The following is a 216,627-nucleotide window of genomic DNA, read 5'->3' on the forward strand; positions in this document are numbered from 1 at the left end:
AACTGAGAAGCGTTTCACTTCTAGAAATCTCCCTGCAAACAAAAGATTGGTCATTGCCAGCAGTGGCTCACCTAAGAGTGCAGCCGGGATCTGATCTTTATGCGCCATAAGCACTCCTGAAAGAAGCCCTCGCAGCAGTTCATAGGCTAATCTGCTCCTCAGAAGAACTAAGGAATCAGATTCTGCTGCCAAAGGCAGTATTTCATCTCATTTCTAACCCTCATGCATCTCTGTGTCGCTTATTGAACGTCATACAGAATTGTGTGGTTGAATTAGTAGGGTTCATAACGTGTGCCAAGTCAGGTTCTGTCACCTACTTAATGCAATGCCTTTGAACTACAGGAACTCAACACATTCAGCACTTCGTGCAGCTTCTGAGAGTAGCGGTTTTGATTTTAAAACAAAAATGCTTTGGACTGTGAATTCAATGAGATCTACTTGCTCTTCACAGTAGTTGTAGATTAATTGATTTCAGTTGAAACGGAATTATATAACTTCTTATGTCAGTGTCATTAGGAGGAGAATCTAGACTCCTAGCACACAGCATGACCTGAAGACACAGTACTCAGGCTGAACTTTAAGATGCAGGGTTACAAGGTAGCATTCATTTCCCATCTGTCTGTCTCAGCAAGTTTTGTAAAACAGCCAAGAAATGGAAATAAGACTGTTTGGAGACTTCAGAATTTCTTATTGACCTCCATTATCAGGAAAATTGGATTTTGTGCTGGAATGGAAATTAGTGATCCTGCCAGGTTTATTTTATTGATATTCTATGCTTTTACATAATATGTATGTCTCTATGGGCTTGGAAAATTCTGGTGGCTTTTTATTGAAAATAGGCTCTGTATTAAATCTACAAAGACATATGCTATTGCCTGCACTTGGAAAGACATTTTGTTGAGGATATTTTTAGTTTCAGAACTGTGTTGTGAAAATCCTGAGTTACAGAGAGATGAATTACACATGGGATTACTAAAGCTGTGTGGTTTGCAAACAGCATGGGTTTCTCTCATTACCTGAGCTATAAGTTACTCCAGAAGTCTAGGCACAGGTTTGCCCAGAGATGCTAAGCAAGCTGGATACAGTGCAAAAGTGACACCAGTGTGCCATAGGAATAGAATTTACCTCTAGCAGAAGTTTATATCAAAGAAGGAGAAGTAGAGCAGAGTGAAAATTTCTCTTTCAGTTTTGATGTTTGCCGTGTCAGGTATTTTTAAATGTTTTGTCCCTCTTGATAAGGAACATTAAATTTTCATTCTTTATCAGATCTTTCTTTGCTATTCATTTAAATACTTCCCTCATGAAATAATTACAATTCACTGTATTTCTATAGTCTCAGTCTCTATTGCTACTAACAAAGGTTTTCTCAAAGAAGCTGCTCACCAAATCAGACTAAATGTGGAAATAGCTCTGGTTATCTGGTTATCTGGATGTTTTTTTCTGACCCACAAACAAACAAAACACTAGCACATGCACAAAAAACAGTATTTTACCTGCTCTGAACCTTTCAAAGAAATCAGGGCAAAAAAGCAAAATAAGACTACAAGATGCTGTTTCATAAATTAGTTGTTTGTTTTGATTGTCTAGCTCCAATAACTACCTCCAGTGCCTACCTGTAGCTGCCAGCCCACAGTTTAAAAAGAAACAAACTCTTGTCCAGCACATTTCCTATTCAAAGCATTTCACAAGTAGTAGCTAAACAACCCTTGTGACATGCTCACACAGTATGTATGTAAATAGTCTTTAGAGGCAGAGAGAGACAGGATCTAAGCGACTTGCCAGAGGGCGGCAGGAAAGAAATCTGCAGAAATTAGCACAAACTCTGAGCTTCCCATTCCCACTCACCACGATCCATGGTTATCACAAGAAAAAATTTCTGTCCTTTTCACATCTGGGCAAGAGTTAAGATATGGCAGCCAACACAGAGAGGCCATATCTCATCGACCCTTCAGTAGCACCATTCACACCATGACATCCTTGCCTCAACCTCCACATGTCACGTCTCTACTCAGCCTGCCGGAGCTGGCCACGCACCCAGAACAGGACAAGGTGCAGCAGAACAGCTCAGCACAGCTCTCACAACATACTGGGGCTGCAGATCCATCAGACTGCAGAGGAACATGGGAATCCAACCACTTTGGAGCATTTTTTTCTGTGTTTATTTTAGCCCCAAATTACGCAAAGCCTGCATCACAGCCCAGATGCCTTTGGGAGTCAGCAGTTGGATTAAGAGCTGAACTTGCAGGCGAATCATGCTGGGCTTTGGAGAAGCAATTATTCTGCATTGACAGACACGAACTTTAAATTACCGGGGTTGAAGTTATTTCACAATCTCTATTGTAATCCTGGCAGTTCAAGACTGCCTCACTGAAAAATATAAATTTACAGAGAAGACAGAAGTAAGAGGTGGCAAAGACTATGCATTTTCTCCCAAAGTAAAAACCACAGAATGGCTTTGGTTGTTGGGGCCTGAAACCCACCCAGCTCCAACTCCCGTGCTGTGGGGGGGGGGGCATCCAACCACATCTGGATGCCCAGGGCTCCATCCACAAACACACAAGCAGCAAGCAGAATTCCCACAGACCTAATGCATTCTGGACTGTGGCAGTTTATGTTGAATTCGACAAGAAGAAGCTAGAAAGTTCTTCTACCAATTTGCCTTTTTGCTCCATTTTTGTTTTTGGGTGAGATGGCTGCTGCTTTAATAAAGGCTAAAAAATAAAACAGTCAAACAAATCCAAAAAGCCAAAAGCAAAAATAACAGCTGTCAGCACAGAACACATTAAGAATGAAAAAAAATATTTTTTTTTTTGTTGTTTTTTTTGTTTACAATGATGTGTCTTGAGAACACTAATAATAGGTGCCTCTTTTCTCTCCAGCACTGACTTCCTCCCTTCATCACACATGACCTGACGCAGGCCTTGTCTATCTGTGATATCTCGATGCAGAGCAAGTGGGAAAAGGAGCCTTTGTCTGCTATTTTAAAAGCAGGAGCTCTGAGCAGAGAGTGGGTGATTAAAATGCTCCGTGTGGCAGAGGCAGACAAGTGACTGTCTCCCTGACAACAATGATAATGCTCACATGAATAAAATCTTGTGTTTACATGCAAGCACTGAAGGTTCGGGCCCTAGAAACGTCAAAAGCAGCTGAGATGGGTGTATAATTTAGTATTGCTATTGATTTCTTAATTATCAGGCACGGAACACACTGATATTTAAGTTTATACTTTTTATAGTTTTCTCTTTTACTATTGCTATTCCAGAGAAACACAACGTTTATAAAACTGTAGGTCCAACTACATCATTTTTTTCTAGTACATGCTGTTAAATGCAATGTCTGATACATTTATTGCTCAACAATTTCCAAAGCAATTCGTTACATTAGGAAAGAACATTATTTGGTTTTCTTTATTGCCACAAGGCATATTAATATTAATTAATTACATTAGATGTTCACATAAATTTCCCTCATTCCTGGAGAAAACACACAAAGTTAATGTTGCGTAGCTTTGGGGAAATGATGCCATTAGGTCCTTGAGAAGAACTCTGATGGGAAAGGAGCCTCATTTCTGCGTGAACATAGGTTTAGGTTTCAGCACCAGCTGCCTCTCATACTCCAAATCCAACAGCATACATCTGCAATTTCATTAGGGCAGAGGAAGTTTATGCTTGAGAGCTGCAATCAGTAGATAAAGGCAGGTTCGCTGAACTAGTTTCAGTTAAACTGTGGCCCAGAGGTTCCACCGGTGGCATGGCCTCGGTCTCCAGGGCGTGGTGCCTGGTCTGAGCAACAGAGAGAGCAGCCAGCACTGCACTGTGAGCCCAGGGACATCCACTGCATCGGCAGCACATCCTCTGTAGGGACAGCGTGGGGCCGGGCAGCTGGAGCCTGGCTCCCTGTGAGCCCTGGATGCTGAGCTGACCCTGGTGAGCTCTCATGTCACCCAGCAGTGTCAGCCAAGTCTCCTGCTCTCCCTCAGACCAGTCTAACCAATAGGGAGCTGGGCTCTCTTTACATCCTACATCTTCCGGTCTAACAAAAAGCAACTCCAATCTCACTTGGAGAAATGACCAGCAGATCTTTCCGCTGCTGCTGCCTTTGCACCAGCCTGGCTTGAGGAGCACGCCCATAGCAGGACAAGCTGCTGCCTGCCTGGCACAGCCACACTTGCACAAGGTTGGGTGTCTGAGCTCAGTGCTACAGCATGAGACAGGGCAGCCCTTGCACTCAGCACAGGACACTGTCAAGATATGAAGAGCTGTACAGAATGAGGTCCTTAGAATCAAACATCTATTTGAGTTGGAGGCACTTTTAAAGGTTATCTAGTACAACTCCCCTGCAACGAAGAGGGACATGTACAGTTCCATCAGGTTGCTTGGAGCCTGGCCCAACCTGGCCTTGAATGTCTCCAGGGATGGGGCGTACACCACCTCTGTGGGCAACTTGCTCCAGCGCCTCACTACTCTTACTGTAAAAAGCTACTTCCTTACATCCAATTTAAATCTCCTCTGCCTTGGATCATTTCTGTGGCCCCTCCTCTGGACGTGCTCCAACATGGTAGCAGCTTGGCCCTAGCTGGCTGCTGGGCTGCTGCTGCCAAATGCTTGCTGCAGCCCAAACCCCTCCTCTGAGCCTTGCACACAACTGAGGCTCTCTGTAAGAACTGCTTTAACAGTGAAGTTCCCACATTTCCAGTCTTCCAGTGAGAGGTGTCAAATAAGAAAGAAATTACTCAGATGGTACAGATTGTGATTCTAACAGGCTTTCTTATCACACCTTTGCTACCCATGTCTGTCATAACAGTGCTCAGGTGTGTGATTGCTCTGGGCAGCATGCTGACACAGAGGAATGCGTGCCCTGCGTGCTGATTGCCTTGCACAAATTATGGTGTATTTTCCAGTCATTATGGGGTAGAAAAAGCCCTGTAAACACAGTGCTCAATTTTCAAGGATACAGCTTTTATAGAAAAAGAGAAGTAATTAGTACTGTGGTCCTTGGCAACCTGACAATAATCATTTGAGGGGTTTACTTTGAATAACTTACTTCCAGAGCATGTATTCAGTATACTCTAGTTACATTCCTAGGGGACGACTAAAATTTTCCTTCCTTTGTTACGGAAAGGCACTCCAATTAAAAAAGAATTTGAAGAAGCAGTAATAAACATACATTTAAAATATTAGTAAATGAAATTCAGAGTTTAAATATTTCTTATAAACAATCATTGTATTAGCTAAATGAAATAAAGTTAAAGCTCACAACAGTATGAAAGATAATATCAAAAGGTAACTGTAGCGTATGCTTTTTTGTTTGAGTGATTCTTTCCATTGATTTTAACACAACCACTACTGCTTTTCAATCTGTCCGTAACTGGGCTTTACACTGAGGCTTTGGCAACACTTCAGTCCAACTCGCTCTATAACTCTTATTCCTGAAAAGCTAAACAAGAAGACTGCACTGCTTTTGCCACTCAGCTCTTCCACCTTTAGGCTATGAGTTGAAGCACCATTTCCTAGTGCTCTGCCAAGCAGAGCAGCAGCAGACTAACCGGGAATCACAGAGGGGTTTCATCTCAGCAGGATGAGCAGTCAAGGCAAATGCTTCAGACTGGAAGTTTTCAGTATAAAAGCGTTCATGAAGCAGTTCTGTAGGCTGAAATCAGTCACTATACCCATCTGTTCACAGATAATTCACAATAAACAAGGAAAAAAAAGCCTAATGGATTATTTACTATGAATAGCTTGCCAGGTCGTGAGGACAGCTGTAGCAGGCCTTGCACATTTGCCTGCTCCAAGCACACTGTGAAATGCAGTCAGGGCTGCAAAGCCGACGGGATGAAGGGGTGGATGCTCTGTTCCATAACTCTCAGTCTCTCAGCAAAGGCAAAGGCCTGATGTAGTTACAGCCAGCAGAAGCCCTCTCGTATTTCAAAGAGCAGCAGTGCTGTTAATCACTGAGAGCCATGACACAACACTCAAGGCTATGCTTCCACAGGTCTACTAACATTAAGTAGGCTGGTCACTTCATCACGAAAGGTTCTTCACTAAGGAACAGTCTTTCAAACACTCAGTAACTGTTGTAACCACCAAGTCTTCAAGGTAAGGTACCATTTTCCTAATTTCTTTCCCTTTGTTTTTTTTTTTTTTTTTTTTGTGAAGGTTAGAAATCATCATTATACATAGGTCACTCTGAAAGCAGTGCCTCCTATTTTTTCCCATGGACACTACAAGAGACACAAAGACCACAACAGCACTATTTGAGACAGAAAATCCGCAGGTACAAAACACTCCTTTTCAACACAGTCATCACCAGTAGCTCTGCATTTTCACCAGCCTGAACAAGAGCCTGCATGCCACTCTCATGAAAATCTGCATCAGCAGAGGTGACCCACTGTTGCTGTTGCCACTGCTGAAACACAGCACTCACCACCTTACTGTGCTCACATCCACTGCTTGGTCTCCATTCAGCAAGCATCGATGATTGTCAATAGGGGCCATTTTTTTCCACAGCACGCAGCAGCTGCCATGAGAAACACAGCTGCCAATCATTCCAACAATCCAACCTTGGCAGTCAAGGCCCAGACCAGACAGAATGTAAAAGCATCATAACTTAAGGCTAGCTTCTTCAGGACTTCTTTCCTCACTATGCCCCCTAATTATGTATCATTGTTTGGACAGTTAAAATTATGGTAAAATTATGGAAATAAGAGAAGTAAGACTTATGGAAGGGGAGAAATTATTTTTGTGATAACACAGTAAAGACTATCCTCAAGGCCAACACTGCATAGGCTTTATTACGTTATATGCTTATCACACAGTTTTTTTTAAAATTGAACTATTTGGTGATTTATATTTTTAAATCTAGGCTGGGTATTTTGTATCTATTCCTGCTATTAGCTAGTGAGAACTAACCAGCAAACATTTCGTACTTTTTGGTGCACACAGCTGGAGTTCTGCTAAGAGACCACGCCTGATGTTTCAAAGATGATGTATTTTGGCATGAAGTGATTTGCTCAGTCCATTTGTCTTTCCCTTGGATGTGGGTTTAAGCACCAGTAAAAGACTGTTTTTTACTTTTCATTGAGAAAAAGAGCAAATGCCATTTCATAGAAGAAAACACTCTTAGAGGCTACAAAGATACAGTGAGCAAAAATGTGAACTGAAGCTACATCAGCTCTCTGCATTCCTCTGCATTCACCATGAGCTGTTGTCCCTCCTTCTAGGCATCAATGATGACAGTGAAAGAAAAGTTACTGATCATCGTTTCATCACTACTAGCTTTCCATTTCTAAACATGCTTGGTTAAAACTCCTCATATCAAATCAGGCCTTTGCAGAGCGATAAAGAATTGCTTTATTTTCTGCACTGTGGTGAAGAACAGTCTGTGTCAGTTCATCTGGAATAAACGTGCACTCAGCGCTCACTGTCCTCTGGTTATGTTGTTTACAGTTTGCCCTGTCCAGTGTGTGGTAGATGCTGGCTGTCACAGATGTATGCTGTGTCAGAAAGGGCTATCTCAGCTACCAGCATGCAGCAGCTATCACTCTTTGTCTTCCTGCAGTTTTCATTTGGTCTTATTCACACGTCCCTGAGAGTGAGAGAGTCAAAGTCATCTGCCCTACGGTTATTATGCTATTGCACAAAGGAGTTCTTCAGGCCACAGCAGGAGTCTGAAAACAAGCCTGTTGACAAACTATTGTGCCCATCCTATTCGTATTTAGAACCACTGCAGCTGTCCTGAAGCTGAAGTTTACATCCCCATCTGCACACCCAGATTTTACAGCCCTAAGCACAGCAAAAGTGCCATGGATGGAGGTCGTGTTGAGAAATTCAGGCAAGTCCTCAGCTATCTCACATCGCTTCTTTAAGTATTGAAAAATTCTTATCTGCGTATTAAACTAAATGAGCAATTTCTCTCCCCCAGCTGGTATCACAAAGCTGAGTGTACCGTTGGGCTCAAGATTTTACATTACTGGAAGATTATGTCAGAATAGGTACAGAAAACAATTTTGAAGAGTCACAGTCAATAAGAAGACACTGCTAATCAGCAAGTAACCCATCTTACACACTTTTTTCTGCATGCCACAAACACCCAAATTGCTTTACCAATAATGCACAAGATTTCCTGCGGTCTGGAATAAAAGTACATAAAGCTTGAGATGCGTACAGGGGAAACTGGGAAGTCAATAACTTCCTCAAGTAACTGAGAATGAATACCTACAGCAGTTATTAATATTTCTGTTAGAAACAAAATACATAACACCTTCCAAACGGAAATGAAATCCCTCTACTGTTATTCGAGCAGCTTCCACAGAGCAACTGACTGTACCTTAGGAACGACATTGATTTTCAAAGACACATTTGCTTCTGATAGATACCTTTCCTATCTGACATGATTTGAGGTGTTTTATCACATGCAAATCCCTACTGTGAGGAAGGCAAAATCAAATATGCAATACTGTGTCAGTGATAACGAGTCAGGCAGCAATACACAGGAAAGCATTAGGAGTCATCTTCAATGGAACAGGCGTATGCAAAGCAATGCTGATGAACAGGAGGCAGATTTCATGGGCTGCATTAATAAGGCAGGCAGTGATTCCTCTCTATTCAATGTCAGTGAGGCCTCAGTTAAAATAATGAGTACAGTCCGGTGCCTGACACTCAATTTTTGTCTTTGGAGGTTGGGGAAATCTTTGTGAAAGGGTTTAAGAAGAAGTTACACAACTATTTTTCAGGAATGCAATAGATGAGCTTGGTCTTAGCACAGAGTTAGACTGAAGCCTCTCCAGAGGTTGCTTCCAGCCATATATAACACTATTAACATATGTGAATATCAGCCTTAGTGCCCCAGGTTAGAATGAAAATAAAAATAAGACAGCCAAAATTAAACCAGAAGGCATCTGTTGCATTAATGGATTTTGTGCACTGACCTGAAGTTGGTGTTAATGACTGCTGCACTATGCCGTTTCCTAAAGATACGTATTGTGCAGTAAGTGGCCCAAATGTGTTTTAACATTCTTAGATTTCAGGATAAAAAAACTGTCTCCTCGCTACCTCTATCTTACGATGTAGATATTTTCCCAGAACTGAATTATGGGATGACAGCCACATCAGTCCTGGAAACAAGGGACTCTCAAAGGAAAAGTGGCAGAAATGGCTGCTGCCCCTACCTGGCGAGATAAAGATTTCCACAGAAGTTAACACACTAGCACAGAGCAAGTCTGCCGGCACAGTCCAAAATGGGGGCTGACAATACGGCACCCAGGGAACCATTGGCCTCACACAGCTGCTAGCTTTCCTGGGGTCCAGGGGAACCCCAGCAGCTCTCGTTTGCCCTGTCCAACCACGAGCAGCAGCAAGCAGAAGCCAGGCTGAAAGCCCCTCTACCAACAGGCACCAGCACCTAGACATGCAACTACATGTGGTGATGAATCACAGGGTGCCTTTGGGTTTTACAGCAGCTGCTGTACAGCAGCTCCTGCACTCAGCCAGGGCAGTGCAGACACAGACCAACGCCTGACATTTCCTGAATGTGTGCTCCCTCAGCCTGATTCAATTAACAGGTATAGGGCACACTAAGTCTCACTGCCTCCTGCAGATCTGTCATCCAGCTTCTCAATAAGCTAACATTTAAAGTGGCATTAAGTTATCCCACATGTAGTTAGACCTGGAATTATAGACCATGATTGCTGGCAAGTAATTTACGTTCTACATTTACCTATGTGTGGGTTTCTGACTAGCAGGTACCAAACCAAAAACAGCAGAAGGACTATGCTGCTATTCAAACCTGTTCATAGGAAATAATCCCAATGAGTAGTTCACCAATTGTTTACAGAGGGAGGCATTAGTCTACAAAATTTTACAGCCCAAGCATGTTGCCTTTGGTAATTCTCTGACTGCCTTTACCTGCCAGCTTTTCCCTGATGCAACACAAACTTCAAGCAAAAAAATGAGCACAACAGAGAAAAGCATATCTGGATTGAGACTGCATCTTGCTCCTGGCAAGTGAGGGTGCCTTCCTGGAACACAGCCTGTGCCTGTCCAATAGCAAGAACCAGGACAGTGGATCATACCTTGGGAGCAAAGCCACAGGTCAGACAAACAACTGCTATGATGCAATGCAGGCTGGGGCTACCCCACTCCCAGGGCTTGAGGGCAGGCTTCTCACTCACCAGGGCAATTGCACAGGGCTCTCAGATCTACAGCTATGAGATTATTCATACAAAATTTCTACAGGAAGGAAAAGTTTGAGTGAGAGGGCTGTTATCTTGGATTTATCAGAGGAGAGGTTGGTCAGCTGTGTGGTCTATCCCCCCAGCCCTTTCTCCAGAGAAGCCAACGATGTTGTTTCATGGATGTGCTGAATATAAGTAGCACGGCCAGCTACTAGTCTGAGTAAATGCTCACTCCAAAAATCAACTCAAACTTCCATTGTCTTCTAGGAAAGACAAAATCCAGTGTGACTTTTCAAATATTATCCCAAAGTAGATATGAAGTTTTCGTTAAAACAAAGTTCATTACTGCAGCTTTCCCAGTGCCCGTGGAAAGCAAGCACCCTGAGATAGCCTAGATTTTTTTTCTGAATCCTGCTGTGATCAGTTTGAGAGGTTTCTGCTTACAAAGAACCAAACATCCAGCACCTCCTACATGAAAGCAATGAAAAGCGCAAATTCCAATTCTTCATACTGTTTTCTGGACTCGCAGCTGCTTTGACACTGTTGCCAGAAGGTGCAATTCACAGCCATTCCATGCAAAAAAAATGAGTCCAACCCTCACAAATCAATATCATTGCCTTGATGCTCTGCACTTGCCTCGAAGGTGAGAGTTCTCTTCTTTCACTGATCCCTGACAGAAACAGCAAAAGAGGGAAACGTACAGCTAATGCCTCCCCCATGTAGCGTGGCCCAAGCCACAGCTTTGAGGAGTTGTTATGATGATTGTTTGCACCAATCGAGCTCAGCAGAGGCTTTCGTGTTCAGCACACTGCATCATCTCCAGGGAGCTTCCTTTACAACATTTATAAATGAGAAAACAAGATAACTTTAGACTGCACAGCTGCAGGGTGCAGGAGGAAAGCGATAAAATAACACTGAATTAATCCATTCATTCAAAGGCCACTAAATTGTAGTGGATGGATTTAATGAGATTGGTCTCTAAATAGCTGACAAAAAAAAAAAAAAAAAAGGAAAAACTCCATTCTTGCCCCATCTCACCCCACACCCAGCCCCCCAGCCCACCTCAAAAGAACACTTGCAGGCAAGGCTGCCCACATTATATAGGTCAGCACCTACTCTAAAATTCATCTGGTTTAGTGAAAATAGAGGGCAGACACAGAGAACTGTTTCCTGACCCCAGCTTTTCAGAGCCCCCCAGTCAGAGCTAGCATGCTTTTTTCCAGGCACTCAGCATTTTGCCCCTGGCGAGCCGGAGCTCAGCAGCACATGCAGGTCAGGTCATTCTCCCCTCTGAGGCTGAGCAAGCTGTGATGCTCTGTGGCTGTCAGGACAAACTGGGCACTTGTGGTTCAGACTTAGGCACTGCTGATATTTTTGATGATTACATCTTATAAGCTGAGCCAGGCGAGAAGAGCCACAGGGACACGGGACGCAGAGCAGCCTGGGACCTGGCCACTCCCCCCAGGCTGCTTCTCCTGCGTGCCCAAGCACACACCATCTGTCAGAAACTGTGTGCACCTCCCTCTCTGAGGGACAGGGCATGGACGAGCGTGTGACATTGATTCACTGCATTAGGCAGTTGCATTTCAGGCTCGCCAGCCTGGGATAAGGACCTAAGCAAAATAGTGGGGAGGGGGAAGAAACGAGATATTCTTTTCATACATTATATCAGGCAGAGTCACGCTTCACAGATGTGAATCACAGGAACACCAGGGCTACTGCATCAGGAGGGACGCACAGCAGTGGCACAGGGCGGGGTGGGGGACCTCCATCACAGCGCTGCATTGCTGACTCAGAGCCCGCGATGCACCACAGAGCAGTGCCGGCACTGCCGCTCCTGGAGAACAAAGCAGTGCAGCTCCCTGCAGGACAGCGCGTTCACAGCCGTGCACGGGCATGCAGAGGTGCTGCTCGGTGCCTCAGTGCACTGACTCTTTCACAGACTGAAACACCTATTTTCTGTTGACACTGAGAATGTTTATACAAAACAGATTATTCCACGTATTTCTCGATTCTTGTACCTTTGTCTAGCCTGAAAAAAAAAATTTTGAGTGTTCAAATTGTGATACACAAACAGCAAAACACGCTGTGCTCCTCACAGTCATTATTTTCTTTTAGGTGTCCAAGGTTCCATACGTGGGACCAGAAATGGGAAGAAATGTTCCCCCCCATAGCCATTCTGCAAGGGACGAGACTGCTGCAGCAGGGGCTGGTGCTGATCTCTGCTCCTATTGGCCTCGGCATTGGATGGGACTGCACTCCTGACCCTAGGCGGGATAGGGCTTTCACATCCTAGTTTTCCCCTGCTAGGGCTCTGCTATGAGCTGGACTCAGCAGGACCTTACATGTGAGACACTGCAGGCAACGTGAAAATAGAAACACCATCTTGTAACCAAAAATTAGTAGTCAGCAAGCTTAACAAGCCACTTACACACAGAGAAACTACTAGACAGATTAAATGTTGCCCTAAGATCTGATGCTAAATTCCTGTCTGAGACAGCTTCCTGTGCTGGTAGGATGATACTCTCCACATTTTATAGACAGAGGAGGGACTTGAAAATAGAAGAGTTTCAGATGCAGCTAGACCTTAGCAGAATTTAGTGAATGGCAGTGGTACTAAGCCCTAGGAACTCTTCCAGGCTCCTGGGCTACAGTGACATACACCCACTGATTGATAGAGCGCTCTTCCCCATGCTGCCTCACACTTCACAGTTCCAGGCTGCATTTTCTGGCATGGAGAGTTGAGTCCTTAGGCTAGGCTGGATTTTGAACAGGTAATATCCCACACTAGAAATTGCCTCATGCACATACAAAACAACTTGCTTCAAACTCCAATAATTTACCTCTTGTACAATCTGCCGCCATAAGAAGGATTACTCATAGTCCCCGTGGATGTTTTGTGAACTCTCTGGGAGCAGCTGAGGACACGGGGAATACCACAGGTTGGGCAAACCAGAATGTTGACAGGCCCTGTGGGACTGTCAGCTCTGCCTGCATCTTAAGTGCAACAGGTGCTGGCAGTGTCCCACAGCAGCTGTCAATCCCCCTGCCACCCATTCATTGGGACATTCTGGCCAGAAAAACACAGGGGAGGTAAAAGACCCAAAAAGCACCCAAAAAGCTTTGTGAAATTACAACTGCCCTCTTAATGTGAGTTTCCAAGTGGGTGAGCACCCATAGCTGACACTGTCCTTCCAGTTCCTCGGCTCTATAAACCCGTGCATACATGTGCAAGATCAGACAAAGAGAAAACCAACTCCCTAAAATACCTGCCCACAGACTTTTCATCCTGTGCACCAGAGAGAAATAACCCACTGAGGATTTCACCATTGCTATTGATGTGAGAATTACCTAATATAGCAAAACCCCAGGTGGCAACTTAAGATCCTAAAAACCTGTTGAAGAGATGCACTAAGAATAACCAAATCAATAGAAACTACATAAAATATTCCCTGCATTAACTGAACAAAGTTGAAGAAGTCTGTTAGACTGATCACTGAGATCAGGGTTTGGAAATTCAGAATTTCCTCATTTTCATAAATTGCATCCTAGTCTATCTGCCCAATGCATCTCTAGTGGTATACTTTTTGTGCACTAGGCTCTCAGTTTATGCACTCAAGACATCTTTATAATTTTAGCTGCACCTCAGCACAGCATGTTGCCTAAACACAGCAGTGGCAGCAGAAACAACCCATACCACAGTGTAGCATCCCAACCTTCATTTCTAAACACGGTTTGACTCTCCTGGAGACTTAAGACACTTTTAGATTTACTCCAGTTCAGTGCAGACTGTTTTAAAATTATGTATATATACACGCATGGAGATAAACACACTCAGCGTAGGTGTGCCTCTGACTCCACCAAAACGATGCACCCATCGGACCGTGAAGAGCAAAATTAGTTCTGCATGGAAAACCTTGTATTTATATGTCTTTGGTGACGAACCCCCTCACACAGACAGGAAAGGTGTTATTAGTGCTGTTACTCTGACACCATCACATCCAGATCCCTTCAAACAAACTTTCTTCTTCATCCTCCCAGTAACCTTCTCACCAGCCCGAGAGCTGCAGCTGCTGCCACCAACATGGCTTTCCAACTCCCCAGAGCCACGAGCCCAGTGTTTCTGCAGATAATAGAAAGCAGACAACTGCTTTAAATCTCTTGCGATATGACCTTGCATGTGAGCAAACACCACTCCTGCTCGCAGGTGACTGGCGAGGCATGGAGCGGCCGTGGCACTGCTCCTTTGTGCCTGTGGGGATGCAGGGCACAAGGGCCACAGCTACCTAAGCAACCATGCCCAGGGGCATGGCTGGCTGCCATACTTCAACACCACTAAGTCACTAGGGATTTATTTCTAAAGAACATTTTAGAGTTTAGCTTCTCCTTGCCTGAGATTTGCCATGGTCTCTATTCATTATGCTGCTGGGTGTGGTTGGGCAAGATCTGAGAAACACAACAAAAGAGAAATGAGCATTTACCTCAGCTAACTCTCACTTCCAACTTGTGGTTAATAATGACAAGATAAATTGCTGCTGGGGTTGGTTGGTTTGTTTTTAAATGGAACATGGTTTATACTTCCTAGCAGCAGGCAGGATTTCTACTAAGCAGTACACTGGTATCAAAATTAGAACAATTTATTTAATATCACATGCAGATTTATCTCAAATCTGCACATGTATCTCAAATCTGCATGTCTTCAGTCCTCAGATTCAGTACTTCTTTGTAAATCTCCCTGATTAAATAAGCCACTTCCAGGGAAGGTTGCAGTTTCATTTTGACATAGTCTGCACTCTAATCAAAACAACAGAAATACCAGGCTCACTGAGAAAGAGATGAGAGATGGAGAGAATGCTGAACACACTTCATTTACAGAAAACAAAGATGGCGTTGTTTTTTATTCTGTACTGCAGTTTGTGCTTTCTTCATCTCAAACCATTCAATCTCTTCCCAGAGCTCTCTCCTCTTTAGTATTTCCTCTCATCCATTTTCATTCTCAGGCAGAAAGCCCTAATTGAGACACAAGGAACTTCAAGCCTGCAGGTAATGCAGCAGCCATTGTATGCTGCCTGACAGGGCAGTGAAGGTTTTTCTGTCCTGAAGGGTTTCAGTTTTGTTTTTAAAATGTCTCACATGCGAACGATAGATTAAAGGAGTAACCATGGGCTTGTCAGCACCCAGCATGTAACCCACTACTAAATGACCATGCTGCCCAGGGGAACGTGTTGTTGTCTCTGATGGTGAAAGTTTCAGGAGCTTTCAGAAGTCTTCATTTCTTGTCATTTTGTGCTCACGACTGCGTGGCAGAATAAGCTGGGAGGTTCCCCCTGGAGATGGCAGGAGATTATCAGGCTGCTCCCTGGTGGCACCAGCTCATCGGGTATCTCTCAGCTCTGTGCAGGAGAGCAGGCCTCACTGTCCCCAACTGACAGGGCAGAGATGCCTTTTATGGCAAGGCTATTTCTTCCTTTGTACTTCTGCCCAAGCCGCTGCCAGGAAATACTGGCAGGGACTTCAAAAGCTGTTTGGAATCAGCACCTAGTGAAGTCACAGGCAGGTTGAGCCTTGACGTCCTCTATGGAGCAGCACCAAGGTTTCAGTGCATTCCTGTTCCTGCCTGGCCTTCAGCCAGAGCTGAGCTTTTCTACCTGTGAGAAGAAAGCCTAAAGGATGTGTAAGCACATGCACACACCCTGCATGTCACCTTTCTCATGGAGCCCACTCTGTGCTCCCTCTCATCATTACCACCACTGTGCCCAGAGCTGCACATCTTTGCTTCTGCTCTGCACTGTGCCATCCTGCAGCCACACAACACTTGCTGGAAAGCCAGACAAACTCAAACCAGAGCCTCATGTTTCCCTTTCAGACTGGGACTGCTGCTTTCTGCAGACCCTGAGCAGAACGACTGCTTTGCAGCAGTGTGCTTCTCATTGGCAGAGAAAGTGCCAAGTTAAATGCAGCAACTGAAGAGTGCCACTGCTGGCTAGAAAAAGCATAAAACCTCACTCCCTGAACATGCAGCTTTTTCCCAAGGAAGAACCTGTGGTCTGCTGCCTGCTCAGCAGACAGGCTTAGGGCTGTGCTTCCCCCAAAACACAGCACCAGGGATGTAGGCAAGCACACACAGCCCTGCTGTGTGCTATGTGACACTGCCTTGTTAAAAAGCTGTACAATTAACTTGTGGGGAGCGCTAGCATTATCTGAAATATTTTAAGACTTCCTACCCTCCAAAATCCCATTTTCCCTCCCTGCCTGTCCTTTTCCTTTTCTATGCATGATATAATCTCAAAAGATGATCCGAAACCCCATTTTCTCCATCCATAGGTTACGTTCACCTGAAAGAAAGATCATTATCAGCTGCAGCATACTCATCAGTGCTCATAATCCAGCCAGGAGCCTGAGTGCCACTGCTCCCTTAGCTGGTCATCTAATGCGTGTCTGACTTCTCCCCTCAGTGAAGTCTGGGATGAATTACTCACTTCTCCACTCCTCCAGCCCAAGGTGAGAGACAGCCTGAGAGGTCAGTGACGGTGCTTCAGACCTCTCAAGTTCTTGCAGCCAAAGGGAAATGTTTTCCTTTGTGCTGCCTTTTACATTTGGAAGATGTGGCTTTTGTGGTTATTAAATGCTTCCGTGATGTGCTGACATCTAACCATCCTTTGTAAGCTGTTGAGTGTGCATTGCAGACCATACTCTTTTACTGAGATGGTATTTTTTAATTCTTCTAATGAATTGTGTGTTTTTTGGTAGAAAACCAAGCAGTAAATCGCATAGGCAATTGGTTTAACAAAATGGCCTTCAAGCAAAGCACAGGGAGAAGACCAGGGAAAAAGGCAGTTCAGTTGCTACCAGCAATTCTACATGGAGCCCTTACAGCTTATTTTCTTGTGCTGCCAAACACTCCCAGCCTTTGCATCCTCCTACCCCATATCCCTCACACTGCACAAGCCATCTCTGTCCCGCTGCTACTCAAAGCAGACCTGGCAGGCATTGGGCATGCATTTGGAGATTGCGCAGCTGGCTTGAGCTCAGGCTTGGAATGAAAGTGAGCAGGGCAAACATGGGGCAGGAGATGCAGCTGTGGCTGCAGCATTGTGGAAACCTGCACGTGGGTCTCGGAAACGCTGCAGCCAGGCCAGTGCACACCTGGAGCAGCTTTCACGGCTTAGTAAAGCTACCCAGAGGATGCAGTGTAAATTAATTGAGCAGCTCAGGCACACTGGCGATGCTGCACACTGTGTAGAAATCATTACTATCTTTCTCTGTGCAGAGAAACTACTTAAACTTTGTATTGTTGCTGCAAGAATCAACTGGATCCCTCTTTCAGCTTGCACCTTATACTGAAGCCCGGGGAATTCTGAGTTTAACAGCAAAGTTAAGACACAGCATAGTACACTCTATGCTGACACCCCTCAAATTGGGGTGTGCACTAGGAGAGTAAGGCACAAAAGGAGACAAAAAGTCACTAAAGAACAGAGAGTATAGGATACAAACACCTGCCACAAAACTCTGGGAGTCAGTTTCAGGTTGTTATCTGTGATGCCCAGGATGAGGCATCTAATGAGGGAAGAAATCTGGAAACACTGTAGGATATTTGGAAGGGGGTGGGAAGACCACTTTCCCTCCAAGAGCACCAACCTGCACCCCTTGGCATTTAGCAGGCTGAGAGCCATGAGGAGGTGACAGATTTGAGGAGGCATGAAGATCTGCCTGCTTCTCCAGGCTGTGCCATGCAATGCCACTGTTGTATCAGCCAGATTATAGAGCAGCCCTGTTCAGCCCGCAGCTGTGTTTATTGCTGATATAATTGAAAGCCAACCCAGAATAAAGATTAAAATAAAAAAAAAAAGGAGAAAAAAAAAAAAAAAAAAGGGAGTGAAAGAGACAAAACAACACGTTTTGGTTTTGGCTTATGACACTTAGGGCATTTTATACCAGAACAAGTGGGTGTTTGTCTGGAGTAGTTCTGCAGAGACACTCCAGCTGAGATGTATTTATTATTTATCCAAGCTCTGGGCCTGAAGAAAGCAAGAGGCTTATGTAAGCACCCAGTTGGGATTTCTAGATCCTCGTTTAGACACTTGCTGTACCAGCTTCATGTGGAGACTGCCCACTCAAATCAGGGATAGAGAGCAAAAAGGATTCCTCCATCAGAGCGTAGGTGCCATTAAGTGCGTGACTTTGAGCTGCTCTTGAACAGCTGAAATGTAATTTTCCTCAAAGTGGGAGTGGGGAGCAGGAAAGAGCCCTAAGGACAGCTCACTGCTGAGAGCAAACTGCAGCTATTACCTCTGCCCACACAAAACCGTCCAAGCCGAAGCAGCTCGGCTCTCTGCTGGCAATAGGAGGGAGTGGCAGCCCCTGGCCAAGGCTGGCAGCAAGAGGGCAGAGGGCTACCCCAGCAGGCAGGGACACCCCGTCCCCTTCTCTTCCTTCCCAGCAAGAGGGCAAGTCACAAGTCCTGACTTCCCAAAATTAATCACAAAGTTATCTAACCTGACTGTTTACACTCTGCTCCTCGCTTCTTGAGGACTGCTTGGTGTCAGATCCCCGATGACACAAAGCGATGGACCGCAGCCAACTCCCACAGCCCCACTTTCAACCTTTCATTGGCTATTCTCCTAACGATAGCAGATCATGATAGCTGGTGAGATGAAGATGTACATTATGTGCCCAATGCACACTAAGGTTGTATGAGTACAGGACTCTCACCTTCAGAATGGTCACCATAGTTTGGTGCAAAGCTTTGTAAAAGTTTAATTTCTCAGGAATTCAACCGTATCTCTGTAATTAAAAGGTTTTTGCTAATAATGTTGGCTATGAAATAGTAGGCAGCCAATTGAAGCTCATATTGTATAACAAAGGTCAAAGAAGCAGATCATTTTTAATTGAATATGCAAATTATATGAAGTGTCTAGATGTCAAGAAGTCTGAAAGCAAAGATGCAAGTTGTGTAAGTCATTCTAGAAACCAAATGAGATCTGTCTAATTAATTAATTGTAGTTGGAGGGCTCTAAAGCAGCAGAGGGAGCATTCCCACCTGCATTGGGATTTGGAGCCTAACAAACAGAGATATGGCATGAAACTACAAATGAACACTTGCAGACTGAGGATAATTTGAGCTCTGAAAAAGCATTACTATTTACTACAGATCCAGCCATCTTCAGATAGCTCCAGGCACTGCACTTCTGCATTCCAGCTATTTACTTTCTGATTTCACAATCTTTACGGTTTCCTCCATTATCTTTCACAGCACATGTGTAAAAGCCCACAAAAACAAAATCTGACAGACTGTGCCGGGGAACAGTAAAATCGACTCTACAGAATGTGCTGTAAAATGCAATGCAATGAACTAAACAAATAGAAAACCAGGTGGTATCATTTCTTAATTTGTTTCATCTACCTTGAGTTTACTTGGAGCAGCACTAGGTAGGCATTTGCTAACAAACGTGCAAGTTTGCAGCAGATGGCCCCCTATTAAAAATGCGCTCTGAGAGCTCTGGGAAGCCCTTGGAGAGCCGAGGAAACCGGCAGGTTGGTATTTATGCCTCTCCCCAGAATTCAGGATATAAAGCCAACCCACGTGAGCCATACACCCAAACGAGAAGGATAAGCAATTCTCTCCTATCTCTGCCCTGCCGAGGTACAGCTTCTCATTGCGGTCTGCAGCACTGCTCTTTAACCAAAGATTGCAAAAAGATGGTGAGAAGCAGCAGCAGCAAGTCTCAGCAGTAGCTTCTGCATCAGCCAAAGAGTGGCCACAAATAAATCAAGATAATAGACAAATTTGTTCTTGACAAAGAGCATAAAATACAATTTTTCTATTACACTTCAATGCCCAGGGAAGGCTGGACTATGTGATTATGTCTCAGCTCCTAGATTTCCCCATGCTGCACACGGATGAATTTTTAAAACCTGATTTTGAAGCAGTATCTTTGAACCTCAAAGCCACCAGATAAGGTAGGGAGTTGGCAGACATCATACAACTGCAGAAAAGGGTATGTTACGTTTTAGGACACAAAGTAACCCTAACTTGTCTGAAAGGATGATTGTAGAAAGTGCCTTGTGCACATCACTGTGTGCGAAAACTAATTTGAAGGCAAGGAAGCGTTTTGCAGGGCCATCGACGCAATGCAACCACAAGCACAGCCAGGCTTGTCGGGATGCCAGAGCAGCCTGGGACTTCTCAGCCTCGAGAGCCAGCCCTGTGCAGCCATCCCTACCCACACTGCCAGCAGCACCTCTGCTCACACCACAGCCAACCTGCCAGCACAGCACATGGAAACCCAAAAACTCCTCCAAGAGATTGGAGCAAGGGCTCAGGAATGTTCATCTAGTTTTCAGCTAAAGCACCATCTGTTTTAAGAGACTGAGCAGTGCAACACTCACACATGCTGCACTACTGCACATCAGGAGATGAAGACTTGATACGTTTGGAAGATCTTCCAACCAAAATCAAGGGCAAACCTTCTCTAGGATATCTGCTCTGTCTACCATCACTGAGGTGCTCAAGGCAAACACATTAAAAAAAAACGGGAGGGGGAGCAACTGTTTACGATGTGGATAGTGATAGGACAAGGGGGAATGGTTTTAAACTGAGACAGGAGAGGTTTAGGTTAGATATTAGGAGGAAGTTTTTCACACAGAGATGCACTGGAACAGGTTGCCCAGGAAGTTGTGGATGCCCCATCCCTGGAGGCATTCAAGGCCAGGCTGGATGTGGCTCTGGGCAGCCTGGTCTGGTGGTTGGGTACCCTGCCCGTAGCAGAGGGTTGAAACCAGATGATCATTGTGGTCCTTTTCAACCCAGGCCATTCTACGATTCTATGATTTATCGCCCCTGAAGTGGGGTCACAGGTTGGGGGAGGGAGAGAGAGGCTCTGCTCCTCTTTGTGTGTGCTTGTGCTCTCTGTTTCCTCATATTTAGGATAGAAATAATCTTTATGTCCTGTATGGATCATTTCAAAATCTACTGATAAAAAAAAAAATCAATAGGAGGTGATTTCATGGAATAGAAAGTTACCTCAATTCCACACAACAGGGAAAATTTGCTCAGTACCCAGACACTGCAGCTCCCCTTAGAACACTGTGCTGATTTTCCCATACCAGCACTTTTTGGGGTTGAGAGGAGTGCTGGCCTCAGGTTTCCCTGATGGAAGCATTTCTACAGATCAGAAGAGGGAAAACTTTCACATGCCGTTTCTCTCCAAACACTCTGTATACACGATAGAGCCTTCTCCCAGCCAAAGGCATGGAAATCACACACCCTGTACAATTCACTCCATTGACCAAATGCAGAGTCCTACTGGAAATCTGGTCAGACAGAAGATGTCTTCCTTAACAGCAAACAGAAATCACACAAGGGATGAATATGGCTGTTGCCTGCAGACATTTTCTTTCCTTCCTATCTTTGGCTCCCAGGCTCCACCCTGAAGATATTATTTCTCTAATAAATACATGCAGCAACAGAACACACATCTGTTGCAAAAACATTTGGCGCTCTAGTTGCTTGGTGGTAACATCCACATGGCTATAAACACTCATCCATATTTCTGGCTAAGCTACTTACAGTAATTTCTACTGCCAAAAAAATGCAGGTGCACTTATTTACACACATTCCTGTGGCTCGTTCCTGAGCGGACACTGACTTTCACAAGAGGATTCCTCAGCTGTGGCAGGCACACACCAAGGCCCATTGCTGCTGCACAGTGAGGAAGGAGCCAGGGCCCCACACAGACCCTGTGCCAGCAGAGATAGGCGGAGAGAGGTGGGAATGGGGTGCTGCACGGACTCGGTCATGCAGGTGTGAAGGTAACTTCTCATTGTACGGCTCATTGCCCTGCCTGCACTGGTAGAGGTGCTCATTTTTATAGCTGCTATCACACTGGGATGGTTGAATCACTTTAAATGTCCTCCCAAAAATAGTACAGCAATACCTTTAGAGAAATAAAGCTGATTCCAAAGTTACATTATCCATAGGAGGTCTGGAAAACTTGTGGCAGCTTAGTAGAAGGCACATCTGGTCTGTAAGTAGCACAACATACAGAAAGTTACTATCGAATTACTGTAACACCTCAACATCTTGCAGCATGTAAAATTGTCCTTACTGCCTGCATCACCACCTTTCTTCTTTATTTATTTTAAAACTGCATCTTTAATCTCACCAAGTCATCCAACATCTTCTAGGTTTACAGCTTTGGGTAATCCAAAATGCATTATAATCAGGCTTACACATCTCTGGACCCTTCTGGTGTCCCAGAGAATGCGTGCTTTAAATCAAAATGGTCTAATTAGTTGCTAACTGATACAATATTCGGGGCAAAGATTCTTACTTCCAATCTTGGAAATATTCTCACACTCACCAAATCTTCCCAAGCTTGTTCTACAAACCCCTCTGCCCCATCACCATGTCTCCCATCTGCAGGCCATCAGATCACCATACAGCTTCTGTCACAGTATGAAAAAATACTTTTAATTACAGAAAAGCCAATGGATTACAGCAGCAGAACAAAAGCAACAGAAGGACCTGAACACACATACTTTTATATTCCTGCCTCAAAACTAAGGAGGGCTCTCACGTGCCCACTGGTCTCCTGACCTCAGGTGCTCCTTTTGGAAATCTGTGAAAACATTTATTTCCTCTCCTTATTTCCCATATGGAGCTGTAGGGTACATGCAGGGGCTGGCAGCTGTGCAGGCACGCTCTGGTCCTTCTGTTGCTCCATGCCATAGAAACCTCTAAGGCAATGGGGCAGGGCGTGAAGCAGCGAGGCCAGTTGGGCAGAGCACCCTGCCAGAAGCTTCCCAAGCTTCAGCACGGCTCTGCAGAGCCTGGCTCCTTGCAGGGGAGCTGCAGCATCACTGCTGAAGAGCAGGGCACATCTGAGTCATCACCGCACACCTCTTGCAGATAACACGCTTGATGTGCTTCATTACTATTAAAGGTTCCAGCGTTGCTGCCCAGCTTCATTTCACAGCCCAAATATGTAAATACAATTTCCCCATCTAGTGGTCCAGCAGAGGAAAAATTCCACTTTGCTGCTACAGCTGCTGGGGGACCGTATCTGGCAGGGACACCCCCAGCTGCACACCCAACCACCCAGGGCAGTGGGCAAGGGGCTGGAGAAGGACAGAGACAAACCTCATGGCACACTGCAGATCTGCTGAAAATGTCTTGAAAAGCTTAAAAACAAACAAAAAAGCAAGCAAAGTTCCTTCGATTGCTCCAATGAAAGCCATGTAGAAAGAAGCATATTCCTCTGGATGAAGCAAGCCCAGGGCATTCTGAAGCAATCAAACTGGTCCCCTGAAAAATCAGAATTACCTTGGAAACTCTGACAAGCTATGAGCTCTGACAGCAACAAAATGGCTTCCTAGAGCCCAAGCTCTCTGATTGAATCCTCCTTCACTGCTCCAGCAGCCAGCATTATTGGAGCAACACGCTCACAGAAATAACAAAACAAATCAATTCGATGAGGCAGCTTTTGGCTGCAGTGAATTACATTTCCATGGACTTCATTGCAGTGATTCTCCCCCCGGTGACAGGATTAAAGCAGTGAAGGTGATGGGGCTGCAGCCCCCAGCCCCTCCCTCCTTGCAGCCAGCTGGATTTCCCAGGGGGCTTCAAGGTGTGAACAACGGCCAGAACAAAAGCAGCCCCCACTCCAGGCGCCAGGCACCTCTCCTTCCTCACCTGCCACAAAGTGGTATTAATCCCTGAGCCGTGCTTCCTCACGCACTTCCTTTGCAGCAACAAAGGCCTGGAACCAATCTCTGGCACTACCAAAGCAGTAGAAATCCTGCCCTCACAGAGCAGCCTTAAGTTGCTCTCCACGAACACCTGGTGCCTGGTCCTCACAGCGCTGAGACCAAACCATGCTCACCAGCGTGCCATCCCTTTCCAGTCCAACACCAAACCACACGCCACTCCCTTCATTTTCCCCTTGGGGTAACCATCCAAATGCCATTTGAAGTGGACACTCTGACATTCATGATTAAAGGGACTTAGGGCAAAGAGAATTTAATATCACAAGGAACACGATCTATCTGCCTTGATGCAAAACTAAACCAAATAGCCCAAAATCATCTCGAGTTGATAAATTTTCTTTTAGAAAGAGTACCCAGGGAGATATTTTTGCTGGACTCTTTGTAATTCATAAAGTTTCTCCTCTGCTATTTTACATCAGTAGAGAAACAGTTTCTCGTTTCCCATTTTCTTTTATGGATTTTCCATAGGAAGCATCCAGCATATGAAAGAATGAGGCACGCCCACTTTTGTAACATAAAAACATCCACTTCTTTTAAACATATTGCAACTTATCTGTTCCATACAGTTTAGATCTAGTTTGGTCTGTTTGCACACACACACAAATATCTTTACAGAGAATGAGGCATTCCCATAAATATCAGATTTCAATTTAAGAGAGAAAGGCTTGTTAATCTCACAAGAGAATTTGGCAGACCAGACTGCCTTTTCAAAGCTGTTATTTGGGCCTTTTCTTGACCACATTCATGTGACAGACAGCATTTTTCCTAACAGCCTTCAGTTCATACTGGCTGAAGCTGAGAAATAGTTTCATACCTCAACTTAAGCCATGCAAAATATCTCACTGGTGACCTGCACAAGGGAAAATCCCCTTGGGATGATCTGGTCTGTGCAGTAGGGGTGAAAAGCAGCTTCTGTGACTATGACTGTGGATGACTTGAGCTTGGAGAACGTGAAATGTGAATGAGACACCAGAGGTGGGGAGCAATGGGCATCAAAGGGGAAAATCTCCCTGGCCAGCACATGCACCCTGAGCTGAGCCTTATCCCTGCAGTAAGCTGTGCTCATTGCTCACAGAGAGGACTTGATGAGAGAAAAAGCAAGCCTGCCAGCTATCTAAGGGCAAAACGTGGCTAAATCTACACCCATATTGCCATAGCTGTACTGAGGACAAAACAAACCTTTTTGGGTTTTATTATTGTTACTGGAAGAAGCAGAGGCTGGGGACTTAGGGAGCGCACAGGAAACTAATGATGGTTGTTTTTTGTTTTTTTTTTTAAAAAAAAAAAGAACAAGGAAATTTAATTGTATAAACACCACGTAAGAAGAAAAAATAAAAATAAAGTCCATTCATATCCAAGGGAAACAGCCCAGCAGGGTGAGCTGTGAAGCCTGGGAGCAATGCCCAGCCAGGCAGGGACACCAGATCAGAAGGTGCTTGGAGGGAAGGGAGCTTTCACTGCCCCATGCTCTCGTGGACTTCCAGACTGCATTTGTGCAGAATCCAGCACACTCTGCACTCATTGTCCGTCATACCAAAGGGAAGTGAGCCCACAGAGATGTCATCCTGACGGCCTGGGTCATGTCAGGCAGCCTGCACAATTTAAGCACAAGGCGTCTGAGTTTCTCCCAGCAATTCCCAGTTTTAGTGCTGACTATCAGATGAAGTTATGTATGATGCTTTTCTGGAAAGTCAAAGTGTTGTCACAGGGCCATTATCTTACAGTTCTGAAACCACAAGGATCTCATGGCTCTTGCTTCAAAGAGTAGGCTTGCTTTCCTCTTTTCCCTCTCCTTCCCCTAAGCAGATAAATAATTCTCTCAAAACCACGCCTTTGGATTCAGGAGACCCAAACCACTCTCTCCACAGAGCATAAACTACTTGGAGAGCAGCCCTGAAAACTTTCCCACACTGAGGCCGTCACCTTCTCCCCTCCCTTTAGGAGGATCACTGAAACCAGGACACTAATTTGGCTTTCTGGTCCTCTCCCCCCTTTCACTCCTTCATTCAGCGCTAACAACAATGTGGCCACATGCCAAGCACAGCACAGCATCTGAGGAGAGGACATGCACACAAGACGGGTGGAAACAGAAGATGCAGCCCATTTCCCACAGGCCTACTCAGAGGACAGTTGTCCCCTGGGCCTGTGTTCAGCCACTGCTGCAGGCACAATGTGGGCATCCTCCCCTCCCATTGGGTGTGCAGTCTGTGACCTACAGATCAGTGAGCAAACACGGAGAAGAGCCCACGCAGCACAGAGCAACATGCTGTGTGGTGGAGCACTGCCAGCGATACAGTGCTGAGCTTGTGTGGGTTTGCCACCAGAGGCTGATCAATGGCACAGGGATCTGGCAACACTGCCCACCCGAGGTCAGGCACCTACCACCCCGGCTTCTGTCTCACTTCGCAGTCCATCATCCAAGAAGTGGAGCCCTTACACGTGCTATGGATCATGGAGATAACCTTCTCTAAACAGCTGAATATTGAGATATGAAAAAGCCTGGGTTGAAGCCTTTAGCAACAGGAAGGAGGTTGTTACAGCGGTAATTTACTGTGGTAGGTTTTGCAGTGTGATTGCAACATATCATTACACCAGTTTTATCCCTTTCCATTTGGCAGACGCTGATTCCTTCCCCCTGTTTCTTACAGAACACAAGCCAACATGGCAGTGTTTCAAATGGTTTTAAACTCTGCCAATAGCAATAAAAAAAATAAAAGTTCTCACAATTGCATTGGCTTACCCAAAACCAATACATACATACACACACAAGTGAAAAATACACAGAGCTCAGCCAACATGTGAGGGCGGTGCCAGAGCAATGGCAGGTTGGGCTGCTCGGGGTAGGAGGAATGAGCAGACTGCGGGCAAGTGGGAGGCTGGGAGAAGGGCCTGGAGCTCTCCAGCACGTACAGCCCTTCCTTCCTCAACAGCCTGCCACCTCACACATATTAGGAGCTTTGCAGGCCGCTCTGCCAGACCTGTGTGCGCTACAGGACGTGGAATCTGAATCACAGCCCGCAGGGATGGCAGAGAATCGCTGCTACATATGCTGTGGGGAGGGAGGGGCACTCAGGAAATGAAATACTGTACTGTGTTCCCTGTCCTCAGACTCCTCTTTGCTGTTCCTGCAGATCAATGGAGTCCTGCAGTAAGAAGTACAGATTCAGTGCAAACCTTTCTTCAAGAGGCACAAAAGAACCGAGCCTTTTATTAACGTAAATGATGAAGTAGCTCGTTACATCACCGAAGTTTGACTAGGGCACAGCCAAGAAGGAGGAGAAGCACTCAGTCTTTGTGGAGCTCGGGTACAGTGGGACTGACAAGCTCCATGCAGGATCCCGAAGCCATGAGCGTGGACAGCAGTCAGCTGCCCCTGCCTCCTGAGCAGCACAAGGAGGGTGGGCTTTGCACTACCTGTCATTCTGGGTTTCTGCTGAGGCATTTTGTTGTCCTTATAAGCTCTGGGAGGATATGGCAGGATGCTTCCTCTGCTGCTGGAACCATTATCATTCACATCCACCTCCTTTTTTCAAGAAACAACTTAACTGTCAATCAGCATCTCCTTGCAGAAATCACTGCTCCTTCTCACTCCAATCAAGTATTCTCTGAATTCAGGAGCTGGCAGCACACAGCACAGAGTGAAGAATGTGAGGAACACATCAATGTAGGGAAGTGCCACTTCCCTGGGTTTGGCCAACCATGTCTTCACAATGGGGTCAGAGACCCACCACCTATAACAACCTCTGCTGCTCATGCAACAAACACGTGGAGAAAGGCATTTTCTTTCCTTGCTGCTTTTGATGGAGCCAGCAGGCCACCGTGGCAATACACATGCGCATCCCAGATGCAAGAAAGTGCCCTGGGAGGCAGGAAAGTCTAAGTTCTCCTGGTTGTACCTATTTAAGATGCAACAGTTTAATTCCTCCTTGAAAGCAAGGCATTATGCTCAAGCCATGAGAAGAGGGGGAGTAGATATTAGCCATGAATGGCTCTTACTTCTCTCAGTCAGTGGAGGATGCTTAGGAGATAAAGTAGGGCAACTTATTACTCGCTTATTTAAAGGAAAATAAATTATTTTAAGGTATTGAGATTCTCCTTCAGAGGAACTGTTTATAATTTGGTTCAACTAATGTGATTTATACATCCTGAGAAGGAACTTAGTTGTAAAATATATTGAAGCAAATATCTGTGAAAGTTGCAGCCATTTTTCAGCTTAGATCTAGGTAACTGGCAATTATACATAGTGATAATTCTGTCTTTGCGTTATAGATTTGAAAAACTGGTTGAGCTCCAGCCCCACCCAGAAACACTTGCTTCTAAAATGCCTGCCATCTTACGTACAACTTGCACTCACAGCTCTAGCAGACTTGGCAGCGATGGCAGTGGAGGAGAGAGGAGCAGAAAAGCTGCTAAACTTTCTTCCATTTAAATTCGTGTTTATGATTTCAGTGGTGCAGCACAAGTAACCATAAGCAATAAAATAATTTCTGTTTTCACATAAAAAATGTGAAGCATCAAAAACTATTTGCATTAAGAATGGACTTCAATAACTTGTCAGAGCAATAAAACCATTCTTTTAAAAGTCAGCTATTACACTTTCCATGGGAAAAAAAGAAGAATAATTTTATTAATCCTGAGTGACTTCTTTAAATGAAACCATAAATGACTTATTTCCTTCCATTTTCCAGTATATATTATCAACAAAGCATTAATGAAAAGAGACTCCAGCAAAAATCCCTTGGAGGGCTTTTTTTCAAATAAGGATCAGTTTGGTTCAGCATAGCAAAACTACGTGGTCAGAGGGAACAGATTTGCAGGAAATAACTGCAGAACGAGTACCTCAGCAGTTAGAAGGAAAAGCTCATACGTTGTACAGTGTTTCCATATGAAACGCATTTGAGCATGAACACTTCTATTTGCAGATAGACCTTTCATCCAAACATGAAGGACTGTTTTTAGAGTTCATGTTTCTGCTAAAACTCCATAAAGCCAGCAGCCTGCTGCCTGCATTGCGGTGGGCCCCATTTCTCATGCACCTGGCCGGTTGCTCCTGGGCACAAATCCCAGATGTGGTTCCTCAAGGAGATAAATTTCATTTGCCCAGCAGTTTGGGTTAGCAAAACTGAGCCTAAATGGAAGGGGGAGTAAATTTCACTGTGTGTAATGAGCAAGAAAAGGAAAATTGAGATTTACTGTGTTTTGCTAACTTTGCTGCACAACTCCAAAGTCAGTGAATACAAGAGAGATTCTTGTAGTAGCTTCCAGTCCCATCAGCAGTTCAAACAGCTTAAACATTCACATCTGTGTAATAATGGTGCAAAAATTAAAATTTACTTTAACAGAATTACACAGTGAAAGTCACAAGGGAGAGAGGCCTTTTTACCAGAAGGTTATTTTCTCATTATTTAACAGAATTTCATTTTAAGCACTGTGCAGTCCATCTCTGAATGAAAGCTCATAAAAGGCGTGATCCTTTAGAAATTAAACTTTTATGAAATGCATTTTAGTGTTCTTAGTAAAGAATTGTTGCCAGCATAATTCTCAAACCGCATGCAAGCCTACCCATGTCAGGTGAGCACAGAGCAATGAGAAGAAGCTGGGAGTATCTGCTATAGAGAAGCACTGTCTACAGAACAAAAAGACAAGCTCTTACAAATTCCCTCAGAATTACAGACACTCACCTCAGCCATATAAAATCTTCACTGCTGTTAGATTCCCACATTAATAAAATTGCTGATACAGAGGAAGAAAAGGGTTCTGACATTAAAAAAACTCTGCAAACTGAATAAGAGGAAATACCAACAAAAGACTGAGAAAATGTAGAGCAAAAACTTTGCAATGGACACTAGGCTGGAGTGAAAGTGAGGTTATTGTGTTTTAAAATGGAAATGTCCACACACCCCACCCAAATATCAGTAGATTAAAACTGAGAGAGACAGATAACACACTTCACCTAACGTGATATCATGAAGAGAATCCTTTACTTGAAACAAGAAACATAGGGAAAATCCTACCTGTTGGTCATCAGGGAAGAAAATATCCCACAGAATGCTCTTTCGTGGCACTAAGCTGATATTTTCTGACGAGTTCCTCCAATGACCTTGGAAACTCTTTCCTATAAAGCTGGTCACTCATTCTGAGCTCTGAGTTTGTACTGCTGGAGCAACATCCTGCTCTTACTGAACGTAAAATTTTACTTCCATCAATACAAAGTCCTGACATTTTCTCATGCAGCTGCTCAAAATCATAAGAGCTGTATTTCTACACCAGAGCAATCCTGAATAACTATCCCAAATGACTTTGCATTTCCAACAAACTGTCACTCACTGGTCGCCCATTTCCTCAGAAAGTTGTAAGTTCATTGAACAGTGGATAACTCTCAGTAGAGAAACTTCCACCTATGTGGAGGCTGGCTATTTGTTCCTCTCTTTTTGGCCTTCACTTACCTATGTCCATTAACCCACCAGAAAAAAAGAAAAAGTAATCCTTCTTACTCCACAGCAGTTCAATACCTGTAGGAACACACGCTGAAGCACTTAGAGTGCCACTGTACGTAAGTTGTTTTGTTGTTCTTGACACCTTGAAAAGCACAGATGTATGATTTCTCTTGGTGAGAGCTGTCATGCACACAATATGATTTGTTTATTACAGTATTCCATTTCTACCAAGATTCTGACATATTTTTAATCCCTATATTCTTATTTAAATCAGACTCCACTTCATGCACCTTAGATTTATTTTTTTAAGATCTGCAGCATTTGAATATAGTCTGCATCTACACTTGCTACTTGTCCCATCTGTTTTTAATGTACTGTGATTATCAGAGGCCATTTGTTGTACTGTTATTCCTTTGTAGTCCATCATTTTTATTTCTGAATTACAGGATTTTCTTATTTCTGGATTACAAGATTTTCATTGTTCCACTGCCTTGTGATTCATCAATCAGATCTGAGTGGCAAAACACAGCATAGTATAAAAACCTCAGTGATGTATAAATGGGAACAGGCTGAGAGCTGGGGCTCTTCAGCTTGGAGAAGAGAAAGATTGGGGATTGGGGGGGAACTGATAGCAGCCTTCCTATACCTGCAGGGGGCCTACGGGAAAGCTGGGGAGGGACTTCTTAGAAGGGCAGGTAGCAAAGGATGAGGGGAAACGCCTTTAAACTGAAAGTGGGCAGGTTAAGATTAGTTATTAGGAAGAAGTTCTTTAAAGTGAGGGTGGAACAGGTTGCCCAGTGAGGCTGTGTGTGTCCCCTCCCTGGAGGTGTTCAAGGCCAAGCTGGATGGGGCTGCGAACAGCCTGGTCTAGTGAGAGGTGTTCCTACAGCAGAGGGCTGGAACTAAATGATCTCAAAGGTCCCTTCCAGCCCAAACCATTCTATGATTCCATGATAATGTTGTCAGAGTGTGGCTGAGGTGAAGCCCATCTTTCTTACATACATTTGCTCCAAAAGTAAAGGTTCCTAAGAAACCTTATCCTTGCACCTGAGTGCTATCGTTTTCAACTTGCCATCCACCTTTGCTGCTTAGCCCTGGCTCTGCAGACCTCTATGGGAGCACCCCTCGCACAGCAGTGCAGCTGCGAAAACAATCTGCACAGCTGACTCTTTTCTGCCCCTCCCCTGTGCTCGTCTCCCCTCCACTCACAGGTCCCTCAGAGCAGCAGAAAGCACATGGGCACACCCCTAGTTGGTTTCCTAAGTGTGTGGAGGAAAAAGAAATACATGAAGCCTCCCTGAGCTACGAAACTGCTGGCATAGCAACAGCAGAGAGGAAAAACATCAAGCAGAATATTTTTCTGCTCTGCTAAATCATTATTCTTCAGAAGCCTGTGATTAACCCTTCTCTGCTTAGCAGGCTCCTTATAAGAGTGCTGTCTGTGAGGAAGCAGGGAAGAAACTGTGGTTATGTCAATTTCAGATTAAACTTTCTGAAACTGCACATCAAAAGCAAGTTCTCAGCTGATGACATGGCAAGAAAGCATCTTCTTCACTACCCACTGTGAAATGCTAATTGAAATGGAGGTCAAGGTGATTTGCATTTCAAGGATCAAACAACATATGTTCAGTGAAGTAAAATACTGCCAGATTAGCTGCATTTTTAAAAGAAACTAACAGAGTTAGACTGAGGAAATGAATTAGAGACAACTTTATGTTTATAGATTCTAGTAAGGGATCTGATATATTACTGCTTGATATCCTGAGGGAAGCCATTAATTAAATTGGCATGCTCTGAAATGCAGTTAAATTGATACAGAGCAGGTCACAGAGGTACAGAAAACGTGTAATACTATTCCATAGTCCTCGCAGTATCTACCAGAGCTGGCAGACCGAGGTTAAGTTCTGTGTGCAGCATCAAAAAGCCATGACAGGAAAGGCTCCAGTTTGTGAATGGAGATGGTACTGCACACCCAGGGAGCCACAGGAATCCAGCCTGACCCTAAGATGGCAGAGCTAACGAAGCAAGGTGTGTCTGGGGCACTGCCAATACAAGTGTATTAGGAGCAGGGAGCCTCACTTGTGTGCTGTCAGCCTTTGGAAACAGCAGCAGCAAAAGGGATCTGGCTATAGGAGCAGAGAGCAAGTTACAGCCTGGTGCACAGGGTGATGTGGTAGCAAGGTAACTCAGGAGCCAGGCAGCTAATGTTGCTTTATCTTAATGATCTGTGTATCCAAGGTCTGCAGCTAATGGTGCTGTATTTTACCAGTTTGTGTTTGCATGGTCTAACTCTTTAGTGCATCCACATCTCAGAAAAGTGTATTTATGAACACAAGCCTGTGTGGCTGCCATCCGCCTCACAGCACTCAGGTTGCCAGCATTCAGCTCTCTAAGCGTTCTGCAGCCCCAGAGGCACATAATTTGAGAGCAAATAGGTGAACTCCGCTAATAGTACCAGGCCTCACACGTCTGGAGACTGGCTTAGTGCTGGGCTGAAACCAAGCCAGTGCCTGAGCTGGATACTGATCAGCAAGTGCATGACAACAGGTTTCTCTAACAGAGTCACAGAGCCTCCTTCTGGGGCACGGTGGAAGGAGAAAGGCAGAAAAAGAGTTTTCAGCAGACATGTATGCAAATGGCAGAGGAATGTTACACTTTTTCTCCTCTAAGCTTAAAGTATATTTGCTATACTTATGAGAAAGGCTTGTGCTGGCTCGCCATCCATTTGGTCTTTAAGATGTTAAGTGCATTTGATACACATAATGGTATTTCCCGAGTGAAAGAAGCGGCACAACTCAGCTCTCAACAACAGGTTTTGTGCTCCTGGGCCTTTGACACCCAATTCACAGTTCGCCAGTAGCGCAACGCACACAATCAGTGCTCCCTTCTCCTTTGCTACACCTCACCTGGTTACTCATCAGGCTCTCTCTCAGGCAATTCCTTGGGTGAAAGCTGTCCCTCTGGAACTGCAGTCCTTCATCTCCAATGAGGGCAATGCTGTGCCCATATGAAAAAATCCAGAGCTGTAGGGGATTTCACGCTGCTTTGCATATTTCAGGGAAAAGGCCTTTTCTGTAAGGGACAGCACTCTCTAAGCAAGCATTAGGGTGAGGATTTTCACTTGTCAGGTGAAGAAGAAACCATCTGGGCTACAGAACTGCCTGGATCTCTGCAGCAGCCTACAGAGATGATCATGAGACCCAAGTTCACCCACTTGGCAGTCTTTTCCTCCAACCCTACCCAGCAAGGAGGGTAAAGTGAAGCCGTGCCCCTGGCAGCTGCAGCCCATCTGCACCCAGTGCAGCGCAGCCATTGATCATGGCCATCAGCTGCCTCCACCTGGGGAATGGTACCTTAGTGAGGATGATTTTTATTACAAGGCAACTTACAACCTTCTAAGGCTGTAAATACAGTATTCTTTGTTAAAACATAAAGTTTTACCTGCCTCTAATGGGATTTCATCAGAATAGACAAACGACTATTACTAAGACACCTATAAGCAGCTTATCCCTCATCCCAGGGATATTTCTTCTTCCTAAGGGCTTGCAGGATTGTGGCATCAAGTCCATGAAAGCTCCCCAACATGTGGAAAAAACTGGATGAGAATCAGATGGACCAGGAATGTTGTGTTGTTGGGTTTTGGGTTTTTTTGTATGAAAAAGTATGCATAAATAAAAACTAAATGGAAAAACCTGTTGGATTTGCTTACACACAAGGGCTTATGCAATTTTAATTATGCAGAATGTTTAAAAGGAAAGAAAATCCAGTCTAAACAGTTATCCCAACGTCCTGACAAACCCAGGCAAACTAAGACTGAGAACAAATGAAAACCGTCCTCGCTGATAACATGGAAATTTGTTCCCTGACAAGATTTCTGAAAGCACAGCAAGTTTTTGCACCAATACCAACATTTTTATTGTTACAGTAAATAGAGAACTTTGCTTGGAGCACTACTGCAGTATGTCATTCACACAAACCTCAAGCAAGATGATGTTACAAGCCTCAGAGTTGTTCTGCCTTCCCAGTCACCATCATATCGCAGAACCATCCATTAAGGCTGGAAAAGTCCTCTAAGATCATCTACTCCAAACCCAGCCCCTCACTGTTAATCATGTCCTGATCCTGCAGTTCTAAACCAACTCACTAGATCTTCACCAGCCCTAGTGCCTTTAAAAAAGGTTGTGCAAGGAACAAGCAGACCACGTTAACCAAGCTGCTGTATACCTAAGTGCCTCAGACAAAAGGGTGAATGCAAATATTTTGATGATACTACTCCTCCGGCAAAAACTGGCCTACTGTGAGCCAATTCCCAGCTCATCTGTAGAGTGTCAGCAGTGTACTGGACTGGGCTGGACTGTCCTGTCACAGGCATGGTATCTGGATTTGGCACCTTCTGAATTCCATCTGTTTGGGCCAGATGGGCCTGCTTTATGGGGAGAAAAATCACCCCACACCTTCACAGGCAAGTAATCACAGAATTTGGCTCAGTTATTTCCAGGCAAATTGGCCTTATAAGAAGGCAATCAGAAGGTGCAGAACAATCTTGGGGTAAGCTGCATATGAGAAATATTACAACTAACTAATTTTCTTTGCTACAGATGTTCCCCGATTTGCCTTTTAGTGTATAGGGAACCCCAGTTGTTGTAACAGGAACGCAAAAAGGAAGAAAGCACACATTTGAAGTTTGTTGGAAATACTTGAATTAATGCTTAAATAAATTCTGTTTTTTAGCCTCTCTTCAAACCACAGATACTTGAAGGGGACATCCATGGGATTTAGAGAGCACTGGGGGATGAGCCCTGATCTCAGGAGAACTGCAGCCCTAAGGTGACATCAGGGTACCATAGCAAAAACTGATCTGCACTTTTTGCAAAATCACAGAATTGTAGGGGTTGGAAGAGACCTCCAGAGATCATCGAGTCCAACGCCCCTGCCAAAGCAGGTTCCCTACACCAGGTCACACAAGTAGGCATCCAGGCAGGTACCAGCTATAATGCCAGCTACAATGGCACATGGGAAGGGCACAGGGTAAAAAGTTATCCACACAAGAACTATTTACTAAGGCACAAACGCCACCAGCAAGCTCATGCACTTGTCTCTGTTACTTACAGACAAAGACATGTGGGGGCTCTGGCCCTCACTACTGCAAGGTCTGTGAGTCACAGCTTCCATTTACAGTCCCAGAACGCAGTCAGAGCTTAAAATATTCCAGAGAGCTGACAGGACTTGCAGATTTTCTTAATTCTAAGTTAAAATCCTGCATCAAAGCGAGTCTTACACATCCTGATAGGCTGCAAAAATACCCCACAAAACCAAATCACCACCAAAAAAAACCCCACTTAAAACAATCAGATCAAGACCTAGATCAATCTCTTTGCAAGTTGTCCCTGATGCAGATGTGGACAGCTGGAGCACCCAGCACTGCAGTCAAAGCATCAACGCAGCAGATTAATACTGTTGGGGTGAATTGAGAAATGGGATAGATTTTCTCAGTGCAGAGAACTCCAAGTTTTTGCACCAGAGCCTAACACAGCCTCACAGACAAACCCAAGCACACATCTCTGTCAGCCACTCAGTGGGAGCTGCCCTTCCCTTCTCATGACAGCCCTCTCCCCCTGCTTAGTTTGGGGACTCTATGTGCATGTGCACAGCTCTGCAACACAGGGCTCAGCTCCCCCCCCCCCCCCCCCCCCAGATGTGCTGGTCCTACCAACACAACCCCTCCTGTACCCTCACAGAGCCATCACAAATCAATACCAAGCAATGCTGTACATGCAACCCTGTCATGGAGAAAAAAAAAATAGCTAAAAAACAATAATAAAAAAAAATCAATGCTTTAACAGACCTTGGCCTGGTCTGCTGGAGAACAGGACAGTGTTTGAGCATGGGGGAACTGCAGAGGAAAATTATCATTTGTGAAGTGAGCAGCAGGCCGGCTCAGCAAGGAGCCTTGCTTTGACAACGCCCAGAACAACAAATTTCAGCATCCACCACCTGGGGAGCTGCCATGGCTCAGCACCACGAGGGAGCATTTTCCCAAGACAGGAGCAGCCCTACTGAGCTGTGGGAACAAAGCAGACAGCCTGCACATCTCAGTTGGCTGCTGCAACAATGTCTACTTTACTAACAGGACTTTAAAGAGACACCTAAGACAAATATTAAGACATAAAATACCTAATAAAGCGTTGGCCTAAATTGAATTTAGACTATATTTTGGCTCCCTAACAAGAGCTGAGGCACGCTGGTACTGGTTTCATTGGTGAGAGGTTAACACCCTAACAATTAAAATTCTTTGCATGCTGATGTTTTCCATTTGTTCCTTAACAGTGGAAATAACCACAGAGACTTCACAGCGATTATTCCTAGTGCGTAAGAGCAAGAGCTCACGTGATGTCTTTCCTCAGGGGTGTTTCTGTCTGGCAAGGCAGGCAGCCCCAGGGGCCAGAAGAGCAGGAGAGCAGGACCCAGGGGCTGCTCTCCCACATGGCTGGCAAGCCAGTGCCAGAAAACAATTTCACAGCCCTGACCTAAAGTTGAGGCAGAGCCCTGTTTGTCCTGCAGTGAGCACACACTCAGTTCTGCTGATAATAGCAGGTAACGTCTTCCTGAGGAGCTGCTCTGTTTTCTCCCATGTCCACAGACATCTGTTTTGAAACAGTGACAAAGCCCCTACTGCCCTCCAGACAATGCTGGTGTGGTGCCAGTACAAAACATCCCCCTCTTCTGCCTCTATCCAGCCACCTCTCCCTGCCTGCATGCAGTGGGTGGGAGGAGAGCAACTTCCTTTTGCTAAACCATCCCCCTCTGATCTCACTTCAGTTGTTTCTGGACAAGCCTCAGATTGCATACCTCTCCCAGCCACAGACTCTGCTGCTTTCCATACTGTGGCTTCCTATTCTGGCCATGAGAGCAACCCCAGGGCATGACGCACTGCCCCAGCTGCTCGACATCAGTCATGTTTGGGGGCTGGTAGGAACTCCCAGCAACCTCCCCAGCACAACACAAGGGCCGTCCAGAAGACGAAGATCAGTGAAGTGATGTGCTGTGTGGTTTTTTTTTGCTCCTAACAGGATTCCACATGCTGGGGAATAAAGGTTCAGGAGAACAACTTTGGCCCTTAATAGTTCCAATGCAGAACTTGTGGATGTTTTACCAAGAGATATCAGTGCCCAACAAGAACATGGAAGAAACTGCAAATGAGCAAGCAGAACTACTGCTAGGTTTTTAAAATATTGCAAACTTGAAAAATATATTATTCAGAATACTTTTTTCTAAAAAGTGAAGAGATCTCTCACGTGCCAGAGTCCTGAACACTGTGAGGGCAGACAGACAGAGGTCCTGGATTTGCATACAGAGCTTCTCCCATTTGCACAGTAATCACCAAAGGAACTCATGCACCCCTTAACAGAAGGTCTTTCTCCTCCCTTTGCACCCCTCTCCCCACAGCCACCCATCACCTGCTGAAAACATGACCGCCACGCTGCAGGCATTTCTCCTGGCAGCACCCAGCAAGCTGCAGCCCACGGACAGCAGGGACAATCAGGGCCCAGCCTCAGCTGCCTTCCCCAGTGCTGTGCTCGCACTCATCCTTCCCACCACAATAGCAACAGAAGAGAGGAATTCAGCATTGAGAAATGCTACAAGCCATCCAAAAACACAAGCCAGCAGAGCGGGCGGCCAGCAGGGCCGTGTAAGTATGCAATACGTGACAGCGTGCTGCGTTTATTAAGCAGCAAGCACCTCGCCACAGAGAGCCGTCTCCAGAAGGTTCGTTTCCCTGCAGTTGATCGGCAGCCCAGCATCCAGGCTCACGCTGCTCCGACCCAGCATGCGTGGGAGGGCCGCTGGCAGCAGCGACAGTGATGGGCGCCAGCGTGTGATGGTGAAGTGCTCTCAGTGCAGAGGAATCAGTGCGTTCTCAGAGAAATGCCAGATTCTGGCCCAGTCCTTCACTCCGGTTCTGGTGCACGGGGCTGCGACGCGGGGAAGTCGCTGCCTGTGTGCAGGGCTCTCAGCAGCCCTGTCTGCACCCTTGCCTTCTTCAAAGCCTTTAACATCTGTGCTTTCTAACACAGAAAGGCTCCTTTCAGACAACGGCATTTTTATTTTGTGGTTGTTTTGTGTTTGGCTCCACAATCAGGAAGGGGACCACGTTGTCCCCATCCCCCGGTGCTGGACGCACAAACGTCTGCCTGCAGGAAGGCCGCACACAGAGCCATCGCCTTCCCGTAAGTCAACAAACAATGTTTAGAAAGGTCTGTGGTGTGGGAGGATTTCCTAATGCAACACAAGACAGACTTAAAACACATGCCTGCTCTGGTAAAGTTAATAAAGCAACAAGGCCGCAGTGTAAAACAGATAGAGGAAAACAAGAACTTTCTCCTGATGACTTCATCCCACAGGGGTCAGCTGCAGATCAAGGCAGATTGGTTGGGAAGGAGAAGCTCTGGAGATTTCATGGAGAACTCGAGAGGAAACTTGCAGAGCTGAGTAACAAAAACAACATTTTTCTTATAAGATTTCCCAGCACTGTACCATAAGAGCATCATCACAGGGTGTCTGTCGCAACATGGCTCCGCAAGCAGTGAGCCTGGCACAAGCACCAGGGTTTTTTTCACTCCTCTCTTAAAGCATGGACAGCACAATAACAGGGATCACGTGGCCTCTCCCATGTACCACATTCACCCGTTACTCATGCAGTAATTAGTGCAGCTTAACACTTCAACACGCAAGCAGCCAGGCTTTTGGCTGAAGCAGCCATGTCACCATGGAGACCTGCCCCTACTCGCAGAGCAGGAGGGAGGGATGAGCACTAGGAATGACAAGGCTTCGGAAAAAGACAGTTACAGAATTAAATTGTGGATCTTTTCTCCATGTTCTCAATGATAGTTATCAAATAAAAGCTGAACCAGTGACCTCGTAGTTGGTGAGTAATCAGCTAGAGATCAAGTTCTACTCACAGCTCTCAGCTGAGCAGCACTGGGCAGGCAAACCTTGCCTGGCCCGAGTGTGACTGTTCCCAGGTATGCCATCTGCTCCCTCCAAACAGTGCTTCACAAAACAGCCTTCTTTGTTTTAGGCTACCTGGCACACAAACAAAGTGCTTGTGTGGCATGATGCAGTCGTAAGAGTTGCACTCCTTTTTCCATTGCTTGGAGTGCAATAAATGGTTTTCATGCATCACGGGGAAGGTCTTTGTCTCTACAACTTCACTGCCTCAATAGGTGAGCCATCAGCTCATCTTCCAATTTTTAGTAAGTAGTTTGTTGTAAAAAAGTGCATTAAAATCCCACTGTCATGTACATGAAAAAAATAGTCTACAGTGGTTCAAGATAAAAAACACGTGTGCTTATCTTAACTCCTGCAATGAGCTTTAACCAACACACTTAATCTACCTTAAGCTTTAGTGCAAACAACAGAAGATCCACTAAATCTCTTATTTCCAGCCTTGCATTCGATTCAATATTAACCACTGAAAACAATAACTATACTCACAAGAACATCATTGCTGCCAACTCACTATGGCTTCTCAAGAAACAGCTTCCCCAAGGCTATTTAGAACGCAGTACGGCAATGGTAGAAATAAATCAATCACAGGCTCCCTTAACCTCAGCTCAAGTCTTTCACCTTCTTTCCTAAAAGCACGCAAACCATACTATCAAGGATAAACATTGAAGTTACTGCAATTCCACAGACCATGTAAAATACGCAGATATTCGGCACTAAAGTGTCTAAACTACCAAAACACTTATTTTCTTAAGAAATAAGAGTAATAGACAAAGAAATTCAGTGTTGTTGACTATGGAACTCTCAGACTGGAAGAAGTTTTAATAAGCAATAGGTCACTTTCTCAGACTTCACTAGCTGTAAGACCTCTAAGCATGTAATGTTTTTATTTAACCTGGCGAAAGCCTGTTTTAAACTCTCCACTCTGCATAGCTGTGCTGATCTAACCAAGTCCACACAGCTGCTGGCAAGTCCTGATGGTGCCTCCTCAACCTCAGAGCTCAGGGGCAGGTTTTAAACCACTATTCACAGGTCACTTTCTTCAGACAAAGCTTCAGCAGCATTGTGCAAGCAACTCCTCCAATGCAACTTTGCTCTACGACAGCTTTGCGTACAAAGGAGAAAAAATTGTTCATTTAAATGATTGATCGGTAGCATTCTACAGAAGCTTCCCTTACTGCTCATGACCTAAACCTGAGCTGCAGCCGTCCCCAGTGTTTCTTTAGCACCAGAAGCTCCTTATCCCTACATGCAGCTCTCACAGCACAGTGAGTGCACACTGTTTCTCAGTACACCAAACACATCAGCTGTGAAGTCCCAGCACACAGCTACAGTAGGAGATTCAGCCTCACAGCTACCCAACAAGACACTTATTTCCACAATAGACAATAAAACTGAAGAAGCAAAGAAGAAAATTGTTTCAATTTAAACATACTCATTATTCAGCAGTGCAATCAACCAACAGCTCTTAAAAAAACAAACAAACAAAAAAATATCAAAACCCTCAACATTCAAAACTGAGTCATTTGGAATTATGTTAATTTGTGCTCCTCAGTTGTTAGGGATATCATGGCAAAGCCATCACTAACAAATAGCTTCTTGCCACAAGGCCAAGAAGCTGACATTTCCACATTGACACAACTGCTGCCATCACAAATCTTGCATCTACAGAGACCGATTGGGAAGTTATGAGGAGATAATAATGTTTCATTATTTTGGACTGCTTAAGTGAATAAATAGCAAGAAAACAAAAGTACAGAGATAATGCATGAGGTGAAACACAGGCTAACCTAGAAGCTTCTTTTTTTTTTTTTTTTTTTTTTTTTTTTTTTTTTTTTTTTTGTCTGAAAGTTGTAGCAGAAGAAAAGAGGGTTCTTTTTCCAGCATTATTTTAAAACTTACAATAGCAAGTACAGGTGACAGCAATTATCCAAACAATGCTTTCGTATTTTAGTGTGTTTCTTGTTCCAGAAACAACAGCTTCTGGATGTTATGCAGAGGCTTATAGAACACTGAAAAACCCTTGTATTCGAGCATATAAGCTAGTAGAAATCCTCAATTCTGATATTTCACTTCATGGGAAAAAAAAAAAAGAAAAAAAAAAAGTCGGAAAAGGCCAGAAGCAAGGAAAACCTCACAACGTCACTAGGAGCTCGCTACATTTCTGCAGTGCCTCGGGCATCTCCTCAGCATTTGCTGCTCTCTCCCAGCCCGGCCCTGCTCAGCACCTCCTGCCAGCTCTCCATCTGCTGCCACAGCAGGGCGCTGGGAGAGCTCTGCTTACACGTCACACTGCTGAGCGCTGGCAATTTCTGCCATCTGCTATTGCCTTTATTCCCATGCTCCTCTAAAAGTATCAGACACTAAAGCAATCACTTTACACTTATCAGACTCTTAAAGATATTGTGAATTTGAATTGCAGCTGCTTTCAATTGCTCTCGTATTCAAGCAGACGTAACAGATGAGCACAGACTAAGCAATAATGATGGATTGAGTTGTGTAGATACCAGTATCCAGATACATATGAACACCTACTCCAAATCTACTTCTTACAGCACCCTCTATTATTTGGATGACTCAACACGTGCAAACCTTTCCCTCCCAAAGCCTCAATGCATTGCTCAGCATCAAACATAGTGTCACATAGTGGCTGCTGCCATGTGACTTCAGGGAACTGCTTGCACCCACGCCAGGCCTACAACGAGGCACAACATGAACTACCTCTGTTTGCAACACAGCATTTTAAAACAAGTTAAAAGGCAGCTTTATAAATTGTAAGAAAGGACTGGACCTACCTTTGCTGCTGCTGCTGCCGCCGCCTCTGCTCCCCAGGGCGGCCCGCACTGCTCCCTCACACAGCCCGCAGCCCCACATCACAATGCGTGGGGAAGGCTTGGCCCTGAGGCAGCTATCAGTCACAATGGGCCCCGCCTGGGGCTGGTTCCTCAGCAGTCTCCCCAAATGCATGTCATCAGCACAGAGCCTTTATTCCCACATGGCTCCCTAGGGCTGCCAGATCCTTACCTTTGTGTGGTGCCAAGCACGGCTGCATCTCTACGGGCTGCAGGGCCTGACGGAGGGGTGGCGGCGGGCGCCATCTCTGCTTGGTTGAAGACTGCAAAGCAGTGGTGTGGCCAGTGCTGGGGATCCCCTCAGGGTGCCTTTAGAGCTGCTCCCAAACACACCCTGCAAGAAGCAGGGAGCAGCAGCACCAAAGGGTTTAGTGCCTGTACAGGATGCCCAGTGACCAGCCACAGGGCTGAGGGTGTTCTGTGCGGAGACACCAGAGCCCCTGGAATGTTCCGGAAGGCTCCAGCTGCCCCACACAGAAGGCACAGCTGAACACCTCAGCAGAATCTGATTAAAGAGAGGGCAAAGGCCCCACAGGGCAGCAAAGAGCAGGAAAAAAAAAAGCATGAAAGATGAAATCTTATGATGTAGAATTGGCTTTAAGTCTACAAAAAGATGTTGCGTGCAAAATTGCAGAATGCAAGGAGGAAAGGAAGGAGTGCTATTGTGTTGTTTGTTTCTGTGCTTAAGCACAAGATGACACTCGTTAACTTCCAGCAAAGGGAAAAGCTGAAGAGTTAGAGGTCAAGCATAAGAGCTTTCAACATCTTTTTGATCTTTCCACACCTCCCATGTTGATGGGCACAAAGACACACCAGAAAAATTATGGGAAATTGATTTTCCTTCAGGCGCCATAAAGCAGTTCACGTGCCTTGCAGCAGATTCTGTGAGCCTAGGAAATCTCAATTAGATAAAAAGTGCTTAAAGATGAAGCTGAACTGTTGTGAGGTGGGGAAAGGGAGGTGGAAGGAACCCAGCTGGTAACTCATTGTCACAGGCTGAGTTTTGATGTATACAGCAAATGTACATAAAGATACAATGCCTCTCCGGTACTCAATTCCTAGCACAGCCTCAACAACAACAACAAAAAAAACAGAAACCAAAATAAACAATCTTGAAAACAATTTAACAAATAGAAGCAGATGTAGAATGCCTTGAAGCTTAGAAATTCATCACAAAATACAGAGCAGAGAGGAGAGCTGGAGAGGTTGTGGTTCACAGTTTTCAGCAGACTAACACAGCCAGAAGAAGCACTGGCACTAGGAACTACATCATATGCAATCCTGGATGTGGGGACTCTTTACCTTGTCTCTGCAGCAGTTCCAGAAAGGAACAGCCACATATACTGATAGGGAACGGAAAAACCAGGACACATTGGTCAGAGAAGTAACATTAGTGACAGAAGGGAAAGAAGAAAAGTGCTGTTGTGCTCCAATAATTAGTGTGAGGATGATAGGGGTAGACATTGAAGAGCCTATGATAAAATATGTATCTACTATTGGTTACAGGAGTCACTTTGCCCAATCTTTTTAAAATTGTACCAATGCTATGCAACAGAACAGACGTTCCTCTTTATTAAGGTATGTAAAAAAGAACCAGGCAAGTAAACAAATATTTCCTTTAATTATTCTTCATTCACAAGTACCCATCTGAGGAAGCAATGCCTTCATCTTTACTGGCCTTGGATCATTTTATCCTTTACATTGTGCTTACAACTTTTGTTTTACTTTGCCTAGTGATGACTACCAGCATCTGTACCTTCAGTGTTATAGTTCATAGATTGCTGAAGTCCATAGAACAAGCAAAGGAACTGCATCTGCCTGAAAATTTGAAGTTCCTCAGACATCCCAGGAATAATCCTCTGAAAATTGACTGCTCACCAGAAGGGAGAGTAGAAACTAGGGCCAAGTGTGGGAGAGCCAAGATCTAGGAGAAGTGAGCAGACAACACCAGCAGCCAATAAAGACAGCAATGCCAGGAGTGTTATTTCCAGTCTAGTCATGACTTTTAAATCCCTTCAAAAAAAATCCTCCTCATCCACGCTAGTGGTTCTGGACAGCCTCTACATTAATCACTTGCAGGAAAACAAGTCAACACTGTGCTTGGGCAAGCAAAAAGCTCATGAAACTTCATGTAAAATTTAAAAGTGAGCTCTGCGTAGCATTTAGAATCCAAGTACGATGGAAAGAAAGCACTGGTTCAACAATAGAGCATCTGCAACCACTTCCAGCGAAGATGGAAGATAAGCTGGTGCTAGAGGAATGCACAGGAGGAGCCTTTGTGTGCGATAGATGCCTTCAGCATTCCAGCTTCCTGACTATTGTCATCATTTGGTAGAAGGAAAAACACTGCTGAGACTAAGATATTTTTAATATACTCACACAGAAATATTTATTGGCCCACAGAATAGTTATCTAATTGTCTCCCATCCAGTTTCTAAGCAAGATTCAAATTTGTCAACAATTTAGCATCACTTACAGCGTTATCTTGGTTCGTACTGACTTCTAGATGCTGGACAGGACAAGCATTTTTCAGAATCATACAAATCAACGTATTAAATAGTGAATAGTGAAGGAAAAAAGAATCCTGCTAGATGAAAAGATCGTGGCCATTTTGCTGAATCTGAACTTTGAATGTAATTTACTTCAAAATGGATTCATTCTCAGGTTCTATCTTTTCCCACAATGTGAGTGCACTATGTACAGCAAGTTTTACTGTATTTCATGCTGGTTAACACTGAAGGTTTCTTCTATCATTTGTCTAAAATAATGCACGTCTTCTCCACTACATTCCTATATTGTCTGTATACACTTGAGACTGTTTTTCCTTGGATGTTTTTTGTTTTTAGGATCCTTAATATCATGTCCACATCAGGCCTATTCAAATCTGCTGTCCTTGTTACATGAAGAACTGATTTTACTGTCATAGCAAAATACCATAACAAAATCCATATCAGTTGATGATCCTTGGGTTTCTGTAACAGTGGTAACGATGCTTAAAACATTCATCACCCACTGTTAGAAATGACAAATTTTTACTTCATTATATAATTGGTTCTTTTTTTTGTGTGTGTATTATGTTTTGCTTTTCCCATCTGTTAAGTTTCCATGAAGTTGCAACACAGTCTTGGCACAAACTAAGTAATTTCCATCACATTGTATTCATCTCTTCTCGTGTTTTGGTCAAACATCTGGAATCGTTCTGCATCTCTCAGTAGAGCAAACATTGCCCAAATCTTAATCCACAGAAGAGCAGAGAAACTTGACACTAGGCGACGCCTTGACTCATGTACTAGGTTCTGCAACTTCATAATCAAGTATATTAATTTCCCAGCATAATTCAAGCCTACTCCAATTCAATACTGTCAAATTACATGTACAGAACACTTCTAATAATTATACCCCAATATACATCAGAAAGTAGGAGAATAATGAAACAATACACTGTAAATATGTGTGCAATTCCAAAAATTTCAGAGCATTTTTTGGACTGCTTTAAGAAACTGCATACAGCTCGGAGAATCCACCTCTTTTCTCTTGCATATTGCCAAGATTTCTTAGTAAGACATCTCAGACAGAAGACCACCAGCTTTGCTTATCTGAATAGTTGAAGAGAGAGGCAACGACCATCTCTACAGCAAAAAGCCTCTTTGCTCAAGGAGCAACACTGTTCATTCCCTGCCATGATAGCTGCCAGAAACACTGCTCGCACTGCAAGGAAAGTGGCAGTCAAGTTCTCATGTGCCATCATTGCTCCTCCTTTTTCCCATACTATCTTAACCACTCTGCTAAATGAAGCCATACAGTAGTCCCATTATAAGCAATATTTCCAAGTAAACAGACTGCAAAGGAAACTCACTTGAGATCCCTGTAGTTAACTATTGCTCAGGCATCAAAGGGGCAGTGATATTTGCAGGTCCACCTGCCTGTGCAATTTTCACTTAGTTTATGCCAGTGCCTGTCAAATAGTTGACATCTCCCATTCCCATATCATTTCCCTAAATATTTACTAGGCATAACAAGATAACAGATTTTTAAAAGGTCAGTGATCCAAGAAAACTAATTTGAGTAAATGGAAGGAAGTCTGTACAAAATTCAAAAAGAAAGCAAACATCATACTGGAATAATGAAATGCCTAGATTTGCTGTGTCAATTAAGTGAAATTAAATGCATGTTCCTACATTGCAAGCACATGGACAAGATTGACTCAAAACAACCTAAATATTACCCAGGTGCAAAAGCGATGTCTCTTGCTAGATTTTGGCTGGTTCCATTGACAGCATCCTAAATAAAGGATTCCTTTTATTTCTCAAAAATTGAGCTCTTTTACACTGAATGTGAAACTATAATGACCTCCACAGAAGAATACATACAACCAAAGTAAAAGCTACACAGTACTTAAAATGAGAAGACCAAAAGAATGAAACCTGCGTAAGCTGAATCATGAACAGCTGCTCTGATCTGAACCCGAAATAACTAAACTCCTTCTGCATGTTTTTTGAACAAGGTACAGCCAAAAAGGTATTCTCATTTAAAAGCTAACTGTATTGTGTGAATACAGAAAAACAGTCAAATGTAGTACTACTGTGTGAAAGAAACGTTGCAATTATGAAATACTGCTTTTGATACTTTATTAACAAGCAAGCATCCCTGGAACTGGGTCTAAATAAAAAAATACTTCATCAACCAATCAGAATACAAGGCAGTTATATAAATTTATTTTATGCAACATTGATTAGTTTTGAAAATTCCCATTTTTAATGTTTTAATTCCATCTTTGCTTTATTTTTTAAAAATCACTAAAAGGACACAACCCACAAAAATACAATCTGTATCTGCTCTGTATTTACAGATAACTGGTCACTATTAAGGCACAGATTTAAAACTAACATTTTTATGTAATAAGTCAAATATTTGTGCATAATATAACACTAACAATATGGTATGCTGTACTGTCATATTCCCTTTGTGGAATTAAAATAAGTGAGAAATCTTCTTTTTCCAGTGTGTTCTTTTTTTGTGTGAAGCCCTATTGAAAATCATGTTGTTAATGGGAAATTCTTCACTTTGGTGTAGATGATATAAGCACTGCTCAGGAAAAGACCACATCAACTTAATACTGTAGTAAGTTCAGTTTCCAAATATATAGTACTGTCTAGATACATAGCATGTACTTATGAAAGAGTAAAATTTCAGAGTGTAAAGGTATTCTTGATGTTTTTAATTTTAGACAAAGTAAGCAACAAGGGGTTGCAGAAAATTCTGTACGAAGTGCTGCTATGTCATTAAAATATTTTAGAAAACAAACATAACTGAAAACAACTTGATTCTCCAACGCTAGTCTTAAAAATGAAAATATTTAAATGAAAGCTCATGGGTAAGCATGTAAGTCAGTCCACGTCAGTGGAGATACCTACAGGCTTATAAGCAAGCACAAGCATAAATACTTCTTGAATTAGGAGTTGTGGCTTCCACAAGGGTTTGCATGAAGTTGCTCTTGCCTGTGCAACACACACACAAATACCTCACAGATAAGTGGATATTCACCTACAACGCTCGAGCACAAGAATTGATGTGAACAGCTGTGTGCATATAAGATGCAGTTCTATCCATTCCAATCTGAAAAACAATTTTCAAACCCCAGAGTAAGCTACTGCTATTTGATCAACAGTGGAAGTCACCCAGCTATACACCATTAAGTAGATATGGCTGAAGTAAGTACTGAGCAGTTATTTTTTGCTAACCACAAGACTTTGTATTATTGCTTGATCATCTATGCCCTCAAGTAATAATTTCTTTAAATTCCCTTTGTGTGTGCAAATTTATCTATACATCTCTGTTTTCTCACCTTGAAAGAATTATCCTTGGAAAGTGTCAAAACTATTTCTCACCCATTTTTGCATAAAAACCAACTACTGTAAATGTTACTCTAATGCCTTCTGTTTAAGAGCACTTAACAGTGGTTTATGTCCATTCTCAAAAGGCTTGTACACCGAACATAAATAATTCATTACAGTAGAGGTAATTCACAATATTTCTCATGGGAATGCTTTGCAAAAACATAATGCTCATAATGCTTGGAAATGTCATATTGCATTGCAGAAAGAGGCACTTGAGGAAGTCCTTCATTGTACGAGAACCCTTCATAAACGCACAAGACACTTGTAAAGACATAAGAATAATATTGCCAAATTATTTGGACTTTCACAGTATAAGAATGCAATAGTTAGCTCTAGCCACTTATAACATGGACTCTGGTGAACATAACTTGTTTCAGAAATAGTTCATCTCCAGATTCTTAAACACTTCTGCAGCTGACCATTACAAATCTAAATTGAACAAAACATGCTATTACATCCATTTCAAGTTGGTCACTTAATTGCTGCATGCATATTCACGTAAGTAATATTCGTCATTTATTAAATGGCAACACTGCTGTCTTGTCAAATTAATTAGTTCTGTTTAATCAAACTGACAGCCCGGAGCTCTAGTTTGATGAATGCCTTTCATTCTCTACCATAAGTCTGCAGTAGATCAGTACAATCTGTTACATATTGTAGATGTATAGGATCTAAAAATAAAAGTCTGATATAAATAAATGTCCTTTAGTGGCAGGATACTAAAAATAGCCCTTTGCTTTGAGACAACCATTAAAAACAGTTTTAGCATAACAGGCAGCAGTTAAATACGATGACTGCAAAGGGTTAATATTGCAAGGTCCATTTTGGTCTTTCATTGCATCTGTTACAGTGAGTTTAATTGCAAGCAGCACTACACTGCTTCACCATAGCATAATAGGACTGGTCTGCTAGCACGTGGCTTGATTTTAGAACAATTTCTTCAGGTAGCTACTGGGAGACAGAGAGAAGGGAAATACGGCTAAGAACCAGCTCCTAGTACCATTATAGTGAGATGTGACTTAATGCAGGAACATCTGAAAAAAATTTGATTAGTGCCAATATAAAAATCGATATGGAAATGAGAGGAATAAATTTCCACAGGACAAGAAATCAGAACATGTAAAGTGCAGAAAGACCTCAATAATTATTTTAAGCAGTACCAGAAAAAAATCCATCTTGATAAAAAGCAAAATCTATGCTCTCTGGCATCCCAGCCCTTCATTCTTCCTTCATTCAACAAAGTAAAAATTCAGTGCATACATTATAGTTATAGGTAATAAAATACTAAACAAAGAACCCTATATTATTATTATTGCAAAATCTGTCCAATCTACTTGAGTAAAACCCACATTTGGTGTTTTGAAAGACAACAGACAAAAAGTGTTTTCTCATTTTTGGCACAGTATCGTGCAGACAAAACGCTTTGGTCCTTGATACCCAGACTCCCAAAGTGCAGAGGGTGGTGTGCAGTGAAGGCTGTCCACAGGATTGCCATGTCCGTCTTTTACAGTTGTCTTTTTGAGCCACAACTTACTGCTACCAGCGACCGCTGACACTAGCAATGTCCGAATGATACTGACGTGGCAGTCTTCCACTTGCTCCACCTTCCAGAAATGAGGCACGTATGTTTGATGGATCAAAGAGCTTTCTTCGGTTTTTATTCAGTTCTGCAAAGTTAAGAAAAGCAACTCTCATCAGAAATATTCTGACCCAAAACCAAACCAAGACTTCTATTTACTTGAAAATATTTCGGACAAATGGTATCAAGTAAGAATGTCAGCTTAGGAGCTCTTCAGGATAGTATAAGAGCCAGGTTACGACTATGTAGAAGCTGCCTGGGAAATGAGCTTTTATTTCTTTCAAATCTTAATTTGCCCAGGTGGAGTTAATACTACTTAGCAATGCTAATTTTGATCAAATTACCATAGCCAAAACAATTTTAAAAGCTCCCGCTACCAGACTCAAAGGCTGCAATCCCCTAAAGATGCACGTACATCAGTGTATAATTGTAGCATAATCATGTTACGTAGAATAACGACAAAAGCTTATTAGCCTCTCTATAACTTTATGATAGCCAGGTCTTTATTTTATGCAAAACATTGGAATGACTTTTCCAATAGAATTCATATTAAAGTAACAGGTGTTCACCTCTGATTCAAGTACAGGCACCCTACGTTTGTATTAGTAAATGCTCAAAGCGTTTCTCCTTTTCTCACCTTTCTTTTCTTGTGAGCAAACTTTTTAATAGATAAAAAACTGAAGGATTACACAGATTTTTTTGTGACTGCTGCTGAATAAATCCACTGTATTTTCACCTCCTTTATCCCAATGTTTTAAATGCGAAAAGCACATTCACTAACAGCATTATTAGAAGAGATGCAACTGAGAGGAAAGAACTGACAACCTGAAAAATTTCCCACTATATATTCAATTCTGCCAAGATAGTGATAACAGATTTCCCATGTAATAGAATTTCATGTAGCAGTATGTTATTTATTGAAGTTAGAAAAAATACCTAGGCATCACACGCTAACTAAAATGCATTCTAAGAAACAGTATTTTGTCTTCTTTCTGCACATAGGGTACAAATCAATCTCATAATGGAAGTGAGCTAGAAAAATTCCAAGTAAGGTGTTTCATTCAGAACTATGCATTTTGCAGAAACACTTCACTTTGAACAAAAAACTAAACAGAAACACACCAGTGCACTTCTTCTAGCTAGGATGAGTGTGAAAGCTCCATTAAGTCTGGTTTCAAGTGCCTTCTGATTAGAGTTGAGTCACTATGACCTCTGTGGACTAGATTCTTAAGTTTCAGTCTTAGAAAGATCTACTATATACACTACTACTATACCACACGACTACTATAAACGCACAACTCAAATAAGAAGGAAACAAAATACTAAAAATCAACAAATGAAAACCTGTGTGAATCTGTTTCTTTACCTGAGATTGCAAGCAGCATTTTTCTTCTGGCACCAAAAGTGGTAATGCCTAATTCTTTCAAATCTTGATCAGTGAGAGTAAGGAATGTTTGCAGATCAATCTAGAGTAAAAAGAAACAGGAAAGTTAAGCAAAACAAGTCTTTCTCCAAAGCTACTAGGTTTTAAGTGTGGTACAGAATAGTCTCGTTTTTTTTTTTCCCTACTGCTCTTGACAGTTCATTCAGCAATTTGTTCTCTGCATGTGAACAGCAATTGGTGGGCTCCCAGTAACTTCCTCAAAGTTTCTCACTTGGCTATCTTTGACAGTAGGCAGCTTTAGAAAAGCACAGATCCAGTTATCGCATTTAACTTTGACTACTGAAATTGAGTATGTAGCAAAATTTCTGCAGCATAACTGGAAACAGCCAGATAGATATGTCTGTAGGTACAGTACATGTTTTAGACTTCACTATGTAAGAGGATGATTGCCCAACTACCAGTGACGTAACTGGGTTACTTAAAGCATTGAGCGTTTCACAACATAGAAAGTGTGTGCGACCACGGACATCTGTGGTTTGTTGCTCCTCATACAACTCGTGGAAATGTCGTGAAAACTGTTGAGTTAGAAATTGCTCTGGCCAAACCGCTTGGCTCATCACACTTAATCAGCAACTCTTGAGATTAAAAAAAAAATAAAAATGAAAATCCCATCAGACTAAAGCCATTTTTAGTGTTAGAAACCAACACAGCCACTTCTCTTTTTCAGGCACTGAGAGTAGCCTCACAATAATAGGAAAGGATTAATGACTGGCTAACATGGGCATTATTAAACACGCAGAGGAGTAAAAAGGAAATAAACCTGCCAAACCGCACACAGAATTAACTGAGGCACAGCTGGATTTGTATTCACTCAGACTGAATACTGACCCTGCCACACAGACTGGTTGCACAAATAAAATTCCTCCACAGCAAAAAAGTATGATTAGAGATGAGAAGCACTGGCATGAAACGCACCAGATGCAGCTGCCTCGGGCTGAAATGGCAATATACTTCATTGGACCCAGGATGATTCTATGAGTGCATACACATGAGTAACCTAGAGTGCAGGAGAAGGTACAAATCTGCTTCATGCCTACCCTTGGAATCCTGCTATGTGCACTCAAATGCACATTGGTGTGTGCAAAGCACTTTTCCTCCCACAGAAGCAAACCTGAACACTGGTACAGTACTTGAGAAACTCAAGTAAATGGAAGGTCCTCTCAGTTTGTTCCTTTGAACACACATACACCCAATGCCAGCAGTGTGGTTTGACACATGTAGCTTTCTACGTAAGATGACAGTGCTTCCAGGAGAAGATCGGGTACTCTGTGCGTAAGCCAGCAAGTCTTGCAGTTGGGCTCACTGCACTTCTGTGACACAGATTATCTGTCACCAGTTTAAGTGACCAACAGATAAACAAAGTGACTCTACCTACACAGCATTCTGTGACCATGAAATACTAGCACCTGACCTAAGGTGAGATAGTGACTTAGTGGGTGCAGAGGTGGAAGACAGAAGGTCCCATATGTGACTGGCCCATCTCCCTGCTGGGAATGGAGGAAGTCCATTCAACTGGATGAAGTTCACACAGGATGAAGCAACAAATGAATGTTCACACATCCCAGCTGTAGCTGAGAGAAGATGTTGCTGCTCAATGTAGAATAAATTTCCATAACATATGCAGGAAGTTGACGGACTGCTATTAAATTCTGGGTATCATCCTGCTTTACAATTAAGAGCCAAGGTTTAAAACTTCCTTGAATGAAGAAAAAGATATCAGTTCAGTTTTTTGTATAAATGAAAAGATATATGATGAAATAGTACCCATGTTAAGCAGACTGGGAATTCATGAAAGATACAACACACCTTTGGTCAAGAAACAGAACAACTACTGTCATAAAACATACTATCAACACAAAGATGCCTTGCAAAAGAATGCTGACCTCTTGCTGTTGAAATACGTCTGTATATTTGCCCAAACCAAGTTTGCTGAACAGCTCAGGCAGATCAGATCCCTTGAAGAGGCTGTTCAGGTTACAGCCATTGCTTCCAGTCAGCGAGGAAATGCAGTCCATGTAATTACTGCTACTGAGATAGTGTTCAGCTGAAAGGAAAGGAAGAGCAATTTTCAGTCACGCCACAGAAGTGCACAGTTCTCAGTCACAAGAATTGCATTTGATTACCCCTTCAAAAGCCAACTTAATTTTATTTAATAACAGAATGGAAATGAAGAAACAAAACGCACCTTTAAGTGGTCTGAAAGCACAAACAGATTGAAGTGATTTTTCTTGTTAACCTCCATATTTATTTTCTATTAAAAGATGTTCAGGTGAATGTTTGAAGCAATAAAATCACATTAAGCTTTCACCTGGGTACAAACTCAGGACGTCATACAGGGGAAAGGATTGCAACACTCTGTTGCTTTTCCCCCTCCTTAACCCCTTTTCCTCTTTTCTCCAGCAGGTATTTTGAAAAGCATCATTGCACACGAACACAACCAGCCCGTTCTTTTTGGAACAGGGACATCATGCCAGAGCATTCTTGGTAGCAAAAGTAACTGTGTGATTTGGTTATCATTTCAGTATGTCACAGACAAAAAAAAAGTGGAATAGCTTTATAAATACTGCAACTGGAAATATGCTACCTATATAATCTTAAATTACATTTCCTAAAACGTATATTTAAAAAAAAAAAAGAATTATGAGTTAAGTTTAAAAAAAAAAAAACAAACAGATTTTGGTGAGCAATCCATTTCCTCTGCACATACATACTGATAGTACACAGCAGTACTACATGACCAGACAGTTAATAACAATTTTTCCTCCTGTTGCATAACAACAAGAACAAAGGTAACTGCCCAGGACTGCATCTAAACACTGTAAATGGGGCCACTTGTTACAGACACTGCAGTATAGACTAAAAGGATACTTTTCCAGGTGAGTAATATTGAGATTGTTCCAAAGCCTTCTACTATAGCCTCCACCACTGACTGCCAACAGAAGGTTGTAAAAACACCACTTTTCACATGCATTACGTTAGGGTTCTTTGTTCTGGAAGCAAACTATTTAGAAAGTCTCCAGACTGTTAATTTGATCCCAAGTGCCTCCACCAAACTTGGTTTTGTTTTGAAAGAGAATTTTATAAGATAGCAAACTACTCAATGTTCAGTGTTGAAATTATGAACATTAGGTTTGACAAATGAAGCAATTACGGTGTTGGCATTTTAAAAGGTGGTGCCTTCATTTCTTCTGCATCAGAGGAAAATACTAAAAATACCCAAAGAGCAATTAATGATCCTACGCTTGGGGCAGATTATGCAAGACAGCATACTAAAAGAAACAAAATTATGAGATACCTGTTAGTGAGGAATCATGATGAGTTACCATAAAAACAAAGCAGAAGTTCAACAGCACTTTGTGACCCTAAAATCTTGCACTGTAGCACTCCTGCACACTCTCACATTAAGGTAAGCACAAACGTTAGTCCAGCCAATTCATAGCTGTTTCTTTCATCTCCTTTCCTTCCCAGAAAAAAACTACAGTGACAGCAGTCTGAGGATTCCCACACTGCCAATACATTCAAATTACTAATTTTCTTCTAACGTATAAGTAAGGATTGAAAATGCATTTATTTGGTTAATGCAAACTTCCATTTTATTCAATTTACATGTAAATACTGGCATGATTTTAAATAAACTTTTCATCTCTTCTATACTATGAGTATTTTAAATGCTGCATGTAGCCATTCATTGTTGAACTAATATACTTCTTAGAAATATATATATCATATATCAACCACGTGTACCAACCATGAGTAATTACTCAAATTGAAACTACTCAATCTTATGATGTCCAACTGTATTATTCTTATCTGCGTACCTTGCAATTAGTCTGGGATTTAGGTTTTATTCACCTTTGTAAGAACAGAGCATAAAAGCAGCCACAATGCCATCGGACAGTACTGTCCCATATTCTCTATTCCCTTTTTTTGCTGTCTTTCAGAAAGGCATATATTAAGTTACTGAAAAAGGAAATGAAGTTTCAAACAATGTGGATGAAGTAAAATTGTGGTCTGTAAGCTTTAAACTTCTTTTTAAAAGAAGGAATTAAAACCCTTACAGCCTGCAACCAAAGGCGTGAGAGTTTAAAGCCATGGGCTAGGCCTAGCCAAACACATAACATTATTTATTTTTATCACCATAAAGAGAATGCTTTAAAATTCAGCATTAGCACAGCTTATAGTTGCTGCACCAGCTAGCAGATAGCCTAGTAGAAGTCTGGCTGTTGCTGCACTGATAACAGCGGAACGATGGTAGTCTAGAAATAAACTCTTATTAAGGCTGTACGCCTTGAAAAAGCCAAGACAGCAAAGAACTTTTAGCAAGAATGTCTTGAATTTAAAAAATTTCCTCAAAGGTTTTCCTTTTGGACCATTACTTGTATATTATGTAACACAATCTTACATATGCTTTCACTTTCCAATTTGTAAAACAACAACAGAAAAAAGCCTTAAGTTAATTACTTCATTTTACAAGCAACAGTAATGTGAATCCCCAGTGATGTAGTCAGGAAATACAAATATTAGAATAAATATTTACTGGTATCGATTAGATTTTAAAATAATAATGATCAGATCTTAGGATATTATTAACCTGATTTATTTTGTTTCCTCTTGGGGCTGGCAATTGAGGAGACAAATTCATGAGCTGTGGGTCCAAGGCCATTACGATCTCTCCAGTTATCAGATTCACTGCCAGTTCCCAGGTGCTCCCGACTGTTGGATCGTGAGAGAGACATTGATGAACCCTGCATGTCACAGAAAGAAAATTTGGGCAGAAAACAGAAGTTTAATTGTGATTCAAATGTTTTCTTTGCAGCAGTTCAGTTAAAAAAAACAGCTTTAATACTTTTAAGCATCTTCTTGGCAGTTGATCAATTGGAAAATAATTGTAAACTGGACACAAAAACAGCAGGTGTTTAAAACAAACGTGGTTTAAGGATTTCAAACAGAAGTTTAGAGACCACACTTCAAAATCAATTCCCCAGTGTTTCTAAGTTTGTTTCCAAAGGTTGCATGGTATCACATTCCCACACAAGTTGTAGACAAAGCAGTCTGTATACTGCATCCCTTCATGGCAAACAGGCCATGAGTTGCAGAGAAGTGGATCCATTATACACTACTTGACAACTATGTTGCGTAGCAACAATTCTGCAAGTTTGAGAATTTTTTTTTAAATAGATTCTCATATTTCTGTAAAGACCATTATCAACTCTCATCAGCACTGCTAGACAGTGCTCCCAATTGCTTACATTCCCTGAGAAGCTGCAGTTAATTATGGAATTAGGATGAACATATCCCCCAAATTAGGGTGATACCGCACTTGCATGAACTGAATACAGAATTAAGTGAACAATTTAATTCCATATAAATTCTAACTGAAAAGCACAACTTGAGAGTTAAGCAACTTCTGTACTGCTCAGAGAAAAATATCAACACCACTGGTGAAAAAAAGCAGAAGCTCCTTGTCTATGGCAAAATCAGGAAGGTGTGAACTAAGGCTAGTAAAATTTGACAATTGAAGAACAGAATGGATTTACTCCAAGTCTTCCAAACAAACAAGAGACTGGGCTTCTGTAATGTGTTTGATCATAGTTATGGTTAAAAGTTTTAAGGCAAAAAAGATGTCAGTCAGTTTTTCTGGAAAACTGAATGTTCGTTAATGTATCACAGTGAAGTTTAAATGTTCAGTGAGGTTATTTCGCAAATTAACTTTCCAGACAGTAGACTGTAATACCAACACCACATCTGTTCAAAGACTGGGCCCTCAGTGTATCCCACACAGTTCACATCAAAAACACATGTGTAAGGGAGGAAGGGTGGCAGTAGAGCCTCTGACACTAATGGCATTGAAGACTGCTAAGTGGAAGCAAGAAGCAAAGAATCCAAGATATATATTTTTCCCCATGCTTCCACAATAGCTCATAGAAAACAAGGACGACAGGAATCCTTACGTTTCACTGGAAGGAGCTAAGTCTATGGTTTGTACACAGGCAGACTCCCAGTAACTAAAACACAGAACATTCTTAGAACATCTTTGCTTAGAGAGCCTTAGAGACCTTTAGTAGCTGGGGTGAAAATCCCCAGCTCATCTCCATTAGTATAAAAACAACGTTAAATAAAGTTACAGAATTCATTTGCTTTTTCTCTCTCACAAAGCTATTGCTGCAAACTCAATACAAACCTCCAAATCTATTACACATAGTTGAAAGCCACACAAAGTTCTTATCAAGAGGGGAACAGCACAGTACCCTTCCTCCTATCATTAAATATCTTATTTGACTTAAAAGATAGGTACATCCTACAGAAAAGTTGTCCAAAGTTTCATGGAAGAAACACGTTGCTTACATTTTATAAAGGTGGGTTAAAAATAAAGAAAAAGGAAGCAGGGAAATGGGCACAGCAAGCAAGTGCACATAAAAGCAAAAAAGTGTAACTTTTTTTTTTTGAAGTTACAGACTTTTTCCCAAAATTAACATCTATCACCACCATTCACTAGAAATACACTTCCATTACACTGTGGTCTTTATGTACCTCATAGGTAGTTGTCATAGATGGCTTATATGATACATGATTAGCTCTTCTTAGTTCTTTGATTGTTTCTGCAGGCATAGATTTAGAGAAGCCCAACCCGCTCCAGGTATTTGTTGGAGTTCTCACTTCTGTTACAACCGGCTTCTTTAACATAGCTGAAAAATGAAGAGACAAACCAGCAAACCTCAACCTTAATAAAGGTGATGAGATGATAATACTGAAGTCATGTATGCTACGACTTCAACATACCAAACAGTCATTTTAACTCTTCCATTTGCTACAGATTGAATTGTACCCCTCCTGAGGGCAGTTTACTCTGTTAGGAGTAAATCCCATTGGGTTGCAAGAAAGTAATAAATAAATAAATAAATAAAGTATCAAAAGGGTTTCTGTTTCTCTTCCAGTGCCAGCATATACAGTTTATTTTTAAACAAGGTCAAAAGATCCATAAATTTTATGTCCCTTATGAATTCTGTAGCTTCATCTATGCCTGAAATAGTGATCAACTTAACAAATACGACAAACATCCTAATGCTTAAATTTCATTTAAATGAAGTCAATTACAGCAATTAAAGCTGAGAGGTTTTTGAAAAAAACATGGTCGAATTGTATATGGATGTACTCGCACTGTATCCCACGTGCAACTTCTTTAACACCATGATTACTTCATACTATGTTGGTGTTAAAAAATATTTGGAACACAAAAAATAAATATGTTTCAGTATCTTCAAATCTGATTACAAATGGAGTTACATAACAGAGCCTTCAGAAAATTATTTCAGTGGTGGACTCAAATGTCCCAGAAGTCACTGTTTATTCACATACCTTTGGTTGCTAGTAGCTTCTTCTGTTCATAGTCAAATGCCTAAAAATTAAATGTGCAGAAGATAGTTTATCATTCTTAAATAGATCTTTCTAAAAAACTTTTTATATTATTTCACAGATTACCAATGACTGAAAGTTTCCCCTGTATGTAAATGCTTTCATACAAATGTAGGTAAATTTTAAATAATTATCTCTATGTGAGGCTGCAGCACTATTTAGATAGGCAGATTTCTTTCTGTGAAAGTAGTGTTTAACATGTATTCTTAAGACAGAACTAGGGTGGTTACTTCAATAAATGTCCCTGTAAATGAGCCTGAAGTTACAGAAAAAGAGCTGTGTTGACATTGCTTATGAGATCTTGTATTTTTTTCATCTCCACTGTTGTGAAGTAGTAAGACTTTGCACACATGTTTAAGTGTAGATTCATATACCCATGCAATTTATTTTGTGCTGAAATTATTTTATTTATTCATAGAAGCATTGTTTTAACTCCCTCTTTGTCTTCCTTGACTTAGAGTTGAAGACTGAACCTTTCTTCTTCCTATTTCTTCATATTCCAAAGAAAGCAAGATTGATTACTAAATTAAGTTTTTGAGACATACGAGGGTATTTAATTACTTATTCAAAGAGGTCTTACTATACTATGTGGAAAATAACTAGTAATCATGTAGCAGTTTCAGCACAAAAATGACCTCATTTTCACCCTTCTGTAATGTACCACCTCATTGGAAATCATTCTGAACTAAGGGAAATAAAAAGATTGCACGGGAAGCAATAGTCAAAGAAGCCTCCCATAAACCATACTCGTTTTCCTGTGTTAAGCGATCGTATCTCATGTAATCTCACAAGACCAGGTACCTCAGCATTATTTCACTACCTAAAAACCAACCATCAACCCAGACACAACCACATCCGTGTACCTCGAAAGAATGAAGAGCTTATCTGGGAAATACTTGTAATGAAACAGTACCGGCGGTCAGCATGCTAGCCAAAAACCCCCTTTGTATTGTGCGGTGCACACACTCTGCAATTATCAAATTGTGCAGTAGACTTGGGCCTACTGGGGGGAGCATACCTGCATATTTACATATGATGGCTGAGCTAGACGTGCTCTTTCGGAGTTCTGCTGGGCAGCTGCTGCTCGCTCTGCGGCCCGCTCACTTCCAGGAGCCTTTTTGTCAGCCACAGGACTTTCAGAAGCACTTAACTCTGCATCTGAGAGCAACCGGTCGGTGGTACTGAGGAAGCAAAGTCAGTATTAAATCCAGCCTTCTCACCTTAACAGTAAGTATTCGGTGTGATTTTCATAACTGAGTTTTACCTTGAGAAGGATGGCATTTTCAACACGAGCCAATGTGCAAACATTTCATCATCCTCTACAATACTTCCAAGTCTCAGCTTTCCTTTACCATACATACCTGCTTTCTCCATCAGTGAAACAAAACAAATTGCTGCTTCGTATGCTACCAAGTATGAGGTTATGAAGTTAAATTTGAGCTTTCTGGAGTCACCACATGCAACCCCTACATAGTAGGGGCTCATGCTATTTAGCCTTGCTCAGGCTAGCAGCTCAGCACATCTAACAGTGATAGTAGTAGGATAGAGAGAGAAGTTATGAAAACTAATAAAGTTAACGTAAGCTCTGCATCAATCATTGCAATCCTATGTGCCAATGTACCTCGGACTGAAATCCTTTCTTTCTAAAAAAAGGAAAAATACTTAAAAATCAGCTCTACTCTGTGCCTGCTCTATATAAGTACACACTCCTCCTTCCTTAGTTCAAAACAGAGAGATGTAATCACTTTTTAAATGATTAGCCCAGAAAGAAACTGAAGAAATTTTGAGTGCTGTAGCCACAACATAAAGTACAAAACATACAAGCAACTGAGTTAAAAATCCTTGGATTTCTCAACTGTGAGAACAGAACTCATGAAATATATTATAGCTTTAACAGTGTAAATAAATGAGGTAAGGAAAAAATAACTCTAAACAGTCATGATAAGCAGTTCTCACAAGTTACTTAACATTACTTAAAAACATCTCATTAAGAACAAAACCTGTATTGCCAAGACACATGACTCAAAAAGGGCCCTTCCCACTGCTAGGTCATTAAACAAAACAAACAAGAAGTCACTGAGAACAGTGTTTGAGAACACACTGTTATGCCCCAAATGTACTTTTTCTACCAAGGAAACAGCCTCAGATACAAACAAAAGCGAAAACCCTTCCAGTTAGGAAATGATCTCAAAATAATCAATAGGAAGGCAAAGTACAAAAGAGCATCCTTTAGAAATATATCTAAAGAAAATTTCTCTGTAAAGAGTGCCCTTTCTTGTGGAATAGAAAAAGCATTTATCTTTCCTGTCTTTTTCCTCTCCTCTGTCATGGGTATGAACTAAAGAAAAAAATTCCTAGGAACTACAAAAATCATTCAAAATTTGCAATCAAAAGGCAAACTGAAGGGTACGTTACAAAAACCAAGCACCTCTTTGACAACTAAAACATACATTCTACCTACAAACACACATGTTAAGTGTTTTTGCATGGTGAAAGCTCCATTTATCTGCATTTGCACTTTTAGCTTACTGTAAGTGAGAGTTTTTGGTGCCTTGCAGTAATTCAACTGTCTGCCTCTTTGCACAGGCCTGTTTGGAAGAGCTTATCATCTGCTTCAGATCACTGGTATTTGCTGAATGGGACGGACTTCTTGGCATGCCCACTTCTACAAAAGCATCATTGCAACCTACAAGATCAATAAAGAAAATGATTAAAAAAAACCACTTAAATCTTGTAGTGATCATTGCTTTAGTAAGCGTACTAGAATACAAAGCACAACCTGCTTTCCTTCTTACAGAATTAAGCTCAGTTTTTAGAATAACATCTTGAAGTCAGTCAGAAATTTAAGTTCAGATGCACTAGAAAAAGCCAACAAACCTATGTATCAGTGTCAAAAGAGTACCTGTTATATCTAGTAATTATTTTTCTTTATTTAAGTAAAAGCCAAGTAATATTAACCAATTTTAAAGATGATTAGAAGTGACTAGTTATTTCAAATGAATTTGATTTGTTATCCTGTTCTATTAAATCCTGTCAGGTGCTAATAGAATCTTCACTGGAATGAAAGCATCCCACTTAATATTCAAATATCTTTAGAGTTAATTTTTGCAAATATTTTTGTTTGATTGGCCGATGCATCTTTCATTCAGACAGCCTTTCAGATGACCACAAGCATTAAGAGCATCTCCTTTACTGATCAGCATTCACAAGAGGAGCAAGGCCTTTACAGAAATCTACACAAGTTTGAAATGGAATTGATATTCCCTCCCTCCAAGAACTAGAGGACAGCTCTTTATGCTGCACTTTAGGAGCTGAAGTAATCAACTGAAAAGTTATTATAAAATGTGCAAATAAATTCTGCTTGCCAGTGTCATCTAGGTTTGATGTACACATAATTTTGTGCAAGAATAAATCTGTCAAAGGCATTAAATCTCTCCTTCCACTGAAAAGAAAAATAAAACATTGCTTAAGCCAGCAGATAAATCTTTAGCAATGAAATTAAGCACCTATAAACAAAACTCTAAAATTGTACAAGCACTGTACATTTGTATCACAACCTATAGATGTTGCACATTTGTTTCATGAACACAAATGGGCTGCACAAACACTACAAAAGAATAAAGTGCCAAAATCTTACCTTCTGTACCATTTGACTTGGCAGCTACTTGTTCTGAGGCACCATGAGTGCTTGTCTGTCTTGCTGAATCACTGTGGTTTGCGTTCAACACATTTTCTCCCAGTGAAGTGGCAGACAGCGCAGCATACTTGATATTTGTGGTCTAAAATAATTGTCAAATTGAAGTGATTGTTACACTTAAAATATTGCAAATTTTGCCTGTCTGTACAAAAAACCAAAAGATTCATCTCTGACATAGGAGAACAATATATTTGAATGCCTCATTTTTCAAGAAGGAAGGGGCATATAACATTTTGAAAACACTACTGTTCAATTTGGAAACTTAGTAGCCTTCAGAATCTACTAATGTCTAAGAAAGTCTGAAGGGATAAAGAAATGACAAGGTTCATTACAAACAGATCTAGCTCTCCAGAGATCACGTCCCTTACCTTCACATGACCATTTAAAGAAGCTGACCCTTTTTTATTCTCTGACTGCATGCCATTAACATGGACTTCAACAGGAGTTAGGCCCGGTGGTGGAGATGGCGTGTTCTGACTATAATTAGGTACTCCAGACAGCAAAATACTAGTTAAAGTTGCTTGAGCAGTTGATGGTATCATTAGGTGTGGAATAGCAGAGAAACCTGAAAGAAATTTGGTAATGCTCTAGTTACGTTTCTCACTTAACTCAATGATTCAAATAAATACCTATCATTATGTAGGTTTGAAAGTTTCCTTCAGAACCATATGCCAAAAATATAATACTTTAATCATCACTTTGCGAATTAACCAAGTTTATTATACTCGCCAAATGAAAACATTGTACGTGACAGTGTGCTATAAATCTATACAAAATTATAACTTCAAATTACGACACATTCATCTGTGTGAACGTAAAACTTGGGAATTAAGGCTTTAAAAATGACTGGACTCTGCTGTTATTCTCACACTTTACTGTTGAACAATCAACAAAACAATTTGATCTACATTTAACTTCCACCAACCTGTGGCATTTGTGTTAGCAAGAGACGTTGTCCACAGTGCGGGGCTGGGTGTGCCTGAACTCGGACTCTGTAGGGGACTCACTGAGCTATTGAGAGCATTCAACAGAGAATTGGGAGTAGTTGAGGTGTTGACAGAGAGTGCTGTTGGACCTAAAAGGCCTGGCAAAAAATCACGTGTGAATATTTAGCTAAGACTTGATAAAAGACATTCTTGCAAGTTTTAAGCAGCATTAAAAATAAAAACAATAAACAACCTAAGTAGCACCAGCATATATTTTATAGACAGATCTTAACATTAAGCTTCACGTTAATATGGTGCAAACAACACACTTAAGGACTGAGATTCTTCAACTGGGAAACGAAGGTGTTGTAACACCAGTCTGAAATAGCTGCTTTTCAGGCTTGCCATCCTTTGTATTACCTCCATTGCTTCTGTCAGTTTGTTTTACAGAAGCATTACTTACAGAATAAGCAACCGCATTCTATAACCTTGCTTTCATTTCAAACAGCTTTTTTTTCTGAAAAACCTCATGAACTAAACCACCACTTCCCCAGTAAGAGCTATTTAGTTCCTTTTTGCGATTCCAATACTGATAGTAATAATCCTCCAAACACATTTCCTCAAACTAGCTTTCAATCCTATTAAGTCAGCTCAGAAATATATTGAGATGAAATAAAAACCCAAGGTGCAGGCATGAAAAGAAAATTACAGCAGGAGCCATGTTAAAAATCACAGTCAAATGGAACATTAATTTGCATCTGTGTGATCTTGACAAAGGCATCAACAGAATCACACAGCCCTCCTGATGGCAGACTGCAGGGTAGTTGCATGGTAATGCTGAATTTTGGGGACCAGTGCCATGAAATTGGTCACTAGATTCTCGTTGAGTAGTTCAGTTCTGTACTTGTTTGGTAATTGGGTCTTTGCAGAGCTTGAAAAAGAGAAAGTAATTTCAGTCTGGACTACCCATTCCTTCTATGAAATTCTATCAGATAGGAAACCTGGATATTTCTGTCCTATACTTCATACTGGTAAGGAAGATCTAAAGTAAGAGCCTGTGCTTCACTTAACTAAACCAAGATACATTAATAAAGTAAAATACATACCAAGTCCAGTGAGTCCTAGTCCTGCTGAAGACAAGATATCCAAACCAGGACAAGACAGACCAACGGGACATGAGACAGTAGAGGCATTTGATGCTATGGTGACTCCACTGCTTTCGAGTCCCAGAAGACATTTCCGTGCCTCATACATATTTAAGGCATTTCGTTCAACACTTTTTACAATCACAGACTGGAGTTAAAGACAGACAGGAGCAAAACAAAAGGAAACAAGAGGAAAACCAGTAACAAACAGCTACATAACATGTCTGCAACACACACAACTCTTAAATCTCCCCTAACAGTAACATAGCAGTTAGTGTGAGAAAACAGCCATTAGCAATTACTTAAATTCAGTGGTTAGGTTAGGAATTTTGTATGAATTGTACAAAGCAAAAATGATGAACATATTTTCTATCACTGGTTATCATGGCTTATTATTAAAAACAGGTTATTACTGAACTTTAGTGGTATTGGACATACCAAATCTGAAGTGCCCCAAGATCTAGAAAAGTGCTCCAATAATTTAAGTCTTACACTCTTTTATCAGGGTACTATATGCCAAAGTAGACAAAACTTTATACAAAAGCAACCAAATTCCTAGCTGTCTGAAAAAAGGCACAGGTAACACCTGAAAAATTAGTGAAGAAAGTAATTATTTGTTCCCTGTACATTTTCCTCACACTGTTTCTTTGTATGAACTGTACATATCCCTACACAGAGATGCTGAACCGATAAGAGTAGCCAACGCTACTTTGATGATTCTGTTTGTTACAACAATATGTATAATGGTATAGATAACTGAGTACTTCCTACTCACATTTTCCTGAGTATTTTAACAACAAATATCAATTCTCAGAAATATTTTGTAATTCTTTGTTGCTTTTTTTCCCTTCAACTTAAATCTGATTGCTAAGGAACTCTGCAATTGTGGGAGATACATGATTCGAGGATTTTCTTTAAAACTAAGAATGGGTCTAATCAGATCTAATATTTCCCTCTTATTTTTTCCCCTCAGTATTCCTATATAAAGTCTAGTTACTGTATCACCAAATATTTAACGAATAAGTGAAATCACCATAAAGGAGAATATTACAACATTTAAATTGATATTTCAAACAGAAAATACACACATTTTACAAGTTTATGATCCATTAAGTCAGGAAGGAAGGGCACACACATCAACTCACCAGCTCTGAAAAGCTAGCATGAATGCCTAGAATGAATACATGAGCTTTTTACCAACCTTGCTTGGTTGCTTTGGCTTCGGCTTAATGCTTATGAAGACGTCTAACTGCTCCATTAGCTGCGTTATAAATTGTGGTTCTACTTCAATTTCTTCCTTCATATCAAACATGAGCACAAGAGGAAGGCAACCCTGAAAAGATAGATGCAAGAATTTAAACACATGCTTTCCTCACATTAATGTTAGCAGTGAAGTGAAATACATATTGACTGCATGCATATGCATAAGGATGTAATAAGCCCAGAAAAAATAGTAAGGATGAAGTTTTAAGTAAAGCCACTTTATTGCCAACGAGAATGTAACTGTAGCTTTTTACTGTTGGATTCTAAACGAACGGTTTGGTGGTGTAGAGATGAAATGATTTGTTGAATATTTTGACATCAAAGTCAGTGCATATATGCCCCACATCACCTACCTAGCTAAATTAAGAGTATCTAGAGGATGCAAATTCAGAAATGATTATTGCATATCAAATCAGAAAAAGATGCTGTCAGAAGCATCCACATTAACTCCACATTAAGCTCAGCTTGGAATAAGGGAAAACTCTAAAAAATTGTCTCCACAAGTCGCTGTGATCTAATGCTCAATTTCTACTTCCCTTTTCCTATACTCCATAGTTACATCAGGACTTTCCACTAATAGAAATGACATCACTGAAACATTTCAAATATTAAGCTTCAAACTAAAAATAACTGAAAAAAATACTCAAAAGCAACAAACCCTAAAGAACAACCAACCAAAACCATAAAACAGATAAACCCACCACAGCCTTCTCAAGGTATCTAGGGGTTATTAGGTTGCTCATAAATAACCATATGAGTACAAGACAAGTCCCACTTAGTGGGAATTTGGATTCAAAGTAAAGTAAATATCATACCACAAGTACCAGGAAAAAGGTGAGTAAGAAAACAGACATTTGACTAAATATGATCACTTTCTTAGTTTCCTCCTTTTGCTTCGGAACAGAAGTTACAAATTGGCATATCCTTCACATCTCTAGCTCAGTATTTAATTTTTATGCATATCTTCTCACAGTACCACTTCTAACTATAGAATACTTCCATAACATAATTTTAAATTAAAGCAAATTCTCTTGATTATTTTGACTTTAGAAAGACTGATATAGCTTCACTAAGTAAACTTGGCTAACAAGAACGATCACGAAGTTAATCTAAAGAAAACACACTGAAGCCAATAATCCAAGTTCCCATTAAAAAGCTACAGAAAGTAATATCACAAGGCCTAATCAAATGCCCGCTGAACAAAACTGCAACTGAAAGGTAAGACAAAAAGGGAAAATGGAAACTTGGAAATTGGAATGTCAGGTTTTATGAATGTAAATGGCTGGACTTTTGTTTTCCTCCTGTGTTTAGAGCACAGGAATTATCACTATCATCATAATTAAATACAATACAGTCCAAAACATTATATGCATAATGGATAAAGTCTACTTTTTTAGCAATTATAAAAACACACAAAACCAGGGGTTTAGAGATGAGAGAAAGACAGAGCAAGAATACTTTATCAAGACCCCTCTCACTCAGTCTATTAGTTAAAAATCACTGCATCTTTCTTCCTTTTACAGTTGGCCTTCATCACTACTATGACCATTGCCTTAATCAACATGATGAATATTTCTCTGCAAACAATACATAGATGATTAGAAACTGAGACTAGCAACATGTATACTCACACTTTCCACATTAGATAGCCTTATCAATGATATTAGTTTCTAGCTAGTATTAGTTTCCATTCAGACATACTATTAAGCAACTTCTGAAGTAGCACTGCTACACTACGTATGTCATAAACAAAGGCACACATTAAAGGCAAACTGTCAACTCTGCAAACATTTACAGCGTTTCTTTTCTTGGTATAAGTGTCTAGGTTCTTCTAGTTATAAGATCCCTGAAAAATTAAAACAAAATACTTGACCTTTATTTATTTATTTTTTTAATATCACATTCCCCCTTCTATAGGACACTTCTACAGCCTGACTGTGAAACATCAACCATTATTCTGGATGAACCAGAACAGCTGGAAAGAGCCAGGAACAAACGTGACCATGGGAAGAAGGCCAGCATGCAGTTCCACCTCGCAGAAAATTGCTCCAGAACACAGAAAACACTGAACTATGTCAGAGGAGAAACAAGAAAATAGTACTTCAAATGAAGCTCAGAACGATTACACCTGTTTAGTTATAAATACAATTGACAAATTCAAATGTTTATATCTGAGGCTGAAAAACACAGATTTACTAATTTAGGAATTGGAGTTAAGATTTTATCTGGTTAGCTGCTTCTTCCCTCAGCCTTTCAATTGACTAAATAAGACAAGCAGAAGATGACAGCACATAGCAATAACTTCTCCCTTCCAGTCTGCCTTCCACTCAGGAGCACACTGTTACCATAAATACAAATTGCTTATGCTGCATTAATACTGCCACAGCCTTTTTTCACATCATGCTACCACAGATCACAAGAATTTTGAGTAACTACAAACACACACAAAACACTGACAAAATTAGAACATTCAGCTGATTTAGCATTTTGCAATGTCATAACACTTCTCTAAAATTGACTTACATTGGACCAATGTGGAAAGGGTACATTTTCCATTATTTAGCATTTTTATAAGGAAGTTTTACTGAAAGTATTTACCATGAGATATTGTCTGGCAAGACAGACAGACTCAATTGTGCCCTGGAGGTAGACAGTAGATTTCTTCTGTGGGTTACTAGGGTCAGGGAAATGGATCTGAGCACCAGTCCTCTGCATGATATGTTTGATGTTACTGCCATTTCGACCCATCATAAAGAGATGATGCTGTGCTGCAATGTCTAATTGCGTGCTCACAGGGATTGCTGAAGCCAAGCTCCCAGCTAGGTGTTCTAGAAGCATGGCTGTTCCTTCCTGCAGGGGCAAACACAAGAAGCTGATGATACAGTGCTTGTAGGAAAACAAAAAGTTGCATCAGACTGCACTTGGCATTCAAGATAAATTTGGTTTGATGACAAACTCAATTGATTTGTAAGAAACTTCACTATTTCCATCTTAAGACAAAAAGGAAAGTTTAACCGTCATCACTGAAGACACATATTAAGACATCAAACTGTCTGATCTCAGCAAAACTCCTGGGCCACAAACACAGCAAAAAGAAACTCAATTGAGACTTTATTGGGTAGGTACACTTGCAAAATTTATCTTTCAGTTTTGGCCTCAGTTATTCTCCGGGGCTTGAGATACACCCATATGAGACACTATTTATCTGCCACGCTGCCAGTCATTAGCAAAAGTTTCTCAACTTCATTACAATAGATAGGCTCATGGTAGTGAGCCTAATTTCTCTGTTAAATTCACATCTCACAACCCAAGATTAGCAAGACAACTCTGACGAACCATTAAGGCACATTTCAAAGTTAAATATTTGACTGCACATTGAGAAAATTGAAGCATGAAAGACTTTCTACTAATGCTTTTATTTAAGATGTGGGTAGGATTATGACACATTCCAGAACTGCTGCAAACCTAAAGAGGTATATAACAGAAACAAAAAATATAAATAACTTGATGTTGTGCTGAGCTTTTAAACTTAAAATTTCCACATTTTTACGCTTTATCTACACCACTTCAAGTTTTTTGAGAATTAGTACTAAGATTTCAGAAGTGATTTTGCCATCGCATGTATGGATGGGGAAGGATTTAATGTTAACATAATACTTAGATATCGAGGTTACAAACATATGTACAATATGCAGAAATCTCCTTCAGATGACGTTACCTTCACAGCACTAGTATTATTTTGTGACCCTCTGACAATGACTGTAGCACCATACATTCGAGAGCGTTGTTTAAAGGAAACTGAAATGTTGTATGTCTGAGATATATGCTGAATTGTGTGAGAATTAGGATCAGGGATTGGTTGCAGAATTCCAGCAATAGGCAATTCAAACATGAGTACCAATGGAAGCAGCTCCTAGAACATTAAACAGAAAATACTGAAAATCTAAGTCATGCTCAATAAAATTACCATAACTTTATTCATGAATTAGAACATATTGATCAGTTATAACTGAACTAATATATAATTTTGTTCATTTGGGAAGATACGATCTTGAGTTAAAAAGGCATTTCTTTTCCAAGGAAGCACGTTTTATGTTGCTATTTTTTTGTTTGTTTTAGACAGCAGTTCTCTTTGTTTGTTCAAAAATAATAGGAACTTTTGCAATTATGTGGCAATCGTAAAGCCATAGTTTAATTACCCATATTTATCCACACTGCTAACAGAAGTCATTATTTGCAAACATTCATAGAGAAGCTTCTGCTCGGTCCCAGATAGAGGCTCTTAAATCAGGTACAAAGCTACATAACATTGGCTTCATGTCTTTGAAGTCGAAGACCCACATTTTTAATTTATTAGATTTGTTACCTATGCTATGATGCATGCAAATCAAAACAAGGAAGGGAAGACAGGAAGTGCTATGAGTGGAGAATGGAGCCAAATTCCACTACAATGTTATCATTTCCATATACATAACAACAGTAATGGCTGCCTTTTAAATTATATTCACACAGGATGCCTGAGCTTCTACAGATCAACTATGGAGCATAAATGAAGATGCAATTTTAAGCGCAGTATGGGATACTTTACTTCTTGCTTATACTGTAGACTGTGTTCAGTGTTTTCCTCAAGCTAGTTAGAAACTGATTCACATTCTAGTAAAATCTATATGATACTTTTCGTATATTACTCATGGATACACTTGTTCATTCTGTATTTCTGCTGTCAGAAGACAGAGCCAAACAACTATGAGGATCTGCACAGCAATGTTTTCCTTCAAGGTGTTCTCAGGGGAGCATTATGCTGAAAAAGGCTATTACCCGAATTCTAACTCTTGCAGACTCCACTCCAGCTGGCTGTCCTGCTATAGACACCTGAAAGGGTAAGAAAATAGTCAACACAGCATTACATTTTCAAGTGAGGCATTGGAAAATTTATTAAAATACCTAAGCTTTCTTTGAAAATCAACACTGAAGTGACAGCCAGTAACATTCCAACTGTTGTCTAAACCATAGCTGAAAATTTAATCCAATTTAAAGAAGAGATCTACCTATGAATATTGCAGCATCTTAGGTTACGCACACTTCAGCAACTAGAAGTTTATCAATTGATCAGTAAAGTTGTTTGGATTGAATAATGGAAATACTACTTCATGTGCTCAAAGCTCCTAAGTATGTTTTCTTGAATGTTTCAAAATTGCTGTGTTCTGATGAAAAGCCACTAGGATGTCCAAGAGAGACTCTAAACACCAAGATGCAAGATGAGAAGGCAAGCGTTTCACTAATGGTTAGCATTACAGGAGACATCCAAAACAGATGCAATGGTTTATCCTTCTGAAACTAAACTTATAATAGAATGTTTGTATTTGTCAGCTATGCACCAACTCTGGTTTTCAAAAACATAACATGAGTCAGAACTAACAATAAGTTATCCATGATTCAATGAAGAGTTTAAAAAAAAAAAAAAAAAAAAGGCTTTGTTTTTCATAGTGCTGCTTTGGTAGAACTAATTTGCTCACACTAATTTGCTAACTTCTGTATGCTCTAAGTAATTTTAGCTTTAAAAAAAAAAAAAAGATTCATGAAGCATCACAAATTGTTCTGTTCATAAAGCTTTCTTTTAGGAACTCCTGTGCTTTCTACAATGTAAGCAACAAATACTTAATTCTCTGAACTTGAATTCCACTCCTCTTCAGAAAAAAAAGACAATTGGAGAAGAGTTCAGAACTGTTTCATATTGATATAAATATTTGCCCAGAGAAGCTGTAGATATCCCATGTGCTCCATCCTTGGAAGCATTCAAGGTCAGGCTGAACTGAGCTTTGGGCAACCAGACCTAGTGAAAGTTGTCTCCACCTTAACAGGGAAACTGGAACTGGATGGGCTTTAAGATCTCTTCCAACCCAAACCATTCTATGATTCTAATATATTTGAGAAATCTACAATACAAATTAGCTAAAATTTAGTAGTTAAATTAGAATTATACATACTTGGTTGCTTTTTTCTGCTTGATTATTCCTATTTGAGTCTGGAAAATGGATATGGCATCCTGTTTCCTCCATCACCTTTTTAATATTATTGCCACCTTTACCTATCACATGAGAATGTTCTGTATGAGAAACATCCATCTTCAAGGTTACCCGGTTGCTCTGGAAATGAAGCACCCATGATTAGATATGTTAAGAGCAGAACCTGAGTATTTTATAGCATTGGAACTAAAAGAATGACACTGAAAACTGCTTTTCAAAGCATTTTTGTAATGGCTCATCTTCTACTCAGATGAGACACTTTAATACGGACCACAGTCATTAATATTTTCTAATACAGAAATAACATGGAGATGAAGTTAGACTTTCAAAATACAAACCTTTTTCTGGTACATCATTTTTTAAATGCACAAACATTGTCTAGAGCCTTTCTTAATAGTTAACAGTTGCTACTAATGTTCACAGTTATTAAAGAAAAATGCTGCTTATCACTGGAGAACTCCTTCTGGCTGGCTGTGTAAGAGAATGAAAAGTTGGTATACAACAAAAGTTGGCAGAAGCTCCACACATTTACATGAAAAATTTGTTAATAGATGAAATTAAAATCTGATAGAAGTACAAAAACTCTTGGCCAGATTGTAGACGTTAAAAATTCTGTTCAGAGTACAGGAACATAATGGTTAAAACTAGAACCACTTAAGTGCTCTTAAAATTAATTGATACACATTTTCAACTTCAGACAGATTGGTACGGATATGTTTGAGAATATGAACTAGTACATCTACTAGCACTTTGAATCTTCAGCACAAGAATGCAATTATGTCTTTTGGTACAAGACACCCGTGGATAAACAGCCATATGCTTTCAGAAGTCAAAGAACTGTGAAACAGGAGGAACAGGATATGAAATATGTAAAACTGCATATGTACAGACATTTCCCAAAAGCCAAAAGACAGAGATAAAGGGTTTCAATGAAGATCTTCACAGAATTTTACATTTACTGAAGTGGCCACAATCTACTGTTTGCAATGAGGCAGTATTTCAGATCTTCGAGATAAGAAAACAAACCAATGAAGAAACTAGGCATGGTCATATGGCTGGGAATATTATTTCTAGAGAGTTCAGATATGCAGAAATGCTTTATCTAAGCACGTTCCTGTTGCATGCCCTCTTTCTTTTGTATACATCACAAGTCTACATCTAGAAGAGCTTTTTTTTTTTCTATTTACATAAGGACATTAAAAAAAAAAAAAGCAATTTCACAACAGAATTAGAAGATTAAGATCTGAAAGTAAATTCTTTCTTACTTTTGTGTCCAGGACTGACATGATTTTCTCTTTAGCTTCTTTAACATTTTCCTTTTTTCCAGAGACTTTAATATGAGGATCTATAAAATAAATAAATACCTTTAAGAAAGAAAGAAAACCAATATCTCTCAAACTTTTGTCACCAGTTAGAGAATAACAGTCTTGAAAAAAACATTTTTAAAGCCTTCAAGATTATTCTTACCCACTTTCTGTCGTTTATTGATCAACTGTACCGTCAGCCTTCAGTTAAAAATCAAATATATTATTCAATCCACTCAGTTAGGAGTTCAGGATTACCCAATGAGTTTATTACACACTGTAACCTACTTAAAATAAACACAAATTACATGCCAGATGTGTTTTCTCAGTATTAAAAATAATGCCTGTGATACAGTTATCTAGCTAAGAAACCACATTTTAAAAAAAAGATTGAGGGCAAAGAGAAAGCTTTTAGCCTGCCTCAGTCGAGCTTTTGACACAGAACACATCTGAGGAGGAACTGACACCACCCAACCCTCAGCATCATTTCATTATTTCGTTTCTAGAAATATCTTCTGCTGTCTTAAACTGGCATTAATAATGAAGCTGCCTCCAATAGAAGCAGCTTTCTAATTGAATTTACCAAATCAAATTTAAATAGTACCACTAAATCATAAATAAAATCAACTCTTCAAAGTGTTTTCATTCACCGTTAAACTAGATAGCCAAAGCTATCACCAGCTAATTGAAGCTTCTGCCCCGTGAGATGTAAAATTGTGGATCTACAAACAAATAATTTGCATTATGGTTTTCAAGCCATTGTCCTTAAGAAGCCTATTCTGTTCTGCTGAGCTAACAGGCAGAGTATCACTTAAGTTAAGCATCATACACACTGAAGTGTGAAAATCACACATTAGATGGGTTAGCAGCACCACCTGGTGCCCAGAAGCATAAAGTACCATAACATACCGCAACCTAAAATTACTCTCAAAACATGAAGCAAACACCACCACCCAAATTTTTCAGTCTCAGAAACAGACTTGATCCTGCAAGTGATGCTAGGCACGTTTCTCTTTCCCTAATACTGGAATAAATTCGCAGGAAAAGTGCTTTTAGTCCTGGTGTGGAATGAACTGTTCTCCTCAAAAAACCCTACATCTTCTTCTGGCTAATTAATGCTAAATTTGTCTAATTCATTATGCTAAACTGGTATAAACATCTTCATTCACAACAGTAAACGTGCTTTCAGTGGCAGGAGAAAATAGTGTAGTACAACACATCTGCTTTTGTCATCATCTCAGAACAGAAATATTTCACTGGTACATAAATGCCAAATAATACAACTTAAAATTGTCAACCTGTTGTGCTCAGTTGAAAAGTGATTATGTTTAAGTCATGCTTGGATGCTCTTTTTCCAATAGTAAAAAAAACCCCAGTGTTTCAGCACTGGGAAGTTTGAACGCATTCAGCTGGGAACACAAATGTTGAAGGAACAGCAGATTCACTGCCAAGTTTAATGAAAGTCAAGAAAAATGTGGCATTTTGAGTTCTAAGAAACAGACATATTTCTTTAAAAAAAAACAAAACAAAACTTGTAGCTGCTAGAACATGGTATGTGCATAGAACCTAAGAAAGGCCCTGAAAATATGCTGCTTCAGCCTTTTCACAACAAAGTAAGAAAAACCAAAATAGTCTTAAGGGCATTATTTTTTTTCTGTTTTAAGTTGACAATAAGCCATGTGGTTCTAATGTGTTTAAGCTGTGAGTGATATTTGAAGTGGATGGCGCAGGCTGAAATTCCCAGAAGCAGATTCTAGCACATGATGTGTGCTCCAAGTGCTCATTAGAGGCAACCAGGAAAAACACAAAACCAAAAACAAAAACAATTCAGGGTTGATTTTCACATAATCGTAAACATAGCATTTCAATACCCATTTGGTCACAAGTATGAAAAATATCTGGTATCACAGCTAGCATCCCATAGCTCTTAGTACCAATGACAAGTACTGCAGCTCTGTCATGTTTGTTCCAGCAGGGGCCAAGATAGATTTCAGGTCATGCATTTTCTCCCTCATTCACCTCATTTGGGTCCCTTTTCTGTTGATACTTACAGCTTCAGAAAGAAGTAATTCTGTATTGCTTCAGTTTTCTTTGCTTTTAGAGGAAAAAAAGCTCAATTCCTCACATTAAGAAACAAAAAGAACCCACTGTTGTCAGTGACAAATCTACATCTACTGCCACTGTTGTCAGTGATAAATCTTTCAAATGTGGTCTTAAGTACTCTCTCCTCATTTGACTCCTTCTCAATGGCACAGTGGTTGGAAATGGATATGAAGCAACTTGTTTTCATGTTACCAGAATTCCTCCTCTGAGGCTTGCTCACTCCTTCAAGGAAATGCAGTTTACATATGACATTACAGACAAAATCTTGCATTTAAAAAAAACAGACAAAACTACAAAAACTCATGCACACAGCAAAAACAAAAGTAAGCAAGCAAAAAGCTTATGTTCAACCAAGAGAAGTTGAATACTTTAAGTGGGCTTTGCAGGAGCTGAGAGTGCACTGGAAGGACGTATTGCTGAAAGCTGAACCAGCAGACTCCCACACAGTATCAAAGTAACACGCAAAACCAGGTCACCACTTCAGGAATTGATTAGAAAGTCAGAGCAGCAATTGAATTAGGTAGTCTGATTTTCTGTGTACTACAGACATTTACATTTCTTAAATATACCTCTCAGAGAATCAAATTGTTGCTTTGCAGTTCCTCTGTAAGATGTGGACAAGTGGAAAGTTTTCTACTCTAATGATTCACCAGATTCAGCCTCCCAAATCTATACCTTGTCATGTTTTTCACTTAAATTCAGTGGTTCTTGTACTTTTTTTCCTGATATTAAATAACAGTAATTTCTTCTTGGGAAGGTACATACAGTACATACAGTCAGGTCACTATCATTATGTTTTTTTTTTTTTGTTTGTTTGTTTTTTTTTTTAATCCAAATCCTACTTGCCTGTCAAATACCAAAGGAAAATGATACAAAGGAAAATGATAAGCTGCCTTTTTTCCGCCCAGATGACAGCTGGGTAAGATCATTAAGAAAGCATGAACTATTTTATCCTAAAGAACATAGGTTTTGTACTTATTTTTACTAAAACAGTCCTCCCACACCTTTTTCCTTTAGAGGCTTTTGAACACAATCAAGGCTTAATTCCATACTTAGCAGTTCCCCTGACTGGAAGTGTATTTTAAATGTGTAATTATGGCAAAGAACAGATGCTTATTATGAAAGAAGAAATGAGACACTGAATCTTTATGAACTACTTGCTACAAAGACTAAAGACTGCAGGAAAACCTGCATGTTAAAAGCACATACGGCTGTACACCATCAGAAGCTGGAAAAGATTGTGACTTAGATAACATTTAAAGTCTTGCAAAAAGCAAAGAACTTTGCTGCACCGGCATTTATCTTGTAGTCTGTTTTGAGGTGGAGTTTCTTTCCTAAGAATGGAAAATATGCAATTTACTTTAACAGTTTGGTTTCCTTTGAGTATAGGGGAATGTTGATATAAAATACAAAGCTGAAGTTGCACAACAGAAAACGCTGGATGTTTTCCTCTACAGTCTGCATTTTGCCAGACTCCTGCCTTGAAGTGGCCTTTTATTTCTCCTCTCCTCAAATTCCTCACTCCACACTTTGGCAGTGTTTCCACCTCCTCTGTCTTTGTCCACAGCTCTACCAGCAAGCTTCAAGCTTTTTTGCTACTATTGTGTGCAGCATTTCTATAAACAAAACTCCTCCAAGCAAACCACATTTGTGCCACTGCAAATGAACCTACGTTAACTTCTGCCAGGCAAGAAATATTCGAAATAATTAGACATTTAACTTTCAGGCATCCATTGTAAATCAGACATTACATTTAATGGGTAAGAGCTGTTCAGACCACAGTTACGCTTCTAGCTTGTTTACATGATGAACAGGCTCAACTTACATTGCAGAAACACCACTACTCTAAAATTAGCTAGCCAACTGGGCAGCACAAGGGCAGATGACAGTCATCCACAGTAAGAAGCTAAACAGGATGTGAATAGCCCATGTGTATGTAATTGAATCTGAGCTACTCAAAGAAGAAGACAAAAGAGATGCAGCATCTTTAAGGACAAGTTATGAAAAGGCAAGTTTTGAAACTATCAGCTGAAAAGGTATTAGTAAAAACATAACAAGCTACACCAAAAAGTCAAACAAACATGCATGTTCTCAACAGAAAGAACGCTGTTCACACTACAGCAATAAGATGAAACATGTCTATAAAACCATAAATTTTAATCAGGAAAAGTCAAGCAGGAATTAGTATTAATGCAGAAAAGAGATAGTTAAAAAAAATGTTTTCAAATAAAGTATTGCGTACACAGTTGCTACAGTGGATATATTCACTGACCAACCAAGATAGTTTGAGGTTTGATGTCAGTGCCTAACAAACTTGAAACAGGCTCACTCTAGTTCCATGGAGTAAAAACATGAAGGCAAAAAGCATGCAGCAAATGCAAGCAATTAAGGGCATATGCAAATTAATGCAATGAAGCGAGAAAAGAAATTTGTCATTTGGGCACTTTTTGCTGTTTGGTCATCAGCTGAGAATTCTCACCCTTCTCTCCAAAACACCTCATTGCATTTATCTCCCTGGTATTTAAATTGCAGAAGAAAGCAGCTACTTGTATTGAGGCAGAACGCAGTGGGTCATTTCCTAGCGCAGCCTTCCCCGCGTCCTCAGAGATATCACTGAATGCCATGGGATTGGGTTTCGTTTTGTTTATTTTTTTTATTTCCCTCACATAGTTTAAATTAGACTGCGGAGCTCCCATATCAGAAAAACATTTCAGCTGGCTAAATAGGGATCATCAAAAGCCCAGCCAAAGCACCACAAAACTCAACATGGGCTGCAAGCAATTAACAGCGTCTTCAGAGTAGACATATCCTAAGGCTCTGGGCATTCTGGAGGATCTATTGTGGATGAACAGATGATAATGAAATGCTCTTGTGAAAAGCTAGAACCACTGCCTGTATGTATGCGCATACTTGAGAGGCTCTTGTTTCTCATATATTTTTATATATACATATATCATATGTTTATTTTGACTCTCATCCTTCCCTCTTACTGGCGTTTAACCTTCTTAAGAAAGACTTCTGTTCTACTCAGAATGAAAAGGTGGAAAGCTGCTGCTTCAGCTTCAGGGAAAGCAGTTCACATGCAACCCTTGACTCATTCTGCATTTTGGTTACTGCTAATAGGTCACCTGAGGAGCATTAGATATCAGAGCATCACCTTTCAGTGCTGCACACTATAACAACGTATGGTGGTGAAGCCTACCATCTTCCTCCTTACTTCTCTCCAGCATTTAAAAAAAATAAATACACATACATACACAGAAACACATGTAAATGGATGGGTCCACATAACCGTATTTCTGAAGCAGGGACCGGGTAAAGCAACACTGTGACACCATCTCCCTCCACAAAAAGCAAAGAACTGAAGAAACACTGTGTAACATTTCATAGAATTGAGAAATGACATCTTGTTTCTCTGACTTCATGTATTATATAGGGTAGTTTAAAAGATGACCTTAAAAATGTAAATGGGCTACCTCAAGTAAAAGCTGTTTGATGTAATCTCATAAGTGAATAAAACTAGGAGCACATATACATCAAATCACAGCTGAATCCTGCATTCACATCTTCTCACAGCCTTGAAAATGTCACTGCAGAACACCAGAAATTAAAAGTTTAGAAGGCCCAGAATTAAAAAACAATCAGCCAGAAATATCAGATAAGCTTAAAAATAGATTACCTGTACAATTTATCATTTTTGGAGTAAAACTATTCATGACTGGATTTCTGATCTAGAGACAGAAGAAAAGACTTCTCTGAAAGTACAAGAAAGGAGGCAAGACAAGGCAGAGGTAACAAGGCATGGCAAATTGAACAGAAAAGTAATCAGATTTGAAGGGAGAAGATGAAGGCCAAGGTGGAGAAGAGGAAAACCTGAAAAGAAGAAATAAGAATGAATTAATTGTAGTCACGTAAAGAGTTCTACTTCAGATACACAGTAATCATCAGAGCACTCTTCCTATTATTAGCTTAGATTCTTTATTTTTACTTTTGCTAAATATCATCATTAGAGGCATTTTCTAAGTGCATTCAGACATTAGAAGGCAAATTATCAACGCTGCTCCTCCCTGGATAGCTGTTCTTCAGCCTTGACCTTAAGAAGCCACCCCAGGCAAGGCAGTCCTTAGCATGACACAAGGTCTGTTATATCTTAAGCATGAAAAATACACAAATGAATTAATAGTTCATTAATAGTCTATCATCATTGATTCTCAAAGCCCAAATGCAGAACCACAGTGCTTAGGAAAGAAAATGAGAAATAATGGGAGGAAAAAAAAAAAAGTATTATAAGAATAGTAACAGATGACTTAAATTCCTATGAGAACACCATTATATCTTCAGTGCACACATGCCCAAATTTAAGACTACAGCCTTGATGCAGAAGCCTGGAGATTTTAGATTACACGCACGTACTCCTCAAAAAGTCACTGTAGCTTTCTTTGCTAAATAAAAGGGAAAAAGCATCACAGCATCTGACCCAGCCACTAACCATATGTCTTAGGCACAGCTGCCTTTGCAAACTGCCCTGCATTCCAAATCCAACTTCATTTACTTTGAATCTTCATGCCTCCTGATTACTGCCACTCCTTTTAACGCCTTATTGCCCTAACTGCATCTCACTGTGCGAGTTGTACCCTGTGCAACTACAGGAATAACTTATTAGCACCAACTATGTGGCTGGAACAAGTGGATGCAACCAGTCTTTCAGTAAAGAATACTGCACTGAGAGTATCTGTGTGAACAGAGGAAACAACAGTCAATCTGAGAACTGATAGGAATTAAACATCTATCAGAAAGACAGGAACAGCAGGTTCTCAACACTGCACTAGGCACTTGATGACTAAAGACAAAGATGATTAAGGATGCCATTTTTGGTTACAATTACCAATACTCTACAGCTTTCTCTGCTTTAGTATGGTAGTAGTAAGGGTAAAAAAAAAAAAAAAAAAAGAAAACCCTTGTCTGAATAATGAAGTTATTTAAAGTGTCTTATATCATTTGCGTTTCTAATGAACAATGCAAAGGCAGTTGTTTTGTTTTCTTAAGAGAACAGTGCCAAGTGTAATACAGAAACATTTGAACAATCTTCTCGACAGCTTAACTAGGTAGCAACAGCTACAGGGAAATGGTTTGGATCAATCTGCTCTGCATCAATCCTGTACATCTATCTCCAGCATAAGATCAATTGCAAAACACATCTGAAAAATTTATCTCCTACTGAGCACCCACAGGATGTGAATGCCTCAAATCTGAGTCCAAATGGGGATGATACAGAAGAGCAGTCACTCTCAGTGCACACCACCAGCTACTGCTAATGGCAAGAAAAGCCTAGAAATCTAAAAACAATGCATCAGTTAGCACCAGTTTTAGCAGAACAGATAGCAACAAATGCGTATTCAAGTAATTTAGTTACAATGACATGAATTTGTATTGCTGCATTCCAGGTCCAAAAGTTTTAGTTTCACTGCCATTCCTGCCAAGCACTCTCATAGGACAAACCTCTTGATAATTCCCTTCATAAATGTGCTTGTATTTTGGCTCTGCTTTATCTGCTTGAGTATAAGCAAACTGCTGTTCTTTACACAACACACAACAAGCCCTGATCACAAGCAGAAAATCTTACAACTGCGTTCCTACTTTTCTTGAGGAATGACAAGAGTTGATGTCATTTTCTTCTTGGTTTTTTTTTTGTTTGTCTTTCCTTTCTACCATTCCCACCTGCTACATCACTCACTATTTCAGTGTTCCCTTGAATCACTCACAAATATGACCACAAAGTACTGCATGTTTCTCTAGGTTAATGCTTTGGTGTAGAAGCAGCACTAGATACAGCACAAGCACTGAGCACAGAAGACTCAACAGTTTCTCCACAAACAAGACTTCAGCAAAAACTTTCTTTTAAAGGTTTCTCAGTTCTCACCTGTGCTGCATGCAAAGCAGGGAGAATTTGTTGGTTTGTCTGCCTTTTGAAATGGAAACAAGCTGAAGGCTGATATGAGTAACTCCAGTAAATGAACCCTGTGCTGCCAGCTGCTGGCACAGGGGATGCTGTGAATTTGTGCATGTCAAACAACTCCAATCAAAGAGAATCAACTCCTGCAGCCAAGTTCTGCACAGCCTGGGACAGTCGCCTCACTTATTCATTGCAAAACAGGGAGGAGACCATGCCTAGGTCAGCTCCTCCAGAAACGAAAGGAATGGACTAGCTTGCTATCTAAATACAACTGCTCTGTAATTTTTAAACTACACAATTACAGAGTTAGGGGACTTTTCTTCAAAACATGAGAAGCTGTTTGCACTGACAATTTCTCATTTATGGAGAAAGTTAACAGAAAGCAGATGCAGCTCATAACACAGAGCCTGCAGTACATGTTGTAATTAATCTGGCATTCCAAACAATAAACACAGCGTCAGAAAGAGACTTGCTTTAAATCTTGAAGTCAATTATGTATTGATAGCCTTAGCAACACATTCAGGAAAATATTTACCCATTTTCAAAGCCTTGTGAAGATGATCCCTAGTTAAATTACCGTCTAACAGGTAGCCTGTTGGTTAATTACAAAGCATCATGGGGAGAGAATACATAAAGACTATAAAGACCTTTCCTCCAATTCGCTCATGAGCAAAGCACCAAAGACATCAGAACAACCCCAGCTCTACAGCTTTTTTTCTCATCCAGATGAAAGCAACCACTCATGGAAGAGCACGCCTGCCAGCACGTGTCTTTCAGATGACAATACAAAGATGGTTATTCTTGGCACATTATTAATAGAAAACAGTGTGATAAAGGAAATCTGGGCCTTCAGGTAGAGGACACACTGACTCGGGAAGAGGGTTGTGGTGGTTGCTGTGTTCCACTTGAGTTGCTGAGAAACAAAGGCAAGCAGACTTTTCTGTTTTGAGTTCTACACTCACCATTTGAAGCAGAGAAACTTCCAGTGTTGATTTCCCACTGTCTACAGCAAGAAAAAAAATAAAGTCCCTTCCTAGCAACCAATCAGTTCAATCATTTTAAGGTAGAAAAAGGCAAAGCAACAGCTGTGGACAAACAACATTAAGACAGCTGAGAACTGTCCCCACAGTTCAGCTGTCTAAATATTTGTGGGAGAAGACAAGTTTTCTGTTCAATGCAGACAAGTCAAAATTCTAGCTTTCAAGTAGAGTCCAGAAATGTAAAAAATAAACATTGATAATTCAACCAATAAATTCCATACTACAAAACTTCCTTTCAACTTATTTTAGTCAGACAAAAATCAGTCAAAATTGTTTCTGTTTCCTGCTATGGCCAGGCATAGGAGTAACTCCAAAGCTGTGTGCGCCCACGAGACTTGCAAATCAAAGAGGCTGCTTGACAGAAATTCCAAAGCATGACAGGTATGCCAGTACCAATTGCAAAAGGTTAGGAGGAAAAAAGCCCTCTGCAGGAAACAGAGTTTTAAAACATTTTTAGAACAAAAATCCTCAATGACAAACACAGAGAAACCCTGCATCTCCCAGAAGTTCTGTTTGATTCACTCAGCCCTCTGCAGCCTCACCTTCCTTAGGTGAGGCACAGATGTCTGAACATCTGCACCTGGCCTTCTATGCACTACAAAAGGGCAGCACAGAAGAGGGGACGCCTCCACGAGATGCTGCATGCAGTGCTCTTCTTCAAAACCCAACGCATCTGGGTACCCCGCCACCCACTAGCAAAAACAGCTGGCACAGCAGAACATTCGCTGCTCAGTTATAAACATCTAGGCAGTGTTGATGGCAGCATGATGGCTGTGACACTGAGACAACACAGCTGTAGGTTGACAAGGGTATGAAATGAGAAACAATGGAAACTGAAATGTGACAAAGCGTAGTGAAGAGTCCACCTCTGTGAGGAACACCCCCTCCAGCACTTACACTCATCCCAGCTCTGTGCTCACTGCTTTTCCCTGCCAGCAGACCAGAGGAAACCAGCAAAGGATACCACATTCAGATACAGATTTAGGAATCTAAATGCAGATACTCAAACACAAGTTACAAGGCATTCATTTTCAGCTGACTGTGGTATGAGTTTTTACTAAAATTGCAAGAGAGCAAGCAGCAAAAACTATGCAAAAAAAAAGAAAGACACCAACAAACCACCAGCCAAACCACCACAAACAACGCTGCAGTATTACCTACCCTTGTCCTCTGTAATATCTAAGAAATCTCTTCTCAACAGAAGTGTTTGCTTATAATCCTGTACTAAGACACTGATAACAATCACTATTTTACTACCACTACATAAATTATTAATGTTTCATATATTAAAATAGTAAGAAAAAAAAATTTCCTACTTTGTTTTCTAAGCATCTCCTCTGCTTTTCCCAGGAATTCCTCCAAGTAGTCCAAATCCTGACGAGCAGCACTGCTGACTGGGCACGATAGCATTTCTGAGATTTCTCTTGTGAATATGAAATAATCCTCCCCTTTATTTACGAGCAATGAATCTAAAAATGCCCTATTTTGCTTTATGCTGAGATACAGCATCACACTGCACAGTCTGCTTAGCCTGTAGTGTGTAGTAACAGATAAACCCCTCTCTTCAACACTGTATTCCCCACCTTTCTTCTCAAATCAGCCTATGCCAAATTATTACTGAGATATCATTTCTTCAGTATGCTCTGACTAAAAGTTGCATTTCTACCTTGATGCTATCTGCATACTTTTAAAATACATACTATCCATCCACTAACAATCACTAAAACTGCTGACCAGTACTGGAAAGTAGTCAGAAGTGCAATATAGCAGTCACTTTAAGGGTGGGCAACCACCCAGTCTCCCTGTTTCCTGGAAGCAAAGAGAACAAATACTGCACCTAAACATTCATAACTGATCTTTTCTTCCTTCTTTTTTCTAGAACGTGTACACATTCTGAAAACATAGATTTCTTTGAAGTGACCAAATGTATATTTACACATATGCCAGTTCACACATTTATAATTCTGCAAGTCAGAGACAGCACCCATAGGCAGAAAAGCTAACACTAACAGCACTCCTACATTTCACTCCATACTGCTATAGCAGAAAAGGGGAAGAGCATACACATAGAAATACTCTGCATTCTTGATGGCAACAGTTTGGCATCATGATACTTCAAGCAAGTTCCACAAAATAGCTTGCAATTTCATCAAGCCCAGTACTGTCTCAGCTTATTTTATCACATTTTATTCTCCTGCAGCGTTAGAAAACCAAGCAGTTTACATTATCTGACAATGTACTGGACACAAGTATAATAAACTAGATAGTAGCTGCACTCAAATGTAACCCTTTTTGTTGTCTTATTTTACTTGCACATACTTTTTTTTTTTATATACATTTTTAGCAGGAAGTGCCAATATACTCAACTCCCAGGCAAGAAACTGTTTTGCATTCCCTACATTTTAAATCAAAGGTATGTTTTAATTAAAGACATGGTACCTGTTAAAAAAAATTTACCTACCCAAGATTGGAGTCATCTTTAATGAAGTTGCATTAGGATATTAGATACAAGAATGGTAGCATGGTAAGTATTAAGTCACCAGTTTAAAACAGCAAGCAAAATCTGCATCAACATAATGGTATTTACCAGCTTTTTCCCATAATACTCTTCCAGTACAAACTTCAAAAGGGTTCCTGACTAAGTCCCATGGCAAAGAGCCATTAACACTGGGTAACAACCCCCCTCCCCACTTGGAATATTCCTTGTCATCATCTTCTTCTCCCCAGCACCTTCCTCTTTCCACCACTCATCTGTTTTCCCGTTCTCCTATGCCACTTCCATTATTACCTCTTCTATTCTCCATTTTCAAAAGCTTCATTTCTTTGAGATTTCCACTCTATCTTCATGCCTCCTGCAAACTATTTGCTGAACTACATCTTTCCAACTTACTTTGGTCTCTTCATTAACCACTCATTTCTTTTCAGTGTTTCTCCCTTCTCCCTCCATCCCCAACTTGCTCCTTTCCCACATCTTTCCTCCCATTAAGATACCATTTGCTTTTTCCTTCCATGTCAGTGGAAGGTAGGGGGCAAACATTGCCAGCAGCTCTCAATGACTAACCTTGGCTGATAAACATCACTGAACAGTACCAATCTCAATAGACAAACAAAACCAATTTAACAGTTGCAGCCACACAGCTAGACCTACACACTACCAGAGCTCAAGACAAATATCTTCCAAAAAAATTATTATTTCTTAACTGCTCACCATCTAGGGGGAAATCGCATGTATCCCAAGAACACTATTGATGCCCTGGCTTTTGCTTTTTGGATCTGAATTGCTTTACAGGAAATATTAGTCTTGCCCCATAACCAAGACATAAAATTACTTGCAGAGTTTATACAAAGTTAAGCTTGTTCAGATCAAAAGCTTAGAGTTCAGAAAGCCATTCCATACTATAGCTGTTTTTCAGATATTCCCTTCTACTGCTTACTCCAGAAAGATCATATGATTCAAATTAGAGTTTTCCAGAGGAAGTCATTAAAGTGCGTTTTTATCAATGATGGTTTTGTGTGTTTGCAGTCAGCCTTTGGCACAGCCTTGGGCTATATTTAGAATCCACAGCATGAAGAATGTTTGAAATGAAAGCAATTTCAACATAAATGTATCAGAATTTTATTTATAATACAACAAAATCTACAAAGAATGTAAGATACTTACATTTTACTTTTAGACAGCCTAAAGGTGGTGCACCAGTTTAGAGAGATTAACATGGCAGACCTTTTTTTCCTGCAGTCAGCAATAAGCCTGGAACATCCCCTTCCTGAGGAGAGGATTGCACATTGGATAGAGCTACAGAAAGATAATAGTATGGAACTGGAATGACAGCTTAAGTGTGGGATTTCTTCAAACATAAAAGAGTGTATTCGGTATTATTTCTTTAGAGTGTAAAAACATTGTTCTGACTCCTCAATGAAGTTATCAAATGGCTTTTTTTCATTACTGCTATTATTTCGAAGTCTGACAAGTTCTTGAACTTCATTTCTGCTGTGTATGTCATTTTCTTTATGCTCTGGAAAGCTGTTTTGGGGTCCTACCTTCCCACACTCAAGTCAATTTTGTTTCAAATCAAAACACAGCAATTTGCATCTTGTTTGTTAACCTCATGTCATTATTCTTCACTGGCCAAATGCTAATGCTTAAGTGATGTATTTTAATCAGTATCTTTAAATAGGCTTGCAAAAAATTTTGTTTCATGTGAATGCTTAATACTAATATTGCTCATAAAGTGCACATCCAGAAACTTCAGATTCATTTGAAACTTTATGAACCATTAGGATTTAAACACATGGAAGCAGGAGTGAGTTCAAAATGAAACAACATATGTCTTTTCTCAGTGCTTTACCAATCAAATTCTAGACAAGTTACATGCTCCGAAACAAAACCAAAAACAGTGTGGGCTTCAAGTGACATTTGACATCCTCGAAGTTGATCGTTTCTTATGAAAAAGTCCTAAATCACAGAATTGTAGGGGTTGGAAGGGACCTCCAGAGATCATCGAGTCCAACCCCCCTGCCAAAGCAGGTTCCCTACAGCAGGTCGCACAGGTCGGCATCCAGGCAGGTCTTGAACAACTCCAGAGAAGGAGACTCCACCACCTCCCTGGGCAGCCTGTTCCAGTGCTCCGTCACCTCACTGTAAAGAAGTTCTTGCGCACATTTGTGTGGAACTTCCCATGCTGCAGCTTATGTCAGTTTCCCCTTGTCCTGTCTCCATTCACCACTGAAAAGAGTCCGTCCTCGCCATTCTGCCCCCCACACCTTAGATATTTATAGACCTGGATCAGATTTCCTCTCAGTCTTCTTTTCTCAAGGCTGAACAGACCCAGTTCACTCAGCCTTTCCTCATAGGAGAGATGCTCCAGGCCCCTCACCATCTAAAGATTGTGTATAATCTCTTCACAAAAGGAATAACTTAGTAGTGAGTGGTAATAGTCAAAAAGCAGATGATACACAAATGCCGCTGTCAACAATTGTTAGTTGTTCTGTATCTTCAAGAAATACAACCTAAAGCCTAACAAGCCTGTTTCTGATTGATAGGAATTATCTGACCATCACTCCTATATCCCAATGAAGATCAAAGTGTTCTTGTAAGCCTATTTCAGTTCAAAATGCTTATTTCAATTCCATCACAGATAGATCAAATCTTGAAGCATTTCAGATGATCTGAACCACAATCCAGTGAAGTTATAGAAAGCCACAAAATCATTGAGTGAGTACTTGTCAGTATTATAGCAAACTTCCAAAATGAAGGTATTTTGCATTTCAGATTACAGAATTATTTGGCTTTATTTTACCTCAAGCATACTGTTGATCACGTTTTTAAATATTTACCTATGTTAAATGCAAAACAGCATTCATTCTGCTGTAGAAAGCTCAAGCACAAAAATAATTATGCCATTTTGATGAACAGAAAAAGACCTGTCAGATTACATACCATGTTGGAATGGTTTGATCGATTTTATGAACAAATGCAGAAAAAAATGATTATTCCTTCCTCAGTAAGTCTTACTAGAAATTCTCAACATTTTACGGCATCCTTTACCTCCTGACACAACTGCTTGCAATATGCAAAAGCATTCTATTGCTAAATTCACATGCTGCTCAGGTATAAGTAGATTTAAAGAATTCATGTCTGCTTTGTTGGTTGTTTTTTTTTTTTAATTTTACTTTTATACAAAGTTAACAATTACATATCGGAATGAATCTTTTTTTTTTTTTCACTGAGGTCATGAAAGCCACACGGGAATTCTACTGCATGCACAGCCCACAGCAGAACAGCAAACCCAGCAGTTGTGTTGTCAGGGGGCCCAGCAAATACAAAGCATGTAGATGCCAAGATTAAGAAAAACCTTTACTGACCTGGTATGAAGTTAGACCTACACTTTTTACCTTGGGAATCAAAAGTACAAAGCTTTACAAAGATTCCACTGAGAAAACAGCACTGTCCTAACAAAGCACTGGTGCTGAATTCCCTCCACAGCAGCTGCTTTGGACACCAGGGCATGCCAGGCTGGAGGGCTGAGCTGCCTAGCAGGCAGCTATGGAGACAAAGAGACACACAGCAGGCATGCAGGAAAGCAAGAGATAAGACCACAAGCACACCGGTCAGCAGCTGTGAAAACAGCTCTGTCTGCCTTGACTTCGTTTCTAGCAAAAGTGGTTAGTGGTCTTTGCTGTTAGAGTACTCAGAAAAGTCACAATTGAGCACATCCTTATCATTACTCATAGTATAGGGAATAGGGGTGCTCTGGTGGCATGGTGACAAAAAACATCATGTCTATTACTACTGTCAGATGCTTTGAATTAATGCACCAGGATCCTGTTGCCACTTACAGAGGAGGAATAACACACACAGAATCACACAGAATGGCCTGGGAGGGTTTTCAAAGATCATGAATCTCCAACCCCCATGCTGCAGTCAGGCAAGGCCACCAACCTCCACATTTAACACCAGACCAGGCTGCCCAGTACCCCATCCAACCTGGCCTTGAACACCTCCAGAGACAGGGCATCCACAGCCTAAACAGCCTGTGCCAGCACCTCACCACTCTCATAGTAAAGAACTCCCCTGACATTCAACTTAAATCTTTCCTCCTTCAACTTAAAACCATTTCCCTTTGTCATATCTCTACCCTTTCACAAGAGTTCACCATATGGAAGAGTTTTCAAAACCTCACAAAGGCCTCAGCACCTCCCTGCTCTTAGCGTTAGAGGAACATCCCCCTTCCATTCCAGGCATTCCCACACTGCCCTGTGACTACCAACAGTCAGCCTGGATAGGCAGCACTACCTGCTGGCAGAGTTCACACTGGGATGTGGAACATCATTTACAGTCTCTAGACAACAAGCAGTATTGCATTATGCCATTTGAACTGATGTTTCCACCTATCTACATTGAAATCAATGCTGAGACAACAAACTGTTGGAGTCTGAACATGCATGGATAAGTAAGTTAACTTGTTTTTTAAGCACTTACACATCTATGCACCTAGCAGAACTTCAGCTTTCTCTTCACACAAAACTTGCACTATTTCATATCCCTAATTAAAGCCAATATAATAGTTCATCAAAAGCTCAATGCAATGCTGTGGAACTCCAAGGGCCTGAGCAAAATACATGGGAGTAAGACAAGGCTCTAAATAAATTAAGCAGCTTTTCATAACGTGGAATTTAAGATGGGAAAGTTACCTGGTCAAGTCCCATGATGTTTTATGTCTTACACTGTCCATTTGTTTTGCTTTGTCTTTTCCTGAGAACAGCAGAAACTACAGTAACTTTAACTAGCAGCAGCATACAGGGAGATGAAGATAGGTCAGGAACAGAAGTTGACCAGAATTATCAAAGATCACTGCTGTTTGCTGCATTAACACATCTGGAGTATTTGGCAGTTCTTTGACACAGTATCACACCTTCTTTGGTGGGGCTGCCTCAACACTTTTGACTGACATGAATTCAGTCACAAAACACATGATTGCATTTACAGAAACTACGGACAACTTCTGCAGTAAGTTGTAGTCTTTACTATGGTCTTTAAACTTGAGAAAAAACTTTGCTATGTGATAAAACAGCTACTGGCAAGCATAGAAGCAATTGCAGCGTATTAAGCTTTGTTTCCCATGTCACTTTGTGCATGTTTTTAAAGGTTCTATACAGTTACAATTAAAAAGACTCATTTTAGAAGTGAATGATATTATAGGACTTCTGTGATAGGCAAGATTAAGTGCTTGAAGAGCATCACCACAGTTCACATGATCGAATTCCCTACAAAAACAGTAGGATTCACTTATCTTCAAAGAATTAAGACAGTAAGTGTCAATAGGAAATTTAGCCTTTGTAAGAAAAAGTTTATACATTTTTGGAAGTAAATAACCTATCATTTTTAGTAAAAAAGTATGCCCTGATGTTGTAGCTGAGGTTCACACACATCAAAACTCTCCTTCCCGACCTGAGAGTTAAACAGCAATTCACCACGAAACAGATGAATTTGAAGAAGTTTATGGCCTCAATCTGAAAATATAAATATCTAAATCTAGTCTGTGAACACTCAAACTTACTGTGTGTATTCACAAAAGAAAGTTGCTTATTTTCCTCTACTTACATATACACTGGCACATATGGTTTTATTCTGGGCTAGAATCATTTTCATCATGAAGAATTCAGTAATCCCCCACATTACACTAACAGTTATGATTTTCATGCAGAATAATGCTAGTCTGATATCTACACTTATGTTCAGAAAAGTACCAAAATAGGCTAAAGATTTTTTTCAGCTGAATGGGTTTAATTAACAGATGTCACGTTGTCAACACCAGCAGTTTTTCCATAACACAGCTACTTACAAATTGAATTTTGTTCTAATTTAGGTTAAAAAGTGAAGCTGACAGTGCACATATATGCACCGTGAAAAAGAGAGCAACTAATCTCTCTTCACCCCATCGGTCACAAATAAAATACAGAATAACAAAGCCCAATTATGGCTGTAAATACACTAAGGAGAAATAACATATACAAATAATGCTTGAGAAAGGAAAGCACTAGACTTAAGTTGCATGTTTTTCTCTTTCTTTTCATGCATATAGATGCACACATATAGCACTACATTATATATTTAAACTGCAAGGTCATCAAGTCTTATAGCTGCCAAACTGCTGGAAACAGTCTACAGTTTTCAACATAAGCTGTTATACAAGACAGAAGTAAATAGTCTAAACTATTAGGTAATCTTCAGTTACTTTTATGCTTGTTTGACTAAACTCAGACTTGGCCAAATTCTTGGGTAAAACTGCAGTTTATATAACTGCTCTTTGCAAACATGCCAGCTTCTGAAGTACACCAAGTCTCCTGGTATTTAAAAAAAAATGGTTATTTAACTTACAATTTAGTAGCATGCTCTGGAACCCTTTTAGTATTCCTGCATCCTCAATGATCACTGGAAGTAGAGAAAACTACTCGTTTATTCCAACTTTGCATTTATTACAAATTACAGCAACGCAGTGAGGAACTCCTGCTTTGAGAGTGCCAGACCACTTCTTTATGCCACACACTTCTCACAGTACTCCAAGTTCCCCGCTGGTTGCACCGTTAGTCTCAGTTCTAAGTATTCGTGAGGACAAGGACCATTTCTCTGCTACCACATCTTGGTACAAAATAGTGAGTATAGTTTGTAAAGGAAGGAAACAAACGGCCAAGTCTGGTGAGCAGTTCTCCTCCTGTGCCTCAGGTTATGCTGCATGGTAACCACAGGCCATGTGTCAAAAGAGCATGAAGAGGGAACACTGCAGTCGTCTATGGAAGAGATGCGACAGACATATTCAGAACACAAGCGGAACACTCCTGCCTTACCTGTACCCCATTTACTTCCAAGGGAATCGGCTCACTGACTCGGATGAAAATATTCTGTTCAAATACAACCATTCATGTTTCATCTGCATCTATGATACACTACAATAAGCAATTCTGAGGTGTCACTTAGCTTTTATGCTGTGTTTTACTTAAGTCTCCATTTGGGAACAGCAATTCCACCTTTGTGTGAATCTGGGATTCAGCTCAGTCCCAATAGCTGCAATGGTCAGGGATGCATTTGCATGTTATGAAATGAGGTAATCTCTCCAAAGAACACGTGTAAATCATGAAGTGTCTGCACATGTGACACTAAAAACTGGCAAACAAAATGCTGAACTGCTTATATACAAGCCAATCATCCACGTACAGTATTTTATTACCTGAAGTTCAGAAACACTGGACTTTCCCTGTTCTCTTAGTTCACTTCATGTTTCCTTTTATCACCTTTTGTAATCTCCTCAAGCGTTCCCTGCTCCAACTGTCTGAACTCGCTCCTGCTAAGTGTCACTGATTTTCCAGATGAAGCTATTCGAGGGCCTGTTGTTGGCCATACGTGTCTGCAGGGCTGCCTATGCTCTCAGGACACACATTCTAACTTCTAACAAAGGCACAGAGAGAACGAGTAAAAATATTACGAGGAAGAATCAAAGAGATAAATATGCATGAAATCTAAACTCTAAAATCCAACTCATTCCCCAAAGTTCCTAGAGAGTACCTTAAACTGCCAACATGTGCTGCTGCTGTCATACTTTTCATCAGCTTACACTGCTTCCGTGCATTAGGCATTACAAGTTCACTCAACCTCAACCTTGTAACGAACAAGAGGGAGTACGAAGTGTGGGTTCAAGCAGCTACCAAATGCACAGAAAGACATATCCAACAGTAAAAATTACTTATAATTAGTCTTAATCCATCCATGACAATATAAACAGCAGCAACAGTGTAAAAAGAAAGGCTAAACAAAACAACTGGACCAAAAAGAGGGCAGAAGTATTTGGAAAGGGATAGGGCAAACATTTTAGATCTATCACCTAGAGTCTCATGTCCTGCTGTGGACTTGAGTATTACTGAATAAATCTTCTCAAGATAATTAACAGCACTCCTAAGCAACACTAACCATCCTAGGGGGAAGATGCACATTAACTGCAAGAGGGTAAATATAAAAATTCCTCTGTCCCAATTAGATCTGTAATTCACTGAACTTGGAAAGATCTGAAACCTCCAGAAGATTCGTTGCTGGTCAGTCCTGAACTCCAGCCCTTGCATCCCAAAGGCACATGGCTCAGAACATAAATTCTGGTTGTTTCAGTCACTGGCAGAGAGGAATTGGGCATTACAGAGCTATTTCACAATCTTTTGCTTCCCTCTCTAAAGCCTTAATGATACAGAATCTCTTTTAGAAAGCTATTTGTTCAAGTTTTCAAAGATGCTACTAGAAGACTACCTGTGCGTGTGTTTTCTAAACGTGCATTTCAAAATACTTTACCCTCAATCACTTAAGCAAGACTGCAGCATCTGGTATTCATTAAAGCCAGGAAATTCCTGTTTCAGTCTCTATGTAACTATTGAGAGCTGATAATTGATTTGTGTATTCTAGCCTTTGTAACGAGTTTTTTGTTGCTGTTGTTTTGTTTTTTGTTTTTTTTTTTTTTGTTTGTTTGTTTTTAAGCAGTTTCATACTGAAACAGAATTTTTAATTATTAAACGGTTTAAATTTTATATACAATGAGTCCCAGGCACAGGTATTTTGCAATTCAAAAATTTTAGAAAACATTCATCAAACCCAAATGAATGAACTCCTATGACAATACACAATATATAGCATTTCACAATTATTACTGTAAAAGTTGCAGTGAGCATATATGAAGTAAAAAGTAGCAACTTCAAGGTTTCTACCCTGAATGTTTCATCTGTTATCACAAATTTCTCCTCAAAGGATCAGCATAAGATGCAAGGGCTTGTACAAAACTTCACCTTCAGATCCTTTCTGAACCTTATTATGGTTAGATTGCATACAAATTTCAACTAATGTGCCGTAATTAGGAAAGAAATTGGTATGCTGTCCTTCCTGGAAAGGCATCAACAACCTCAAACAAAGAGCTGACAACAGCAAAAAAATACTTCATAGTAGACCGGACATGACAGAAGCTGCGCAGACTTAAGTCTACCTAATGATTTTTCTTTATCTTCTGGAACTAAAATGAATGACCAAAAGCCACATATACCAAGACAGTACGATGCCATTGAAATTGCAGGCAAACTACCATGAAAAGTTACATGACAAATGGGGTTAGATTTGATTATGCTAGGATACAAGATACAGCTGGGCTGCAACACTGAGCACCAGTAATTGCTTCTCCCTCACTGAATGACTGCTAATCAGGCACTCAGTTTCCAGCCAAGGAGATGGCAAAAGATACGATGCTCTCAGAGTTCAAGTCCACTGAGAGCTGGCCAGTTATTTCTTTCAGACTCCCCACTCAATCACAGCATCATTAAGCAATGCTGGAGTATGTTGAACACTTAGAGTATTTTCCCCATATAAACAGCTGCTGTAGCCACAGATGGAAAGTTACAGAATTGCAAACAATTGACACCAAATGTAAACAGAATATATAAACTACTCTTTATTTCACAAGAAGTGGGAACCTCTGGGTTAAGGGGTTCCTTGCACACAGACTGTAATTTATTATCTTAGGTATATATATACACACAACTGCCCAGAATAAAGCTAGTTAGAGAGTTAAGAGCCTTAACTCAAGAGCCACCCTGCAGTTCACAGGCAGTTGAAACATTATTAGTAGCTCAGCATATTGCTCAAATGCCTTATTTGCAGCCCATTGCTATCTAAAATTTCTGGCATGATGGCCTTCCAAGATAACCACTCACTGAAGAAGCGCTCAGTCTGCTCAGCTACATTATGCATTTCTTTTCCCCTTCGACTGGTTTTTGATTGTTACCAGCTCATAACTTTCAGCTATTTTATTTCCCCTGGTATTTAAATTCATTCCACATACTTATAGAGCCTCACTTACAATCTAACATTATTTTGTCTTGGAGATAAAAAGAGTTCAATTTACTTAATGTGCATTTTTAATTATTGACCCAGAATTCCAGCCAGCCAACTCTCTCATCCCTCTTTGTGGCCTTTAACTCACGCTTTTCAGCTTCAGAACTAGGCTCATTTAACTTGGCAAGAAAACAAATGCAAGCACTGCTTTATTTCTTTCCTTCCGTTAAAAAAAGAAAAGCTACTATCATCCAATCATCATCTTTCTCTGCCATAGTTTTCTGAAGAACTTTTGCTTTGCTTGGATTTGCAGCAACTTAGTCCCACATATGAACACACACGCACAATAACAGCATCTTTTTCCACCCTGAATTCTTGCTCCCTGTTTTCCCTTCTCCAGTTCTTTTTTCCCCTCTAGACAGGTGGAAAATTCATACTTCAAGAGTATGTGGGATAGTACCTCAGAGACTGAATCTCACTTTACACGATGTTCATAAACCTGTATGTTTCTAAAGAGATTATTTTTCTTCTCATAAGACCTTTTTCACTTACAAAGTTTGGCTACAACTCCACCATTACTTTCTAAACAAGCCAGAAGTTATTTGAACTCCACTTTCTCAGGTTTAAATATGTATCAGCCTGAACAAAAATACAGACAACATTGAAAAACATTCCTAGTTTCATTATTTCTCTGCAGAGAAGGAAGTATTATTACCATTCAACTGCATTTCTTTAAGAACAAAACCACATGGCAAATTTCAGGAAGATTTCCCCAACAGTACTCTTGATACATTTTAGTAGGCTGAATATTTAAAAGAGGCACAACTTCAAAGAGATAATACTAGCCATTAGCAAGGAACATAATTCAGTTTCTTTAAGAAACCAAAGAATCATCGACTTTCACTGTCAGGAATACAAAGGACGTATGTTATCTCAACTGGTTTAGCCAAAACACATCATCTCAATCTATAAAGACAAAGTAAACAAAACTAAACAGAAAGAGGAGACCCACTAATATACATTACCAGAAAAATGAATTAGATTTGGCTACAATAAAATTGTTCAGATTAGATGTAGAATTACACAGAAGTATGCACGCTGAAGACAGAAGTAGTTCAGTGCTGACAAAAAACCTGCAGAAGCACAAGCTACTCAAAATACACTCGTACACCAGATATTCACATAAAGTTGAAAATTTCAACAAGAAACTCTCATAATAAGAAAAAGATTGAAGTGAAAAATTTGTCTGCTATTTGTAAGGTTATTCTACAGGCAGAATTTCTTGTTCCATGGTTTTACTCTTTTAAGAATTCGTCCCAAACGGTATAAATAAAAGTAATGAAACACTGTACCTTTTTTTGATTTTGCTCCAATCTTCAACTTCGACGGCCAAGCAATCTGTGTATTTGTTTCTTCCATGATCTGTGAAAAAGAAAGTATTTAAGAAAAATTAATTTTCTACTGTTCTCCTACAGAAGATAAGAGCACACTCTGACAAGACTTATTACTATATACAATCATTCACTGTTGCTATTAGTCATAGCTAGCTCAAATAATAGACTCGTATCACTGGTGATTACCTTGAGAAGGCTCTTTGGTTCTGTACAAATCCTAAAAGCAAATCAATAATCACAGAATGCTTTGGGTTGAGAGGCATATAAGATCATCTACTTCCAACCTTCTGCTGTAAGAGGGACGCCTCCCTCTAGATCAGGTTGCTAGTCAATAACAACCTACAGCATAATGCTGCTCTGTTGTTTGCATGAAGTTCAAGAGAGCAATACCAGGCCCAACGTGCTCCAAATCTACCTTAAAGCATATTTAAAAAGGTTTACAGATTAGTAAAAATACTTTAAGTTACCTTTAAATACTTTCTAAGCACAGACCATTAAATTCAAAACAAGTCCTTTGAGATGTCTAAAGATGTAGCTGCTTGCCTTCAAAGGTTTTTTGCTGTGCAATTTTTTTTTGCCTCATCTTGACCTAAGTGCAATTTTATTTTTAAATATGAGGCTGTTCAGAAACCAGAAATTTTACTTACCACTTTAGCTGCTCAGATAATAAATTTGACAGTATTTAATCAAACACTGTGCAACCTAGCTGTAAATCTCAAGCTAGTTCACAGAAAAAAAAAAACTTGGCAAGCACACATGCACCTCAAAAGCTATCTGATCATTTGGCTCAGTAGAGACTTCTGTTGTCTTTTTTGCTTTAGAGAAAAAATCCACCAGGTAGATAATATTTTGCTAGAATTTAATAATGACAGTTACAATGCATTACGAACACATTTAGCATTAACATTGGAGAAAGAGCCAAACGACACCAAAGACTTCACTGAAATTCAGTTCCAAAATACATGGGTCATCTCTCTACTGAGACTGAAAAGCTCTTCTGTGTTGAGATCTCATCAAGCAGTGTGATGAAGCACCTCTCACTGCACTAGAGATGGCAGTGTCTGATCAACATGAGTGCCAACATAGTATTTTATCTGGAGAAAAAAAAAAAAAAAAAAAGGAAGATCTGCCCATATTAGTCCATGACAGGATGGTTATATAAAACGTCAAGAAAACACATCTAATGAAAACAAATACCATCTCAGGCTGGATCAAACAAGGTGTTTTTAATAAATTTGCTAATTATAGAAGACCCTGATAAAGTTTATCTGGAGTAAGTTGTCCAGTTCTGTTGTTGCTGGACAAAATCCTGTCTGTGCACCAAGAGAGTTGTTGGCTGCTGCCCCTTCAAAAACTTCAGTAATCAGTTCTCTCAGCTAACACTCTCACTAACATCTTTCAGTAACAAGTACACATGCGCTCGTCATAAATTTATGCAGTAAACTAGGAAAAACACACATTAATTTAGCTGTTCTTCTAATCTGCACCTGATTTACATAAGTAGGAAAGACATAGGAAACAACAAAGAGAGCTTTTCAGACGGCAGCTCTCAGGGCTCCTCCTCCATAAATACTATTTGTTTAATTTCTACACAAGCAGAAAAAACATAGGAATGCATTCTTTGGATTGCTAATACCAACGACAATTATAAAATTATAATAAATGAAAAAATAAAATAAACATGGATATTATCCAAAAAGGTCAATTCATTCATGATGAGGGTGAGGGAATCAGACGAAGAGAAGTATTTTACCATTTCTAGTCATTGGTAAAAAAAAAAAACAACTCAAGCAATTAAGTCCAAAACAATTAAAGTCACTTCCAAGAAGAAAATGTAATAAGAAATCAGCTGCATCACAAATAAATTTTCAACAGCAGTATAGATCAAAATTAAGGCAGACTTTGCTAAGAATCGTTAACTCTTCTCCATTCAAATCTCTATATCTTTTCCAATCCAGATGTGAAAAACACCATTTCCAAGAATCCACTTTTAAACAGAGAGCTTTAGGCCATGTTATTCCTAATTGTACAGCAGGAAAAGAAATGCACAGAAAATAGCAAGGAAGAAATGAAAGGAGAAGGGAGATGCTGAAACAAAAGTTCCAACATAGAGAGGACTACAAGAGAAGAAACAAAAGTGGAGAGGATAACATTTGTCTTGAATAATGCTCATGTCCCATCAGTACTGTAACTTCTCAAAGCTGGGAAATTTGTTAAAGAAATTAAACCCGTCATACTTGTCACAATAAACCAAAAGAAAATCAAAGTGGCTTCAGAGGTGCACACGTTCTGAGGACATACAAAGACGCACAAGATCTTCAAAGGAAAAGGAGTTAACTGAGTTAACTACCAAGCTCTGAGGCTTGGCTGCCCAATACCTTCAGGTTCTTCTCAGAACGCAAGCTTAAGTACCTCCACATTAGATGAAAAAGAAGGTTCACAATTTGGTCACTACAAAGATAAGTTTATCTCCTGTATCAGTTATGCAGAAAAATGTCTGTATGCATTTAAATTATGTGCATTTATTGAAGTTTAACCACAATCAGAGCATTGCTGGCTTTGAACTCTAACCAGTAAACTTCTTAATAAATTCCAATCTGAGCATAATCATTTACCACGTATTTGAAAATTACATTTATATAACAAAAGTTTCTGCTGCAACACTTTTTCACCCATGAAAATAACCTCGTCTGTCAAGCAATTTGAGAATCAAAAAAAGGTCTGCCACAAAAATATCCTGTTACATTTGAGAAATCAGGGTTGTCATAGGAACCCTTAAGAAGAATTGGAGCTGCATATCAAAAATAAGGCTTATATATTACAAGAAACAATAGCTAAAGAACTTTTATGAAGCAGATCAAAACTGCAAAGACTTGTATTTTTTTTATTTTTATTTTTTTAATACTTACTGTATGTGGCAGGAATGCCACAAAGAAACCAGCTTCTTTTCCAGCTGCTACACTTGAAATTCTGCATAGTATAGATGACTGTTATCTCAGCTTCACATTTTACCATTCCAACTTACTCAGTTTTAAGTGCCCAAAAGAGTAAGACCCAGGATTTTCTTTTCTTTTTCCATGAAACAAACTTGGAATCACTCCATCAAAACCTCAATTGCATGTTGCAATGGGATACTTTATTAGTGAAAACTCGATGTTACACAGCATACTCTGAGAACAACAGTGCTACTCTCATATTAACAAAACAGAACACAGAACTTGCTCTGCCAGCAATACAGGTATATACATAGTATATTAGTACAAATATATCAGTTGTAAAACAGGATTCAGTCAAGGGATGAGTAAATTTGAGTTCCTGATCACGTAGATTGCTGAAGATCACTTCTAGTCAGGTTTCCCTTCTTTCCACATTAACTAAGTATCAGGATTTGCACTAATCTATAGTGCCTCAACCTTGAAGAATCAACTGACCAGAAGGACTAGGCACATTTGTCAGCAAGATTTAATCACACAGAAACAAATCAAGGTGGTTCTTAATGGAGAAACTATTAAGTTATTTATCTGCCTCTTCTTTCTTCTCCCCTTTCCCAGAAGAAATCATAGCATTTATATAGCCAAAAGATACAAGTAATACATACCGTGAAAAACACACAGAAGATGACACAAGATGTGGGAGACAATCAAAACAAACAGGGCTGTGCCCTGACAATGAAAAACTGGCTCTAGTTGCAGATCACTGAGTTTTTAAGAAGAAAAAAATAAAATAGAGACTTACAGCTCAGACAGTTGGAGGAAAAGCTTTCACCCTCCAAGAACTGCAGCTACTTAGAACTTATTTGAGAAATTTATTGTTTAAACACTTGGAGAGCTTTTACATTAAAACAGCTGACTTTGGATGAAAGCTGGAATGCTCTCAAAGGAAAAACGAGGTAAAATTTTCTTAAAAAAAAAAAAAACACAAACATTTTAGAATTCAGAAAAAATAGATGAAGAAAAGGCTTTGCTTTTCTTATAAGCAATACATTCAGTGGCAGCAGTTTTATTATAATTTGTGTTAAACTTTAAAAAAAAACACTTTCCTTCGCTTTATCGCTTCGGTTTATCCATCTCACCTATTTCTGTATCAGTCCTTACTCACGGTGCAAAAAAAAGTAAATTAAAAAAAAAAAAGGGGTAAAAAAATGAATCTGTCACTTTTCTGTATCTGCCAGGGCATCTCTGCAATTGTTTGTATGTTTGTTTTTTTAACTTCAACATAAAAACTAGTCCACTTGAACTGAAATAACAAAAAGGAACTTAAAATCACAGATGTGGCTATCAGTTGAAACAAGGAAATAAACAAGTAATTCATTTCGTGAATAAACAACCTCTCTCTTTCAGTATGGGAAATCAACCTCCTCAGTTCAATCTTGTTAACTACAACAGAAAAATATGACAGCTGTTCTGAAATTAGTTCTTCCTATTTTATTATGTTATCCCCTGATGCCAGAGGCAGATGTTGGTCAGGTGGCAGTAGAGGTTGACCCTTCTTACCAATATTTCATTACATAGAATTGCCATGCAACAGATGCCAGAAGAGGGGCAGTCTGACACAGTGGCACCTGAAATGGAAGTGAGAATGGGGCGAAGGTGCATCACTCAATTCCTCCACGTGGAAAAAATTGCATCCACTAAAATTCACTGATGGTTGCTGAACATTTAAGGAGAACAAACAATGGATATGAGCAGAGTGAGTTGGTAGGTGGAGCATTTCAGCAATGATGACAACCACTTGAGAACGAGCCACATTCCAGATGGCCGTGACACACAGCTGTCACATCACAAAGTGAAGAGCATCCAATCAGTCAGCTCATCTGCAAAATTGGTGGACTGTGGTCCACCAATCATGGGAATCAAGGGAATCATGTACAGAACTGAATATCAGCTTCAATGCACTGGAAATGATGGTGGCAATATTGCAATATCACAAGGCTTGTGCCAGGCAAGTCCCAAAAATGTTCACACAGGAAGAGAAAGAACAGCACATAAGTTTATCAGGTCCTACTGAGCCAATACAAGGCTGAAGGTGACAGTTTCCTGGGTTGCATCATTACTGGTGACAATACATGTGTCACCATAGCAAGTCAGCATCATAGCAGCAGTCCACAGAGCAACAACATGAATTCTCCATCAGAGAAAAAAGTTCAACATACAGCCCTCAGCAGGTATAGAAATGTGTACTGCCTTTTGGGAAAGGAAAAGTGTGGTCCATCTGGATTTCTGGAACTGGGACAAACCATCAAGTCTGATTACTATATCGTCTATCTATACCAACTATCATCACAAACTAAGCTTAAGGTTTAAAATTCCAGAGTCAGGCCAGAGAAGGCAGCAACCTCTCTCTTGCAACACAAGTGTCAAGTCCCACATCACCTGGAATACTGCGGAGCACTTTGCCAATCTTGGCTGGACTCCTACTCCATCCACATAAATACATAGTTTGTATTTGGTGCCTTCTGACTCCCATCCATTTGAGTTGATGAAAGGCAGACTGGACAGGCAACATTTTTCTACCAAAAATGCTGTCATAACAGTTGTGAAACAGTGGGTCATCTCCACCAATGTAAATTTTTACGAGTGCATCATGAGCACTGCTTTTTATTGCTGGCAAATACGTATAGCTAAATGAGGTGACTTTGTTGAGAAAAGAGTGTTTTGTGGCTGAGAATTTGCTCTCTCAGAGTTATTGTGCTCTTAGTATCTCTTGTAGTTTCCATGCAAATAAATAGGAACCATTACTTTCAGAGTCACGTACAGGCCTTTTCAAGGCACAGAGCACTGAAGCAATGAAAAATTTTAGGTTCAAAAAATAAGTTCAAATTAAATTCCTATTTTAGAGAAGTACATGTATCACAATCTACATTTAAGGACTTTTTATTTAACATACTGGAATAGGTTTTGCAGATAGGGTGTTTTTTTTCTTCATGCTATTAAAAAAGCCTAGAAAGCAATTAAATTGTATGCCTACTGGTAGTTCTTATTTGTTTGTCCAGGCACTGTTTTGAACAGCTGAGTTCTTGACTTCAAAGTAATTTCCTTCTAGGTTGCCTAATTTAGACATGGAAAACACACATCCCTCTAAGGCTTAAATCACCAACAAAACCCCAGATGAGTTTAGATGGTACTTCAGCTTTCACTGCCTTATTGCAAGGAGCTGAAATGGTAACCTATGGCCCCCAGAATTCCACATGCTTAGTCTTGTGTCAGTAAGAAAATCACTCTGTTGAGAGCTCTAACACACAACCCAAATAACTTTCAAGCAAAGAACTTGAAAGGAGTCAGATGTTCAAAGCTAAGTCTCTTGCTCAGTGACAGCCATGGCAAGTCTGCTGGTCACAGGGCCCAAGGGCAGCCAGTGCTGCAAGAGCAGCTTTGTCTCTGTCACCTGAAATGGCACTGAGAATTTGTGTGAACATAACTACTGCAACATACCTTGCTTTCAACCATCAAACAATGGAAGTTAACATGAAGCACTTGGTTTTCCCACTTGGAGTGTTTCACAGGCCAACATGCACCATTTCTGATAACAAGCCTGTCTAAGGGCCTGGTGACAAACATTTCAAGCTCAACATTCTGCTCAAAATAATCTTAGTTAAAAAATACAAGAATAACCAGCATTCCAATACAATTGAAGATACTTTTAAGTACTGATACAACATTTCAGTTAAGCAGAGACAACGTAGGCAACAAACTCCCGTTTTGGTTTGTCACCAATAAATAGAAATCCTTTCTCCAACAAGAACTATCTCCAGTATTCTCAACGCTAGAGCTAAAGTTACTCCCTGCCAAGTCACTGGAGCAGGCAGATTGGGCAAAATATTAAGAAGTTAAACTGAATAACTACAGACTACCACATCCATGAATATCAAAATCACTCTCGTCTCTGAGACACTGCAAAACAGGCAGATGTGAAGCAAGGGAAGATACTTCAAAAATATGCAATTGGATAATGCAAAAGCAGAGTAATGATTCAGTGCCATTTATGCAAGGTTCTGCGAAGAGCAATTTGAAGAGGAGCCTTCCAGGTACAAGGAAATGAACGCATGCATCCCTTGGAGGTGGGGTAGAGCTATAACGTTTTCCTGTATTATTTTCCAACTGCTAAAAACCCCAAATATTTTTACAAACCACTTGTATGCAACTACTCCTCCTAGTGGTAGTCCTTCTAGAAGACTAGACCTTGGCAATTTTACCTGTCTTTGAAAAGGCTAATATTGAAATGATTCTACAGACTGTCATCTGGGATACCCGACATGGATGAGGTTAAATATTGGCAAAGATAAATATTTTATTATTCCACTGTGAGTGATTTATTCCAAGATCAGAGGAATTTGATCTTCACATATGAATTAGCCCATTTTCTTTCAATTGATTTTAATTTAAAATTACCTACATTAAATGCCAAAACAACCTCATCCAAAAAAGTGAAAGTATTTCAGAATTTTCCAGCTAATCTAGATTCAGGTATAAAAATGCAACAAAAACACATCTCTCTTTCCAAATGGAATTTCTATAGTTTCCAGCCAAAAGCAAAAATATGAACATGCTTTCCTTTAACTTCTCATGACCCATAATTTTGTGGTCTGCATGTACAAATGTTGAGACTTTCACAAACAAGCCAAGGAGGATGTTTTAAAGGACTACACCGTAGCCCAGATTAACAAAACACACGCTAACATCTTTAGCGCATTTTCAGAACCTGTTCTTAACATAATTATCAAGAAGGTAATCGCATGCAGAATGATGAAACAGAGAAGCTAAAATTAGAAAACAAGATTAACATCATAGGTAGTGTAGCAATCTAGTCATAGTACTGATCAATGGATATCAGCTTTTAATACTTCAGAAAGCTATTTAATATATAGTAAGTAAAGGCAATTAAGGTAGCAGCTGCAAACAAGATCAACTTGCACTACAATATCGTCAGATTAGTTCCAAAGGGTAAAAGAACAAACACACATAGCTTTTTTTTTTTTTTTAAACCTACAGTTTACCTAAAATGAACTGGGAAAGTAATTTTTAAGACAGGAGTCCACTAAGTATTGCTCTGCAATCTAAAATCTAAAAAAAAAAAACAAAAACAAAAACAAAAAACACTAAACTAAAAACAGCACTAAGCAAACCTCTTCCACCAGTCACGTTCACTAAACTCTGTACTTATTTCCTTTATAAATACAGTAGGAAAGAAAGTTACCAGTTAATTGCCCTTACCTACAGAGAAGCATTTATGCCTTACCTTCATGTTTTATGAGCCCTCAATTGAGATATTAATCCAAAATCATGCTTTTCTTTTGACTGAATGGCTAAAACAATATATCACAGAATCATAGAATGGGCTGGGCTGAAAAGGACCACAATGCTCATCTAGTTTCAACCCCCTGCTACGTGCAGGGTCGCCAACCAGCAGACCAGGCTGCCCAGAGCCACATCCAGCCTGGCCTTGAATGCCTCCAGGGATGGGGCATCCACAACCTCCTTGGGCAACCTGTTCCAGTGCCTCACCACTCTGAGTGAAAAATATATAACCTTTCAACTTTTTTTTAAAAAAAAAAAACGAAGAACGCACAAAAAAGCCCCTATTAATTAATCTGTGTTACAACATTAATTCTAAACAGTACTAGGAGAAAAAAGCAAAAATTCATCTGAGAATATTACTTAGCAGTGACATCCCACAGCATGCTGCTAGAAGAGCAACTGGCAGCCAACTCTTCCCTCCCCCCCAAGTAGAACAGGCAGTTTCCTTCCCACAAATCCAGAACCCAGTCTATGTTACGAATGTGCATCATTCTCACTCACCTCCTCTTTCAACAGTTTCACAGAAAGAATCAAGGCATTTCATGGTCAAAAATCCTTCTTCTGAACTTTCTAATTGGAAAGAATTAAGCATCTCAGTGGGGACTGTGATGACAAACTTTCCCTTCTGTTGCTTTAAACTGCAAGAGATCATGCACAAGATCTGAAGTATAGCAGTGAGAGTACATAAATTAAGACTTTCTCATCAACTAAACTGATTCATTTGGATCTCAGGCTGAGCTCCACATCATGAAGCAAATCTTCACTCCATTGAAAGGATCAAAATGCCCTCTCCTGACAGAAGAAGTTAAGCACAACAGCATCAGCAGGGACAATCAGTGCTCTGAAGTGACCATCACATGTAAAAGCCTTAATAACTAGACCCATCAGACAGCATTTCCACACTGCAGGCTAACTCTCGAAATCACTCCCACTATATCAGAAGCAGCAAAGATTAAGCTAAAGATCATGATTTTTTTCATTTGCATGTTAAAGGTCTCATGAGTACTCCATTCCCTTAATGGAACAATGCTACAGTAGAAATGTGACAAAAACTTTTCTGCAAGAAGACAGTCTTCCCATCACTCAGGCTTCCCCAAACTAAGTGAAAAGTTCAAGTGAACATACTTGCTTTACCTTTTTAGTAAAACTGAACTAACCTGAATAGTCTCTTCGTTCTTTTTGTTGCAGTTTTGCTAAAAGGGGGACCAAATTCTCAATCTCATGATTTCTTGCAAATGTTGACTACTGATATTCTTTCAACTCTCTCATCCATACCAATATCTTGGAGCCACCTCTCTACCTTCCTGGTAAGCTAACTGAGAGGAAGCCAAACAAATTAGAAACTCATGGCACTACCGACTAACACTGAAACAAGTACTGGGACTGTATCACCTTTGCAAACCCTTAAACACATGTTCTGAGCTGAAAGTCTACATACAATTTAACGCTAATGGAGATATATGAATTGATTCCTATACAGAAAGATTGAAGGTGTGGAACCAGTATCTGCAAGTCACAGCTGCTCCTGGTTCTTGCAGTTGAAATATAAAGCCCACAATAATGATGGTGCATAATCAAACATGAATTCAATATATCTAATTAGCAAAATACATAGCACTGGAAGAAACCCGTAGTCCAATAGCAACACTAGTGCCATCAGAAATGAGAGTATAGCCTTAGGGAAACATTAATTACAAATACAAAGTTTCAGAGAAGTCATGGATGAAGACACATGCAAACCCCATCAAAAGTTCCTGCTGAACAACATTATAATCAGTCTGGGACATCTTAGTTTCAGGTCAATGATTAATACCTATGTCTCAAAGTGCACTAAAACCATCCACATTTAGAGCTTTACCTACACACTTCATGTTCGAAGATTAAGAAGCAATACCGACCAATTTCCAGCATGACCTACAGCAGACAGAGACATCTTGGGTTACATTTGTATAAATATGTACTTACAAAACCATTCATGTACACAATAACTCTGTCAGCATATTCACACATGCACTTTGCAAAAGTTCATGTCTGCCTAACATCATCCCAACAAATGCTCTTCAAAGAATAAACAAGTGAAAATAAAGGATTCTGTAGAACACAATACTATTACCTTAAATGAATTGAACTTGAGGCTGTTTCCTTACTGCCTCTCGCTATGAGAGTATCCTAAACTGAAAGTAGTGTACATTCATTATTAACTAATTCTTTAGTTCATACATTCATTATTAACTAATTCAGATGACAATTTCAGTCTGATCAACAAGTGATGAAAGATGCAATTAGGTATGTCTATCTGTGCTTAGTTTTTTTCCTTTAATCTTCTATTGTAGTGTTTCTCATCTTTATCCTGGAGAAGTAGCTAGCTTTAAAGGATAGTTTCACTGATTAACACTTCTAAAACTGCATTACGTTCAAATGTCTGACTCATTTTACGAAGAAAATGAGCAAAGAAAACCCTAGCCTTCCTTTAGACACTGAACCACATTGCAGTGAGGAGTTACACCCGACCTACATTTAAGCACTTGGGCTGAACCCCATGTGCACATTTCCAGAGGCCCTCTTTCTGAGCACAAAGCCCCATATTAGCCTAAGAACTCCAGTCAGCTGAATCCCAGCATTCTCCCATCAGCGTTGTGATTCAAGTTCTACATGCACTGATGCATTGAGGAATTTCAGAGTTAGAGGTTATCATTTAGCACTAAGATTTCCAAATATTAGAAAAAGATAGAGACAAGGCAAGGAGGCCAGAACAAAAAGCAAGCAGAAATGATGTATTAAATTCCCCTCTGTCCATGCAGCCAACTCTCATCTGTTTTGGATTACCAATTCCTTACGGCACAGACCCATCACCTTCTTACATTTTACATGAAAGTGCCATGCATATCTATAATGCTACATAAATTATACGTTCCCTGGAACAACGTCCTGGCTTTGTCTGGGAAGGGCCTTGCTAGCACATGAGGTGTGAACCAGATGTTACAGAACTCAATGGAAAAATTCTGCCATCGACTGCAAGTGGGCTTTGGATCAAGTAATAATTTTACATTAACTATTACTCATAGAAAAAATAAGAACAATAATAGAGAGAGCAAGACCCACAATTATATTTCGCATTAGCTGTTCTATGTAATAGCAGCCAACCAGTTCATGCTTAATTAATATTACCTGTCATTGAACCACAAACCAGAGTGTTTTGGAGAGAAAACTATTGTTTATTTGTTTAAGTAATTAGCAACTGCCAAGGGTTTTGAAAAATCTATTAGACTATGTTAGGTCTTCCCCCAACTCTGAAGCAGTAGTCAAGATTAAAAACATTGGAAGCATGATGAAGTCCTCAGATTATTATTAAGTAACACCAGAGAAGAACACTTCGCTATTTTCTTTCTCATATTTAATTCCAGAAAAGTGGAAGTTGTACATCATCACCATCTTCCCCAGAACATGGCAGAAATGATGGCCATATTGTCCCACACAGTACAGAATTGACGGGAACAAGGGCTAATTCTGCAACTCCATCAGCAGAATACATACTTGGTTCTGCTAATATGCTCAGTGAAATGATACCTTGATATTTGAACTGTTATTAAGCTTTTAATGCAAGAAATTGATAGGAACAGTTCATATCCACTAAAGCCTACTTTATTACAAAAATTAATGGCAGCAATACTGCTAACTCATGTTGGAAGATCAGTAAAAAAAACTTAGCACCACAAAACTTGTGTTAATAACCCTGGATGAGTTCTGGCTTCAAGCCCAGCTCAGGGAGCATGAGTAACTTCTGTTCCTCCTGACGTCTAACTTACACTAGCTGAGCTGTCTCTCATGGCCCAGCCACCAAGCCAGGCCATCTGCGAGCAATCAGCATTGCCTTGTTGCCTCCAGTACTGGCCTCCTCTCTTCCCTTTTTTATCTGCCTCTCTCAAACTGAATCACCTTCTGAGCCTTTGCCCATTGTCACTGAAGCACTCGCATGAAAACTTCTCACACCCAGCCCACTTCTTTCAACCCACAGTAAATGCAACACATTTGTCAGAAAACATTTGTACTGTCTGAAGATGTTATACACAACAATATTTATGCAAATTACACTCTCAAATCTTGATGTCACTCGTAAGTGGCTCCCTTCTCCTCACCAATCAACCCCGAAGTCTGATAATACAGCTCTGGAGAGGCTCTTTTTATAAGCCATTTTAAAAACACCTTCAAATTCATACTGAGTTTCTGAAAGTATTTTCTCTCCCTTAGCTTCCAATATATTTCCAATGTTTCAAATCACTCTTCCTCACTACACAACCTGAAACACATCAGAAGTCTTCGTTTTACCTCCAGAAACTGCCTTATTCATTTCACATGAGAGAAAGGAAAAAACGTAACCTTGATTAAAGGAAAATGCACAGACAGACTGTGAGTAAGCCATGAGACACTGTCCAAAGATTTTTTTTTTTTAACAAAAAGAAAACTTGTGAAGATAGCTTCCATCTGTTTTTATTAGCTGTAGTATCACATGTACGTACAGAGAAGATTCACTAATGTACGTTAAACTACAGAGTTGCTCAGACACTAAGAGCTTTAATTGAAGTGAACCACTTTTAACCTGTTGCTACATCCACACTCTGCCTAAATAATAACTTCACAGGCTCATGCCAAAATAGACATATCAATATTGCTAAGTAATATACTCTTATTCACAAAGGACATTCCATTTTCTATTAAATTCAAAACAAAATTTTCTGCTATACTAACAACTGTGTAATTCTAAGGTAGATTATACCTACAGTAAATAATCAAGTACCCAAACACATTAAACATGCAAGTCATTCAACTCCACAGAGGAAACATTCAGCTGTAAGAAATACGAGCCATTTTACATAAGGGTGAGAAAATATTGTACTGTAAAGTAATGTGTAGAACGAAGTACCTGCTTTAAGGCTTTGTTGCTTCAAATTAAAACAAATCCACACATTTTAATAACATTCTAAAGATGAATTCTTAACACATCCCCCATCTGTGCACGCTAATCATGAAAATTAAGCAGCACATTCAGAAAACTAACTCATTTGTCAGTCCCAGTGTAGTCTAATGTAATCTAGTGCAAGAATGTAATCTAAGAATCCCATGTAATACTTAATAAAACAGATATTTTGCCATTATCCACACTCCTCCCCCTCCAGTCTTGATCAGGGCATCTGCTGATCTCATACAGGATAAAGTGTTCTTTCACATTTAAAAACATATCTTTCGAAAGTACGATCTCTAAGTATGAACAAAATATGGAAAATAAGGGCAGCCACTTGTTTAACAGACAGCTAATCAAGATGAAGTTTCAAGGCATTTCTGGATACAACCTGAATGTTTACACTGTTTTCTCTGGAGTGCAGAAAGACAAAGCAGCTCATTTTTATTTGCATACTATATGCACTATCTTCATCGACTCAAATACTAATTTACACATTATTCATTAAAAAACCCACGTTGCTTTGTAAAAAGCAATTTCAAAGCCATTACTCTTGTTCGTGTTTCTCTTTGTAGCCGAGTTGCTGTGGGACTATTTTTTCCAGTCCTTCCGTGCCTCTGTCTAACCACAGACGTTATTGAAACACTGTGTGGACTGTGCATTTCTTTCTTAAAAGGACTTTGCATTTCTCAACCAAATATTTATGCTTTCAACGATAGCACAATAAGTTTCATGTCATTTCTTCAATAACAGGATGTAGTGTTTATCCACAGACTAAAATGTTAAGACCACCACACCATCTTTCTGGTGAACCCTCTGCTACTAGGGTTTGAAAAACCTGCTACTAGGTTTTGAAAATATTTTCCCCTAGTTTGAAACTTCCAATTGAAGAACAATTAAGCTTTTAAGTGAATTACAGTAGCATACACCAAAGAGCAATACTTATCATTATAGTTTACAGAAAGCTGATGGTTAGTAGGCATTAAACAGCAAAACTGAAGAAATGGATTTGCTCACACAGTGGAAACTGCACCGTAAATTTCACTAGTAGAAATCATGAATAAATAAAGAGCATCATTTTTTGTCTAGTCAGTTGTTATGATAGAATTACAGTAACTTTCTTACCTTCTGAAAAAAGTCTTCCCCACTTTTCCCTTTGCCCTCAGCAGCAGCTGTAAAACAAAAATGACATCTGGTTATAAAATACCTGGGAGAAAAGCTCTAGGTCTACATATTAAAAAATCATCAACGAGCCCATGTTACTGTGATATTATAACTCTGGGTAAGTTATTTCTTATGCAATAGGCATTTATCAACAATTGACTAATACTTGGAACAACATCTTGTGAGTCACTTGCTAAGGATCAGTTCCAAGCACATATTTATTTGCATAATAGAGCTACTATACATATATAGTTTGTAACTCAAATTTAGATCTACGATCACCTAAATCCAATGATTTATTCACATTGCATGCTTTGCCATGCTCTTCTATTAAGATGTAAACAGAAAGCTGGAAGGGCACAGTATTCACTAAATCAAGATAAGAATCAGAACCAAAACAAAACTAAGAGGAATATTAAATCTGAATCACATTAGTAAATACCTCTATTCTACTATTAACTTTTTCTTAATACCAAAGGGAAATAAAACAACCTCATAGAATACTGACTGCTCTTTGGTTTACTGAGGTTGACAAAGCACCGCAGAAATCCAAGCATACTTTCGTGCTGTTATATTTGCTTGTCAGGCAGTGAATTTATACAGTACTCCTTTAGACCAACAGCACTGCTGAGCTACTACAGTCAACACAGCTGAAAAGTTGAAAACAGCCCTAGATACTAGGAACAGCCCCCTTTGTACAAACCAGAAGCATTAGCACTTTTGATTACAAGAAGAGCATTCAACAAAGGTGACCTTAAGCTAGACGGTACACTGAATGGGGCTGCTCTCAACCATGGGCAAATGTGAACTTGTCATGAAGGAAAAACGTTGTGAGCTCCTCAGCCTAGGAGGTTTTAGAGGCTGAAAGGTGAAAGTATTGAGCCCATGAAAACAAATTGCTCAGAGGAAAAACACAACAATAGAAAAACCATCCACTTGATACTAGTACAGTTTTGTAGGCAAAGAGCACAAAATGGAGAACATCAGCTTCCCCTCATGCTTAGCATGGTTCTAGCTATGTCAAACTGTGCAAACCGCGCAAGAGGTCAAGTGTGGGGATTCCAGGTCTTGAGCTTCTGTGAGAGAGAGCAGATAAAAGGGGCATCGATGCTGGTGTGTGCAAGCGCGCTGTGCTCTGCAGTCTTGAAGCCACACAGAGACATTTGGGTCAACAAAAAAAGACAACAGTGACTTTGGAAAGAGCAGGCAACTACAAACCTAAAAATCCACAGCCAATAAACAAAGCATACAGCCTTAAGAGTATTTTTCAGTAAGCCTGCAGGAAAAAAAAATACCAACAGTAGCATCATTTCAGAACAGGACTTGCAAGCATACAAGAAACAAAGATGCAACTTAGTGGTTTCAAGAACAAAACAGGGATTAGGGCTTGGATTCTCTCCCACCTTAAACCTCTCACTGTGCTCTCGAGTGATGTAAGGGGAATGCTACAACTGTTTGCACATAACATATGTTGTAGCTTATCTGTGTTGCAACTCAAGGCACAGCAATCACAACACAGGGGATCTTTCAGAAGCAAGATAATTATGAGAAGGATAATTGCCTTTTCTCCCCCAAAAAGGAATGCCTCCAAATGAAATTTCAAATGAAGGAAACAAAAGAGGGGGAAAAAAATAAACAAGTTTCCTGATTGGAAATTTGAATTGCTGAAGACAGTCATTGTCTTTGGGAATTTTCTGTATTTCTCATACGCAGAACAGATGTGCAATTAGCCCCATCACCTACCTTCAGAGCTGTTCCAGCTACTTAGTTCTCTCTGTTCTTTTGATGACACAAGCAATTCCAGACAGGGCAAAAGCCACTGAGGAGGTACAAGATACCTCCTACCCCAGAGGAAGCAATGCCACTGTATTTGAGAGCTTCTCAGAAAGAGTCCCTAACACAAATAGCATGGAGTAATCCTTGACCATGAATTTCTATACAACTGCATACAGAACTCCCTGTTCTTTCACACAGTGTCAAAGCAGAAGAACCCAGTGAAGCAGTCGGCCTGCTGCAGAGTAAATCCCAGCTTCATAAACTGAGGAAAAAACAGTGCTCACCTCGCCCTCCAAACCCACACCGCCTGTGACAGAAGAGTGCACTGCTGGAAGCTTCACTAGAGCAGGGTTTTTAGAAACAAAATTCAACTTGTGCATTGCAAGCCAGAGGTACTAGCAAGAAAATTGCAAACAAGAGCTAACTTCAGACAGCAGACACTTCATAGATGCATGTTGTTTTTACACATCTTTCACTAACTCAGAAATTGCTTTGAAAAATTTTAGGGAGGCGAGTATCAAAATGCTCTTTCAAATGATAGATGGGCCTGATGTGCTTTTAATCAGAGGGTCCAGAAGACAAACTGTAGATGAGAAGATGACAGGGGAGCTGAAGTTGTAGCTTTGAGAATAGACAGATTTTGTTTCAGCTGTAAATACATGCCTTCTAAACTGAATACAAACAAGAGATGCCTTGATAATGGCAATGATGCTCTGCGAGGCATTTAAATAGAATGCTGACAATGTAAATTCCAAGATTCTTACTGCAAGTTTGTTTTTAATTTGAATCACTCTGGTGACCTGATTTACAGCTTGACCTGACCAGCAACTGTATGACGCAACACATGGATCCCAAGAAGCATGGAAGGCAGAAGAGGGAATGAGAGTGTCCTAATGAAGTTGGGGTGCAAATGGCATTTACAATTTTAGTCATTATTCAGTGTTTTCAATTGCTTTACTGTAAAATAAAGGAATGGTCTTTCATTCTAACTGTTAAAGTCTTGTGGCTCCTAACAAAAGACGAGGAAGGCTGTACTGTATGGTTGGATTTTTTTTTTTGTGGGGGGGGGGGGAGAACGGGGGGAATACATTGAACTTTCACACTGCTGTATCCTAAAGCAGTTCTTCTGTGATTTCAGTATTTCTTATGTGTCCTTTATGTCTGTGCTCACTTTCATATATAAAATAGCTGCTGAATATTAAGGTGGCCTAACAACATATATACACACACAGAAGAAAATTTAACATTAATGGTTCCTGATATGGTGAAGATTCTAAAATTTAACATTAATGGTTCCTGATATGGTGAAGATTCTACCATCTCAAAGCCTTTCTTTCCCTGCAAAAGTGGCCGAGATTTGTTGCTTCTGAAAATGGGAACAGTTGCCAAACAAGGAAAAAGTCACCCATTTCTTTCTTAATTAAAAAGAAAAACAGATTCTGTTCTAACACCACCAGCTCGGTATCACTGACAGGGAAATGAGCCCCAAAATTATTCCCCAAAATTTTTAATTTTATACCCAAGTCATTGAAAATGGGTTCCAAACTGTGCAGCATTCACTACAGTGAGCTGCAACTCAGCAAGCTATTGAGGTTGACCTCAGTCAGACAAACTGAGATAAAAGTAAGCGTTAATTTGTGTTTAGGGAAAAAAGTCTGATAGGTCACTGCATCCTAAGCTCAACTTTTTTTCTAAACAAATCTTGAGAATTAACCCTGACTTTCAAAACAAATCTTGTCTTTGAAATATCATACTGAGAATCTCTCAGAATTCATAGCTGACGTTCATATCCTGGCAGATTATTTTAGTTATTTCACTAATATTAACTGTAATGTTAATACAAAGCCAACATTTCCTTAAAAACCAGGCATCACAAGAATGGCATAAGTATTAAAAGAACAGTTCTTTAATTTTGTAACAGCACATCTTACAGCAGAAGTACTACCATGTCAATGACAGCATTCCTTGAACTCAACTCAATGTCTACCACAACAGACATCAGCATCTTTACTGCAAAACCGAAAAGGATCTGTGCTTTGACAGTATATCCAGGTGAGCTCTGGAATTCCACATGTGGTCACCAGCCTCAAACCACCACACCCTTCTGTTGGCAGCCCCATCCTCAAAGTGGGCTTGACCACATTTACCATTCTGCCACGTCAAGCAGAACGCTAATTAACACCATGCACTGACTCCTGACTGACAAAGTTTTTCATTTTCACCAACCTCTCCTACTCAGCAAGTATTGGTTTCTTGGAAACACTATTTATTTCCTTGTATTCAATAATTACTTAACTGAACTTCACAAAAACTAGGATTCTTTTTACACAAAATGATAACATTGGCTTCAGAAATACAAGGAAAGACTAAATAAACGTGCATAATAGGCATTTTATATTTTAAGCTATACTCTGTTTATTATAATTTCTTCCATACCATGAAATATTTTATATCTGGTTTTCACTTTTCAAGATATATTGGATTGCTGAGGTCCCATCCAAAACAAATATGAAACAGTTGAAACAGGTGTTAACTATTATTATACCCATTAAGTATACTGCTTGTCTACTTAATCACCAAATCAGAAAAAAGCCAGGTTGTAATTTCTTTTAAGTTCACATGGAACAGTGAATTTTAACTGTTATTTTAAATGTTCTTTTAATCATGAAAAGAATAGTTCACAAAGTAGACCACGTTTTACAAGAACTGAACCAAAGGTACTCGGATTCAGTCAAGTTTTGTTTAAAGAAGCCATTACTGCAAATTGATCTCACATATCAGCTTTATGCCTCTTTCCCTAAGCTCTTGAAATCGGTATTGAAAACTATGAAAAATATTTGTACATTTGCTTTTGGGTTGGTTAGTATCAGAATTTCTTCCCTTCTCTTGAAAAAACCTCTACATTTCTCAGAGAAACTAATTGCATGTTCCCGTCTCAGGGTTTTATTTATGAAACAAAATTATTCCTTGCATCAGGAAACACATTTAAAAGAGCTAAAAAAAAATTGAGTTTTAACAAGACAAACCAACTTAACGTGATTTTGTCCAACTATAGAATTACATACCTGAATAGCAAACTTTAAAACCTTCTATAGCCAATAAATCACAAAGAATTTGTAAAACTTGTCATTTTCCCCATATTAATTAGTTATCTTTTCTCAAAGTTATAAAAAGGTGTTGACCCAATACTGACTTGATTCTTCTTGTTTTCAAGTAGTGAAATCACTCATTTCATAGTGATTGCTCACTAACAAAGAAGAGCATACATTGTTCAAAGAATCTGACCTTCAGTTGAATTTGTTGATATCCAAACAAAGTAAGTTACCATTTTTCTTTTAATTCTAAAGCTAGCCTCACTTGCTGTTTTCAGCTAGCAAACTAAGAAGTTAGAGTAAGAGCTGATGAGCCAAAATGAAAGTGGTTGGTAAAAGAACATAGGAAAGCTTAAATAAGCCACCCATTTGCATAACAACCTTCAGCTCTATTACTGTATTGGCCTCTCAGTAGTATTTCAGCTACATATTCATCTCACATGAGATAACTTAGGCTTTCTGTGACTACTTATTAGTTTGCTGCAAGTTACAGATATTCTCTCTGTAACACAATTAACTTCATGTTCATGTAAAGAACTTTCCACAATGTCGAAAAAAAAGTTACCAGCTTTCCTGTGTAGTCAACTTCCCAAGCAATAAAGGGAAGAAAATCACCCGTTTTATGGTATCATGAAGTATTCTGTAACTTACACATTTTTGGTATTTTAGGATTTCTATTAGTTTCTAAGTATTCCAGAGTCAGTAAGCAGAAAAAAAAAACCAAAACAACTAAGTGCTTCTATTTTTAGGTTCACTGCTAAGGCAACCTGTAGTCTTAGAGGATGCTCACCACAGACCAGGCAGAGTACATTACAAAGTCAACTGGAAGTATCAGAAAGAAGGGTAATGGATGGAAGACAACGCAGAGTCCTCAAGAAGTTATTGGCACAGTCACAACTAAAAAAGCTGGCAAAAAGAAAACCATATATCATGCTGACAAACTTGCCAAGTGAGAAGGTACACACCATCTATAATATTACATAATTATCCGATGTCTACACATCATGTGATGAAAGGATTCCAGGACTGCAGGTAAAAACATGAGTATCATCTTTGATTAATACATAAATTAAGAGGAAAAACAATTGAAAACAATTAAAACAAAAAGATACCCATGACACAAACACAAATCTTACATGGGAAGTTTCTTTTTGTAGTTGAGAAGTCTAAGGAGAACTGGAACAATGTCAATATTCTCAGTAAAGGACAAAAAACAGTCTGTTAAATAACTAGATGTTTTTGGGTAGGTTCCACTGTATCTCCTTCTCTTGGAAGGAGTTTAATACACAAGCTATGAAGCTATTAGTGAAAAAGCCAGTTCTGACAGACATAACTAATGCAAAGAAAAAAAAAAAAAGAGCAGCCTCTGAACATAAACTGCTTTTACACTGTTGTTGAAATACATTTTCTGAGCACTGCAGAAGCTCAGCACCTACGGCCCCTATTTGGACTACTAGCTAGCTGTGTGAGATTCTTGAATTGAGGCCTTTCCTGAATGCACACAGACAGAAGTTGATATTTTTCATTCATCCCTCAAGTCCCCATTTACTTTCATGTATAAAATTATGAGGACTATCTATCATGTGAACTACATAAACGGTCAGTTATTGAAACAGTTTTTCAATAATCTTTTTCCTCATGCTATAATAAGACTTTTGGCAATTAAGTTAAACCATCCCACAACCAAAATGCAAAGTTCCCTCCATCTGTTACTTGCAATGAATAAGGAACAAAAAATGCCAAAAGGAAAAAGCTTGAAAGAAATTAAGCTTACTGCCACTGCATATATTGCCAAGAAAGAATGTTATATACACTCAAATGACCAAAACAGTTTTGAACTAATATTCCAGCAATTTATGTCAGATTTCTTTAGGGACTTAATGGATTTGACAGCTAGTAGCATCAAGAAAAATAGAATCAATGCTACAAGCTACTGCCTGGTCAATTTTCTCTCCCCGGCATCAAGATTTTCTAGAACTGCATACTATGAAGTTCATCCAGAACCTCTGACTTAATACATAACTGTAAATTTTACAAATTTTACCAACAGGTTTTTCTCATATTGTAAAACAAATTTGTTTCTAAGGAAATGATTTCTGCCAAGTCTCTGCATACAGAAAGTATGCTACCTGTACATTTCTGTAGTCAAATCAGACTTAAAGCTAGCTGTGAAACTGGAGTTGCCCCAGGACCTCTTTTCCTTGTTGGGGATCTCTCCTTCAAAATCAAATGGGTCTGCCTCACCTACCCGAGCACAGGGTGCTTTCATATGAGGCAAGGAGCACAGAAGACTCTATGGCCCAGCATTTCAGACTTCAAAAGATAGCAAGTGAGTGCTTTACTTCGTGCCGGCTACTCTTAAGAAATCAGTCGAGAAAACCCAGTAGCTGTCAGCAGTGCATTACCTGATTAAAACTGCTCTATTAGCTCTCTCAGTGTGGATTCGTCAGTATTAAAACCCAAGAAACCTGGACCTCTATTATGTTGCTTCTTTTCCCTTGCACGCAGAAATTCACATAAAAAACCTGTGCCCAGCAGTTCAATTATAATTTCTACATCAGAATTAAAAACATAGATCAGGAATAGGCAAAGGGAGAGAAAAAATGCTGAAATGACTAGTAGTGAACAGCACTGTGCAAGGCACTGTGCACTGTCTTCTACTCTCTGCTTCAACATATCACGTGGATAATTGCTGAAAGCCTCCTACATCATCCTTCAGAGGTATTCAAGGACTCCAGTTGCTACCTATAGCAGACATGCCAACTCGTGTTCCAAGATCAAGTTTTCAGCTTCCCCTTCTTAACACACAAACTTGGATCAGCTTTTTAGTTCACGCTAGCTTTTTCAGAGTCCATTCTTACCTTCTTATTCTCACTGTCAAAAACTAGATTGAAAACCAAAGGCTCTTTCCTCTATTTATACTCAGCAGGTTAAGCCATAAGCTGAAAACCAAAGAGTCATTACTATTCTATACTTAAAAAAAACTTCTGAATTATTTGATGGCCAAATTACAGTATTTATCATGAGTAATTCTTTTATCTACATGGTGTTTGTAAGAGTTAAGATACTACACCAGGGAGACTGACAGCTGCATTGTATCTAAATGATGTAAAAGAGCTATTAAGAATCTTTCATTTACTCCAATTTCAATAACAGATTAAGTCATCTGGCCTGCTTCTGGGAACAGTTGAGGGCTCATCTGAAATTCCTTAGCTAATTCAAGTTCAACAGAATTCTATATAAAAATAGAAACCCTAAGAATTTCCTTGAAGCCTAAGAAATCTCAAGCTAATAAAGATTGCTTTTCAAGTCCTGCATACACAGAAAGCATAGCTTGCTGTCAGGCTGTAGGTAAGGAAACGAGAGTTCAAAGCAAGAATGAATTCAAAAACAGAACATCTCAGCTAAAGCACTGGTGGCCATAATACAAACTAGATATTTTATGAAAGAAAAAGAGCAGTTGTCCCATTAACCTAAGTATTCACAAGCGAAACTAAAAAATGATCCAGTTTTAATTATTTCTGGTCTTACCACTGGGACTTAGAAAGCAATATTAAAGTACTGGCCATGAAGTCAAGGAACATCTTTAGCATAGGCAAACTCAAGTCTTATTTGCTTTGTCAAGGTGTCTCTTTTGAAGACCAGTTGTTGTTTTTTTTTTTTTTAATTTATTTTTAATAATGTTTCATACAGAGATTCCCATATTACTATCATTTTTGTTTATTATAAATTACTTTTTTCCTCTATTTTGATCAAAGTGGACAAAGACAGCTTTTCAGAACCTAAATTCTGTAGTAGCAGAGCTTTATTTCTGATTTCTCAAAATAGAAAAAAAATTACACCTGCAACTCTGATAAATGCTTTCTAAAGAAAAAACACCTATCACATACCACAATTTGCAGTAAGACAGATAGGTTCACTTAGCCTATTAGCATGAGTGAAACCTGATTAAAACACTATATTAAGTCCTTCTGTGGACCCTCCCTCACTCCAATATTACCCTCTGTCCCCCAGTTTTGAGACAAACATTTTACATTATATTGTATGTGGGACTAAAAAGTAAAGACTGTAACTGATCCTTATGTTTCTAAAATGTTTTCCTAACTGAACAGATATATAACAAGAGCAAATAATCCATGAACTCAGTCTTCTTACACTCCTTACCCAAGCTACACTCCAGGAAAATAAGTGGAACCCCACTGCCAGGAAGCGTTACCTTCACTAAGATGCAGCAAGGAAAGATGAGGTAGTTTAGCTTTTGCCATTTTACTCTAGGGGTAAATTAATTGGCTCCTCTCCTCTAAAAGGCCTTTCTGCAACTCAGCGTGTCAGGAAATTTGGGAACCTGTGGTCAAAAAGATAGTCTGGGATAGTAAGATTTCATATGGTATCAACTTGGTCCAGATGCTTTGTAGGCACATTGTTGACAGGACCAGCCCCCAGCCACATCAAGTCAACAAAAAAACTGTTCCATATTACACACTGCCATGATGATCCAAATTCCCTTAATCTATGATCCTCTATAAGCTGCAGAAGGGCTGCTCTAGTAGCTGCTGGAAAATCTAAGATCCCATAGAACCTACAGTTGCTATGAAATACTTCTAATCAAAGAAATGAAAAAGCTATTTACCCAGGTGTATAATCAACAAATATTAAGATGCTATAATTACGAAATAAACAATAGAGTTAGGCAAAGCAGATAATGATAACAAAAAGAGAACAGATAGAAAGCTTACCCGTATCCTGGGCTCACTTACAAAACTCCAGCAGAGTGGATCTCCAGACGAGATCCTTCCCCACTGGCAGCCAGCTCTTAAACAGGTATAGGAAAGGTTGCAGCCAGGCTCCATCCCTCCCAGCAGCACAGGTGAATTGCCTTCACTGTGCTCCCGTGGCAGACTCATGGCTCACCTCAGGTGATCAGAGGTTCAGGCCGTGACTCAGCAGTTCCCGTACACCCAGGCAACTCATTTTTCCATTACTATAAGCCTACTCCTGACACAAGGGAAGAGATGAAAACAATGCAGTTCGGTTAAACCATTCCAGCCCCGTTTCCACATCGCCTGCCTCAGCTGAATTCCCTGAATCATCCTTGACTCCATTGTCAGTCTATGAGCGAGCACACAAGTACCCAATGCTGAATTTGGAAGCTGTTTTTTCACCTAAGTAGATAGTGAAAGGAAAGATGGAAAACAAAGGAATTGTCTTTCAGGCTTCAGCATTTTTCATCTTGTCTGAAACCTAGCCACCACTTTGCAGAGGAGCAGAAGAGCTGACAGAGCAAACTTCACGTTGTCACACACCTAGAAGTGGGACACACTGGTGAGTCAAAGCATTCCTGCAAGAACAAGAGAAGCAGAAGGTGTGAAGCTTGGCATTTTTCTATAAGGCTCCATGGCAGGTCTGCTTTCCTGAATCCCTGTGTGCTGTGGAGACAATTCCTTGAAAGCCTCAGGAGGCAAAACTTCTCCTGCTGCCAGTGACTGACAGAACTGAATCTGCCCCCAAGCCACAGTCTCCACTTAACAGAACTTGCTGTTTACAGGAGGGGAAAAAAAAATATATATATATCATTTCAGAAGTGCCCCAGGGGCTGACAGAGGATAACTGCCAAATACAAAAGCTCTGCTCTCAACAGATTGATGACTAGGGATACTCTTTCTATTTGTTTAGTGTTCCATTTTCTCTCTATGCACAACCACTTTTCTTGTCAGGTATGCACACAGATACTGTATGATTCATTACATACGAGAAAAGAATGCAGTGAGGCTGTAAAAAAATTAGAAACAAAAACCCTACAGATTTGGATAAAAATGTACACAATATTTTTCTGATGGCTCTGCTCGTTATGAGTCACTCACAGATGTGGAGCTACAGGATGGAAGCCAAGATTAAGTCAAAGACAAAGCTTTATACAGGAAACCAGCTTAAGACTGTTGCAATGCAGGTTACATAGTGAGCTACAAGAAACAAGCCTTTCCCATCAGTAATGAGACACCATGCCTATCTGGAACCATTAGGCTGAAAGATTCTGAAAATACATAGAGACAAGGACAAAAAGAACACCGTTGGGAATTAACAGATCTTCTCCCTTTCTCAAAACCAACCAGCCACACTCTCCAGCGTTGTGGAATTAATTGGAATACTTGGAGAATGAAACAAAGAGTTTCTTTCTTTTCCTGTTGAAAAATACCACTTTTCATTTCTCATACCTCAAGCCTAGAGCAATGGAGCATCATAAAGCTTGCACTGATTTGTCACTCATTTTCTCATATATTACACAGGCAAGGAGTCCAAATTACGCATCAGCAGAAAAACCTGCAACGTACTTTAAGCCTACAAACTAAAGTTGACTCACAGCATCAAGGTCCTTCTTTTAAGAAGCTAAGGAAATGAAGTAATTGTTTAGGTAAGATGATCAAAGTACAACAAAGGTCTAGATCTTCTGGTAAAGGTGAAAAAGTTTTATTTTCGCAGCTGTTTTGTTGTCCACATTTTTTTGACAACTACGTGATTTTTTTTTCCCTATGACCAGTTCCCATATTAAAAAGCACAAGCACTACATACAGCTGCAGAAAAGTTATCTTTTATGTATTTGTATAGAAATACACAAAAATACACAAACTCAGAGCAAAGAAAGACCACCACATTGTACAACTACCATTTCTAGAGGCAGTTTATGTAAGTTCAAAGCTTAGTGGTCAAAGTCAGCAGGGAGCTTAGCATCCACACAGACTCAAATAGTTCTGTGGTGGAAGATGTGAATCGCATTAGCTACTAAGCCTAATACACCGACTTGTATTTTAGTGTGGTCAACTGTTCAGCAGGAGGACAAGCAAAAGCACTCTGATTTCTCAAAATTGAACCAAAATCAAGTAAAAGAATTATATTCATTTTACCTCCCAAATTGAATTATTCTGTTTCAGAAAACCTATGTGCTTGTTCACTGAAATAATGCTACTCATGTAAACAGCACTGGACCAAGACATAACACAGACATATATCCAGGAAGAAAACTGCTCTAAACCAACAGGCAAATAAAGTCTTCTTACGGACAACAAGATGCAGCTCTAGAACAAATTCTGCCCTTACACTGGTAAACTGACTTTCTCTTACCAGTGTGTTTTCAAAGCAGATTTCCCAGAAGACGTTTGCAGAGTAGATGCAAATGCTTATGAATTTCAGGTTAACAGTACTTCTACCTTTCCAGTAACTATTTTTATAGTTAATTTTACATCAATAACTACTGAAAATTTGCAGTATATCGATCTGTCCACATGGCAAACTGAAAGACAGGCAGATAAATTCTATAAATCTTATCCACTTGGGGGAAAAATCCTAACCAGCTGTGGACTGGTTCAATTGTCCTAAATGCTGCTTCAGAAACCTACAAAACTGATAGTAAGAATATAAAACAGGAGCAAAATTTCAATTGATGATAAAAAGAAGTAAAGTAAGATGTGCCATTGCCATTTCATCAGGAGCTGCTTAGTTTAACATTTTTGTATCCTTGGTGCTATAACATCCACAATCATCTTCAGACTGCCTTGGGACCAAGTAACTCCCAGGGTTGCTCAAGTATTATGAAACTGGGCTCACTTTATGTGCTACAGTGACCAACTTAGTCATCTATAAAAGCCAGAACAAGTAAAACACTCTTTACATTCCAATGCAAAGGACAGCTAGCAAACCTGTGTTCTGATGAGACATTACTTATCTCACACTGCACTCACTGTCACAATTTCAGGATATCTCCTTGAAGGGATGCAATGCACAAGAGGTAGTAAAAATAAAGGCCTCCTATACAGACTTCAGTCAGTCTGTTCCAGCCAAAGCAACTGTCTTCTGCACAAAACACTAACTGAAGGCAAGAGAAGCAGAGCAAGACAGGTTTCTTAGAGCTGTTTTCAAACCAAAGAAAATATCATCAACAACAGCTTGATGACCAGTTGACACACACAAAGAAAACAGCTTTGGTCATTTTATTTTTCTGTGAGCTTGGTATGAGATTTACTACTGAGTCTTATTTCATGAAAACTCCAAGTCTCTGTTTGAACATTGAATACATACGTGCTAAAGCAGACACCACAGACAATGCATGTACGGTAGTAAATAGACATTTTCCATTTTTAAGAGGCTTAACCTGCTCCATTCACCCTGCATTTTTACATGGTGACTCCTGTCACATTCAGACTGATCAAAACAACAAAAACTTGAGTCAATGACACAGTGCTTGCAATACTAGAACAATAATGTGAGCACTGTAGCAATAATTATCACTGACTCTATAGTTCAGCCAAACCTCACCCATTTTTGGGCCACGCTTTGAAATGCATAAACTCATTCCTGTCTATTTTCAGTCTTCTGTTGTTTCTCTCAATTTCCAAATCAAGTACAGTGGCTGCACAGGAGATGTACATAAACAAAATTTTCACTGCTTGCCCAGCCCTCACAGCAGCTATGTTCTTGCAATGTTAGATCATTAACCACAAGACTTTTCGTGAATTTCCCCTCCATACACGTTAGGATGTGGCACGGGGCAGCTGACCCAATCCTGAGGACTGCAGGGTCCTGGCCTCCCCTGTGCAAGTGCCACACTTGCAGAACACAGCAGTCTACATCTGTGCTTCTCTGTTTTCAGGAAACAATCTTAAACCTCTCATTCCACATGTACAGGTTTGAGTAGTCAAAGGGAATATAGCAGAATAGCAATACTCATCTGGGCTATAAGTAAACATCACCTTTGAATTTAAGTTACAGGATTTGAAAACCAGTCTCTGAACTGGTGAATCTTCAATTCCAAGTAGATTCAACTGAGCAAGATGCTGAAGAAACAGTCAGGAGAGAGTAGTTCCAACATGACATTGCCTACACAACAGGCAACAAGCCCATTACTACAAGCCAATCTGTGCAAGCCATGGAGGAGATGGTGTATTCAGCCCTCCGCTAGCTGATATCTATTTTATGAATACAAAAAGCTACTTCTGACACTGTTGTTTACAGGAAACAAGTAGAAGCCAGAGAAATTCTACAAAACTGTTTACATGAACCTGTGATACGGAGCAGGAAACGCTGAAGTTAAATTAATGACCCCTGGTAAACAAGAAAGCACTGTGGTTAGACAACCCATTCTGAATTACATAACTCACTTATCTGGTTACCTTGAGCAATTCTGAAATTTAAAGTTCTTCATCTACATTCTTACGACTCAAGAACTATCAATTCTAAGAAGAAATAATACCATTAACTTCATTTTTTGCACAGTAAACTAAAAATAAACTTACAAACTTAAAGGCTCTAAAATGTCATTTGTGGTTAAGTGAAAAATTAAAACGAAGAATGTTTGATTTCTGCCAAAATCTAGAAAAACAAACGATAAAGAGCGTGGAACTAATATTTGGCCTTCTTCTGCCTCCAGTTCCTGTGTGGGAGCTTTAGCTGAAGAAATACCATATTTCTGCAAACACAAACACTATTAAGCAGCAAGATGTTAGTGCAGCTGACAACGTAACGTTGTTTTCAGGAATAATTTCTCCCATTTGTACGCCGCATTATTACACTCAGATAATATCAGTAAAGCTTCATGCACATATTTTTTTTCTTCTGTTTTATATTAAGTACGCACTCCTCTTGGTGCTTACACAGTGGTCAAGTAACACACATAGAAGAAAGCAAAGAAGTGAATCAGAATCTGATCTGTACAAAAAAGTTTTCATATATCATAAAGCACGCCCATAAGTGACCTTGAGCATGACATAATATTTAGAATTGACTTTCTGAAGTTTCTGCTGATCACCACAAGGTACACATATCAGTTAATCACAAAATAATAAGCATTGAACTTGCTATCTACAAAGCCATTTAGCATACGCTAACATGGCACTGGCCAGTGTTAACAGTATCTCTGAAGTCTCTATCAAGTTCTTTTTTGCACACCTATTCGCAGCTTTAAAAAAAAAAAACACCTCAGTGAGTCTCAAGTATAATGGTAAAAGCCTCTTCACCCAGCTGATGTACCAGCCTATTTCTCCAAAAACAAAAGCCTCAGCTTGCAAAACTTTGAGGAATAACTGATAAAGTTTACAGCTCTTTCAAACCGGAGCAGATGAAGTGACACTGACAAAAACAAAAGTCTAGTTTGTTAACACAAAAGACAGAATGATATTACCAGCTATCTGCACAGAGCAATATGTACAAAACATCGTGTAACACTTCAGGCCACATCTCTTCACATGATGTACCGCTTGCAAAAGACACCAGTTTTTATAAATATTCTCCATCTGTTTCATGCCTGCATAAAGCATTTGCCAAAAGCACTCACTTTCTGACATGGAAAATGCACTCATTTGGAAAGAATGTCAGTGAACCAACAAGAAAAAGAAGAAAAAAAAAAAATCAAGACTAGTTTTAAAACCTTGTCACTTGCCCTCTGTTACCTGCCAATTTGCACCCCTTGGAGGAGTCATAATTAACTGAAATAACTTCACAGCTGTGGGGTAAACAATTAACTGCTCTCCAAGAACTTGTAAAGATTAGATGGCGGTGACACAGACAACACAGACTTAACTGCAAGTAATCATGCTTTTAACAGGTGCATAAGCATTGATAAAGTTACTTTAAAATAGGCCAAGAAATAAAGTAGCCCGAAACACCAACTTAAACAACATAAGCCTGACAAAAGACAACATATCAGCCAAAAGTATTGATAAAAACAGCACAGCCAACAACTGCAGCTGAACATAAGAGACTGCTCTTGAAAATAATTCCAAGTAGCAATCAGACGGACCTGTAATGAGACAAAGTACTGTTCTCTTAGGGAGCCATGTTTGCCCCTGAAAAGTGCCTAACCACGATCAATTGTTACAGTGTAAAACAAATGAGTGTATTCATGCTAGTCATTAATTATACAAATAAAATATATGATTTTTAATGATTACATCTGTGGTTGATACATTAGAAAACAATATTATATGAATCCTATTTTGAACCCCAGAACACTTGATTTGAATGGACAAAAGTAGTTGAATTGCAAAGCTCGAAAAAGCAGAGAGAGCAAAGTAGCTCAAACTCAACACTGGATTAAGCTTCTGTGAAAGAGATCAGTTTCTCATCAATGAAGTAGTAACTGTTAACAACAGCTGTCAGTAGTTCCTTCACCCCAGAGCAAAAGACATCAGCATTTTACATTCAACTGAAATAAAAGCAGAAAACTGAAATAAAAAACTAGAGTACTCAGATCTGTTGAGGAATAAGAATGCAACGGACTCTTGTCACTCATGAGCCAAGTACACCTCTTTCATACTTCAACAAAAAAAAAGTTGATTGGACAATATTCTGAATTTGCTGCTATTTTGCTTCACTAAATAGTAGTTAGCAGTTGACCAAAAATAAGTTAAAAAAAGGCAACAATTCCTTGCTGATTAGATCTAATAAAAAAATACTTCTTTACAACAAGAGTGGTGAGGTGCTGGCACAGGCTGCCCAGAGAGGCTGTGGATGCCCCGTCTCTGGAAGTGTTCAAGGCCACGCTGGATGGGGCCCTGGGCAGCCTGGTCTAGTATTAGATATGGAGGTTGGTGGCCTGTGGCAGGGGTTGGAGCTTGACGATCCTTGAGGTCCCTTCCAACCCAAGCCATTCTATGATTCTATGAATATTGATGAGAAACCGATACACACTTGCATTCACCAAACCCTGCATTAAGAAAAGACAAGAAAGTGGTAAATAAGAAAGAACAGTAACATCAGAACCCCATGAAAATGCTTACAATTTCCATCAATCGCTCTGATGACTACTCAACGCATACGATCTTTCAACACCAAACTGCAATGCATAAAGCTAAGTATCACAATCACAGAAGCATCTAGAATCTTAAAGCCCTCTATTACTTCTGGGTTTTAACAAGCCCTCACAAAAAAAAAAAAAAAAAAAAAAAAAAGCTTCCTTCTAATGGTTTTGTATTTTACAATTAAAAAATAAAATTGACAGCCTTCCTTAATAATAATGATGTTCTTTTCAACATATGGAGCCCTTCTCCCCCCTTTCACCTTCCCTATCCAGACTGACTCAGACCAGAGAAAGCCATATCAGTGTTCTCACAGGTTTGTGAATTCAGCAAAGCCTAGAACGATGCTAAATAATCCCACTAAATCATCCAGAAACAACAACTAGAAGGCACAAAGGGGCCATCAGCTGAAGAAGTGAAATTTTAGAATACTCATCTACACTAGAGTTGCCAGCCTTACATTCCACCCCCTACTCCCCCAGCAGTAGAGAGATAGGATGTGGAGCCTTCTCAGAGAATACTTTCTACTAAGGCACAGAAAAGCTAAACAAGTGATTACAGCCTTTGCTCAGCTATCCAAAGCAAGGATACACAAAGTTCTGTGGCAAAATATAAACTGTCCACAAAAGATTCCTAACATTCCTTATTCATTACAATAATTTGATCTTCAGAACGTTCCACAACACGAGCCGCAGGTTTACAGCAGTGCAAACCAACTACCAGAAAAAGTGGGCTCTTACAGTTAAAATGAATTAGCCTTACAACTAAGCAGAAAGGGAAGATTGAACAAAGAATGCTAGGTCTTGCTGTTCCATTTCCTCTGTTGAATGTTTTGTAAAGTTCATGTTTCAGGCGTTTTTAAGCCAAGTAAACAGTAACTCAAGGCTGCAGAAGACTACATTTGAGGAGAAAAAAAGATTAATAGAACTGTAAGTTATGAGTACAATTTTCTTGCAAGTGCATTATACGGAAAACTTCCACTTCTACACGAGGTACTGGCATAACAAGTAGCACCTGAAGCCTTAAAGGAGCCTTTATTTGTTATCTTTGATCAGGCATTGCAGAAGGATGAGTGCAAGGCAAAGCAGAGCAGGTGTCCAGCTCTGCTGTCACTGTGCAGATGCAGCAGACACAAGAGAAAACAAGTGTTCAAGTTCAGAGAAGTCCCTCTAAAACAGGCACACCTGCTTAGCAGGTACAACCATCTAATGACAACTCTGGAAAAACAGCAAACATGGCCCTGCTCACACACACAAGCCATGTCTTCCAATATTAACTTCATTTAACTGGGTCTTCCCATAGTTGCAATTAATCCACAGCAATTTCTCTAGTTTCTCAGTTAAAAGAGAATTCAAGCAATTTTAATATTCATTTTAGAGTTGCCAATATGCCACACCCACATACAGAAATGGAGAACTAGAATTCACACTACCTCCTAATACGGATGGATAGTCTATAAATTAAGTTACATTCTAATTACACAATACATATAATATATAAAAATGCACACACTAAATTTGGCTGCATTCAAAAGACAGTGCTTATCAGTACTTGTTACTCTTTAGCACACCAGGTATTACATGAGTATTACAATCACTTGCATGCAATAGCATGCATTCAGTGCACCAGAGGCACTCCTGTTCTTTGTGCTTCCGAGCCCCATTAGACAAGCAAAGTCATTTCTCCTATCATCAATTCTTCAGATAGACCTGACTGAGCTGAGTTTTCCAATGCATGAAGAGCCATTTCATCATTTGATTAATTTATTGGTAGTTACACTTCTCCTTCTACCTCTTTTTTTTTTTCTCAATAGCAGTGTGACTTCAATTATTGTAGCTGTGCTGTTATGGCATGTTTTTCCTGCATGTTCCTAAAAAAAAAATAATAATAATAAAAAATGAGGCACTGCATACAATTAGAAATAATTAAGCTGTATGGAGAGCAGTAGATTGTTCTGTAAGGACAGCTAAGGAAGCTTATCAATTACTTGTTTTCTATTGACACAGCAAAGTTTCCAAAACTATCTCGACGCAGAGTAACACTGCAATGATCAGACTGAAAGACAAGAGGGCTCAGGAGATTCAGATATCTGAAAATCGCATTCGTGAATAACAAAAATAAAATCAAGAAAGATTAGAGGTAAAGTTTGCATAGTCTACTACATTCTAGAATACACAAGCCCTTAAGACTGCCAAAAAAAAAAAAAAGCAACATTTCCTGTTTGCTTTTTTATTATTTTGATTTTTGTTGGATGTAGGTTTTCTGTTTCAATTCAACTGGCTCTAATCATAAAATACTTGTCAGCTGCTTAAGTTCCTACCCTGAAATCATGAGACAGATTGGCTACTATGAAGCCACAGTCTTGGCAAAGCCAATTTGCAGAGACTGAGATAAATCTCTGTAACTTGCTGACATGTAATCAAACTTAAGGTGCTTCAGAAGAAACATTTTGTTTCAGAAGAAGTAGATTTGTATCTGTTCTGAAACATTCACAATCTCCAGTGCCGGCATCCACCTACTTCAGGCCCAATGAGAAAAATTTCTCCATAAAAGAAAAGAAAGCAATACTGAAGAAATAGCAGCGTGTGCAAGCTAAAGCACAGTCCCTCATGTAGTCCTGTGAATAATCAGTCAGCTGCCAAGCTATACTTTGCACCAAGTCAATAGCTCCTTCCACAAAGTAAGGAACATGCTGTGTTGAAGCAAAATAAGCTGCTAACAGGGTCAGGACCTGTGGTCCAGCTGGAGAAGTAAAATCACATTTATATCAGAAAATATTAGAGTCTTTAATTGAAAAATACAAAAATTAACTGAAGTTACAGAACAATTTGCCTAAAATGATATTGCCCTCTTAAACAACTCTGTACAACTCTTCCATCTCCCCAAAAAAGTGGTACTACTATCCCTGTCAATTTAGTGAAGTTCATCTTAAGATCTATTATTGTGGTAAAGTGCCTCTGCATTTCTGAAGAAGAGAAGAGACAGAAGTAAAAGCAGACTACAGCATTTGGGAATTACAAGAAACCACAGTGAAGGACTTTTTTATTTTAATTAGGAATTGCTATTACGATTTCTGCTGAAGCTCCTGCATGATATAAAATTGGGCATCATTAAGAACTCATTCTGTCCATTATTAAAAGAATGTAAGACAAGTTACAAGATAGCACTACATACTAAGGACTGAGCGTTCCATAGTAAGAAGCTCCATCCAGAAGTTTACCACTTACTTTGTTACCAGACAGGAACTGCCTACCTTAAAATTAAACAAGCCTTCCTGATTATTTTTAACCATTTTTCAATTTGTGGCAGCAATTGGTAAAACAAAGCTTAGATAATATATGCAGAAGAGACACACCAAAAGCATCCCAAGCAGAAGCTGACAGCGCCAACCCTGCAGCACACACTGAAGCTGGTCTCTAACTCCTACTGGCTCCTTCAGTAGAGCAGGAGATGACCCCAGTGCCAGCATTGCAGCAGTAATGGAGTGACCAGGTTACAGGGTCCTTGTCTGCATGCAATTGGTACTCCATAAGCAAAGAAGTAGCTTGCATATTCTAAGTTTTAGTTGGAATAATATTCTCGACTCAGAACACCACCACCACCACCACACCCAGCTTCATACTGAACATAATATTGATTTAAAAGTTTAATTCAGCTTTAAACATTCTGTAATCCAAGCTCCATCTTTCAGGTGATGAACCACTTACAACCATATCAAACGCTCAGTAGGATTCTCTTGGATTCAACACTCCCAAACCTATAACACAATACCAAGTCCTGTAAATAAACACAAACAAAACTACAACAATCCAATCCCACTTTCTCATGGCTTAAACAATTCCTCATGTTTCAAGCATCAGAATGACTTTTATTTCTGCCAAATCTCTGGCAAAAAAAAAAAATCTAAAAATGTCACTGAAGGCCATTTAAAATAAAGAACCTGACTGTTACTAAGCAACCCAGAAAACATCCCTACGTGTTCAATTGTTTAGTGCATTAAAACAATCTCACACATCGGGGAATCCATGGATTCTGGACTCCAGTGATGGTAATGTCTTCCACACCGAGAGAAAAGAATTCTGCAGGATATGTTCATATATCAGAAAGGAATTGCTTTTAAAGTACTAAGATTTGATCACATTTATTCACTGTTTCTGCACATGGAATAGATCAAAACCAGACATTCTTATCTGCTGCTTGACACACACTCCACAGGTTTACTAAGGGAAAAACAGCACTTCTATTCGTTCTACTAACAAAAGTACTGAGACTCCTTTCCACCATTTAAAGAACTTATAAATATTGTACTCCATGACCAGATCTTTTGATACAGCACTATTTTAACCACTCTAACTGCATATAACCAAGGGGCAATTGATGTAATATAATATGGCACCATTTCATGGCACTTCTTACCCACAGATGCACTGCACTCCCAGAAGAAGTGAGACCCAATCTTTTGGCCAGGCCCCAAAGTAGGAGATGCATCAGTTCAGGTCAGAACACCCTGGATTGTATCATTAAGTGACTAAGCTTGCACTCATCGTGGTGTTTGCAGTACAGGAGAGCGTTCCACACAGGAACCACCTCACAACACAGCTTTTGATTTAATTATCCAGCAAACAGCTCACAGAATCATGGTTTGTATTCCCTCAGGCAATTCAATTGTCTTACTGTAAAGGTCACGGGGAATACCTTCAAAAGAAGCAATCTGCTAGAGCTTTCTGTAACATAAAAATGCTTCAATGCACCACTTAATTGACCTAATATTTATTTTGGAATTAAGGATTTCATTTTCTACATTTCTCAAGATGCTTAGTCTTAAGTTACCAGCCTCGTATATTCAGCTGCCATAAATTTATCACAGACGTGTTCTGAACAGCACAGAGCCAATACAAATAGATAAAATCAAAGCCCTCCATTCAGACCAAGTTATTGGCAATAGGGAAAAGGCAGAATTAAAGGTCAGCTTAAACCACTATTCCAGAATGGCAGTGCAGATTCCTAAAAGCAGACCTTGCTTGTAATGGACAAAGTGCCATCACTCATACGTAGAATAATACTACAATTTTAATAATACAATTTTAATAAAGTAGTGATAATATATTTAAACTTTGGAATAGCTGGTAACCCCACCATGAAACTTCAGAACATCAATAGAAATTCTAAAGATGAAACTTTATACAGCAAGATACTAACAAGACAGCTGGATGGTAGAATAGAGGGTTTGCATGAGTGTGTGCTTATTAGACTTAAAAACAAGTCAAGTATGTATCCATAATGCTGTTGGGAAGGGCTGAAATGGTAGAGATGAAGCTGCTTTACTGTAAAAACACCACCGTTTTTTTTCCTTCTTTCGAACTCTAATAAATCATTAGCATCACCAATTTCTAACTCCAATTATCTATTAACGTTGTCTCTTTCAGGCCAGATGTACTTGGTCTTAGCTGCTCATTTCCAGACGTGCTGTACTATAAACTGTTTAGCTGAATTTTATTATTAAAATGTTGCAAATTTTTCTCACAGGAAAATACAGCATAATTCCTTTCCAGGAATGAAGCTTACCAGACAAAGCCCATGATCTGACCTCCTCCACAAGTAGTAAGAGAGTCTATTAGGATTTTTTTCCCCTGCAAGGAGCTGCCTCATTGCCAGTAAGGGGTGTGCATAGTTACTTCACACCTAATCACTGCAAAATGCTAATACTGATACCCATAATATCAGGATAATGCTAATACCCATTTTTACATTACCTACTTATTCACTTGAAAGACCTTGAATGAGAACGTTTGTTTTTTCCTCCCTTAGCACACCTTTTCATTTATGGTTTTTGCTTCCAGATGCTGTATAGCATTCCAGTATCTACAGCAAAGCATCCTGTGGCATTACATCCTTGAAAATAGAACTTAACTTCAAAAGCTGGAAAACATCAGAGAAGAACTGGAAGGCCTAAGTCAATGACAACACCATAGCTTGCTAAATAAAAAGTTAAGTGGGAGGGAGCAGACAAAACTGAACATAACTAAAGAGTCTTTTGTAGCATCAGGGAAAAACATACTTGTAAAAGCTACAGTGTTAAAAAGAAATTCCTGAATACGTATATACTGCAAGCCTTATAGAAAGACTATAAGCAGAAGGATAACTGCTTATTTTTTCCTCGAAAACTGTTCCTACAGACCTTACTCATATCACCTCACTTTAGTGGAAAATTGAAAGGAGACTCCGCAAAGCCTGCCGGGCCTGGCCCAGACATGAGTTTAGCAAATGGAAAATGGAAAGCTCAGGCTTCACTTGCGTCTACACAAGTTCCTAACAGGCAAAAAGCCAGAAGAAGAATGGGAGTTGCTTTTTTCTGAAAGTAATATTTGGAAGAAAAAAAAAAAAAACAAAAAAAAAAACACCCACGTTTCTCCATATGAGTTTATCAGGTTTTCTGCAGAAGCAGCATTTCTCACAAGGCTTACAGCAGCCCCTGCACATCAGGTGAGTGCTGGAATTGCATGGAGCAGGAGCTTGGGGCTGGCACCATTTTGACCAACCCCCCTCTCCTAGAAAAGGCACAAGGCCCAAACAAATGTGGGCAGCACTGAATAGAGCTCTCAAGGCAGATCAATGCTCATACTGCTCTCAGTCCAGCAGGTTGCATTTGTACCTCTCTAGAGATGCAGCAACAGCTTACAGCTGGATTACACACGCCACCATCACGTGCTCAGGAAGATCTCCAGCTGATCAGACTGCTTGTGTCCTGGCACACAGCCTCCTTCAGTGACCGTGGGATGCTCCTATGCTGCTTAGCCTCTACAACAAAGATCTGATTTTAACCCATTTCTAGGTGATAGCAGACTGAGCAACTTTGAAGAAAGTAATTCAAGTAGTAGCTTTACTTCGCAGTACTTACGGAACTGCTGACCAAGATGCCAAACTCTAAAGCAGCTGCTGCTGGCCACTGGCCATTTGAGAGGGGGTCAGTTCTTAAATCATACAATGGTATCTAAAGAACAGCAGTAGCCATGCTAAGAGGGGAGAAAAAGAAAAATAAAAAAAAGTGAGCAAGAATACAAATTAAAGAGTATTAGCAATTTTCTACTTGTTCAGGAGATAGACAGCTCAAAAGAGCAAAAGCAGCCTACATAACTTGTGCCTGTACCATCACTATTTGAAGTTCCATTAAAATAACATTATAAAGCAATAATAATTGGGAATAAAAAAAATCTTAAAATAAACATCCAAATGGTACCAGGACTTTGACAGATGCAGACCATATTTTTCCTAGGAGATGCTTCTCACTTCTGAGGAAGGCAAATCCATTACAATATTCAGGCACACCATCAATCCTTGACTACAGTTTGTGCTCCAAAGGGCTTTTTTTTTTAGTAATACTTGTAACTGATTGAGCACCTAGAAATTAGCATAACTAATCTCAGTTCATAACTGAACACTACAAAATTGACAAATGAAGATTTCTATGGATGTTTTCTAGAATAGATCCCATTTTATCAGGTTGAATTGTATGTCAACATGCAATAACTCTTTGGGGAAAAAAATCAGGTAGACTTTCTTTCTTTTGATCACAAGCCTTACAACTTCAACTTTTTGTGCAAAGACATTTGCTCAATTATATACTATTAAAAAAAACCCTCCGGACTATTGCACAGCATTTCAATTGCCTTAATTCCCTATCTACATCCTTCATCCACAATGAACCAATGAAGCACGACCTCCACACACCACCCAGTCCATTGACACTGCCCCATGCATTCCTACCCACAAAATCCAAGTGCTACAGATATTATTGATACAAATCCATTTTTCCTGTTTTTGTAGTGTGAAACAACTCAACCAAATTCATGAACTCAAAAATGAAGTGCAGGGATTAAATACATTTCCAATTATCTTCCATAAAAAAGCATCAGCTACAACTATTTACTTTGGGTTATGCCCAGTCAGGTTAACAACAGCTTCAAGGATGGAAACACCACAGCCTCTCTGGGCAATTTACTCAAGTTTTCAACTACCTCTAAAATGTAAAAGTAAATGAAGGTTTATTTTCGAAGAAAAGAAAAAGGCACAGAAATTTAGCCTTGTACCCTATCAGTAGTCACTGATCTGAGGAAGTCTGTTTTCTTTACACGCCCGCTATGCACAATGAACAAGATGTCCCTTGTGCCTTCTACATTTTAAAGCTGAGCAGTCCCAGGTGCCTCAGCCCCACCTCTCATATCAGAGGCTGCAGTCCCTCTATCTCTTTATGACCCTTCACTGATCCGAGTGATCCAAGTCACCTGCTGGGAGCCCAGGTCCAGACAGAGCACACACTTCCCAGAAGAGGAACAGGAGCTTTCCCCACAGCCATTCTGCAGGCACAGTGCTGGTGGGTGCCCTTCCGTGCTGTGTGCCCTGCTTTCCACTGCACCAGAGCTACGCACCATGACAACAGCTGGGACCAACCACTATGGATACATACATTGTATGCACCCACATGAAGCCAGGTTTTCAGCACAAAATTAAATGTTGCACAACTGGACAAGGGATTTATCCATTCAGGGGATCTAGCATTTATATTTTACATTCATTTTAAGCCCCCTAGCTGCCACTCCACAAATTCTCCCACACAAGTTGAGTTTTTCCCACCCAAAAACTATAGTGTCATGTATTATTACGGAGGAAACTTGATGAGCACCCCAATTCCTGATTCCTATTAGAAATAACAGCAGAAAGGGCATGGTTCTTTTCTACGGACTGCTGTTAATCCAGCAGCACCGGAGTGAACTGGCAGAGGGCTGCTAGCACTCACCAACCAACACCTTCACTTTGCAGATTTTGCTCTGCTCACGTCTGTTACAAGACAGATCCTATCTGTGGCTGATACTGCAAACACATCTCCTCAGCCTTAGAGTTCAAATACGTACTTATCTTACCTCGGTCTTTTGAGAAAACATTCCTTCAAAATATCAACACGACTTGAACAGGAAACTTAAAAAAAAAAAAATAATGTTCCTATTCCAGTAAAGAGGATATCATTACAGAAGTCTTGACATAAATCAGCTGTTAAAGTCACTGAGACATGAAGAGTTACATTACCCCACGCAAGGCAGTCACCCTGATCTGAACTGAAAGCACAGTCATTAAGATACTGAACAAAACCCTCTGGTTGCTCAAAGTCATTAGGAAAACAACCACTGATTAATAGGTAGAATCTTCAAGAAACCCTTCCATCAATTTCTCTCTCCTTGATCTAGAAGAATTACATGCAATTCATGAGCTCTCCAAGGGCCAACTCACACACAGCGAGTTCTTATGTTTTAAAGCACAAGAAAACCACTGAGCCTTCACAGTACCGGATAGTGGTGTAAAAACAATTAATTTAAAAACACTGCTAGTTTTTCAACATAGTGTTCTGAAATTAAATGAAAGCTAACACATTTAATTGTTTGACAGGCATTAAGCCAAAAGCCTGCAATGAGTACTCAAAATAGGACATATTTTCCAATGGAGGTAAAGATTACAATATAACCAACAGGAATGTGCAAGCCAGCAATACTTAATTCAGCAGCTCCTGCCAAACCATGATAGTCCGTTGTACTACTTAAAAACACTGAAACTTGAGAAAGTGGTATTATTACAATTGTTAACAATGGAATGTAAGAACATTTTTAAACTACAAGTCACACAAATTCATTTCATATATTTATTTTTTGTAGAAATAGACTACTCAGCACTTTGGGGATCTGAAAGCGTGACCAAGAAACTGAACTGTTTTTCTCTTGCTACATGGAAGTTAAACACCAAATGTAAATGCTATTAAAAAGGCTCCCATTACCCCACAACTATGTTCTCTGTCCAGGCTATGCTACTACATTGCAAGGTACAAAAAAAACCCCACGAACTAAAATCTCATTCTTAAGTACAAAAAAACATTTTCTTTCTCTAGGAAAATAAAGATATTACAGGCTAGGAAAATAAGAGTTCGAGGAGTTATTTCAGTAAGAATCTCAAAGAGAAGACGTATTTCACACTTCTTATAGCTCCAACAGGGACCCTGTAACCAAGAATACAAATCAATAGCATTATGCACCTGTAAATTCAACTGCAAGCAAAGTATGCTAATTATTCAAATCAATACTGTACTTTTAGTGTTATTGTTTAGATTTCTGCCACTATCACACATGAAAATCCAGAAGGGAAGGATTCATCCCTGTCCAGCCATTCAAACATCAGTGTCAGCATATTTAATACGCAGGTCACTGTCCCCACACAGAAACTAGTCAGGATAATCCTATTAAAATAAAGATTAAAGACAGCCTATTAAAGATACTAGCTTGCTCAAATCGTCAGAACCCAGCTTCTAATGAAACTATTGTTTGCAGCAATGTCTCCACCTCTGCTGGAACATCTCCAGTTCCCTCCATATGCTCAAGTGGTTTTCTTCCCCCCACCACACAAGCCTGGCCAGTCAGACACTAATTTATCATTCTCTGTAGCTGATACCAACTAGCCTTGACAGTTATAGGTAAAGTAGAAAAAACATACTTGCTTAAAGGCAGCAAGTTCCATCTGAAAGATCAGCAAACACAAAATAAATCAGTTATCACCCAGGCACCAGAGGTAGGTCATTGCGTAAGTGCAGCCTTAGCACCAGGCAATGGCCTCAAGGGTGAGCTTTGGGCAAAGGAATTCACAATTGATTTTCAATAGACTTACAGGAAATAGGCAACGTTCACCTAGCCTAAATGAACTGAAAATGTATCAAAGAGCAGCAGGACTTGTTTGGGTCAAAAATAACAGTTGAGCGTTCTTCCAACTCCAAACCACTGGCAAGGAACACCAAATCCACCAGAGAAAAATGAATCTACCTTATGTACATGAAGATGGACACGATTCCTACAGATGTTGACTTCCTTTAGTTAAAAAATGAAAGAACTCATCAGCCAGTACCACATGAGCCCAGGATGAGATTCCCAATTGCTAGCAACCTCCTCTAAAGCACACTCCCAGAAGCAGAAAGGTGCTTCAGTAACTGAGGAAAACAATAAATTACCTCCAGTTCTAGATAGCAAAACTAAGGTTACCTAAAGGCATCCCCAAACTGAAAGATGTGTTGTAAAAAGCAAATTCTGACAGGCACAGACTGTCACAATTTCAGGGCTTTTTTTCTTCTGTTATTGCATTCTTCTTTCTGTAAGGAAAGATAGGTCATGTGGCATCTGCATCACTGCTGCAGTTAAGCTTCTCTTAAAACAAAAAATGTGGTTTTGTGGTGTTGCTTTTTTCCTTTTCTTGGCTCAAGTGCTGCTGTACAAGAGTGCATTATAAAATCCAAGTACTTAAGCATGTACTCTACATACATCCCACCAAAACTCCCTTATGTCCGTTAAAGAACGACATAGAAGAAAGGATTATTTTAAATAAAACTGGCACAATACTTCACAGTAAAGTTGCAATGCAGTAGAAAGGTGTTGGAGTGTCTTTCTTTTTCTCTTTGTTATGGATGCATGGGTAACTTTTGAGTCTTTCAATGGTTGCTGCATTTCTTGTTAGGATGTACCTTCTCAGACAGCTTTTTCAAGTTTAATAGCTTTCACTTTTATAATCATACTCAGCTGCTATGGTAACAGGCACTTAAATAATCAAAGTGAATTATTCCACAGCATTAAATCATCTGAGTGTTCCTCAGTACACAGCAGCTATGATTAAGAGGAATAATATGAAATACCATCCTATGGTCCGTTACTGCTGAAAAAATAAAGCAACAGCTGATCTGCTTTATTTAAGTTTGTTTCTTGGAAAAAAAAGCTCTCAACCAACCATGATGAAGAGATGCACCGTAAGACAACATATATCCCACAGTAACCATTCAGATTAATGGAACAATATTCCACTCATCTTTAAGTAATAAAACAGTAATATAAGACAGTTTGATGTGGGAAAAAATAAACTGATGTTCAAAAATGTTCACCAGTTTTCATGTTTGCAGATACTAGTAAAAGGAAAACTATTTGAGAGTCTCCCTCTACTTTTATTTAAATATTTCTCTTGAGGCTATTAAGAATCCACCTTCAAAACACCAAAAACACAAAAAGATCTGAGGAAAAAAAGAATAAGCAACACTCCCACATCTGTCAATGCTTTCTGCCATCTCAGTTCAGAATTGGCTTCTGCTTCAGAAGCGACTGGTAGCCAACAGGCCACATCAACAGCTTCTTGGAAGAGAGTAACCTTGTGCATCTTACCACACCACTTCCTCCCTCTATGGATTCTGCAGGTGACATCAAGGCACCCAAGATAAGTGAACTACAAAACACATTTGCAGTGCCAGCTAAATCTCACTGAAATCTCTGCCTCTTGAGAAATTCTGCACAACACAGCAGTGGCAGAAAAGATGGGAAATAATCGTGGCAGAAAAGAGGATTTAGTAATACTGTCCTAGAACACAGAACATGCAGCAGAAGCACCAGGCCTAATAGTTAATACTAACACTTAGCTTCTTCAACTCTTTTCTACTACCAATTGCTTCTTACATTTCTTCACTAGCAAACAGCAGATGTTGACTATTAAAAAAATAGAAAAGATTCCCAGAGCAAGAAAGAGAACACATCAACATTTCCTGATAGGTTTCTTAACTAGATGCTGTTTATAATTTGGCTTTAATGACAACTGAACTCAAGGTATTGCATTCTTGCATTCAGGTAACCTAAAAAAACTACTGAGAACACTTCAACAAGCCATAAGTCTTAGCTAGACTAAAATCTAAAAGAGTCCTAATCCATCTAATATAAGCAAGAATCTATATTTACCCCAGCCCAGATTTAAAAAGTTAGGTAAATCTTGGAAGTCAGAATCTGATGATCACTTCTCCAAGGAAAGATGACAAAAATGCTTCCCTTCTACAATGTCATTTTTGCATGTTTTAAGAACTTCCCCAGTGAAGAACACTGGGATTAAAAACAATAGGAAACGTGACCTTATGTGTCATGTTTTCAGAATCAGAAATTCACTGTAAGAGAAGCTGTAGTGAATTTCTGAAGATAGCACTTTTCCATCATTTCTTTCCTCTCAGGGTGAGGGAAAGTTTACACTTACAAAAGATGGCCACACCCATCTACCAAAATCAACTTTGTTTTGCAATCTGCAACATAACTGACTTGAAACTTCCAGGTACCATCTATGGCTCTGGCTTCATGATGCTATGTGTGACACCCCGGTAACCTTGCTCAAGTAATGTATCCTGATGTACCCTCCTACGAAATAGGTCAAGTTAGACCTACCTTGTAGGAAAGACACAAGATTAGAACTTGTACAAGAGTGCTGACATTTAACAAATGGCTGTTTTCCACTTGCCTCTGCTACATTTCCCAAATAGTATGCTCCTTGTAGAGCCAACAAGCCAGAAAGTTTAGGCTTTCACAACAAACGAAAATCACCTGATACTGAGTTCTACATGCACTGCTCTTCACAAAAAAGAATAAAAAAGAATAACAGAGTCAAAAACCTCTACCAAACCACTACCTGAAGCATGTATGTACGTACGTACCTACTGGAAGGGACATAAAGCAACACAAAAACACACAGCATTCTGCCTGCGCTACCTATCAGACCTCCTACTGAACTCTTACAAGGATACGAAGAAACTGAAAACAGGAGCAAGCAAGCAGCCCCACACTTCACATTACAGAAGATTCCCAAGTTGAAAGGGACCCATAAGCATCCTAGAGTCCAACTCCTTTGACACTGGCTACTTCTGGATGACAGAATAGATTAAACTTGGATCCTTCTCAGGAGCTTTGTTTACTCTCACACACTCACTACCTCAGGCAGCAGAAAGAGAGACTGTGTGGGATGAGATAATGGAAATTTATTTCATTAGCACAGGAAAAGGTTAAGGCAGCTGTCAATCTTTTCACATCATTTGGTGCCTATGAAGAAGCAGGGAAAAGTTACCAATGCTTTCTTTTCCATACCCATGGATTTTAGTTCTAAGTCATTCCGATGAGTACATCTTCAGCCACAGTTGTTTCTACTTATGATAGTTGTTCCTCAGAATTCCTTACTCTTTACCACATGACATAAAGAGATTTTTCTACTGGTACAAAAGAATTAACCGATTAAAGATTAACCCACCCCCAGGAGACAGAATCTCATTTTAAAAAATTCCAATCGTTGCAGTCACTGAGTCAGACCACAGCTCTGCAGCAGCCAATTCACCCACGTTTCTATGCCAGCTCTCACCTGAGGGACAGGCAGGTGCTGGAACAGGAGAGCCAGCTACCTACCTGCTGGCTGCAGCTCTCAATGGCACGCACCTCATGAACAATTGCAACGTATCGATTAGGGTTTTATTCGGAAAATTTACTTACACAGATTAAGGTGCGAGTGTAACACGGTTTACAAAACGTCAGTCTCAAAGCTAAGAGCACACTTATCCAAAGCACCCTGATCCTCTGGGTTGCTCCCCACACATCCTGCTGCCTCAGGGCAGCACAAGCCCTGAACTCACCTCATCCTCAGGGCTCTGGGGTCAGCAGCAGGAACACCCAGCATCAACTGCTGAGTGCCAACCCCAGTGGCTTTAAAACCATCCATCTGCCTTTCAGAAACAGAGCCAGGCTCGTGATACTATTTGTCGAAAGCCATCCACGCAGATCCCACTGAGATAGTCAGATAATTCTAGGCACAATGGGACAAAGCACGAAGTCCCGGGGGAAAAAAGCCCAAGGCACACACAGCCAGCTGTCAGCTGCAAAGCCCCGCCGCCCCCTCGCGACTCATCGGAACCGCTTTGCTCTCTAGTTACGAAAGACCCGCAGACGGCGCTCCGGGCTCCGTTCCCTCGGCTCTCGTCCCGCCGGGCTCCGGGAGGAGCGGCAGGGCCGGGCGCGCGTCTCCTCCCGGACAGCACCCGGCCGGGGGGATGCCGCCGTTCCACTACGCTACGCCGCGGCCTTCGGAGCTGTTCCTAGAAAGCGGCGAGCTCAGAGCACGCTTCCAGGGTCGACGTTCGCTCGGAAGCGCTTCTCGAGAGCCCGAGCTCTTCGTAGCAGCGGCCCCGCCGCACGCTCGCCCCGGTGCGGTTTTCTCGGGAGCGGCTCCGCTCGCAACGCCGGGGCCGGCGCGGCACCTGAGCGCCTCGAGGCGTCCCCGGGGCAGCCGCAGCACGGCGCGGCCGGGACAGAGGCGGTCCCGGGGACTCAGCTCCATATGAGACCGCGAGCCGCAGCCGTCTCCGCACAACCCCAGACGGGAACGCCGCGCTGCCGCCCCGGGACGCTGACAGGAGGAGCGCCGGGAGCGGGGACCAGAAGGGCCGGGCGGGCCCGGACACGGCCCCCTCTCCTCCTTCCGTCCCGGCCGGGGCCGCCGCCGCCCCGCGCCCCCCCGGCGCCGCTCCCCGCCCTCACCTTGGAGCATGGCCTCCAGTTTCTTCCTGTCCACCCGGAATCGCTCCTCGCCCCACTCGGGGCTGTGCAGGGGCCGCGGCGGGCCGGCCGAGTCCTCCTCGGAGCCGGGCACAGGAGAGTCGGTGCTGCGCTCGCTGTTGGAGCCCGGGTCGGAGAGCGGCTGCTGCAGGTACCCGCTCAGCGGGTCGCACTGAGCCGCCATGGCGCTGCCGGGCGGCCCCCGCCGCCGCTCCGAGTCCCACTCGGCCGCCTCCCCGCGGGACGCTATCTGCCCCCACAGCCGCCCCCCCGCCTCATCCCAGCCGCCGCCTGCCAGAGTCCCGGCCCCGGCGCCGCCGCCGCCCGCCTCTGCCTCCGGCTCCCCGCCGAGTGCGCGCGGCCCCGGGCCGGCGTCCGCGGCTCGGCGGCGCCCCCAGCCCGCCCGCAGCCCGCACAGCATCTCCGCCTCCATTGGGCCGCCGTCGGGCCGCCGGGGAGGGGCCGGGGATATCCCCGGCCGCGGCCCGGGAGGAGGGGGCGGCGGGAGGCGGGAGCGGAGGGGGAGGGGAGAGGCCGCCCCCAGCGGCCGCGGAGGCGGGCGGCTGTCAGGGCGGGGTGCGGCCCCGACCCGCGGCACCGGTCTCTGTCTGCGGGGCTCCGGGAGCGTCGCGCCGCCCCGCCCGCCCTCCTTCCCCCGAGGCCGCCCCCGCTTGGGCAGGGCCCGCTGGGGGATGAGCGGCCCCCGTGTCCCCTCAGCCGCCCGCCGCCGCTCTCTGAGGGAGGTCCGGCGGCGGCCGTGCGGCCCCGGCTGATGTGCTGGAGAGCGATGGACTCGTAGGGGTCTTAGTTCTGGAAAATAAACGCTTAATAACAGCCCTCTCCTCTCCTCTCCCCCCCCCTCCAAAAAAAAAAAAAAAAAAAAAAAAAAAAAAAAAATCAACCCACGATTCCCCTCAACGCTGATCGAATGTGCAGCAAAAAGAAACAAACTTCGTTCTGTTCACAACGTTTGTTTGTGAGCACGCATTGGAGGCAGCATCTGTCTGCACTGGAGGCAGCATCTGTCCTGCGTGGCCGGCAGATCTCTGCACTACAGTAACTTCCACCCTCGTGGTTTTCTGGTTCTGAAGCTTGGAAACACGAAGTGCTTCACATGGGGATGTGTTAGAGAGCCCTGAGCTTGGAGGTAAAACCACATTAATTTACACACGGAGGTCTTGGGGTGGCCTACCAGCAGAATTCAGTCTGAGTTAAACACTGGGTTTTACCGCAGTGCAGTTTGTATCGTTTTGCAATCAGTCTACGTCCAAAACCGTGCAGTGGTGTAGCGGGAGAGCGTTCAGACAGCGTGGCATTGGCTGTGGGGCCAGATAGGACCGGGTGATCTCAGAGTTCTTTTCCAACCTGAATGGTTCTGTGATTCTAAGGTATGGATTCTGGTGGCCAAAGTGCGCTGCTGTTCACTGCCAGAAAGCAGTAGGACAGCGGTAGCTGACTCCAGTGATGCTTACCCAGCTCAGAGCTAACACCAGGTTGGCGGGCTGTGTTAGAAGTCATCAGGAGCTGGGCCAATGTCAGGTAGATGGATCTTGTTGCAAGATGCAGTCACATGTACAGAGGTTGACATTTTGGCTCACTGCGTCATTAACAATTTCTCACATTGTGCTGTGAGTGTGATTTCCACACCTCTGTGGTTGTGCTTCTGCCAACCAGGAGGTGCACACCAGGAGGCACTCTCACTGAAGCTCCCTGTGCTCAGCCACAGCAGTTACTCCTCCTGCTGTTCTCAGCCTCCATGGATCCCAGCCAGGGACCTGCAGGCAGCATGCTGCTCGCAACATCCCCTGGTACTTCTCATGGTGATGGGAAATAGAGCAGCTGGATCCAACAGCAACAGAACACAATGTGAATATAGATCTTCAAAAGAGTGGATCTCCGTTTGCTGCTTGTAGCACAATGGCTGGGCTGAGGGGAGGCTGAAAGCACACTGCTGCTTTTCTTCCCGGTTCAGAAATTTAGTCATCAAAACCCTATTTTTATTGCAGATGGAAAGTGAAGATGGTCCGTATCAAACCAACTGGGAGTCCAGAGAAAGCTGCTGCTTCCCCTGATCGGCGCCAGCTGGACTTGTCTGTCTTCTGGGTGCCAGGACCTGTGAGTTACACAATCCAAATGTTCCCAAGTTATGAGTGTCGACAGGGCCAATTACAACCCACAGCTGCTACAGGTGCTTAGCACCTCTGAGCAGAACAATTACTTGGGTATTTTCCACTCATAAAGCAGTGAGATTTACAGTCAGGGATTCTCAGTGTGTGAGGTCCCTTTCTTTGCATTTTATCAGTTCCTGCAGCTTGGCCACAGAATCCTTTCTCATAAATTAGCTACAGTCAAACTCAGCAGTATTTTTTCAGCAGCCATGTAAACAATATAGTAAATCAAACATCTCTTTAAAAATAATGATGTACATGGTTTAGTTTTCATGAATTGAAAATAACCCTTCCGTGGTGTGGTTTTAGATCAAAAATGAAAAGTAAACCTATCAAAATCTATATAAATGGTCAAAAAAGAGGCAGTGTTAGTTACAGAAGTTTTTTTTTTATCGATACTATGCATTTAGGAGAGTATCATTTGTGCTGCAAAGGTGGCATTTTATTTCTCTAGTATACTGCAGAGGAAGAATAAAATGTTACAGAAAAGTAGAAAACCACACTTTAATGGCTAAAACAATATGAAATGTGGATAGAATTGGGGAAAATGGGAGGAAGTTGGCAGATAAAAGATCAAATGGCTAGAAGGAACATTAGCTGAAGTTGACTTTGGCATGTATAACATATGTTGGTCATTTTTCTGTGGCCAGTAGCTTGATCAAAGAAAAGAATAAAAGGACTTTCCTCATTTTGGCGTAGGATGCCTGTTCTGCTGTGTTCTCTCCCAGTTTTTTCACCCTGGTCTCTTTTCCTCACCTCACATACAAACAGTATCTGCAAATCTCTGAAAAAGCCTAACTGAATAGAAAAGTGTTTTTTTACTCACACACTTGACAGTAAGTCTATCATATAACATCCATCAGGGTGGAATAGCTTATATGAATTTAAAGGAGGTTGATGAATCAGGTTGCATTCGCTCGTAAATCACTTCTCTTTGGGACTGCATAGAACTCCAAAATTTAGAGCTGCATAGGCCCTCTCCTATGGTGAAGGAAGAGAAGTGACAGTCACCAAGAAAACAGCACCAATCAAAGCTACAGGTCTGCCTTAGGGCTGCTGCCAAAGCATGAAGTGGACAGCTGGCTATCTCTGTCCTTCGCAAGCCTGCGATGCAGAGGTTATCTACAAATGGAGGAGTGACACAATGTAACCTATCAGTACAGCACAGTATTCCAGAGTTTGCAATCTTTAATTTATTTAATGTGTTAATCTATTTATTAATAGCAAAGTGCCATTATCTGTATTTTTCCAAGTTGGGAGTCATGTCCAAAAAGAAAAAAAAAAAAGAAAAAAAATGAAAAAAACAGCTCATCAAGCTGTGAACTGAGAGTGGGAAAAGAGAAGGAGACATACAGAATCTTTGTAAGTCAACTGTGGTTTCTAGAAATACTTCTCCAGAGAGAATGCTAACTTTGGTTTCAGTTATTTAGAAGAGGTTTATTACTGATGAAAATGAATGTTAGTGGCATTTTGAAATGCTTTAATTATGGCAATTATCTCCTTTGCAGGAGTAACAGCCTGTAAGATTTTCACTTTCATTATGTTGTACTATATTCTCCAAGCAGGCCCCATTAACTTAAATTTCTCAGAATAATATCAAGTGGCTTACTCTGTACTAATATACTGTGTACTTAAGGCACACCAGCAAATAAATAAGAGGTTCTCCACAGCTATTATAAAAACTTTTCCACCCATAGAAATTCCCAAGATAATTTTTTCTAACTGTAAGAGCAGAGAGGTTTCTGAAACATCTTTATAATTACATTTAATCGTGGAACTATAAAAAAGAAATTGAAAGAGATCTCAAAAAGGTTATCTAGTCCATCTCTTAACTATGCTGAGTTCATTTCTGAAAATATATTTGTTTATCTTCTTGACAATTTCTAATGATGAGGTCTCCGTGACCTCTCTAGGAAATTCCTGTGCTTCACTTACCATCAGGAAGTACTTTTTCTCCACAATAAGTGACCTGAATACTACTTGCTGCAATTCAAATCAGTTAATCCTAAGTCTTCCAGCCCATTCAGAGGTATTATCTCTTGTTGCTCTCCAACAAACTCTTTCCACAACAGCCTACAGCCTTCTTGAAATGCAAAGCACAAAACTGGAGAGAAAATACCAGCTGAAGCATTACCAGAGGTGAACATAACTGCATGATCTTACCTTATGTCTCATACCTGCTTATTCATCTCTGCATCATGTTTGTTCTGTCTCTTCTGTGTGACATTATTGGTTTGTGCTGCTCCACTATAATCCCTAGGTGTCCTTCTGAAAATCTACTGTCTACCTTGCTGTTGTTCACTGTGGATTTGTGACATTGTTTACTCTTCATCAGTATGACCTCTTGGGCTTGTCCCTGCTGAATTTCATATTTTCTTTTTAAGACTGTTTTCCATTTTTTTTTCTTTACATATATTTGTGCTAGTGCTGTACTTCTGCATTTTATTTTTTTATGCCCCTAAGAAGCATATTCTTAGTTTCTTCACCAATGCTGTCAGCAAAACACTGAACAGACACAGTTCCAGGACAAACTATTGCAGCCCTATCTTATACACCATTCCATTTTCACACCAAAACAATGACAACGATCTTGCACAGTGAGGTTTATTCACCTATTTGCATGCCATTTCTTTGTCAGTTTTAGCTATATTGTATTGGAATGTTACAGGAAATGGGATTTAAATTCTGTTCAAACCCTCAGGTATGGCCTCTGCTGTTACCCACCAGTCTGCAGACTTTCTTTCTCTGTCACAGTAACACAACAGTCTATCTACTGTGATTACTATGACAATTCAAATTCTGCCAATGTGTCTGTGTTTTCCTAATGATATCTTTAGAAAGTCATCACCTGGTCATGAATACATACATGCATTTTGTAGTGACTGCTTATGACATTTATTGTTACGAACATTAAAGAAAAAAATTGTGTCTGAATTTTTCAAGGTTTCATTTTCTCAAAAATGACCAAATATGTATCTTTATTACATAATTTTTCTTCCTTGTTAGAAAAAGAATTAGAGCAAAAGCAATTGTACTTGATTAAAGTGGGAAGATTTAAGACACGAATGACTGGGCAAGTCTGGAGAGGGTATCTAAAAATCATTTTGTTTTGTTAGGAAGGGAGATTTAGGTTGGATGTCAGGGGGAAGTTCTTTACTATGAGAGTGGTGAGGTGCTGGCACAGGCTGCTCAGAGAGGCTGTGGATGCCCTGTCCCTGGAGCAGTTCAAGGCCAGGTTGGATGAGGCACTGGGCAGCCTGGTCTAGTATTAAATGTGGAGATTGTGGCCCTGCCTGACTGTAGCAGGGGGTTTGGAGATTCATGATCGTTGAAATCCCTTCCAAACTGGGACATTCCATGATTCTGGAATTACTTGACCACTGAGGAGAGTTTATCTTCACTTGATGTCAACTATATACTTAAACTTTTTCCTATATCGGTGGAAATAACATTACAGTGGTTTCTGGTTTCTGGCTCCAAATGATTCAACCTTCTTTATTTATATAACTCTGGCCTTTTTTTTTTTTTTTTTTTTTTTTTAATTTGCTTATGTTTGTACACGTAGTTTGTACTTTTATTATCCCACACAGCTGAAATGCTGCAGTTACCAATGGCACATTGATAACATCTATTTTTCCAGTTATATGTGCATATGCAATTCACTACATTATTATAATGTTCCATCAACTAAGAGAGGGTCTCCTTTACATGTACAGGCACCCCAAGGCATTCAAGGCTTTCATGTTGTGCAAAATGGCTGCCGTAGTTCCTATATTTCTACCAGTAGCAAGATAAATAGCTGCTAAGATCAGCTGTTCTTATCCACCAGAAATCAAACAGCAAATTGTAATTTGATGATTTTTTTTTTTCTTTGTTTGTTTTCTTTAACTTTAATAGGTTTAATACTGTCATGGTTTGGCCTGGTTTGCTAGCACTTTGTGAGTGACCATTTAAAAAATCTAGAAGGAATGATTGAAATACGCTTTCTGTTATTTCACACAGCTATTCATATCTCAGTCCATGATGGTTGTGTTCTGACATACGCTGTCAAAACAGGCAGTTAGTGCACCTGAGTGCACTAATATGCTCTAACTGCCCCAACCTGCCTCACCTGGGGCTCCACCTACAGTCTCCACCCATGGGCTTGGGAGATCTATTTAAGCTCAACCCCAAGCCTTAGCTCTTGTTTTGTATTGTATCAGAATGAAATTTGTTTTCTTGTTTTTGTTTCTTGGCTGGATTTTGGCTTGTGTTGGAGGTATGCGGATGTATCTTTTGTTTTTTGCTGTTGTTTCTACGATGAGTTTTAGTGATTGATCACTGTTCCATGTCTGATCCTGTTGATAGGACCTTGCTTGTCCTGTTTGACTTAAGTAATTACGCTTATACACATGGAATTGCACTTGAGTTAGTAAGATTTGTTGACCAATGTTCCTGTCTTGTTCTGCCTTACAGATTAGTCCTGCTCTTCTGGCTCTTGAATAGCAACTTCATATTTTAGAATGCATGTCATCAGATGGCTCTCTTTTCTTTTTGAAAATGAGCCTTCCTCACAAGTGTTTATACTGCACACTTAGATTACTTAATTATGACTGAAATGTTTGAATTGAAATATTTCTAAGCTTTAGATTGGACTTTACCATATTTTAGTGTGATGCAGGCAAGGAATTCTAGTTATTAGGAAAAGAAAACTGGCAGACTTTGTTAGCTTCTGTGGTGGAAATGTAAGTCATGGCCTGAACCAGTGATTGAGCACCTGATGGGAACCCAGGGGAGCTCAGGTGCATTCAATGCATCTGAGTGAGTGGAAAGGATGGAGCCAGGATCCACCCCTTCCCAGATCTCATTTAAGAGGTAGCAGGGGGAGGTGAAGCTGTCTTGCTGGAAGTCCTTGCCTGCTGGAGGCCTTCTAATGGTAAGTAGTTTTTGTTCCTTTGTGTCTGTGTTGATGGCTGCTGCATTTGTGCTTGTACTCATTTTCTGTAGTCTGGGACTGTGCAACTCTGCTATTATTGTAGTACTTTCCATTGTGTTGCAGCATCATAGTGTTGTTGTGAAGCTCTGGTGTCTATTTCTCTTTTCCCCTTAACTCTGGATGTTTGCTTATTCCCATGGTGAAAAATGCTACTACTTTTGAATTTCTAGCATTTCTTTATCAGGTGCTTATGTCTACTTTATATTGGTATGTACCTGAGTAAATCAAAGGGAATTAATTCTTATATCAAAATAAAAATGTGTGAGTTCTTACTACCTTTTTCCTTTAGCTATTGAAGAATTTCTTTGTTTTATTTCAAGTAAGTTGTTGATTTAGAGTGAATGAATTGCTTGGGAAAAGCTAGGCTTGAAAATAACTTGTAGTCTTAATTCAATTCTATTATGTTTCTTCTTTAGTTTTTGGTTGTATGAATCCTGGAAATATTAATTTAGTATTTGTTCAAATTCAAAGTAGACTTACATCTTCTGGTAAAGGAAGTGTAATGAGAGATCTTAAAGCTTCAAGAAATGACTGTGAACTAAAAAGAAAAACCTTCTTGTCCTAATGAGAAGGCATGCAAGTGCTCAGAGGCAGAGAGACTGTCTTATAATGAGCAGTGAAAAGCTGGTGGTTGAAGTCTTCATTTTGCAAGCTATCATCTTCATGCAATTGAGTGTTGTTATACCCATTCAGAGCAGGCAAAAATTTTAGGAGATAGTGTTCTATATTATGCTTTCTACTTGCCACTTGCATAGCTAGTACCGTAAATTCTACGTAACTGTGTATGCTCCATCTACCTTTGTGGAAAGCAGTATCTGAGCTGTGTGTATTGTTGTGTAAGTATAAAGCAGTATCTGAGCTGTGTGTATTGTTGTGTGAGTATCTGTAAGTATCTAGAAACTTGATTTTTTTTATTATTATTTACTACAGAAGTGGGAGATAGGAAGGTTTTTCCACTTTTGGGTGTTTGCCTGTTAGAGGCAAGGAATACTTTGTGAATAAATTTTTGGAAAAACTGGTCTGACTGATGTTCTAAACGTGCTATGGCTGGAAAGAGAGTGGTGTAAGCTTTTCTGTGCATTTGTCTGAAGCAAGCAGGCCTGATCTCAATGAGTTGGCATGTTGGGCCATGAAGGGGGGAATTTAGATTTGTGGATGGTTGCTGTAGTGTTTAAACTGTACACCATTCCCATTGGTGCTTGTAAAACAGTGAGAAGCCAGAGTACTTTATTGATCAGTATACTGGCCTTATATAGGGTCATATTTCTTACCTACTCAGCAGTGACTTTTTTTTTCCCTTGTCTGTGTAGTGTTTTTACTGTGGAAGGCCTTACACAGGTGCCTGTGGTACCTTATGCTTTTCCACAGTGTTTTCAAGTCTAGAATCAACTAGAATCACTTCAGCACTGCAAGCAGCCTGGCACCCAGCTGCTTCAAACATGACTGAGAGCAAATTTGCTTGATCTTTATCTCTGCTTGACCTGTTGTCTTGAGCTATATCTTTCAGGAGGACTGTATTCTACATCTGGATTTATTTATTAACCATTTCTATGGGTTCTGTGTGATCTGGTCAGGAAAGAAATGAAAGGGACTTACATTCAGAAGTTAACAACTTCATGCACTGACATTCTTGTTCTTTTGGTCTTGACTCCGTTGTCAAGCCTTGGGTGTTTGTAGAGGAACTGCCATAGCTGTGAAGAATTTCTTTCCACTTATTTCCCAAGTTCAGTAGTACAGCCATATTTTCAAGCATGGGAAACAGCTAGTCATCTGCAAGGGCTTTATCAGAATTGATAATAGAACATAAGGCTCAGACTCTCTGTGAGCGTAAGCTACTTTGGCTTCAAAGAAGTTGTACTGACAGCTGTGTTTGGATGACTTCAGCATTAGGTCAAATTGTAGTTATTTCAACAAAAATACCTTAGATAAAACCTGTGAAACAGAGGACCAGTTCTAGCTCACAGTGGAATTAAAACCCAAAGTGGAAGAGGAGCACAGGCAGTTCCTAGTATCCTAAAGGCTGCAGCCAAACCAGCAAAAGGTTTAAGGAAATGACTCACAGTACTCAGAAGAAAGAAAAACATCATAGTAATGGCGAGAAAAGCTAGGTTAATGTAACCATACTGTTGAAGTTGAGTTTACTAGCCCACAGAGGCAGAGACAGGAAGCAGTGAAATGACTGAATTACATTCCTAAAACAAGTCTGTAATAGTGTTTTATCAGGTTAGTGACTGTAAATATCCAAGAACTTCAGCAGGCATGGAGAAATACATTTCGCACATGGATGTTTTTACGTGGACATGCTGAAGTAGATGCATTTGCACATGCAACAGATGAAGATTTGATCCAGGTATATCAGTATATCAAATGTCCTTTGGTAATACCGAAAAGTGTTTTACGTTGCTTAATAAATGCTTGACTCTTGATCCTCATATGTTTTAGATGCTAAAGAAAAAGTGTTGATGCTTTCTGGGTTAATATTTGTATTACATCTCTTTCAGAAAAGATGGGGGAAAAAAAAACCTCAAAGTAAAACTTATTGGGATAATAGTGTAGAAATGCTTTCTATCTTACTGCATGAGCTATGAGAATTGAAGTGAAACCTGGGTTTATTCTGTGATTACAAGGATCACACATTGGCAGAGTTCATCTTAATTACAGCTCAAGTGATACTTCTAGCTTTCTTTTCTGAATGATTCCTTCTATTTTTTTCTGTAAACAATTGGTGTTGCCTTTAGATTAATCTCCAAATGTATTGTGGCTGCAGATAGCAGGGTTGTCTGATTGATGGCCTTTCTTTTAAAGGAACACTCAAATGATGAACAGACAGGAGGCTGTGGACGTGAACTTGTGCTTGGAGTCATGAACAGATTCAATTCAGGACATGACCATGAGCAGCACTATGCAAGTGGCCCTGTTCTGACCATGGGAGTGAACTTGCCTTTGAAAAATCCTATTTACTTAATTCAGTCTTCTTCTGTTTTTGTCTTTATGCAGGAATTGTGTACTGTTTTTGTCTGTATTTGTTTTTCCAAACTGTTACATGATCTTATTCCAAATGCTTTTTCTATGTGCCGTTGTCTAGTTTGGTACAAGAACATTATATGGGACTTCACTAATGGTTTATCTTACTATTCCAAGATAAATCACATCTGTTAGTTCTCTGTATGGGAATCTGTAACATGCTCTTCACAAATCTGGCTATTCTTTAAGCCATACACATTTAAAAATCATTTACTAGTTTGTTCTAGAATCATCTGTTTCTTTCCAATCTCTCATTTTCTGTTTTTTTAGTTAGGTGCTGTGCTCTTGCATTTTTTTTTTTTGAGCTTCACTTTTTTTATTAGGATTGTGTTCCACATATTTTTGGGGGTTCCTCCACTTTCCTCCCGTATTGTTTTCTGAGTTGGTCACTTGCATGGAGTGCTAGTCAGAGTCTTTAGGAAATATAGAACCTCTGCTATGGTAACTTGAGTTCCTCATTTTCTCTTGTTTTGCGTAATGCTCTCAATTTCTACTAGAGAGGGCATGAGGGTAGAGTTAGGTTTGGCATGGAAACACTGTTGGCTAACAGAGGCAGCAAGTAGTCTCTTCCCTAAAGCTACATGTTCAAATCAAGTGAATAGTCATCATCTGTGAGGCTGACCACACTAATGTGATGTTTTTCTGGCAGCAGAAGGAACAGATGTACTTCCCAAAGGGCTAAAATGTTGCCTGCTTGAATTGTCTCTCTGTATTTAGTCTGCGTAGGGGAGTATACATAAATGAGTTTATAAAAAAGGTTGAAAGTAGACGTTCATTTTCTGTTCATTTAAAATAAAAATTAACCACCTAGTTTATTCCAGTGACAGTGTGCAGAAACCACTGCCTTTGGCTTCTCCATGGTTTAGTCTTTCTGCAGAGCTGTGAACAACATCAGTAAAAATGAATTTGCTTTTTAAGTGTAGCTTGGAGCAGTGGCTGTCTAGGGCTGTTAGCCACAGTTTTCTACAATGAAGACACAACATGCAAGGGACTTCACAAGTGTGTGTATGTGTACCAGTCTGCATGCTTTCAGAGTGATGCGGTGTTGAAACTGGTGAAGCCAATGGGATAGTTAAAAGCCATTCAAGCTTCTCAGAGAGCCTCAGATAGCTCTAGGAGACATACCTGCATATTGAATTGTGGGGCTTGCTGTACTTTGTTTTATAACTATCAGAGTTCAGTGATACTGTACTTCTGTATGCAGCTGTAGTACAGAGTGATGCATGGATGAAATACAAAGTAATTAGTCTTCCATTCTTTTTTTTTTTTTTTTTACCTTAGTATGTGCTCTTTTAAATGAGTTGAATTACTAACTTGACTTGGTTAACCCTAGGGGAAGGCCTTTTAATTATTAACTTAAATAGTTGTGGGAGTCTTGTACATTTTACTCTAAGAATGTTATGCATTCTTTAGTAAAATAGTCTGTGTCTTATCTGACTCTTCTGGATATTTAAAATAAACAGATATTAAAATATACAATGCAAAACCACGGCTGACTAAATTATGCTTAAGTGTTGTGGCAGTGATTCCAACTAACAAAGAGCAGTATCCTTCTATAGCCATCCTGCAAGGGATAGACACTATTAGAGCTGGTGGAGTTGAAGAATGGTGTGATTTCAGAGTGTTGTGGTCCCCCACCACATCCTCATCTCCAAATTGGAGGGAAGTGGATTTGATGGGTGGACGACCCGATGGATAAGCAATTGGTTGAAAGGCCGCAGACAGAGGGTGGTGGTCAATGGCTCTATGTCCAGGTGGAGGCCGGTAACAAGTGGTGTCCCCCAAGGGTCTGTCTTGGGACCGGTGCTCTTTAACATCTTTATTAATGACATCGATGAGGGAATTGAGTGCACCCTCAGCAAGTTTGCTGACGACACCAAGCTGAGTGGTGCGGTTGATACGGTGGAAGGAAGGGATGCCATGCAGAGGGACCTTGACAGGCTGGAGGGCTGGGCTCGGGTGAACCTAATGAGGTTCAACACGGCAAAGTGCAAGGTTTTGCATTTGGGCCGGAAGAACCCCAGGCACCCGTACAGGCTGGGAGGAGTGGTCCTTGAGAGCAGCTCGGCAGAGAAGGACCTGGGGGTCCTGATGGACGAGAGACTGAACATGAGCCAGCAGTGCGCTCTGGCAGCTCGAAAGGCAAATGGGATCCTGGGCTCCATCAGGAGAGGGGTGGTCAGCAGGGAGAGGGAGGTGATTGTCCCTCTCTACTTGGCTCTTGTGAGGCCCCATCTGGAGTACTGTGTCCAGGTGTGGAGCCCTCAGTACAAGAAAGACATAGAGATCTTGGAAAGGGTCCAGAGGAGGGCGACTAAGATGATCAAGGGGCTGGAGCACCTCCCCTATGAGGACAGGCTGAGGGAGTTGGGCTTGTTCAGCCTGGAGAAGAGAAGGCTGTGGGGTGACCTCATTGCAGCCTATCAATACCTGAAGGGAACCTACACCCAGGAGGGGAGTAAACTCTTCAAAAGGGCTGACAACAGCAGGACTAGGGGAAATGGATCCAAGTTGAAGGAGGGAAGATTTAGGTTGGATGTTAGGGGGAAGTTCTTTACAAGGAGAGTGGTTAGGCCCTGGAACGGGCTGCCCAGGGAGGTTGTGGATGCCCTGTCCTTGGACGTGTTCAAGGCCAGGTTGGACGGGGTCCTGGGCAACCTGATCTGAATGTGTACGTTTGGTGGCCCTGCTAGGCAGGGGGGTTGGAACTACATGATCCTTGAGGTCCCTTCCAACCCAGGTGATTCTGTGATTCTGTGTGATTCTGTTGTAAGAAAATATTGAGTTGGGGACCCTTATTTACAGAACATGATAACAGTGCAATACAAGGACTTGTATGCAGATGCTGCATGCTAATTTGTTTGTTAAATAGTCTGTACCCTACCTGCCTTCATTTTGTGTAACATACTGTGACTAGTGCTAAAATGGCAAAAGCTGTTATGTTTGTCTTGAGGTGAGAGCAGATGACGTACATGATATATACAAAAGTAGTCTAACAGATAATTAATCCACCAGTGGATATGAGGTTACTGGAATGACCCTATATAGCTGTAGAGGAACAGATTGCTGGAATCTCCTGTGAGATATAGTAATCAGCTGGAGAACTCACCTGCAATATCCCCTCTCTCAAGAGGGAGGCAGAACAGGATTCAGATCCTTGAGTGGGCACTCTGTACATGTACACATGTACATTAATATACATTTTTCCATTGATATGGTGAAAATTCTGGACACAACTGCTCTGAAATAACTAAAGCTATTGCTGATGTATGTTTCTTGATTTTAAGATACCTAGAAGCTGATAATTAAGTACAGAATTGTAAGAAGCTGTAATTAGCAACAGTGCTTCAGCTTGGCTTTAAGTATAAGGATAAATTAACCAATATCAGTGGGCTCACGAATATAATTTATGCATTTAAGTGTACTGTTGGAGCAGTTGTATACTGCAAACAGCAACATGTGAGAATGTGTTTCAGGAAGCAAGTATAACACACTGCAAGAAACGGAGGAGTATTTGGTTTCTAATAGGTGCAGGTCTGAGAGCCCAAGGTTGACAACTGGGACTAGTTTTGTAGCAAGTAGATTTGCTGTCTTATATAGAGGTGTTCTGACTCATGACAGTTTTCTGTATAGTTGTTCCGTGTCTTAATAGGAGAACTTGATGTAAGGATGCTTTGGAAAACCTGCTGACTACTGGTATTCCAGTGGTAAGGAAGCATTGCTAGTTAGCTACCATGAACATTTTTGTGAAAACTTTTTGTTATGGAGTAGATAAAACAATGGCTAATCATTAAATTTCCATGTGCTCATACCAGATTGAGTTTCAAAAGCAACATTCCTGTGTCTTACAAATGAGATACCATGGCACTGATTCCTGAGCTATGAGAAAATGTTTTCCTTGGTTTACAGGTGGGTTAATATTGGAAATTCCTATGAACAGTGCCAGATATTATTTGCTCTGATAAAGAACAACAAATTAGTTTTTATCTTGTTTGGGAGAAACAAAGCCTTCATCTAGATTCAGATAGTGTTTAGGTAGCAAAGGTCAGAATGGTCGTCTTGAATCTTCCTACTGTAGTTCAAGATAGCATATGAAGTTACAGTATGTTTACCTCTTCCATCATTATGCATTAGATCACAGAGTTGTTTAAAAAGCTGCCTTTTTGTTAGTAGATCAGGTGCTACTCTTGAAATTCATGATACCTGATGAAGGATTAGTTAAGTGAATGATTTTCAACTTCATGAAAGCAGCTGCTGAGCCATCAGGAAAAGATTGCATTTCTTGACTTAAACATCTTTCGTGAGTGTGATTATTTTCATTTTCAGACTACTAAGGGCTTTGGGATCATTTTCCTGAACTTTCTGTTCTGTCTGGTTGAAATGAACCAGTCTCCATCATGATGATTAGCTTGACTGGCTGGAAGTCCTAAGAAAAGTTCCTTGAGCTTTTGGAGGGTTTTTCCTCTTCCCCAGAAGCTGGACTTTTCTTCTGGCTTGTACCTTGGCAGGTGGACCTTAGGGATGCTCCTGTAGCCTTTAGTCAGGTTGTACTCCCAGTGAAGCAGAGCAGAGGCATGCAGTGCAGAGAGTAAATTCCCTTCTGGTAGGGGTTGCACAATTAGTCCCAAGGGGAGCTGCATCTGAAGTGACTGAGGCTATGACTAATAAAAGGGCAAGCATCTCAGGTAACTAATTGGCTTGCCTATGGGTAATTATTTAATATGTTCTGCTACCACCCATGGCTTAAATCTCAGAATTGTTGCAGTACTTGGGAGGTAAATGTAAATAGTTTAATCAGTCTTTCAAAAGTCTGAATTGAAATATAATTGTAGCATGAATGTAGACATCTATCTTAATTGCAAGAAGAATGTGTAATTAAAAAACCTAACCTGGAGAAAATCTTTTTGAAGAATATTGTATATATCAGTGTATATATAGTGGAGTGGGGGCAATCCTTGAAAGAGTTTATGTAGCTTTTAAGATGACAGAACAAATATGGAACCCAACTTAGTTTACAGGTATGTTCCTTATGTTTTCTTTTGCTAGCAGTTCTAATAGTTATGATTTTTTCGGGAATGTAGGATTTTTCATCTCCCATTGCTAAGTAGAATATCTAGAGATTCTTAGGTTAAGGCATTGTGTGGGAAGTCTTCATAGTCTGGATCTAAGTGCTCATGTGAGTAAAAAAACTGGGATTGGTCTTTGTTACTCATTCAGATGAATTGGTAATGTGCATAATGTTCTTATGCTCTGACTGTTAATTGTAGCCTCATGTTTACTCAACACTACAAGGATGTTGTCTTAAAGCCATCTGCAATTAATCATTTTTAAAAAAGAATGATTTGGTACATATTTGCTACCTGATGTAAGAAATGTATTTTTTTTTCCCATTCTATTGACAAATGAAATAAATAAGCTGTTGCAGGACTCTTCTGTAACTCTGGAAAGTAAATGTACCTCTAATAGTTTATGATGGCTTGAAATCAGCCTTGGTAGAAAGCCTAAAAATTCCTGCTTCCTGTTGAAAGCACATTCAGCACACTGGGACACGTTTGTCTGGATGTAATATGTAGAAGGCCTACTTTTTTTATTTACACTAAATTTTCAGTGATTCCTGTTATTTCAAACCACATACACCCACACAGCTATGGTTACTTGGAATCTGTCTTGACTGGAATATATCAGGAGTAATTGGGTTGGTATGCCATCTTTTGTTGATAATTGGAAACTCTTGGATCTGACACAAGAAGCTAACAAATTCCCTGTACTTAGCCATATGTTTTAGAAGTTCTTGCAACAGCAATTTTCAGGTCATTTGTCTAGCTGGAATTCGAGCAGAAACATATGGCTACTGCCCATGTCCTGCCTTAGTATTCTAAAGAGTATTCTTTCATAACTAGAAAAGAGATCATTAACTGGCAAATTATTCATAGACCTAGCTGGAACTGTACCAGATATGCACAGAGTCCTGGAAGGCTATTTTGATACCTTATATTTGGAATTGTTTGGGCAGCGATGTTTCTCTTTTCAGTAAGACAAATGAAACACTACAAAGCAGTTCATCTCACTTAAACTGAACTGTATGGCAGCTTCACACAGTGTTTTTCATGTGTGATAGTGAATAGAAAAGAAACTTGCTAATAAAGAAATCATGGCTTTAGCTGTAACTTGATTCCCAATGAACTGTATAAAGCTATCGCTTATAGTCAAGTAATTAAAGTGCTCAGATGCATAGCAAAGATGACTGTTTTTTAATTTTAGTGGATACATCTGCTTTAAGACTGTTCCAGACTTCAGTTTCAGAGGGCCCTTTGTATAAAAGTTAAAATATTCTCTGGTGCCACCTAATGGTAAAATTGTACACTTGCTTGAAACTGAGAATAAACAGTGGGTACCCACCACATTTATTATTGCAGCAAGATCTGTCGGGATCAGTTCTGTGGCCTGAATACATATATGTATATATAGCAAAAAGATGGCTTCTGAAATAAATTGTTTCCAGTCAAAACATTTCACTGTCAAAGGAAAAAGTATGGTTAAACCTTTACTGCTCCCTTTAACTTTTAGCTGAACTGATCCTTATAACATTTGGATGCAAGCCTGAACCAAAACAGTTAGGTTTTATATTAAAGCTGCATTCTGAAACCTCTAATTTTGTAGAAGACCAAACAAAGAGCACAGTATGCAGCTCTCTTACAGAGATCTTAGATTTGTCTGGATTTTTTTTTTGTTGCCACAACTCTACAATTTGCTAGTCCCAGCTGACTTCTGGGAATCTGGAAGATCCCCCTCTGAAGATGGGAAATACAGCATGGAAATGTGGCACTAGTGCCACTCCTTTTGTACCACCTGTGTAATGTCTGTCTCAGAGCAGTTTGCTGTCTGCAGTTGGTAGCTGCTTGGTGACCATGCTCCTTTGGACATGCAGCATGCTAGAGGATGTGCAGGAGTACCTTGTGTCCAGCAGAACCAGGAACTGTGTGAGGCAGAAGAGGATGGAAGACAAAACTGATCCAAAAACTCTTTATGAAGCCTTGTGAGTTGCTCAGGAGGAAGGTTCTTATAGATGAATCGTGGCCTGGAAGGAGGCTTCTTCATCTGCTTGTAGTAATCCTTGGGAGAAATGGATCTGCACACTCCTGTGAAGGCTATATCTAATTCCTTATGTCCATTCATTCGTGATCGTCTAGTTTGATCTTTATTCATTTGCTTAAACAAACTTGAGCAGTGGGGTCTGAGCTTGCTTTCAGATTTACTGTTGTCACTGCCTTGCAATTGCAATTTATACATGCTTTTCCTTGGGAGGAATGCAGAGTTGTACTATGGGGAAGAAAATGTAACCTCCTACTCGAAACAAAGTAAAAATAGATGTGAATATTTTGCTCAAGTCTGCAGAGAAAGAGCTGTAATGGGACAATAATAGATATAATTCTTGATCCTTGTAAGAATCTAGTGGGTGGGACAGTGTAGCCAAAAGATGTTGCGAAAGAACTACTTAATTATTTCTCAGTCCTCTGGAAAAGAATGTTCAGAATGCATTGACTGATCAATTCTGCTATCACACATTTTCTGAATACCTGGTTAGGATGGAATTATCATTTGAGGCAAGTAAACAACAATGCCCTAGAGGCAATGAATGGTTTTATCCAAATAGCTGAAATATTGGATTTCCTGCTGACTTCTGACTCTCAGAAGGCTATTAAAAATAATGCAGTTATTAGTTACTCATCAGAACTTACTGTGCCCAGCATTGAAGGCTGCTCGCTTCCGCTCTAATGTCTTGTTCTAAACAATAGATTTACAGATGTTTGGCATGTTGTGAATCATCTTTTGTTTTCAGTCCTTCCAGGAAAAACAGTCCTTGCAAATAAAAATGACTTGGATGAATAGAAGTTCAGGTATCACTTCTAGAGAAGCTTAATTGCTGATGAAGTGACTAATTTGCTTTTATTTTAGCTGTGGAATAGTTGTATTTGGATTGGAAGTTAATCTTTGCTGCTAGTTACTCTCTTCTGGGGCAAGAAATCCCACCTTCTTTCTCACAGCTCTTGCAGATTGAGAATCAGTATGTATGAACAGCATAAATAAAGCAGAGATATAAGTAGCATTTTTTCCCATTGCATAAGCATGACTAGGGAGGAAAATATGGGTCAAATTATTTGCAGATGCAAATTGTTGTGGCTTCATTGACTTGCAGACATTTTAAAAGATTTTTGCCCAGAAGTGTATGTGCAAAGCACTTCTGATGGTTTGGCCAATTTGTGGGTTCTCAGTCTCAGCTGAGAAACTGGCACTGTGCTTTTGCAAATGTGGCTTTCATAGGATTGTGCCACACTACAAAACCGGAGTTTTTGGCACAGTTATGAAGCTAACTGCCTGAATACAAGTCTTTGTTGTTTTTGTTTTTGTTATTTTTTTTTTAAGTCAATCCACTAATAAAATTGTTTCCTTCTTTGAGCTGTAGATACTCATTCTCCCTGGATGGATTGTGGATTGTTGTCCTCAAAGGCACTGCTCACAGTCAGTGTTGGTTTCCTCTTCATTGGGATTTTTCTGTGTGAAAAAAGGTCCAAGAATCTACCAAGTTAAAATTTCCCCTGTATACAGTCAATATCCAGAACCCTTCTGCTTGTCTCTGTAAGGAAATCGTGCTCCTTCATAAATTTGTGGCTGATGATCCACTGACATGATGCTGTCTACTCCAAATGTTTAACTCCAAATGTTGAAGCTGGTCCTAAATTGTGATGTTGATTTCCCTCAAAGATACAATTAAACCATTCGTTTCCAACTGGATTGTGTAGAATAGAAGAAAGTGGAGGAAATCAACTTGTTTGTTATAGAGATTCAGCAGCCGAGGCATTAGATGAAACCTTGGCACCATTGCAGTGAGCATCTACTGTTCTGCTCATTCCACACCACTTATTTTAGCCTCATTTTAGGGGCATGCCTGCTGGAAACAGTGAGAGCCAGAAATGCTGTGTATGGTGTTATTTTCATTCTGAGGTTATGGAAAGCGTAACTCTGACTTGTATGCTTCTAGTCTCTTTTATAGCTATTTCAATGTCTTCTGAGTTGTTTTTGTGGCACATTTTTGTGCCCTCTGCTTACACAGCTTTCCAGTCAGGTGTCACCTGTTCTCAGCAGACTTGAATCCTTTGTTAGAGGCTGGCTGTTTTGCTAGTGGTGCTTCTTAGCCATGCCACAATGGCATGCCTATCCAGTGGGACATGGCAGAGAATTTTCTCTGCACCTGTGTGAGTAAAACCTACTCAAATGGCTGGCCTAAACTTCTTAATTAATCTGGCTTGCTGTACTTAAGTTGTGCAGAAGAGAGGAGCAGAATGGAAAGTGTTGTGGTTTAGCTGCAGCCTTCTCGAGAACGTGATCTAGGAATAGATGGACAGTGTGTTAAGTTCACTGTGGTTCTGTGTTTTTATTGAATGTACCTGATCTGTTAGGTAGAAAATCAAGATATTACAGCACTCTGTCTGAAGTGTACTGTTGTTGTTTTCAGAATCTTTCAATGGAGACTCAGATTATTTACTTAGAGTAATGGTCTTACTACAGACTGCATTCCGAGCTATCTTGCATGTATGTCCTCAGCTACAGGAATAGCAAAGCCTTGGGTTTATATGCTGGCACTGAATCTCCTGATCCTGAGTCTTGTTTGATCTCATCTCAGGACAGATTAGCTTTGTTCAAGTACTTCTGTAAGTTTGTTGTAGAGGAATGGTATTTCAGAGAACCTTCCTCAGAGCAAGAGTAGTACAGGAGCAGTGGACAGTTTCCCAGGGATGTCCTTGGCCAGAGACATAGGAACATCAGTTCCTAGAAGCAAATCCTCAGGTTCTGGTGAGGCCAGATAATCAGTGACAAACATTCCTGGAGCACCAGCACCTGACAAACTGGGGTCTGTGCTGGATGTCTGTCAGTGTCCCAGGGTGGTGGTGTGATATGAAGCCCTGGCAGAAGCTAAGTCCTCACTAAGAGCATTGCAGGTGAAAAGGGGCAAGAGCACTAAAGGACAAGATAGAGATGTCAGAGGGTGCCTGCGGTCACAACTTAGTGGGCTGAGTATGCCTGAACTTAGCTGTTTGTCCTTGGTGCTGCTGTATCTGATTTGTAGGATCTTTGACCTCTTCAGTGATGGCAGTCTAACTTTCAGAGGCATTGGAAACACAGGTGTTAGTCCTTCCAACAGATAACCAGGGGTTGTTCCTCAGCTGTCACTTCTTGTACCCTTTAGTTTTAAACTTAAAAAAAAAAAAAAAAAAAAATTAAGTAAGCTCCATGTATTTTCTCCTACATATTCTGCCTTAATAGTCTTACCAGCAGGATGCTTGGCTTGTTAAATCTGCTGAAATATTTGCTCCTGATAAGCCTTATCAAATAAGCCCTTTCCCCTTCTCATGCAGCATGACACTGCCCTCTTGTGCTTACAGGCCTGGCCGCAGCATGGTGTTGGTGTGCAGTCTGGGATGCTCAGCCATCTCCTCACAGCGTTGGCTGAATAAGTGACAGCAGCTTGTGCCAGCAGCAGTTAGCTCAGAGTCCTTTCAGCTCATCCTCAAGTTGTGTATTGTGTTTCTTTGCAGAAGAATTCAATAAGAAAGTAATGTTTGTATCTTTTAGTAAATGTAGCTGGTTTTTACAATGTTATTTCTTAATGTTTTTGACAGATTTGCCCAGGAAATACCTGCTGTTTTGCAGGTAACACATCTGCTGTCTGTCTTTTGTTACATAGCAGTGTTGACTTCTCAATCCAGTAAGTGCAGGATAGGCAACAGTTAGCACAGGTAACAATGGTTAGCTGTGTAGCCTTTGTTCAGCTGAAACTCCAAAGGTAAACATCTTTTTTTTTTTTTTAACCTGCTTGATGCTGAAGGAGTCTGCGGTTACCAAGTCATCCTTTTTTTTTTTTTTTTTTTTTTTTTTCTCCTAAATGCCAGAGAGCTTCCATTTCTTTAACAGTCCCTGAAAGCCTTTGGCATTTGAGGATCACTGGTTTGGAGTGTTGACAGTGCTTGTTATTTGATTTTTAAAGCCTTGTGCAAAAGCACATCTGGCCTGGATGTTTTGTAGCAGCAACTTTTATAAAATCTATCCCACTAAATTAAAAATCTAATAGTAATAAAGACAAAATGATGTATGTATATACATTAATACCTCAGTTCTCAGTCTCTGAAAGCAAGTCCAGCACTTGAGACTAAAATAGGAAGGCATATTATAATATGTTATTGAAGCTGGAACCAAGGCTTCAGAATCAGAAGGCATCAGCCAGAAAAAAAAGCCTTGCAAAGATACAAAGATAAAGTAGAAAAATAATTTACTTGCTCAAAACTGTGAAAGCATTCCTGAATCTATTTGTAGGAAGATAGTGAACCAATTTTTCAATAAGTGGGTTGTTAAATAATTGGGAAAAAGGAAGAACAAAAGATGATTCTTAATATCAGATAAATAATTCAAGGGCTGGTGGCATTTCTGAAAGTGGTGACAGTCACTGCTTTTAGGTAGCAATGTATTTTGAAGTATAGAATATGGATGAGATACTGCTACATTCTGAAGTTGTTTGGAAGCTTCTGGCAGTTGGATGAAATACTGGGGAGTGTTGAAGAGCTCCCTGCTGTGTTGGTTTGTCAGTGGCAGGTTTAAAAAGCCCATGTTTCCTTATGTCACAGACTGATTGCTGCTGCTTATAACTAGAGTGCAGGAGGTGATGTAAGAGCCTGAGCTGACATAGAAAGGAGAAGTGGATGTGAAGCCTGTTCTCTCATGTTATGTATCCTGCTCTTGGTGGCAGTGACTGCAGTTTGCTATGTGGGATGGTAGCTTAGAAAAGGAGTCCTTCCATAAAAATAAACATGGGAAGATATGCATGACCTTGGGCTTAGTTTTTGGCTGTGACAGGACTTGAGGTTACAATAGCTAGAAGCATGGAGATTGTGACCCACCAGGACACACTAAGAAAAATACTTTTGCCTGATAAAGCTGTTGAGGACTTAATTTAAGGGATCCACAAAAGCAGAGCATTGCTGTAATAATCTTCTGCGTGAAGAAGAGTCTATTTCCTACAACGCAGATTGAGAGGTGGGCAACATATTGGAAGACTTCCTAGTAGCTTAGGACAGACTGGACTGAAGGAACTGAGCTTCCCCTGAAATTCAGCAAGAAAGGTGCCAAAAAGTGTAAGAGGAATGTGCCTTGGGAAATGATTATGGTGAGGCTGCAGCAGCCCAACATTATTCAGATGAGAGAGAGAGAGAGAGGGTGGAAAGATGACAAATGGCTCTAAAAGCAAAAGGGCTTCTGGGTGTTGAGGGCAGGGAGCTGCACAACAAGCAGCTGGTAGGGGCAGGAGCACTGTTACATGGAGCCTTCGGATGCTGCAAGGATATATGTGAGCCTTTGCTACCAGAACAGCAGTGAACAAAGTGGCACCTGGCTTAGAACTGAGTGCCCAAGAGCTGCCTCATGGGCAGGCTGTAGGCATGAGTGAACTAACAGCAGCTGCACAGACTGGTGCACACAAGCAGAATCACAGTGGAAAGAGCAATGGAATGGAATATTCCCTGCTGCTGCTGGCCTCTGTGCTACAGACCATGCCTGGATGCACACGTGGGCAGTGTAGGTTGTTACCTTGAGGGCAGGCTGCCTGCTCTGCTTATAACAGATGTTTGGTTTTGGCAGAGCAGCACGTTCTTCTCTACAGCCCAACTGTGTCTCCTGTGAACAGGATTTCTGGTTGTAGAGAAATTGGGGTGTGGGGTGGTAGCTCCTGTGAGTGAGAACCCAGCAGCAGCACTCTCACCAGTTGTCGCTGCTCTGCTGATGTTATAGCTGGGGTTGACAAACCTGATATTTGCTAAGGAGTCTCAAGCTATTAAGAATGTACTCCATATACCATACTCTATTCCTTAGTAGAGGCATGGGTATTAGGCAAGGTGCCAATGTGCCTGTCTCCACTCAGTGATGTTTTTGTGATAAAGGTATAGAGGACAAAAGCAGGGGTTAATGCTCTGATCGGCTAAGGGCTGTAGATCAGCAGTATTTTGTATCTTCAGCAGTATCTTTGTAACTATCTTCCTGTTCTTCCTTTCTCATTATTCTGGTTAATAGTCACTTGTCAGACTAAGTTCCCCAGAATATAAATGCCTGAAGTAGAGGAAGGCAGAAGAAAACACTTAAGACTTCGAAGTGGAGGTGACTTCTGTTGCTCTTTGAGCTCAGACTGATTTTGGCAGGAGCGAAATGAAGAGAAGGCTTGCCCTAGAAAAATGCAATGCAGCTGCCAGCCCCTGTAATTAGCCAAAAGGCCTGTGGAGTGTAGAAGGAGGTCAGAACATGGCTCCTGCCACAGGGCTGCTCAATCCTGGATACTGCCAGCAGGAATGTAAAGCCTCGTCAAGGCCTGCACATTGCTGCTAATCACATGGAAAGGCCAGAACCCTTCTGGGACTAATGAGTCTGCTTATGGACAGGATGCACCATGCAGAGGCTGAGCAAACATCCTCTTTAGCATGATGTTATAAAGTCTTTGGAGCAGGAAATGTTTAATTGCTTGTCTATGTGCAGAGGACAGATTCTGTCCTTACTAAGTGCCTCCAAGCGTGTTTGGAGGTAATAATTATTCAGAATAAGCTACAACCTTGATCCTGGATAGCAAGTGAACTTCTGAAATGTACGATAGTGGAATTAATTGCTTGTTTTTGTGCAGTATAATTGCAGAGGAAAGGATTGCAGGCAAGATTTCTCTAGCAACCTTTGGGTCAGTCACTCTATTACAGCTTTTTATACATAAATTCCAGACCTGCCAACAGCATATGTGCAAAATATTTTCTGCTGATAATGGAAATTCAACATGTTTTCTTATGAAGACTTTTATTTTTTTTTTTTTTTAGTATTTTTCATACTCTTTCTCTTTTGTCATCTAAGGAAGGTAATCAAGGAAGCAGACAACAAAAAACATGTTTGTCAGGCTTTGTACTACAAATACTTCTTTCTTCTTGATATTTAAAAGGAAAACCACATTTACTTTTTCCTAAAGCAACACATCCATTGATACAGGCTGGGTTAGGGATGTCGAGATCAAGTACGTGACTCTCCGGAGTCATGCAGCGATGGGTGCGGCCTTGATAACAGAGGCTATATATTAAGAGAACAAAACAAAAACCTTCCCACAGCAGGATTCCTTATTTCTTTCCTCAGTGGGTAGCAGCACAGCAGTCTGTATGCTCCCAGCAAAACTGGATTCAGAACTAGTCCAGGTCCAAGTTTTAGCCCTTTTTAGACATTAATATTTTCTCTATAAAGATAAAAGTCAAGCTAGCATGCAGGTAATAGAGAAGGTATGTCAGCCTGCTTTTCTTGAGCTGTAGAACGGAGGCACCTTGATAACAGTTCCACAGACTTTATTTCCTCCATCCCTGTGAGCTGTTCAAGCAATGGGGAAGTTTGATTATTCCAAACCAGCTTGACTTGGGGAATTTTTCATTTTCTCATTAGCTGATGGACTTGCACACAGTGGGGAATTAGAACTTAAAAATAGTGATGCTCCTTGAGGGGTTTTTCCCATTTTCTGTGTTGTATTTCAGAAGCATTTTGGGTAACCTATCTAACTCATGAGTGCCACTGAGTATTTTATTTCTCTGTGCATGAATGAATTTCATGTTCATGATGCCTCAGTGAGGCAGCTGAGAAGGAAAAAAAAAAAAAAAAAAGCATGCAGGAGAAGATGCAAAAGTGTAATAATCTGAATTAAGATAATCCCTGTGCAGAATATTATGGCTTTAGAATATTTTTGTTGACATTTATTAAACTGTATGGGCTATGATATGGATTACTGTTGGTTTTGGAAATAGTCTTCTTTCACTCATTTCAAAGTGTCTCTGGAAGAACCTTCAACATTTTTTCCTTGTCTTCACAACTTTGCTGTGATATCTGACAGGGATGCCGGATGGCCCAATGAGATAAATGTCAAACAAGTAAAGTGTCCCTGCATCCAGCCCTTTGATAGTCTCTGTGGTGACAGCTCGCTGGAGATTTATGTCATAGAAATACTTGCACAGCACTTTCTCTGACTTGTGCCGAGATTCAGGTCCAGAGCACGTGTCTGTATTTCTCAGTTCCATCCATACTTGATCTTCTTCAATTCTTTTCTTGTACACACAGTACTTGCTCTGCTCTTGTGTTCCTAGCCAGGCAATGGTGACAGAGTTGCAAGTCCTCAGTTTACTGAAAGACTTGATTTTTAAGCTCTCTGGAAGAAGTGGGAATAGGAGCTTGTGGAAATGGGGGGAGACCTGCACTTTCACAGAAGAGTTGGATTCCTCTGTGGACCTTAGCTGCACCACGTACATGTCCAATGGCTTTCCCTTCAGTGACAAATACCTCAATCCCAGAATGTTTTCTGATGCCACTATTTTACCATTTTTTGTTATGTGAACCTGTACTTGACCACGGCACAACTGAAAGGCAAATTGTACTTTCTTGTGCCTCGCTTGGTACTGCAAACTATACAATTTTTGTTTTTTCCCATCCAGTACAACCTGAACTGTCTTCCCATCTTTAAGCTTCATCACTTTAGGTTCAGGTTCTTCTAGAGTTCTTGCAAATGTCCCAGTGTAAGCAGCACTGGCATTTGTGAGAAGATTAACAACAAAGACATCAAAATAGTATTGAGTGCTGGGACTGAGATCGGGCACTGTATAGGTGTTCTTGGTACCCATACATATCTGCCTGACTTCTCCACTGCTCACTTTGTTGATGATGCTAAGTTCACTGTCTGATAATATCATTACCTGCTGTGGTTCAAGAAGGTTTGGAGAGAGAGACAAAGCTAACGTTGGTGGCATTTTCATCCCAGAGAATCTGATTGCTGTCTCAGCAGCACACAAGCTCTTATAATTGTGCTTTTCATTAACTAGAAGACAGTACTGGATGCTTTCTCTGTGTTGCAAGGCAGAGGGACTGTGTTTCCATGTCAGAGTCACTGTTGTATGGCCAACGCCGATAACATCTATGCGTGGATCCAGTGGAAGTTCTGGATAGAGGTGCCCAGACGTTGTGTCAGTTGTTAAGTACACAGTGATGTGTGTGTCACGCTCGGTGGATAAGAACTCTAGCATATAAAGGGCAGACTGAGAAGACATACCCATGTAAGTCTCTACAGAATTTCCCTTGTAGTTGAAAATGGTGGATATCATGCTTGTAGCCTTCTGGAATTTTGAGATATCTTGTGCATTGAGATCACCTGCAAGAAGAAGCAGAACTGCAACATCTGCTTTAATGTATGTTGAACATTGCTTGGGTTTTGTTGTTCATATGTTAGGGAACATCCTGCTTCCTTCCTCCCTGAAAATAATCATAACTACAAATGCTTTTTGCTACTGGTAATTTATTGAAGTAAAATTTCAGTGACTTTTTAACAGTGCCTATTGTGATTTTCATAAAGGCTATCATTATAAAAACAACTTGCAAAAGTCTTGAACATTATGGTGCCTTATGTGCCTACAGTTTTCATCTCCCATAGGTTTCTCTTTGGACATTTTACTTCAAGGAGATTCATTTTCCATGAAAGGAGTTTTCTTTATATTAGACTTTCGCTGCTTTTTTTCTATGAAGAGAGAAAGCTTACTAATGTAAAGGAATTTTATTTAACTCCTTAGTTGAGTATGCCTGTCTGACAAGAACTTGCTTAGTGGGACCTCTCAAATTTCCGATTTTTTGGGGGGAATTAATTCCAGAAATTATTTAAAATAATGGAATTTCCTCTTAGGCTAAACTTTGCTTAATGCCTACTGTTGTGATAGGTGACATTACTTAAAAAAAAAAAAAAAGGCTGTATCTTCAGCACATCAATTATAAATAATCCAGAAAGTGACTGGTTGAAATGGCTTAAGCCATGGAGAAGGAGCTGAGACAGCTCTTCACTCAGATGGGCTGATTGGAAAGCCTGCTTCGTTTAATGCAGGGAGAAGAGGGATTTTAGACACTGCATGGAGATCAAGGGGTGCAAGCAACATTTTCCAGTGTGAAAATGTTGCTACTATCAGTTTAGATTCTTCACAGGAGACAAATTTGCAGGGAGAAAATTGGATAAGTGCAAAGAGTTTGTGAAGCAATCCATGTTGTTCTTGGATACTTTTGAGTTTTTGACTTGTATAGATGTGATTTTCAATCTACTTTGGCAAAATCCAGTGATCTGCAAATTTCACCTGTGACAAATTCCTCTGATGCCTGTTTATAGAAGGAGCAAGTATGATATTTAAGCCTGTAAAGAACTTTGTGTAACAATACTTCTTGGATAATGTATAATACTTGTAACTTATACTTTCTACAGCTCTTCTCAGGTAGGCTGAAGATCTTACCTTGTGCTGCTTTCCCAAGCAAACGTGCTGAAGCTTTGTGCACAAGTATGCTCCACTCAATGGGGACATCACAAGGGGTCACAGTTATTGTGAAAGGTACAAGGGCCGTGTCTTCTTCCAAAACGAAGTAATACCTGTAGATGTGGATATGAATCCAAGGAGAAACATGAAGAAATTCAGGTCTGTTTGACATTCACAGGAAGTGTACCTTTCTTGATGTGGACATTTCAGTGTGGATAGAAATGACTGCTCACTTTTGAGATGCATCAGTGCAACAAAATAAGGAATGTCTGGAACTTCCACCTGCAGGAAGAACATGTATTGTTCTTTTTTCTAATCCATCAGTTGTTCCTGGAGGTTTTGTCCACTTAGCACAGGCAGTATTTTTCCCTGGTGGATTTCAGTATATTTCAGGTGAATATTGCATCTCAGTACTTACGTGCTTATTTTGGATGATGAATGTGGTAAGCTAATTACCTTCTAGATAACCACTTGTTGGCTAACTCTTGGGTACATTTTTTTTCCCCTAGAATTTCCTGACTGGAGTTCCACAGTGACTCCCAGAGAGCACGCTCTCTCTTACCTTCTTGCATGTTTCGGTCTCCATCTGTGTAAGATGAAAATACAATGATTCTGATCAACCCTGAAGATTGTCTGTCACTGGCAATTTCAGGTAACTCTGTTCTAAGCAGTTTGCTTGGATGACAAAAGCTGTGGTGTGTTAGTAGTACAAGGGAGCATCAATCTACTCAGTAAATCTTTTATTCTTATTTACAGTGAAGTCTTGCTTCCTGTACCACCCATTTTCTTTCTGTTGTTTCTGTAAACTGTATACAGCCACAGGAAATGTTTGGATGCTGGTAGCTCACTCTGCAGTTAAATGTGGACAACTTATTTTTGTTTGTTTGTTGAAAAGAAAACCTATTTATTATGAACAGATTACATCAGCATAAAGGTCTGCATTAATTTCAGGGATGTGGCTATTTGTTTGGAGTTGACCTTCACTGGAAGCAGCTTCGCATTCTCAAGTCTTTTATAAGCCAAATCTTTTCATCTTTTGGTTTCCTGTCTGTGTGGTTCTAGGCTTCCTAAGGTTCTTACTTGATCATGTGAAACTGAAGGGTTTTGTTTTGTTTGTTTGCCTGCTAATAGGAATTTTCCTATTTATGTCACAGAACAGTGAAATGTTCTGTTCTTTTAGATCTAAATGCCTATTTTCCTTTAAAAGGAAGAGCTAGTTTTGCTTTTTTCTTCTTTGTAAGCATGTCACATTATATAATATGCCATGTTTCAGTTTCTACGCAATGAGTGTTGAGAGAACAGAAGTTGTGAAGCAGGGGATGAACCAGATGGCTCAATATTCGTCAAAAACTGTATGTGCTGTTCCACTGGTCAAAGGATTCTGATTAAAACACCTGAAGTTCATCTCTTCCTGAGCAGGCTAATTAGTTTGCCTTTCCTGTTTGAGATTATCAGCTGTAATATCTACATTGTGTGTATGTTCAGATATGGTGGAAAACTGCAAGTATTTTGAGGATACGAAGAAATTAACTTCCACATGACACTCATATTTGATCTTAACAGGCTTATAGTATTGTTCAACTAAGACATCTCTAGTATGCAGGATGCTAATAGATGCTTTATTATAAGAGAATTCTGCATGCATTTTACTGATTTTGGGGTCACTATTGTGCTAGATAAAATTCTTGTCTTTTACAGTTGCTGTGGGGAGGCTGATGTTTCTGTGGTTCAGAAGCCAGACTGATTATGCAGCAACTGATTGCTGTTGGAACCTGCCAGTTCTGTAACAATCACAGAAAGCTGCCTAGAGAGAGGGGGGGTCATTCTAGATTCTGGGCAAAACAACAGTGTACACTGGAAGGCACCTGTACTTCACTGGTGTGTCAGTAAAGTCAGTAGACATGTCAGAGCTATGCAGGCACACAGCAGTTCGTGACTTGGATTGTTAGCGTGTGGCTGCTGGTGTTGCAGGAAAGTACATGAGAAAAGAATTGACTTTGTGGCTGATCTGTGCTTACCTTTTAGGGATATCCTTCAGCAGATGAACTGTAGTTTCCTTACCATCAGCAAGAATCAGGGAATGGTAGAAGCTGAAGAGACCACTCTCGAAGCTCTGTTGGGAACTGGTAGTGGGTGCTTTAAGGGAATGACACAGGCAAGCAGCCGTGAGAAGGCAGAGAGGCAGATAAAACCAGACACAGGACATCTTCAGTACTGTGAAGAGAAGTGGAGGTTGTTTTAAAGGGGAAAATGATCAATGATGCTCCTTTTATTCCTCTAGTGATATTTACTGTTACAGCAAGCCAAGCATTTGAGCAACAGTCTTCAGATGGCTAAATTGCTTATAATTCAGAAATATTTTAAACTCTGCAAAGATTTAATGGCGAAGCTGCTGTAAAGTCTTTAACTGTAAAATTACACATATGCAGTTAATGTGGCAAGGTGCAATATCAGCCAGAGAATAGCTTCACTACTGACAAAATGAGTGGAGAATAAAATTATTTTTTTCCCTGCTTATAGAATTCATTTAATTCAAAGCTGAGTTATCCATAACAGAAATGTGACTTCTGAACTTAAAGGGTGTCACTATACTCCAGACATACCTTCTGTCCGAGGTCATCTTATTTTTTTAATTCACACAGATTGTAAATCAGTCATGGCAATAAGGACATGTGAAGAAGAGGATCAAAAGAAGTTACTCAGGGCTGGATGAGATCCTGTTCCATGAAAAGTGTTAGATTCTGATAACCAGCCCTAAACTGGTTCTAAATGGATTGTAAGTTTTTTTTTGTCTATCTACTTTGGAAGATGAATGTTTTACTGTGGGGAAGGTGGACAAATGTAGCTGGATAAATCACTGTGCATTAAACATGTCTTTCATAACTGTGTTGTTTCCAGGCCATTGCTACATCTGCTGCTCACTAGAACCATAACAACTCTATTTTTTTAACCATATCAGGTATCAAAAATCATATATGCCCATCTCCTTTTGCAAAGAGACTTAATTGTCAGCTTCAAACATTTGAAAGAAATCTAAGCTGCTCAAGTATTTCTAGAACTTGCCTACAAAAATGCTGATGCTGCTTGAACAGTTGTGTACATTGTGCTGAACTATGCAGATAGGAGGCTCCAGATGAGAACTTTTGGTAATACACTGTTAACATCAAATTATTAATTATTCGTGTGACTTTCTCCTCTCTGCCACATCCTGCTTCAGAAAAGGAAAATACACAAGTGGAAAAGGTATAAAAGTGAAAAAGGTGCAGACCTTTAAAACAGGTGGCAGTTGTAGTTGAGGATTTGGAAAGCTACGGGAGCTCAGTTTTGTGTTTGTCTTGTTCTTGGTGGGGGGAGAGGTAGTATTTTGTTGTATCTTACCAACAACAAGAAGTAGTAAAGATCCTGGTTTTATCAGATTAACAGCCAGGGATAAAAAGAACATAAAAAGCAGAGCATCAGTCCTTTGTAACATTTGCTTTAGATCAGCCCTTTCCTTGTCACGTTTGCAAATGAGCTTTTGACTTGGACTAAATCAACAACTCAGCTTCTGCCTGGAACAATTCATCTGAGTCCATGAAGGGTCTATTTCAGTTGTAAACCCGTTCAAGATCGTCACATTTAAGCAAAGCAATGAAAGCACTGTAGACTTTCATGTACAAAATCTTCATCAGTGATTCTCAAATTAATGTATATCTTTAGTATTGGTGAGGCTATTACAATGATCACTACTAGAACATTTAAATGCCTTATTTAACATCCTAGTAGGGTTAGACTATTCTTTTCTTTTTTGTCAAAGTCTCTTCAATATTTTTTGCATCTGGCTCAGTGAAAAATTAAACAAATGTCTGAACAAGTTGAAAGAAAATTTGAAAATATTTTTTAATTCTTTAGCAGAGCTTCCCTTATGACTCTGAGGCACTTCTTTGCCACTTGCTTCTTATTCCATTCTAACTATAGCTTAAATAAAACCCCAAATATTTTTCTTTACCTTTGTCGGTGGAATCTGTTTTGCTCTTTGCTTTGGAGAGGATTAAAAAAGTCTGTTTACTGTTTAACTGCCAGGATCTTGCACACCACTCTGATACTATAGCAGCTCAGCTTTTCTTGTCCGGGAAAACAAACCAACCAAGTGACCAACCAACCTATAATCAGCTTATCCCAAGGAGAACAGCATCCTAAATACCGTTTTCGCTCAGTTACACAAACACTGTACACTCAGGCTCTTGGAAATACATTACACAAAAATACTGTTCTTACCTATTGTGTTTCTGGCCAGATGAGCCCCAGTTCACTCAATTTCTTTGCTGAAAAAGCATAAAATGAAACATGGAATTCTCAGATCTCTGTAGACAGATGAAAAACAAAACTGCACAACCAGTTTAACAGGACAGAACTGTTTTTTCCATATGGCTCTTCAATAGGCATCGTAGTTGGATTGCTTGCCGTCTTTCAAGGAAAGAGAAACAGTTTTGATATTTAGGTTAGGATTTTTCAAAGGTTATTTTCAACTTGTGTAATTCTGCAATCTCCAGACCTCTGGCTGCTGCTCTTTCTGTTCTGGAGCTCCTGGGGGACTGTGCACCTTCACCCGTGCTTCACCCGACCCCAGGACCTGGCTCAGCTCACTGTCAGCAGATGCTGAATGCTGGAGCACTGAGCCCAGCCTGGCCGGAGAGCAGAGCAGGGCTCTGACAGAAGCACAGGGAGGGGGGGAGACAGGGAGAGCAGTTAACCCTTATTAGTCCACAGTTCTGGCCAGCAATGGGCACACTAATTGCCTCCAGAAAATATTTGGCATTAGACTCTTCATGGAGCAAGTCCATGGGACTTTCTTGCCCTCAGCAGTGAAGCTGTTCAGGATTGTTTAAGAGCTGCTGTGTTTAGTTTTGTTGTTTATGGCCCAACAGGTGCTGACTGGCTCACAGAAGGGAGGGAAGAAAAAGTGTGAGAGAATACTCCACATTTTTTTTGAACTGGTCTGGAATTAGCAATCCTTTGAAGCCTGTCAGGAATTATTGAACAGAGCTGTGCAGGTTTCTTGGCTTGCAGTGGCTGTGTAAGAAACTCCAATGGTGTATGGGCTGTGTTGTGGCTGAGGGTTCATGGGAAACTGCTTTCAGCCAGATAAAGAATTGCTTCTGCAATTGGGGCTGCATAGCAGCTGTAGGGAAGCCTTTGTCACGAAAAGGCCTACTTCTGCTGTGTGAGAGTGGGACATGCTGCTTCTGCTCACTGGCTTCTGGGCCTGATGTGTCAGGAGAGGAGAACTGAGATGTCTCTGCACAGACTTTATCTACTCCAAAGGACAACCCTGGAAAGTTGCGTGAAGTAATCTGCAAGGTAAAAAGACAGAATGTTAGGGATGTCTTTTATCTGTTTAAAACTGAAGCTGCTTGTTTGGTGTTTGAACAGAGTGTTTTGCAGCAGCACTTTGCTCTTGCCACCCCGGGTTGAAGATGTATCATTTAAGCCTTGCTAAGCCTAAAAATTCCATGAGGAGAGGGGAAGCATAAAGAGGTCTCAGATTCTGCATAACACAGCCCAAAGAAGACTTAAATTTGCTCATCGATAGGTATAATGGAGAGAAATATTTATAGTGTGTTTACTATTTCTGTAGAATATGGCAGGGTTAATTCTATTTTTTTCAGCGAGAGTTCCCTATAAATGTAGTTGAGCAATGGGCTTGCTGAGCCCATTTGTTTTTTTGTTGTGTTTTTTTTTTTTTTTTTTTTTTTTTTTTACAAAGGGACAGCATGTAGGAATCTTGGTACAGATGCTCCATGATCAGAATGTTGATGCTGTGGTGCTGATGAGGAACTTTGTAAGATGTTTAGACAGCTAGAAAAAGCAGAACTGAAAAGAAAAAAAAAAAACATTCAGACAACAGGATAAAGAACTAATGGAGATGTAAACACAGCCAGAAGCAAACCATTCCCCTGAAAAAAAAAAAAAGAACATGAGAGAAAGGTGCTGTGAAATTATTCAATGACTTCCCTGACTGGGTGTTGTGGAAGAGGGAAATGTAGGTCAGGTGAGGTGCATTGAAACAAGCATGAGAAAGAGTGTTAGCCATAATGTAAGTATGGGGATTGCAGCATATGTTTTGCTTTGGAAGGACTTAAGTGGAAGTGGACAGCAGGGATTGTTAAGGAGTAACTGGTGGTGTTAAGTAGGAGGATCTTGGGAAAAAGCTCAAGAGCAGATGTCTCTGATGTCTGGTAAATCACCAGTAAATACAGGCACAGTAGATGGGTTTATTATGCAAGAGATCAGAAGGGTAAGACACACTGTCTTACCCTTGCAGAGCTTCCATGCTGCTGTCAACATACTCAGAGCATAGGTCAGCTTCCAGGGCAAGCAATGGGCATCTTTCCATTGTTTGTTTTATCTGTTTTAAGCCAAATGCCCAAAGGAGTACTCTGTCTCCTGCTGAATAGTATGAACAGAGCTTTCAGGAGAAAGAGGCTGACAAGGTGATATAGCTATGGAGGTATACCAGTTCCTCAGTAGTTTCTCATGCTTCCCATATATGTGCTTATATGCTTTGCTGGAGCAGGATGTACATTGGTGCATCCAGAGCTTCACTCATATGGTTTCAAAGGAAAAAAACAATATTGTCTACTGGGAAAGTAAGAGGTAGACTTATGGTCTATATAGCTTGAGTGAACTCAGTGGCGTTGCAACAGGGATAAATCAACCACTCATTAAGCATAAAATTGGTACCACAGATTTCTCAATAGGAAAGATTAGTCTACAATGAATCTGTTGTGCTTCAGAGCTGAGGAAATAACTTCAGGAAGGCTGCACAAGAGATCCAATTGTTGTCCTAACCCTGCTGGCCATCAATAAATGCAGGAGATAGCCACTTTTAACATCTAACATGTGAATTATACTCTTTATGTAGTAGCCCTGCTGAAAGATCAGTGATGCTAAAAATGATGGAATTCTGATGGAACAAGAAGTCTAGCTTGAAGCTCTCAAAGACACATCAGGTGTGTATTTCCAGGAAGAGCAGTCCTGGTAAAGGCTCCCACGAGGCAGAGCAGCATCCTGCAGTCCCTGGCAGCTGTTTCCAGCACTTCCTGCCTGCAGCAGGTTACTTTTTCTGTGGATGCTTTACAGAAGGCTGCTCAGAGTGCCTCTAGGAGACAACCTGCCCAGCCTGACCCATGAAGTTTACCATGTCTTTGCATTTGGCACAGGGAGAGAAAACCTCACCACAGGTCTTCCTGGTGAGAAATTGTTCACGCTGCTAGCTTGTCTTTGATCAGGTTGTTTTCATCAGAAAATGCAAGAGATTAAGGTGTCTTGTTTCTTCCCCAGTACAATGCACTGGAGCGTGGTAATAGGGCTGCTTGGGATTCCCACCACAGCCCATCTGCATCAGGCCCTGGCTGTAGCCCAGGCTGCTGCGTACACAGATAGCTTTCTTGTGTTCCCAGCCCTGCCCCAGGAGTTCTATTTCATGAAACTCTGTAAGCACATTAAAAGTGCATGGGGAAATAGAAATCTAATCTTTCAGTTATGAGACAAGTAATGTTCTCCTTTCCTGTTCTTCAGATGCTCACATATGCCTATGTCTTTCAAACATCTGATTCAAAATTGATAGTCTTTTGGCTCTCAGCTACGTACCTGTCTAAAAATACCTCTTTAACTAGCATTAACTCCTGTGTTCATAGTTCTGACTGGAGGCAAGCAGCTATGGGTGTCTGACATTTTTGTACATGTTCTGTATTGGATCTGCAGGGGAAATTATAGCATCTAAATAGCTTTTGCATTTTCCATGGCTGCAAGTAATAATCTTTTCCTCTTGGCAAAAGAATCTCACTTGTCCTGATGGCTATCAGAAGCGTGCAGATTTCTTTAAAAATCTGCTTCCAAGTGGAGGGATTGTCAGAATCACTGCTTGATAGCTACCAGAACTAATAGATCCTTGAGAAGTTAACATACTGCTGGTTAATATTACTGCTCAGAAAATACCTTCTTAGGCATGCAGCTGGGATCCAGAAAGGAGCACACCTTCCTTTGAAACTGTGAGAGAGAAGCCTAAGCAAAAGTCTGGATCTTCAAGCATGGTGAGGTACAATGGTGGGGCAACTGCTTCTATTTCTTTCAGGTTTTGCCAATCCTTGGCAATGCACAAACACTCAGGGGACCGTCTGATAAGGAAAGCCCTGGTCTGTTTCTATTTAGCAGCATTAATAAAGCTGGAAAGACGGGGAACTGCTCCTAGGTGAAAAGTGGACTTGGGATTTTTTTTTTTTTCCTGCAGCAGGAAATGGGTTGTCCCAGCATTGAGTGTTGATTTTACAGGCTAAAGAGTCAGTGGCCTGCCACATTTTGGATCCATAACCCCTGCTTTGGCATGCCTCTGAGTTCTCCATGGGATTATATAGGGGTGATAGCTGTATATGCTGAAATTCCAGATGAGGATTTTTGCTTAGCAGTCACTTTCCAGGGAACAAGATACTGCTACTTTTTTACTTGAAAAAGTAATTTATTTTTTTCCCAGTGATACTGTAGACAGTCTTGAAAGGAAGGTCTTTTATTAAGAAGTTATCTGAAAATATGGAAACATGATTACCCTTCATTATTGTCTCATATTTTAAGTGTGATTGTAACTACTCAGAGGAGTCCAGAGAGAAATATTATATATTGTATATGGGAGAATTTGTGTGCAAGGCTTTGTTCTTGCAGGATGTGATTGCTTCTGATGGTACTATATCCAATTTATTGGGGGAATTCCTTATTTTTGCGTTTCTCCACAAATGCAAATATTGTGCAATAGCAAAATCGGGTCCCCAGCCAGGATTCAGTATTACACTAACAGCTTTGTGAATTAAAAAAGTATTGAAGGTCCTGAGCTGCTATTTTCATTTCCTTTTCCTTTTGCCATTCCCTCAGGCTTTCAGGATTTTAGACTGAGACCTGTCAAATAAGGACTTTTAAAGCGGTTACAAAATTCCCTTCAAGACATTGAAGTAACTGTTTGAGCAGGTATGGAATCATGGTGTGAAGTTGTCAATTCAACCAAGAGCTGCTGAATTGAGGAAGCTACAGAAAGGGAAGGAGTCGTACTGTTGATAATCAGTGCGCTATGTTAATAGGGTAATCCCATATTTTGTTTTTAGCTGTGGTCTTGTTTTTTTTTACATGCCAAAGGATTAATCTCATATAAATCAGACTAATCCGTCCTTACAAACAAGGAACATCCAAGTCTTTTCTGTAACAGGTTCCCAAGTGCTGGTTTAATTCCTCTTAATGACAAGCTGTAGAGCAGCAGGTAATGTTAGCAGCCAGACTCTGCTCTCAAATCAAACACAGTTCTGCTAAATTTCTCTTTTCTGGAGGAAGAGTCCGTGCTTGTCTTTTATTCCAAAAGATTTTTACAAACACTTTCAATCTGGCCGTGAGGCCTTTCATCTCATAGGTACTGGTTTTGTTTTGACCATTTTGCTTTCTTCTTGGGCACCTGGGAGAGCTCCTTCTTCCGCGTACGCATGGGATTTTCTACCTAAAGTGCAGAACCACTTATCAGAAGGATGCAATCATTGGTCTTTGCTCTGTTTGTCCTAAGGGTCTGCAGCAGTTTGCTTTCAAGATCTCCACCCAAGTACCTCGTATAGTGCTGATGGGAAAGCATGATTTTTCCTTCTGGGTCTGTTCTGAGGCAGCCAATAGAGAAGGAGTTAACTGCTGTCCTCTTTTCTGCTGTTCCTGGCTGGAGTTGCTGGCATCCCATCTGGTCCAGGCTGTCCGAGTTCTTCCAGCTGTCTCTGGGGAAGGTACTACAATACCCAGGAATTTTAACAATCCTAAACAGATTGGGGCCACATATGGAGCAAAATGATGAGATTAGAAGAAATCCAATCACATTTGCCGCTCTGGCGTTACGTTTTTAAGCTTTTGGGATCAGGCTTTCTGCTCAATTATGGGTATTTTACATGCAGCAGAGATAAAGTTGTACCGTTTATCTCTGCATCTTGTCCCAATAGGACAAATATCCGTTTTAGTGTTTCATTGTAGGAATGTAATGAATAAGTTAGTGTTACATCTAATTAAATGTGCCACTTTTGTCATAAATTATCATAGCGATGCACTGTTTGTGACAGCCATAGTTATACTGCAGAGGAGAGGGGATACAAAATGTGTACAGAAGGGGAAGAATAATCCCTATGCTGTGTTTATTCTGCTTTGATTATTCTAATGGTTTGGGATTATTTTTTCTTTGCAGCTAAAAGTTGTTAGCTATTTCGTGAGAGCTTAACAGTAAGAGTTTGTCTGTGGAACAGTTTTTTACAAAAATCCATCACTGAGCAAACCCTTGGTGCTCTTTGTGCCATCTGCATCTCTTGATACCATCCTCCTTTGTGAGACTTAACATCCCAGTGTGACTCAGCTTGTTGCAGCAGCCCTGAAATCTTGTTATTTCTCTTACAATCCCTGCCTGAGCACAGAGCACCACTGAGTTTGTTCCAAGGAAGAGTTCTTGTGTAGGAATATCTTTGTTTTTCAGTAGGCTTCATGGGCTTTTATCTGGTGTTGAGCAACACCTACAGAGATGATAGAAGAGAATGGAGGTGGACAGAAGCACACATTCAGTTGCATGGAGAACTGTCCTTGCACCTCCATAGGTACTCTCTAGAGCAGTCTGGTGTCTGTTCTCAGTGCACCTCTGCTGTGTTCTGCTTCAGTGCTCCAGCATCTCAAGTGCTGTGCCTGCCCCAGTCTGTGCTTCAGTCCACCTGCTCCTATGCCTTCTTGCCTGCTGCCCCTTGTTTATTTATTTGTTGTGGGATTGGTAAATGCCTATGCTAGGGCACAGGAACACAGGTCTTTGAAGACCTGTATGTGGAGGGCCTTGTAAAACCAACACAGCCTTTTGTCCAGGGGCAAACCTGAGAGGTCAAAAAATTGTAAAAGGGTCTCTTAAGGAATCTTCTTAGAACTGGCAGATCTGAGTCTGATTGTTTTCCTTCCTGTGGACCAGAAGCTTTGCCTGGGCTGAGTTTTCTGCTTTGAAAAGTTGATGATAAAAATAGTCTTGCTAATTCTTCTCATTACATCTTGGGCATGATGCTAGCTCCTCCAGCAGCCCCTGAAGGAAGCAGTCTGCCAGGCTGCACTAGGATAGCCCAATTGCCACAAAGTGCTCTACCTTGTCTTTGGCACAGGTCTGCAGGAGGAACCTCAGCAAAGGGTGGAACATCTTTGCTGTAGCGTGGCAGGACACCTAAAATGAGGGATTAAGAGTAGTGGCTGGAGCCACCTGATGCTTCAGGGTTTCCAGGAAAGCTGTAAAGTTGCAGTGTTGATTTACTTTGAAAAACATGACTGCTTTAAATTTACAAGCTATTTTATGGACTGGTTAATTTTTCATGGGGGAAGGATAAAAAAGACGCTGGAGAGGAGCTCAGAATATGGGCTATTTACACTTGATTTATAAATTATGAACTTGCAAGCTGATACTTTATGGTGCTTGGTATGATTTCATAATGAAATCAAATGTATCATTCTGCTTCTGTGTGGGCTCTGGCACAACATTAAAATTTCTGGCCCCAGGCAGTTACTGACAGCAGTGGCTAGAGCACGGGTTGGCCCATAGCTGATAGAGGGTTTTCATTTGCAGTGCCCTCAGCTCATTTTCCTTATGTTCCTGCTTTCCCATGTTGAATATCTGACTCCCATGTTACCCTACTGTGACTCCACCAAATTCTGCTGTGAGATTTCTGCAATACAGGATAGAACTAGGGAAATCTGAAAAAGCACTAGTGGCACATTCATTCATATTATACAAGGTACTCAGGAAAGGGGTAAGAGATATTGCCCTTTTTGAGCCTCTGCTGTATTCAAATAACACCCAGTCTCCAGGAAAAACTCCTGCTTGGGCCTCTGAGGAGTTCTGTAACTGGGCAAGAAGCAGAGGTGGCACTGTGAGGACAGAAGTGCAGAGGATCTGGGGAAATCGCAGTCTTACATGTGCTTATTGGGACTGGATTTGCACTGAATTAGATGCAAATGTGTGCAAAGAGCAGCCACAAGCTCACCTGGGATAAATTTGGTATTCTCCCTTTACTGACACTGCTGCTATGTATTAGATTCAGACTGCTTTAAAATACTGTTTCTAACATTAGATTAGCTCTGGCATTGTCCAGCATTTCAGATTTATTCCTGACACTGGCCTTATTTATTTTACCACTTGGCCAGTGGCCATTTCTCACTAGGTCTTGCCTTTAGGTTTCAGCATGAATAAAATCTCGCTGCCTTGTTAGTGCTGTCAGTGCTCAACTTCCTAGGAAGCTGCTCGGAGCAGGAGCTGCCTATTAGCCAGCCCTGTAAGCAACGGCCTGCACTGCTGGCCCTGCTCACTGTCAGCCCTGCAGCTCTGCTGGGACCCATGGCCAGCAGTAGAGTCCTTTGCATCCATAGGTCTGAAAGTTCCTGCTACTCCCAGTGCAATGCTCTGTAAAGATCTCGAAGCTTGGAGTAACCTACAGCCCTTGCCTTCCAGTTGTCTCACATGTTGTTGTGATGGTCCCTTATCAGGGAGCTGGGGTGGCCAGGCCAGCCCAGCCACAGGGCAGGTGGCTGTCTTGTTGTGTGGCTTCCAAGTCACCTTCACCTTCAGCTACTTCCTGCTCCTGTTGGAGGATCTTTAGAGGATTCTGGTATTGACAAACCATTTCAGGCTGAATACTCCTCAGAAGAGGAGAACATCCTGAAAAACAGGATGTGAAAGAGGAGCTGTCATTTGGAATCTCTGAACTTCCCTCCTCTCTGTGAGTTTCTGTGGGCTTCGGTTTATGTTGTGTTTTTTTTCCCTACACAGATTATCTCTTGTCTTGGGTCAGATTTGATTTTACTTGGTGTCAGTATGAGAACTGATGTTAGGAAGAAGTTGCCTAATGTGCTATTGCAAAAACCTCAGTCTCTGTAGGTGCATCTGGATGTCTCAATTTGCATCTTTTGGTAATTCATTTGAGCATCAGTTAGAAATAACTTGTTATTGGATCTCACTAGATTTAAGATGTGTTGCCCATCAGTGTGGTCTACCTGTGTGACAGGAAGCAAAAGCATTGGATTTTTGACCTTTCCTGTCTTAAGACCCTCAACACAGCCTCTTCAAAATGGAGTGCTGCTTCTCACACAAGCTGCTGTGGACCCTGGCTGTTGTGTTATATACAACTCAGTGAGTGAGGAGAGGTAGGGGTCACCTCTGGCCCTTCAGCAGGGAGAAACACAAACTTCCTTGCTCTGAGGACATAGGTCTTGGATGGGGCAGAGGGGTGCCCATTCCCAGAGGATCCAGCCAGCAGGAAGGGGTCATGCTTTTCACCTTTCCCTTTGGCATGGTATGAAGTTGGACTCTCTTGGGCTGGAGGCTGCAGAGTTGGGATGCAATTGCTTCGTATTCACCTCCACAAATATGAGGCTAGAGGGTTGTAGGTGAAAGGCATCGTTTGAAGACATGCTGGGCCGCAGGGCAAACAGCAGACAACTGCTGATCTTGTGGAGGCAGAAGGGAGCAGAGCCTGGAAAGGCATATTCAGAGGAGTCGATATGGCAGGGTCAGGAGATGACCCTTCCCAACACTACTTGCCTGTTCCCATTCAAATGCAGCTAGGTGCAGGGCAATAAGGCTGCTGCTCCAGATGGTGAGGAGTACTGCTCCAGATGGCAGGGGCAGCATGTGCATTATCTGCCCCTGCAACACAGGCAGGAGCAGGGGGAGAGAGGAGCTGCTGGCTGAGGAGCAGAGAAAGTGAGCTGGTGAGTAGGGACTAGGAGATAGGCAGAAAGAATAGGAAAGGCCACCTTATTTAGCACTAGACTGGATTCTGTTGGATGTAGGGAGCTCTTCTCCTCTTGTTGTCACAATGTAGGTTTCTTGGATTTTCTTGGCTGTAGCAATACATGTGGATGTGCTTCCAGATCTGTTAGCTTCCACAACTTGGTAGGCATGGGCCAGTGGATAAAAACATGTTCTGTCCTCACTTTGTTCTTGGGATCAGTTTGTCTGTACAGTCATCAAGATTAAGGTTTCTGATTTATGTCAATGATCCCCTTTTCACAGGGGAATTGGGGGACGATCACTTAAGGAGTACTTTTAGTAAGGAGAAATGAGCCACTGGGAAACCAAACACTGATAAATGCCTGCTCTGGGAAAACACACTTCTAAATGAGACTAATCCCAGATCTGTTGTCAAAGAAGCAATATAGGAACATTCCTAAAGGAATGAATCCTTCATAATCATCTCTGAGCATTTTTATGACGCTAGCTTAGTGATTGCACTGCTGGAAGCAGGGAATTCCTGTTAATTGATTAAAATGTGCTTTTTTTTCCACTGTATTATGCACCTGACTTAATTATCTGAGGGAGAAAGATAAATCATTTTGGTTCAGAGAAAGATGCTAAAAGACAATTTGGAGAGAAAATTGGGGAAGGAAAGTAGACTTTCCTCAAAAGATCTACTCAGAAATATGAAGCAGATTGCCAGAAAAAAAAAAGTGCATTGAAAGGAATAATGTCTGTCGCATCGTATTTCAACTATAGGACCGCAAGGAAATGAAATTCACCTTCGCACTCCAACGTGACAGTCTGATCCAGCCATAGAAGGGATGGGGAATGCAGGCTGTACTCACGAAAACACTAAGGAAACTCAGCAGTGTAAGTGGTCAAGAGAAATGAGACATTCTTTGAGCCAAGTTGGCTTTATTCCTGGTCTTTATAAACCCACATAAAAGCTCTCTGGAGTTTAAAGTGACTATCATGTTAGTTCTGTTGTGCTCTTAAGAACAAAGTCCTTTCAAAGGTGTTCTGTTTTGTTTTCCAAAATATGTCACATCTTTCTGGAGTGAATCCTTTCTTCCTTTATTTGCAACAACTGTGAAAATGTCCAAGGGTCACAGCCTGCAAGCACTCCTTGTGAACAAATTAATTACCCAGGCTTCTCCCAGAGAGGTTATGGAGAGGGGTAAGTAGTCAGGAAGCTGAGCCTTTGGCCCGGAGAACCCATTCCGTCTTGGAAAGGCACTAATAATGCAATTAAAAAAGCCAGTAACGGAACCAATACCACAGACAGCACAGTTAAGCAGGGGGTGGACCTGTGAGATAGAAAAACCACACAATTTCTTCATCTCTACCCTAGCAGCTTAATACACAAAAGAGGCTGATAAATCTGGCAGCCTGTCCACATATTTTCCACTTACTGAAATGAAATGTGTGTGACTGTTTCTCCAAGCTGCCTCGGGAGTATCTACCTATTCAGTTTCAACGTAAGATACTTCCCTGAGATTTTCCACTCCTCAAAAAAACTGTTTTCCATGCCAGCAGCTGCCACAGGAGTATCTGAGACTGCAGCTACCCCCAGTACTTGGAAAGCCTGAGAAACAGGCATCCACATGCATGCTGCAGTGCAGAGGTGCAAGACAAAGGGGTGAGTGACCACATGCAGGCTGCTCACAGCACTGTGTTCTCCACATGGCCCTATCCCACAGGACAAGTGCTTTCACAGGAGGCTGAACCTGGCCTAGGGGAGTGGCTTTGTTCTTCCTGGCTGGGAGTGCCTAAAAGCTGTGTAGGAAAAGCAGAGGTGCAGATTGTATTAGTTCTCAGAGAAGGAGACAGCTGTGCTAAGTTGGTGAAAAACCTGCTCCCTGTGATCTTGTTCTATAAACCATGCTGCAGGGTATTCTTTGATGATTAAGAGTAGCTCATCTCACTGAGCACTCCTGCCAGCTGGTGGCCTGCACTCTGTGTCTACTTTCCTTCCAGTTAAACAGAGAATAGAGTGGAAGGTGGTAAGGAAAAGTGTCAGAAGCTGCTGGGAAGGATAGGTTGAATGTGAAATGGGGCTTGCAGGATGTGCTGAGAACTCTTTGGTGTAAAGTCAGCAACATCAGCCAAGCTGTTGCAGATCCAGAGTTTGGAAGCTGTTGTGTTCAGTCTACATCAACTAAAAGAACCTAAGTGAAGGAAGTGCCCTCCCTGTATTACAAAAGCAGCAGCATGTATCAGCTTTTGAAGATGCAGGAACAAAGGCTTCAAGTCACAAATGCTTCTAAGGTTCTGTTATAGACCTCTGTTTTGGCTTTTGTTGCTGATGGTGTTTTATTTATTAAAGAGAGATACGCCTGCTTTCTCCTTGAAGTCTTCTTCCATGGGCAGTGGGGGATGAAAACTGGAGTAGCAGACTGTTAGCTGGTAAAACAGAGATTAAGTCAACTAACACAGATGTCAGATGTTGTGAAATTGCCTTTGAGCTCAGTATCTTATTCTTCCTCTTTCCCATTCTTTTAATGTGTTTCCAGCACACTCAGTTCCATTTCGTGCCCATCACCTAGAGACTTTGCATTGCTTTGACCATGCTTTGGTGGGCCCTGTACCTCAGATGTGAGAACGCAGCCTCAGTCAGTTCTGACCAGAATTCCCTGAAATGCAATTTGTGAAGATGACATTTCTCCATGGAGAACATTCAGTATAATGCTGTGGTTTCCAGTTTTCTCCCTTTTTGTAATTTTGTATCCACTATTAACTCAGTCTATCATTCTGGGCAGGTGTGTGATTTTGGTCTGTCTGTTCTGTTTGGTGGGAAATGCAATACTTTTGCCTTCTTACTAAATCCTGTGTCAGGAAGATAAAAGAAAGTTTGAGAAATACTTGTAAACCCTGGCAAGAAACACAAACCGTTATAGGTGCCAGAATTGGAAAACAATGTAATAACCATCTGGAAATAATAGTAATAGTTTCACAGCAACATAAAAGCATAACTTATAGTATTCATAGATTGGCTGAGTCTACTTGTGTTTTCTCTTTGTAAAAATACCAATTTTTGAAACATATGTAAAGAAGTTAGGCTGCAATTGGACAGATTGTGCTACCCCTGAAAATTTTGCCATCAAACACATCTTGAAAAGCTGATTGATAACTCTCATGAGGTGACATTACCTCTATTTCTGTCTGCCAACAATGGAGAGAAGGCATCTGTGAGACATGGTATATCAGCTTCTGAATTGTGTTGTGTTCTACCTAGAATTCCTGCAGCGCAAGCCTGCACTGTCTTTGACCTTGAGACTAAGACAGCATGTACTCATGCTACTTCTGGCAGGAGGTGATCAGCCTTAGCCCTGATGGCCCTTTACATCAGCCTCTGGTGGGGCTTTGGGATGGGCAGGCTATGAGGAGGACTTTCCTGGCTGACATACAAGCCTTAGATGTAGCCCTGTGACCCAAGGTGAGGAGAGATCTTTCTGGGGAGAAGGCCCAAACTGTGGTGGCTGTGAGTGCACTGCACTGTGAGCCCTGGTGTAGGATGTGTGCTGTTTCACTGTGCAGACTGCCTTTGTGCTCAATATGAACTTTTAGAACTGTAATGGTAAATAAATACTATGAGCAGATCTACTCACTGTATCACCTTCAATTACTTTTTAATGTAAAAACACTTTTCTATATGCATATTTCTTCAGAAAGAACACTTTCCTATCTTCCATGCCAATGGGTGGCACCATTTCTGGTCCCGCAGTGTGAACACTCAGCAGAATTCTTTGCAGCTGGAGTTCTCTTAGGTTGAGTCCTTTGAGTCTTAGAGGCATCCCTTTGACACTGAGTGGGACAGATGAACACCTTCCATGTGGGAAATCTCTTCAAAGTAAAACAGGTCTTTTAACTAAAACAGAAGAGAAAGGCATATAGATTCTTTGGACGTTGGCAGAACTACTTGATGACGTATTGATACCTCCAACCTGTCATTCAAAAGATTTGAGCCTACTTTCTTGCCTCAACTTCTGTGTCTTTGAATTTGAGGAGGAAGAGGTGTCCTTATAGGTCTCCCACTAACCAAAGGACAGTATACCCAACAGCATGACTCTTGTGACTCCCTGCCATAGGTATGAAAAAGATGAAACCTTTACTAATGGGAATTTAATTTATATGTGACCTTGAAAGGAGCAGTGATAGACATGTTATCATTATTGAAAACAAGAATAAATGTAATAGAATTAAATAACAACGTTTGGAGCTTAAAGAGAGATATCAGCTCCACCCAGGCATTCCTGAAAAACACATGTAATATGCAACATATGCAATAACACTGAGCAATTCAGGGAGGAATTCTTCTTTTTTTTTTTTGTCCCCAGCTGTGAGGCCTTTGAGAAGTATGCTATCCTTTCCTCTGAGAACAAAAATTCCTCTCTTTAGACCGGAAGGAGAACTTGCATCAGTCTTGAGAGTTCAAGTATGTGAGTACACAGCTCCTGCTACATTTGAGTTGACTGTTTCCTGTTTGCAGATCATGACCCTCTTGTCCTTTGTACATTGCTAAATGGAGCAGGGTGGGGTGAGCATCTAGCTGGGACCCAGTGCACTGACAATGGCTCACTTTTGTGGAGAGTCACAAGGAAAAGTTGAGTCACTGACCTCATTTTTTATAACCGAGCAGACTAAATAGGAGGAAAGACTGTTTCCTTAAGACTGATACTTACATGTATGTGCACTCTGAAATGAATGATAATCAGTTAATCTACCTATAGTTTGTTTCAGGATGTTTTTTAATGTTATCTGAGGTAGTGTTATTTGAGTTGGGCTGGTTGAAAGATTTGTACTGCACAGCTTGTCAGCATGTTGTTGGGAGTCCATTTAAGTTTTTGTCATTTATTCTCTTACTGATTCACTTTTACACCATACTGCCATCATCCAAAAGCCAGAGGATGCCAAACAGAGACTTCCTTGGTTCCCTGACCTGCACTGAGATCCTGAATTTCTTTGCTGTGTTCTTCCAGGCAGGTCCTTAGGTATTAGGTCTTTTTTCATACCTCAGGTGAGCAAGCTGATCACAAGTATGATGCTCATCTTGGGCACCTTGATTGCACATTGACATTGCATTGTGAAGTCTTAAATTCATGCTGTATGCTCTCAATGGAGATTTTCAACTCTGGGTGACTTTGGGATCTACTAATACAACTGACAGTCATGATTGTCTTATGTGAAATGGTATAAGTCTAACTCTCCAGGTGAAAGGTCTCATTCTCTATTTCTCATTATAATCAGGTTTTGGTTCTTTTGGTGGGGAGAGTATACAAATGCCTCACCAGCACAGTGAGAGGCTGTGTACAACTTGCTGCCACACTAAGAACTGAGAAGGGCACCAGGCAGTTTGTGGAGACTGAATGGAAATCTTTCCTGCTTTGAGAAATCTGAAAGGATCACCTTGTATACACACTTTAAATAGTTTTGAAAGCACTTTATAAAAACTGAAATTATGCAGTCTTACTGCATTAAGAAAAAACTAAGTAACTGTACCATTTACACACTGCATGAAATGGAACTGCTTTACAAAGCAGCTTCTTCCTGGTAGCATGGGAGAAGAATTGCTGTTGTCTTGCAGTATCTATTGACATTATATTTGTCACGTCTTTATTTCTGGTGGCTGCTCCATGGATGAACTCAAGAGATCTCTCTGCAGTGCTGCCAATCAATAATTTTCATCAACATTCATCTAATTTTCAGGGTAGAGAACAACAACCCTGCACCAAGAGGTAAGAACAAGTCAATGTCTGAAACAGCTTGGCATATTTTGATATTATCTCTCATTGCTGTTCTGAGATTCTTCTTGTGCTGGCTTGGAGCTGGCTCCAGGGTTTGTACAACCATCTGCAGCAGCAGGAAGAGGCCATTTGAGGCTGGCACAGGTTTTCCTGCCTCCAGGAAAGCTAGTAGAGCTGATCCTGGCCTACAACTGCAACATTCTTTGCTCTGGCAATAAGCCAGGTGCTGTTTGGAAGTATTGCACACAGCTTTGAGAGCTGTTGATGTGGAGAGAGGTCAAATGAGGCTCTATAGTATATTCCACAGCAGCTAGCAGCTGATTCCATGCATTTCAGCTGCTGTGGTCAACTTGTGGTCTGACTCCTCTGAATGGCAAAGAGGAAGTGGGTGGTGCTTCTGTGTGCTCAGTTTCTCATTGCTGGCAGCCTGTTAGCCAGCAAACTGTTGGATTCCAGGTTGACAGCTGAGGGAAAAATAGGAGTGTAACAATTACTTAGGCAAGCAAGAAAACAAAACGCAAATATGCAGTTTGACTTTCATGGCTACGGCTGTATGGGGCTCTCCTCCAGTTCAGACGTGATCAGATCAGAAGCAATCTGGCAATTAAATTTAACAGTCAGCTTGCTGGATTACATCAGCTGACAGCAGTGTTACAGGGACAGTGCACAAACCAGGCAAGCAGGGGTCTTGCAAGTGGGTTTGAGTTACTTGATAAGTGCTCAGCAAGATTCTCTGTTTGGTTTTCTGAATCTTCTTCCTGAATTGCCTTACTGTGTTGGCTGTATGCTGCTTATTTTGGGTGTGTATTTGGTAACTGAAAATGAAAGGCCAGAACCTTGACATTTAAGTGAAGGCAGATGCCCCTTTCACTTGGTGCCTTTGAAAATTTTCTTATAGTGGGATAATGTTTCTGCATGGAGTTATTCAGTGTTATTTGGAGGAAGGGAGGAAAACACTCTCATATAACACAAACAGCACTGACTACAATAACACCTTTGATTTAGGAACCAGATTCTTCAGTTCTTTCTCCTTACTCTTTCCTTTCAGGCTTGTTCAGACAGCCTCAGGGTTGCCCCTATAACTTTGCAGTTGTGTTGATGTTTTTGTTTTGTTTAGAAGATACTTACATCAGTGAACACCACAGTCACAGAAATATTTGCAATTCAAATATAATGGGGTGGATATTCATATCAAGTGCTTACACATTCATCTCTCATGAGAACTAACATCATGCAGCCTATCTGAACCATCCCAAACAATCAAATTGCCTTAATCAGTAATAACTGCATAATTTTCTGCTGTGGTTCTTAATTAAAGGATAAATGTTGGAAAGAAGATCTCACAAAGGCTGTGGGGAGAAGTGCTGCAGAGGAAGGATAGCGCAGAGCTGATGGAGCATCTGCTCTGGGTGTAGAGTGTGGCTTCCTTGGTGCTGCTGTGCAAATGCAGGATTGTGCTTCCAAATGTTTTATTCACTGTGTCATGATAATTTCTGTTGTTTCTTCTTTTAATTGCGTTAAGCAATAAGTCACACATGCTGTAAATAATGAATTAACTTCAGTTATCATGTGGATGGAGTTTGTCCTAGATGTCTAAGGCAGGATGTGTATGTAGAGCTCTGCTCTCTGATTTTGGAGGGAGTCTATTTTGAAACAGAGTGCTGGTGTAGGGTACATGAGAGGTGCCAAAAGAAACATGCAACTCAGATAAAAAGAAAAATAATGCTGCCAAAGCAGCCAGGCTGCAGCCTTCCAACTCCGGTGGCCTGAGAGGAGCTGGGAGGAACAGGCTGTTATTGGGCTTGGGCTGCAGCCCTTCCCGCCAGCCCTCCTGGCTCTGCAGGAGGAGAACATGCTGTGTTGCTTCCAGTATGTCTGTCTCATCCTTCTGCCAGCTGTACTGCAGCCCTGAGCCCTGCTCCTGTGAACCTCGTCTGTGACTCCAGGAGAGTGATGGAGACTGACTGCAGACACAGGTAACTGCAGAGGTTACAGTCAGTGACTACAGGAAAAAGCAAAGAGCTTTTTTGTGCGTTTCATGGATCATGTCCTGTTTCTCTGCCAACTGAAGTTTCCCAAGTCCTGATGCCCCTGGTGTTTTATTCCACTTCAGTATTTGTGTTGCAGAAAGGATGAAGAGGGAACAGTTTGGTTCTTTCTGAATCCCTTAACATTTTCAGTAAGAGATTCACTGGAGAAACTTGTGCCGTGAGCTACTGGGATTGTCTGTTACCTGCTGCCCTGCCATCTCTTTGTTGGCAGTACAAGCACACACACTTAGCCCTGTAGGTGCCTCTCTCATTCCTGGAGTTCAGTGAAGCCCAAGGGCTGTTCTATCCATCTTCTCTGACCAGGCCCACCTGGAGCAGCTCTCCAGAGTGGTTTCAGCTTTACCACTACGTGCATGAATAAAAGAGTCCAAGTACAGGTCAGAGATGGGCTTCCTTTTCCACCATACGCTATAAACTGGTCACTGAATATCTTGTTTGGACCAGTAAGGACCTGGGAGAGACTATGTTCTGTCCCCCAGCCCCATGTGCCAGCTGGCAGTCTCACTCCACCTGCAGATGGCCCTGCCAGCCTTGTGCTCCTTGCTCCCTGTTAACAAATGAATCGGAGAAAAATAGTCTGCTTTTGGCCAACCTGATGTGTGTGCTGTGTCTGTCAGATGATCCCTTTATTTGCCTGGTGCTAATGAGTATGTAGCAGTGAATGGATAAATATGCTCTCTCTAGGAAAAATTTGGTTTCTTAGTAGAGATGCAAGGGAAGTCATCCATCCTTCTTAATGTTTAAAGTAAAAATTGCCAGACTGTTAGCTGTGATTTATTGTTTTTGCTTGGGTCCTACAAATGGAGTAGATTCAGAAGGTCAAGCCCAGATGAGCTCATGCTGTTCAGCTGGATGATATTAGGAGTTAATCCCTTTGCATGGTTCCATGTTCTGTAATACCTCTCAAGCCTGATGATTGCAGCTGCATTTTAAAAGCTTTTTTTAAAGATAATCTGCTGGAAATGTGAACCTGGTAGAAATAAAGAGTAGTCTCTTCTTTCCATAGAGAAGATGCAGAATTTTATTTCACACTTAAATTTTTCTTTAAACTGGCTTGCTAAGCAAATTCAGGATTGATTGCGGCTTTCCAGTGATGACTTGCAACGTCAGATCTGTTTTAGAGATGTAACTGGTAATGTTTCCACAACTGCTGTATGTAATTAAAAAATCTCCTTCACAGTTTTAATAACTTGCTTGTTTCATGGTTACTTAGTAACTTTTTTTTTTTGTTCCATGTACTTTTTCTTTGCTTTGTGTTGCTGGTTTAAGATTGCTGGTTTCTGAGAGTCTTTGGACTGCGTCGTGTTTTGACTGTAGCTTATCATCAGCCGGGTAATTTTATAGCCTTCTGGTTATGAGATTATCAAATATGCATAGCAAATCTACTCTGTGGCCTGAAACTCCAAGTGTGTGCCTGACTGAGCTAGAGGTACCAGCAGGGGTTATTTATTTGATTCCCATGCTAACAGAGTGTTTTAGGGATTTGCTGCTTACATGTAAAATCCTCATAGTGGGTTTCTGAGCCTCTACCAAACAGCTGATCCACTCATCCAGGTTAACCTTCATGCTTCAGTCTGTGTCACAAGACTCAGAGGATGGAAAGTGGATTGCAAATAGCAGATGAGCTCTCTTTGAGGAATTGTGGGAACACTGCACTGCCCTGAGTGTTAGCAACACGCTTCTGAGCTATATATGAATTAAAGAAAGCTTACTTTTGAAAGAAAGCCAGTGTATTGATAACTCTGGCCTGCTTTAATTCTGTGGAGTTTTTTCCTGCAGCTTCTGTGTAAAAAGGAAAAGTCCATACGGTTGTATGGAAACATGTGAGTGAGTCCTAGTAACTTGAAAATCAGAAAGCAGAGCGAAGGGTTAAATATAGGTAAAGGTGCCTGTCCTTTTAAGGTCTGAGATTAATGCAGAACTGCAAAACCCAGTCTAGTCTGTTAGAGCCAAGGAGAGCAAGGAAGAAGCTCTTCTTCATACAAGTGTTTAATGCATCACTCCAAGCTCCTTGTGGGCACATGCTCTGTGCAAATAGATGAGCTCTGCAGGCATACTGCAGGGTGTTGTTTCTAAGATCTGTGTGATCTGTAACTCAGTCAAGTAATTCTGAGGGCCTGGATTTTGATTTAGGAATGCTTAGACTTGTCAGTGCCAGGAATGAAGCAGAAAGTAATAGGGTATTTGGAAGTGAATGAAGTGATGAAGGAGAAACAGATGGAAGAGGAAAAAAGCATGATATTGTGCCATTCATACTTCTCAATCGGTATTTTTCTTCATATGTTTCTTGATTCCTTTTCAACTCCTTTCCCTGCTCTCCATTTCTGCTTCGTGCCTGCTTAGGTTCAAACATGTAATGATAGAAAAAATTGGTCCTGTTTTATTTTTTATCTGCAGAAATGTGTAGAAGAGATAAAAGTTGAAGGGACCTCAGTGCTCAGCTGGATTTTGACTAAAATAGCTGTGACTAAAATAGGTGACCAGTATACAGATTTGGGTGAAAGTATCAAACTGTCTTTGTGGTGTCAGAAAAGTTTTTTAAAAAAAAAAAAAAAAAAAAAAGTTAATCTTAAAGCTCATGAATTTAACTCAGTGAGACCAAAAAGGTCATCTGCACTAGGCATGCAATTTTGCTGTCTTACTAATCGATTGCAGTAGTTTTCAAGGTTTAATCTTTCAGCTTCTCCTTTCTGGCGTAGACTAAAAAGCCTCCTGGTTGAGACTGAACTAAGACCTGAAAAATATTTAGTTCTCCAATGTCCCTCTGACCTTTGGCAAATTTGATCTTGGTGCATCTGCTCACCAGAAGGGCTCCTATGCATCTTCCAAGAATGGGAGCCACAAGTCAGTTGTGCTTATGGCATCTGAGCATTTGGTGAGGTGAGAAGCATACAGATACCTGCAGAGACTGGAAAACTTCTAGGGCAGTAATTTGGAGATACCTCTCTTATTTAGTATGTGCTGGCTAATGGTTTGTGAGAGGTTTTTAAATGAGCGTGCCTAAAGTCTGTTTAATTTTCAAATAAAGCAATGGTAAGAGCTATTGGCCTAAAGGAGGCTGTGTCAAATATTTGCCAGTGCTGTTATCTGTGCTAGTATCAGTCAGGCGTTTTTTCTTTTTTGCAGGCTCTTTTGTGTCACCACCCTAACAAGTCACTTGCTGGCTTGTTCTTCATATATCATAACATAGCTTACATTACTGTAAAAATCAGCACATAGTGATGAAAAGTTCATCTGCAGAATTTAAGCTGCTGTACGTGGTGGCAGGAGGATGGGTAACTGGAATCTGGCTTAACAGCACTGTATACCTGACTGGGTGGCTGTGTGAAAGCCTCTTGAAGGTAGGGAGATGTGTAGCTAAAGAGTCCCTGAAGTTGTTTTCAGTTAAACTTGGAGTTCCTGAGTGCTCAGCACACGAGCTCTTTGTTTCAGACTTCTATCATAGTGAGAGTTGGGGAGTTCTCCAGAGATCTGTACTTTGAGAAGTACTTTCTCATCCCTGGGCGCTAGAAAATGCACATAGCAATGAAACACAAGAGGTGCAAGAACAGAGAGGCACATATGGAAAAGGAAGCAAAGCTTTCTGTCTGCCCCATTTAAAGGAAAGATGTGTTGTTATTTAAGTGGAGGAGATTTTCACTCAAAGATTTATGGGGAAACATTCTTGAGAACGCTGTGCCAGGGGAAGACACAGGTAATGAAGTTCTCTCAGCCTCCCGCTGGCTGCATACATGGTTTCCATTGTGATCTGAGATGTGGATTCTCCACTGCAACATCCCCAGAAAAGAAGAAAGGAATAAACCCAAAGCATTTTTACATTACTTGAAGTTTGGATATATTCTGTGTATTTTTAAAAATGAGAAAAGTAACGGAGAGGCTGACTTGCACAAGGTTTCCTTCAACCATCGTGCATTTTGGATGCAGTAGTATTCATTCTGTAAGAGTCCTTCTACAAACCTGGGTGAAAGATGGCTTTTTCAAAAAGAAACCATGTTCCTCTAATTTGCTGAACTTCAAGTACATCAGCCAAGCATGGATATGTGCATACTTGGCTTGTGATCATGAAAACAAATCTGCTGGCAACACCACCCTTAAGAGCATGTTAGAGCAGTAAGAGATTAAAGCAATGTTCTGGTTTACATACAGGTTAAAAAGCAAAGTGATGAAAAGTTTTAGTTGAGTTTCAGCACAAAGCTGAGTTAATTATGACGTACTTCAAGTTTGTGTGCTATGGTCCAACTACACAATAAACAAACAACAGCATTTTTGATGTTAAGTGAGGTGGAGATGGTCAGGAATTCCCAGGACTTTTCCAATTTCAGTGCTTTCCAGTGGCAGATTAATATAGAATTGATAAATACTGTATTATACTAAGAAGAGGAATCAATCTAAGCAATCTAAGAGTGCTTAAGAGTTAACTACTGACTCTACTATTGCTGCCTCAGGAAAAGGTGCAGATATCACTGTGTTGCCTAGCAAAATTTGTGTGACAGGCCAAAAAATGTAAGGCAACCAGAACACACAACTTTGGGCACATGGCAGTGTGGGCACCCTTACCTAATGCTGTCACCAGGCCTTGTCAACCTGGGCAATGCATGAAAAGCTAGGACTGGGTGAGTTGAAAATGCACTTGCATTGAGTGTGCTATTGAAGCATGTTTTGTTTTTTTTTTTTCTTAGCAGGAGAACAATGGTTAAGAATATTTCTTTTATCCCTTTCCTGTTTTTACTGCATTATAATCTGAGTTCTTGACTGAATACCCTGTAGTATAGCACAAATGTGACCTGGAGCTGGCAATTGTCCTAGGAAGTGGCCATGTTGCTGTTAAGAAGAGATCAAGTGGTCCAGAGCAGGATGTGCGTGGCTACTCTTTGTGAGCCCCTGCTGCATCTTGTCCAAGGTCTGGCACAGACATGACAGAAGGAAGGCCAAAATCCTGATGAAGGAACACATGAGATCTGGGAAGCTAACACAGCTAGCTGCCTGCGGTGAGCAGGAAGTTTTCCATAGTCTGGGGATGAAGAGTAAAAGAATAAATCTGTTTGACAAGTCTGCACCTGGCTGCTTGTCAGGGCCCTCCCTTGTGCCAGCCCAGCTCTGGGCATGCTGCTGGCTGGCAGAATGGCTCACAGGGACTGACTGATCCTGGCAAGGTGGCTCCTTTCCCAAGCATTGCTTCAGAGCCCAGGTAGGTCACTGGCTGCTCTAGGCCTCAGTGACTGCCACAGTCCTGACTTTATTGTAAAATGCCTGTCCTATGACCTGGTTACATAATGGTTCAGAGTATCGTACGTAGAGCCAAAGCCACATCATTTTAGGTGATTTAGGCTAATTGTGAGGGTACAATTTAGCCCTACCGTGTAGGTTTTAATTGCAGTGTACCATCTGGCAGCAACGTGCTTCCCAGGTGTGCTTATGAGGAAGTATTCAAGTTGATCACTTCAGTGCTGAACCTTCCTGCAGTGCTTGCTCTTCCCCTTGCTCCTGCTTCTGGGTCTGTGCTGATGGGCAGCTTTCTTAGTGAAGCGTTTTGGCTTTCTTTCTACAGAAGATGTGCAGAAAAATGAATTACGTGTGATAACATCTGCATAGGCAGAGCTGTTTGATATGATTACACAATGTCTGCTTTTTGCGGGGTGTTCAAGCTGTGTGCCTCATGTAGCCTAGGGACAACCTGTGAGCACACCTGCATCCATTTTTTTCATACCAGGGTCCCATGGCTTTGCTGTCTTCAGAGCTTTTCCTCACAATAAGAAAGAAAATACACAAGGACAGTGCTCTTTTACCTTACCCTTTGTGCTGGTTCTGGTAATGGCAAGAGAGCAGGACAGAGCCTGGTGCCAAGGCAGGAGCTGGGCAGTGGTGAGGCTGAGCCCAGCCAGCCCTCCTGGCAGCTTGCAGGGAGAGGGCAGGCTGAGGTTAGATTGAGTAAGGTGAGCTGCAAGAAGGCTTTATTCTGGGCTTAAGGAGGAGCAGAGAAAGAAGTATTGAGTAGAGCACAGGCTGACGATTGCTCGGGTTACCTTAATCATGGTTTTGTGATACATCAAATCCTGCTGGACTGGGGATACCTATTGGGTCTGCTCAGCTACATGGGGGGGTGACTGTTCCTGTCACCCCGTGGCTGTGCCAGGAGCAGATGTAGCTGTCAGCTGACGCCAGGCAGGTGTCCTGGCAGTGCCCATCAGCAGGCAAAAACATGCCTCTGCCTGCAGGGCACAGAGCAGGTCAGGGTGGGAGAGTTGTGCACGGCCTCTTCCATCCTTCAGCAGCAGAAGGAAAGAACAGGCAAGTACCCCAAGGCCCTTGTTATTCTTTCCAGGTGAATAAACACTTTCATTTTTAACAAAAACTGATGCTATGAAAGCAAGTAGAACTGATGATACAGGATACAGCTGAGAGAGCTTATGTCACTTCCTGCATTGAGAAAACCTGCTTAGGCCTAAGAGATGCGCCCCGTTGCACTGTATTGATTTTTCTGCTTTGCGATGCGCTTGTCAGCTTTTTCCCCTGTGACAAATTGGGTCATCCCCGCTGAAGGTCGCTGATAGTTTTCAGCATTTTTTCGTCTCCGGCAGCTGTTGCCTTCCGTGTCCGTGCTGGCTTCGGCCGCCGGAGGGTGCTCCATGCGAGGTTATCAGCGAGCAGCTTCGCTGCCAGCGTCTTTGCCGGGAGGAGCTCCGAGCTGGGGATGAAGAGCTGCTCTTCTGGTACCTGAGAGGCCTGTAACAAAGGGCGATTAGAAAGGCTTATAGCTTATATCCTCAAATTGCCTGTCTGTGTAAATGTTCTTTGTTTTATACTGTTGAGACTTGCCAATCTCGTAAATGATTGCAAGTTTTTAATTGGTGTTCAGTTGACAATATATGTTGCTTCACATCCTTGATGGCATCTTTGGTAGAAATGAACAAATGCTAATAATTAGAATTGTTTAGAAGCAAAGCTGTAAAAGCCCTTGTGAAGTGAAATCACCACTTAAAAAAAAAAAAAGAAAGATTTCTTAATGAAGAAAGTGGATGTAAAGCTAGTGCTTAAAAGCATCGATATGAAGGGTTTATCCTCCAAGATTAGCCTCAAAATATCACCTATCCCTTCTGTCCCTGGCTACTTTGTTTTCCCTGATGTCCCTGCCTGTGTAGCCCACCCCTCCCTGGCAGAGGCCTTCCTTGCATTAGGAGGGCTGCTGGGCCACCCCACTCCGTCTTTCCAGGCAGGCTGTTTGCCTCAGTTCCCATAGAGATCATGCTCCTGTTTCCTAGCTTATCACTGTCATTATTGCTGCAAAGCCCTGGATGAGGCACAGGTTAGTTGCTGCTTCAACAGAGCTGCACAGGTCCCTGTCTGGGAGGAGACACAGATGAAATCCTGGGGTTTTATAGATATATTTCATATGTAAATCCATATCCCTCCTGTGCTCTTCCTCCTACAACCTGGACTTTGCTTTCGTGGCACTGTTTCTCATTTGTTCTCCTATGATGTCTGCTAGGAGGTTCTTCTCTAATGGTCAGAGATCCTGCTGGGAAGACATGGGAATTTTGTTCCTTCTCTGCATCTTGGCTGCAGGAAATCTTGCCTGCGGAGCCCCAGGTAACTACTATGTGTATGTGCAAACTTTAGCATCCTTTTCAGTCCCTTTTTTATTATTCTTAAAAGGAAAGTCTTGGCCAGCTCCACTGGCACCATGAAGGTGCCGTATTAGCACAGCTTGTAGGTTTCCTTTCTGAGTGCTGGAGGTGTCACCACTACCATCAGTGGGGGTGATGTTCTGCTGTGATTTAGGGAGATGGCCAAGATGGAGATCATCTATGTATGTGTTCTGTATGTGTGCTCATGTCCAAAAGGGATCTATACTTTACAAAGTGACCTTGAATGATAGCGGTATAGGCCACAGCCTTTCCTAATATCCATCCATACTGAACCTCTTGCTCTGACTGTGACTCTTTCCTGCCTGTATGTGCAGTATACTCCCCTGTCCTTAGCAAACAACCTTCCTGCATCTTTGTGGCATGCTGAGGCAAGGATTGTCTTGTTTTTCCTGCTCTGAGTTTCCCACCTTTCATTTTCCCCTTTTATAGCACGTGATGTTATTGATCTTTCTCCTGCTTTTGCAGCCTGATGCCTCTGACCCTTCTACAGTGACATGGCAAACCTTGATGTTGACTGTTCCACTGCACCAGTCTTGACTCGTTTGCAGCAAAGTGATGTTTTATTCCACTACAACAGATTTCTTAAATATCTATGAGGCTTTTATAACAAATTTAACAAAGATTCTACTATGGCTGTCTGTGTGAATTTTCATCTAAATTTCTTCCAAACTCTGTGCTGTCAGAACAATATATGGCAAGGTTTAATGGTTAGGCTTTGCTGCTGGTGTGGTAAGACCACTGCCTATCACAGTAATACTGTATTATTGGGTTTGTACTCCTGTGCTCTTATCTTCTGTAACTTAGGTCTTGTTTTGTACTAGATTTTAGCCACTGGTAGAGGGATAAACTATGATTTGGGTTATGCTGTGGCAAAGTGAAAATCAAAAAAATCGTGGGTAACAAGACAAAAAGAACCCTACTACTATTTATAAAATGCATAAATAGAAAAATTAAATATCATCAGAAGAGCTAAATATAAACTCTATAGTTATAAGTCTGTTCTTGTTTGCTTTTCCTGGAGATACTACATCAAGGTATGAATGGAGGAGATTACTTACACCACCCTGTACTGCTGCCTGGGACAGAGCAGCCCCATGTTTAAACAGTGGCTTAATGGTATGAAAAGTAGAGATGGAATGCTTGCTTTGGGAAACAGTGCTGTTTTGCTGTATTCTGACTCAGAAACCAGATGCTTAGCTTACGAATAAGCCCACTTACAGAACTGAGGCTTTGAGTATCCAGCTGTTTAGATATTCCTTAATAGTATTGCTGCATTAGACTGTTCTGTATCTTCTCAAGGATTTGTTCTATTTTCTTGAAAAATTCTTGAATTTCCTTCTTTTATGTGTGCCTATTTCAGAAGCTGCTTTGGAGCTCTCTGTGCCACTTAAATCCTTAAGTAAAGAGCTAATTAAGGGCTTCAGTCATTTTTTCCCTTACAGTCCTCAGTTACTTGTGCAAAGTGTTCACTACTGTTCTTGAGGGCTCTGCATGCTGAGCAGGTCAAGTAGATTCTTCTAATTCCCTAGCTTTCAAAGCTTTACACAGCATTAAAGCCACACAATTCTCTCTAAAATCAGTAAAATGTATCTGACTCCAGTTCTGTGCAGTGCTCTGAAAGTGTAATTGTACCTTTTCTTTAATAGCACAACAGTTTTTGCCTTTGATTCTTTGGAGTAGATGCAGACTGAACTATAAGCTGAGCTCGTAGTAGGTGCTGATGGCTGCTTGTTCAGGATTAATGAGGTTAGTGAAAATGACCCCTTTCCATACTGCAACAAACATGCTTGCGTGTTTGCACGTTCATGGAACAGCAGTGTGAAGCTGTGTGTACAGATTTGTCATGAATTTCAACAGCTATGCCACTTCATCTGATGTGCAGCACGATATGGCTACATACAAAATAAAGATTCATTGTAAAGCACGCAGGGCTGTGCTGTATGCCTGGTATTTTGGAGTGTGTGAGCTGGGACTCGCAGAACCAAAAGTGTTCCTGTGTCAGGAGTGCAGCATGAGCAGAGAGTAATGGTATCCATCTGGGGCCATCACCCCACACAGCTGTGTAGTGCACACTGGCCACTCTGATCTTGTTTTGCAGTTAGGGCTGGACCCTACCCCTGCCCTCTGTCTGAGGAGCAGAGCTGAAAAATGAGGCAGTCTTGTGCTGCTCCCAGGAGGATTGGTCAGGATGGTGGCAGTAGTTAGTGTGTTGGGCCTCGCTTATCATTTTGAATCCTGAGCTACTGTGAAAAATAAAATCACATGGAGCTGCTTTGCCTGGAAAGGTACATAATGCATCTCCTCTATGCACTGCATAGAGTGCATAGAGCACTCTAGTGCAGTGTGGTGAGGTGCTAGCACAAGTTGCCCAGAGTGGTGGTGGAAACCTTGTCCATGGAGACATTCAAGGTCAGGCTCTGAGCGACATGATGGAGATGTGGATGTTGCCATTCAGTGAAGGGGAGTTGGACTAGATGAGCTTTAAAGGTTCCTTCCAACTCAACAAGTTCTATGAGTGGAGGTTGTAACTGTATTCTGCAAAGGATGCCTGCAAAGGTCTTGGGCTCTGCTCTGAGACCCTGCAGTCACTGAGCAACTGCAGTTTGCACAAACTTAGTGTCTGTGAGTCTTCCTTCTGACAAAGGCAAACTGGACCCCAGAGTTTCCTGATCTTCCTTAGTGTAATTCCTTCTTGATTCGAAGTTTAGCTACTGGTGTAAATGTTGACCACCCATATTCAAATTAAAATGACATCAGTCCTTTGTAATTTCCTAGTAATGAGCAGAAAGGGCTTGCATGAGATATACCTGCCCCCTTTACAAACTAAATTGTGCATTAGGGAGAAAAAGGAAGCCTTTTGGCCAGGATAAGTGAAGTGTGGTATTTAATGCAAAATGTGTGGTAAAAGCAATAATCATCAGGGGGTAGTTACATCTCCTTCTGTTTGTAGGGCTGGAAACAGGCAATTAAATGCTCATTCATGAGTTTGTTTTGGTTGCGTGTCTTCCATGTATCTCTGAGTGGTGTCACCGTTCATGATTCTGCCTGTGATACTGCTTCAGTGCTTTGTTCCTATTATCTTTTCAGTTAATGTTACCAGTCTCACCCTCAGTCCACAGTTCAGCTGCTCACAGCCTCAGGGGCTATCAAGGCTCTCCTCAAAGCTTGTTATGTTTCCACTGCAGACCTGATTCTAGCTGTGAGAAACTGGGGTCTGGTTCTGCAGCTCTGCTTGTAAACTGTGTGCTTTAAACAGATCCTTGGCCTTAAAAACAGTGAACTCTAATTAGGACCGTAGCTCGTTTCTGCTCCTACTGAGCTCTGGGGTGCTTGAAGCAGGTGCTGCCTCCTGCATGGTGCCTCGATTATGAGGAAGAGCCTGCCTCCATGGAACCCAATCTGTGAGCACGATCCCATTTTGCTGGCAGCTGGCCAGCTGCTGAGGCCTCTCAATTACTCTCATTTCCCATCTGGACTGGATTTGAACCAGTGACATAGGGGTAGAAAGCTTGCTATCCCATTACAAATCCCCTGAAATTTCTGCTTCACCAGCTGCCCTTATTGGTAAGGTTTTCTGCTTAATGACCACCTCTCACGTCCTATCTGGATGTCTTATGGCTCTGGCCTTACAGTTTGTGCAGTTTTACCAGTTACATTTCCAGACAATCAGTAATGTTTCTAAAAATGCCTGACTGCCTTGAGCATCCATGCAGGGATTAGGCTCAAAGCGTCCTTTGGTTTAATTGGATAATTGCCCAATCCTGTGAAGGCAGCTAAGAATGGACCCACCTCATTTTTCATATTGCTTGCCTGCATTTGGGTAACACAATTAGTGTGATGCACTAAGTAGCATTGATGCTAATTGCAAGGCTGCCTCTGGAAATTTTTGTAACTTCCATTTTTGCTACAATTTTTCAATTTTTCAATTTGAAAAACACAGTTGCATTTTAGAGCAACAGATGAATCATCATTTTTCAGCACTGAAAAGAGGATGTCTGAGCTGTCTCTGGGACTTCCCTATTAAAAATAACTCTTCTGCCTCAAATCCTATTGCATAGCATGATGCATACTCTGAAATATCATTAATTCAGCAGATAGTGGAAGAAAGTCCCCTCCTTACTATAATTCTTTATCTTGGAAGGGATCTTTTCTATTATTAGGGAAACTGTGCTCCTGCACAGACAGCACCACTCTTTCTCTCAGCAATTCTTCAACCTGTGGTCCATAGTTCCCTGCCTAGGGATCGCGCTGCTTGAAAACATCTATCAAGTACTGTGTTTAGCAAGAGTAACTGGGTTGCTGACTTACAGAGTGATGTTTTTATGTAGTCATTTCAATGTGCTCTGTCTTTGCAGGCCGCTAGCAACATAAATTGATTTTTGTGCGTGGCTTCGTAGAATAGTGCTCTCCTGTTTCAGTACAAGTGAGCATGCAGGGAGATCTAAATACAGTGGAGCCTGCTATGTGGAGCTTACAGTGAGCTGCACTGCTGTGGAGCTGTTATGTTGGTGCTGAGGGACACTGGCACTGCTGTCCTGCTAAAGTCAGAGGTTTTAGAGGTGCGGACCCTGCGGTCTGCTTCATAGTGTGTGTGTTGGACTTGGATGTACTCTTAAAAAAAACAAACAAACAAAAAAAAAACAAAAAAAAAACCCAAGAAATTGTAAATATGGGGAAGTCTTGGCTGCAATATTATCATATTAAAATTTTTTTGTGGCTTAGTCTTCAGTTAATTGTTTAATTTCAGTATTTTGGACAGTGCCTGCACTGGGATAACTGTGCAGCTCAGACTCCCTTAGTCCAAGCTGGGACAGACCACAGAGATGTGCACAGGACAAAGCTATAGCAGGTCTCCTGGAGATTTAACGTGCACTTACATTAGGAAGCAATTGCTTTCTCCTGAAGAAATGGTATAGGACTTTTACTGGAGTTAAAGCCCATAGGCCTGTGCTTAGCTGAAAGAGAACTGAGAAGCTTCTATTTATGCCATGCAGCTGTTGAAATGAGCACATTGCTGACTGGAGGCATCAGCACAGCTGCCTTGAGTAGCTTATTGAATCTGAAGCTTTGCTGTTTACTGCTGCCCTTTATTTCTTCTCAAAATATGAACAAAAAATTCTTGTTTGTTATTACAGAATAGATACCACATTCCATTCTTTCTCTAGGAAAAAGACTGCTTGCTTCTGAAAAGCAATGCGGGAAGACAAATGAAATAGACTGGTCCCAGTTTTCCCAAGCCAGGACAAAACAGTCACCACATGTGCAGGGAGAAGTCAGCCCTGTTCTCAGCCTTCAGGGTAGGGAGTCAGTACTTGGGCACAGTATCATTTTGTGCAGAGTAGGACACCCTATATCACTTTGTATGAGTATTTCTTCCTCCAGAGCAGTGGAAGAAGCAGTCTGGATGTGAGGATACCCTGATGGGTTCCCATTTGTGCACAACCTGGATTGGCACCAGGTTTCTAGAAAGGTCTCATGTGGCAGACTCTGTTCCCTGCTGCCTTCTCATGGTGGAGCCTGGAGAGCTGGGATCTGGTGTGCTGTTTCCCTGCAGCCTTTGCACATCTATAAGATGCTGTTTTCCTGCTTAGTGCCTCATAAGCATGTAAGAAAAATGGAACAAAAGAGATTTCAATTCTATATGAAACATAATAGAATAACTAAATCTCATACTGCCAAGGCAATGTATACATGACCATAGGCTGTCACACACATTTCACTGTTGCTTAAGAATCATTAAGTAGAGCAAATCAGCTAAGATTTGTTAACGGATTTTGTTATGGATTTCAGTACAATATGAATGTAAATCAACATAAATGGCTGCCAAAGAGCTAGAAACAGTGCAACTTCTGTGTCAGCTTGTGAGGAAAGTTATCCTTCATTTGAGTTTTAGATATGGGGCTGGAAACATCATAAGGTTTAAGCTGAATAAGATATAATGGGTAATTTCAATTGCAGTAACTTTATCTAAAATTGAAGAAGTTTAAATGTCTTTCCAGAGTACTCCCATTCTTTTAAGAAAACAAGAGCAATTCTCTAATGTTACAGAGAATTGAAATTAATTACTCAGTTGCGTAAAAGGGCTGACAATGAAATCAGTACAGTAGAAAATTTCTTTTTTTTTTTTTTTCAAAACTAAATTGAAGATGGAAGAAACTTCAAAGGAAATATTCCAATGAGAATCTTCTTCTGACTTCAGTGGGCGTGGGTAAGGCTTATCATTATCAAAGAACTGTAAGAAATGCCTTAAAAAAATAAAAAATAAAAGGATGATTAGTAAAGGAATAAAAGCACAGGGGTTGGTGGGTGTGGTGGAGATAGGTTAACAGTTGGAATAGATGATCTTAGAGATCTTTTCCTACCATAGTGATTCCATGATTCTATGAAAGCAGTATGTAAATCTCAATAGGTAGTAATGAGAGAGTAAGCTCTAGATGCTTCTCTTTGTGTGGGGGCTGCCTGTTACCTTGACAAGCTTCCCAGCAGTGTAGGGCTGTTGTGTTTGGGGAGTTACGTTGAGCCCCATAGGAGCTTGCCAACTTCTGGCACAAGAAAGTGCTGAAACTGTGATCGCTGAGGATGAAAAGGGGATTTACTGGAGGTCTGTGGGCCAGCCATGGGATTAGCAAGCAGGCAGAACTCCTGCAAGTTAGATCTTAATAATGTCAGGGTTGTGTCAGATTAACTAGGGGCCCGGGCAATGTTAAGCTGCTGGAGACCACCTTGGCCTGACCCTGGGCTTCCCTGGCTCTTGTGGGGCAGAACTGAGCAGGGAGCCTCCTGAGCCCATGATGTACAGAGTCTATGAGTTGGAGCCCACAGTGTGCCCTGCTGTCACTGGTATGTTCTGCCTCCCAGGATATGCAGTTTTTAAGATCATTCCGATGCTGTAATGTCATCTATGTGCCCTCTGCAGGTGAAGCCCATGACAGTATCATGTTATTGATGCAATTTATCTGTAGTCACTTGAGGCAAAAATTGTTAGTGCTGAGGTGCTTGCAACTGGCATAGGATGGAAATGACTCATTCAGAAATCTCTAAAACCTGGCACATCTCATCAGTACTGCAGAAAATACAGTAGAAAACTTGAGCAGCTCTGCAGTATTCTTCATCGTGAGGAAGTCCGTAAAAACCCCATGCACAGGCTTCTGCCATTTGAGATCCAGATGGCCATTTAACACTGTGGGGAAAAAAAAAACTGCCTGGAAGCAATGGGAAGGATTCTGGATGTAGTGGGAAGTCTTAACATCATCTTTAGGCCCTGCTGTGAATCGGCTTTTGTATGAAGTAGGTACAGAGCAGAACAGGGTTGGGTAGATGCACATACCAAAAAGAGTCTGTGGTACGGACTCTTGTTTAAAACTTCTTTTACTCGCATAACTACAAATGGCTCTGCTGTTTGTTGTGAACAGAAGGGGTGATGTGTGTGTGCAGCTCAGCTGGCTGGGCTCCAAAGGGTGGCTGTGCCCTCACCTCTGAGTGCTGATGGTTGGGGCCAGGGAGATTTTTAGATCCTCCAGGATGCAGACTTTAAAGAAACGGCTGTTACAATCACCTCCTAATTTTTCTTCTTGCTGCCATAACTAGAGTGAGCTGAACAATAACTTATTAGTGAAAGTTGAATTAGCTTCTGGAATCATCAAGCTATTTATATGCAACATGCAGAAGTCAAAGAGGAGAGGCAGGTTTATGAACCTGCTCAGGCAGGAGTAGAGATGTGTGCATTCCTGCCTGCAGCCAGCTCAGCTATCAGAGGTTGAAGGAGAAAACAGGTTTATTTAATTTTCCAGTCCTGTAATGTCCCTTGTTAAACATAAGGAAAATTCTGCAGAGCTTACCAGTTGAACTTTTGTATCACTTCTGCTGAAAGCATCTTGTTTACTGCTGCAGAATTTGCAGGATGCCCTCACAAGTGAGGGAATTTTCCGCTTTGAGATGCATTTCAGTCTCAGGAGAATATTAAAATGCAGTTTGTACAACTACCCATGCTGCTTGGAGCCCAGGAAGACTCCTCATAGATCCCTTGGGCTCTGTGTCCCTCATTCTGCCCTGTCATCCTGCAGTGCATGCTGCTGTAGTTCTGCTGACAAATCAATTCCCTGGCCATCAGCTGACTCCTATGGGCCTGATACCCAGCTCTTGTGTCTGGAGTTTTCCCTTCTCAGGAAAATACAAGTTGTTTTCTGTTAGGGAAGAGGCATAATGGTGGCAGGCAATGCACAAGCAGTACTGCAGAGCTGGCTGGGACTTTGCACGTTGGATTTATCTTTCCATCTTTCCACTATCGCAGAGGTCTATGCTGTTGCTTTATCGGGGTAAATAAAGCTGCATTGCCCATGCTGACACCTTGTAACTCCACTGCCTATTGACTAATGTGCTGCCGGTATGCTAAGTAGCAGTGCAGATGTTTCCAATGCCACTCTGAGAGAGAAACACTGTTTATTCTGCTGTACATGTATATTGTGCATATGGACTGGTGGGAGGTGCACCAGTTGGGTTTAAAGGAGCCTGGATACACCCTGGAATTTTCATTGTGCCTTATAAATTCAATCACAGGAACTAACATTAAGAGCACTCTAAAAGCACTCTTCATTGTAATTTCCTGGACAACTCTCTCTATTTCTTCTTTCTACCCTCATGCGACACAAGCTTTAGTTCTGCTTTTGCCTTCTGATGTCATGTGGATGAAGGGTTGCAGCCTGGATCATGGATTCCTATTTTCCTTGCGCTTCTCCCAATAACTCCCAAGGAACACGCCAAACAGAGAGGGTGCAGTCTTCAGCCCTTCACTTGGAAATGGAGGTTGCAAATCCACTAGCTTTACTCCAAATCTGTATTAGGGTAAGATCAGATCCTGGCCTTGGTAATCTCTTGGTGATCTACTCATGCAAATTTTCCATTGTTTCTCATCTTTTCACCTACAATTCTCTGCCTCTCAGTAAGACAGCACTTCAGAACTCACCTTTTCTGCAACGAAAGGCTTTGCTCACCAGGAGTCTGCTAACATGGGAGCTTTTGGATAGGACCATAGAATTGTTTGAGTTTGAGTAAATCTCCTCTCCTTTAGTTTGAAATAATTTCCTCTTGTCCTATCACAACACACCCTGCTAAAGAGTCTGTCCCCTTCTTTCTTAACTCCCCCCCTTTTAGATACGGAAAGGCCGCACTCAGGCCTCCACAGAGCCTTCTGTTCTTCAGACTGCACAGCCCCAGCTCTCAGCCTGTCCTTGTAGGAGCATCATGTGGACATACCTTGAAAGCTTTGACAGCTTAAAATAGCATACAAGAAAATCCCTACGTCAAGACAGAATTGTAATCAGCCTCTTCAATCACTGGAGCCACAGTATCTATGTTGCATCGGATTTACTCCATGGCATTGCAGTCAAGCATCCTGTTGACTGAGAAGTGCTTAGAGATTTTAAGCTCAAAGTTAGTAAGGGAATGCAAAGAATTAAATTAAATTGGTACATATAACTCCAGGTCTGTGAAGACAAAGTAGAAATATAACATAAGAATAAGTGCATTACTGTTGACAAGCAAGACAAAGTAATAAGTGTAATAAATGTCATAGCAAACTACAAAAAATTAAGTTGAAATACCTCAAACTAAAATCTAGAAGAGAAACTTCACATCGCTGTAAGCACTTATTCTAATTTTAAAAATTACATGCTTTCTGTATTTTGCATTTTTTAAGTGAAACTGACCTATTTTTCTCTTCTAATTATTGTACTACCGCAGTGAACTCAATCATTGCAGATTTATCAAGAAAGCTATTTCCTCCACTCGGGTCTTTCATTAGGTAGATCAAGTCCTGTAAATGCCTATTAAACCTATTAAACGCAGTTTCCTGGCAGGAATAGTTACAGTTGATTATTGCTAACTGGCCTCCTGCAGCAGAGAATGGCCATGCAATGCAAAAGCAGTGGGCTTTGCCTTTGGTAAGGCAGAAAGTGGAGGTCGCAAGCTGAAGGTCACAAGGCAGCGGCCAAAGGGAGCACTGCTATTCAGGATCTCCATATTCAGCTGCTGTGGGCCTGATTCCACTTCCACAGGCTCAGGTGTTTCCAGAAGTGCTTCAAATAGCAATTTTTAAGGGTTAGTGAGATATGCTAAGTGACCTCTAGAATTCCTTGTGAAGCTATCATCTGTGCTTTGGGTGCTTACTGAAGGCTGTTTACGCTGTCTCTGCATAAAATCTCCATTCTTATGTTTCCTGCATGAAATAATGAAATAGATGCATTAACAGACTTTCCCATGTAATCCTTTCTTTGATCAATAAAAATCTTAGTAGCAGAGCATGGTATTCGAGTGCTATGGGGCCACAAGGCTGTGGTTGGGCCATTTTGTCTAATTCTTTGGTAGTGCAGGCAACGATGGCATATTGTCCTTCTTCTAAACCAACACAACTCTACAGATACAAAGTACACATCCTTGATTTGCTGACCAAGGTGGCCGTTGTCTCCTGCTTTCTACTAGCTCCAAACTAAGCAACTTCTACACAGAATCTAAGTGGTTATTCTTCTAAAGAAAGGTTTATACAGATCTCTTAGAAAACAACGTGTTATTTTGGTAGTTTGGTTAATACTGAGTGAACTGGCTGTCTAGTTACATGACTAACCTAATGCTGAGACTCGAGAACCATCAGCTCCTGATAAGCAGTTTTCCCAGAAAAACCTACCAAAGATGGCTCTGAGATGCCATGTTGTAACCATCCAGTACTATGGGCCACCTGACTCCAAAGTGAATTGGCTGCTGCAGTAATTTGTATTCTTAGAAGCTGCAACTTCAAGCTGTTTCATTTTTGGCATTTGGACTTTACCATCTATTCCCAGTGCAGGAAAACTGCATCCAGCTCCTCAGAGCTGCAGAGGTAGCAGTGGTTGGCTCAGCCTGGAGTCTTTCCATAAGCTTAATGTAAAAGCAGTTTTTCTCCCTGCATTAATGAGAAGAACAACAATTAGTAGCAGTAGCAGGCTAATTGATGGAACTGTTAAAAACCATTTTGACAATCCTGTAACAAATATCAGAAGCTGCCTGTGACAATGACAACTTTGGAATATGCACTCATCTGGAAAAGCGGCTCTAGCATTGACTAAATTGCCAAATCTATTTTAACATGATGTTGCATTTCTCATCCATCTTCAGCAATGATTATATTACAGAGGCCTGTACTGTATGGTTTTTGACTCTGCAGTTTTAAAAATCTGCTTGAGGTACCCATTAAGGCAATTACAACTTTACTTTTTGCTCTGGTATATTGCTCTGGGGCCTCACGGGAAGCTTTACTGGAGTTCTGTTCTCCCTGCTGCACAGCTAGAGCCAGAAGGGCTCCTCTGAGCTTCAGAAACACCTCAGGGCAGCCAGAGGTGAGGATGGGGGATTTATGTGAGGGTGATAAGAGAGGGGCTGTGCCTGGGCAGAACGGGCTGCACACTGTCACCGATGAGATGCTTTGGTATAGCTGCAGCCATTTGGTTTAAGGGACCCAACAGCCATCTCCCTTCCTGCAGAACACAGATCTAAGTTCCTACCTATGGCAGCTCACCCCTGCAGCAGGCCTTAGGTGAGAACTTAGTATGGATTCTGTCATTACAGGTCCCAATTGTTCTGCATCACTCTCATGCTGACAAAGTCCCAGAGATTCATGGCTGCAGCTGAACTTTATTGGCAGATTTCTGGCAGAGGAGGCAGCCAGAAACAGCCTTTTGTTCTTCGTGCTTCAGAAGCAAATATCTGAATTTGGAAATGAAATTGGAGTTTCTTGCCAGAATGTAGCAATAAAATTTTGATGGAAAGATGTCTTATATATTAAGCCAAATTTTACTAAGCCTTTCCTTTGGGAAAGGATAGAGGTATCTAGGGTGAATCATGCTGGATATGAAAAGTTAGGAACATCTCCTTTCACTTCTAAGCTACATGAGAAGAAAGCTCAAATGTGTTTTAGCCAAAAGGCTGTAACAAGTTAATCCTCCCTGTCAGCCACTGGGATAATTGCAGGCTGACTTGCAGGCATTAGAGATCAGATCTTTCTGCCAGCATAACCATGCTGTATTGGGATGATCAAGAGTCTTCCCACAGAGGTCCCACAGGGCTGATCAGAGCAGATTTTTTCTGCCACTGGTGAAATGCACAGCTAAGCAACTTCTGTAAAGCTCTGCTGCTTCCTTGTACCTCATCCAAACACCTGGAATCTGTCATCAGTTAATGGGTAGGAGCTAATAATTACCAGCCTGAATTTTCCCAATTTGTGAATCCTTTCCCTTGCTTAGGCAAGTAAATGCAGGGGCAGTGGCTTGGATGGGATAAACACAGTGGTGGTGTCCATGTTCCCTAAAATCTCTGTGTCCCTTCATGTTCCCTAAAACCCCATCATTTCTGGCTGCTGATAATCCTCTAGCTTGGAATAGCAGGGACAAGCAGACCTTCTCTGCAAAAAGATTCTGACCTCCCAGGTGAATTCAGCCTTTTGCAGTTCAGTTTGAGTATTAAATAAAATTGCTTCTCAAAATGTATCAATTCAGTTAGTTGCTGTAGCTTTTTCCACACAGCTTACTGAGGTAACAGTCAGCTGGGCATGTAACCAGCAGGAAAAGCACAAAAAGAAAAATCTGAGGCAATAAGGAACATAGAATGAGCATAATTACAGGAGCAGAAAGGATAAACAATTCTATTCTCTTCCGAACTGTAGACGTGTGAAACCTGATATGCTGTTAGTAATCTCACTGCTGTTGTCCTTTCTCCCACAGAACATTCCTGTGCATGGCAGAATGTACGGGAATCAGTCATTAAATCCCCTTCAAATAAGCAGTGGTTTCTACATTGTTTCTGAGGGCAGCGTGTGGCACATGGGCTGTCCCCAGCCCTCTGTCCAGAAGGCACCCTTGAGGGAATGAAGCAAGTTATGCACTGGCACTCCAGGACATCGGAGCAGAGAGGGTTCACCATGCAGCTTTGTAGTAGCTGCCAGGATCTCATCTGGTAGCTGTTGGGGTGATGATCAAATGCCTTCGATCTGAGCCAGGAGTCAAATACAGCACAGTTCAATCCATAATGCATGAACTCCTACGTGAGGTTAAAAGGTGGTGTTTAGACAGAATGCATCTGCATGGTGACCTTTTATCTCTGTCCTTCACAAGAGACCATCAGTTCTCAGCTGCTGCACTGAGCCCCTGTTTTTGTGTTCAGTGTTTGTCTCATCGGGGTATCAGGCACTCTCACAGGAATGACCTTACAAACTCTTCTGTGATACAATTATGCAGAAAATCACAACTCACAGAAGCTGCTCAGTTTATATTGCAGTGCATGGAGAAGGGCTGCAGTAATGTGCTCCTGGTTCCACCTTGTGTGCCACAGTGACTTGTTTTGATTGTGAGTGGTGAAACGGCAGAGTTTATGCACAGCAGTGCAGATGGAATTGATTCATTAGAGTTCAGTAGGTTATCATTACTGTAGAAATAGATAATGATGTATCTTCTAATTAGGAAAAATACTCGGTGGTTAGGGTGAATTAAAGGCTAGAGCTGATTTAACCCCAATCAGTACAAATGAGGATATAGTGCTTCATCATGCAGACAGCGCTGATAGCATCAGGGTCCAAAAGCCATCTGCTCTTTCCAGCCTTTAAAATAAATGTGCTTAAGGGTATTTCTAGGACTGTTCTGATTCAGACGATCGTTTTTTATGCAAATGGGCTGATTTGGGTTTCTTGAGTGCAATCACTTTAACTCTGATTTAAGTCACTGTGTTGCATGGGTTCCATGTCTACTTAGACTTCACAAGTTAGTAAAAGAATATCATACTTAAATTTGTTAAATATGAATCGCTTCTAATTTTGCTTTTTTGTTGTTTAGAAACCTATCAGAAATACAAATAAGTAAAAATACAACCCATGCTCTATTCAACAGGCTACAATGTCCAAAATGTGAATTGAACAATATTTGCTTATTCTGTGCAGAAGAAACCTCTCACTGATACAACATTTTTGTGGCTTTGTGTCCAAAAATAGGAAAAGAACCTTGGAATAAGCTCTCCATACTAAGGCAGCTTTCTTTAGCTGATAAACATTGGCAAGAAAGTCTTATGAAAATAAATGTTTTAAAAATCAATAATGCATAAGAATGCATAATGTATCCATCTGCAAAGTATTTTGTAAACACATTTTGGAAAGACAGATAATTATCTTTTCTTGTTTTTCTTACGTAGTTCTACACGGTGCAACAATTTACTCCTAAAAGGATTAGCTGAAATTGAGTTTGGACTTCCACTACTTAGTATAGCTCTTTAAAATTTTGGACTGTTGGTGTTGACCTCTTTTTGGTGGAGAGCAGTTTCTCTTGCAGTTTCTCTTCCACTTTTATTTCATTTCCTTGCACCCTACCCAGCTTAGGCAGCTGTACAGAACCTAAGAACTTAAGAACCTAAAAACATTTGCTAAATTTGGATCTGGAATCCTTGAAGTGAGAAAAAAAAATTACAGAGACACAGAATCATAGAATTGTATGTTCACATGTAGAATTGAACCACTTCTGTTTACTACAGCTGTACCCAAGGTCAAAATGTCGAGACAACGGATGTTTTGATTACAGTTTGAAAAAGAAGAAAATAAATAATACAGTCTGTTTGGTAACTGTTTAAATTCCACTGGCTTTACAATTACATGGAGGGTTAAAAATTTGATGGGCAAGTCGTAGGTTTCCCCTTGTTTTTTTTTTTTACGCCATTGCATCTCCTCTGGCTGCTACTAAAATATTTTAATGAAATAAAAGTCACCGTGTGCCATAGGCTGCGTCTGCAAGCTAATTGGTTTGTATATCCAAAAGATGTTTCAGTGCCACGTGCTTCCATTGCAGGCAACCAGCATGATAGACCTTGGCTCTTTCCCAAAAGGGATGTTCCTGCCACTTCCAGGACTGCTAGGGGTGGGCTCAGTGCTTCTGCAAAACAAATGTGGTACCTGAAGTCAATCATCCGGGAATGTGGAACGATTTTGAAACTCTGTTTTTATGGCTACTCAAATGCATGCAGCAATTTCATGGTGGAACAAGGTTGCAAAATTGTGGACCCCAACTTTGCAGCCTTAACTTCAACTCTCCATGGAAGAGTCGGCCATTAATTTTCATTTAAAAAGAATTTTTGCCCAGAGATAGCAGAAAAAAGTGCAACTTAACAGAAGAATTCTGCATGCTTCCTGACTGCATCTTGTTAATAGCTGATATGTCTCTTATCTGGGATTGTAATTACCCTATCACATGCCTAGCAATGTCAGCTGAGCAAAACAGTGCTTTTAATTCTCGTTTTTCTGCCTTTCAGCTGAACAAAGAGACTTTCAGCACTGCCTGACCAGTTCAGATCCTTGGCAGGAGCCTGCTGGCCTCTTCTGCTCCTCTCTTAGGATCATTGGGCTTGTGCATGAAATGGAGGGCAATCTGAAGCTCTGTTCCACTGGCCCTCCTTCCAGGCTGTTGTGGGAGCACAGAAGAGTTCACCCAGGGCTTTTCATCATGGTTTCTTTTCAACCATAAATTCCTACTTGGTGTTCCACTTTTGGATTTGAACACATTGGGAACAGCATTTTTGACAGTTCAACACACTGTGTACATGCACAGTCCTGAACTTCCGTGTACCCAGACTGGGAGGGCAGGAACAAGGCAGAGAGAAAATTTCTTTGTAATTAGAAAATAAGAGTGATTTAACAGCTTGTTGGATGGCTAGAGCAGCAGAAGAGATCAGTCTAGGATGTTTTCTAGTCAGATTAAGGGTTTCCATTGTGGTAGAGAATATTGCAAATAGAACTGAATTCCAGAAACTCTGTGGAAGAAGTGTTCACTTACAGGAAATAGGTGTTACATTACAACGAATTAAACAGGTCTTCAACAGCAGATGTCACTGAAGCCTTAACATATAACAGGATTTCAGAAAGCTGAGGAACTAGAATAGGCAAGCCGTGGTGTTACTTCAGCTGTAAACATAGTGAGTATGCATATTACTTTCTTTACTCTGAGAATCTCATTTCTAGGAGATAACTAGTGATATAACAAGAGGGAATGGCCTAAAGTTGTGCCAGGTTGGAGATTAGGACGAATTTCTTCTCAGAAAGAGTGGTCAGGCATTGTAACAGGTTGCCCAGGAGGTGGTGAGTCGTTGTCCCCCTGGAAGTGTTTAAGGATAGGGTAGATGTGGCATTTAGGGAAGTGGTTTAGTGGACAACATTGCTGGTAGGTGAACAGTTGGACTACATGATCTTTTCCAATCTTAATGATTCTAAGATGCAACAAATGTTAGATGTTTTTACTGTCAGATTTGGCTTGAGCTTCACTAAATTCTACTTATGGTGTGCTTTTTCCTTAAAATTGACTTCTCATTATTAGCTTAACTTCATCAGCAGCAATAGGAGGTGTAAGGATAAAGATGACTCACATTAGCGTTCCATCTCCAGCCCCTGATCAGGGGGACTAGTCAGTCCCATGCAATGCTCAGAAAAGAATCTGCTGCTGTAGCATTTTGATGCATTCAGTTAGCTACTAGTAGCAGTGTTTTTCTGATGAGTTCCTCGTGGTGGGTGGTGATGCCTCCTAATCTCAGAGACTAAGCATGAATGAGAAATGTGGTTCATTTAGGGGCCTTGGGTCTTGTTTGGGGCCCTTGTTTGTCTGACCGAGCTGCGAGTATGTCTGGGTCACCTCTGGGTCCCGACAGGGTCAGCCAGTGGCTGTGATTTTATCAGCTATAGCAGGCTCACATTCCTGTGCTTTGCTGCCTTGTGTTTGTGTCCCTGGGCCTGGCTGCCCCACTGACCTCATTCGCTTGCGGCTCAGATCTCTGTGCCCTGAGACAGGACAGAGGGAAAAGGTGTTGGCAGGGAACCCAGAAAAGGAGTGTCCAGGATAAAGATATTAGAGATTAGTCTCCATGCTGTGTTAGAGGGATATTAAGCCTCTAAGTTGTCCCACTTTCCAAATCTTTTTTAATAATGCCTCTTAAAATGGAAGCAAGCTTAATACTTGTATTTGAATCAGCCCTTCTTGGTACAGCTTGAGACAACCAAACAGTGCAAAAGCAGACTCGGATTGATTTATCTGTGCCAGATTCTAAACTTTCCTTCTTCTCAGCTTTTTTCAAATTAACATAATGCAAATGCAATTCCATTTTCTAACGAGAAATTGACCCCGTCTTTCTACTGTAAAATGAAGTGAGTGGACAGTCACAATCGATTAGGCTCAGTATGGCTGAGCCAGAAACATCCATATGGATGTAATTGTAAAACATACATGCCTGGTTATGTATTTCAGAGGCTTGCATCATTTGATGGGGCGTCAGACACAGGGTAGGCTTATCCACACAGAAACTTACATGGTGGAAGATTAGGAGAATGATTTTATGAGCTTTCATTTCACACCTTGTTGAGATTATTTTCTTAAGAGAAATCAGATGATGGTACAAATGTCATATGCTTTATTGCTGAAGTGTGTAATGTGAAAAAAGCTCATCTTTTTTTCCATCATTTCCATATTTGTATTAAGCTGCTGAAAAGGAATCAGTAAAGTTTCCCAAGCTCTTTTATATAGCTTGCTAATCCAAAATGTC

The 216,627-nt window shown here is 40.7% G+C and overlaps 2 protein-coding genes and 1 long non-coding RNA gene across 8 annotated transcripts; 1 reads left to right on the forward strand and 2 right to left on the reverse strand.

Moving 5' to 3' along the window:
- Positions 1-46,926: 46,926 nt before the first annotated feature.
- On the reverse strand, positions 46,927-142,582 carry BICC1 (BicC family RNA binding protein 1). Of its 4 annotated transcripts, none has more exons than XM_052677176.1 (21): positions 142,234-142,582; positions 110,149-110,195; positions 95,731-95,800; positions 72,889-72,968; positions 71,585-71,743; positions 70,416-70,469; positions 69,316-69,510; positions 68,196-68,447; positions 65,536-65,667; positions 64,296-64,482; positions 63,189-63,347; positions 62,632-62,828; positions 62,204-62,345; positions 61,096-61,252; positions 59,585-59,747; positions 58,510-58,549; positions 57,685-57,839; positions 55,745-55,898; positions 53,037-53,197; positions 51,076-51,175; positions 46,927-49,797 (listed from the first exon to the last, which is right to left on the reverse strand). In XM_052677176.1, exons 1-21 carry the CDS (start codon positions 142,433-142,435, stop codon positions 49,667-49,669), a joined length of 2,937 nt encoding a protein of 978 aa, XP_052533136.1. In that variant the 5' UTR covers positions 142,436-142,582; the 3' UTR covers positions 46,927-49,666. The 4 variants fall into 4 exon arrangements, with proteins under 4 accessions (XP_052533136.1, XP_052533137.1, XP_052533140.1 ...); XM_052677177.1 differs by lacking the exon at positions 142,234-142,582 and adding an exon at positions 119,792-119,843; XM_052677180.1 differs by lacking the exons at positions 110,149-110,195; positions 142,234-142,582 and adding an exon at positions 104,568-104,667.
- A 13,684-nt stretch (positions 142,583-156,266) lies between these two features.
- On the forward strand, positions 156,267-186,457 carry LOC128078090 (uncharacterized). 3 transcript variants are annotated; one of them, XR_008205290.1, is made up of 7 exons: positions 156,267-156,327; positions 170,315-170,457; positions 172,448-172,581; positions 177,794-177,880; positions 178,710-178,802; positions 179,383-179,590; positions 184,360-186,457. It is a non-coding gene; the product is annotated as an uncharacterized LOC128078090 (long non-coding RNA). The 3 variants fall into 3 exon arrangements; XR_008205291.1 differs by lacking the exon at positions 156,267-156,327 and adding an exon at positions 169,864-169,964; XR_008205292.1 differs by lacking the exon at positions 156,267-156,327 and adding an exon at positions 170,077-170,198.
- Positions 165,536-174,454, reverse strand: LOC128078088 (protein NDNF-like). The gene is made up of 4 exons (XM_052677978.1): positions 174,063-174,454; positions 171,824-172,019; positions 169,785-169,918; positions 165,536-168,667 (listed from the first exon to the last, which is right to left on the reverse strand). The coding sequence occupies exons 2-4, from the start codon at positions 172,009-172,011 to the stop codon at positions 167,316-167,318; spliced, it is 1,674 nt and encodes a 557-aa protein (XP_052533938.1). The 5' UTR covers positions 172,012-172,019; positions 174,063-174,454; the 3' UTR covers positions 165,536-167,315.
- Positions 186,458-216,627: the final 30,170 nt, after the last annotated feature.

Source organism: Tympanuchus pallidicinctus, unplaced genomic scaffold (genome assembly GCF_026119805.1).
Source record: "Tympanuchus pallidicinctus isolate F22 unplaced genomic scaffold, pur_lepc_1.0 scaffold16, whole genome shotgun sequence".
Taxonomy (NCBI): Eukaryota; Metazoa; Chordata; class Aves; order Galliformes; family Phasianidae; genus Tympanuchus; species Tympanuchus pallidicinctus.

What these genes read in the sequence shown, in the direction of transcription:
- BICC1 (XM_052677176.1), bottom strand. Translation starts at nt 142,435, where the DNA reads ATGGCGGCTCAGTGCGACCCGCTGAGCGGGTACCTGCAGCAGCCGCTC. An exon ending in AGCCAAAGCAACCAAGCAAG is followed by an intron (nt 64,483 to 65,535) that starts GTTGGTAAAAAG and finishes CTTTAACTCCAG; the next exon opens with TCTGTGATTGTAAAAAGTGT. An exon ending in ACCAAAAACTCTCACTTACA is followed by an intron (nt 59,748 to 61,095) that starts GTAAGCTAAAAG and finishes TTGCTTCCTCAG; the next exon opens with TACCACCGACCGGTTGCTCT.
- LOC128078088 (XM_052677978.1), bottom strand. Translation starts at nt 172,011, where the DNA reads ATGTCCTGTGTCTGGTTTTATCTGCCTCTCTGCCTTCTCACGGCTGCT. An exon ending in CTGAAGGATATCCCTAAAAG is followed by an intron (nt 169,919 to 171,823) that starts GTAAGCACAGAT and finishes CCACATCTACAG; the next exon opens with GTATTACTTCGTTTTGGAAG. An exon ending in GCTTGGGAAAGCAGCACAAG is followed by an intron (nt 168,668 to 169,784) that starts GTAAGATCTTCA and finishes TTCTTCTTGCAG; the next exon opens with GTGATCTCAATGCACAAGAT.